The sequence below is a fragment of the Pleurodeles waltl genome, chromosome 7, assembly GCF_031143425.1.
Source record: "Pleurodeles waltl isolate 20211129_DDA chromosome 7, aPleWal1.hap1.20221129, whole genome shotgun sequence".
NCBI classification, from domain to species: Eukaryota; Metazoa; Chordata; class Amphibia; order Caudata; family Salamandridae; genus Pleurodeles; species Pleurodeles waltl.
The window spans coordinates 786,364,748-786,627,894 of NC_090446.1; the positions used below are offsets into that span (position 1 = coordinate 786,364,748).

General features: G+C 46.8%; 2 protein-coding genes and 1 long non-coding RNA gene across 3 annotated transcripts; 1 reads left to right on the forward strand and 2 right to left on the reverse strand.

The window, feature by feature from the left end:
• Positions 1 to 63,410: 63,410 nt before the first annotated feature.
• On the reverse strand, positions 63,411 to 69,324 carry HNRNPH1 (heterogeneous nuclear ribonucleoprotein H1). Its single transcript, XM_069199311.1, has 12 exons — positions 69,074 to 69,324; positions 68,369 to 68,476; positions 68,028 to 68,183; positions 67,789 to 67,932; positions 66,847 to 66,985; positions 66,104 to 66,279; positions 65,809 to 65,886; positions 65,614 to 65,726; positions 65,361 to 65,496; positions 65,082 to 65,165; positions 64,555 to 64,647; positions 63,411 to 63,959 (listed from the first exon to the last, which is right to left on the reverse strand). The coding sequence occupies exons 2-12, from the start codon at positions 68,454 to 68,456 to the stop codon at positions 63,841 to 63,843; spliced, it is 1,326 nt and encodes a 441-aa protein (XP_069055412.1). The 5' UTR covers positions 68,457 to 68,476; positions 69,074 to 69,324; the 3' UTR covers positions 63,411 to 63,840.
• Positions 69,325 to 77,618: 8,294 nt separating this feature from the next.
• On the reverse strand, positions 77,619 to 226,666 carry LOC138245594 (uncharacterized). The gene is made up of 3 exons (XR_011194148.1): positions 226,482 to 226,666; positions 219,828 to 219,886; positions 77,619 to 81,087 (listed from the first exon to the last, which is right to left on the reverse strand). It is a non-coding gene; the product is annotated as an uncharacterized lncRNA (long non-coding RNA).
• On the forward strand, positions 132,062 to 167,347 carry LOC138245592 (deoxycytidine kinase 2-like). Its single transcript, XM_069199312.1, has 7 exons — positions 132,062 to 132,534; positions 133,872 to 133,987; positions 140,945 to 141,138; positions 143,440 to 143,587; positions 160,683 to 160,798; positions 163,085 to 163,184; positions 166,696 to 167,347. Exons 1-7 carry the CDS (start codon positions 132,441 to 132,443, stop codon positions 166,720 to 166,722), a joined length of 795 nt encoding a protein of 264 aa, XP_069055413.1. The 5' UTR covers positions 132,062 to 132,440; the 3' UTR covers positions 166,723 to 167,347.
• Positions 226,667 to 263,147: the final 36,481 nt, after the last annotated feature.

Below are 263,147 nucleotides of genomic sequence, written 5' to 3' on the forward strand. Positions count from 1 at the left end.
ACTTACTATGACTAAGAATTGACAAAGACTTAGCAGGGGGATATCTGCTTGTGGAGATATTCCCTCACATGTAATATAATGCACCCTGCCTTAGGGCTGTAAGTCCTGTCACAGGGGTGACTTACATATAGTGCATGCAGTATTAGGGGACATGGCACACAGGCTGTGTCATGTTGTGTTTACACTTTTATCTGCACTAAAACAAGCAGCCTGCAATGGCAACCTGCATTGTGCTTGGTGGGGGTGAGTCCCTTAGGGAGGCACAATTTGTGCTTCGGCCCTTATGGACCCTCTTCAGGACCCGTGGCCCTAGGTATCAGGGGTACCATTTGCTAGGGACTTACAGAGGGTGCTAAATGTTTTGCCCACTGGGGAAACGACTGCAGTTTGTGGGGAAAGAGATCTGGCACTGGGGACCTGGTTAACAGGAACTCAGTGCACTTTCAGTCAAAATTACATCAGATACCAAGCACAAAGTGGGGGCTAACAATGCCAAAAAGGGTACTTTCCTACCCTCCCCCAGATTCCAGAATTTTGCATCACAGAAATATGAGGAAAATATGTTTTTGACAAATGTTGAGGTTTGCAAGGGATTCTGGGTAGGAAAATGTGATAAGGGCCACACAAGTCCTGTAAGGGATTTCACCGGCTCTTCTCAAATTATTTCCCATACTGAGGAATGTTGGAAATTTACTACTGACAAGGGTCAGAAGTAAAACTTCCAGAGATGGAAAAAAGTTGTTAATGGGAAAGTGAAATTGTAAGCGCTTACATGATTTTCACGTGAGCAAATCTACACCTGCATGTTTGCTCATTCTAAATTACAGTTCACAAATATTTTCTAGGACTACGATTCCCTGGTCTACTTTTGTAAATTCTTGTGAATTCATGAAATACACAAATTTGCACTAATGCGAAGGCATATACCATGGGAGACTTTTGTGACTTTAAGAATTGGGCCCCTAATTAGTTCTGGTGTTAACCAAGACCTCTTGTTTCATCAAAATGATATCTCTATCCATATATCGGCTGGCTTCATTGTGACTGATCCTATCTGCAGAACCAACTCCTACTCAGCGCTTGGATACACTCACATGTGACAAGTTCCATGTTCTAGAAATTCATGTTTCATTACATTACAATAATCGCAATCTGCTCTTTCACAAGGAGCAAACCGGCACACGAGTAGTTTTGTTCAGGGCCAAAAGCTACTGTGGCAGTGTGTGCTTCTTGCGACCCAAAAACTATTTTTGCTTTTTGCTAATATTTGTTACAACAGTGGGGGCCCAGCAGGTCCCTAAACAAAGTTTTACAAAAGCCATGTCAAAACAGACACGCATTGACAAAACCAAAAGACTGACCACCAGCGTCGGACCTATTGGCTTTGCCAATGCTTGTTTAAATTCATGTTTCCCATAATCTTGTTGAAACTGGTTACACTGACTTTCCATTATGAATATTTTTGCATGCATAAACACATTTTACTAAATGATGTTTCAAATAAATAGTACCTAAATTTCTCAGACCTTTGGCAAAAAATCATCAATCCTGCATTCAAGCTTTTGCAAAAATGTTCATTCAATCATAGAGCATTCTATGAGCATTCTAGAAATCCTCATATTTTAAACTTTGCAAACGTGTGTACAAGTTTTTTTTTACTGGTGTCACAGTTAGTGCGGTCTGAGCTTCCAACATTTATTTAGAACACTCACCCTCATAATAAAGGCCTTGCATTAATGAAGATTAAATAAAATTTCGAAAAGCATTAAGATATGGAGACATCATCTCAACTGCAGACAATTCCTTTCCGTCCTCTTCAATGTGATGCTGTAAATTGGCAGCCAAACGATTTGTGCTACAGGGGTTTGGGCCGACTTGTCCCAAGGACAAAATAAACTTGAAAACGTGTTGTCCTTGACCCCAAACAATATCTCCTGGACGTCCGGCTAAGAATGTACAGGTTTGCTAGGTTTCCTTAGGTGCCAGCTGAGCTAGGGCCCAAAATCCACAGCTAGGTACATTGCAAAGAAACAGTTTTCAGCGCACAAATGTGGAATCCACGTTGAGTTTTAGAGTGTTTCCTGGCACTGGCATTAGGCCTACCAACAAAAGGGAGGAACCATTTTTATCAGGAGACTTAGGGGAACACAAAAAAAGCAGAACAAGTGTTATTATAAATTGTCTTTGTCTGAATTTGTTCCTTGCAAATGTAAGAATGAAGCCATTTTGAGAAATGTCCTCTAATTCACATGCTAGTAAGGGTATCCACAAATTCAGAGATGTGCAAATAACCACTGCTTCTAAACTCCATATATTGGGGGTCATTACGACCTAGGCGGTCTTTTTGCAAGACCACCGAGGGACCGCCGTGTGGAAGATCACCTGTGCAGGCGGTTTGCCGCTCGGCGTATTATGACTGTTGGCTGCTCTCTGTCGTTATTCCGACGGAGAGCCGCCAACAGCCATACTTGCGGGCGGTGGGGAAGTGGAGGTTGCTCCACCGCCACGCCAACAGAACACCGCCCAGCGAATCACGTCCTGTGATTCGCCGTGGCGGTGTTCTGTTGGCGGTGTGGTGTCGGCGGAGCTGCCCCCATGGCTCCTGTTCCCTGGCACTGATAGTGCTTACCTCCATGGATTTCATGGCGGTTGAAACCGCATGAACTCCACGGCGGTAAGCTGGGTCCAAATACCGCCGGCGGTATACTGACGGCCGCCGGGCTGGAGACCCAGGTCTCCAGCACGGCGTTCGTCTCCGCCCCGGCGGGCAGGACGGAGAACCGGCGGATGACCATGGCGGTAACCGCCATGGTCATAATACACCAAGCTCTCCGCCATCTGCCAGGGTTGTAATGACCCCCATTGTGTCCATTTAAAAAATACATATGTTTCCTTGATACCTATTTTTCACTCTTTATATTTTACCAAATGAAATGCTTTATACCGGGTGCCCAATGAAAACCCACTGCAAGGTGCAGCTTATTGATTGGCTCTGGGTACCATGGGTTCTTGTTGAACCTACAAGCCCTATATATCCCTGCAACCAGAAGGGTCCATAGGACGTAACATTATATTCCTTTCAAAAATCTCCTATGGCATGAAAAAGTTACAGATGAAAACAGAGACAGAAATGGCTATTTTTTTCAATTCAATTTCAATATTTTTTTTATATTTCAACTGCTACCTTCTAAAGAAAAACCTCAAAGGATCTACACAAATGACTCATTGCTGAATTCAGAATTTTGTCTACTTTTAAGAAATATATAGCTCCGGGATCCACCATTGGTTTCACACCCATTTCTGTCACTAACTGGAACCAGATTGAAAACATAAAACAATAGGAAAATAGGGTATGTCCCAGTAAAATGCTGAAACTGTTTTGAAAAATTTGTTTTTCTGATTATAGTCTGCCTGTTCTTGGAAGCAGCGAAGATTGTGACTTTAGGATCGCAAACCCTTTGTTGATGCCATTTGCAGGGGAAAAAACAGATGCTTTCTTCTGCAGCACTTTTTTCACATTTTTTCCAAGAAACTCAAAATGTAGCTATGTTTTGCCCATTTTCTCAGTCCTCACAAGGGAAATCCACAAACCCTGGGTAACTTCAGAATCCCCAGGATGTTGGATAAAAGGAACCTATTTTGCCAACCCCAAATAGCCAAAGAAAGGCTTAGGAAAGGGGTGTTGGGAGAGGGGGGGTGCAAGGCCTAGCAGCAAAGGGGTTAAAAAATCATATTCATACAGAAGTGATAACTGGGTGTAGGAAAATGCCACTGTTGGCATGGTTACCCCCTAACATTTTGCCTTTTGTTGATGCCAGCACTCCGATTAAAAGTGTGCTGGGACCCTGCTAACCAGGCCTCAGCACCAATGTTCTTTCCCTAAAACTGCACCTTTGTCTCCACAATTGGCACAGCCCTGGCACACAAGTAAGTCCTTTGTAAAAGGTACCGCTGGTACCAGGGGCCCTGTGGCCAGGGAAGGTCTCTAAGGGCTGCAACATGCATTATGCCACCCTGGGGACCCCTCATTCAGCACATGCACACTGCCTCACAGCTTGTGTGCTGGAGGGGAGAAAATTACTAAGTCGACATGGCACTCCCCTCAGGAGGCCATGCCCACAACCCATTGCTTGTGGCATAGGTAAGTTACCCCTCTAGCAGGCCTTACAGCAGGGTGCACTATACCACAGGTGAGGGCATAGCTGCATGAGCATTATGCCCCTGCAGTGTCTAAGCCAATTCTAAGACATTATAAGTGCAGGGTAGCCATATGGAGTATATGGTCTGGGAGTTTGTCAAAAACAAACTCCACAGTTCCATAATGGCTACACTGAATACTGGGAAGTATGGTATCAAACTTCTCAGCACAAAAAACTTACACTATACCAGTGTGGGATTTATTGACAAATGCACACAGAGGGCTTCTTAGAGATGCCCCCTGCATGCCAGACCAACTGCTAGTGCCAGCCTGCCACTTCCAGACACGTTTCTGTGTCTTTGTGCACTCTGTGACCAGGAACAAAGTCTGTCCTGGGTGAAGGTGCTTCACACCTCCCCCTGCAGGAACTGTAACACCTGGCGTGAACCTCAGAGGCTCAAGCCTGGTGTTACAGCACCTAAGGGCACTCCAGCTAGTGGAGATGCCCGCCCCCCAGACACAGCCCCCACTTGTGGTGGCAAATCTGGGGAGATAATGAGAAAAACAAGGAGGAGTCACCCCCTCAGCCAGGTCCACCCCTAAGGTGACCAGAGCTGAAGTGACCCCTTCCTTGGAAAATCCTCCATCTTGTTTTGGAGAATTTAGCCCAATAGGAATAGGTATGTGGCCCCCTCCCCAAAGGGAGGAGGCACAAGGAGGGTGTAGCCACCCTCAGGTACAGTAGCCATTGGCTACTGCCCTACAACCCTAACACACCCCTAAATTTAGTATTTAGGAGTGATCCTGAACCCAGGAAATCAGATTCCTGATGACCTACAAAGAAGAAGGACTACCTAGCTGAAAAACCCTGCTGACAAGAAGGAAGACGACATCTCCTTTGGCCTCAGCCCTACCGGCCTGTCTCCAACTTCAGAGAACCTGCACCAGTGACGCATCCTGCAGGCCCAGCAACTTCTGCCGGCTCAGAGGACTGCCCTGCAACTACAATGGATAAAGGACTCCCATGGACAGCGGACCTGTCCAACCAAGCAAGAAGAAACCATCATTAAAGGGACTCCCACCTCACTCCAGAAGCGTGAGTCCCCACCATTCTGCACCCGACAACCCTGGCCTGTGTCCAGAGAAACCAATGACCCAGAGACCATCCCCAGGTGACTCTGATGACGTGTCCACCCTGGGCTAACCTCTCTGCACCCCAACGACGTCGCCTACAGAGGGAATCCCGAGGACCCCCCTGACTGCGACTGCCCGGGACAAAGACATCCAACCCTTGGAGAAGCACTGCACCTCCAGCCACCAGGCCCGTGAGAAACCGACCACCGGTGCAGCAGTGACCAGAAGGCAACCCTCACCCTTGCCCAGTTGGTGGCTAACCCGAGAAGCCCCCCTGTGCTCTGCCTGCAACATCTGAGTGACCCCCGGGTCCCTCCATTGAAACCTATCACAAACCTGATACCCCATTTGTCCACTGCACCCAGCCTCCCCTGTGCTGGTGACGGTGTGTTTTGTGTGCCTACTTGGGACCCCCCACTGCTCTACTAAACCCCCCTGGTATGCTCCCTGAGGATGCGGGTACTTACCTGCCAGCATACCGGAACCGGAGCACCCCCTGTCTCCATAGGCGCCCATGTTATTTTGGCTCCTTCTGCCCACTGCACCTGACCTGCCCTGTGTTGCTGGTGCTGGGTGTTTGGGGATGACTGGAACCCCAACGGTGGGCTACCTATGCCCCAGAGACTGATCTTGTAAGTGCTTTACTTACCACATTAACCTAACTGTACTTACCTCCCCTAGGAACTGTTGAATTTTGCAGTGTCCACTTTTAAAATAGCTTATTGCCATTTTATGAAAAACTGTGTACGTTACTGTTTTGATTCAAAGTCCTAACTATACCAATGCAAAGTACCCAACATTTAGTGTACTTACCTGCAATTTGAATCTTGTGGTTCTAAAATAAATTAAGAAAATAATATTTTTCTATATAAAAACCTATTGGCCTGGAGTTAAGTCATTGAGTGTGTGTTCTCATTTATTGCTTGTGTGTGTACAACAAATGCCTAACCCTACCCTCTGTTAAGCCTAACTGCTTGACCACACTACCACAAATAGAGCATTGGTATTATCTATTATTGCCTCTGTCAAGCCTCTTGGGGAACCCCTGGACTCTGTGCACACTATGGCCCTCATTATGACATTGGCGGTAAATCCCACTTACTGCCATGCTGACTGCCGCCAACATACCGCCACCGCGGCGGATATCCGTTCACCATATTCTGACACACACACCAATCCACTATGCAGCCACACACACAATTTCGCCACACCAAAGGTCAGTGATAAACTGGCGGTATCAAAACCCACACCATTATGCCAACAGAACTACGCCCATCACATTATGACCCATGAATCACCAAGGCGGACATGCAACGGCAGTAAACCATTGGCGGTACACACAGCCGCACTCAAAATACACACACATACAAAACAACATTACATTGGCCAATTTGAATTACACACACCTGACACCCATACACACACCACTATAAAACACACACACCCACAGTATCCACAACCCTTTACCAATACAAACCATTGTCACAAGACAGAGACCACAACTACAGACAAAACCAGAGCCACACACCACCTACACCTATACACCACCCACGCACCCCACATCACACACCCCAACACATCACCCTACACACCCTCACCTACACACCTCACACAACACCCATGGCACCATAAAGACACCCACCAATTCTCAGAGGAGGATCTAAGGGTCATGGTGGAGGAAATCATCAGGGTACAGCCACATTTATTTGGAGCACAGTTGCAGCAGATATCCATTGCTAGGAAGATGGCGCTATGGCGGAGGATCATGGACAGGGTCAACGCCATGGGACAGCACCCCAGAACAAGGGATGACATCAGGAAGGGGTGGAACGACCTACGGGTGAAAGTACGTTCCATTGCAGCAAAACCCCAGCTCCCTATCCACAGGATTGGCGGTGAACCCCCACAACTAACAACATGGGAGAAGCAAGTCTTGGCAATCATGCATCCTGAGGGCCTGGCCGGAGTAGAAGGAGGACTGGACTCTAGTAAGTCAACTCTATACTACTATCACACCCCTCCTGCATGCCATCACCTGCCTCCACCCTCACCTTCACTCCCATTACTTCACCACCTCCCACACACCCCACCATCACATCCCACCCATCCCAATGGCAAGCCCTGCATGCACCACCAATGCATGGACATCTATCACCAAACCATGCACACTAGAGAGAAACAGCTAGCCCACCACATACCAAACTACACAAGTTAAAGCTGCCAGGGCAAATACAAACAAATAGGGCAACCCACTGATGCACAATATGTCACACACAGAAACAATAACAAAGCATTTACATCCCCACAGGTACCCCAGCCAATGTCAGCGGAGAAAAGGTGCCAGCACTATCCAGTCCCCCAACTGCAGAGGCCCACAGTGATGACAGCAACTCTGGTCGCCTGGATCTGGATGACCAACCTGGCCCATCAGGGACCTTTGGACAGTCGGTTACCCAGGCACAGTCACACACCACCACAGAGCCTCCCCCATCAGGAAACACCACCAGTGCACCCACCAGGCATATACATACCTCTGTCCCCAGGACACGTCAATCAGCGGTGCATCCACCACTACAGGGACCCTAGGGCACACCTCATACCCAAGACAATCAGGGATCTGGGGTCAGTGGCAGTGGGCACACGGTTCAGTGGACAGAGGCACAGGAAAACAGGGAGACTGGGAGGAGTGCTGTGCGCCAGGGGGAGGACAGGGGCAGGGAACTGACTCTTCGGGAGGCACTGACTGAGATCCTGGGAGCCTACCAACATTCCCAGGATACGCTGGGCCAGATCCTGGACAACGTGCAGGAAAACAGGCTGCTGCAGGAGGGACAGTACCGGGGGATCAGGGAAGACTTGCAGGCCATCAACACCACCCTGGTCTCCATTGCAGGGGTGCTGGCAGACATGGCAAATATTATGAGGGAGGCAGTCTCACACCAGTGGTCCCCTGCCACTAGCAAAGCATCTGAACTGCCTTCCACCTCCGCTGCCACTAGTGGACAGGATGCCCCGCAACAGGACCAACAGGCCACAACCACCCTTCCCCATGCAGAAGGTGAACCACCCAGCAAACGTTCCCTGTGATCCAGGCATAAGCCAGAGACTATTGCCAAGACCCCTGTCAGGAAATTAGACTCTCCTGATTGTCACCCTTGTGTCCCACTCAGTCACCCTGTCCACCTTGAACTGCCATTGCTCCCCTTCCCATGTCCCCTTGGACAATGCACCTGTGCTACGAATAGACTGGAACAATACCCTGGACTTTCCTCCATCTTCACCATCTCAATGCACTTGCCCCTCTTCTTCCTACCACTTCAATAAATACCCTTGGGAAAAATAAAAGTATGGAGTATGTCAAATTTTGTAAGTATGTATTTGTTTAACCAGGTTCAAACATTGTAATTCAACTGTACAGTAATGTTCATATAGGAAAGACCTGTAGTTTCCTGCAGTGATCACACCAGGAGCGATAGTGGGGCACCAACATCTGCAAAATGAATTGCCAAAGGGTACAGTGAGTGGGCATAGAAGTGGGAAATAACAGCATGCCAGTGCCAAAGATAATCTAAATAATGACAATGAAATGTGAAGTAACTCTGTCTTACCTGTGTGTCATTGGAAATATTGTTGTATCACTGCTGTTCCGTTGTCCTCATCCTCTGCCTCCTCATCCTCACTGTCCACAGGGTCCACTGCTGCCACACGGCCATCTCCAGCCTCCTCCTCCTGAAGAAAAGGCACATGGCGTCTCAGGGCAAGGTTGTGCAACATGCAGCATACCACAATTATCTGGCAGACCTTTTTGAGTGAGTAGCACACGGATTCAACAAGTTACATGGAGGCACCAGAACCTGGCCTTCAGGAGGCCAAAGGTACGTTTGATTATCCTTCTTGTTCACCCATGTGCCTCGTTGTAACGTTCTTCTGCCCTTCTCCTGGCATTCCTCACAGGGGTCAGTAGCCATGAAAGGTTGGGGTAACCTGAGTCACCTGCAAATATTGAGGGACAACATTTAGCCACACAGAATCCTATATGGTCCACACCATACCCATACACCAACATATGCTGGGTGGCAACCACGGCTCACCTATTAGGCACACCCAGTGCCTCTGTAGTTGGGCCATCACATTTAGGATGCTGGTATTCCTCAGGATAAAGGCATCATGCACAGATCCACAATACTCAGCATTAACATGGGAGATGTACTGGTCCGCCAAGCACACCACCTGTACATTCATGGAGTGAAAACTCTTATGATTTCTGAATACCTGTTCATTCTGCCGGGGGGACAAATGCAATATGAGTTCCATCAATAGCCCAAATTATGTTGGGGATATGTCCCATTGCATAGAAGTCAGCCTTCACTGTGGCCAAATCCTCCACTTGGGGGAAAACAATGTAGCTGCACATGTGTTAATTCAGGGCAAACAACACTCTAGTCAGCACTATTGAGAATATTGGCTGTGACATTCCTGCTGCCAAGCCCACTGTCACTTGGAAAGAACTTGGAAAGAACCTGTTGCCAAGAAATGGAGCACAGATAGGACTTGCACAAGAGGGGGGATCCCAGTGGGGTGACAGATAGCAGATATCAGGTCAGGGTCCAGTTGGGCCCACAGCTTTGTGATTGTGGCCCTGTCAAGTCTATAGGTGAGGATAATGTGCCGGTCCTCCATTGTTGCCAAGTCCACCAAAGGTCTGTATAGGGTGGTATGTCTCCATCTCCTATTCATCCGCAGCGGTTGCAGTCTAAGCGACAGAAGAGTGAGGAGCCGGTCACAAACTGAACATTGGAGCCACAACAGTACAATGCATGATGTTAATTAGCAATGGTTAAGTGGGATTTGTCCTGTATGTCCACTTTGTAACTGTGACGCAGTTATTATCCAGGGCTTGCTCCCTCCCCGAAATGGCGTCCGCCTGTCCTGTGTGGAGGGACAGGTGGATGTGAGGTAATTCAGCTGATGTTGTGCGCCGTTGCGGGAGGCGGTCGGGAACCACCGTGCAACTCCTCATTGGTTAACATTGGGGGTACTGTGGCCAATGGTGATGTACACCGGCGGTAACGGTATGCACAGCTGCGGACGTGAGCACCATTTTCTATCTGATCACTCACTTGCTACGTGACCTTCAACAGGAGAGGACCTACACTGCATGTGCTGCTGTGACCTGTGTCTGGAACCTACCATGGCCCGTGTGACTCGGGAAAGAGCCCCTGCCTTCACCTTGGTGGAGTTGGAGAGACTGGTGGATGGGGTCCTACCCCAGTACAGACTGCTGTATGGGCCTCCAGACCAACAGGTGAGTACACTGTGTGCACAATCCATGTGGCTTGAATGCATGGAGTGGTGCGTGAGAAGGCCTCGTGTAGGGGGGCGGGTGGATGTCCCCTGGGCGGCATACAGCTTGTGTGCTGGGCCATGTGTGTGTAAATGGTGATTTGAAGGGGTATGGTGGGCCATAAGTGTAACAGGCAGGAAGGTTTGACTGATACCATTTACTGTGTGTATTTCCTCTGCAGGTCAGCCCCCATCAAAAGAGGGGTATATGGCATGTCATCGCCAAGGACGTGCGGACCCTAGGGGTCTACGGCAGACGGAGCACCCACTGTCTGAAACGGTGGGAGGACCTGAGACACTGAGCACGGAAGACGGCGGAGGCACAGCTGGAGACGGCCTCCCAATGAGGAAGGGGTGCCTGTCGAACCCTGACCCCCTGATGGCCCGCATACTGGTGGTGGCCTATCCAGAGCTGGATGGGCACTTGAGGGCATCACAGCAGCCACAAGAGGGTGAGTACAGTGCCCATCATTACAACTTACGCATAGTAGGGTGGTATCTGGGTGGCGGATGTGTGTCAGTGGGTGCCCCTAGGCCAGGCCTGACATTGCAGAGTAGATCCCATGTTGGCCAGGGTTCTGAAGTGATAATCCTGCTACCTAACTTGTGGGCATCCAAAACTGGTCAGGGCTGTGTGGGTTCCAGGTGTGCTGCATTTGGCAGTATGTGCCCCTTCCCATGCCTTGGTAGCTAGCATTATAACTGGTAGTGCAATGTATAGTGCATAGGGCTGTTCCCTGTGTGTGAGGGTGGTGTGTACGCCAACGGTGATGTTGGTGCAGCCATTGACCAAGTGTATCCTTTGCCTCTCCCCCTCCTTTTGTTTTGTCACCTTGTCCTTATGTGCATTAGCATCATCTGGCGGAGGAGCAGAGGCACTGGCAACGGAGGGAGCTGTATCCCACAGGTCCCAGGAGGCAGAGTCTACTGACGCTGAGGGCACCAGTGGGATGGAGGTTGAGGGGAGCACCACCGCGGAGACTGGACAGTTCTGATACAGATACCCCCTCCGATGTTAGCTCCGTGGTGGTGGCGGACAACTCTGTGACCACCCCAGCTATGGGTACAGCCGCCACCCCCCCATACCAGCACCACCCTCCCAGAAGCCCATCATCGTGTTGCCTGTGCCCGCTCGCCCAGGAGGGTGGGCATCTCCTTCGCCCCAGGCACCTGCCCCAGTGAGCCCTGCTGCCCTGAGTGAGGAGGCTACTGACCTCCTGGGATCCATCCCTGTAGGGCAGTCAACCATTGTGAATGCCATCCAGGGGCTGGTAGCCCAGATGCAACAGACTAATGCATTCCTGGAGGGCAATAACACTGGCTTGGCGGCCCAACAGAGATCGATCCAAGTTCTAGCCTCGTCTCTGATGGCAGCCATTGTCCCTGTTTCCACCCTTCCCAATCCCATTCTCCTCAACCCCAACCTATCCCAAGGACACAGGCAGAAGAGCATGCACACAAGACAACAAACAAGAGTGGCACAGGCAAACACAAGCACCACACATCATCCCACAGGCACTCACACAAACACCATCCAGATGCAGATATACCAACATCGACAATTTCCACTGTGTCCCCCTCCTCCTCCACCTCCCTCCCAGTTCCATCTACACTCACACCTACATGCACTACATCCTCATCCACTACCAGTATCACCACCACACCTAGCAGAACACACACCTCACTGGCAGACACCTCTACAACAGCCATGCACACATCCTCTGTGTCCTCTCCCACTGTGTCTGCCCTCCTCCCAAAGAACACAAACGCAAGCACTCAGACATCCGACAGCCATCCACCTCACAACAGCATCCAGCCCATGCACCTGCACCCAAACACAGCAGACAGACACCTCCAACCACCACTCCCTCTTCCTCCACTCCCAAGCCTTCTCCCTCTCCCCACTCCAATGTCCCTAAGAAGTTTTTTCTCTCCACCATTGACCTCTTCCCTACCCTCCCCCGTCCTTCACGTCTGGCCAGGGTGGCAAAAACCCAGGCAAGCACCTCAGCAACCAGTCCACGGGCCCAGTAGTCTCCACACCCACTCGTGGTGGGAAAGGATCCAGGGCACATGTCCAGAGGTTGAAGGAGCCTGTCCCAGGCAGCCTCAAGGAAAGGGTGCCTGCCCCAGCTGCTGCCAGGAAGGACAAGAAGCCAGCCCCAGCTGCTCCCAGGAAGGGTACGGAGCCAGCCCCAGCTGCTGCCAGAAAGGGCAAGGAGCCAGCCCCAGCTGCTGTTAGGAAGGGCCCGGAGCCAGCCCCAGCTGCTGTTAGGAAGGGCCCGGAGCCAGCCCCAGCTGCTGTTAGGAAGGGCACGGAGCCAGCACCAGCAGGCAGGAAGGACAAGGGGCCTGGTGCAGGGACTCAGACAGAGTTCCCACCACCAACCATGGTTGTGCAGCAGTCCGAGGCTGCAGGGGATGGGCTGGAGCTTCCCTCACCACCACCACCAGTGGGCAGCCATCCGAGGCTGCAGGGGATAGGCTGGAGCCTCCCCCACTACCACCACCACCAGCAGCAGCATCACCACCACCAGTGGGCAGCCATCCGAGGCTGCAGGGGATGGGCTGGAGCCTCCCCCCACCACCCCGAGCAGAAGCAGCAGCAGCACCACCACCACGAGTGGGCAGCCATCCGAGGCTGCAGGGGATGGGCTGGAGCCTCCCCCTACCAGCAGCAGCACCACTAACACCACTACCACCACTGAGCAGCCGTCACCGTCGGCGGACGGTATGTAGTCCTGCCTCCATGGGCTGCTGTGCGGCCTGCCCCAAGCAAATCCAGTGGGTATGACACCCACCTGAAAGACTCTGACCTTACACTCCCCAGGATCAAGAGCACAGGACACGATGCCCCCTGCAGGGCCAGTGGGTAAGACACCCACCAACCCTAGCCTCCTCAGGATCAAGATCACAGGGCACAATGCCCCCTCCAGAACCAGTGGGTAAGACACCCACCAAACCCAGCCTCCCAGGATCAAGAGCACAGGACACAATGCCCCCTCCAGAACCAGTGGGGTATTCACCCACCTGAGAGACTGTGGCCTTGCACTTCCCAAGATCAAGCACAGGGCATGTTGCCCCTCCAGAGCATGTGAGCAAGTCACCCACTTGAGAGACTGCGGCCTTGCACTCCTCAGGAACAAGCACAGGGCATGTTGCCCCCTCCAGAGCAAGTGGGCAAGTCACCCACTTGAGAGACTGTGGCCTTGCACCCCTCAGGACCAAGCACAGGGCATGTTGCCGCCTCCAGAACCAGTGGTGTTGTTCCATCTACTGGCTGAGGTGCCGCCCTGACCCCCGTTCCCCTGAGGTGCCTGCCTGTTTACCAACTGATGCCCCTGCAGTGTCCTCTCCGTGTTGATGCAGGTGACAAGTGGGGCCTTGGACTTTGGCCTGTGGCCCAAGCACAATGAGGACTGGGCAGTGCCCTTGAACTGTACATATGTATATAACAGTTACATTGCATTTTCGTATTTCTACTGTGTTGATATTATTACACTCACTTTAGCACATTCCTATTGTCCTTTCATAATTCCTCAGGGGTACGGGGTATATATGTTTTCTTGCTGCATCTGATTGTGTGTATGGTGTTGGGGGTGGGGTGTGTGTGTTGTGCATGTGTGTCACTCTCTTTTTCCTCCCCCTCTACCCTGTGTGCTAGGCGTCTGTACTCACCGTGGTCTTCTTCGCCGTCGTTGGTGTTCGTGGTGGAGCAGGACGTAGAAAATCATTGGAAATATTTGTAATTCGGGCTTCATGGTGGCGTGGCTCTACCCTGTGTCTCCAAAGGCGAGTACTTTCCCTTCTGTGTAGTGTTTCCGCCAGGCTTTTGATGTCGTTGGTACCACCCCAGAAAAGGTGGAGGCTTCCTGTCTCATAATATGGTGGGTGGAACATTGTCTTCCACCTGGCTGTAGGTAGCTACCGCCCTGGTGGCTGTTGCTCCCCCATGGCAGTCGGTGTGGTAAAGTGGCTGTCAATCTGAGTTATCACCGCCATGGTCATAATTTGGCAGTAGTTACTGCCAGCCTGTTGGTGGTATTACTGCCACTTTATCACTGACCGCCAGGGTTGTAATGAGGGCCTATATCTCATTTTGATATAGTATATACAGAGCCAGATTCCTACATTGGTGGCAGCGGCCGGATCTAAGACTTTGCATTTGCTGGACTATTCTGCCAATACCTGATCACACGACTAAATTCCAAAATTGTCATTAGTAAATAGATTTTTGAATTTTGACTGTTATTCCAAATTTTTAAAAGTCCTGCTAGGGCCTTGTGTAAGTCCCTGTTAGCATCTCTTTTTTAAGTTTAAAAGTTAGGATTTAAGTACTAGAAGTAGTTTTTAGTTTCTTAAAAAGTCATCCCAACTTTTAGAGACATAGGGGGTTATTCTAACTTTGGAGGAGTGTTAATCCGTCCCAAAAGTGACGGTAAAGTGACGGATATACCACCAGCCGTATTACGAGTTCCATAGGATATAATGGACTCGTAATACGGCTGGTGGTAAATCCGTCACTTTTCCGTCACTTTTGGGACGGATTAACACCTCCTCCAAAGTTAGAATAACCCCCATAATGACCATCACAGAGAAGATGGTGGTGGAACTCAACCATCTCCCCTTAAGTCCATCTAGGGATGGCAGAACAAAGGGCTTTCTGTAAGCAGAAGAAAATTAAAACAGGTTCCAACCCTACCAAGGTCAAGCTCCAGGAGCTCTTGGCAGAGTACACCAGGGACCACCCTATTGAATGGGAGGACCTCCCCTCAGATGGGGAAGAAATTAGTGAACAGGAGGTAAAACTCTCCCTTCGTGTCCTAATTAGGGAGACCAGGGCTCCAAGACCCCTGTCTCCACAAATCAGACTCATAGACTCTGGTTCTTCCACAGGGGAGTCCAGTTCTACTGAAAACATTGAGGGCAGCCTCAGTGAGGAGGACATCCTTTTAGCAAGGATGGCCAAAAGGTTAGCCTTAAAGAGACAGCTCCTGGCTATAGAAAGGGAGAGAAAAGAAATGGGTGTAGCACCCATACATTGTGGCAGCAATATAAATAGAGTCCAGAGAGAATACTGACATCCTAAAAATCCCCAAAGGGATTGTTACAAAATATGAAGAAGGTGATGATGTCACCAAATGGTTCACAGCCTTTGAGAGGGCGTGTGCAACAAGAAAAATAAGCAGATCTCACTGGGGAACTCTCCTGTGGGAAATGTTCCCTTGGTAAGTGTAGGGATAGACTGCTCACACTCTCTGGTAAGGATGCAGAATCCTATGAGCTCGTGAAGGCTACCCTAATTGAGGGCTTTGGATTCTCAACTGAGGAGTATAGAATTAGGTTCAGGGGGGCTCACAAAACCTCAAGCCAGTCCTGGGTTGATTTTGTTGACTTCTCAGTCAAAACAGTAGATGGTTGGATAACTGGCAGTGGAGTGAATGACTATGATAGACTGTGTAATTTATTTATGAAAGAACATCTGTTAAGTAACTGCTTCAATGACAAGTTGCATCAACATCTGGTAGACCTAGGTCCCATTTCTCCCCAAGAATTGGTAAAGAAGGCAGACCACTGGGTCAAGACAAGGGTGACCAAGACTTCCACAGGGAGTGACCAAATGAAAGGGGTCACAAAGCCCCCCAGGGGAAGGGTGGTGAGACATCCAAGGACAAAACTAAAAAGACTTCTCAAGGACCCCAAAAACCTGCTCAGGAGGGTGGGCCTGAGCCTCTTCAAAGTCCACAAATGGGTACATGGGTAAAAACGTTGATCCCAATAAGGCCTGATGACACACCTATAGACAGCATGGGCACCAAACTGGAGGCAAGGCCTGTCCCAAGAAAAGTCACACAACTTCTACTCAAGCTAGCACTGAAATAGCCAGTCTCCAAGTTGGATCAACAGTGTGCCCAGAGCAAATCAGGGTACACACTGAAGCTACTTTATTTGACGGTGGGGTGGATATAGCCACACTAGCTGCCGGGCCACCTAACATGCAAAAATACAGGCCTGAAACAGGTAGTGGTCTCTTCTGCAATTCCAGTAGAGTGTTTGCTAGGGAAGGATCTTGAGTCCTCAGCATGGGTTGAGGTAGAGCTCAAGACCCATGCAGCCATGCTGGGTATCCATGAACTGGTGTGCGTTAAGAGAAGAGCACAGAGCAGAGTACAGGGTGAAAAAGAAGTGTTGGAGCCTGGAATAATGGGCTAACTTTCCAAGAGAAAAGGTAGAGGACTGGGGGACTAGCCTCTGTACAGCAACAGAAACAGGACCACTCTTCCCAGGAAGATGTCCTATCCCCTGAGAGAACTGAGTCCATGGAGCTGGAGCCTTACCAGGTAGAGCTCTTGGGCCCGGGGGAACCTCAAGGGAACAGCTGTGTCTGGTACAAAAGACGTGTCCCACTCTTGAAGGCCTGAGACAGCAAGCAGCTGAGCAGGATAAAGGAAGTGTCAGTGGATCCCAAAGGGTCTACTGGGAGGATGGACTCCTTTACACTAAAGCAAGAGATCACAAACCTGCTGCCACTAGGAGATTGGTAGTGCCTCAAGAGTTTAGAGAGTTCATCCTCACCTTAGTCCATGGCATTCCCCTAGCTGGGCATTTGGGACAATCCAAGACATGGGCCAGATTAGTCAACCATTTCTTTTGGCCCAATATGTCCTGGAAGGGAGTTTTGCAGCTCCTGTGTCACCTGTCAAGCAAGTGGCAAGACAGGTGGCCATCCAAAGGCCCCCTCATTCCACTTCCAGTGATGGGGGTCCCCTTTGAAAGGGTTGTTGTGGACATTGTGGGTCCAATTGAACCTCCCACAGCCTCAGGGAACCAGTACATACTGGTAGTAGTGGATCATGCTACCAGGTACCCTGAAGCAATTCCCCTCAGGTCAACTACTGCCCCTTCAGTAGCCAAGACCCTAACTGGCATCTTTACCAGAGTGGGTTTCCCTAAGGAGGTGGTGTCTGACAGAGGTACTAACTTCATGTCAGCTTACCTCAAACACATGTGGAATGAGTGTGGGGTGACTTATAAGTTCACCACACCTTATCACCCACAAACCAATGGTCTTGTGGAAAGATTTAACAAGACATTGAAGGACATGATCATGGGGCTCCCTGAAAAACCCAAAAGGAGATGGATGTCCTTCTGCCATGCCTGCTTTTCCCCTACAGAGTGGTGCCACAGAAGGGAGTAGGGTTTCCCCCATTTGAGCTTCTGTTTGGCCATGAGCCTAAACAAGATGTGGTGGACTATGTACTTGGCTTCCGCTCAAGGATGGCTGAGTACATGGAAAAGGCATCCAAAAACCTTGAGGCCAGCCAACAACTCGAGAAGTTGTGGTATGACCAAAAGGCTGCAATAGTTGAATTCCAACCAGGGCAGAAAGTCTAGGTTCTGGTACCTGTGGCTCCCAGGGCACTCCAGGGCAGATGGAGAGGCCCTTATCCAGAGCTATAGAAAAAGAGCCATGTCACTTACCCAGTGGATCTGGGCACTAGCAGGACACCCAAAAGGGTGATCCATGTTAACCGCCTTAAGTTCTACAATGACAGGGCAGACACACCATGTTGATGGCTACTGATGGGGATCAGGAAGCAGAGAGTGAACCTCTCCCTGACCTCCTCTCAAGTAACCCTAAGGATGGATCAGTAGATGGAGTTGTCTATTCAGACACCCTCTGTGCCCAACAACAAGCTGACTGCAGGCAAGTCCTGCAGCAGTATGCTGAGCTCTTTTCTTTGAACCCTGGACAGGCACATCTGTGTACCCATGATGTGGACACAGGAGACAGTTTACCTGTCAAAAACAAAATATTCAGACAGTTTAACCAAGTCAAAGAAAGCATCAAAGTGGACTTCCACAAGATGCTGGAGTTGGGAGTAATAGAGCACTCTGGCAGTCCCTGGGCTAGCCCAGTAGTCTTGGTCCCCAAACCTCACACCAAGGATGGAAAGAGAGAGATGAGGTTTTGTGTGGACTACAGAGGGCTCAATTCTGTCACCAAGACACGCTCACCCCATACCAAGAGCAGATGAGCTGATTGATAAGTTAGGTGCAGCCAAATTCTGAGTACCTTCGACGTAAATGCAGGGTACTGGCAAAGTAGGATGGCACCTGGAGCAAAAGAGAAAACAGCATTCTCAACACCTGGTGGGCATTATCAGTTTACTGTTATGCCCTTTGGCTTAAAGAATGCCCCTGCCACCTTCCAAAGGTTGGTGAATCAAGTCCTTGCTGGCTTGGAGTCTTTTAGCGCAACATATCTAGATGAAATTGCTGTCTTTAGCTCCAACTGGCAGGATCACCTGGTCCACCTGAAGAAGGTTTTGCAGGCCTCTCTGTCAAGGCATCCAAATGCCAGATAGGGCATGGAACAGTTGTATACTTGGGCCACCTGGTAGGTGGAGGCCAAGTGTAACCCTGACAACCCAAGATCCAGACAATTCTGGACTGGGAAGCTCCAAAAACCCAGACTCAAGTCAGGGCATTCCTTGGCTTGACTGCATACTACAGGAGGTTTGTCACGGGATATGGATCCATAGTGACTCCTCTCACAGAACTTACTCCAAGAAAAGGCCCAAGAAAGTTAACTGGACCTTAGACTGTCAAAAGGCCTTTGAACCCCTCAAAGAAGCTATGTGCTCAGCACCAGTTCTAAAAGCTCCAGATTATTCTAAGCAATTAATTGTGCAGACAGATGCATTTGAACATGGGATAGGAGCAGTGCTGACCAAACCAATGATGGTGGCCTTGACCAGTCTGTTGCTTTCATTAGCAGGAGGTTACTCCCCAGGGAGCAACGTTGGAGTGCCATCGAGAGGGAGGCTTTTGCTGTGGATTGGTCACTGACAACGTTGAGACCATACCTGTTTGGTACTCACTTTATAGTTCAGACTGACCACAGACCTCTCAGATGGCTCATGCAGATGAAAGGAGAGAACCCTAAACTGTTGAGGTGGCCCATATCCCTACAGGGAATGGACTTTGTAGTGGAACACAGACCTGGGACTGCCCATGCCAATGCAGATGGCCTTTCCAGGTTCTTCCACTAAGAAAATGAAGACTCTCTTGGGAAAGGTTAGTCTCATCCTCTTTCGTTTGGGGGGGGGGGTTGTGTAGGAAAATGCCACTGTTGGCATGGTTACCCCCTACCTTTTTGCCTATTGTCAATGCCAGCTTTGATTGAATGTGTGCTGGGACCCTGCTAACCAGGCCCCAGCACCAGTGTCCTTTCCCTGAAACTGTACCTTTGGCTCCACAATTGGCACAGCCCTGGTCCACAAGTAAGTCCCTTTTAAAAAGTAACCATGGTACCAAGGGCCCGGTGGCCAGGGAAGGTCTCTAAGGGCTGCAGCATGCATTATGCAACCCTGGGGACCCTTCACTCAGCACATGCACACTGCCTCACAGCTTGTGTGTGCTGGTGGGGAGAAAAAGACTAAGTCGGCATGGCACTCCCCTCAGGGTGCCATGCCCACAACCCACTGCCTGTGGCATAGGAAAGTCACCCCTCTAGCAGGCCTTACAGCCCTGAGGCAGGGTGCACTATACCACAGGTGAGGGCATAGCTGCATGAGCACTATGCCCACACAGTGTCTAAGCCAGTTCTTAGACATTGTAAGTGCCAGGTAGCCATATTGAGTATATGGTCTGGTAGTTTGTCAGAAATGAACTCCACAGTTCCATAATGGCTACACTGAATACTGGGAAGACTGGTATCAAACTTCTCAGCACAATAAACCAACACTGATGCCAGTGTGGGATTTATTGAGAAATGCACACAGAGGGCTTCTTAGAGATGCCCCCTGCATGCCAGCCCAACCGCTAGTGCTAGGCTGACCGGTCTCTGCCAGCCTACCACTTCCAGACAAGTTTCTGGCCACATGGGTGGGTGACTTTGTGCACTTTGTGACCAGGAACAAAGCCTGTCCTGTGTGAAGGTGCTACACACCTCCCCCTGCAGGAACTGTAACACCTGGTGGTAAGCCTTAAAGGCTCAAGCCTGGTGTTACAGGGACCCCAGGGCACTCCAGCTAATGGAGATGCCCGCCCCCCCGGACACAGGCCCCACTTTTGGCGGCAAGTCCTTGGAGATAATGAGAAAAACAAGGAGGTGTCACCCCCACAGCCAGGTCCACCCTTAAGGTGACCAGAGCTGAAGTGACCCCCTCCTTGGAAAATCCTCCTTCTTGTTTTGGAGGATTTGCCCAATAGGAATAGGGATGAGCCCCTCTCCCCAAAGGGAGGAGGCACAAGGAGGGTGTAGCTACCCTCAGGGACAGTTGCCATTGGCTACTGCCCTCCAGCCCTAACACACCCCTAAATTTAGTATTTAGGGGCGACCCTGAACCCAGGAAATAAGATTCCTGATGACCTACAAAGAAGAATGACTGCCTAGCTGAAAAATCCTGCAGACAAGAAGGAAGACGACAACTGCTTTGGCCCCAGCCCTACCAGCCTGTCTCCAACTCCAGAGAACCTGCACCAGCTACACATCCTGCGGGCCCAGCAACCTCTACCGTCTCAGAGGACTGCCCTGCAACTACAAAGGATCAAGAACTACAGTGGACAGCGGACGTGACCAACCAAGCAAGAAGAAACCATCTTTAAAAGGACTCACACCTCACTCCAGAAGCGTGAGTCCCCACCACTCTGCACCTGACGCCCCTGGCCCGTGTCCAGAGAAACCAACGACCCAGAGAGGATCCCCAGGTGACTATGATGATGTGTCCACCCTGGGCTAACCTCTCTGCACCCCCACAACGACGCCTGCAGAAGGAATCCCGAGGACCACCCTGACCGCAACTGCCGGGACAAAGATATCCGATGCTTGGGGAACTGCACCCCAAGCCCCCAGGCACGTGAGAAACCGACCACCAGTGCAGCAGTGACCAGGAGGCGGCCCTCAACCTTGCTCAGCTGGTGGCTGGCCTGAGGAGCCCCCCTGTGCCCTGCCTGTAAAGTCTGAGTGATCCCCGGGTCCTTCATTGAAACCTATTACAAACCCGACACCCTGTTTTTCCTCTGCACCCGGCCACCCCTGTGCTGGTGAGGATGTGTTTTGTGGGCCTACTTGGGACCCCCCCCCAGTGCTTTACTTAACCCCCCCTGGTCTGCTCCCCAAGGTTGCAGGTACTTACCTGCCAGCAGACTAGAACCGAAGCACCCCCTGTCTCTATAGGCACCCATGTTATTTTGGCTCCTCTTTGACCTCTGCACCTGACTAGCCATGTGTTCCTGGTGCTGGGTGTTTGGGGTTACCTGGAACCCCCAACGGTGGGCTACCCATGCCCCGGAGACTGAACTTGTAAGTGCTTTACTTACCACATTAACCTAACTGTACTTACCTCCCTAGGAACTGTTGAATTTTGCACCGTGTCCACTTTTAAAATAGCTTATTGCCATTTTATTAAAAACGAGGCACATTACTGTTTTGATTCAAAGTCCTAACTATACCTATGCAAAGTACCTTACATTTAATGTACTTACCTGCAATTTGAATCTTGTGGTTCTAAAATAAATTAGGAAAAGAATATTTTTCTATATAAAAACCTATTGGCCTGGAGTTAAGTCATTGAGTGTGTGTTCTCATTTATTGCTTGTGTGTGTACAACAAATGCTTAACACTACCCTCTGATAAGCCTAACTGCTTGACCACACTACCACAAATACAGCATTAGTATTATCTGTTATTGCCTCTGTCAAGCCTCTTGGGGAGCCCCTGGACTCTGTGCACACTATGAGGGTCATTACGACCCTGGCGGACGGCGGAGAAGTGGCGGTCAAATGTTTGCAATTATGACCATGGCGGTTACCGCCATGGTCATCCGCCACTTCTCCATTCCGCCTGCCAGGGCGGAGACGACCGCTGGGCTGGAGACCTGGGTCTCCAGCCCGGCGGTCGTCACTATACCGCTGGCAGTATTTGGACCCGGCTGACCGCCATGGATTTCATGCGGTTTGGAACCGCCATGAAATCCATGGCGGTAAGCACTATCAGTGCCAGGGAATTCCATCCCTGGCACTGATAGGGGTCTCCCCCACCCCCCACCCCCACCCCGACTCCCTACCCTAGACTCCCTACCACCCCTGCCACCCCCCAAAGGTGGCAGGACCCCCCTCCCCACCACTACCCCCAACATCACATCACTCATTCACACCTGACACGCACGCAGGGACCACCAACACACATACACGCACAGACACCGACATACATGCCAACAGCCACACACACAGTCAGACACGCACATCCACATTCAAACATACATGCACACATCCATACAGACATACCTACAGACATACACACACTCATTCCCAAACACACTACACCCCCGCAGGCATACATGCACTCACACACCCCCTCTACATACACACACGCACACCCCCATGCACGCACACAACACACAACACCTTCCCCCACCCCCCTCCCCTAACGGACGATCAGCTTACCTTGTCCGTTGATCCTCCGGGAGAGGACGTGATCCATGGGGGCTGCTCCGCCGACACCACACCGTCAACAGAACACCGCCACGCCGAATCACAGGACGTGATTTGGTGGGCGGTTTTCTGTTGACGTGGCGGTGGCGGTGGAGGTGGAGCAACCTCCACTTCCCCGCCGACCTCCAGTATGGCTGTTGGCGGCTCTCCGTCCGAAAAAGGACAGAGGGCTGCCAACAGTCATAATACGCCGAGCGGAAAACCGCCACCACTGGCGGTCTTCAGCACGGCGGTCTTGACAAAATACCGCTGAGGTCAAAATGACCCCCTATATCCCATTTTGATATAGTATTTACAGAGCCAGCTTCCTACACTGGGCTTGTGAAGTAAAGCAGAAAATGTGTATGCATACACAATTTTTCTCCTTTTTTCCCGTCTCTCTTTTTCCAAACAATAGCAGATAACAAAACACTTTTTTGCGAACAGCCTCATCTCAGGAAACATCAATATCATTTTTTTGTCCTATAACAGAAATACACTGGTTTTTACTTTTGATTATGCCACACATGGGCATGTAGATAACCATGTCCCACAACCGTTTAACAGTCCCAAACTAGTTAATAACAAACCACCTTTCTAGGCCAGAACAATCCTTCCATTTTTATTGAATGAAATGTGGCTGCACACGAGGAACCAGGAAATGGTCGCCCATATGGCTTCCATTTTATAAATAGTGTGCAGTCTAGTCTTTTGACACCCAGAAGTAAAGACGTGGGTAGTGTGTTCGTCCAGCGAGCGAGGGAGCTTTTCTTTCCCTTTTGCAGGGAAAAAAGCATACCGGAGTCGGACACACATCAATATGCAGACCCCTGTGTTATGTTACAGGTGAATTCACCCGGACAAGACCTTGATGCTTGATGTAGCAAGTATGACATAGCCGAAGTAGAGGGCATGATAGAGGATAGACATAAAAATCATTTTTTTCCAGTTTAATTATCGCATTTGATTTATACCCTCAGAATGTGATTACAGGCTTGTTAGGCCACCGAAGGATCCATGAGGCAAAGCCTTTATTTTTAACATATATGCACTTGTTTATGATTACATGTTGTATTGTACACATATATGTTATGTTTGACTGTTGCTACAGAGTTTTTCGAAACTCATGGTTTGCTCACCATTGTGCGCCTAGAAGTGCTCACTATAAACACTGACAACCCGATGTTCATTACCACTAGGGTAGCCTACAGAGTGAGATGTTGTGGGATAGGGATTATCTCCACATGAGACCTTTCTGACTTATTTCTCCCAATTATTGTTCACAGGTATGAAAAAAATTGTTACCAACTAGGTACACATTTTCCTTATAACTGAGTTAGACGGTCTTTGTAGCATGCAGGGTGTGTACAATGTCTACGTGTTGCTATTTGTAAGAAAGTACCCTCTTTCTTAGCATGGTTACCCCCATTTTCTGCCTGTTGTCAGTATGTTTGACTGTGTATACTAGGCTTCTGCTAACCAGGAGACCCCAGTAGGTTTGCTCTCGCCTCTGTACCCTTTTCTCCCCACAATGTCATACTGGTCCCCCCATGTAAGTCCCTAGTATATGGTGCCTAGGTACCCAGGGCATTGGGGTTCCAGGGGATCCCTATGGGCTGCAGCAGTTATTCTGCCACCTATAAGGGAGCCAATGCAAAGGGTTCTGCAGGCCTACCATTTCAGCCTGCGTGACATGGGTGCATGCACCCGTTTTGACTACAAGTCACTACACCAGGTCACTTCAAGTCACCCCTATGGTAGGCCCTCTCAGCCCAGACAACAGGGTGCAGGTACCTCTGTGTGAGGGCACCCCTGCACTACTAGAGGTGCCCCCACAACCTCCAGATACATTCTCCTGGATTTTGTGAGTGCGGGGATGGCATTTTACATGTGTACTGGACATAGGTCACTACCTATGTCCAGCTACATAATGGTAACTCTGAACCTGGGCATGTTTGGTATCAAACATGTTGGAATCATACCTCAATACTGTTGCAAGTATTGGAAGTATGATTCCATGCACTCTGGGGGCTCCTCAGAGGACCCCCAGCATTGCCACCACCAGTCCTACAGGGTTTTCTGGGAAGCCCAGCTGCTTCCACCCCTCAGACAGGTTTCTGCCTGCCTGCTGCTTGATCTGATCAAGCCCAGGAAGGCAAAACAAAGGATTTCCTTTGGGAGAGGGAGGTAACACCCTCTCCCTTTGGAAATAGGTGTGACTGACTTGGGAGAAGTAGCCTCCCCAAGCCACTGGTTTGCTTTGAGGGGCACATTTGGTGCCCTCCGTGCATAAATTAGTCCACCCCGGTTCAGGGACCCTCAGTCCCTGCTCTGGCGCGAAACTGGACAATGGAAAGGGGAGTGATCACGCCGCTGTTCATCACCACCCCAGAGGTGGTGCCCAGAGTTCCACCAGAGGGTCCCTGGGTTCTGCCATCTTGTTTCCAAGGTTGGCTAGGAGCATCCGAGTAGCCAGACCAGGCAGGTGACGTCAGAGCCCCCCTCCTGATAGGTGCTCACCTGTTTAGGTGACCAATTGCCCTTTCAGGGCTATTAAGGGTCTCTCTCTTGGGTGGGTCCTCAGATTTGGCTTGCAAGATTCCATCAGGACTCCTCTGCAACCTCCTTCCAGGAACCAACAAACGCTGCTACAACGAAGAAGACTCTTCTGCAACTTTGTTTCCACGTCTCCTGCCAGCTTTGCAACATTTCCCTGGCCATGCATCCTCAGAAGACTGCAACTCTTCAGCCTGCACAAGAAGAAGAAGAAATCTCCCTTGGAGTGAAGGAGTCACTCCCCTGCAACCGCAGACACCTACAACAAGCGATGACCAGTTGCATGGATCCCCTCTCCTGCTGAGCTGAGTGGATCCTGCATCACAGGTGGTGGTCCAGAGTAGTCCTCATGGACCTCTGCAAGCTGTCCAACTTTGGTGGAGGTAAGCCTTTCCCTTCCCACGCAGGACAGTACCCCCGTGCACTGCATCTCTTGCAGCTGCCAAGGCTTTTTTGCATCTCCTCCAAGGGATATTCAGGTGACATGTAGCTCCGTTCCCCTACACTCTTACCTGCAACATACAGCCCATAGGGCTGTATGGTTCTCCTGCTGCGTGGGACCCCTTTCTGGAGTGCTGCATGGGCTCCTTCTGCAACTTCTGTGTCCCCATCCTGTGGGACTCCGGTGGGTCCCCTGTGACTCCCCCTCCTGAGTTGAGTCCTCCTAGGCCTTGCTGGTCCCCAGCAGCACCTCTTTTCAACTAACTGCGAGTTTGCCTTTGCCAAGGCTTGTTGGTGGAAATCCTGCACTGACACCCATCTGCAATCTTCCTTCAAACGTGGGACATCATCTCTATCCATCAGGAACTCTTCTCTGCCTCCAGGGCTCCAGTGCTGACCTGTTCTTCATCACCGCCAACCAACTCCTACATCCACAGCTGGGTGGGTAGTAGCTCCTACTCCTCCTGGACTCCACTGTGACTCTTGGACTTGGTCCCCTCTCTCCATAGGTCTTCTTTATTCAGGAATCCACTGCTGGTTTTCTTGCAGTCCTCTCTGGGTGTCTTCTTTTTCTTCTTTTCCACCTTTTGGGTGGTTTGGGGAAAATCAAGGCCCATATTTATACTTTTTTAGTGCCGCATTTGCGTCGTTTTTTGACGCAAAATCGGCGCAAACTTAAAAAATACCATTGTATTTTTTAAGTTTGCGCCGATTTTGCGTCTAAAACGACGCAAATGTGGCGCTAAAAAAACATAAATATGGGCACAAGTGTTTTACACCTGCACTCCTGGTCGCTGAGGGCTACTGTGTTACTTACCTCTGTGGTTTTCTAGTACTCCCAGTATCCCCTCTACACATTTTACTTACCTAGGTGGGGGTACCTTATTTGCATTCCATTTTGTTAGTATATGGTTTGTGCTCCCCTCAGGGTCACTATTGGTCATTTCTATTTGCACTGTTTTCTAACCTTTTCTATGCCTGCTTCTGATTACTAGTCTACATATTTAGTGTAATACTTACCTCCTAAGGGTGGGTTACCTGTCTAGTATTTTGTTGTGATTTGTTCCAAAAATAAAGTACCTTTATGTTTGTACAACTGAGTGTTTTCTTTCATGTGTGTAAGTGCTGTGTGACTACAGTGTATTTTGTTGTGATTTGTTCCAAAAATAAAGTACCTTTATGTTTGTACAACTGAGTGTTTTCTTTCATGTGTGTAAGTGCTGTGTGACTACAGTGGTATTGTATGAGATTTGCATATCTCCTAGATAAGCCTTGGCTGCTCATCCACAACTACCTCTAGAGAGCCTGGCTTCTAGACACTGCCTACACTTCACTAAAAGGGAATACCTGGACCTGGTACAAGGTGTAAGTACCCACCATACACCAGGCCAGCTTCCTACACTATTTGAGTAATCTCACATTTTAGGAGAGGTATTAGGGATTTGGGGCCAGATGTACAACCATTTTTTGCGGTTCGCAATTTGCAATTCATATTCATTGCGAATCGCAAATTGCGAGTCGTAAAACAAAATGTACAACAGTATCTGAGAACACTTAGTAATTCCCAAATGGGTCTCAAGGGACCTTCCTCATTCATATTCAATTTGCCACCCATTTGGGAATAGCCGCATTCTCAGGGATGGTGACCTGCGGGGGTCAGCAGACCACCTTTTCTGACTGCTTTTTAAATAAAGCAGTTTTTTCTTTTGAAATGCAGCCCATTTTACTTAAACAGCATGTATTTCAAAAGTAAAAATGAAACATTTCAGTTTCATTTTTTCAGAGTAGGCAGTGGTCTGGGGGACCACTGCCTGCTCCTAAAAAATGTTGGTGCCCCCATTCACAAAGGGGAAAGGGTCCCTTGGGGACCCCTTCCAGTTTGTAAACAGGTTACCACCAATTTGAAATTGGTGCTAACTGCAATTTTTTTGTGACTGCATTCGCGCTCACAAAACAAACATACATAAGACTGTGAGTCGCTATTAGAAAGGGACGCCCTTGGAATGCCCCTTCCTAATAGCGAGTCTAAGTTCCTATTTTGCAAGTCGGTAACAGGTTAACAACTCGCAAAATAGGGACAGTACATGCTACAAAGCCATTTTGCAGTCGCAAAAGTCAAATTTTACCATTTGGAACCGCAAAATAGCTTTATTCATCTGACCCTTAGTCCCTCGGTCCTGATGAAAGCCTCAGGGAAGAGTGGCCTGAAACATGTCGACCAATAGAAACAGGGACCATTGAAACCACCAGTTTCTAACATATCTTCCTCTGTTTTATCATACCGTCTGAAGACTTGAATAAAACTAGTGGTGTCTTGTAAGGCAGGTATTTTTAATTTTCTAAAAAAAAAACTTTCAACACAATAATTATTTGGTAGGTACCACCTGGAGCTCCCATGTCTCTCATTGGTAGCAGCATGCCCAGTTCTGTAACGGACTGAGAAGAAACCCCTATGATGAAGCATGCCACAAAGAGGTAACCCTGGTGGGTGAGGGTTTTACAAAGAAAAAGCCAAGTGCTTTTTCCCTGTAGGGCAGTGGTTCCCAACCTGTGGTCTGGGGACCCCTGGAGGTCCGGGATGCCTCCTCAGGGGGTCCACGACTGCTCAGAAATTGAATAATATTAACAGATTAATAAAGTGTATATAAATAAAGTGGCTAATTGTACATCTGAACATTTTAAAATGTACTGTAAATGTCAAGGAATCTGAAATTAGAGGCTATAAAAATAAATTAGTATCCTCAGATTGATTTGTGGGACCAGTGCATATTCATCAAATAGAATATAGTATGGACGTTGTGTAGCTTCAATTGAATTTAGAAAAGCTCCAGCCTTGCTATTACAATTATTATTATTATTTTTTTATTTATATCAAAGTGGCTTTGCATGGCCTCAGATATGGCTGAAAGGTTTGTGCCGATACACCTGCATTGCAAGCCTCTCATAAATATGTCCCTAAGTACTGTTTTCAGCCTCTAAGAGCCAGAAAGCCTTCTTCTCACTGAGTCACAAGTCAGCACTCAAGACGTTAAGAGGATGGGGGCTTGGAGGGGTGAGAGCACATAGACATTCACTGCAGGATAGGTTTTAATCTCCAGTGTTTGGGGTGGAGCTATGCCAAGAATTAGGCAAAAAAAATGAATTAAAAAATAATTGGTATTGAAAAAAATGGCTTGAAACTGCATATTTAGATGAGCAAAAGAGGGAGAAGCAGGCGAATAGCGCCTCCTTTGGTACAACAGGTGCTGTGGCACCAGTGCCCCAGTGTTGGCCCACCTACTGAACACTAGTGTTGTATTTTATCATTTGAACAGCAGCTGGGGGGGGGCATTTCCTTCCTTGCACTAGGGCTCATGACACACTGGATAATCTACTGGGTGGAGGTCTCGTCTTTTACATTAGGTGGGCACGTACTCGTATTTATTTTTATTTTTTTTCTTCAAAAGGTGGGAAATATTGGGCCAGATGTACATAGAGATCCATTTGCAATTTCCTAATTGTGAAACTTTGTGATTCACAATTAGGAAATCACAAAATACGATGTACGAATGTGTCTCTGCCACATTTAGGAATTTGTAGTGGGTCGCAAATGGACAAGCCTCATCAATATTCACGAGGCAGGTCGCAGTTTGCAACCCATTGTGAATGGCTACAATCACAAGGATGGTTGCATGCTGGGGTCAGCAGACCACGTGTTGACTGCTTTTTCAATAAAGCATTTTTTTTTAGTGGAGCTTCATTTCCTTCAAGAAAAACGGGCTGCATCACAAAACAAAATGAAAAGTTTTCTTTTCATTTTTTAAGAGAAGGCAATAGTCCCGGCGACCACTGCCTACTCTTAAAAAATGTTTGCATCCCCATTCCCAAAGGGGAAGAGGTCTCTTGGGGACCCCATCCTGTTTCTGAATCCCTTACCACCAACTGCAAATGTTTTGCGATCACATTCCCGGTCGCAAAACATTCCTAGATACCAGTGCAACTCACTATTAGAAAGGGACACCATTGGCACGCTTTTTCCTAATAACGACTCACAAATCCTATTTTGCAAGTCGATAATAGGTTACCCACTCCCAAAATAGGGTTGGTGCATGGCACAAGGACATTTAGCGGTCGCAAATGGCAAAATTCGCTAAATAGTTTTCTACACCCGGCCCTTAGTCCCCTAACCCTTTCCACCAGAATCCTGTGCGTGAAAAGCTTTAAAATGCATCAGTTATTTTCACTATTTCACATACTACAACATTCTTACGGTTTCGTGGCACTATAAGCAACAGATGTTTCTCCTGCCCAGTTTACTTAGCCGGGCCCTAATGAGGATAAAAGGTTGAGACATACTCACTGTGCCTGAAATTTGAGACCTGCAACTCGCCAGCAGGAGGGAAACCCCACCCTGCTCCCCCATTTGTCCAGTAGATCATTACGGTGTTTTCAAAGGATTGCAGGCCTCTGCAGGGTCCCTTTTATTTCGTTTATTTAACAAGAAGGCAGCCCTGGAGAAAATCCGGCCGACAACTTACCATTGGTTTCTTTTGGACCTAGCTGTAACATTTCTGTGTGTATCTGACCATATTGCTGTGTTGATCAAATTAAAACTTCGACAGACACCATAAAGTACCAGAAACAAATTCCAATATACAACTGGGATCAGATGGAATTCCAATATAGCAGTCGAGTACGTACCCCAAGCATCCTAAAACCGGCAGGTAGGTCCAGTGGAATCCATTTGAAACCGGTGGACTGGAATTTTCTTAAAAGGCACCTGAAAAATTGAGCATTTGAATATCTGAATGTATGTGTTGGTCCGATTCCGGGGGGGGGGGGGGGGGGGGTTTGGGGGTGGCTTGAAGACAGCACCAAGGGGGTGATTCCTAGATTGGCGGGCGGCGGTCGCCACCCGCCAAAAGACCGTACCGTGGTCAAAAGACCGTACCGCGGTCAAAAGACCGCGGCGGTCATTCTGAGTTTCCCGCTGGAGGAGTCGAAGGGGTGCGACGGGTGCAGTGGCACCCATCGCGATTTTCAGTGTCTGCAAAGCAGACACTGAAAATCTTTATGGGGCCCTGTTAGGGGGCCCCTGCACTGCCCATGCCAGTGGCATGGGCAGTGCAGGGGCCCCCAGGGGCCCCACGACACCCGTTATCGCCATCCTGTTCCTGGCGGTGAAAACCGCCAGGAACAGGATGGTGGTAAGGGGGTCGGAATCCCCATGGCAGAGGATTCCCTGGGGCAGCGGGAAACCGACGGGACACCGCCGGTTTCCCATTTCTGACCACGGCTTTACCGCCGCGGTCAGAATGCCCCCGGAAGCACCGCCAGCCTGTTGGCGGTGCTTCCTCCGTCACCTAGACCGCCAGGGTAGGAATGACCCCCCGATTGCCAGCCCTGGACTCAATGACCTCCCAAGTGCCAGCCCTGGACTCCAGCAGAAGGCACCATTATGGGCGACTTGAATGTGCCTCTGTCTCCATGCATGACTGCCCTCTCGTCCGTCCAAATATGTGCTTTCAAAGCCCCCCAGAAGCAGCCCGCTATATGAATCAACTAATTCCATTAATGTACAGCTCGATGTGGCAGTGTATTAACACACAGGCTTGTCGTTTTTGTTGAGTCGGTACGAGACAGTGGCCTCAAAATGCACTGTACCCATTTTGATTTTTTTCAGGATCTACAGCACCTTGAACGACACTGCTACTCTTAAAATATGTGTTGTGTGTTAAAATACAAATAGGTCCCAAAAATTGTTCAAGACAACCTTTGTACTTCTGAAAAACTTGCTTCAAGCTTTCCCTCCAACGACCATCAAAAGCCACACTCTGAGACTGGCCTTGTTCATATATATTGATGCACTCTCTGTGGGCGCTCCAGCACGTGCAATAACCCACCGAGCAGTGGAATTTCTTCTGTTCATATGGAAGAAGTGGGTTACGGCTTATATGAAAATTTTCACATGGAATATCACTCCCTGTATGCAGGAAGTGGTGTTATCTAAATTTATTTAGTATTACACAGCACCCCAAAGGCGCAGTGACACTGCACATGGGCGGTTTACATAAACCAAATAAACTCCCGAATAAATAAGAAAATCTCCACAGAGATTGCATTAACGTACTCAGCAAAAAAGTGGCTTTTTGGTCCGACCCACGGTTTCTTAAAAGTTGCTGCAGCGTACCATTTCTTCAGGTTTATTGTTGTTTCAGAAAACAGGTACACTGTAGGAAAGTGCTATCTTTCTAGCATAGTTACCCCCACTTTTTGCCTGTCAGTGTGTTCAGACTGTAGTTCACTGCGATCCTGCTACTTGGGACCCCAGTGCCTGTGCTCTTTCCTCTAAATTTGGATGGCGGCAACATTTTTACACCTACAATTGGCATACTGGTGCACCTATGTAAGTTCCTAGTATATGGTACTTAGGTACCCAGGGCATTGATACACCAGGGGTCCCCCATGGGCTGCAGCATATATTGTGCCCCCAAAGGGGACCCATGCAAACTGTGTCTGCAGGGCTGCCATTGCAGCCTGCGTGAAATGGTGCATGCACCCTTTCACCACAGATATCACAGATTTACCACTTGCCTTATATCCTGGTCACTACACTTAGACACTGTAAGTCACCTCTCTGGTTGCCCCTTCAGCTCAAGGGCAGGGTGTATGTCCCTAAGTGGGAGGGAACCCCTGCATGAACAAGATGCCCCTAGAGATTCCAGGCCCCATTTCTTGGACTCTTTAAGTGTGGAGAAGACATCTTAAGGTATGTAGTGGACAATAGACAACACGAGTGGTCCAACTACATAATGGCTTCTCCAAACCTAGGCATGTTTGGTATCAAACATATTGGAATCATGCAACTACACCTATTCCAGTTCTAGATGCATGATACCATGTACTCTGGGGGTTCCTTTGAGGATCCTCAGTTCTGTCTGTGTAGCCTAACAGGGTCGAGCTGCCAGCCCATGCTGCTGCTGACCTCAGACACTGTTCTGCCCTCCTGCTGGCGAGCCTGGCTCCGGCCGGACAGGCAGAACAAAGATTACTTGCAAGGGAGAGATGTGACCACCTCCCCCTGTGTATTAGGTATCTAAGGGGTGGGGTGGCCTCTGAGCACCACCAGACTGCTTTGAAGGGCACATTTTGTGCCCTCCTTGCATAATCCTGTTTGCATCAGTTCAGGGACCCCTGGTTCCTGCTCTGGCTTGAAACTGCACAAAGGACAGGGGAGTGACCACAATCCTCTCCAGCTCCTCCCCGAGGGAGGTGCACAGAGCTCTGCCAGGTGGCCAATTGATTCTGCCATCTTGGAAACCAGATGGGCAGAAGTCCCTTGGAGCATCTGACTGGTTAGGTCAGGTAGATGACGTCCCAGACCCCCTTCTGATAGGTGGGCCACTACAGAGGGTGACCAACACCCTTTTAGGGTTACTTAAGGGTTCCCCCGTGGGTGGGTCCTCAGATTTGTTGAGAGAGACCCTTCAAGGAACTCTGCAAGACATTTGCTCCTGGTCTCTAGCTGGACTTCTTCCTTCACTGACTTGCAGGAACTTCACCTCTAGGAGGGTGGGCATTGCCACCTGCACCAAGGTTGCTGGACTCTGATCCCTTCCTCATTCAGGTCCTCCATATCCGGAATCCGTCCCTGAGTTCCACCGTCCTGGTCCACAGCTCATGACAGCAGCTGGACAATCTGAGGCTTCCACTGACTTCAGAGAGAGTCCCTTCTCTCCTCTGCATCCGGGTCCCCTAGTGTAGGTACTCCTGTCTTAAGGGTATCCTCGGGTGGGGACACTCTCCAACCTTCCTTTTGTCTGTTGGTTTCCTCGGGGTCCACTGGGAAGGGTCCTGAATCACACGAACTCCAACCACTACTCCCTGTGTTGGTATATGAGACCACTGGGAGGGTAAATACCTTGCACCTGGTTGCTGGGGACACTTACCGTACTTACCTCTGGTGTTTTTATCTACCCCTAGCTAACTACCACACTTACCTTGGTTGGGTTCACTATTTCGTACTACACTAATTTACTATATGGTTTAACCCCCCCGACCCCCAGCCCAAAATAGGGCCCTGTGTATTTTATGCTATTTCTGTTGATTATTTTGTGCAAATATTGTGTGTAGATATCTCCAAAGGGAGATATACCAATGCTAGTCTAGTAGTCGTGCTGTAATAAAGAATCCTTTATTTTTGCAACACTTGTGTGGTTCTTTCTTGTGAGTGTTACTGTTTGACTAATTTGGCATTGCAAGTGCTTAAATTCCTCCTGGATAAGATTCAGCTGCTCACCTCAGCGACCCCTAGAGAGCCTTTGCTATTGGGACATCTATTCACTACCACTAAGGGTTGCCTGGACTCAGTATACTGTGCCACACCATAGGTGTACCATAAAGTGAGCCAACCTCCTACATACACGATTGTAGGACGTTGGCTCTCTATAGTTGGCTCTCTATAGTGCACTAAAATTAAGTACCCTGTATAGTGCAGAGAGTCCAGTCGACCCCCAAAGGTTTGCACGGGCAGAAACAGATTCATCTAGTGCTCTTTTTGTGGAAGTGTGGGTGAGCAGTTATCAAGGAGTTGTGTTAAGCATTTGTTGTACTCACAGAGTCAATAAATGAGACACACTCAAAGAATATATTTGAGACCAATTTAGAAAAAAACAGTTGCTTTTATATATGCTTGAACCAAAGAACTTTGTTATAAGGTGAGTAGTTTATAAATTAAAAACCCTTTGCTGTTTCAAAAATAGACTATAATTTTCAGAGTCTTTGATGTTAAGCTACAGGAGGAAAACAAGAATGTAGTGTCAGAGGTAAGTACACAATTTACAATCCCAGTTTTCAGGCTTTTAGACTAGCACCGGGCAAGGTTCAGGTTGGTAATAAGAGTGCACCCACAGGGGCAAGGACGGAGGTGGGGGGAGGATGCTGGATGCAGAGGTCAAAGTTGGAATCTGTGCCCATTGTTGAGCAAAGGAGACCCAAGGGCGGGTGGATGTAGACGCGCTGCTCCCAAGTAAGCACAACTGGTGACAGAGGTTGGTCTATGAGGTTGAGACGAGCACTGGGAGGTGGGCCACAAGGCAGCATCAAACTTACGCCCTCAGCAGCACAGGTGTGGCTGGGTGCAGAGTGCCACCACCGCATCGGGCACCCAATGCTATTCAATGGAGACAGAGGGTATCCACGGAAGCGCTGCTTACAGGTGACTAAAGCGGGGTCAAGGGTCGATCTTCTGGAGCTAAGATAAGTACAAGGGGGCCCACAAGGCAGCAAACTTACACCCTCAGCAGCACAGGGTGGCCAGATGCAGGATGCCAACACAGCATCAGGCACCCAGTGTTATTCCATGGAGGAGGTGACTTTCAGAAATGGACTGCAGGCTCAGGCCAGGAGGCCAGAAGAGCTCAACCCATAGCTGCCCAGGTACGCTGAGATGCCAGGGGTCGTAGGGACACTGATGGTCTAGCTCCCCAAGGCACAGGGGCTCCAGGTGCAGGGGTCTCTTTTGGCATCAGAAACAGCTTACCAGGCAGGTCGCGGTCAGGGGGAGTCCTTGGATTTAGGCTGCAGGTGTCACTGTGGAGTCCGGCAGTGGTCAGTCACGGTGGACTCTTGGTCAGAAGCGCCGGGGAACTTTCACTGTACTGGTGGGCCACTTGGACTCGGGCTGGCGCATCAGGTGCAGAGGTGGTTCCAGGTGGCAGCTTAGTGGTTCCTCAGGCAGATGACTTCTTTGTTGGAGATAGTTTAATCTGGACAGGTCTGCTGTCCACGGTAGTTCTTGGTCTTTATCAAAGACAGACAGTCCTCCCAGGGCTTTGGAGGTCACTGGGCTGCAGGACAGTCATTTCTGGGTGAAGGTTCTTTGAAGGCTGCAGACAGACTAGTAGGGCTGGGGCCAAGTCAATTGGTGTCTTCAGACTTCTCTTTTGGGTGACTTCTGTTTTGTCCGGCTCTTCTTAGGTCAACAGGAATCTGATTCTAGGGTTCAGGGGTGCCACCTAAATACTGAATTTAGGGACATTACAGGGACTGCCAGGTGGTAGCCAATGGACGACTCACCTTTAGGGTGACTACACCCTTCCTATGACTACTTCCTTTAGAAAGTGGCAAAGCCCTAACCCTATTTGCCTAATTCCTTCCATGTAGGATGGAGGAATTTAAAAGGTAGGGTCTACTTTAGCTCGTCCACCCGAGGGTTGGGACTGGCATGAAATGGGCACACCTATTTACTTAATTGTCCCACCAGTCCTGCCACCAAAAGCGGGATTAGGAACTGTGGGTCAGCCTCCTTCACCATTTGGAGAAGTCGGGTCTGATTTCAAAGGCGACAAGGCCTTTGAAACTCCCCACCCTGGAATATCCATCTGCCTGGGAGGGAGGTCACACCTCTGCCCAGAGCAGGCCTTTGTTCTGAGCCCTCAAGAGCATTGGCTCTCACCTCAAGGGGCCATAACTCTGCCTTAAGGTGGCTGTACTGGTTTTGACCACTCAGTGCCCACACTAGGAGTTGGTGGGTATTTCAGGTGGCACCTCTAAGGTGTCCTCCGAGTGCATGTATTAACCCCTTGGATGCGGGTGTCAGCCACTGGCCGACGCCCGCACTACCTCCCTGGTGCGGGTCACGACCAGTGGCCGACACCAGGGAGGGGGTTAATAAATCGTGCGTCGCACCCAAGTATTTATTTTTTTTTTGTTCCCTGGGAGACACAGAACCTCTTCCGTGTCTCCCCCGCCCCCCACCCGCCCCTTTGTGGCAGCCACTTCCTGCTCCAATGGGGAAAACGGCCACAAACGGCCTTGCCCACGTTCGGGAAGGCCTTGTAAGAAAGGGGAGACTCTCCCCTTTCTTACGAGGCCTTACTGAAAGTGTTTCCTGGCCCCCCATCGCAGCACAGCTGTGATCGGGGGCCAGGAAACACCACTAGACACCAGGGATTTCACTTGGGGGGGTCGGCCCCCCTCGGAAAACGGGCCGCCCCCCCCCCTTTTTTTTTAAAAGGTAGGTGCCCCCTGGGGGGAGGGGAGGGGGGAGGCAAGATCGCGCCCCAGGGGCTAAATTTTATTTATTTTTTTTAAAAAAATGGACAGGGGGGCCCATTTTGGCCCCCAAGGAAACCATACAACAACTAAAATATATATATATATATATATATATACACCATACAACAACTAAAAAAAAAATATATATATATAGATAAAGATATATAGATACACAGTAGTGTTTGGTAAATGTATGAGGCGTAGACCATGTAGCTGCTTTACATATTTCGGTCATTGGAATATTTCCTAGAAAGGCCATGGTAGCACCTTTCTTTCTAGTTGAGTGTGCCCTTGGTGTAATAGGCAGTTCTCTTTTTGCTTTAAGATCACAGGTTTGAATGCATTTAACTATCCATCTAGCAATGCCTTGATTAGAAATTGGATTTCCTGTATGAGGTTTTTGGAAAGCAACAAATAATTGTTTTGTTTTTCGAATTAGTTTTGTTCTGTCAATGTAGTACATTAACGCCCTTTTGATGTCTAATGTATGTAGTGCTCTTTCAGCTACAGAATCTGGCTGTGGGAAGAACACTGGTAATTCTACTGTTTGATTCAAGTGGAACGGTGATATGACTTTTGGTAAAAATTTAGGATTTGTCCGTAGAACTACTTTATGCTTGTGTATTTGAATAAATGGTTCTTGTATGGTAAATGCTTGAATCTCACTTGCTCTTCTTAAAGATGTGATGGCAATTAAAAATGCAACTTTCCATGTTAAGTATTGCATTTCACAAGAGTGCATGGGCTCAAAAGGTGGACCCATGATTCGTGTTAAGACAATGTTGAGGTTCCATGAAGGAACTGGTGGTGTTCTTGGTGGTATAATTCTCTTTAGGCCTTCCATAAACGCTTTTATGACTGGTATCCTAAATAGTGAAGTTGAGTGCGTAATTTGCAGGTAAGCTGAAATTGCGGTAAGATGTATCTTAATGGAAGAAAAAGCTAGCTTTGACTTTTGCAAATGTAGTAAGTATTTTACGATATCTTTGGCAGATGCGTGTAAGGGTTGAATTTGATTATTATGGCAGTAATAAACAAATCTTTTCCACTTATTTGCATAGCAATGTCTAGTGGTAGGTTTCCTAGCTTGTTTTATGACCTCCATACATTCCTGTGTAAGGTCTAAGTGTCCGAACTCTAGGACTTCAGGAGCCAAATTGCTAGATTCAGCGATGCTGGATTTGGGTGTCTGATCTGTTGTTTGTGTTGCGTTAACAGATCTGGTCTGTTTGGTAGTTTGACATGAGGCACTACTGAGAGGTCTAGTAGTGTTGTGTACCAAGGTTGTCTTGCCCATGTTGGCGCTATTAGTATGAGTTTGAGTTTGTTTTGACTCAACTTGTTTACCAGATATGGAAGGAGTGGGAGAGGGGGAAAAGCGTAAGCAAATATCCCTGACCAACTCATTCATAAAGCATTGCCCTGAGACTGATCTTGTGGGTACCTGGATGCGAAGTTTTGGCATTTTGTGTTTTCTTTTGTTGCAAATAGATCTATTTGTGGTGTTCCCCAACTCTGGAAGTATGTGTTCAGTATTTGGGGGTGAATCTCCCATTCGTGGATCTGTTGGTGATCCCGAGAGAGATTGTCTGCTAACTGATTCTGAATTCCTGGAATAAACTGTGCTATTAGGCGAATGTGGTTGTGAATCGCCCAATGCCATATTTTCTGTGCCAGGAGACACAACTGTGTTGAGTGTGTCCCTCCTTGTTTGTTTCGGTAATACATTGTTGTCATGTTGTCTGTTTTGACAAGAATGTGTTTGTATGTTATTATGGGTTGAAATGCTTTCAGCGCAAGAAATACTGCCAATAGTTCTAAGTGATTTATGTGAAACTGTTTTTGCTGACTGTCCCATTGTCCTTGGATGCTGTGTTGATTGAGGTGTGCTCCCCACCCTATCATGGAGGCATCTGTCGTTATTACATATTGTAGCACTGGGTCTTGGAAAGGCCGCCCTTGGTTTAAATTTATGCTGTTCCACCATTGAAGCGAGGTGTATGTTTGGTGGTCTACCAACACCAGATCTAGAAGTTGACCCTGTGCTTGTGACCATTGTGATGCTAGGCACTGTTGTAAGGGCCGCATGTGCAACCTTGCGTTTGGGACAATGGCTATGCATGAGGACATCATGCCTAGGAGTTTCATCACCATTTTGACTTGTATTTTTTGTTTTGGATACATGGCCTGTATTACATTGTGAAATGTTTGAACCCTTTGTGGACTTGGAGTGGCAATCCCTTTTGCTGTGTTGATTGTCGCCCCTAAGTATTGCTGTGTTTGACACGGCAGAAGGTGTGACTTTGTGTAGTTGATTGAGAAACCTAGTTTGTGAAGGGTTTTTATGACATACCTTGTGTGTTGTGAACACCGTTCTAGCGTGTTGGTTTTGATTAACCAATCATCTAACTACGGGAACACATGTATTTGCTGCCTTCTGATATGTGCAGCTATGACTGCCAGGCATTTTGTAAAAACTCTTGGCGCAGTTGTTATTCGGAATGGCAACACCTTGAATTGGTAATGTACCCCTTGGAATACAAACCTTAAGTACTTTCTGTGTGAAGGATGTATCGGTATATGGAAATATGCATCCTTTAGGTCTAGTGTTGTCATGTAGTCTTGTTGTTTGAGCAGTGGGATTACGTCCTGTAATGTCACCATGTGAAAGTGATCTGATCTGATTTGATGTAGGTATTTAGGGGCATATTTATACTCTGTTTGCGCCGGATTTGCGTCGTTTTTTTTTACGCACATTCGGCGCAAACACTGCCCCATATTTATACTTTGACGTCCGACACAGCGGGCGTCAAAGTTCCACCATGTGCGCCATTTTTTAGAAGGGTGAACCAGCCTTGCTTTAATGATATGCAAGGTAGGCGTTCCCTTCTAAAAAATGACTCCCAGGTCTGTGCGCCATATTTAAACTCCCGTGCAAAAATGACGCACGGGAGTGGGCGGGTAAAAAAAAATTACATCCAGCCGCGTTTGCGTCATTTTTTAACGCCTGCTCAGGGCAGGCGTTAAGGGACCTGTGGGCTCGGAAGGAGCCCAGAGGTGCCCTCCCATGCCCCCAGGGCCACCCCTTGTCATCCTTGCCCACCCCAGGAGGACGCCCAAGGATGGAGGGACCCACCCCAGGGACATTAAGGTAAGTCCAGGTAAGTATATATATATATTTTTTTTTGTGTGGCATGGGGGGCCTGATTTGTGCCCCCCTACATGCCACTATGCCCAATGACCATGCCCAGGGGACATAAGTCCCCTGGGCATGGCCATTGGGCAAGGGGGCATGACTCCTGTCTTTGCTAAGACAGGAGTTATGTCAATGGAGGGTGGGAGTCCAAAAAAATGGCGCAAATCGGGTTGAGGCAGATTTTTTGCCTCAGACCGACTTGCACCATTTTTTGACGCCCAAGCTCCATTTTCCCCTACGCCGGCGCTTCCTGGTGTGGGTCATTTTTTTTACGCACACCAGTCAGCTCCGCCGGCTAACGTCATTCCATAAATAAGGCTCCCGCATGGCGCTTTGGAATGGCGTTAGCCGGCGTTAAAATTTTTGCCGCACAACTGCGTTGGCGCAGTTGTGCGTCAAAAAGTATAAATATGGCCCTTAATGTTCTGAGATCTAATATAGGTCTCAGACTCTTGTCTTTTTTGGGTATGAGAAAGTACAGAGAGTAAACTCCTGTTCCTTTCTGTTTGTTTGGTACTAATTCTATTGCTTCTTTCTGTAGCAAAGCCTGAACTTCTAGTCCTAGAAGATCTATATGATGTTTTGACATATTGTGTGTTTTCGGTGGGACGTTTGGGGGAAATTTGAGAAATTCTATGCAATAACCATGCTGGATAATTGCCAGTACCCAAGTGTCTGTTGTTATCTCCTCCCAATGTTTGTAAAATTGACTTAGTCTCCCCCCCACAGGTGTTAGGTGTTGGGGATGTGTGACTTAGAAGTCACTGTTTGTTTTGAGGGGTTTTGGGGGTTTGGAACTTCCCTCTATTCTTTTGGAATTGTCCCCCTCTATATTGCCCCCGAAAACTTCCCCGCTGATATTGGCTTTGATAAGTGGGCCTTGCTTGTGAGGTTGTGGCTTCTGTAGGTTGCCCTCGAAACCCTCCCCTAAATGGTGTTTTGCGAAATGCGCCTCTGCTCTGTGGGGAGTAGAGTGCGCCCATGGCTTTTGCCGTATCAGTATCTTTTTTGAGTTTCTCAATAGCAGTGTCGACTTCCGGCCCAAACAACTGCTGTTCATTAAAGGGCATATTCAGCACGGCTTGTTGTATTTCCGTCTTGAATCCTGACGTACGCAACCATGCGTGCCTCCTTATCGTTATTGCAGTATTTACAGTCCTTGCAGCCGTATCTGCTGCATCCATTGCTGACCGTATCTGATTATTGGAGATACTTTGTCCTTCTTCTACCACTTGTTGTGCCCTTTTCTGGAACTCTTTGGGTAAGTGTTCTATGAAATGCTGCATTTCGTCCCAATGAGCTCTATCGTATCTTGCCAAAAGTGCTTGTGAATTGGCAATACGCCATTGGTTTGCTGCTTGTGCTGCAACCCTTTTACCAGCAGCATCGAATTTGCGACTCTCCTTGTCTGGAGGTGGTGCGTCTCCCGAGGTATGAGAATTTGCTCTCTTGCAAGCTGCCCCGACAACCACAGAGTCTGGTGTTAATTGCTGCGTAATATAAACAGGGTCTGTTGGCGGTGGCTTGTACTTTTTTCCACCCTTGTAGTTATGGCTCTGCCTTTAACAGGATCCTGAAATATTTGTTTGGAATGCTTTAGCATTCCCGGGAGCATAGGTAAGTTTTGGTATTGGCTATGAGTGGAGGATAGTGTATTAAACAAAAAGTCATCCTCAATTGGTTCTGAATGCAAGATGACGTTATGAAAAGCAGCTGCCCTTGAGACCACCTGCGTGTAGGATGTACTGTCTTCAGGTGGCGACGGTCTTGCAGGGTAACAGTCTGGGCTGTTATCTGATACAGGAGCATCATAAAGGTCCCATGCGTCGGGATCATCTTGACTCATTGCAGTATGAGTCGGGGATTGCATCAGTGGTGGAGTGGCTACCGGTGATGTGTGCATTGATGGTGGTGGAGTTGTTTGTTTTGCCACCTTTGCCTGTGGCTGCTTGTCCTTTTCCTGAAAGGCAAGTCTTCTTTTCATCCTAATTGGGGGAAGAGTGCTTATCTTCCCTGTGTCTTTTTGAATGTGGAGCATTCTTTGATTGTAGTCTGGCTCAACTGATTCAAGTTCCTCTCCGAACTTGTGTCCTTGCATTTGGGAGGACAATCCCTGTTCCTCCGTGTAGGAACCAGTTTTTGGTTCCGAGGCTGGGTGTTTCGGAATCGAAAAAATTTCGGTCGCCTTTTTGGGCTCCGAGGAAACCTTTTTTATTTTCGGCGTCGTGGTGCCTCGGTGCCGAACCATTTCGGTGCCACTGTCTCTGTGCCGAATTTGCTCGGAGCCGCTGTCTCGGGCCCGAGATTGCTGTGTGGCGGTTTCTCGACCGGAGTCGGGTGACTTCGCCACATGCATGCCCTTTTTCGGTGCCGATGATCAGTCACCTATTTTTCGGGTTAAGCCATGGCCTGTTGGCGGTGGCGTCCCCTGGGCTTTTGTTGTCTTCTTGTGAGTTTTATGTTTGGACGTCTTACTCACGGTTTTCGGCGTTTCTTCGGGATCGAGCTCGTCCGAGTCCGATTCATGGATGGAGAAGGTTTCTTCTTCCTCCTCGAAACGCCCTTGTCCTGTCGGCGCCAATGCCATCTGCAGTCTTCTAGCTCTTCGGTCTCTTAATGTCTTCCTCGACCGAAACGCTCAACAGGCTTCACAGGTATCCTCCTTGTGCTCTGGAGACAGACACAAGTTACAGACCAGGTGCTGATCTGTATACGGATACTTGTTATGACATTTTGGGCGGAAGCGGAATGGGGTCCGTTCCATCAGCCTTGAAGAAAGACGTGGCCGGGCCGACCAGGCCCCGACGGGGGATCGAAAAAACCCCGAAGGGCCACCGGAGCTCTTCAAAAGTCGGTGTCGATCTGTTGTAACTAACCCGATACCGAACGCAAACAATACCGACGATTTTTCCGAGATTCTAACTAACTTTCCGACCCGAAACACAGAGCGAAAAGGAACACGTCCGAACCCGATGGCGGAAAAAAAACAATCTAAGATAGAGTCGACGCCCATGCGCAATGGAGCCAAAATAGGAGGAGTACCTCGATCTCGTGACTCGAAAAGACTTCTTCGAAGAAAAACAACTTGTAACACTCCGAGCCCAACACCAGATGGCGGGATGTGCACAGCATGTGTATCTGCAGCTACACATGCCATCGAACATATATATATATATATAGAGAGAGAGAGAGAGAGATTTGCCACCAGTTGTCTTGCAGTTGCAGCTTGCGTCTTCAAAGCAATGCACATACTTCAACTGACGCTTTTCAACTGTAGCTTTTAAGCAGCAATAAAAAAGTCAAGTAAGTATTGTGATTATGTTTCTGCTACAAAAGGGTCAGACTTGTCTAGTGGCAGTTTTAGTGCCATAAAGAAGCGCAGAAGCTTTATATGCATACTGCAAAGAGCAAATCTGTATTTTATGTAAATAGCTGAGTACATTAGTAAAAAGTCAGCCATTACCTGCGCTATAATACAAATGAAATGTATGTGCGGGGTGGAGGGTGGCTATGGAGAGATGAAGGGCACTTTTGCTGGGTGGTAATGAGGGAATCCGAGGAGGAGGGAGTGGGAGCACCAATAATGATTGTTGGACTGGGCGCAGGAGGTGCTAAAGACTGTGACGAATGGTATGTGACAAGGTGTTTTTTGAGTGTCTTGAAAGAACGTGCTGATTGAGGGAAGAAGCGCAGGTAAGGTGGCCTCTACTGTTGCACGTATCTCACACACACCATCGATTTTGTGACTGTCTACGTAGGCTAGTGTTTTAGAGCAACAGTTTAGCCAATAGCAGAGATGGCATCTTGATGGATGACTGCTGCTGTCACTCGGGTTATAGAGGACAGCTCTGACATAGGATCAGAGACTGAGACATCAGATACTGAGACAGCATCTGAGGGATAGGATAATGGCGCAGACTCTGGGAGTGATTTTTCAGTCGGAGGAGTCCCATTCGATAACTCCTCTTCCAGTAAATTATGAGGGAGGTGATGAGGACAGTAGTCCTGCTGTCCCTTCGCAAGCAGTCTGTGCAACGGGGTAATTGTGGGTTAGCCCAACCCAGAGAGCAGGTGAATGCGGCGGCAAGCAGAGAGAGAGAGTGCTCTCTTGGGAGCTCCCCCATTTAGTTCAGCCCCAAATTCCACCGCCCAAATCGTATTTTGGAGACATCAAAATTATCTATGGCAAAACAAACTGGTTTTGTAAGGCAGGCACCTGTGTTTTTGGTCCTGGGTTTGGCGGCCATATAGAGAAACACACTAAACCCAAACATTTCTGGAAACTAGACATTCGGGGGAGTCCACAGGTGTGACTTGTGTGGATTCCCCAAAGTTTTCTTACCCAGAATACCCTGCAAAGCTGAAATGTTGAATAAAAACTCTATTTTTCTCGCATTTCTGTCACACAAACTACAGGAATATGCTGTAATCCACAAAATTCCTACCACACAGTGATTCCTCGCCTGTCCTGATAAAAACACTACTTCACTTGAGTGCCTACACCTAGTGCCTGCGTCAGGAATGGATCACCCCAGGGTCAAGAGCTGCCTCATGTAAGGACCAACATTGACCGTTGTGTGATCTATTCCTGTCGCGGGCACCAGGCCTACCCACACAAGTGAGGTACCATGTTTATCGGAAGACTTGGGGGAACGCTGGGTGGAAGGAAATTTGTGGCTTCTCTCAGATTCCAGAACTTTCTGTCACCGAAATGTGAGGAAAATGTGTTTTTTTAGCCAGATTTTGAGGTTTGCAAAGGATTCTAGGTAACAGAACCTGGTCAGAGCCCCACCAGTCACCCCATCTTGGATTCCCCTAGATCTCTAGTTTTAAAAAATGCACAGGTTTGGTAGGCTTCCCTAGGTGCCGGCTGAGCTAGAGGCCAAAATCTACAGGTAGGCACTCTGCAAAAAACACCTCTGTTTTCTGTCAAAAAATGGGATGGGTCCACCTTGTGTTTTGGGGCATTTCCTGTCGCTGGTGCTAGGCCTACCCACACAAGTGAGGTATCAATTTTATTGGGAGACTTGGGGGAATGCTGGGTGGAAGGAAATCTGTGGCTCCTCTCAGATTCCAGAACTTTCTGTCACCGAAATGTGAGGAAAATGTGTTTTTTTAGCCAAATATTGAGGTTTGCAAATGATTCTGGGTAACAGAACCTGGTCAGAGCACTACAAGTCACCTCATCTTAGATTCCCCTAGGTGTCTAGTTTTCAAAAATACCAAGGTTTGCTAGGTTTCCCTAGGTGCCGGCTGAGCTAGAATCCCTAATCTACAGCTAGGCACTTTGCAAAAAACACGTCAGATTTCAATTTAAAAATGTGATGTGTCCATGTTGCGTTTCCTGTCACGAGCATTAGGCCTACCCACGCAAGTGAGGTACCATTTTTATTGGGAGACTTGGGGGAACACAGAATAGCAAAACAAGTGTTATTGCCCCTTGTCGTTCTCTACATTTTTTCCTTCCAAATGTAAGACAGTGTGTAAAAAAGACGTCTATTTGAGAAATGGCCTGTAATTCACATGCTAGTATGGGCACCCCGGAATTCAGAGATGTGCAAATAACCACTGCTTCTCAACACCTTATCTTATGCCCATTTTGGAAATAAAAGGTTTGCTTGATACCTATTTTTCACTCTTTATATTTCAGCAAATGAATTGCTGTATACCCGGTATAGAATGAAAACCCATTGCAAGGTGCAGCTCATTTATTGGCTCTGGGTACCTAGGGATCTTGATGAACCTACAAGCCCTATATATCCTCGCAACCGGAAGAGTCCAGCACACGTAACGGTATATCGCTTTAAAAATCTGACATTGCAGGAAATAGTTACAGAGTAAAACGTGGAGAAAAATTGCTTTTTCAGCTCACTTTCAATATTTTTTTATTTCAGCTGTTATTTTCTGTAGGAAAACCTTGTAGGATCTACACAAATGACCCCTTGCTGAATTCAGTCTACTTTTCAGAAATGTTTAGCTTTCTGGGATCCAGCATTGATTTCACACCCATTCCTGTTACTAACTGGAAGGAGGCTGAAAGCACCAAAAATAGTAAAAATGGGGTATGTCCCAGTGAAATGCCAAAATTGTGTTGAAAAATTTGGTTTTCTGATTCAAGTCTGCCCGTTCCTGAAAGGTGGGAAGATGGTGATTCTAGCACCAGAAACCCTTTGTTGATGCCATTTTCAGGGGAAAAAACACAAGCCTTCTTCGGCAGCCCTTTTTTCCCATTTTTTGTTTTTTAAACTAAATTTTCACTGTATTTTGGCTAATTTCTTGGTCTCCTCCAGGGGAAACCACAAACTCTGGGTACCATTAGAATCCCTAGGATGTTGGAAAAAAAAAAAAAAAATTGGCATGGATAGCTTATGTGGACAAAAAGGTACGAAGGCCTAAGCACGAACTACCCTGAATACCCAAATAAGGGCTCAGCACTGGGCGGGGGGAAGGCCCAGCAGCTAAGAGGTTAATAAATCCATCACTGGATTCATTGAGGGTTTATTAATATGAGATGTTTGATAGCAAACATCCCTATTGTCAGTGAAGCCTTCATGTAGCTGGGGAGCTCGTAATGACCAGTGTACAGGACATGTACTTAAAATGGCGTCACTGTTCACTTACTATGTCTGAGAATCAACAAAGACATAGCAGAGGCATACCTACTCATGCAGGTGTGCCCTCACATGCAATATAATGCACCCTGGCTTTGGGGCTGTAAGGCCTGCTAGAGGGGTAACTTACATATATTGCATGCAGTACAAAGGGGAGAGGGCACACAGGCTGCGTCCCATGTCATGTTTTCATTTTAGTTCTGCACCAAGAAACAATCTGCGAAAGCAGCACCGTGTGCACTTAGTAAGGGTGGGACCGGTGGTCCCTGAGGGTGGCACAATTCATGCTGCAGCCCTCAGGGGCCTTCCTTTAGTACACCATGCCCTAGGTACCAGCGGTGGTACCATTTACTAAGGACTTATAGTGGTAGCGAAAGGTTTGCCAATTGGGAAAAATGACGGTGCACTTTTAGGGAAAGAGATCTGGCACTGGGGACATGTTTAGCAGGTACCCAGTGCACTTTCAATCGAAATTGCACCAGAAACCAGGCCAAAAAAGGGGGTGGGGTGACCATGTCAAAAGAGGCATTTTCCTACAAAGTTGTGCCTCTAGGCACTTGGGCCTATATTTATGGGCTTTTGTTGCAGGGCAGCACAGCACCTTGCTGCGCTGCGCTGCCCTGCACTAAAGGGAAAGGGCAGGAATTTAAGCAATACAGTGCATTCCTTATTCACTGGGCTGGTGCCGTTTTGACAGCCTAGCACCAAAGCAGGTACCTGTTCAAGGGTGTCTGCATTGTGAGCAGAATTGTTTTTGTGCAGAAAGATCCTTCCTGCACAAAAACAATCCTGGGAGGCTTTTCCCTCTTTCTATGTGTGATGCAAAAAACGAGGTTACGAGCTCTTGTAAACCTGGGGATGCTTCAAAATCCACAAGTGTTGTTTGGGAACACCCACAACACCACCCATGGAATGCCTCCCTTTCGCAGAGTAAGGCAACACACCAATTTGCGTTACATTGCCTTACGCCATATCTATCAGGCCATTCAAAGCCACAGAAAGTGGCTCTGCGCAGACCAATAGTTATCATTTCAGGGTCTGCGCGCCGTTGCATCACAAAAAGTGTTGCAATGGTGGCAAATGGGCTCATAAATATGCCCGTTCGTTGTAATCAGAACGTTTGCATGTTTTCTGTTCCTTTATGTATGGATCCAAAAGGTATATTCAAAACCTTATGAAATACAGGGTAACCACCCGCTGTGTCCAGAAAAACTCAAACTTCACCCAAAATGTGCCAATGAAAGTACCACGTGACTTTAACAGACATGCATGCAATATCTCAAAGCGCTCCAAAGCTGCTGAACAAGAGATATTGGCAATAGTTAAAAAAAAAAGTAATACATTTGTGAAACTTTGCAGCAGCCACAGTACTCCACCTTGATACGTTCACTTCGGAATAATGTCTAGTGACAGGTGTAAACAGGAATCTATCTGTAAACTATGAACCCCCTTCACCGAGAGCCCACACGCGCCTCAGTATTGCTCTTATAGTTCCTACACATATCTAGCAACTGGGAAGCGGTGAGCTTAGTCAGGAGCAAAAAGGAGGTGGGGGGGGTTCTGTGACTTGCTTCATGGGTGAATGTCCAGTTCAGGCATAAATCTACATTGTGGGAGAAGGGCAGACAGAGAGCACCAAGGCCAACAGGAACCAGTGTGGGGACAGGGACAGGTTGTGGAAATGGAAAGAAAGGTCCAATGAGGGGAGAAGGAGCTATAGGATAAAAGGGTGAGCAGGAATTAGTGAGAAAAGGGAGCAGAGGCATGACAATGTGACATACTAGTGAAGAAGAGAGCAGGCCAGGGCCACTTAAGAGTGGACAGGGTATGAAACGGAGAGGGGACAGATGGAAGACTAGAACAGGAACTGTTAGAAGAGGGGACCGACACACTGCTGAAGAGATCAGCAATACTAGAGAGGGGAATGTAGATCAGGGAGGGGGATATACGCAAGCAGAGACTAGTGAGGGGAGCTGACTAGCCGGTGAAGCAGAGCTAATAAAGGGAGATGGGGTCAAGACAGGTAGAAAGGAGAGCAGGGATTAATGAAGAAACGGAGATTGGACCGATGGAAATGAGCAGTATGCAGGAACTGGAGAGGATAGACGGTTAAGTGGAGAGCAGATTCTAATGACGGAGGGGTGCAATACACTGGCAATGGAGAACAAGAACTGGCTATGGGGGAAAGGTACAGGGATGAAAATAATCTGACTAGTGACGGGGACAGGACCCAGTACACAGCAAAGGGACGGGTTAAATGGAAAGCAAATTAAAATGGACTGCAGACAGGGCGAAGGGGCCGCAGACTGGTGAGGGTTAGTGTGGGAAATAAGCGCGGGGCTCAAGAAGAGACTGCAGGAACATACACACTGCATGTGGAAAGAGGGGAATGGGCGGGAACAAGCATTCGCAAAGCCAAGAGGTCTCCGCAATCAGAGCTATTGGCGTGGTCAATGGCAATATTTTTTAGCCATGTGTTATGGAGTGAATGTATTTGATGTGGAGTTGAAATATGTCTAGTGTAAATGTGGCATGGTGCCGAGTGGAATCATGTGGCATGGTATGCAGTGGAATTTTGTGGATAGTAATTATGTTGTATTAAATGTAGAGGAATTGTGTAGTGTCTGTATGAAGCTGACTGTATATACTATACCAGAATGAGGCAGTGTGCACAGAGTCCAGGAGTTCCTCAGAGGCTAAAGTAGATCAAAGGGTAATGCAAAGCATTTGTTGTACACAGTGTCAAGAAATGAGGCGCACAGGCACACACACACACACACAGTGACTAACGCCAGGCCAGTGGTTTTTATAAAGAAAAAATGTATTTTGTTACTTTATTACCAGAGCCAGAAGATCTTTGTTGCAGGGAAGCACAGTTGTGAATAGGTATCAAGCATATGTATGAAATGTACTTTGTTTTTTGCAGATAAAGCAGATTACAAGTAACACTTTTCAATTTCAAAAGTTGACAGTGCAATTTTTCATAGTAGTCAAATAGAGCACAGTTAACAGGTAAGTACACAACTTACAATTTCAGTCTTCCGGGGTTAGATGTCCACAAGTCAAATTTTAGGTTGACCCCAAAGGTGCACCACCAGCAACATGGGGCCGGCAGGTTGCAGAGATCAAAGTTAGATTAGGTTTTTTTGGGGTGCTTGGAAGAAAGCAGATTGCAGGTTGAGTACCCGCAGTTTCACGACACAGGCCTTGGGGGTGGTTTAGGTCAGCACTGGGGGGGGAGGGGGGAAGGAACGCAAGTCAACACCAAGCACACCCTCAGTGGCACAATGTGCAAACAGAGCTGGGCATCCAATACTTTTCAATGGGGGGGGGGGGGGGGGGAGGAGATAATCAGGGTCACAAAAGATGCTGCAAGCTTGGTCCAGGGGGGTCATGTCCGGGAAACCAAAGACTGGACAACAATGAGAGGTGCCTGCTGGCCCATCGGTCGGATTCTCCAGAGCCAGGGGGGCTGTGGGTGTAGGGGTCTCCTTTGGCAGCCTGAGTCTGAGTCAGATCTGGTTGCAGTCAGGAGGTGTCCTCTGGATTCAGGTGTTGTTGTGTTGGACAGGTGAGGCCAAGTCAGGGTGGACTCAAGGTCAGAATCGGCTGAGGACCTACTCTGTACAAGTGGGCCACTCAGGTTGTGGGCGCCGGGTGCAAAGTGGGCAGAGCTTGCGGATAAAGGCAGTTCTCGAGTCCTTTTGGAAGGTTTCTTCTGGAGAGGGCCACTGTCCTCAGGAGTTTTTGGTCCTCTGCTGGGCCGGCAGTCCTCAGGGGGTTTGGAGAGGTCGCTGGTCCTGCAGGATGCATTGCCTTTTTGGAGCAGGAGTCGTGAAGCTGCAGACAGGCCAGTAGGACTGAGGCCAAGTCTGTTGTCATCTGGAGTCTTTACTGCTGGGGGTGTCGGTTTTTCAGTTCTTTCTTGAGGTCCCCAGGAATCTGGTACAGCTCGGGGGTACCCCTAAATACTAGATTTAGGAGCTTTACAGGGATCAGAGGAAAGCCAATGTCTACTGTTCCCTCAGGGTGGCTACACCCTTCCTGTGCCAACTCCATTTGTGGTGGGGGCACACTCCTATCCCTATTGGTCCCTTTCCTCCAAACCAAGATGGAGGATTCTGCAAGGAAGGGGGTCACTTCAGCTCTGGACACTTAAGCGTAAGCGGTGGTGCTAGTTGCAGTGGTCACTACTCCTTTTATCTTATTTTCCCGCCTGACCTGCTGCCAAAAGTGAGTCCTGGTCCGGGGGTGGGGGCGAAGACATCTCTACCAGCTGGAGTGTCCTGGGGCACTGTAACAGGAGGCCTGAGTATACGAAAGTACCCTCTTTCTTGGCATGGCTACCCCCATTTTCTGCCTGTTGTCCGTGTTTGATTGTGTCTACTGGGATCCTGCTAACCAAGAACCCAGTAGATTTGCTCTCTCCTATAAATTGTACCTTTTTCTACCCACAAATGGCATACTGGTACCCCCATGTAAGTCCCTAGTATATGGCACCTAGGTACCCAGGGCATTGTATTCCAGGGGATCCCTATGGACTGCAGCAGTTATCCTGCCACCCATAGGGAGCCCAAGCAAAGGGTTCTGCACGCCTGCCATTGCAGTCTGTGTAAAACGGGTGTATGCACCCGTCTTCAATACAAGTCACTGCACCAGGTCACTGTAAGTCACCCCTATGGTAGGCTCCCTCAGCCCAGAGGGCAGGGTGCAAGTACCTTTGTGTGAGGGCACCCGTGCACTAGCAGAAGTCCCCCCCTACAAACTCCAGACCCACTTTCCTGGACTTTGTGAGTGCGGGGATGCCATTTTACACGTGTACTGGACATAGGTCACTACCTATGTCTAGCTACATAATGTTAACTCCAAACCTGGGCATGTTTGGTATCAAACATGTCAGAATCATACCTAAATATTGTTGCAAGTACTGGAAGTATGATTCCATGCACTTTGGGGGCTCCTTAGAGGACCCCCAGCATTGCTACCACCAGTCTTGCAGGTTTTTTGCGGGCAGCCCACCTGCTGCCACCCCTGACAGCCAGACTTCTGCCCTCCAGCTGCTTGATCTGATCATGTCCAGGAAGGCAGAACAAAGGATTTCCTTTGGGAGAGGGGGTAACACCCTCTCCCTTTGGAAATAGGTGTGATTGGCATGGGTGGCCTCCCCAAGCCACTGGTTTTGCTTTGAAGGGCACATTTGGTGCCCTCCGTCCATAAACCAGTCCACACCTGTTCAGGAACCCCCAGTCCCTGCTCTGGCGTAAAACTGGACAATGGAAAGGGGAGTGACCACTCCCCTGTCCATAATCACCCCCAGGGGTGGTGCCCAGAGCTCCTCCAGAGGGTCCCTGGGTTCTGCCATCTTGTTTCCAAGGTTGGCAGGGAACTCCAGGACCATCTGAGTGGCCAGTCCAGGCAGGTGTCATCAGAGCATCCTCCTGAGAGGTGATTACCTAGTTAGGTGACCAATCCCCCTTTCAGAGCTATTTAGGGTCTCTCTCTTGGGTAGGTCCTCAGATTTGACTTGCAGGATTACTCTGCAACCTCCACTTTGACTTCTGACCACTGGAACTGCGACTGGACCCTCCAGGAAACAACAATGTTTCAATGAAGAAGACTCTTCTGCAACTTTAGTTTCCACATCTCCTGCCAGCTTTGCAACATTTCACCAGCCGTGCAGCCTCAGACAACAGCAACTCTTCAGCCAGCACCAGAAGAAGAAGGAGGAATCTTCCTTGGAGTGATGGTCACTCCCCTGCAACCGCAGGCACCTACAGCAAGTGACAATCGGCTGAGTAGGTCCCCCCTCATCTTGAGCTGCGTGGATCCTGCATCATGGGTGGTGGTCCGGAGTATTCCTCTTGGTCCTCTCTGTCAGCTGTCCAAGTCTGGTGGAGGTAAGGCTCTGCCTTCCCACGCAGGACAGTACCCCGTGCACTGTCTCTCTTGCAGCTGCCAAGGCAGCACCAAGGGATCTTCAGCCCCCAGCAGTCCTTCCTGCAAAGCACAGCCTCCTGCGTGGCTCTTCGGCGACATGGGATCCTCTTTTGCAGTACTGCATGGGCTTCTTCTGCGACTCCTGTGTCCCCATCGGACTCTTGTATGTGCTGCCTCTGCTAATGTAGCCTCTGCAACGCTGAGGGTCCCCTGTGACTCCCCCTCCTGGGTTGAGTCCTGACGGTCGTGGGCATGTTCACCTCTCTTCACAAGTCTTCTTTCTTCAGGAATCCACCACTGGTTTTCTTGCAGTCTTTTTCTGGGTGTCTTCCACCTTTTGGGTGATTTTGGGAGAATCCAGTGATTTACTCCTGTTTCCTGGTCGCTGGGGTGGGGGGATGTTGTGCTACTTACCTCTGTGGGTTTCTAGTACCCCCAGCACTCCTGTACACATTCCACTTACCTAGGTGGGGCTCCTGTGTCCGCATTCAATATTTTTAGTATATGGTTTGTGCTCTCCCTTGGGTCACTATTAGTTATTGACATGTGCACTGTTTTCTAACCTTTTCTATGCCTATTTCTGATTGCTAGTATATAATATATATTTAGTGTATTACGTTACCACTACACTAGAGATCCTGGCTTCTAGACATTGCCTACACTTCACAATCTGCAATAGCAGTGCACATGTGTTTGGTGAGGGGTCCCTTAGGGTAGCACAATATATTCTGCGGCCCCTTAGGTACCCTCCCTGGTGTGTGGTAGACACCTATGGTGTTGGCACTTTACACCAGTTCCAGCAACCCCTATTCGTGAATGAGAACAGTGTCTAGGAAGCCAGGGCTCTCTAGAGGTAGCTGTGGATGAGCAGCCAAGGCTTACCCAGGAGGATAAAGGTACTTTATTATAGTAACACTGAACTATACTACTTGAAGGCAGCTCGAGGCCCTCCTCCACCCGCAGGCTCATCCCTGCATCTCATCCCTGGTGGTCTAGTGGCCATCACAAGTATTGCTCTGTCAATCTTTCACTCTTGCCTTTTTTTAAAATTTTCAGCCTTTTTTCTCTTGTTTTTCTTTTATGTTTATTTCTCCCCTCTTTTCCTCTGCCCCCCTGCGAAGCACCTTTCCCCACCCTACTGCCTCCCAGCTGACTTCCCCCCCCCACCCCCCCCACCCCTTCTTAATGGCGTGCGCTGGCACACCAAAGGCAGGCCCATCCGCACCTGGACCGCACCCAGTGCAAGGAACCCTGCATCTCCGTTAAACCACCCATTGGCTCTGTTATGACTTGAGTCCCTCCTCCGCCCTAACACTGGACGACTCACCAACTGCTGCATCATCTCCCCCAAGGACACCCACAGACCTTTCACCTGCAGGAACTGCAACTTCAGTGCCAGCCTCAACAATCTGAAGGTACTCTCCGCACACAAAGATACCAACAACCTCCACAACCCCATCAACTGCTTGCTCCTGAACATCCGCTCCCTCCACAAACATGCCACCCAATGAACCCTGGATCTCTGTTAAACCACCCCCTGGGGCCTGCCCCTGTTATGACTCAAAAGTCCCTCCTGTGCCTCAACACCAGACGTCTCATCAACTGCTGCATCATTTCCCCCAAGGACACTCTCGGACCTTTCACCTGCAGGAACTGCAACTTCAGCGCCAGCCTCAACAATCTGAAGGTACTCTCCGCACACAAAGATACCAACAACCTCCACAACCCCGTCAACTGCTTGCCCCTGAACAGCCGCTCCCTCCACAAACATGCCACCCCAGGAACCCTGGATCTCCGTTAAACCACCCCCTGGGGCCTGCCCCTGTTATGACTCAAAAGTCCCCCCTCTGCCTCAACACCAGACGTCTCATCAACTGCTGCATCATTTCCCCCAAGGACACTCTCTGACCTTTCACCTGCAGGAACTGCAACTTCAGCGCCAGCCTCAACAAGCTGAAGGTACTCTTCACAAACAAAGATACCCACAACCCCATCAACTGCTTGCTCCTGAATATCTGCTCCCTCCACAAACATGCCACCGAACTCTGGGATTTGATAGACACCGCCCAACCGGACATCGCCTTCCTTACCGAGACCTGGACCGACCCCACCTCAGGACCAGACATCACCATCCCCGACAGGCCCTCCCACTCCGGAAAAGGACTCGCCATCGTACACAAGTCCTTACTATGTGTCAAGGCCGTCCCAGAAGAACAATGCACCACCATGGAACACCTTCACTGCCTGATCCACTCCAATCACAACTCCTTCATCCATGGCACCCTGGTGTACAGGCCACCCGCGCAGCTTTAATAGATGACGTTGTAGACATCGCTAATGCCCTGGAGTCAGATTACTACCTCCTCCTTGGTAATCTGAATTTCCACCTTGAGGACTGCGCTGACTCAAACTCCACCGCTCTACTCGACAACCTCACCACCTGCTGCCTCAGACAGCTGGTCTCCGCACCTGCACTCATCGCAGGACACACTGGGCCCCATCTTCACATCAAGCAACTGGATCACCATCAAGAACATCTTCACCTCAGACTGGACCGACCACCGCTGCATATACTTCACAATGCACCGCTGCATACACTGTGCAATCACTGCAGCCCCAGCCTCCCCACCCCCCTTTCAGGAAGTGGAAAGAACTCACCAATGAGCGACTCACAATCGCTCGCCAAATCCCTTTCTCCAATAATGCCAACAAAGCAGCGTGCAATCTCAACGCATGGATCGCCGAATGCTCCCTGTTGCAGTTACCCCCCCCCCCCCCACACTTTTTGCCTGATACTGACTTGACTGAGAAGTGTGCTGGGACCCTGCTAACCAGGCCCCAGCACCAGTGTTCTTTCACCTAAAATGTACCATTGTTTCCACAATTGGCACAACCCTGTCACCCAGGGAAGTCCCTTGTAACTGGTACCAAGGGCCCTGATGCCAGGGAAGGTCTCTAAGGGCTGCAGCATGTCTTATGCCACCCTAGGGACCCCTCACTCAGCACAGACACACTGCTTGCCAGCTTGTGTGCTGGTGGGGAGAAAATGACTACGTCGACATGGCACTCCCCTCAGGGTGCCATGCCAACCTCACACTGCCTTTGGCATAGGTAAGTCACCCCTCTAGCAGGCCTTACAGCCCTAAGGCAGGGTGCACTATACCACAGGTGAGGGCATAGGTGCATGAGCACTGTGCCCCTACAGGGTCTAAGCAAAACCTTAGACATTGTAAGTGCAGGGTAGCCATAAGAGTATATGGTCTGGGAGTCTGTCAAAAACGAACTCCACAGCTCCATAATGGCTACACTGAATGCTGGGAAGTTTGGTATCAAACTTCTCAGAATAATAAACCCACACTGATGCCAGTGTTGGATTTATAAAAAAAAAATGCACAGAGGGCATCTTAGAGATGCCCCCTGTATTTTACCCAATTGTTCAGTGCAGGACTGACTGGTCTGTGCCAGCCTGCTGCTGAGAGACGAGTTTCTGACCCCATGTGGTAAGGGCCTTTGTGCTCTCTGAGGACAGAAACAAAAGCCTGCTCTGGGTGGAGGTGCTTCACACCTCCCCCCTGCAGGAACTGTAACACCTAGCAGTGAGCCTCAAAGGCTCAGGCTTCGTGTTACAATGCCCCAGGGGACTCCAGCTAGTGGAGATGCCCGCCCCCTGGACACAGCCCCCTCTTTTGGCGGCAAGTCCAGGGGAGATAATGAGAAAAACAAGGAGTCGTCACTGGCCAGTCAGGACAGCCCCTAAGGTGTCCTGAGCTGAGGTGACTGACTTTTAGAAATCCTCCATCTTGCAGATGGAGTATTTCCCCCAATAGGATTAGGGATGTGGCCCCCTCCCCTCAGGGAGGAGGCACAAAGAGGGTGTAGCCACCCTCAGGGCTAGTAGCCATTGGCTACTAACCCCCCCAGACCTAAACACACCCCTAAATTGAGTATTTAGGGGCCCCCAGAACCTAGGAAACTAGATTCCTTCAACCTAAGAAGAAGAGGACTGCTGAACTGAAAAACCTGCAGAGGAGACGGAGACACCAACTGCTTTGGCCCCAGCTCTACCTGCCTGTCTCCCCACTTCTAAAGACACTGCTCCAGCGATGCGTTCCCAGGGTCCAGCAACCTCTGAAGCCTCAGAGGACTACCCTGCATCTAGAAGGACCAAGAACTCCAGAGGATAGCGGCTCTGTTCCCCAAAGACTGCGTTTCCCGCCGGAAGCGTGAGACTTTGTACTCTGCACCAGACGCCCCGGCTCAACTTGTGGAGAACAAACACCACAGGGAGGACTCCCCGGCGACTACGAGACCGTGAGTAGCCAGAGTTGAACCCCTGAGCCCCCACAGCGACGCCTGCAGAGGGAATCCCGAGGCTCCCCCTGACCGAGACTGCCTGCTTCCAAGAACCCGACGTCTGGTAGGGACACTGCACCCGCAGCCCCCCAGGACTTGAAGGATCCGACCTCCAGTGCAGGAACGACCCCCAGGTGGCCCTCTCCCTTGCCCAGGTGGTGGCTACCCCGAGGAGCCTCCCCCCCCCCCCCTGTCTGCATCATTGAAGAGACCCCTTGGTCTCCCATTGCTTTCTATTACAAACCTGACGCTTGTTTGCACATTGCACCCGGCCGCCCCCGTGCCGCTGAGGGTGTACTTTGTGTGGACTTGTGTCTCCCCCCGGTGCCCTACAAAACCCGCCTGGTCTGCCCTCCGAAGACGCGGGTACTTACCTGCTGGCAGACTGGAACCAGGGCACTCCCTTCTCCATTGAAGCCTATGCATTTTGGGCACCACTTCGACCTCTGCACCTGACCAGCCCTGAACTGCTGGTGTGGTAATTTTGGGGTTGCTCTGAACCCCCAACGGTGGGCCACCTTGGACCCAAACTTGAACCCCGTAGGTGGTTTAACTTACCTGCAAAAACTAACAAACTCCTACTCCCCCCAGGAACTGTTGAAAATTGCACTAAGTGTCTAGTTCCAAAATAGCTATGTCTTTTATGTGAAAACTGTATATGCTATTTTGCTAATTCAAAGTTCCTAAAGTACCTACCTGCAATACCTTTTGGCCTGGAATTGTCTCAGAGTGTGTGTTCCTCATTTATTGCCTGTATGTGTACAACAAATGCTAAACACTACTCCTCTGATAAGCCTACTGCTCAACCACACTACCACAAAATAGAGCATTAGAATTATCTCTTTTTGACACTATCTTACCTCTAAGGGGAACCCCTGGACTCTGTTCATACTATTCCTTACTTTGAAATAGTGCATACAGAGCCAACTTCCTACATCCTCCCTATCCATACCCTGTCAGGTAAACTAAGTCACCTCACTCCTGGCACACACTCCACAAACTTTGGAAGATCCTCAAATGGAATCCAGCACTTTAGTCACTAGAAAGCTTGACTACGGCAACAGCCTCTACGCTGGCACCTCAACTAGAAACATCAAAAAACTACAACTCATTCAGAATGCCACCACCAGGCTCATTCTGGACCTCCCTCGCCGAGAACACATCTCCCAACACCTGAGGACCCTCCATTGGCTACAGTTTGAGTAGCGAATCACTTTCAAGCTGCTCACCCACACGTACAAAGCCATACACAACACAGGACCAGCGTACCTGAACCAACACCACGTCTCCTTCCACACCCCCACCAGATCCCTCCACTCGACCCAGATGACCCTGGCCACCATCCCTCGTGTCCACAAAACCGTCTGAGGACTACCCTTCACCTACATTGCAGCAAAGAGCTGGAACAACCTCAGACAAAGCCAGTCACCACTCATCTTCAGAAAGAACCTCAAGACGTGGCTCTTTGGATGAGGCCCCTCCCCTCCAGTGACTTTAGACACTCACGGGTGGGTAGCCGCATTTTACAAAAACTGATTGATTTACTAATAATGGAATGCAAAGTGAAGTCTCCCACCCTAGGATAGAGGGTAGTTAGAGGGGAGCTGGGAGAACTTGGGACCCCAAAAGGTGAGCACTTTATTGACATTGCAACCAGGAGAGCATAGGTAAGTACCTGGTCTTCCCAAGGACTAACAAGAGGACTCAGAAAATGGATTGTGCATGACTAGACCAGGAGAACCCAAAAGGTGGATTCTGGAAGATGAGGATCCACTACCCACCCATCTGTGAATGAGGATCTGGATCAGAGAAAAGATCAGCTGTGGTGCCCAGGAGCTGCATGATGTCCTGCGCTGTTCGCAGATGATCAGTGGTTACGAGAACCTCCAACAAGCCGTGGCAAAAGCAAGATGGGGGCAAAGGTTGCAAAGCTGAAGAGGACCACCAAGGTCCGGGGGTACCCTCAGCAGTCAGAAGAGCCAGCAGAAGCATTTGCTGATTTCCCCCTCCCCCCGCAACCCATTGGCAGCAGGCACAGTAAGCTGTGGCAAGACCTAATCAGCACACCTGGAGAGGACTCTGCGTCACTGGAGCGGCAGGAGAGACTGTCCTTGCAAGGATGAAGTGCTGGAGGACAGGGCGTCTGACCTGAAGATCCCTTGGCACAGGAGACCAGCCTTGGGCTCCTGCAAGGGTTGGAGTGCACAGGGGTGCTGTCCTGCAAAGGCAAACAAGGGCTCACCGTCTCCCAGAACAGAGGACAGATAGGACCCAAGGGGACCACTTCAGACCACTGCCTGTGTTGCAGGATCCATGCAGCCGGTCGTCGCTGTAGGTGCCTGCAGATGGATGAGAGCGACTCCTTCACTCCAAGGGAGAATCCTTGGTACAGCTGAAGTCTTGCCGACCCGAGGATATACTGTTGTGGAAATGTTGGAGTTGCTGGAAGGAGCAGAGGAAACAATTCACCGTGCAGCAGTCATCTTGGGAGTTGCAGTAGTGTCGGTTCCCTAAGTATCCAGTTACAGTGGCCAAGGGCACAAGTAAACAATGCAGAGAAGACCTGCACACCGATTCTGGGGACCCACCCGTAAGAGTCCCTAGATACCCTGAAACGGGGGTTTGGTCGCTTTGCACAGTAACCACCTAACAGAGGGGGTCACGGACGTCACCTACCTGGCCACTCAGATGCTCCTAAGGGCCTCTGCATATCTTGTTTTCAAGATGCCAAAATTGACTGGCCACTTGGAGAAGCTCTGGGGACCACCCCTGGGGGAGAGCGGGGTGTCAGGGGGATTGGTCACTCCCCTTTCCTTAGTCAAGTTTCACATCAGAGCAGAGTCCAGGGGTCACTGGGCTGGTGTAAACCAGTTAATGCAAGGAGAGCACTAGATGTGTCCTTCGAAGCAAACCAGTGGCTTGGGAGACTACCTCTCCCAAGCCTTGTAACACCTACTTCCTCCCCTCTCCTGTAGGAAATACTTTGCTCTGCCTTCCCCAGCTCAAGCTAGTCAAGCAGCAGAAACCTGTCAGATGGCTGCTTCAGCATGGTCTGCCTGCAAACACACAAAGACTGGTAGGAGAGCAATAGAGGGAGGGATCCTCCAAGGAGCCCAGAGTTCACAGAATCACGCAACTGATACTGGCAACAGTATTGGGGTATGATTCAGACATGTTTGACACCCAACATGCCCAGGTTCAGTTACATTAAGTTGCAGGACCACTGTAGCCAGTACACGGGTAAAATGGCTTCCCCACACTTGTGCAGTCCAGAGGATTCAAACTGGAGTTTGATGGGGCACCTCTGCTCATGCAGGGGTGCACTCACACACAGGGACCTACACCCTGCCCTCTGGGCTGGAAGGGCCTATCATAGAGGTGACTTATAGTGACCTAATGTAGTGAAAGGGTGCATGCACCTTTTCAAGCAGGCAGGCCTGCAGACATTTTACATGGTCACCCATGGGTGGGAAAATGCATGTTGCAGCCTGTGGGGGGGGGGGGGGGGGGGGGGGGGACTCCTGGTGTCCCAATGCCCTGGGTACCCTAGTACCGTATACTAGGGGAATTTACAAGGGGACACCAGTTTGCCAATTGTGGAGTGCACAAACGGTCCAAGCTAACCACATTTGGAGGAAGTGAGCACAATTACTGGGGTCCTGGTTAGCCGGATCCCAGTGAAAACAGACCACACTAATAGCAGGCAGGAAGTGAGGCTTACCATGCCAAAGAGGCTACTTTCCTACAACCACTGGTACTTTTTACAAGGGACTTAGCTGTGTGCCAGCTGTGGAAACAATTGTAAAGTTCAGGGGGAAAAAGGGATACTGGGGTCAGGTTAGCAGGGTCCAGCACACTCAGTCAAGTTAGAATCAAGACTAGGCAAAAAGTAGGGTGCAACCATGCCAGAAGGTGCACTTCCTACAGTGGCATTGTGTTGTGCAGTAGCATGTATTGAGAGGAATTAGTGGGGAGTAATTCTGTGGAATAAAACGTAGTTATGTACGTTGGAGTGGAAATGTGGCATCACAGAGTTAAATTGTGTTGAGTATAATGGAATTGTATTGTGAAGAGGAATAATGCAGCGTGGAAATTTGTAGAGGTGAATTTATTGGCGTGTCATTATGTGGCATGGAGGGGAATAATGTGAAGTTGAAATTTGTGGGTTGGAATTAGATGTTGAAATGTGAAGTTTGCACTTGTGTGGCACTTTTGAATCACGTGGGGTTTAATGCTGGTCTTCATGGGCCAATTAACTGCACCTCAGTTATTATTGCAAGGCCACTGCAGCACCCAGAAGCCTTGGTTTTGGTAAATGGTGGTTTTACTATGCACATTTGGGTTCTAGATGCCAGGGAATATATTTAAAAAAAAAGTGGTGTGGTGGCGATCAACCAGTATGGGCATGGTTAGGACCCCCACCCCAACTGAAGGGGGCAACAGGCTTTCAGCTCTCCCCTGTACACTAAAACAACCGATCCCAGGGCAAGCAACAGGACATTTGATTATTTGGGGTTTTGGTTTCACATTTGTGCCATGAGAGCTTGCTTGGCTAACTCAAAACCATCCCACTTGGAATGACGAGGGCTGCAATTTTGGATTGCTGCCATGTAGAAAAATCCATCCACAAGACCTAGATACATCTGAAAACTAAAAACTGGGTGAGTCCAGGGTGGTGTGCTTCACATGCACCATTTTCTTGCCCACAATGCCATGCAAATCTCCACTTTTGCTTGAAATCACATTTTGTGATAGACCCCTTCAAAATCTGCAGGAATCCACATAATCTCCTCCCCTCCCCAAACAGGATTTTGGCTATTCCCTCACAGGCAACTTGCCCATCTACACAAGTGAGGTATAATTTTAACCTGTAGACTAAGGGGAACGTTGGGTGGCAGGAAGTTTGTCCTGGTGATCCCACAGAAATATAGGAACAATTTGATTGAGCTAAATTTGAGGTTTGCTGAGGATTCTGGGTAAGAAAACACTGGGGGACCCACGCAAGTCAAACCTCCCTGGACTCCCTTGGATGTCTAGTCACCATATATAGCTACTGAACTCAGGACAAAAAATGCAGCCCCTCCCCAGCACAACAAATGTTACTACCCCATGTCTCTACATTTTCCTGTTAAATGGGAGTGTTTTATTTTTTTTTTTAAAAAAGGCACGAAAACGTATATTTGAGAAAGAAGGGTCCTATAATTCACATGCTAGCATGGGCACCCCAGAATTCAAAGATGTGCAATAACCACTGCTTGTCACCTTTATCTTGTGTCCATTTTGGAAATAAAGGTCTCCTTGATATCTAATTTTCAGTCTTTATATTTCACCAAATGAATTGCTGTATACCCAGTACACAATGAAATCCCATTGCTTTGTAGCTACTTTGTAGCTCTTACTGGCTCTCGGTACCTAGAGTTCTAGATGAACCTACAAACCCTATAAATCCCAGCAACCAAAGAGTCCAGCAGATGTTACACAAATAACCCCTTGGTGAATTCAGAACTGTCTACTTTTCAGAAGTGTTTAGTTTTGAGATCCAGCATTGGTTTCATACTTATTTCTGTCACTAACTGGAAGGAGGCTAAAAGCACGCAACAAAATAGTAAAACTGGGGTATAGGTGTCAGTAAAACACCCCCCCCAAAAAAAAAAACGGGTAGTGAAGGGGGTTAAAAGTAGTTCTGTGGCCGTTTGGGCACAAGGAAGTTTGGAGACGTGTGTAGGGAAAGTTAGCTGACTTCATCCTGGTTCAACAGCAACCGTTGACTTGAGGACTTTAATTCCCAAAAAGAGAGCTGGAATTTGTACTGAGCAGGTGGTCCACCGTGATCAGCATGAAATCTCACCCAGGCTAAGACAGACAGGGAAACGGAACACCTAAATATAGGTCAGTGCAGACAATTCCTAGTTTACATGAATAGCAGTACATATGCACGAGGTGCTTCGTTTAAGTGCTCTCAGCCTACCCTTTCTAAAAAGGCTTGAACCATCGGAACTCTTCTCTGGCGAGATAGCAAAACCGTATAATTGGCTAGAACTAATGATTAACTCAAAGTGCAAAAAACACTAAAGATGTGACTCCCTCCCCCCCATCACAGGCTGGTGAGTTCATAAATTCTTCGAAATGAATACACGAGAGCATGCACAGCCAAGCAAATGCATTTTAAATGTAAAACCACAGGTTCTAATTTAATTTAAAAGGTTTATTTAACAATTTTTCACTTTACACTGCGCAGTACACCAAACAAAAAAGGTTTCTCAACACAAGATTAATCGTGGCTTTGGAATTTCATACAAACACCAAAGCCAAACCCTTATAACTGTTCTCGAAGGAAATGCAATTAAACTAAAGCTCTCATACGAGTGGGTTTACATTAGACTCCTCGTGCATTCAAAACAGTAGAACAGGTAGAAGGGTAACTTTACAATTCAACAGTTAAACCAAAAAATGCCAACTGTTGTCTATGGAATAGGTAATTGAAAATGAATGTCTAACCCTGCATCCATTGTTTAATTCTGTGTTTTAAAATAAAACAGTCCAGATTACACTTACAGTAAGCATAAATGACAAGCATGTATTGCATTTAAAAAAAAAAAAAGTCTAATTAACATTTAAATTCCCCAGGCACCAGTCATGTTGGACATGTTGGACATTCCAGCCATTCCATTTACACCCAAGGACGGTCGGCTGGTATTACTGTAGTAGCTGCTACTTAAACCACTCTGGCTACCTGCAATAAAAAGAAAAGGGAGGCGGCGGTCAATTACACATCACACAAGTGGAATATATTGTGGTGGTACAGGACAGCAACTACTACGTTTGTAGGACAAGTGTGCTCGTCTATGATCCATTATCCCGGGAAGTCAATTAACGCCTCTTTTTAACACCATTATACTACAACAATGCACCACTTCGCCATGGCAAGGGAGGAACATACGAGAGACCCCAGAAACTACCGCCTGGGCTAACATTTACACCGATCTTGCAGGCGCCTAAAGCAAAGGTCCTTTGTTTACATGGAGTATTTAAAAAAAACTGTTCAAATCTAGTACACCGCTGCTTTCAGCGCTTGAGGATAAAGACAGCTGGTCCAGCACTCCTTGAAAAGCAGGCGGATGATAATACCCATCTTAAACCACAATCCACTCCCATGGGAAGATCAACAAGAGATCTGTCGGCTATGGAGTCAAGTTGAAGTGCATTTGAGACAGCCATGTGAGACTGCGCTGGTACTTTGTTGAAGACTCAAGGGTACTGACTGGAATTAAGCAACACACATTTAAGTATGCAGTTTGCACAGTTGCTAAAGAAACAATGGGGCTTACCGTATGCACTCATGCTGCTTTGACTTCCATATGCTGCACCATAGCTTCCAGTTAATGGCTGGTTATTCGGACTTCCATAACTGGCCTGGCTCCCTGTTTCACAAACGAATTAAATTTAGAAAGAAAGCCAAAAGTACGCCCTATGCGTTGTATAACTGTTCAAAATGTCTTTATTATAAGCCAGTACACGATATGCACCATCACATAGCAGAACAGTTGAAAACTAGATAGAAATACAACAGCCTAAATGTAACAATCCCCCCCCCCCCCCTTTAAAATGGAAAAAATATATATTTAACACTAAACGCGAAGGAGAATTTGCATCCTAGGAATGCAAGCCTTTTCTACTGCCCACCAAGTTTCACCCAAGAACCAAATGCCATGCCTGCCCTACAGGGGAACCTCCCAATGAAATATGCAGTAACTGGAGCACCTGGCCATGCAACATTCAGGCGCGTAGACAGCGTGCACGAAATAATCACTATTAAACTGGAAAGGTAAACACCATGTTAAGTATTAAAACATACCCATCCCAGCCATCATTTGGCTACTGTAGGCACCACCAGCGCCTCCTGCCGTAGAATTCAGGAATAGCTCGACGTATCTGTGTTCTATCAATAAAAAGGGAAATATGAGTCGTCGGGGACAATGGTATCGGCTGTACTGAGAGAGTAGGGAAACCTAAAAGACAGTCACTATTAAAGGGCGAAATAATAAAGTCATACAGGATGCCCACAACTCTGCGCCAATTTTCCTGCTTCCTCCGAGAAATATCGCAATCCGCAGGTAGAGACGAGAAAACTTACGCATATTGGCTTTATCTTTAGACATGGCAGCTACAGCATCCTCATGCGTAGCAAACTCGACATCCGCCTCTCCCGTTACTCTACCATCCGACCCAACTTCAATATGTACTCTGACTGGGTTCAGTGGGGAAAAGAACTGAAAAACAAAAAGGAGTCATTGAAATCCGACGAATGTCGGCTTTGAACACTCACCCACTTAGTGTGGACAAGTAGCCAGAGTGCACCCTAACAAAAAACTCATAACTACACCTACGTTGTAGATGTCAGTTTCGGTAGCTCTGTAAGGCAACCCCCTCATGTGTACACAGTGCCCAGTTGTACTTTGGAAAGTTGAAGTTCCGTCACCGTAGCTATTATCTGACAACCCTAAAATACAGAGAATAAATTAAATTAGCCTATTGCCGATACTATGTTTTTGATTATTATTTTTATTTTATGAGATACATACCCCTTCCGTATCGGTTATCCGAGCCAAAGCCATAGCCGCCATCACTGTACCCATTGTAATCGTCATATCCGCCATAGCCTGTAAACAACATACAAACGAGATCAGATCTTTAGCACAAAAAGGTATTTATGCCACACTCCACCTAGCACACATGCCAAACGAGCCCACTTAATTTACTCACATCCCTAACGTCCACTGAAAGCCTCGCCAACTATGCAATGCGACCACACAGGTCTCATTGCCGACATAAAAGGGTAACACTTTAATGGAGACATTACCAACAAATGAAACATACCGCCACCGTAGCCTCCACGTCGCATCCGATCAAAACCAGCTCCTCTGCCCATACTATATCCTCTTCCGGCACCCGGTCTGTCATAGGGACCAGGCCGTTGCATGGCCATGAGTTTCCGAGGGGGATCATAATGAGTGCGAACTTCTGCTCGACTGCTCTTGAAAATTTCAATGTACCTAAGACACGCCACAAAAAGTATTAGCTTAATATCTTCAGTTCAAAAAGTTTAAACGAGACTTGAGGTTTAACCAAAAATAAAGTGGCCTTTGGCAGTGAACTCAGTTCAGCCACAGATGTGTAGTAAACATCTGTAATCGCCATAAAATATAAGTAGCAACCCAATCCTTTAAAGGTTGGGAAGGGCAGTTACTGGAAGCATGAAATAACTGCTTAAGTAACATGAACACATTTGATGGGTTAGCAAAATTAGCCTCCACTAAGATTCTAACCCATTCATGCAGTTTAGCACGCAAACGTATTTAAATATGGAGCTATGCTATCAATATGTAAAATAAATGTACATAAAGAAACTTTAAATATTTCTAGTTTAAAGCACCATAATCAGACAACATGGGCTGAACTATGGCCGATTCGTTTGCGTTTTCACCAATGAAGGTGTAATAACAATAAGTTATTTTATCAAACTCGTTTACTCTAAAGCATTGTTTACTCGTTATACCATGAGAAGTGAAATTGATATACCATAAGAAAAGTGACTTAACCAACCAACCATCCATCCCCACCTGTGCCCTATTCTTTCCTTGTGTTTCTTTAGAGCCTTTTCAGCTATTTCCTGTGAAGCAAACTGCACGAACGCCTCCCCCGTACTCCTCCCCTGGAAGTCCACCGGCAATGTTATCCCATTTGGCACGATTTCCAACCCTTCAACCCAAGGACAAATAACCCCAATTGGGGGGCAACATTAACATCACATGCCCAAAAATCTTAATGCTTTAAAAAAACACCATAATTTCAATACTGTGCGGTAGTATAGCGCTTGTACTTTTAACATTCAATATCAAGGCACTGTAAGATAATTAACACACCCAGCATTAAGTTTGTACGGTGAAGAAACTGAAAGTCAGGGTGTTTTAATTGAACATGAAAAAGCAAACAGACATTAAGGAAATAAAACAGCAGACACCTACATACAGTGACCACAAAATAAAATGCAACTCAGATCTTTATGCTAAACCTAAGCAATGAATGCGGGTTGTAAACTGCATGCCGATGACCACGTCCAGTCTACTTAAGTAGTGATTTACAATATGTCGAGAAGTGGGACAGGATAAAAAGATGTGGTTACAAAGTTTTAAGGTGTAGACACTTAAACAAGTATTTAAGGGTAATTTGCGAAGTACGAACAGCAGCTGATTGCACCACCTAAATGCGATTAAACTATTTGAGTACACACTATTTTCTTAGAAAAAGACAGAAAGCTTAAATGGCAATTTGCATGTTCTAGATTTTAAAGTCTATCACTGAAGTTGGAAGGCAGTAGCAAGGAAAGAATAACATTCGGAAAATCGGCGCACGCGGTACTACAGAACCAATTTTAAAACAATACAGATTCGAAATCGTAAACAACGGTCCAATGTGAAGCGCAGGAGCTTATGTTCAATACTGCTGCGTAGCCAAGCGGTAATAGTTAATCACAAACACGTTTACACAGGAACACGACTTACCCGAGAAGAACTGCACGATCTCTTCTTTACTACACCCAAATGGGAGACCGCGAAGGCGAGCGAAGCCATCATTTGCCGTGTCTGGGCTATTGGGCCCTGTGTGTTTTAAGACCCAATCCATTTCCACGTTGTTTGATCTGAACACTTAAATAAAAAATAAATAAACGCGTGATGAGAATAAGTAGGAGGCTGTTGAACAACCTACGAGTATGAACGGTAGTGGAAAACTCAAAACCAACCCTCAACGTATCGGTGGCCCATTGTTTCACGGTCCTTTTTAAGCGCCATCTTCACGTCTTCTTCGTCTTCCAGTTCAACGAAAGCTTCTCCACTAGGCCTTCCCTCGCGGGTGTAAATAAAACGAATACCTCCAGATCCATTTAATATTTTACACTCTGAAAAGAAAGAGTGAAATGCACGTTTCAGTCTAGCACCGAACAAGAAAGTAAGTTTAGTCTCGCCACTGACTGAGGTGAAGATCAACTGTGTCTCGACGGCGAAGTCGCATTTAAAAGTTCAAATTCTAGCTCGGAGTATCCGTGATGTACAGTATGTGCCACACAATGTACGGTGAGCTTACCGGAAAAGAAACGCTCGATCTCGTCGGTGGAGCAAGACCAGGGCAAACCACGGACCTTCACCACGTAACCCTCGCCTCCTTCAGACATCTTGTGCGACTTAGGTGACACTACAATTTCAACATTAGATGTGTTAAATGAAAAGTAATAAACTAAAGTGGCCTACTTGGTCATTTTTTTTTTTTAAAAAAGGCAGTTAAACACGCCTCCAAGTTAAAATACTAAACCACCACCCAAACCGGCTTCCCCGAATTACAACCTAAAGGAAGCGACACTGTGTCTCGTGTGTCGCCATACGAAAGGCAACCAAAATGTTTCAGCAGCCCCGAAGGCGGCGGCCATTACAGGAGAAAAACATAAGGGAAATGGCGGATTCGCCATAGTACTTCCTGGCCTGCCTACAACAAACCCAGACATCGTACATTCCAGTGATGAAACAGAACGCCACCTTAGTGGGGGCATCGAATCAACGAGTAAAACATATACTACCCCAAAGTTACTAAATAACTTTCCCGTGGCGAAAGAGGAACACAATGGACCTAAAATGGCGGCGGGGCAGGCCTTGCAAGAGCGTCCACCACCAAGAACGCCACACCGCTTTTCCAAAGGCTAGCTTTTCATACCAGAAGGAACATTATTAGCCATACAAACAAATAACAAGCTCGGAGAAAAAAGTAAAGGCAACACAGTGAGGCCCAAACACTTACCACTACAACAAGAGATCCAACGGTGACAACGGCGTGGTCGACAGTGAACGAACAAACGCTCGAAACGGATTATAACCAAACAACGGGCGCAGACGCAGTGAACAGGGGGCGGGGTCTGCGTTTTCGCCGGACGTGCGCAGCAGAAACAGAAGACCCGCCCTGTTACGTCTGCCCTTTCAAGAGCAGCTCCGTACAATCATCGACATAAAGGATCGTCTAGTTCTAGACTCCGCCCGCTCTGAGAGTTTCTCAAATTTGGAGTTGCCTCATGGGAAGTGTAGTATTTAGAGGTCGTGACAATGTGGCGTAAAACGGGCATTTAACTAAGTTTGATTTATTTTTGCAATTCCTGTGAAAGCCAGTTTGAAATGCATTATTCCCTTCGTTTGTGACGAATTCTATGGCAGAACAGGAGGCTCAGGTTATGCTTCTCTTTCTATGCTTTAATAAGCACATCAGCCAATCAGTACAGAGAAAAACACTACATATCCCATGAACATTCAAGTATTACATGGCAAATGCTAGCACAGGTGTTTTAATAAGAAATTATTAATGAGTGTTTATGTATTTTGAATAATGAATTCATGTAGAAAATGAAATAAAGTAGAAAAATAATGCACACATTTGAAAATGTGACCTCGAAGACGGCCACCAATGTTAACAATATGTGCTAATCAATGATTAATTAATATTTATGAAATATTGAATATATATGTTAGACTGGTGCAGTAATATGCCCTATTAAGGGTTATGAAGTATGCTTTAAACTTTATTCATTGTAGGCCTTAACTTAGCAAATGTCTTGGCCTATTTTGCCAGGTCTCAAAATGTATTTCTTAGCGTTTAATAAAAATGCTGACCAAGTGAATTAAACTGTGAAATGTCTATTGTACTGTTAAATGTGCTTAACAGGAGCTTTTCATATGAACTAACTGCTAAAAGATGATGTGTTTGCTAATGTAACATTTTATGTGTAATGTGTGTGTGAGACTGACTTTCCCAGGACAAGAACAGTGAAGATACTGACTAGAGTGGAAGCTGCAACAATATTGTTACCTGACGAGCCGGGTGATGTGAACATCGTAAGGCGAACCATTCAACAGTATGAGAACGGAGAAATACTAGAATTCATAGATTTGGTATAGTAGTGTTATTGGACAGAGTGCGAACATACGATTAACTGACCAACAGGGAATTAGGGGATAGTTTAGGTGAATTTGATATAACAACGCAACAGAAGGAAGAGACTTCAGAACCTTAGGAGAGATTTGAGATTTACAAGAGAGACATTCATACAGACATTGGGCTCATATTCCCTAACTGAGAGCCTGATGCCTTGCTGTTCGACTGATGTCCTGAGGACAAAAACTGAGGCCCTCATTCTGACCTTGGCGGGCGGCGGAGGCCGCCCGCCAAAGTCCCGCCGTCAGGTTACCGTTCCGCGGTCGAAAGACCGCGGCGGTAATTCTGACTTTCCCGCTGGGCTGGCGGGCGGTCTCCTTCAGACCGCCAGCCAGCCCAGCGGGAAAGAGGCTTCCACGATGAAGCCGGCTCGGAATCGAGCCGGCGGAGTGGAAGCTGTGCGACGGGTGCAGTTGCACCCGTCGCGTATTTCACTGTCTGCGCAGCAGACAGTGAAATACATGTAGGGGCCCTCTTACGGGGGCCCCTGCAATGCCCATGCCAGTGGCATGGGCACTGCAGGGGCCCCCAGGGGCCCCGCGACCCCCCCTACCACCATCCGGATCTCGGCGGTCCGACCGCCGGGATCTGGATGGCGGTAGGGGGGGTCAGAATCCCCGCGGCGGTGCAGCAAGCTGCGCCGCCGCGGAGGATTCAATGGGGCCGCGGTACACTGGCGGGACCCCGCCAGTGGTGCCGGTCCGACCGCGGCTTTACCGCCGCGGTCGGAATCCCCATTGAAGCACCGCCGGCTTGTCGGCGGTGCTCCCGCGGTCCTCCGCCCTGGCGGTCAAAGACCGCCAGGGTCAGAATGAGGGCCTGAGTCTGCTTTGCTGACCCATACCAAGGATAGGTATAAATTGAAATGTGATTATTATGCATATTTGCTTTTTCTTTCTAGGTACCAACTGCGTTGTTTTGATAGAACCAGAGTTAGATGTTTTCCAAATTGGTGTTATTAAATTGTTTTGCATGAAGCCCAAGATGCTGATGCTAATTTGGTGTTAGTTGAGGATTCTGACTTATGACCAAAAGACTAATGTTTGATGGATTTCTCTGCTAAACTACGTGTATTACATCTCGTTAACGCAGCTGACTCTGCTATTGATTTGCACTGTAATTTTAGAATGTGTTGTAATTCAGGTTTTGATTAGATTGCGTTTCTTCCGCCGATTTGGACAACCAGTGTTGTTTTTTTTTTTGTGTTTCATTTATTTTTGAGATTAAACTACATGACCTTAGCATTGTTAACATAAGGAAAAAACATTCTAATCTTTACTAAAGGTGTGGTTATTCATGACTGAAAGGTCATGGTGCGTGATAATTACCGACTCCATTGATTATTGATTTTAGTGATCACTAATGATTTTTTATTATTGTGTATCAATTATTGATGATATACTGAAGCTATGGTAAGAATTTCTTAATTGCAAGTCAAAAGGTTCATCAACCTATTTGCGTCCCCTTGTAAGTTTACTTATAAAGGTCTGATGCGCTAACACCAACCATAGAGCCAAGACCTTTATAACCTGTGAGCAACATAACACTTCCTCTTTCTTTGCTGCTCCACAGCCAGTTAAGTACCATTTATCGATTCATACTTGTTACTGTATATATGCTTGCTAACTGCTATTTTAATGTGATTGCATACCTCCGATATCGCCCATGTGTAACGTGTCATGTCTCCTTTACATGTGGCCCCGCGCATTGCAATCGTTAGAATCATCAGTGGTTTCACGGTCCGAGGCCTTCACACTGAAAAGTGGGTGTTCTCTGGTCGGCCTGGAGATTATGGGGTTATTTTGTTACTTTTGGTAGCTTTACTCACTTCACACTACTGGGAGCGTGCCATCCTCCCTCCAAGGCGCTCCTAGTCTCGTTCATCCATGTTGTGCAGCGCATCGTCGTGCCGCCTCTTTCTACTGCTTTGAGGCATCGCATATACACGCACTATACCAGATTCACATCCGGTTTCTGTTCCAGTGATGCAGAACATGTTGGGACACGAGTATTGTCTCTGCCCCGAGCTGCTCCCCTTTTATGCCTTGTTAGCACTAATTTCAGGGCTGCAATACTTTTTACAGGGCTTTGCCTATTTCTTGTAGGCAGATCTCCCTCCACATTCTATTTGTCTCAACCTCAACCATCCTTTGATTGATTTTTCTTGCCTGCCCTGGGGCATTGTTTTAGTAGTCCCTCCCACATCCTTTGGAAGAATAACTGATATTTGGATTTTTGTACCATTTCCTCACCAGTAACGGCTGAAAATGAGGAAGAGTCTGGGGAAAGTTACTACTATGATGACTCTGTGGGGTCATTTGAACAGGACTTGGGCTATGCACTAGATGCTGGGGTTCGCCACACTGTAAATGTTTCCTTAGCCAAGGCGATTCAGCCAATAAAACAATACTTGTTTGGTTTTGCCGAACAACAGGACTGGCTTTCTGCCTCGATGCCTCACAGTGGGGAACCTTCTGTCCTTCAGGATTCACCTGAGTCTAAGACTGATACTAATCCTGATGAAGCAGATTTTGAAAAATTGGTGTGATACCTTGGTAACGATCACGGCTAGATGATACCTACTCATCCCAAAACCGGCACTCAAGGGGATTCTGATTCTTCTTCCGCCTCTTAGGAACCAGTTCACAATGAGGATGCTGCTCCTCGCAAGCGCCAGAAGAAATCTCATCATACACAGGTTGACCCCCAACCTCCTAAAGTCCTCACGTTTGATCCTGAGGATATTATTCATCCTAGGTCATCCCTATAGACCGTCTGACTGATGTGGCATGATATGTCCAAGCCTGTATACGGCAGGGTTTTGAGAAGGACACTAGGTCTCAACTACAGTCTGAATCTCCCAGACCAGATTTCCCTACTAAGTTCATTGAGACCCTGGAGTTTGACTCTACACTGGTCACCTACCTTAAAAAAATAACAAAAGATCTTAAGAAGGGTATCAATCACGCTTGGCACCGGTGCCAGGATAAGCTATTGGAGGTCTCTGGTTTTCTCACAAAAATTTTGGAGCTGGGCTTCCACACCAAGGAGTCTCGAGCTCCCATTGACCCTGACATTCTGGTAGGCTGGGCCCAACGAGCCTTGTGTTTCCTGGGAAATGCAAATTGTGCTATTTCCAGTGAACAAATAAGATGACCAATCTTGCCACTTCAGAGTCGGGCCTCTTGGCTCAAGGTCTTCTGTTCCATTCTCTTTTCCACAAAGAACTGTCCAGATTTTCTGCTACATGCGCAAATCTTGATAAGGCTCTAGGTTCCATCAAGAAGGTACTTCGCCCACTTTTTGGCAGGGCAGGATGCTTTTGGGAGCGAGCCTTTGGTCAGAGCTTTCATCATGGTCATCAAAGAGGCTACTATCAACAGTGCAGAGGAGGTTGCCAGGATTCCTCCCCCTCCTCCACCTTCTATCCTTCCCAAGGAACGGCGGGTCGCAACCGCTTCCGGAGAGGAAAACCTAGAGGCTCCCAATCCTCCTATTAGGACTCCGGTACTACAGGTGGGCCTAATTCCTATATCAGATGTGATGTTGGGGGGCAAAACTGGGTTGTTCCTTCCCAAAAGGCAGGCAATTACTCATGACCTCCGGGTTCTTTTATCCATTCAGGTTACAAGTTGGAGTTCTACGATTCTCTAGTTTAGGGGGTTCTTCCCCCTGAGATGTATTTTTTCCTACCAGATCAGGAATTCATCTCCTCAGTGGTGTCTGATCTTCTGGTCAACAATGCCATAGATGAAACTCTTCCCCATCCTTGCGGTTTCCTGAGACCTATTTTCCTGGTGGAGAAGAAGGGTGGCAGATCCCGTTTGGTCCTCAATCTCAAGAATTTCAACAGGTGGATCGTCTACCGCCATTTAAAGATGGAGGGCATCCATCTGTTACGAGATATTGTGAGAAAGGGACTGGATGGTCCAAATAGACCTGGAGGATGCCTATTTGACCATTCCTATTTTTCGACCTCATCAACGCTTTCTTTTTCATGCCTTTCTGGCCTTGAGCTGGTCAAGCAGCAAGAGGACAAAAACCTGTCTCTAGGATGGCAGCAGCACAGGCTGTCCGGGAAAACCCTGCAAACTGGTGGGAGCAAAGCTGGGGGGGTCCTCTAATGAGCCCCCAGAGTGCATGGAATTATACAACCAATATTGGTAACAGTATTGGCGTACGATTTCCACATGTTTGATACCAAACATGCCCAGGTTCGGAGTTACCATTGTATAGCTGGACACAGGTAGTGAGTGACCTGTGTCCAGTACACGCGTAAAATGGCATCCCGCACTTACGAAGTCCAGGAAAAGGGAGCTGGAGTTAGTAGGGGTTCCTCTACTCATGCAGGGGTGCCCCCACACACAGGTACCTGCACCCTGCCCTCTGGGCTAGGAGGGCCTGCTATAAGGATGACTTATAGTGGCCTGGTGCAGTGATCTGAAAAGAAAAGGTACATGCACCTTTTCATGCAGGCTGCAAAGGCAGGCCTGCAGACAAATTTATATGGGCCCCAGTGGGTGGCATAAAGCATACTGCAGCCCATGGGGATCTGTTTTGCTTCACTAATGACTGAGCTAAAACACTCATGCACTGACAAAAATCTCTGGAATGCGCTTCTTTATCTAAAGAAGACATTTATTAATTCACTTCGCAAGGTTCATAAAGGAAGGTCAGCATGCTCAAAGCACACGTTTAAAAATGGTCGCAGCAATGAAATGAAAACACGTACAAATGATTCTACACTGCAATATACACAGCAAATATGTATCTATATTATAATGCAAAGCAAATCATGAATTAAAAAATATGCATCACCATGAGGCAAGTGCACATCTGCTTCATCTCCCTCCTATCAGCATCACATCGCCAGATCCCAGAATCGATCGTGGAGAGAGAGAGAGAGATCAATTATCCTCACAGGAATGATGACACACCTCAGCGTCCTGAGCATGTCTGCGATCTGAATCACTCCTGGTCTATTTGGTCTCTGCCACTTATACTTTGAACAAATAAGAAAGGAAAATTCTAGAAACTCCCTCTCACTACAGAAGTTTATTATTCAAAAAATGCTGATTACTTTAGGCCAGCTTTGAAAAGAACACGTCAGGACTTGGCCAAAATCCCAAGGTGCCCCTTCAAAACAAAACCGTTCCCTGCAGTCCTAGTACATTCTTATCAGCCAAAGCCCCTGGTGGGAAAGAACACGAAAAGAAGCAGAATAAAAACATGAGTACATTGTATAATGTGAGCATGGAAAACTACTTGCAGCTTTTAACGTGGCGGTGGCCAATGCTAAAATAAAGTCAATAGGCAAAATGAAGTTGGTGGTCACTAATGTGACGGTGTGCTGCTAGGCTAAGTGCAACGTGGAGTTAGTGGTCAAAACACAAATATAATTATAGGATCCCCTGGTACCTGAATGCCCTGGGTACCTGGGTACCATATACTAGGGACTTATATGGGGGCCCCAGTATGCCAATTGTGAGGTTTACAAAGTCAGTAACAGCCAAATTTAGAGGGAGAGAACACAGTCACTGGGATACTGGTTAGCAGTATCCCAGTAAACACAATCAAACCACACTGACAGCAGGCAAAATGGGGGGGTAACATTGCCAAAAAGAAGGCGTTTTCCTACATTCAGGACAAAAATGCAAAACATCAACATATTTATACAAACATTACAATGTACATGCTGATATATTGGCAAGTATCCATCTATAGGTGTACAGTGCAAGGTAAGGTTTTCTTGAGTTTATTTCTTAGATACATAGCATAAGACCCAAATCTAGTATCAGCAGCATCAAAACTTCAACTGACACAATTTGTATTAGAGCTTTAGACCAGATGACAATGTAGAGCTCTATGCTGAGGAAGATGACATACTCAGGTTTCTATGAAACAGCAACAAAGAGCACAAAATGCCAAACAGTGTTATAAATAGAATCTACATGCCACAACACACCCTCTCCATCTTCGCATATCCTTCTTGTGCCACCGTTGCTGCTTCCTTGCTTATGTAAAGTAACTTGTTCTCATCATAATATCCAAGGAACTCCATCACTATATTACCCTCAACAATTTCATCCAATTCGGCTTTCAGTTAGACCATATTTAGTCTTTGCGGGTGTAGGGAAATGCCTCCCATGGCATGGTTACCCCCTAACTTTTTGCCTTTTGTTGATGCTAGTTATGATTGAAAGTGTGCTGGGATACTGCTAACCAGGCCCTAGCACTCGTGTCCCATGATGCTTAGTATAATATCACATGGCCCAATCACCTCCCATGACCTCTGTCCATAAATACTATAACCCCAGATGTCACTTCCTCTTTATTTGCTGCTCCGCAGCAGATAAGTACCATTTCGTTTTAATATACAAGTTTTCCTATGTGTTAATAATTTATGTGCCAAATGTACATGCCCTTTTTGTGGAGCGGGAGCAAGCTACACCCTATGCATGTAGTCTTTTCTTTATGTTTTTGTTCGTGTCTTCGTGTGCTGTGCACAAGCCAATCTCTTCATTTTCATTATTCTGGGAGATCGGCTTGTGTGACTGCTCGTGCTGCTGAAGAGGCCCGATTTGTGTTTCACCACTTGGCTCCCTGACGCCCAGATGGTGCTTTTAAAGACTTAGGCTGTAAAAATATATGAGGCTTTGCCTAGAGTGCTACACAGGCTGCTCCCTCCACTCTTTATTGGGCTTTTCTTGCCTGTTAGGGATTTTTGCACTCTCCCTATCCATAATAATATTTAATATTATACAATCTTCTCATAATTCACATCAGCAATATGGCTCAATGGAGTGAACATAAAGCAGGGTACTACCCTGAAGAGACTGGTAACCAGCTTGAGGTTAACCTCATTGAAGCCCTTGATATTAGGGTTCAACAATCTGTTAATGATACCCTAGTGAGAGCCTTAGGGCCTTTTTCGGGGCAGCTTTTTGATTACGCCTGCTCCCAGGGTTGGCTTCAAGGGCAACAACCGCAACCTGAAGGGGCAAAATCAAAGTCCAAGTCTAAATCAAAAAAAATTAGAAGGAACTGATGCAGCTTTTGGAGATTTACATGCTGACGTTTTTGAAAAGCTGTGTAAAACACAAGCTGCTGAACATAACTATAGCTCTGTTGACACGTCCCTTTATGTCAATTTTATACACATCAGGACTCGTTTTAGGCTGACGAATCTTTTGACCCAGTGGTGAGACACCGTAGAACGAGATAACTAATCAATATGTCAAGCAATATATCAATAAGGTCGCTGATATTTATCACCACAATACACTTTACTTTGGATAAAGACATTAATCAAATTGTCGACGCAACCATGACCTTTCAGCCATGAATAATCACACCTTGTGATAGCATTTATGAGTTTTATTCCCTATTGATTACAATCTACTAGCAAAGTGTCAATCTCAAAACCAAGAAGCATATAAGCATAGTCACAATATGGCAACTGTAATAAGACTTCAATAATGCAAAGATCACAAATAGGAGAGCATAACATAAGGTAAACATGGATCGGAACACATAGAATATCATGCAGGTCTTAGTTCAGCATGGCATAATGTCAGTCAAGTCAGTTCGTGTCAGTCAGGGTGATTTACCTATCCTAGCCTCTAATTAGCATTGGCATGTTGGACTTCATGCAAAATAATTTAGAACACCAATTTGGAAAACATCTAAAATATGGTCTCTAATCAAAATTACAGCAGTTGGTACCTAGAAAGGAAAAGCAAATAGACAAATTACAACAGCATTGTCATAATTACCCTCTAATGATTTAGTCAGCACACAGGATCAGTCTTCGTCTGCAGGACGTCAGTCATATCGCCATTAATCTAACTCGGTTCTAGTGGAGAGGGGACACTTCCCTCTTAAGGAGGAGAAGCATAAAGACAATAACGGGTGAGGATAATTTATTAAGTCTCAAAGTCACCAAACTGAGTGACGGAGTTTCTGGATAAAATCGATAGCATTCCCTACCTAATTCCTCCTGACTCTTCCGTGTCATGAGTTTTTATCCCTTTTTCGCAATACCTTCCCCCAAAATTCTATTGGATATTCGTCATACCCCACTATCTTTAACCTATCAAATTATACATTAGGTAATCCAAATTGTCACCCCACGATAATTTATAACACTTTGATTGGTCTTCGTAATTGACGTCTTCGTAGGTGGCACATCCGGGTGTCGTGTCATCATCTTGGCACGTTTCGTGGGTCATGAGCTTCTTTATCCATGGTCAAATGGCCTTGCTCATTCCTTTGGTATATTTTTGTTTCAAATTCTGTATAAAACTTATACTAAGGCAGCTAGCATGCGGATGGGAACAGGATGAATTAGCAACATAAAACAAAGAAAAGGAACAAACGCTGGGTCATGGCCTTTTACGAGTCAGCACACTAAAAAACAGAAAATATGCTTTCATAAGAGAGCTACACAGCTAAAATCTTCAACTCACGCTAACTTAAGGCTTATGGGTTTTAATACAAATGCAATATTCATAAGCGTTAATATATTCAATTAATCATAGTGCAAGCAATTATTTCTTATATTCGACATTAGTTTATGTGCACAATAGTAACTTTACACTTATAATCATATTGAGAATACACACTAAGCAACTAATATTTATGGTCATTTTTCCATATGCAACATTGTTAGGCATTTATATAAGCATTTCACATTTAATATATGTAATATTTAAGGTACGCTCTCTCAGTCCCTCCTCTGATGACGCTCTGTAGTGCTTTCCTCTTATTTAGTTTCTAAGCACTAACATAACACAACAGAAATGCACTTCTGAGGTCAAAGAAGACTTTTATTGTTGTTAATTCTTCCCCAACCACAATATTTTATGTATGACGAATTAGTAGCTTTCAAGTCCGCGTTAATCAAACAAAATATATCAGTTTGCAATATACACAGCAGGTTATATTTATAAGATATTGAATGCAAAGCAAAACAAATACTTCACCGTGTGGGAACTATTCACAGCTACATCTTTCTAAGGTCTGCAAGCTGATGACCCCTGTCAGCCGCGAGAAAGAGTTTCATCTACCCACACAGGATTGCTGGCAGCTGGCGCCAAGCTCCAGCACGAGGTCCGGCAGATTCGAATCTGACCCTCTGCAGTCTGTTACATTCGTTACAAAGGTGTGCCCCCTCCTCTCAGACCTGGGAAACTGAGCAAGCCTTTTGGAGACTGGCCAGGTCTCCAAGACTACTCCTGTTCCCAAGCTCAAGCAAAGAGAAAAACAACACCCATGTACTCTCTCTTATCATGTCTAGTCTACTGTGAGAAAAACATCTTGGTTCTCTGGTGCAAAAACACAGCTTGGAAAAATACAGCTTGGATTCTCAACTGCAATGTCTAACTCCACGTTAAAGGCAATGGGCAGCTAACCTAAATATCAAATGCAATGTCATGTTAAAGGCAATAGGCAGCTAACCTAAATATCAAATGCAATGTCTAGTGTCATGTCAAAGCCAATAGGCAGCTGAGCTGAATATAAAATGCAATGTATAATATCATGTCAAAGCCCATAGGCAGCTGAGCTGAATACAAAATGCAATGTATAATATCATGTCAAAGCCCATAGGCAGCTGAGCTGAATACAAAATGCAATGTATAATATCATGTCAAAGCCAATAGGCAGCTGAGCTAAATATAAAATGCAATGTATAATATCATGTCAAAGCCAATAGGCAGCTGAGCTGAATACAAAATGCAATGTATAAGATCATGTCAAAGCCAATAGGCAGTTAAGCTGAATACAAAATGTAATATATGATATCATGTCAAAGCCAATAGGCAGCGGAGCTGAATACAAAATGTAATATATGATATCATGTCAAAGCCAATAGGCAGAATATCTAATAGCATGTCAAAGTCAATAGGCAGCTAAACTGAATACATCATGTCAAAGTCAATAGGAATGCAATGTCAAAGCCAATAGGCGGCTAGACTGGATACAGCATGTCAAAGCCAATAGGCAGAATACAGAATGTAATGGCTAATGCAATGTCAAAGCCCATAGGCGGCTAAACTGAATACAGAAAGCAATGGCTAATGCCATGTCAAAGCCAATAGGCAGAATACAGACTAATGCAATGTCAAAGCCCATAGGCGGCTAAACTGAATACAGAAAGTAATGGCTAATGCCATGTCAAAGCCCATAGGCGGCTCAACTGAACAAAACATATCATGTGCTACTGGTGAACATTGAGCAACTAATATGCGCAGTGGTGAAACACAAAGTCATTGGTCAAAACAAAACTTATCAAATGGCAGTACATTCCGCCCTTTGACCAATGAATTTTTGTTTCACATATCTCCTGTTTCAAACAAAAACAAAAAACATCAGCACAAACAAAAAAACATTATGATCAAAGCAATCCCTCTAAAGCAATAGAAGTGAATTAACACATTGATTTCATAACCTTTCACATCAGATACATCTATACAGAAAAGACTGGGCAATTTTTATACTCTGAATGAGTCTCTAATTCAACAGTGTTAGCAATTTGATGTGGCATGAGTTCTGCTCATGTAAAGGTGCACGGTCCACCTGAAAGGTTTGCTGGAAGGTAAGCAAAAGTCAGAGTTCCATACGAGAAGGGAAAAAAAAAAAAACCACAGAATGCAATCAAACAAGTTGAACTTGAACTGAAGGCGCAGTTTGCGCAAAATGGATCCATGGTGCTGGCACTTTACTCAGCCAGGTTCAGGTTGGGGGTTCGGTCCCTTCCCCGACCCCACACGCACACACCGGAAGGGGGACCACACAGCACACTCAGGGACAGTGGCGAAACGTGGTAGGATCTGCAAAAGAAACAAGTATGACTTTTCTTGCAAATAACATTTTTCATTTAAACTGCACCCTTCCTCTTTCTTTCCCTGTTTTATGATCAGCAGGACGTTTTTGGGGCCCTTTGTTATATTCACTGCAGGTTCTGGAGGGTCACTTGGGGCTTCAGCCCACACATCAGTACTGAGGTTTTTATCTGCTGCGCCACAGCTTCCCTTTTCTTGCACTGTCAGAAGGGCTGGGGCAGACTCCTTCTTTAACAAACCTCCATTCACTGCACTTTTTTCAATTTGGGCCATTCTGTCTCCAATTTGTATGAATGAATATTCTTTTCTAGGTATCAGCATAATTTCGATTTTTCCTTGGTAATTTGCAGCAATCACTCTCCCTAAAACCTGATCAATTTGCCATTTCTGTCCTGGTAACTTTCCTCTCCCCAACTGCTCTGTGACTGCTTGCATGACAGATTGCTTTTGTGCGTGTTGCACAGTTTTTATCAAAACTAGGGGAATGTGCATCTCTCTCATCTCTGCCCACCTGTAAGTGGCTTTTTCTCTCAGCTGTTCACATTTCTGGGGCACCCACTTAGCCATCCCCACTAAGGCAGAATTCTGGGTGAACACTTCTCTCTCTGAATTTTTCTCATTAACATCTGCAAGGTAATTGAACCAGTTAGGTACAAGCCATATGTAAAAACAAGCAGCTAAAACATTAGCAATGAACCAAAAATCAGCATAAAAATGACACATCTCACGTAGTTCTTGCTTTAAAATCTGACACACATTATACAACGCTGTTCCTTCTACTGTGCCAGAAAACAACATTTCAGTCAATGAATCATTAGTAAAACAAACATGCTTTTTATCTTCAGTGGACACGAATTCAAATGGTGCACACAACTTCATTGATAATTCTTTTACCTGTGGTACTCTAGCCCTGTCTTGCAAGTACCAGATCCATTGTATGATTCTAGCTAGGGGCACTATTTTCTTTCCTTGTTCATGATTTACATGTACATAAGTATTTCCTTCTTGCACTGCGCAAAAACCTAAAGTCTGCATTATTTTATTTGCCAAATCACAAGCGCGCAGCTGCATATAATTTTTCACAGTAACCATATACAAAAGTGTTAGGATTTCTCTCAAATGAGGGCTATTCTTTTTCCAAAAATCAAACAAGCTAATGAAAGTCGGCTCTTGCTCTAAAATCTTTCGTTTTACTTGTGCATTTTGCAACGGTAACTCGTAAATCACATTCTGAGCTCTCTCGTCCGTGTTATCAGTTAAGGAATGCATTTTGTCTGCCAAAAACCCTGGCTCACACGAAAACTCAGTGCAGCTCGGAGCTGTCTTAACCCCCTCATTACTGGAATGGGACAAGAAAGATTCTTCAAAAACAGCCCTTTTATAACTTTCAGTCGGGCTAATTTGCTCACGTAAATTCCTATTTTCATGTTCCAACTTCCTACATTTCTCCTGCATTTCTCTGTAAGCAGATAAAGGTATCCAGACCTTTCTGTCATCATTACTTCCAAAACACACGTTTTCTACACATGCATTTTCTTCTGTAATTCCCCAAACAGAAAACAATTCACAGTTTTTCTTAGCACCATCAGGCAGTTTAACAACACATGACATGGTCTGCCGTGCTACTGTGATTCTCCAAACAACAAACAATTCACAGTTTTTCGTAGCACCATCAGGCAGTTTAACAACACATGACATGGTCTGCCGTGCTACTGTGATTCTCCAAACAACAAAAAACAATTTCTGTAACTCTCCAAACAACAAAAAAACAATTACACTTTTAAAGTGTGCACTTAGAAATCTACTAACTCGTCAAACCCCTTCTTAATCACTTCTTAATGACCGACCCCACGACTCCAGGTACCAATTGTAGTGCTTTCCTCTTATTTAGTTTCTAAGCACTAACATAACACAACAGAAATGCTCTTCTGAGGTCAAAGAAGACTTTTATTGTTGTTAATTCTTCCCCAACCACAATATTTTATGTATGACGAATTAGTAGCTTTCAAGTCCGCGTTAATCAAACAAAATATATCAGTTTGCAATATACACAGCAGGTTATATTTATAAGATATTGAATGCAAAGCAAAACAAATACTTCACCGTGTGGGAACTATTCACAGCTACATCTTTCTAAGGTCTGCAAGCTGATGACCCCTGTCAGCCGCGAGAAAGAGTTTCATCTACCCACACGGGATTGCTGGCAGCTGGCGCCAAGCTCCAGCACGAGGTCCGGCAGATTCGAATCTGACCCTCTGCAGCCTGTTACATTAGTTACAAAGGTGTGCCCCCTCCTCTCAGACCTGGGAAACTGAGCAAGCCTTTTGGAGACTGGCCAGGTCTCCAAGACTACTCCTGTTCCCAAGCTCAAGCGAAGAGAAAAACAACACCCATGTACTCTCTCTTATCATGTCTAGTCTACTGTGAGAAAAACATCTTGGTTCTCTGGTGCAAAAACACAGCTTGGAAAAATACAGCTTGGATTCTCAACTGCAATGTCTAACTCCACGTTAAAGGCAATGGGCAGCTAACCTAAATATCAAATGCAATGTCATGTTAAAGGCAATAGGCAGCTAACCTAAATATCAAATGCAATGTCTAGTGTCATGTCAAAGCCAATAGGCAGCTGAGCTGAATATAAAATGCAATGTATAATATCATGTCAAAGCCCATAGGCAGCTGAGCTGAATACAAAATGCAATGTATAATATCATGTCAAAGCCCATAGGCAGCTGAGCTGAATACAAAATGCAATGTATAATATCATGTCAAAGCCAATAGGCAGCTGAGCTAAATATAAAATGCAATGTATAATATCATGTCAAAGCCAATAGGCAGCTGAGCTGAATACAAAATGCAATGTATAAGATCATGTCAAAGCCAATAGGCAGTTAAGCTGAATACAAAATGTAATATATGATATCATGTCAAAGCCAATAGGCAGCGGAGCTGAATACAAAATGTAATATATGATATCATGTCAAAGCCAATAGGCAGAATATCTAATAGCATGTCAAAGTCAATAGGCAGCTAAACTGAATACATCATGTCAAAGTCAATAGGAATGCAATGTCAAAGCCAATAGGCGGCTAGACTGGATACAGCATGTCAAAGCCAATAGGCAGAATACAGAATGTAATGGCTAATGCAATGTCAAAGCCCATAGGCGGCTAAACTGAATACAGAAAGCAATGGCTAATGCCATGTCAAAGCCAATAGGCAGAATACAGACTAATGCAATGTCAAAGCCCATAGGCAGCTAAACTGAATACAGAAAGTAATGGCTAATGCCATGTCAAAGCCCATAGGCGGCTCAACTGAACAAAACATATCATGTGCTACTGGTGAACATTGAGCAACTAATATGCGCAGTGGTGAAACACAAAGTCATTGGTCAAAACAAAACTTATCAAATGGCAGTACACGCTCGTCATCACACGAACCTTTCCCTTTGACCTTTCACTTTTAATTTTTCACCTTGTGCATAATACGCATTTCAACATCTTGCCCTTTATGTGAACTCTCCCACATTTCATTGAACATTTTCTCTCTTTCACTTTCTTCGTTTCTCCTGGTTCTTTTATTCCAATTTCTCTTTATTTTGTCATTAATTTTGCATGCCCCCCATAATCCTAATAGACAGACCAAATCAATTAATAGACCCATCAAAATTTTGGCAAGTACCCCATTCCAAATGTTTGTAAACCAGCTCCCAACTCTGGCAATTCCCTTTCCAAATTTCTCCCATACACCTATTTCTTTCAAATCCTTCAAATCTGTACTATCTCTAGTAAGGTTAGTAAGCATACTTCTAATCTTTTTAGTGTTATCTGGTATGAATGAACAACAATAACGCTCATTGAGCATCTTGCAGACTCCTCCACTCTTAGCTAAAAGAATGTCTAAGGCAAGCCGATTTTGAAGAGTCATAGCTCTTTCTGCAGCAAGTTCAGTATCCATCAGGAGTATAGCCCCTGTAAAATTTGTCAGCATGTTGTCCACTATAGTAGACAACTTTTGAATCTTCATAGAACTCAAGATAACCCCTACTGATGGGATTATAGCTCCAAATATATCACCAATGACAGCCGCCACTGATTCTCGTTTTTGTCTAGGATGTTGTAGTTCAGACGTCTTAGGTATCTGTTTTAAGTCATCAATTTGGTAAATCTTTGGGAATACTATTCCTAAATAACATGTCCCATACCATCCCCTAGGGAGACGGTAATAAGCATTTAGCCCACAGATATAATAGATCCCAGGAATCGCTGGATCTTGTCCATTTAGCATAAAGGTCCATTTACTCTGAAACAAAAACACATGTCTGCATTCACTCGTTCCCACAAACAAATTATCCTGTTCAGATTTTGGCCTATATATGCAAAGCCTACCTACATGTAATGCATCTATAGCTAATTTGCCTTGTGTCTTAATTGCAGTGTAAGCATAATCATTTGCGTATGTGCGTTTCTCTAATCCTTTTTCTAATCTTTCTTTTAATGCTTTGCGTCTATCATCTGTGTGATCTAAAAAGCTTTTCTCTACAGGCGATAGTAAGCAAGTTAAATTATTACGATGTGCATAAGCAGTCCCCAATGTAAGCGTCGGCTCAAAGAATCCTCTAACTATTTTTATATCATGTTCCTTAGCTAACTTGTTTAAAAATTCAATCACAGGCACAAAAGAAAACACAACATCCAAGTTGAATAGAAATATTGCACATGCTCTGGATTATAGAATCTTGTTAATAGCAAGCTTCAACTAATTCCATAAGTAAGAGGGAGGCTATGATATGTAACTCCCTCCTGCACAGATGAAGGAATTTTAGTACATACATAACAATCTTTCGCATCCATAGTTTCTACATATTCATTTAGTAAGCGATAGAAGACATTAGTAGAAAGCTCCCCTTTTGCATTAGTTCCCTCATGCATATGTCTTGCATCCTGCTCAAATCTTTCCCATGGTGTTAGTGTGGTAGTTTCAGGTTTTGAAGTAGAGTTAATAGTTTCTTTCTCTATCCATGGTATTCCTACAATCACTCCCACAATTATCACTGCGCACACAACGCCTATTATAAGTCCTAGCCAACCACACACTTTACTTCCCTTGCTACTACCTCTATTATATGCCATGTTTGTATAGAAGCAGACAGTAGAGCAACAATCAACTAGAGGATAGTTCAAACTCTCTGACTTTCTGCGTTTATTTACAGCTTCTTCACTCACTCCAGGACCTCTTTTGTCAAATCCAGTTAGCAGCTTGTCGTAATCAAGTTTTTCAATAGTCAAATCCGGTTCTAGTGTCACTTTAAGAATTACCTAAAGTATCTTTTTCTTTTCGATTTTCAGTTTCAGATTTCATTCAAGATTTTCTTCAGATTTGCTCAAGTTCCGTAGTATTGACCTGGTACTTCTCGGTCAAAGCAGAATGCTAGGAATTCTTGTTGCCATTCCGATGTTGTAGCATACGCCCATTCAGGACCTGTATATCTTCTGTTTGCGATTCTTTTTCGATTCAGCCTTCGTTCCCCCTGTTGTTCTCCTTCACTTAGTTCTTCCACTCGAGAGGTATCGTTCTCTTCTATTATTGTGTCGCTTGATACGTCTCTTATTTTGAACAGTGGTTTATCTGGCCAATTGTCACCTTTATGTGTTTTCTCTTGATGTGTTCGTTCAGGACCCTGGACAGCACCCTCCTCTTGTGATATGGTGTTTTCTCTTGATGGACCTGCAGCTGGTCCAGGAGACTCTGATGCGTTCTGTTCCCTCTCTACAATTTCTCCTTCTTCTCCTTCTTCTTCTTCTTCTGTGCCGGGTTCGAGTTCTAATCCATACTTATCTACTTCTGGGAGAACTTCTTCTTGATTTAATTCTCCTGCCGCCTCTACTGAGATAGGCACTCTGTCACCTCTCTCAAACTCATTGACTGTTAGAGGGACAAGGCTGTTCTCAGTGGGCTCTCTGGTAGTCTCAGTTCCTTCTTGACTGTTTTCTAGCCCTGAGACTTCTCTTTCTGAAGTTGTTGTGCCGGAAACTTCAAGTTCCTCTTCAACAGGACACGTTACCCTTTTTGTGTGACTAGCATGTATCCAGTTGGGAACTCCAGCACACTTTACAGCAGTAGTAGTCGTCAAGATTACTTGATATGGCCCTTTCCAACGTGGTTCTAGACACGATTTTCTTACGTGCTTCTTGACAACCACCCAGTCACCAGCTTGTAGAGAATGGCTTGGATCGCCAATCGGTGGCAATGTGTTAGCTTCCACCTGGTGAGAGAAAGAGCGAATCACATCAGCCAAACCTTTGAAGTAATCCAACACCATACCATCTGTAATATTCACTAGCACATTTGCAGGCACTGCTGGTAATCTCATAGCTCTACCCATGAGGATTTCATGGGGGGACGGTCCTGTTTTCTTGTCTGGGGTGTTTCTCATTGACATCAGCACTAGAGGCAAGGCATCTGGCCAGTTCATGTTAGTTGCTGCGCACATTTTTGCTATTCTCGATTTCAAAGTACCATTCATTTGTTCTACTAGTCCTGATGCTTCTGGGCGGTAGCTACAATGCAGCTTTTGCTCAATGTCAAGTGCAGCACACAAGAGTTTGATCACCTCATTATCGAAGTGTCTACCCCTATCCGATTCTATAGAAACCCGGAAATCCGAATCTTGGTATCAGTTCCCTAAGTAGTAGTTTTGCGACTGTAAGACTGTCATTTCTACGTGTGGGATATGCCTTGATCCAGTGACTGAAAACACACACGATCACCAACACATACTTCAGTCCCCCACAAACAGGCATTTCAATGAAATCCATTTGCATTTTGTTAAATGGACCTCCAGCTCTCCCAATGTGGCTCAAAGTTACCACGGTTCCTTTTCCTGCATTCATCTGTTGACAGATGATGCATCTGTGACAAGTAATTTCTGCGGCATGCCTGAATTTTGGGTTAAACCAATCAGTTTTGAATGATCTAATCATGGCATCCCTTCCCAGGTGAGCCTGTCCATGATAGAGCCTGGCAAATTGGGATAAAAGGCTGTTTGGCAAAACTAGTTTCCCTTCTTCTGAGACCCATAGATCATCTGCTCTTTGTACACATTGCATTCTTTGCCAAGAGCGTTTTTCTTCCTTGCTTGCACGGCTCTGTAATGTCTTTAATTCATCTAATGTGTCAACCACCCGCAATGCAAAGTTCAAACATGTGTCATTTTCAGTTTGTAGTAACAATTCCCATTGTTCCTTGAACGATATACAGTTCAATGCGCAAAATCTTGCGACTTGATCTGCATAACCGTTTCCCATGGACACAAAGTCTTGTGATCTAATATGAGCACTGCATTTCACCACGGCAATTTCAAGAGGTAACTGAATCGCATGTAACAAATCCTTTATTTGTTCACCATTTTTCACAGGAGAACCAGATGAGGTCATAAAACCTCTCTGTGACCAAAGTTGGCCAAAAACGTGTACAATTCCGAATCCGTATCTGCTGTCAGTATAGATAGTGACTTTCAAATTTACAGCTGCGTGGCATGCCTTAGTAAGGGCAATCAATTCTGCCACTTGTGCAGAAAACACCTTTTCGAGCCAGGATGCTTCAACAATACCAGTTATGGTACATACCGCATAACCAGCTCTCAGTGTTCCAGTAGAATCTCTTAGACAGGACCCATCAACGAACATGATACAATCATTTTCTTTTAATTGGGTGTCCTGTATGTCTGGACGGGGTTTGGTACACAGCTCCGTTACCTCAAGACAATCATGTTCAAATTCTTCCTCATTTTTGGTTTCAATATTTTCATTAGGAAGTAAAGTTGCCGGGTTCAATACACTGCACCTTTTAAGTGTTACATTTGGTGACCCCAGTATGATCGTCTCATACCTAGTGAGACGTGCATTTGTCATGTGCTGAGTCTCAGTTCGAGTCAACAGAATTTCAACTGAATGTGGAACCATTACTGTTAGAGGGTATCCCATGACTATGCCTTCACATTGTGTAAGGCTCTGACCAACTGCTGCGACTGCACGCAAACAGCCCGGTAAGGCTGCTGCGACAGGATCCAAGGTAGCTGAAAAATATGCTACAGGGCGATTTGCATCTCCGTGGACCTGTGTTAAAACAGACAAAGAACAAGCATCACGTTCATGACAAAACAACAGAAAAGGTTTCTTGTAATCTGGCATCCCTAGTGCTGGTGCCCTGCACATGCATTCTCTCAATTCCATAAATGACTTAAGCTCTTCTTTTGACAAGGTTATAGTATATGGCTCATCCTTGATTTCTTTTCCTGTCAGTTTTATTAATGGCTTTGAAATGATCGAGAAGTTGGGTATCCACTGGCGACAGTAGCCCACCATTCCCAAAAACATCCTGACATCTCTTTTTGTTGTTGGGGGGTTCATTTGCAAAACAGCTGTTATTCTTTCTTTTGATATTCTCCTGGAACCCTTCTCTATCAAATGTCCTAAGTATTTCACCTCCTTCTGACAGTATTGTAGCTTTCTGGGTGACACCTTGTGTCCATTCTTTCCCAGATGATTCAGTAATGCAATGGTATCATATTTACAACTGTCCCTTGTTTTGGATGTAATTAGCAAATCATCAATGTACTGCACAAGAGTTGAATTAAAAGGCAGCACCAGTGGCTCCAAATCCTTCTTCAATATCTGATTGAAGATGGACGGTGACTCAGAAAATCCCTGAGGAATTCTGCATCAACTGTACACCTTATCCAGGAATTTGAAACTGAACAAAAAATGGCTATCCTCATGAAGAGGTACTGAAAAGAAAGCTTGTGATAGGTCTACTACAGTAAACCATTCAGCATCACAGGGGACCTGGAACATGATTACTGCTGGGTTGGGCACCACAGGGCAACATTTTATCACAATTTCATTTATTTTTCTCAAATCCTGCACAATTCGAACCTTTCCACAGGGCTTCTTTAATCCCATTATTGGAGAGTTACATGGACTGCTCAAGACCTCTTTCAGAACTCCCTGTCTGAGAAAGTCTGCAATTATTTGTGACACTTCGATAAGAACATCTTGGGTCATGTGGTATTGTGGCACTTGAGGGAACACTGCATTTGATTTTATCTGAACTCTAACCGGTTCCACTCCTTTTATTAATCCTACTTCTTTCCCGGTCAAGTCCCACACTTTCTCTGTTACTGTCCCTTGTAGTTCGACAGGTAAGTCGATCAAGGTATGCATTAAGAATAAAGTAATCAGAGGGTAGTCTTCATTTGTTCCTGTTTCTTCCTCTAAAAACTGACTTTCGTCTCCTTCATCGTCACTATTTGTCTGTACTTCAATTCCGTCATTGGAACAGGTAATTGAACATTTTGTTTTACACAACAAATCTCTTCCCAGTAGGGATACTGGACTCGAGTCACAGACTACGAACCTATGTAATCCCTGGAAGTTGCCGATCTCAACCTGCACTGGATCTGTGAACGGGTTAGTCAAATACTGATTTGCTACTCCAACCACTCTTATGGTACGCCCTGACAGAGGCAATCTTGGAACTTCTGCACTACTGACTGTGGAGCGTGTGGCTCCTGTATCAACCAGAAATAAAACCTTATACCCCATCACCTTTCCCTCGACATATGGGCCTCTCTGATCCACCTCTAAGGATGCTGCTAGCCTGCACTCTTCACTGTCGGAGCTATCATCTGACCAATCTTCATTCATGCCATTTTCGCCTCGTAATGGGAATTGTTGTACAGTATTGTTTTGATTTGTTACCTGGCCTGTGACCTGCTGAGGAAGCATCACCTGTGGCTGTCCCATTGGGGCCATTGGTAATTGCATTTGCTGTCTAGGCCCCATAGGAATCTGCTGCTGTACTGGCTGTAATTGTATTGACTGAAAACGCGGCATTTGCATCTGCTGCATGGGCTGTACCCCTTGCATTTGCACCAGATTGTTCTGAAAGTTCGGGTTCTAATGTCTTATTTTCGAACCTCGTGAATTTTGTAATGCACCAACATTAGTACCTTGCTGAACAACACCATCCTGCACCATATTCGGGCACTCCCGTTTCCAGTGCCCCACGCCCCCGCATGCGTGACATGGTAACATCTTTTTCGCCCCTTGCATATCATTTTGAATTACAACTGTATTCAAGTCTGAACCGCGATTCACAAACCCTCGACCTCGACCCCTCGGTTGGGTCTGAAACACACCGTTCATTTGTGGTTGCTGCTGTATCATTTGTTGAACTCCATTTCCCTGTATTCCTGCCTGTGCAGCCCTTATCTGCATTACCATCACCTTTTCTTTCAGCTTTTTCTGCTTCAACTCAATCTCGTCAATGCAGTATTTCGCATACTGCAGCACCTCATCAATCTGCTTAGCTTGCCAGCAGATCAAATGATTCTTAATCATCTGGCTAAACTCTGGTCGCAACCCTTCAACAAATCTAAACACGAGATGGTTCATATCCTTTGGTTCAATTGTCTCAGTACCACTGTAATGCTTAAACGCCTTTAGCAGTCTCTCGTAATAAGCATGTATTGACTCTTTAACCTCTTGAGAGGTCCGATCGATTTTCTGCCAATCAGTCACTTTCGGCGACACCTTTTGTTTAAAAAACTCAATCACTTTATGATAATATTTCATCACCTCTTCTGAAGGTGCCCAGTCACCTTATCCCTTGGTGGTTCCTTTGTCGGCCAATCAATACTTCTCTTACACTCAAGCCATAAATCAGGCGGAACAATGATCTCAAACAAAGTATTCAAGTCTTCCCAGAGACATTTCGCGAGTTTCACAAACCTATCTTTCTGTTGATACCACTCGATCGGTTTCTCTCTCAGTCTGGGGTAATCGTTAGTAAAGGATAGAATGTCCCCTCTGGTCCATGGCACATGAATTAGGACACCACCAGCTGTTTCTCTCATAGGCAATATTTTTACAGATTCCAAATCGGGTGAAGCCTTGGCTTGATTAGATCCTGGGCTATCTCCCTTTCCCTTGTCTCTTTTCTTTGCCCATCTGCCTTCCCATTGTTCCAGTGCCCCCCAAATTTGTGCGCTTTGCAGCAACTCTCTCAAATATGCTTTCATTCCTGCAGACCTCATGTGTTCAAAGTCTTTTGAATCGAAATCTAATCTATAACTTCTTTTCAAATGTTTGGTGTTTCCGATATCTATATTGTATTTGTCTGCCAAGTTCGCTAATCTCTGATGTACTTTGCCTACTTCTTTGGTAATCTTAGGACATAAATATCTTAATTTTGCTTCCGTGTATGACTCCAATCTATTTACTCCCATTGTACCTTCCACTAACTCAGCAGCTTCTGCCCCTAGTCTCACAAAGTTCAGGTATTCATCCTGCTTTTCCTTCTCTGGTTCAATGTTCACCGCTGCAGTCTTTTGTGAGGTAAGTTTTTTCTAACCATTCATTTAACTGTTGGACTGTAAAACCCTGCAACAAAATGTTCCCTGCATGTATCATTGGGGAGTGTGAGGTGTTCGTACTCATTGTTTGTGGAGTTAAAACTCCTAATCCTGCTTGACGCATGGCTTCGAGGGGTGCTCCTACCGGACTAAGGTCCATTAAAGGCCTTGTTTGTTCAAATGTTTGCTCTCCTGGGGCCATAATTTGGGGAGTTCCCGTCGACCCTCCTCTTATCACATCTTGAGTCATCACTCCCTGATCACGCATGCCTGTCTTGTGCATATAATGGTACTGGTGGACCAACAGTAATTGGTAGTGACATGGCAGCAGGTGTCTGACCCGGACCCAAACTCCGTGGAGCAGTAACTCCATATGTCTAATATAAGGTACCCGGGACAGGTACTAATGGCGGTCCAGCCACTGGATTATACCCTGGTATCAGCTGTGGCTGTGGTTGCGAAAGCAACTTGGGAGTTGATTCAATCTGTATTAGCTTTGGCTTTGTATATATCGGGTCTGGCGGCACTATCAAATTTGTAGTCGTTTCAAGTGCTGGGACATCTGGGTAGATTCTCTGTATCTGCGGTGGAGGCTGCAACTGTATCAGCATGTCTGGTGCAGTGGGTACATTGACACCATTCTGTATCGGGCAGTATCATTAGTCTGTACCGTAACAGTAACTTCCTTTTCCTGCGTCTGATTCCCAGGGTCTGTGCTAGTACTTGGAGCATTGTCGCTCACTGCATAAGGTGGCGGACAATCATGTAATAATCTGTCCATAAATTCCTCATCATCTGAATCATCTTCCTCTTCCCAAGATCTTTTATTCTCTTTAGATTTGTTCAAGTCTTTATCTGTTTTGCAAGAAGCCTTCTTTCCTGGCGTCTCCTCTCCCTGTGCTATTGCTGGGAACAGTTTTAACCCATCTACAATTCCCAGTCTCCACATTTTGTTCTCATTGTCCCACCTAGCCTCTGCATAGGATTTTTCTGCCCTTCGCAATCTTCTCTGAAACCTTTCTTGTCTATGTTTAAGTGCCATCAGATCCCAGATTGCTAACGCCTCATACTGAGCTGGTCTTGGAGGTGGTTTCTGTGTACTTAGCATCCACCTCAAATTCTCTAGTACCTTTGGATTGAATGTTCCATGTTCTGGGAACGCTAGACACCCTTCTTTCTCTGTTAATTTGCGCCACTGTTTCATCCATAAACAAGGTGCGACACCCTTCTCTTCCATAACTATCTAAGCTGGAGTACCCTCGGGTGGTGTAGGTTCCCCATCGGTTGCAACAATATACACATCTCCTTTCAGAGCGCTCTTAAACGCTTTAACAAAATTCATTTTGCGATTCTCTGTTAGTTTTATATTTAATCAGAAGCGACTTAATTCCCAGGACACTCTTCACCCACCTTTCTCAGCCTATTGCCTCTCACGGATGGCAGCCAATCTGTGCGCGACCCCTCTCGACAACCGACCTATCTCAGCGTGGCACCACTGACGTCACACTCACACACTGCAGCTGACAAAGTCTTGCGGCTCGTCCGCTCCTCACTGAACCCATACAAACCCACACAAACTAATGCAAATTATTGCGAGCAACTTAAATGACAACACAAATCTGGCGATTTACTACAGGAAGGGTAACACATTCGCTTCAGAATTTTACAGAGATTTCACTTAAAGCCTCGGCCGCTACTCTCTCCTTATCAATTCCCGCATACACAAGCAGAATTCGACCCGCAAATTCTACTCTCGACTTGTCAATGACTCCTTCTAGTGCACTTTAGAATTTGTCAAATCTCCATCGAAGGTTTCATACACACATTATGACTCGTACTTGACTTGTCAACCACGCCCGATTGACCTATTAAACCGCACAGATTACAACATAAACCACATTTGTCTTCATACTCCGGAGTCTTAGACCTCAACAGGTCCGTACATAAACAACTAACCACGTGGATAATTTTGAGCACCAAGCGCCGCACTCATATGAAGTACGCCGACTTCCCTACTCTCATACTGTGGAGTACGCCTACTCCTACTAACAACACATATTTTGGCCTAATTACACACGAACCTTCACAATCACCTGCAAAATGCATAAGCTAAGCAAGCGCAAAAAACCCTAACCACATATACTATGGCGCCGAGAACATTCCCAACTCACTTAGGCAGGCTCCGAGATCCCGGGAAAGTCACGGTGAACTTAGAAACCCATCATACCTCTAATTTGCATTATCACAGAAAAACAAATTAAACAATGAATCTCCGTCCTAGGGCACCCCAAGGGCCAAACCTTTCTCTGCTACCAGAACTGTTGACGCGTCCCTTTATGTCAATTTTATACACATCAGGACTCGTTTTAGGCCGACAAATCTTTTGACCCAGTGGTGAGACACCGTAGAACGTGATAACTAATCAATATGTCAAGCAATATATCAATAAGGTCGCTGATATTTATCACCACAATACACTTTACTTTGGATAAAGACATTAATCAAATTGTCGACGCAACCATGACCTTTCAACCATGAATAATCACACCTTGTGATAGCACTTATGAGTTTTATTCCCTATTGATTACAATCTACTAGCAAAGTGTCAATCTCAAAACCAAGAAGCATATAAGCATAGTCACAATATGGCAACTGTAATAAGACTTCAATAATGCAAAGATCACAAAAAGGAGAGCATAACATAAGGTAAACATAGATCGGAACACATAGAATATCATGCAGGTCTTAGTTCAGCATGGCATAATGTCAGTCAAGTCAGTTCGTGTCAGTCAGGGTGATTTACCTATCCTAGCCTCTAATTAGCATTGGCATGTTGGACTTCATGCAAAATAATTTAGAACACCAATTTGGAAAACATCTAAACTATGGTCTCTAATCAAAAATACAGCAGTTGGTACCTAGAAAGGAGAAGCAAATAGACAAATTACAACAGCATTGTCATAATTACCCTCCAAGGATTTAGTCAGCACACAGGATCAGTCTTCGTCTGCAGGACGTCAGTCGTATCGCCATCAATCTAACTCGGTTCTAGTGGAGAGGGGACACTTCCCTCTTAAGGAGGAGAAGCATAAAGACAATAACGGGTGAGGATAATTTATTAAGTCTCAAAGTCACCAAACTGAGTGACGGAGTTTTTGGATAAAATCGATAGCATTCCCTACCTAATTCCTCCCGACTCTTCCGTGTCATGAGTTTTTATCCCTTTTTCGCAATACCTTCCCCTAAATTTCTATTGGATATTCGTTATACCCCACTATCTTTAACCTATCAAATTATACATTAGGTAATCCAAATTGTCACCCCACGATAATTTATAACACTTTGATTGGTCTTCGTAATTGACGTCTTCGTAGGTGGCACATCCGGGTGTCGTGTCATCATCTTGGCACGTTTCGCGGGTCATGAGCTTCTTTCTCCATGGTCAAATGGCCTTGCGCATTCCTTTGGTATATTTTAGTTTCAAATTCTGTATAAAACTTATACTAAGGCAGCTAGCATGCGGATGGGAACAGGATGAATTAGCAACATAAAACAAAGAAAAGGAACAAACGCTGGGTCATGGCCTTTTACGAATCAGCACACTAAAAAACAGAAAATATGCTTTCTACACAGCTAAAATCTTCAACTCACGCTAACTTAAGGCTTATGGGTTTTAATACAAATGCAATATTCGTAAGCGTTAATATATTCAATTAATCATAGTGCAAGCAATTATTTCTTATATTCGACATTAGTTTATGTGCCCAATAGTAACTTTACACTTATAATCATATTGAGAATACACACTAAGCAACTAATATTTATGGTCGTTTTTCCATATGCAACATTGTTAGGCATTTATATAAGCATTTCACATTTAATATATGTAATATTTAAGGTACGCTCTCTCAGCTCTAAAAAGGATGTTGCCTTTTCTCCATCCTTTTCTGATAAAGATTCCTCTTCTAATGACTCTGATGACTCGGATACTCCAGGTCCCAGTAAAAAGCCTAAGAATCAGGCGTCTCCTCTTCGAGTTCTGGAATTCGACCCTACTGATATTGTGCACCCCAGAGCTTCCAATTGAGTCCCGTCCCCAGAAGTGGCACAATATGTCCAATCCAATATTAGACGGAGTTTTGATAAGGAGGTATGGTCACGCCTTCGGGCAGAATGTCCTAGACCGGATTTGGACGGGAAGGTATCCGACACCCCTGAAATTAACCCCACTATGGTCACTTTCATAGAAAAAAAAATGCAAAAGATCCTAAGAAGGGTTTGGATAGGTGTTGGCGTCTCTGCCAAGATAAGCTTCTTGACTTAACTGGTCCATTGTAGAAGATTCTTGATATGGCTTTTCTTGCCAAAGAGTCAGAAAATCCTGTGGACACGGATGTGCTGATTGGTTGGGCCCTGAGAGCTATCTGTCAAGTGGGCAATGCTCATTGTGCACTTTCTTCGGAACGCAGGAAATCCATTCTCATGCGAATTGACCCTAAACTAACTGATTTAGCCTCTTCTGAGGCAGGTCCTTCTGCAGATGGTCTTCTTTTTGGATCCTCTTTTATTAAAGAGCTGGCCAAGTTCTGTTCTACATTTTCTTCCCTTGACAAGGTGCAAATGTCCCTTAAAAAGGTGTTCAAACGAGGCCTTTTTGTCAGGGCTGGTCATTATGGAGGACGCATGCCCGGCGAGGAGCTTTCACAAGTCCTCAGAACTACTGTCCCAGAGGGAGAGGAGGTTGGTATGGAGACCAATCTGACTCTACCTTCTACCCCACTCGCTCCAGGTTTCACAGAGGATCTCGTAGGGGACAACAAGGAGCAATCCAAGAAGCTGGTTAGTCAGGTCAGCATTATACCGTACTCTCAGGTGCTACTTGGGGGCAAAGTAGGATTGTTCCTAGAAAATTGGAAAAAGATATCTGGGGATCCTTGGATTCTCCGCACAGTTTTGGGTTTTCATCTAGAATTTGTCGGTATTCCGAAACAACTAACCCTGCCGCTTCAAAGGTTCAAGCCTTGTTGGACAAAGGGGCAGTAGGTTTTTCATCTCCTCAACCATCCGGGTTTCCCAGTCCCATTTTTGTGGTAGACAAAAAAGGCGGGGGTCATCGTCTAGTATTGAATCTAAAGAATTTCAACTATTGGATCTTGTACAGGCATTTCAAAATGGAAGGGATTCACATGTTAAGGGATATTCTATTAGAAGGAATCAAGGAGTCCGCCTAGACCTAAAGGATGCTTATCTTTTGATTCCCATCTTTCCCCCACACAGGAGATTTCTGCAATTCCTTTGGAAGGAACACTGTCTAGAATTCAATGCGCTTCTGTTTGGCCTTTCGTCTGCCCCCTGGTGCTTCACAAAACTGTTAAGACCAGTGATGGAATGGCTGAGGACCAAGGGAGTTCGATTGATCATCTATCTCAACGATGTCTTACTGATGGCTCAGGATCTTCAATCCCTTCTGACTCATTTAGACTGGACCACCAGTCTTTTACAGGATTTGGGTTTCCTTATCAATGTGCAGAAGTCATTATTGAAACTGACTCAGGTAATAGAATTCCTGGGGTTCAAGATAGACTCAGTCCGCTCTCAACTAATTCTCCCTTCTCAGAAAATTTGCAATATCAAGAGGGAACTGAAGTCTGCATTGTCCAGTCCAACTGTATCTTTGAGGACCATTGCCAGAATAGTGGGCCTTCTGGCCTCATCAATTCAGGCAATCTTCCCAGCCCCCCTGCACTATCGTGCTTTACAGAGACTCAAAATCAGACATCTGCAACAGGGTCTGAGTTATTTGTAGCTGATTCCTTTAACCGACGAAGTGAAGTCGGAGATTCATTGGTGGCTCCAGCACATGGAAGCCTGAAACAGCAGGGCTATTTTCGGTTCTTACCCAGAGATAGTGATCGAATCAGATGCCAGTCATTGAGGGTGGGGAGCCCGTTGCGGCTCCTTAGTGACCGGAGGATGATGGTCGAACTGGGAACAGACTCTTCATATCAATTGTCTGGAGTTTCTAGCGGGCTCTTTTGTCATAAAGAGTCTTTCCCCTCAAAAGATGTATTGCTGCATCTTGTTGAGGATGGACAATACCTCAGCAGTGAGGTATGTCAACAAGTTAGGGGGGACGAAATCCAGGCAGAGATTGCCAAATATTTCTGGCATTACTGTCTCAATCATCGCCTGATTATCCTTGCAGAATATCTCCCAGGAGATCAGAACACAATAGCGGATTGGAATTCCAGGTTTCTGACTGGATACAGTGATTTTCTTTCAGATAAACAGAGAGTGGGGCCCCTGCGAAATGGATCTCTTTACATCTCGCCTCAACTCTCAGATTCCAAAATTCTTCAGCTGGCGTCTGGATCCTCTGGCACTGGCGACAGATGCCTTTCTTCAGGATTGGTCTCAGTTTCAGGGGTATGCTTTTCCTCCTTTTCTAATGATTTCCAGGATCCTGTCTCAGGTACGGAGACAGAAAGTAGAGATTATATTGGTGACTCCATTTTGGAGAGCTCAACCTTGGTTCCCAATTGCTCTGCAGTTAGCTTGTGCTCCCCCGCTTCTCATTCCTCCTCATCAGGATCTTCTCTTGAATCAGGAGGGCCTTCAACATCCACTGATCATATCAGAGAAACAGTCATTGATGCCTCTGATGGTTTCAGGTCAAGATGGAATTCCGCAGGCCTTTTGCAACAAGCTGCTGATTTCATCAAGATGGCTTGGGCCTCAGGCACTCAAAAAAGATATTCCTCAGCATGGCGCAAATGGAATAGTTGGTGTGATGGAAGGAGCACTAATCCGTGAAGTCAGACGTTGAGCTGATTGTAAATTTTCTAGCAGAACTGGCAGGTTCAGGTTTGGCTTATAGAACTATTAATAATTTCAGATCAGCCACCTCAGCTGGCTATGTTCATATTGATGGTAAACCTGTAGGTGAACACCCTCTAGTCTGTAAATTGTTGAGGGGTATCCGTTTATCAAATCCTCCTCAAATCAGATATTCTGTTTTGTGGGATGTGAACATTATATTGAGATTTTTAGACTCTTGGCCTGCCAATAGGTACCTGGCTCGTAAACAGAGTTCAGCAAAATTGACTATGGGGGTCATTCCAACTTTGCGGGCGGCGGAGGCCGCCTGCCAAAGTTCCCCCGTCGAAAGACCGCTCCGCGGTCAAAAGACCGCAGGGGTCATTTAGACTTTTCCGCTGGGCCGGCGGGCGACCGCCAAAAGGGCTCCCGCCGGCCCAGCGGGAAAGACCCTGCAACAAGGAAGCCGGCTCCGAATGGAGCCGGTGGAGTTGCAGAGGTGCGACGGGTGCAGTGGCACCCATCGCGATTTTCACTGTCTGCAAAGCAGACAGTGAAAATCTACATGGGGCCCTGTTAGGGGGCCACACAACACCCGTTCCCGCCAGCCTGGTTCTGGCGGTGTAAACCGCCAGAACCAGGCTGGCGGGAAGGGGGTCGGAATCCCCATGGCGGCACTGCAAGCAGCGTCGCCATGGAGGATTCCCTGGGCCAGGGGAAAACCGGCGGGAAACCGCCGGTTCCCCTTTTCTGACCGTGGCTTTACCGCCGCGGTCAGAATGGCCCTGGAAGCACCGCCAGCCTGTTGGCGGTGCTTCCGTGGTCCCCGGCCCTGGCGGTCATGGACCGCCAGGGTCGGAATGACCTCCTATGTCATTATGTCTGATTTCATGTAAGAGGGTATCGGATGTCAAGGCTTTGGACTTGACTGGTAGGGTGTATTCCCCTGAAGGTATTACTTTTACTATTACCAGAAGGACAAAAACTAATTGCAGGTCAGTAACTTATCCAATGTTTCCGGATAATTCAAAACTTTGTGTAGTTCAATGTTTGAAGGATTATGAGGTGGTTACAGATGAATTTAGACAGGATGCTAATGGTCAGTTACTAATATCTTGGCAAAAACCTTTACAACCAGTTTCGTCAGCCACTTTATCAAGATGGATGAGATGGTTAATAAATGAAGCAGGTATAGATACCAATCAATTTGGAGCTCATTCTGTTAGAGGGGCAATGGCTTCCAAGATGTATGCTTTAGGATCTCGTTTTGAGGACATTATGAAGGCAGATGATTGGTCTTCTGAGTCTACTTTTCGTAAATGTTATCCTAAACCTGTGGTAGATGTTGCTACTGTGGTAATTGGACAGCTTTAAACAAGGATAATCAGAGCCTCCGGTCCTGAAATAGAATAAAACATATTCTAGCTTACGCATCAAGAATTTTCAATTCTATTAAGGACATGGAGGCGAGGATTATCCCTCCCATCGAAAAGTATTATGTCTTTATTCAAATATATTTATATTGCATTGATTATGTATTAATATTATATTTTTCCCACCCTTGTTATACATTAGTTTTAGTTTGGAAGATATTACCTTCCATTGTCTTATATTTCTAGGGTCTGATCAGAAGACTACCTGAATATCTTTGTTTTGCGTGTTGATGAAGACATCTTTATGTGGATCTTTTTCCATGGAGGTTTCTGCAAGATTTGGCTCCTGTTGAGCTCTGTTGGTGTTCCTAGCCTGGTTTTGAGGATCGATGGAACAACGCTTATGTAAGAAGTTTCGTTTCAGAAGTTTGAGGATTATCTGACTTTGATGAAGAAAGAGGAAGTGACATCTGGGGTCGTAGTATTTATGGACAGAGGTCGTGGGAAGTGATTGGGCCATGTGATATTATACTAAGCATCATGGGATGTGTAGTTTTTTTGTTTATCTGTTATATGATTGGCTGCTATTTTTGGACAGTAAAGAGAGAGATAGCATAATCCTCGCCTCTGTGTCCTTAAAAGAATTGAACATTCTTGACGTGTAAGCTAGAAAATCTTTTATTCTCATCAGGAGGGGACGTAACTGCGTGTCCCTGGACATCCTTTAACATCCCTCGGTACTTCTGCTTGAGCCGCCTGCACTTCTGTTGGGGACGGGCTCTCCCTGCAAGCACTGGGTGGGATTAAAGCATCCCTAGGGGCACGCTCACTCCCTCGGGTGACAGCAGCAGCAATGGAGAAGTTTTCTCCCCACAAGGCAACTTCCCCACTGATGGGGTCCTCCTGGGGAACTTCAAACAGCTGCTGTCTGCTGCTGCTTAGGAGGGGAGCCAGAGCCCTGGAGCAGCCCTGGGGCCTCTCAAGCACTGCATATCGCATCCCCCCTTCCTAGGGGACTGTACGGTAGAAACATGCATGGCACTTCCTTGGAGGTGGAAGGGACAGCACTAACCACGAGCTCTTCAGAGTCCAGTGCATCCCCCACCACGTGCTGGCATCAGGCATAAACACAAATGTATAGTGCTCCCAGGTGCTACATATATTTTTTGCAGGACCAGGGGCAGCAAACAGGCACACCAGCAGCCTCATATTGGCCCCTGGGAGAACACTTTAGGGGAGGCACACAGGGCCAGGCAGGCCAGCACACTAGAGCAAACAGTGGCGGTTCCTCCTGGCAGTCCTGCAGTACCAGGGAAGACCAAGACAGAAAGTAGTGGCAGCAGGGTAACAAGCAGAAAAGCAATCCTGATGAGGCATTTGTACCTCCCAGCAGACACCAGGAGGCAAGGCAACAAACAGTAGAGCAGTCCAGATGAATCATTTGTACAGTTCAATAGAGCTTCCAAGAAAATAAGGAGGAGGAAGGCAAAAAGTTTGGGGATTACCCTGTAAAAAGGGCCAAGTCCAACAGAAGCACTTTGCCTCCGGGGCCGCAAGAGCTCTTTCGCGGGCCACTTTAACTGTGGAGCAGGAGTGGCCACCATCTTGGGTCGGCCACGATCCCCTTTCTATCTAGGCCTCTGGGGCTGAAAGCACACGCATGCGGGCTTCCGCTGCGCTTCATTCGAGCGTGGTGGTGAAGGCTTCCTTAGCGTTTAGTTGTGCACCTCACCGTCATTGGGAATACTGATTTCAATTTCATCCTCCTGTGTGCATACATTGCTCTCCACGCCTTGAGGAATTAGAGAGTGCTCAGGGACATAAAATTTGGCAACAGCACTGCCTAGAGTGCGACTGCCGGCACCTTGCTCCACCTTCTAACAGACTGTTTCTGCGTCTGCTGGGGTTGCACTCACCCTCTTCATTATAGCTGCTTGGCTCTTTAGCCTGACAAGTGTGTGCCCGCACTTTCATTATTCATCATGGCTCAGTATGACCCCTATGAAGAGGAGGTCGGTGAATTTCAGGAGTTATCTCTCTCCTTTGGGAAAAACCTTGCAGAAGTGTTAGATAATAATGTTCAGTTCTCTGTAAATAAGGCTTTGGCCAAAGCCCCTACCCCCGGACTTTCCACCTCAAAGGTTTTACATGCCAGCAAGGCTGGTTCCTGTAGGAAAGACCCTCTTTTTGGCATGGTTACCCCCACTTTTTGCCTGTCAGTGTGTTTTGACTGTGTTCACTGGGATCCTGCTAACTAGGACCACAGTGACAGTGCTCTCTCACTCTAAATTTGGTTGCTTAGGACGTTGCAAACCCCACAATTGGCATACTGGTGCCCACATATAAGTCCCTACTATATGGTACATAGGTACCCAGGGCATTGGGGAACCAAGGGTTCCCCATAGGCTGCAGCATGTATTATGCCACCCATGGGAGCCCATGCAAAATGTGTCTGCGGGCGTGTCATTGCATGCACACTTTCACTACAGGTCACTGCATCAGGTCACTGTAAGTCACCCCTATGGTAGGTCCTCCTAGTCCAGAGGGCAGGGTGCAGGTACCTATGTGGGTGGGCACCCCTGCATGAGCAGAGGTGTCCCTACGAACTCCAGCTCCATTACGCTGGACTTCGTAAGGGCAGGGAAGCCATTTTACCCGTGTACTGGACACAGGTCACTCACTACCTGTGTCCAGCTACATAATGGTAACTTCAAACCTGGCCATGTTTGGAATCAAACATGTCAAAATCGTACCCCAATACTGTTGCCAGTATTGGTTGTATAATTCCATGCACTCTGGGTGCTCCTTAGAGGACCCTCAGCATTGCTCCTACTAGTCTTCTGGGGTTTTCCGGGCAGCCTGCGCTGCTGCCACCCCTCAGTCAAGTTTCTGCCCTCCTGCTGCTTGACCAGCTCAGGCAGAGGAAGGCAGAGCAAAGGATTTCCTGTGGGAGAGGGAGTTAACACCCTCTCCCTTGGAAATAAGTGTTACATGGCTTGGGAGGGGTTGCCTCCCCAAGCCACTGGTATGCTTTGAAGGACACATTTGGTGCCCTCCGTGCATAAACCAGTTTGCACCAGTCCAGGGTGCGAAACTGGACAAATGAAAGGGGAGTGACCACTCCGCTGTCCATCACCACCCTAGGGGTAGTACCTACAGCTCCTCCAGGTGGCCACTTGATTCTGCTATCTTGAATCCAAGGTTGGCAGAAGCCCCTGGGAGCATCTGAGTGGCCAGGTCAGGTAGGTGATGTCACAGCCCCCTCCTGATAGGTGGTCACCCTGCTAGGTGATCAATCCCCCTTTCTGGGTTATTTAGGGTCTCCCTCTTGGGTGGGTCCTCAGATTTGATTTGCAAGATTCCAGCAGGACTCCTCTGCTTCGCTTACTTCATCTTCTGGCCACTGGGACTGCAACTGGACTCTCCAGGAACTGACAATCTGCAACTTCAGCGACAACTCCGCTCTGTAACATTGTTTCTCAGGCTCCTTCCAGCAACTGTAGCATTTCTCCAGCTGCGCATCCTCTGAGCGAGACTAGTCTTCAGCCAGCATAAGAAGTAAGAAGGAATCTCCCTTGAAGTGAAGACGTCACTTCCCTACATCCGCGGGCACCAACTGCAACAACGACCAGCTGCGTGGATCTTCTCTCCTTCAGAGCTGCGTGGATCCTGCATCATAGATGATGGTTTGGAGTGGTCCCCTTGGTCCTCTCTACCAGCTGTCCAACTTGGGAAATGATAAGCCCTTGCCTGTCCTCACAGGACAGTACCTCTGTGCACCGCGACTCAGGTGGAGTCCCCTGGACCTTGCTGATCCTCTTCAGCCTTGCAAAACCTTCTTCTCCGACTCTTGCATTTGCCAGGGCTTGTTGGTGGTTTTCCAGCACCACTAACCGACTGCATCACGACCGCCAATGTGGGATATCACTTGCATCACTTCAGGGACTTCTCTTCACCTCCTGTGCTGCACTGCTGACATTCTTTGTTCACCGCCGACTGGTCCTACATCCACAGAAGGGTGGGTAGTGGCTCCTGCCACAACTGAACACTCCATCATGAACTGGACTTGGTCCCCTTCCTTTGCAGGTCCTCTTCTATCAGGATCCACTTTTGGATTCTTCCAGTCTTGTCTGGGTCTTGCACAATCCTTTTCCAAAGTACTCCTATTGGTTTAGGGGAAAACAGGTACTTACCTCTGCTCTCCTGGTCATTGGGGGTCACTCTGTGCAGGAAGCTGGCTCTGTATTTACTATATCACAATGAGGTATAATGTGCACAGAGTCCAGGGGTTCTCCAAGAGGCTTGACAGAGGCAATAATAGATAACACTAATGTGCTATTTGTGGTAGTGTGGTCGAGCAGTTAGGCTTATCAGAGGGTAGTGTTAAGCATTTATTGTACACACACACAAACAATAAATGAAAACACACACTCAATGACTTAACTCCAGACCAATAGGATTTTATATAGATATACAGTTTTAGAGGTAAGTACACGACTTATAGTTCCAGTCTCCGGGTTATAGGTAGTCCACTGTTGGGGGTTCAAGTCAACCCCAAACACCCACCACCAGCATCACAGGCCAGCCGGGTGCAGAGGTCAGAGTTGAGCAATTTTAATGTGGGCTCCTATGGAGACGGGGGCACTTAGAATTTGGTCTGCCAGCAGCTAAGTACCCGCGACTCGGAGGGCAGATGAGAGGGGATTAGAGGAGCACTGGGGAGCCCCAAGTAGGCACCAGTCCCACACCCTCAGCGGCTGTGGGGCAGCCGGGTGCAGGGTGCAAACAGGGCATCGGATTTCCAATGAAATTCTATGAGGAGACCCCGGGGGTCACTCAGGCTCTGCAGGCAATGTCCGCGGGGGGGCCATGTCTGGCACACCACAGACAGGGAAGAGGGCCGCCTGTTGATTGTCGCTGCACTGGGTGTCAATTTCTCCAAGGCCTGGGGGCTGCGGGTGCAGTGGGTCTTTTGGTGTCAGTTATCTTCGTCCAGGGCGGTCGCGGTAAGGGGGATCCTCGAGATTCCCTCTGCAAGCGTCATCGTCGAGGGGTGGAGAGATCAACCGAGGTCGCCGTCGCCTGGGTGTCCTCTCTGGTCGGTTGGGCCACCTGGACTCGGGCCGTGGGCGTTGGGTGCAGAGTGGTTAGGACTCACGCTTCTGGAGTGAGGTGGGAGTCCTTCAGAAGAGGTTTCTCCTTCTGTTCTTCATTGGACAGGGCCGATGTCCACAAGAGCTCTTGATCCTCAGTGATGCATGCAGTCCTCTGGCGGTTTTTCAGAGGTCGCTGGACCTGCCGGACGCTTCGCTTTTCTTCTTCAGGTTCTTTGAAGCAGGAGACAGGCAGGTAGGGCTGGTGCCAAGTCAGTTGTTGTCTCCTTTCCTTCTCTGCTGAGGTTTCCGCTAAGTAATCCTTCTTATTGTTGCGAGATTGTGAGGAATCTGATTAGCATGGTTCAGGGAGCCCTTAAATACAAGATTATGGGGCGTTTTAGGGGTCAGAGGGTAATAGCCAGTGGCTACTATCCATGAAGGTAGCTACACCCTCCATATGCTCACTCCCTTTGGGGAGGGCAGCACATTCCTGTCCCTATTGGTCCTTGTCCTCCAAACCAAGATGGAGGATTCTGCAAGGAGGGCGGGTCACTTCAACTCTGGACATCTTAGGGGTGGTCCTGGCTGAGGTGGTGACTCCTCCTTGTTTTTCTTAATTACCCCTCTGGACTTTGTCCAGGGGCGGGGCATCTCCACCAACTGGAGTGCCCTGGGGCATTGTAACATGAAGCCTGAGCCTTCGAGGCAGGCTTTGTTTCTGGCCCCAGAGAGCCCAAAGGCTCTCACCCAAGGGGGTCAGAAACTCATCTCTCAGTGGCAGGCTGGCACAGACCAGTCAATCCTGCACTGAAGGATTGGGTAAAATACAGGGGGAATCTCTAAGATGCCCTCTGTGTGCATTTTTTAATAAATCCAACACTGGCATCAGTGTGGGTTTATTATTCTGAGAAGTTTTATACCAAACTTCCCAGTATGTAGTGTAGCCATTATGGAACTGTGGAGTTCGTTTTGACAAACTCCCAGACCATATACTTAATTTGGCCACATTGTACTTACAATGTCTAAGAATGGACTTAGCTGCATGAGCAATATGCCCCTACAGTGCCTATGCCCTCACCAGTGGTATAATGCACCCTGCCTTAGAGCGTTAAGGCCTGCTAGAGGGGTGACTTACCAATGCCACAGGTAGTGTTTTGTGTGCATGGCACCCTCAGGGGAATGCCATGTTGGCTTTGCCTTTTTCTCCCCAACACACACAATCTGCAATGGGAGAGTGGATGTGTTAGGTGAGGGGTCCCTTAGGGTGGCACAACATATGCTGCAGCCCTTGGGGACCTTCCCTGGTCACAGGACCCTGGGTACCACTGGTATCTTTTATAAGGGACTTACCTGGGTGCCAGGGGTGTGCCAATTGTGGAAACAATGGTACATTTTTAGTGAAAGAAGACTGGTGCTGGAGCCTGGTTAGCAGGGTCCCAGCACACTCTCAGTCAAGTCAGCATCAATATCAGGCAAAAAGTGGGGGGGTAACTGCAACAAGGGCCATTTTCCTACACTCTGCTACTCACCTCTTGGGGTTCCTAGTTCCTCCAGCTCCCCTCTACTGATTCCACTTCCTTGGGCGGGGGACTGCCTTTCAAATTCCCCGTTTTTAGTATATGGTTTGGCCCTCCCCTAGGGCCCTTACTATTTGCTATTGCTTTTACCGATGCCTATTGGTTTCTATGCTATTTACTGATTGCTAATGTGTATATAATAGTGTGTTTACTTTCCTCTAGTTGGGGTATTGCCTATACAGTATTTTAGTACTTGTGTTACTATAATAAAGTACTGTGTGGCTCTTTCATGTGTGTGAGTGCTGTGCGACTGTAGTGGTATTGCATAAGCGTTGCATGTCTCCTAGGTAAGTCTTGGCTGCTCATCCACAGCTACCTCTAGAGAGCCCTGGCTTCCTAGACACTGCCTACACTTCACTAAAAAAGGGATACCTGGACCTGCTATAAGGTGATAACACACTAGGTGCTCACCACACACCATGCCAGCTTCCTACAGCTCCTGCTTCGAGCTCCCTCCATAGGGCTTACGTCCCAGCCGCCTAAGCCCTCAAAAGGAAAATCAAAGGAAAAAGGATGGGCCCATTCGCAGGCATTTGAGCAGTTCTCAGCTGGAGTTTTGGAGGAGCATGGGTATAGCAATTCCCAATCTCAAGCACACAACTCCGACGACTCATTCAAGTACACCGAACCTGTGGGTTCTGATGCCTCCCAGAATTCCTCAGACAGTGACCAAGACAAGATTCCTGGACCTAGTAAGAGAAGGTGTCCAGAACGTGGATTGGATCCTTGTCTGACACCGCCTAGGGTATTGACATTTGACCAAGCTGGGATTGTGCATCCTCGTTCCACCAATTGGACCCCCCTCCCGAGATGGCTAGTTATGTTCAATCCCATCTCAGAAAGCGTTTTGATGAGGAAGTCAGAGCAAGACTCAGATCTGAGTGCCCCAGACCAGATCTGGCAGGTAAGGTCTCTGATACTCCTGAAGTGGATCCCACTACGGTCAATTTCATTAAAAATGGGCCAAGGATCCCAAAAAAGGATTGGACAAGACCTGTCAGTCCTTTCAAGACAAATTACTAGACCTTTCAGGATCCATAACAAAGATCCTGGAGTTGGGGTTCCAATCCAAGGAATCTGGAGAAGCTATATGTAGGAAGTTGGCTCTGTATATACTATTTCAAAGTAAGAAATAATGTGCACGGAGTCCAAGGGTTCCCCTTAGAGGTAAGATAGTGGCAAAAAGAGATAATTCTAATGCTCTATTTTGTGGTAGTGTGGTCGAGCAGTAGGCTTATCAGAGGGTAGTGTTAAGCATTTGTTGTACACACACAGGCAATAAATGAGGAACACACACTCAAAGACTGATTCCAGACCAATAGGTTTTTATGTAGAAAAATATATTTTCTTAGTTTATTTTAAGAACCACAGGTTCAAGATTTACAAATAATACTTCAAATGAAAGGTATTTCACTCAGGTGTTCTAGGAATTTTGAATAATCACAATAGCATGTACAGTTTTGACAAAAATGGCAATAAGCTATTTTAACAGTGGACATGGTGCAAAAATCAACAGTTCCTTGGGGAGGTAAGTAAATGTTAAGTTCACAGGTAAGTAAAACACTTACAGGGTTCAAAGTTGGGTCCACGGTAGCCCACCGTTGGGGGTTCAAGGCAACCCCAAAGTTATCACACCAGCAGCTCAGGGCTGGTCAGCTGCAGAGGACAAAGTGGTGCCCAAAACACATAGGCTTCAATGGAAATAGGGGTGCCCTGGTTCCAGTCTGCCAGCTGGTAAGTACCCGCGTCCTCGGAGGGCAGACCAGGGGGGTTTTGTAGGGCACCAGGGGGGGACACAAGAAGGCACAGAAAGTACACCCTCAATGGCACAGGGGCGGCCGGGTGCAGAGTGCAAACAGGCGTCGGGTTTCTGATAGGAATCAATGGGGAGACCCGGGGGTCTCTTCAACGATGCAGGCAGGCACAGGGGGGGCTCCTCGGGGTAGCCACCACCTGGGCTAGGCAGAGGGTCGCCTGGGGGTCGCTCCTGCACTGGAGTTCGGTTCCTTCAGGTACTGGGGTCTGCGGGTGCAGTGCTGGTTCCAGGCGTTGGGTTCCTTGTTACAGGCAGTCGCGGTCAGGGCGAGCCTCTGGATTTCCTCTGCAGGCGTCGCAGTGGGGGCTCAGGGGGGTCAACTTTGGCTACTCACGGGCTTGCAGTCGCTGGGGAGTCCTCCCTGTAGAGTTACTTTTCCGCAGGTGGAGCCGGGGGCGTCGGGTGCAGAGTGGAAAGTCTCACGCTTCCGGCGGGAAACGTGTGATCTTTAAAAGTTGCTTCTTTGTTGCAGAAAGTTGCAGTTTGTTGAACAGGGCCGCTGTTCTTAGGAGCTTCTTGGTCCTTTAGATGCAGGGTAGTCCTCTGAGGCTTCAGAGGTCGCTGGACCCTGTTGGATGCGTCGCTGTTGCTGTTTTCTTGGAAGTAGGGAGACAGGCCGGTGGGGCTGGGGCCAAATCAGTTGTCGTCTCCGTCTTCACTGCAGGGCTTCAGGTCAGCAGTCCTTCTTCTTCTTTAGGTTGCAGGAATCTATCTTCCTCGGTTCTGGGAGCCCCTAAATACTGAATTTAGGGGTGTGTTTAGGTCTGGGAGGGTAGTAGCCAATGGCTACTGTCCTTGAGGGTGGCTACACCCTCTTTGTGCCTCCTCCCTGTGGGGAAGGCACATCCCTAATCCTATTGGGGGAATCCTCCTTTCTACAAGATGGAGGATTTCTTTTTTTTTTTAATTTTATTTATTTTATTAAAGGTAAAAACAGTACAAATATATATAGTGAATATTTTCGCAATTTCTCCTTTTTCACATTAAATATTTCTGTAATGGGTACATACACGAATGCAATCTAACGACAATTTCTAGCCCAGTAAGTGTGACATCATAAGCACATTTGGGATGGTAGTCTTGCAGCAAAGGAGCGATGAATAGGGGTGTCTTATGGGTTAAGAGTGGTGGAAGATAAAAAGAAAAGGGGGAGAAAGGGGGGATTAGGAGGGTTAGGGGAGGGAGAGGGGTTGCTGAGTGTGAGGACTATTGGATGTATAGGGGAGGGGGGTTTATTGTCCCCGTGTCAGCCGTTATGTTCCGTCCGTCGTGGTTCTCCCTCGAGGACGATCGGTTTTAAGGTTTGAGCCCCCTTTTTTTTTATATAGGATGACATGAGGGTAAGGGTTCCTGCCTCTATTGGGGATTGGTGCTGAGAAGAGACTGCATAGGAGAGGGGGTGGTGAGGCCGTCCGTAGCGGATTGTTCATTATTACAAAGTCTTATTTTAAGTTGTACGTTCTTCTTGCGTATTTTGGTATCCTGGAATAGGTTATATGGGGGGACCGGGAGAAGATGTTTGCTTGTTCAATCCTGAGTCTAATGTAGTTATCTAAGTGGGACAACTGGGAAGTGAAAAAAGAGAGGAGAGAGAGTGGGTTGAACAGTCATATAGGAGAGGGGAAGAATAGAGGAGGGAGGTGTGAGGAAGTAAACGATATGGGTTATAAGGGGGATCATTATGTCTCTCAAACCTTTGGTCATTGGCCCTCCACCAGCTGTTTTATGACTTTGTCAAAAATGGATGCCAGACTTCCTCAAATTGTTCTGTTTGGTCCTGTAAGTTATAGATCACTCGTTCATGGGTGGCTGTTTGATACATGGCAGTCATCCATTCTGTCGGCGTGGGGGCAGTGCTAGCCCTCCAGTGCCAGAGTACACATATTTTGGCCGTGGCAAATGCAGTGTGTAGTAACCTTTTTTGGGCACGTGTTAGGGAGGGGAATAGGCGTATGTCATGTAGGAGAATAAGTGATGGAGGAGTCGGGTTTGGGATCTGGATAATATCCAGCAGGGTATGACGTACTGCATCCCATAAGGGCTGAATCGTCGGACAGTGACATAGGATGTGGAGTAAGTCGCAATGGGGTTCTATACATCTCCAGCACTTTGCATGTGTTAGCAATCCAGCCCTAAAAAGTTTGACGGGGTCCAGTACCAATCTTGTAGAACTTTAAATAGGCAGAATTTTAGTCGGGCTTCGCGTACTCCCCTATCAAGGGCTTCTAGTATGTCTGACCATTCTTCTTCTGTGTAGGTTAACCCAAGTCTATCCTGCCATTTTAACCGTAAACGTTCAAGGAGGGGTTGCGAGTAGAGATGATTTGTTAGTTCGGCGTAAAGGCCCGCCATAACGCCTTTGTGTCGGCCCCATTTCTGAAGGTAAGTAACAATGGGTGAGGTTTTACACGTCCATGGGGGAGCCCCTAGTGAGCTGAGCATACAATGTTTGAGCTGCAGGTATCTCCATTCTTGATTGCTATGGATGCCGAACTCTTCCTGGAGAGAGGCGAAAGTTCGTAAGTTATTTCTGTTTATTATATGGGATATGTTATGGATTCCTGCCTCAGTCCATTGGGGCCACGAGAGGGGTCTCCCTCCTATTTTTATGTTTTTATTCCCCGCTATAGGGGCCTGGGCGTGTAGAGAGGGATGTATGTCCAGCAGGCGATGGGCTCTGCGCCATGCTGTGTCGGTTGCTTTGAGGATGGGGTTAGGCGGGGAGGGATGGTCGGTGTATACCCCTCCCATCGTGTGCTGCCCTCTTAGGAGTCTCTCTGTGACCACCCATTGTGGTGGATCCGGCGTATCTAGGAGAGTGTATGCTAACTGTGAAAGTTGTAAAGCTAGTGAGTATTGTTCTATTGAGGGTAGGCCTAAACCTCCATAGGGGCGTCGGGCTAGGATAGTTGCCGGCTTCAGTCTCGGGCAGAGGGAGCCCCACGCAAAGGCCCTCATAGATGCGTCAATCGAACGAAGTATCGGGAGGGGTACCTGTAGGGGGAGCATGCCCAAGACGTATGTAAAGCATGGTAATGTAGTCATTCTAACTGCTTGAGTCCTTCCCCACATCGACAGACCCAGTAGTGACCATTTAGCAAAATCCAGTTTCATTTTTGATATAAGGGGATCTAGGTTATCTCTAACTATATGTTCCAGGCCTCGGTTGATATACGTTCCTAGGTATTTAAGGCGAGTCGGTGTCCATTGGAATGGCAGACCATGCACTGCTGCTCTCGTTGTCATGCGTGATAGAAGCAGTGCTTCACTTTTGTCCCAGTTTACCCGGTATCCAGATATAGGCGCAAATTCCTCTATGGTGGAAAGCAGTGTGGGTAAGGATGTTTCTAGGTCAGTCAGGGTTAGTAGGATGTCGTCTGCGTAGAGATAGATTTTAGATAAGCCCCCGGTTAATTGGATACCTTTTATCTGTTGGGAGTTCCGTATAGTAGCTGCCAAGGGTTCCATGGCTAGTAGGAATAGGAGTGGTGACAGGGGGCAGCCCTGACGAGTGCCTCTTCCAATGGGGAAGGGGTCTGATAAGAAACCTCCACAATTAACCTGTGCTGAAGGGTGGTCATATAATAAGCGGACTTTAGAGATGAATTGTTCTCCTAGGCCAAAGTGTTTCATGGTGGCGAATAAATAGGGCCATTCGATGCGGTTGAATGCTTTCTCTGCGTCTAGGGATAATGCAAGGGCTTCGTTGGGCATATTTAGAGCTTCCAGTAGTGTATGATAGAGAGTGCGCATGTGGTTTCTGGAGGAATGGCCGGGTACAAACCCCACTTGGGTGTTATGGATCAAAGATGGTATCACTTTACGCAGGCATGCTGCTAGAATGCTAGCTAGGAGTTTGACGTCTCCATTCAAGAGGGAGATGGGGCGATAGCTGCCACAGAGAACGGGGTCTTTCCCTGGTTTAGGTAGAACGACAATTGTGGCCCTGTTGGATAAGGCTCCTAGGGAGCCTTCCTGGCATGCTTCGGTTAGTGCTCCATGGACTGCGTTGATTGCCTCTTCTCCGGCCCACTTATAGAATTCCGCAGGGAATCCGTCCTCTCCTGGAGATTTATGATAGGGGAGGTTTGTTACAACTTGTGTTATCTCCTCTCTGCTTATATCACTGTCTAAGAGGGTTCTGCCTGCTTACGACAAGTGGGGTAGATTGGCCGTCCTAAGAAATGTCTCTATCTGTGTCCGATCGGACGACGTTTCCGGCGTGTAAAGGTGCCGGTAGTATTTAGCAAATTCGTTCACGATATCTTGTTAGCAAGTTAGCACTGCCCCCAATGGGGATGTTATAGCCAAAATGGCGGAAGCTGCCTCTCTTTGTCGGAGCTGGGTCGCTAGGAGGCGTCCTGCTTTCTCTCCTTGTTCATAATGACGGTCTCGCAGTTTTTGTAGTGCGAATTCTGCCTGGGACATGAAGAGTTCATTGTGTGCTATTCTGGCTTGTTCTAAGGAGCGGCGTAGTCTAGGGGACGGTTGGGTAGTGTACTGTTTAGTGAGATTCTGGATTGTGGTCTCCAGGATGGTTTGACGGGCAATTCTGTCCTTGTTGGCCAATGCTGCGTCTCGCATCATGTTGCCTCTCAGTGTCGCCTTTGCAGCTGCCCATAAGATCCTTTTGGAGGTCACTGTATCTTTGTTCTCTGTCATATATGTAGATACGTGTGCTCTTAATTGTTCCTTCCCTTGGGGGGAGCGGTATCTGCGCACGGCCAGGCGCCACGGTTTTCGGCCCGGAGGGGACAAGCCTATCTGAATCAGAGTTAGTACTGGGGAGAGGTCTGAAAGGCCACTGTCTAAAATACTGGAATCCAGCACTCCGGGGATTACAGTGTGTGACACCAGAAAATAGTCCAGGCGTGATTGGGTGCCGTGGACGGCCGATTAAAAAGTGTATTCCTTGTCTTTCAGGTGTTGTATTCTCCAACAGTCCACTAAGCCGATGTCCGTCGTTATGTCTGTCAGAAGAGCTCTATCATGGTTGTTGCCTATATCAATGGGACCTGTCCTGTCCAATATTGCGTCTTGGGCTAGGTTCTAGTCTCCCCCGATTATATACCGGGCTGTCCCGATTTCTGTCAAGATGCGATTTAGTTGTAGGAAGAATGTGCGTTTTGAACCGGTTGGTGCATAGACGGAGCCCACGCATAAGAAAGTGTTCCCTATTTTTAGTTTAACGAATGTGTATCTTCCTTCTGTATCGCTCCATGTTTTAATGATTGTAATCGGGAGAGATTTTCGTATTAATATCGCCACCCCGCACTTGCGAGGTGTACTGCTCCTAGGTTCTTGGTTCGCCTGGCAGCAGCTATGAACGACCCTCCCTACCCAGTCCCGTTTAAGCTTGTCGGATTCTAAAGCATCAAGGTGGGTCTCCTGTATTAAGGCAATGTCTGCTTTTTGGGATTGAAGGTAAGATAATATTTTTTTCCGTTTAACATAGCTTGTCATGCCATGTACATTCCATGAGAGGATACGTAGTGGCCGTATCCCTTGGAGAGTTCTTCTCGACATCTTTGAACAGGTGTACCGAGTCACGCTTGTTTCAGTGTCAACCCTAGCAGGGGAGGCGGGGGGGGGAAGTGTCACCTAACTCTTTTGTTCAAATAAGAGTTGTGTTTGTTATGATACAATGGGTTATGGGAGGAGAGGGTGCAGCTGGCGGGGGTCGGAAATGCACTCTATGGAAGAGAAAATGAGAGAAAAGGTAGAGGTTGGAGAGGGGGGGAAGAGGCGAAATATGTAGGAGAAGAGGGAAATAGAAAGAAAGGGAAGAGAGAAGAAAAGAAAAGAGAAAAGAAAGGGAGGAAAGGCTGGAGGGCCTGCCTCCTTAGCTAGTTCTGTAGACGGCGGGTCCGGTTCCTCTCGGGGCTCACGCGTCGACGGGATGGTCCCTATCGGGGGCAGAGGGGAGCGCCGGGAGGGGAAGGGCAGTTGACAGTCGGTTATCCGCATGTTAATGACAATGAGGTGCGTAGGGATCTTAGCTGTGTATTGAGGGTCAGGGGGCAAGTCTAACGCATGTTGCCGTTGGGTTGTGATGGATGTCATGTTATGTTTGATGGTTTATATGACTAGGATATGTGGTATTGGGGGTAGGGAGGGTGGAAGGGTAGTTAGTTATCTTGTGGCTAGGTAGTATTGCCGTAGGTTACGGTTATCTGTTTGTGAGAGGTGGCAGCCGGCTGGAGGGGAGGAGGAAGGGATGGACTGGAAAAGTTTGTACAGGGTGGGGCTTGGTGCATATTACATGATTTCTGGTGTTTCTGGAAATAGAGGGTGTACATGAATGGTGTAATTGGGGGGGGAGAGGTCCTGCGGTGGTATTGTCAGACGAGGATAGGGTTTACAGAGAGGAGAGGGTATTCAATTAGGAAGATTGGGGCGGGGAGGGAGTGGGAGCAGCAAGGGGGGGGGGCGGGCGGAGTTATATAGCGATAGTACCTTTGTGGATAGAGGTGCAGAGAGTTTCAGGCACACAGTATACCCCGGGTCCCTCTCCCTCGCCCCAACATCACATTTTTATCTGTTTCAACATTTTTATAACCTATTGATTCTTATTAACATTACACATCCTTGTGGCTGTTATTACTTTGTTATGTTATGAGCTGTGGATCTGGGTATCGGTCTATGTGTCATGCGGTGGGCAGTGAATGCAGCATAGTTCCGTGGCGTGCAAGAGCATTGTGTGGCCTGCCTCCTTGCTGATGTCCTATCAGGTATTATTACTTCATAATACTGTTATGGGGTGTATGATAAACGGGTGCCGACCGTTTAGTAGTGTGGTGCTTATTGCCCTTATAGTAGTTCTTTCTAGAAGGAGTTCGCAGGCGTTCGTGGTGAATGATCTGTGAGCGATTGAGTACATCCCGGATGGAGGGGTATGTACCTTATATGTGTTGCGATACCTTGATGCATGGGGTCCCTTGTAGTTGTACTATGCTATTTTGCGTCTTTTTGTTGTGTGGGTTTGGTGTGTGGTGCTAACAGGTCTATTGATATTCAATGGGTCGTATTATGTTACATGTCTCGAGGGATAAATTAGAATATCCTTTTATATCCCAGTCGCGGTCCTGTAGGTCCTGGTCTAGGCTCTTATGGAGTCCGGGAAAAGGGGAGGGAGTCTAGTCCTTACGTAGGTATGTGTGTTCTGTCATACACCCAGGGCGAGTAACAGTTTTTACCCGTTGTAAGACCGTATACCGGGTTACAGTGTATGTGTGCTTTTGGAATGTCAAGTATAGACGACTATATTAACGATCATAAGCAATTATAAACAATTATAAAGAAGGCACGCATTTGTATGAACTAATTGGGTACTCATCAGTCTCCAAGTTCAAGAGCTTCTACGATTGTCTTGGTTTAGGCAAATGTCTTTTTTTTGTGTGGGATCATGTCTTCTTCTCAGGGGGGCATAGCCGTTGGTTTCAATGGAGAGCGAGATTTGTCCCTTTCCGACAGCTGGGTGTGAGTTACCACTGCGTGCAATACTTGGCCCCTGTCATCATGAGATCTGACCATTCTCTCTATGTCTCTGCCTCTTTGTCCGACTCCAGTGTCACATTGGGCTATGTCCGTCTTTTCCTGTCCTGGGGGTAGGTTTCCTTCATTGTCGCCTCCGTTGTCATGTGAGTTGTTTGTGCTGGTAGAGTCCATTGATTGGGGTTGGAAGGAGTCTAGGAATAGTTGCAGTTCTTCGGGGTTGTAGAAATCCTTAGACACTCCGTTTTTAGTGACCCACATTCTTGCGGGATCGAAAAGGCCGTATTTTATCTCCAATTGGTGCAGTCGGGGTCGTAGAGCTAGGAAGGCCTTTCTGCAGTCATTTGTTTCCTTAGAGTAGTCGGCGGTTATGCGGATGTCATACTGATCCAGTTGGAAGGGTCCGTGTTTGCGTGCCGCTTGAAGTATTTGACGAGTCTGATTGTGCCGTAGTAAGCACGCAATGATTGGTCGAGGTCTTGAGGAGTTGCCGGGGTGCTTTGGTCCTACTCGGTGCGCCCGTTGGAATTCTATCGGTGGGTCAAAGTCCAATGAGGTCAGTTTTGGAAGGATAGATCTCAGGAAGGATTGCACGTCCACGCCTTCTTCATTTTCCGGTATCCCATGTAGACGTATGTTATCTCTCCGGCTCCTATCTTCCATGTCCATTTACTTACTCCTCAGATAGAGGAGGTCTTGGTCTCGGTCCCGAGACATGGTGGTCTGTGCCTCTACCAATCCCATGCGTTGTTCCAGTCCAGTCACTCTGGATTGGAAGCCTGCAATTTCAGCTCGCATGGATTTAGTCTCTAGAGTTAGTGAAGTTATAGAGGCGTTCATCCCATCTATGCGGCGACTGACAGTGGTGATTTCCTGTAATATCCTATCCATTGTTGTGGAGTGGCTCTTTTCTGCCATTGTGGTGGATTCAGTTGGAGGTGATGATGTTTGGGGGTTGGTTGTGGTAGAGGCTAAGCGTTTGTGTTGGAGTGCTTCCGAGAATAATAACTGTCGTGCAGGTTTACTGGCGGATTTTTGATTCAGTTTGTTACCGGGCATCGCCTCGATAGTCCGCCCGAGTCTTCTGCTTAGTGTACTGTTCTCCCTCCTCTAAGTCCAGTTGGGGCATGGGCTTTTCTTTGGCCGTTGATTCTTACTTCTATTCTATCCCTTCCTTTTCCCCCTCCCTTTTTTTCCCCCGTCTCCTTGCCCTCCTCTGAGCGTTTTCTTTTATTCGTGGTTCTTCGTTTTCTTCCGTTGCTTTTTCCCCCTTTAACTGCTATGCCAAAGTTCAGCGACCTGACTTTGTTTTCGGTTACATCCTTGTCGGTTCCGCTATGGTAGAACTGGTGTGGGGATTGTCACAGCCCAGAGTATTTATGGGGGTTTGGTTGCTTTCCCCTGTACCTGACTCTTTTGTGGTTGTTGTTACGTGCAGGTAGTGATGGGGGAGTGTGGCCTCCTCTGAGCCCTTCGCCTGTCGTCTGGGCTGGTCGGGGTTGCACGTGGCTGCGTTCCTGTGGGGAGAGGGTTGAATGCGGTATATGTGCTTGTCGTCGCCTCTCTGCTCCTCGTCTGTCTCTCTGCTCCTTTTTTTCTCCACTTTACACTTTCCTTTCGTTTCCACCGTGCCCCCTCTTTTTGTCTCTCCACCTCATCCTGTTCGTCCCCATTTATTCCCTTCTTCCCCTCTAGCATCTCCTCTGTCCCCTCTTATTCCTTCAATGATTATGGGGAGGAAGAGGAGAGGTAATTACGCTTAATATCTCCGTGGGGGGGGGGTGTTCCGATCTTCCGGTGGTTTTCGGTTTATGGAGAGCGGGAGGGAAGGGTGACGATGGAGGTGGGAGAGAGATCGCACCTCCGTCTCCGTTGGTTTGCACTTTTTCGGTCATCCCGGCTCTTCTGCAGGACCGTCGTGTAGAATGCGGGTCTTTGACGCCTCGGCGGATCTCCTCGGGAGATCTAAGTATCTCGTGTAGACTACTCCTCACGGTCCCGCGGCTCGTCAGTCTGTTCCACGGCCGCACCATGTGCGGCTCTCCTTTTACACGGCTCCGCCCCTCCAGCCAGGCCCTCTCCGTCAGGAAGGAAGGGACTTGGGCAGGTCGCGAGATCTTAGCTCCCCGGTCGCCCTCACGGTGTCTCCAGGCTTCAGACCGGGGCACAACGGTTGTCGGAGCGGGTGTCGCCGTACACAGTATGTTTTCTTGCCATCTCAGCGCCCCAGCCGCCCCCCGTGTTCGCCGCGATGCGTAGCTCTCGTATGAGGCGGCCATCTTTCTTCGTGGCCCGGCCACGCCCCCCAAGATGGAGGATTTCTAAAAGTAAGAGTCACCTCAGCTCAGGACACCTTAGGGGCTGTCCTGACTATGGGGTGACTCCTCCTTGTTTTTCTCATTATCTCCTCCAGCCTTGCCGCCAAAAGTGGGGGCAGTGGCCGGAGGGGCGGGTATCTCCACTAGCTGGGATGCCCTGTTGCGCTGTAACAAAGGGGGTGAGCCTTTGAGGCTCACCGCCAGGTGTTACAGTTCCTGCAGCGGGAGGTGAGAAGCACCTCCACCCAGTACAGGCTTTGTTCCTGGCCACAGAGTGACAAAGGCACTCTCCCCATGTGGCCAGCAACATGTCTGGTATGTGGCAGGCTGGCAGAAACTAGACAGCCCACACTGGCAGTCGGGTATGTTTTCAGGGGGCATCTCTAACATGCCCTCTGGGTGTATTTTACAATAAAGTGCACACTGGCATCAGTGTGCATTTATTGTGCTGAGAAGTTTGATACCAAACTTCCCAGTTTCAGTGTAGCCATTATGGTGCTGTGGAGTTCATGTTTGACAGACTCCCAGACCATATAATCTTATGGCTACCCTGCACTTACAATGTCTAAAGTTTTGCTTAGACACTGTAGGGGCACAGTGCTCATCCACATATGCCCTCACCTGTGGTATAGTGCACCCTGCCTTAGGGCTATAAGGCCTGCTAGAGGGGTGACTTACCTATGCCACAGGCAGTGTGAGGTTGGCATGGCACTCTGAGGGGACTGCCATGTCGACTTAGTCATTTTCTCCCCACCAGCACACACAAGCTGGGAAGTAGTGTGTATGTGCTGAGTGAGGGGTCCCTAGGGTGGCATAAGACATGCTACAGCCCTTAGAGACCTTCCCTGGCATCAGGGCCCTTGGTACCAGGGGTACCAGTTACAAGGGACTTACCTGAGTGCCAGGGTTGTGCCAATTGTGGAGACAAAGGTACAGTTTAGGGAAAGAACACTGGTGCTGGGGCCTGGTTAGCAGGGTCCCAGCACACTTTCAATTCATAACTTAGCATCAGCAAAGGCAAAAAGTCAGGGGGTAACCATGCCAAGGAGGCATTTCCTTACACTATAGACCTATAAATTTTGATTGGATGGGCACAGCGTGCCGTCTGGCAGTTGGGTAATGCCAACATGGCAATTTCTACCAAAAGGCAGGGGTCTATTTTGATGCGCAAGCTAAATGATCTTGCTTCCTCTGAGGCAGAACCAGTGGTGCAAGGTCTCCTCTTTGGAGGGCCCTTTGAAAAGAATCTGGCCTAGTTCGCTGTGACTTATAATGCGTTGGATAAAGCATTTCTCACGAAAGAAAATATTTTGAAACAGCCTTTCTGGAAGAGCCGGACGATATAGGGCCCATTGGTCAGGCCGAGGTGCGTACCAGGGCTCCCAACATAGCAACTTCAATTGTTCCTGCAGAGGTGGGCAAGACCAGTCCTCAGACTAGACCTTCTACCCCACCTGAGCTGGTGGGGGTCACCAACCAGTCCGTAGAGGCTATGGCAGGGGACAACAGAGAGGCTCCAAGGATTCAGGATATTCAGGTGAGAATTTTACCATTGTCATAAGTGATTTTGGGGGACAGGATTTGGTTGTTTGCTCACAGTTGGAAGCTCCTGACCCAGGATTTGTGGGTCCTCGAGACTAGAGTTTTTCAGCTACCCGGTGCAGACTTCTCCATTCCAGAAGCTGTATTTTTCCGTACAAGATAGGAGATTATTTCAAAAGAGATTCTTTCTCTGATCCAGAAAGACATCAGATGTCTTTCTGCCCCTCGTCCCGGGGGCTACATCGGCACCATCTTCTTGGTCAGCAAAAGAGGCAGGCACGTACCTGGTGGTCAATTTGAAACAGTTTGATTCATGTATCGTATACAGGCATTTCAATGTGGAAGGTATTAAACTCCTTTGAGATCTGCTACAAGAAGGTGACTGGATGGTCCAGCTGGACCTAAAGGCCGTGTACCTCTCAGTTCCAAACTTTGCCCCTTAGAGGCAATTTCTTCTATTCTTCTGGCTCGGTCAATTCTACGAGTACAAGGTCCTTCCCTATGATCTTTCTTCAGCCTCATGGTGTTTCACTAAGCTGATGAGACCTGTGGTAGAGGCCCTTCGTGCCAAGAGCATCAGGTTAATTGTTTACCTCCACAGTATCATCCATATGGCTCAGGATCCTCAGACAGAATCCCTCCACTTGTCTTCAATTGCTGCAGAACCTGGCGTTTATCATCAGTCAGACGAAGTTGTGTCTGATCCCTTCCCAACGGATGGAATTTTCGGGATTCCAGATAGATTTGGTGTTATCCTAGTTGATTCTTCCTTCCCAGAAGATCCAGACTGTAGGAAAGTACCCTCTTTCTTGGCATGGTTACCCCCACTTTTTGCCTGTTGTCAGTATGTTTAACGGTGTTCACTGGGATCCTGCTAACCAGGACCCCAGTGATTATGCTCTCTCCCTCCAAACTTGGTTACTTGAACCACTTACACCCCACATTTGGCATATTAGTGGGCATGGGAACCTTCTCCAGTTGTGCTGTGTGGGCTCCGCTGCGACTCCTGGTTCCTCTTCCAGTGGGTCTCCTGTGGGGGCTGTCTCTTCTTCAGTGGACTCTATGCCTTGCTGAGGGTCCCCCTAAATCTCTCCCCTGTGGGTTTAGTCCTCCGGGACCTTGCTGGTCCCCAGCAGCTTCACTTTTGCTTCACCGTGACTTCTGCCTTTGCCAAGGCTTGTTGGTGGCTTTTCCACGTCACTGACCGACTGCATCATACAGGAACTCTTCACCTGATCCAGGCCTGCATTCCTCACCATCTTCGTCCCACTATCGACCAACTCCTGCGACAACAGTTGGGTGGGTAGTGGCTCCTGCCCCCACTGGACTCTTCTGTGATTTCTGGATTTGGTCCCTTTCTTCCACAGGTTTTTCTCTTCAGGAAACAACTGCTGGTTTCTTGCAGTCTTGTCTGGGTGTTGCATTTTCTTCTTTTTCTTTCTTTTTTGGTGGTTTGGGGAAAATCCAGTAAGTTACTCCTTTCTTCCTGGTCGTTGGGGGGCACCGTGATACTTACCTTTAGGGTTTTCTAGTACCCCCAGCTCCCCTCTACACATTCCACTTACCTAGGTGGGGGTCCTGCATTCGCATTCCATTTTTTAGAATATGGTTTTAGCTCCCTTAGGGTCACTATTGCCTATTTGCTATTGCACTGTTTTCTATTGCTACTTATGCCTATTTCTGATTACTAGTGTACATATCTATTGTGTTACTTACCTCCTATTGGAGGGTTGCCTCTCTAGTAGTTTTTGGTAACTCTGTCACTAAAATAAAGTACATTTATTTTCTGTAACACTGAGGCCCTCATTATGTACATGGACGAATGACTCACTGCCAACCGTGCCGGCGGTCAACAAAAGACCGCCAGTGGTGGCGGTCAGCATCCCGCCAAATAATGACGCATGGTGCTTCACCGCCAGTGATGGCATTGAGGCCTGCCATGTTGGTGGTCGTTGGCAGGGGTGGATGCTGCTCCACCCTCACCGCCATGTCACTCCCTACACCGCCGCGCCTATAATGAAGCAGTTATAGGCGTGACGGTGTAAGGAGAGGTGGAGATGGCGGCGGAGCAGTATCCAGGGAGCCCGTTCCCTCCCGGAGCAGCGTGACAGTGTGTGTGTGTGAGTGCATGGGAGTGTGCGTGGGTGTCTGTGGTGTCCGTGAATGGGTGAATGTGGATGTGGGGGTTTGGGGTAGCCTGGATGTAGGAGTGGGGGATGGTGAGGGTTAGGGTGGGGGACGTGTGTCTGAGTGCATGTATGCATGACCGTGAATGGGTGAATGTGGATGTGGGGGTTTGGGGTAGCCTGGATGTAGGAGTGGGGGAAGGTAAGGGTCAGGGTGGGGGGGACCTGCATGGGGTTTTGGGGAAGGAGGGCTGGGCGGTCGATTTTCAGGGCTCGGGGTGGGGGCTGTTATAGGGGCTTGGGGGTGGGTAGGGACTGTGGAAAGGGGGGGAGGGGCCAGGCATATCACATACAGGTGACAGGAATGATTATTCCTGTCACCCGTATGCTTTCTGCCAGGGATTTCCTGGTGGGGTAACTCGCCAGGGAATCCCTGGCGGAAATGGGATTGTAATCCCACCGCCTGTCCTGCCTCCACCACCGGGCCGAATGTGCTCATAGTCGGCCTGACGGTAGACTGTGGCCTGGCGGCGGGTGGAGTACTATGTTCAAAATAAGGCGGTCTGGACTGCCATGCCATTGGCAGTAATGACCGCCGGCGTGGCGGCCAGACTGCCATGGTCATAATGAAGGCCTCAGTGTTTTCTTTCATGTGTAAGTGCTGTGTGACTACAGAGGTATTTGCATGAGTTTTGCATGTCTCCTAGTTAAGCCTTGGCTGCTCATCCACAGCTACCTCTAGAGAGCCTGGCTTCTAGACACTGCCTACACTACACTAATAGGGGATACCTAGACCTGGTATTAGGTGTAGGTTTCGTAGGTACCCACCACACACCAGGCCAGCTTCCTACACAGACTATAAAGAAGGAATTGAGGTCTACATTACGAGACCAGGAAATATCATTGAGGTCAGTAGCTTGGATTGCAGGCCTACTGGCTTCTTCCATTCAGGCCATATTTCCAGGGCCCTTCAGTGTCTCAAGATACAACACCTTCAGAAGGGGTTGACGTATTCAGATCAGATTCTGCTCTCACTGGAAGCCAGGATGGAGATTAATTGGTGGTAGTCCCATATGGATGCCTGGAACGGCAGGGCAATTTTTGGCAGCGCCCCAGACATAATTCTGGAATCGGACGCCAGCAGGTGGGGCTGGGGTGGCATATGTGGTCCCCTATCCATGGTGGGGGGGGGGGGGTCGCTGGTCAGAGCAGGAACTTCAGTTCCACATAAATTGCCTTTAACTTCTGGCAGGTTCCTTTGCTTTCAAGAGCTTATCTCCTTCCAGGCGGACTGCTGCATTCTGGTGAGGATGGACAACATCTCAGCGGTTCGCTATGTCAACAGACTGGGGGTACGAAAGCTTATATGCTGGCCGAAATTGCCAAGGATTTCTTTCATTTTTGCCTACAACATCGGATTTCAATCATAGCAAAGTACCTTCCGGGGTCGAAGAACTCTGTGGCGGATTGGTACTCTTGTGATCTTCGAGACTTCAGCAATTGCAGGTTACACCCGAAATTCTTCCATCTCAATTGCAGATGGGAACCTTGCTCGGTGGACCTCTTTGCCTCTCAACTCAATCGCCAACTCCCTCTATTTTTCAGTTGGCATCCGGATCCAGAGGCTCTAGCGACGGATGTGTTTCTGCAGGACTGGTCCTCCCACATGGGGTGTGCCTTTACTCCATTCAGCATGATTCCCAGCGTTCTCATTCAAATGCGTCGTCAGAAAGCCGAGCTCATCCTGATAACGCTGCTTTGTAGGGCACAACCCTGGTTCCTTATGGCTCTGGAGATGTCTTGTGACACTCCTCTTCTGATTCCGTCGCAACAGAGCCTGTTGCTTAACCCAGCGGGTCTTCCACATCCCTTGACCATGTCAGACCAGCTGAGGTTGGTAGCTTTGAGGCTTTCAGGAGTAGGTGGAAATTGCCAGGCATTTCATCACAAGCCTCTGCCTACATCGACCAGGCCTGGGCAACTAGTACTCACAAATGATATGCTTCTGCATGGCAAAGATGGGTCAGTTGATGTAACAAAAGGGGTTTGGATCCCTCTTGGATGGATATCTGCTTAGTAATCAACTTTCTGTCTTCCTTGGCAGAATCGGGGTTGACATAGAGGTCTGTGAACAATTACAGATCCGCCAATTCTGCAGGTCATGTCCCAGTTCACGGTAAACCTTTTTGTGAGTACCCTATGGTGTGTAAACTGATGAGGGGCATTAATTTCTGTAAACCTTCTCTGGAAACCTCCTCAGCCTAAATATTCTTCTTTGTGGGAGGTAAACATAGTGCTCTGTAATTTGTGGCCTGATAATAAATATGTCATGTAAACAATTATCAGCGAAGTTGACTATGCTGTTATGCCTGATCTCCTACAGACGTCCGAGACCTGGACCTCAGGGGTAGAAAATTTTCCCTGGAGGTAGTGCATTTTTCCATCTCTCCGAGAACAAGAACCTACATTAATTAAGTTTCTTACCCATTTTTCCCTAATGTTCAAAAACATTTTTGTGGTGCAGTGTGTTAAGGCCTATGAAGCGGCTACCAGCAAGGTGCATGTGAATCCTGCTGGGCAGTTGCTCATTGCCCTACAGAAACCTTTTGTGCCAGTATCGTCTGCCACTTTTGCTAGATGGATGCGACGGTTGCTCTCTGAGGCAGGCATTGCTTTCTGTCACCCCGTGGTGGGGCACAAGGGGGGTCATTTAGAGTTAGGGTATGGGTCCCACCAGCCCCTTCGCTCCAAGCAACTTGGTCATGGTTGAAGGTGGTATCGGAGGGTGGTAATATCACAAATACTAGGGTTAGCTGAGAGTTTAAGAAAACCACTGTTCCTTTTCACGTGGAAAGAAGTAACGGTGAATACATTGAGGGTGGACCCTTCAAATGAGGGAGGCGTCATCAGAGGTATAAAATAGTCATTACCAGAAAAGTTGTTTTAAAATGTATACCTTAGCAACACAAAGGGATGATGGACAGAATGCTGAACAATGAAAACATTCACCCCCAGTCACAGATCTGGGTTTAATCCATCATTCTTTTGCTCACCATGCCACCCCAGTTTGAACCCAGCCATATGCAAATCAGTCTTGACCCTGTTCCCCATGGGAACAGTCCAGCCCAAACTGCCAGGCCAGGTCCTCCCTGGACTGAAAACAAGCATCCTAGGATCGGTTTCAGGGTATCACCCTTCATCAGACAGACTAGGTTGAATCCAGTGGCACAGTGAGCAAGGGACCCACGTCTGGGCATACCCTTCCCACTTAGGGCAACTTTAGCAACACAAAAGGATGATAGACGAAATGCTGAACAATGCAAACATTCACCCATAGTCACAGATCTGGGTTTAATCCATTGTTCTTTTGCTCACCATGCCACCCCAGTTTGAATCCAGCTTGCCACCAGATTCTATGTCAGGACCGGAGGCTTCGGATTATGCTTCTCTTAACTTTACTGACAAACAGAGCAGCCAATAAAATGTAACAAATTGAAAACTACAAGTCCCATGAGCCCTATACCACCAATCACGGCTCATTAACCGTCCATAAATAGCTTAAACGCTATAGTCCTTCCTCTTTCTTTGCTGCTCCAGCAGCCAGTTAAGTGACGTGCGAATGCTTTGGTCTTTTAGATTCTAGATTTAAACGAACGCGCAGCGTTAACAGTTGTTTATTTCTTGTACTCTGGAGCTTCGGCTCCGCTAATTTCTGTTGTTTTACCGTTGCCTAGTGACCGGTGTGGAGTGGGAGCAGGCCGCTGAACGAGCGCTTCGCTCGGTCCGAAGAGGACTCAGTCCTCTTTTCATGCCCATGCGTGCGCACGCGCAGAGAACCGATCAGAGTTTTCCGACCGGGTTTTCGGCGCGTGAACACGGAGGAGCATAATTAAATATCAGAACGGCCTGAAATCGCCCGTAGGGGCTGCAAAAATACTAACAAGTGCGTGGCTCAGGGTGCATCCTTGGTTTTATACCAAATATACAATTTTAAAATATTTAAGTAGCAGGTGACTCCCTCCACTTAAATCTTACCGGTGTACAACTCAACTGGATTGGTTGAACTCTTTAATCACCTGCTCAGGGTTTTTTGCCCCCCCCTGTTAACTCCTCCTTCTAAACTAATTTAAGATGGCGTACTACGCCAATGATGATGAGCAGTATGGCGAACTGCAGGAAATACCCTCAGAACATCAAATGGAGGAAAGACTGGTGGAAGCACTTGGTTACCATGTGCAGGATTCCGTGAACTGGGCCCTGATTCAAGCCCTCAAACCCTTTACCCAACCTCTATCTAACTTCGCCAAAAGGGAATTTTTGGGCGAGAGTAGCCAGCAACCTCGCTTACAGTCCGGGGATCCCGGCGAAACTGTGGGTTTCAATCTGCAACGCTCAGGTGGCAGTTCTTCTGCAGAAATATGGTCACAAATGGCAACCTCTGTGTTGCGAGACCATGCATATGGAGGTTTTCCCCCTCCTCAGGACTTATCATCCAATCCTCTGCAATCCTCTCACTCCAGTTACCACGATCCTTCCTCATCAAAATCAGATTCAGAGGATTCGACTGAACCCCAACCGCGCAAAAAGCAACGCAAGATGCGGCACCAGATGCCCGAAGTTAATCCCTCTCAAGGCAAGAATCTTTTATTTTCACCAGAGGATATTATCCACCCCCGCTCTACTGAGTGGGTTCCTAACCAAGAGGTGGCTAATTATGTCCAAGACAGATTACGCAAAAGTTTTGAAAAAGAAGTACGAAACACTCTTAGGTCACAATGCCCTCGCCCCTCCCTCCTGGGCAAGGTGGCAGATACGCCTCTATTAGATCCTAGCATGGCAACCTTTCTCCGGAAATTCGCCAAAGACCCCAAGAAGGGTCTAGACCGTGCCTGGAGGGGATGCCAGGACAAGTTATTGGACATATCCGGTCCTCTAACTAAAATATTGGATTTAGCCATTCAATCCAAAGAATCAGAGACCCCGTTGGATACGGAGGAGATACTTCAATGGGCTCAGAGAGCAATCTGCCTCCTAGGTAATGCGAACTGCGCCATGTCAACGGAGCGCAGACGATCTTTCCTCATTCGCTTAGATCCTAAACTCGCTGAGTTAGCCACTAATGAAGCAGGGTCATCGGCCAATGGTATGCTCTTTGGGGATAAATTTATTTCCAACTTGAGCAAATACGTTGCTACCTTCACTGCCCTTGACAAGGCCCAGTCCAACATCAAGAAAGTATTCAACAATGCTCTTTTTATCCGGGCCGGACGTTTCAGGGGCCGAGCGCCAAGCCGAAGATACCAGGCTCCCAGATACGCCTCTCAGGGTAACCGCGGGAGTTATTCGAACCAAAGCAATTTCTACCCCAATCGTTATAGGGGACGTGGTCGAACCTCCAGAGGATATCGTGGAGGTAACTCCAATCAGGACAACGCAAACTCAGGTGAGCATTATTCCTCCTTCAGAGGTCACATTGGGGGGCAGGATACAGCATTTTCTCCCAGCCTGGAAATCAATTACTCAGGACCCTTGGGTTTTTCAATCGGTCCAGGGCTTCCAATTAGAATTGTACGCGCCCCGAGGCAAACAAATCCCCCTATGCCTCTCCTTTTTTCCCTCGCAGATCGCAAATTCATAAAAGAGGAGATTCTTTCTCTCATTCAAAAAGGAGCAGTAATACACTCCTCTCCTCATCCCCGAGGTTTCGCCAGCACCATCTTTTTAGTTCAAAAGAAAGGCGGCGGCTCCAGATTAGTCCTAAACCTCAAACAATTCAATTCTTGGATGGTATATCGCCACTTCAAGATGGAGGGCATCCATCTCCTCAGAGATCTTTTAAGAGACAAGGACTGGATGGTACGTCTAGACTTCGAGGACGCTTACCTCTCAGTTCCAATTTTTGCACCTCACAGGCGTTTCCTACAATTCCAATGGGATTCCCAATGGTTCGAATTCAAGGTTCTTCCCTTCGGCCTCTCCTCAGCGCCCTGGTGTTTCACCAAACTCCTACGCCCAGTGGTGCAGTTTTTAAGGGAACGTGGAGTGCGCCTAATTATTTACATAGACGACATTCTTATCATGGCCCAAGACAGAAATCTTGTTCTGACCCACCTCAATTGGACAATGCATTTACTCCAAGACCTCGGATTTATCATAAACTCCGAGAAGTCCTGTCTAACCCCGTCACAGAAGATAGACTTCCTAGGGTTCCAGATAGACTCTGTGGCATCCCTACTAGTTCTTCCGTTCAGCAAGCGGAACTTGATCAAGAAAGAGTTGAAGAGAGCGCTTGCCTCTCCGACTATATCATTGAGGACATTAGCACGCCTCGTCGGCCTCCTAGCGTCATCCATCCAAGCGATTTTCCCCGGGCCTCTACATTACAGGGCCCTTCAGAGATTGAAGATTCTTCACCTTCAGAAAGGTCTTCAATATTCTGAACTAATTCCCCTGTCGGAGGAAGCCAAGACGGAGATCTCATGGTGGTTAGACCACATGGATTTATGGAACGGCAGAGCGATTTTTCCTTCCAATCCGGATGTGGTGATAGAATCGGATGCCAGCCGCTGGGGCTGGGGGGCACGTTGTGGCCCTGTGGAGACCGGGGGTCGTTGGTCCCCGGGGGTACTATCCCATCACATCAACTGCCTGGAACTCCTGGCAGGGTCGTTTGCCATCAAATCACTGGCTCCCCGCCAGGCGCACTGTTGCATACTGCTGCGAATGGACAATATTTCCGCAGTCAGGTACATCAACCGCTTGGGGGGGAGCAGGCCTCGTCTCCAAGCAGAGATAGCGAAGGAGTTCTGGCACTTCTGCCTCAGTCAGAAGATTTCGGTGGTGGCGGAATACATTCCGGGCATTACCAACACAACAGCGGATTGGAACTCGCGATTCCTTCGGGATGGCAGCGACTGGAAGCTGAATCAAGGCATTTTTCAGGCTCTCCAACTTCGTTGGGGGACATGTCGGATGGATTTATTTGCCTCCCGATTGAACAGTCAAGTTCCTTGTTTCTTCTGTTGGAGGCCGGACCCTCAGGCACAAGGGACGGATGCCTTCCTACAGGTATGGCCGAACGAACTTCTTTACGCCTTTCCCCCTTTTGTGATGATTCCTCGCGTCCTGGCACAAGTGTGGCACCAACACTCGGAAATCATTCTAGTGACTCCCTTGTGGAGTGCTCAGCCCTGGTTCCCCTCCGCAATGAATCAGTCATGCGACTTTCCGTGAGGATTCCATGGTCTGTGGACCTTCTCTCGGACCTGTCGAACAATTTTCACCCTCTAATTCTGCAGGGACTGTTAACACTGATGGCCTGGAGACTTTCAGGCGACGATGGCAAGTGCCTGGAGTTTCGGACTCTGCAATGTTTTTCTTATCCCAATCTTGGGCCCCCTCCACTCAGAAAAGATACGAACAAGCCTGGAGGAAATGGGTATGTTGGTGCAGTACAAGAAGTATGGATCCCCTGGGGTCAGAGATTCATGTCATAGCCAATTTTCTGTCAGAATTGGCCTCCCAGGGTTTGGCATATAGGACAATTAATAATTGTCGCTCAGCTCTTTCTGCGGGTCACCCTCACATCCAGGGGAAACCAGTAAGGGAGCACCCTTTGATTTGCAAACTACTTAGGGGTATTCGTATGGTAAAACCCCCTCTACCGAAATATACTTCCTTATGGGACGTTAACATCATTTTACGTTTCCTTAGAAACTGGCCAGATAATGAAGGTTTATCTCGCAAACAACTATCTGCAAAATTAACAATGCTATTATGTTTGCTTTCCTGCAGAAGAGTCTCAGATGTTAAAGCTCTGGATTTATCAGGTAGAGTATATACTCTGAATGGAGTATCCTTTTCCATTTCTAGACGTACAAAAACTTCATCCAAATGTATTTCATATCCCTCTTTTCCGCACAATAAAAAACTGTGTGTTGTTCAGTGTTTAAAAAGTTATGAAGACGTCACAAGAGAATTCAGACAAAATGTTTCTGGTCAATTGTTGATTTCATTACAAAAACCTTTTAATCCAGTCGCTGCAGCAACATTGGCCCGTTGGGTCAAATGGTTATTAGCCGAAGCTGGTATTGAAATAAGTGTTTTTGGGGCACACTCGGTCAGAGGAGCCATGGCCTCGAAAGCCTTTGCGACTGGAGCTAGGCTAGAGGATATCATGGCGGCAGCGGACTGGTCAAACGATTCCACTTTCAAGGTGTTCTATCACAAGCCTATTGTTGCTGTGGTATCAGAAGTGGTAAATAGACTTTGAACTAGCCTAATCCGAAGCCTCCGGTCCTGACATAGAATTAAAACATTTCTAGCTATTGCGTCAAGAATTTTAGATTCTATTAAGGACACGGAGGCGAGGATTATCCCACCCAATATGCACACCTTATGGCTTGAGGTTATAAATGTTATAAGCGTTAAATTGTTATGATATAAAGCGTGAATAAAATACCCTCCCATGGTATACCTCGATGTTAGTTTTAATTTTTGTCTCATTCAGGAACATCCAACACGACTTCGTGAAAGTATCCAACAGATCGTCGCTGATGCAGTTACTTCTCCAACGTCTTGAGATCATTCGGAGACCCGTAGAGAGTTTGTTACCAGTCTTGCAAGTTAAAGCATGTTTGAACTGTTTTCGCAAAGAAAGAGGAAGGACTATAGCGTTTAAGCTATTTATGGACGGTTACTGAGCCGTGATTGGTGGTATAGGGCTCATGGGACTTGTAGTTTTCAATTTGTTACATTTTATTGGCTGCTGTGTTTGTCAGTAAAGTTAAGAGAAGCATAATCCTCGCCTCCGTGTCCTTAATAGAATCTAAAATTCTTGACGCGATAGCTAGAATTTTTTTTATTCAAGTTGCCTGGCTGATGAAGGGTGATACCCTGCAACCGGTCCCCGGATGTATGTTTCTGGTTCAGACAGGTCCGGGGCTGGCAGTTTGGGCTGCACTATTCCCATGGGGAACACGGTCAAGACTGATTTGGCTAGGTCCAAACTGGAACGGCACGGCAAGCAAAAAAACTGATGGATTAAACCCAGATCTGTGACTGGGGGTGAATGTTTGATTTGTTCTGCATTCCGTCCATCATATGTTGTTTTTAAATTATATACCGCTTTTAAATTCCTACTTGAAATGTATGTTTAAAAAAGAAATGATCTATGTACAAGAAGAAACCAAAAAATGGCCCACTGCACCGCTTTCACATTCCCAATCCTTTGACAACATCCTTTTCCGTGGCGTTTGGGCTGTGCAACTATCTGTTTCGGCCTTGAACTTGGTTGCGAGGAAAGCGCGCCTTTCGACAGCTGTTTTGAAAAGACGCGCGGTGTTTGCACTTCCCGTGTGCTCCTGTGGGGGGGCGGGGCATCCCCGCTTCCTGTGACACTGAGGGGCCGTCATCGTTCCAAATTTGATGGCGATCGCAGGTTGTGATGTGTATTTATTTATTTCAGTATGGCTCTTTAAGAGCGGGCGTGCATTTGTCGTTTTTCTTCGGCGCAGCAGAGGGTTTGTGTGTCTCTCCCACCACCCTTGGGCTGCTCCCGCCCGCCCGGCTGCGCGGCCCTGTGCTCCCTTTCAATTCGAGGAGGCGGTGCAGCTCCGAGGGCGCTGTCGGGATCGCTGGCCGCTCATTGGTTCGTGAAAGGCGGGTTACTCAAAAGAGCCGCAGCACCGAGCGCTGCATAGCACAAGTGAACGAAGAAGTGTTAAAGCGAGGTGCGGTACTGAGGGCTCCCACGCAGCGCGGATATGGCGACACCCCCCAAAAGGATGTGCATCAGCCCGGTGTTCGAGAGCAGCTTTGAGAAGCGGTCCAGGAAGCTGTCTATCGAGGGGAACATAGGTAAGTGTTGGTCTCCGATGGATGCAGTTGTACAACGAATTCGGAAATGTCACCCGTGCAAATGCGTAGGAAGAAACACAAGAAGGCATCTGGAGCCCATGTTTGTTTAGCCTAATTCCCTCTATTTGAAAACTAATGTCATATTTTGCATTCCTTGAGCATGAAAGGCTGAAGCTGTTAATCTAAATTGCGCCAAAGTAAGACTTGAATCTCTACCTATTTCCTCATCTTGGACTGTGGTTTTAGGAGGGGGACATTTCGTACCCCGTTGCTACAGAAGCTCGAATCTTTTAAACGAATAGTGTGTGCAGTTGGATACTGTGGAATATTTTGTAAATTTGGCGTTTAGCAAACCCTGCCACTTGTTCGCCTTTGTGGCTCGACCGTTCTAGTTTGTATTTTTCCGATGTGTATGTAGCGTGGGCTCGACCCGAAGCGCCTGGATTGGAGCGCTTTACAGGAGCACGAGTCACTTTACACAAAGGCGCATTATTAGAAGCGTGCTGGTTTATATAAGTTGCGGATAGCCGTGTGCTAGTCTTTCTGCGTACAATTGCCTGTTGCTAGTTATTTGGTAGATTATACATCCTGTCCGGGTCCGTGAAAGGCCCTGGAAAAAAAAACTTGGCGCCAAACTAGCGCTGCGCGCTGACCGCCCTCCGTGGACCACCTGCTGCTCCCCGGAATGCACTGGACCTGCAAATACTCACGCTTACGTATCCACAACGCCGACTATTGTATTTGTTATTTATTTTTATTCCTTTCGCGTAGACTGAGTTTTGTTGCAGCACAGATCACGTCTGCTGCGGTGACTGAGCTCTGTAACATCATTTTAGCCGCGCTCGGAACGTGAGAACAAAGAAATAGACTATTAATGGATGTCTTCCCACCAAAAAAAAGGAGAACCATATGCTAGATATTCCAATATTTTTTGGGCCGGTTTTTTTTTCCTCGATAATTCATACAAAATGCCCATTCAAAATTTTGTATGGCTCTAATTGTCTTCCCTCTTCAGTTGCAAGACTGGGACGGTGCGATAAAAACGCAGAACTCCATTTTGTATTCTACTTTAGAAAATATCCTCATGAGTAAATTGGTATTGCATTTCGTAACAGTGACATTGTGGTTACCCAAATCGGCAGTATCTATATGCAATTTAGAACGCGACATGGCTTGGGGGGGTGAAATGGCCTGCCAGTTTAGAAACGCTTGTTCTTAAAAGGGTGTTAACTATCTCTGTCTTTGGGGAAACGCGATGACACGCGAGTATTTTGTCACGGAACCTTTATGCTTGTGTATCATTTCTAAATATGTAATTTTATATTTTTTTTCTCTAGCCGCTGGAAAGTCTACGTTTGTTCGTATGCTGGAGAAAGCAAGTGATGAGTGGGAGGTTATTCCTGAACCTATCGCAAGGTGGTGCAACGTACAAACAAATGAAGATGAACACGAGGTGTGTCAATTTCCTTAAGCTTTTTAATCTTCCCAGCAATGACTTCTTTTTAGGAACACAACTGCACATCAATCCTTACTAATACAAATTGAGCTGGATTCTAGAAAGGTTCTGATTTTGCCATCTTTGTGCAAATTTACACGCAGGGAATGTAAATGGATGGGACGCGGTAGTTCTAAAATTAGAATGCCCTGGGTATGTGCACTTCACAAACTTAAATATTTAAGGGTATTCACAAACTCATTTCCAGAAGAGATTGGAAATCTACTACAAACAAGGGCAGGAGCAAAACGATTTTGTGGATGAGTATAAAAATGGACTGTAGAAAACCAACTTTTAATTGCTGTATAGATTTTCGCATGAGCCGTTAGGCGTGTACTCTTGCATTTGCAAAAGTGGACCTCACAGACTTTCTATTAGTGCAGATTCCAAGCTTCCTGCAAACTCGTGAATTCCCCAGGCTGTAATTCTACTCCAATGCAAGGGCATACAACTGTAGGCGTACTTTTACTTCCCTGTTGCCCATGATGGTTTCGTCCTTGCGTTAGTATGTGCACGTCCTCATTCAGACATTAATAAGTATAAAGCGCCTCCTTGAATCTAATACACCAGCATGACTATTATTATTATTATTAGTCATTCCTATATGGATCCTAGATTTTCCGTGAAATATTGCATTATTTATTTTTTCTCATCACCAGCCAGGAAAGTCTTCAAAATCATCAAGGTTTAGGACCGGCATGACCTATTCCAGTGCCACCCAGACGCAGTAATATAGCAATTACAATTATTTTTATATTAGTCTTCTGCACGCTAGCACGACATTACAAGTATCGCAAGCATGTTTGTTTCGCCTACCAACCAATATCGGAAACGTAGTGGAAAGATCATTTCATGATAAAATGTTTGAGTAGTAACCATGCTCCCCAACAATCAGATCGGAGCAATGACTGCACCTGACCATGCCCCAAGGACACTTCACTGAGTTCACTAGTCGAATTCTGTCTTGAGGCACAACCATCTCTGTAGTTAAGTAACTCGGCTGCTGACATTTTATTTCTAGTGTACCAGGTGTGCGTTATAAAGGTGCTGGAATTACCTAGCAGGGTGCTAAAGTGTTCAATATTTCGTGTGCCACAGGGCAAGAACTTTTAATTTGAGGATCGGCTAACCAGACGTAGAAGCACAAGCCTAAATCTCTACTGCATTGCAATTTTCAAATCGAATATCTATCGAAGAGAGTGTACTTTTATCGGGCACTTAAATAGTGCTCTAGAGCTAAGTAGTAATTGGAGGGTGAGGTGTAAAAGTAGAATTTATCACACTCATTCAAAAAAGAGCACCTGGGTCCATGGATAAACTGCACACGGAATGGGTTTTGTTACTTCACAGCTGGAACAATCCCAAAATTGCAGAATTGAGGATCCTTATTTGACTAAACATGGCAGTAATTGAGAGAATACACTAGTTTCATGAATTGACAGTTGTCAAACTTTCTTCTGTTACATAATTACTAATTATGTACATACATATAGTGGGGTCTTTTATCTGCACATAGTAATCAATAGGTTAACATTGCACCAAATCCTTTCTGTTGTTAAAAGGCCTGCCACCAGTCTCCTTTCTGGGGTGTTGAATGTAACAGATCAGGTAAAAAGACAAATGTTATTGAATGTTACTATTTACTACTTTGGCTGTCTCACGCTCTCCTAATTGTATCTACTTATCCTATCGGAGCGCTTGTCATGCAAAAACTACTGAGCCCTACCCCGGGTTAAGCTTTTGCTTGTCAGTCTCTCGGGTCATGGATAGGTCCCCTCCATCCATCTTGCTTGGTGAAGGGTGTGGGATGTTGAGTGGCATGGCTTCATTTTGATCTTCATTCCCACGTATTCTGCCTAGTTGTTGTGGCATGGTGTATCTTTGTGTGTGAGAGATATCAAGGCTAGGAGCTGCATAATTGGAGTCCTCCAGTGTACAAAATCAGGTCCCTGCTAACTGGGTGCCAGTGACCTTTCCCTTAAAGAGATTCAATGTCTGCTTGTTACAGTTTTCACACATTTTAGCACACCTGTGTAAATTCTTAGTAAAAACGTACCCCTAGTACTTGGGACATGGGTACTGAAGAGGGCAGTTCTATCTCATACCAACAATGATGGCCAGGACCAGCCTGTTTTTATTAGCAGGAGGTTACTCTTCAGAGAAAAGCTTTGTAGTGCCATTAAGAGGGAAGCCTTTGCTGTGGTTTGGTCCCTGAAGACTTTGAACAAGGAAGGGAGCCCCAAACAGGTTGGTTCTCAAACTGACCACAGGCCTTTCAGATGGCTGATGCTATTGGAGGGCGAAAATTCAAAACTGTTGAAGTGGTCCATCTCCCTACAGGGTATGGACTTTACAGTTGAACTCCGACCTGGAACTGACCATGCCAATGCAGATGGCCTTTCCGGGTTTTTCCACTTGGAGAATGAAGGCTTTCTTGGGACAGGTTAGTCTCCTCTCCTTTCCTTTTTTTTTTTTTTTTTGGGGGGTGGGGGGAGCACGGGGGGGTTGTTTAGCAAAGTGTGTTGTGGTGTGTGTGGTTTTTTTTTTTTTTTTTTTTTCTTCTCCCAAGGTCACCCCCACTTTTTGCCACTGGTACTGATGTTTTTTTTTTTTGACTGAAGGTGCCCTGTGTTCCTGCTAACCAGATACCAAGTGCCAATGCTCTTCCCATAAAACAAAGTAAACTAATCTGTCTACAATTTGCACACAACGTTAGCACCTCCTATGTCCCTACTAAATGTTACCCCCAGGTACCCAGGGCATGGGTACTAAAGAAGGTCCCTAAGGGCTGCAGCATGTTATGTCACCCCAAGGGACTCTCCTACAAATTGCATGCTGACTTGTCATTGCAGGCTGAGTGACATAGTGCAAAACATAAATGAAAACACCACATGGCATACTCATTCTGGGCCATGCTAGAGTCCCTGTCTATAATGTGTAGGTCACTCCTACAACAGGCCTCGCATCCCTAAGGCAGGGTACATTATATGTGAAGGCAAATCTGCATGAGCAGATATGCACCTGTGCTACCTAGTTCAATTACTTAGTTGAACAGCAAAGATGTGGAATTTATACTATACGGCTTGACTCCCGAGAAACATTGTATGGGGTCAAAGGCAACAAGTTTTCATGTTTATTTTGTCCTTGGGACAAGTAGGCCCAACCCCCTACAGCCCAAACCCTTTGGCTGCCAGTTTACAGAGAAGGGAACTGCCTGCAGGTAATGTGCCCATTTGTTGATGCTGTTCAAACTCTTATATATATGGTTCATTTGAAGTTTAACAATATGAGGCTAAATATACTGCTTCCAGAATGCTCTGATTAAATTCAACTGTTTGCAGAAGCTTGTAGGCAAGAGTGATGATTCTTTGCTTTCAAAATGAAATGTTCAGGGGAAAAAATACAAGTAGAAAAAATGTGCTACTTTGAAACTTTAGGTGCCATTTCTTTGACGCGTCATTTAGTGCTAGTATTTCCCAAAAAATATTCCTGATGGAAAATCAGTGAAACCACTTTCAACAAGATTATGGGAAGCATGCAAATAAACCAGCACTGGCAAAGCCGACTGATCCAACACTTGTTAGTCTTTTGGTTTCATCAATGTGTGTCTTGTTTTGATATGGCTTTTGTAACACATTATTGTTGGGGATGCCAGGCCCTCACCAGTGTAACAAACACTGACAAAAATCCCCCAAAAGCTTTTGGTCTCAAAGTACAGATTGCCACCAGAGCAGGGGGAGACGCTTACAGGTCCCTCCTCCCTTTAGAGCAGCACCTGCTTTGGGTGAGTCTAGAGGGAGTCCTCCACATTCTTTGCGGGGGGAAGTTTTATTATGGCACTGAACAAAACTTTTGTGTTCCAGTATGCTCTTTGCGGAAGAGCAGAATGCGATCAGTCACAGTAAAGCCAAACGATAGTTAGGGAGAGAAATAGAAGTTTAATGAAAAAAAAAAAAAATCTAACGCCAGACCTAATCTAATTAGGGATCCAATTTTTAAAGAAAGTCCCAAAAGTTGCCCCCATGGTAGGTCTTTCAATTAGTGGGTTTCATGAAAAACATACAGAAGTAGACCATGAAATCGTACTCCTAGAAAGTATTTGAACTGTATTTTAGCACAAGCAAATATGCATGTGTAGATTTGCTCTAGTGAAAATCTGGTGAACATTTACAAGTTCCCTTTCCCTCTCAACACTTTTTCCCCAACTCTGGAAGAACTTCTGCCATTGTCAGGAATACATTTTCAACCTTTCTAATGGGAAAAGATTAAAGAAGAGCTGGTGAAAATCCTTAAAACATCCAAGTTAGTAGGTGTGCAGGCTCAAAGCCATTCCAGCCCTGGAACTATTGCTTACTGCTTCCTCCAGCCCCAGTATGTACATTTGCGAAATGGTGGCAAAATAAGGAAATTGCTGTAGTAGAGATTGAAATTGCAGGTATGCAAGCCTTACTTTACTAGTAGCCCTGGCATAATCAGAGAGGCTATTATCAGAGTTATTACATACTGAGCTTGCTGCCATAATTTGTCGCCACACTACATGGCACTAAAGGGACAAGTAGACTTTTTTTTTTTTTATATATATTATCATACAGGACAAATAGATTAAGAAGCACCCTGTCCCCTGAATAAGTAGATATGTGTATTTAATTACACACACACACCCAGGAACAGGTACGCTATATAAAGTAAATATACTGGGCACTGGTCATTACAAGCCCTCCCAGCTACATAATGGCTTTACTGAAACCTATGATGTTTGGTGTAAAACACCTTGTCTTAATAAATCCATACTGATGCCAGTATTGGATTTATTACGACATGCACCCCGAGGGCACTGTCTGGATGCCCCTCCAATCTACTAAGTGTGCTGGCTGGCTGATCTTGGCCAGTCTGCCATCACAGATGAGTTTCTGACCACCCCATCCCCTCCCCATAGGTGAGAGCCAGCGCGCTCTGAGGCCAGGAAACCATGCCTGCTCCCAAGAAGGTGTCACTACTTCTCCAGGATGGCTCTAGTAAATCTGCATACCAAGGCCAGATGCTTCAAAGCCTCTGCCGCTTTTGATATGCAGCCCTGTCTTCCTCCAGACCTGGAGAATACCAACGTCGGCTCTGAGGCCCATTTGGCACTAGGAAAGGTGGGAAATTAGCTAAGAAGGAGACGTGATGCACCACCAGGCTAGTCCCACCCCTAATGTGGGCTACCTGATGTGCTCAACAAAAAATATATTCCACCATCTTGTGGTGTTTGCAATTAGGAACTCTGAGACAGGATTATGCCCACTTACCACAGGAAGTGGTCATAGGGGGGTGTAGTCACCCTAGGGGTAAGAAGCCCGCTGGCTACTACCCTATAGTCTCCTTAATGCCCCTAAATTCAGAGTTTAGGTGGCCCCTGATACCAGGAATGTAGATTCTTCTGACTACAAGAAGATGAACAAAGAGCTGACCGCACAAGAACTGTAGATTAGCTGTGGACTCTGGCTCCAAAGCCTGCCTATGAGCTCATGTCCCAACAATTGCAAAAACCCGACTCGTTCTGCAGCTGTGCATCCTCCAAAGACCTTGGAGGCCTGCCAGCACTTCGCCAGCCAGCATCTCCTTTGGAATGGAGAAGCCACTTCTCTGCACCAACTGTGACTGCCCAGTTCCCTGTTTTGCTGACCATCAGGCCCACAGAGGGAGTAAATCCCTAGGAAGAGGATCAGTGTCCAGGAGTGCAGCCCCCGTCGACCCATCCAGTCTTTGAGATGCTGAGCCTGCCCACCACCTCCCTGCACCAATCCCCAGGATACCATAGGCAGTTGCAAGATCCAAGGCTTGTTTGTGTTCAGTCCGAACGTCACAAACGTACCTGCATCACATGGGACTTCGAGAGAGGCCAGCTCCAACCCAGAAGTTGTTTCTTTCCCCTCTTCTGCAGGTACCTCTAACTGTTTGAGCCTAAATTGTTTGCCTACACTGCCACAGAAAAGGGATTTGTGATTAATAATTTAAGCCCTGTGAACCAATAAGGGTCATCTAGACTATCTGCATGGTGTACCCCCTACATTGGTACACTACATAGATGGCCAGCTTACTACTTCCAGTGTAGCAAATAAGGGATATCTAATGCCTTAGACTTGGTGTTCAGTTGTGTGTAGCATCACCCAATTGGAGTATGTCGGAGCAAAGTTAACTTCATGCGTCCTTGTCTCGCACCAGTTTTGACTTCAAAGATGTACATGCCATCACCCACCTTGAAGGTAGAATTATCATAGAAGCTCTTGATGAGGATTGTCTGTTGCCGTATTCTATAGGGAAACTATACACCAGAGACTGTAATGGTAGATACTATCAAAGGTTTCTCATAAGCAATGAAGTTTATCTACAGTTAGGATCAGATCAACACCTTCTGCCCTTGTAGAACCAAGCCTGTTGTTTTATCAACTTCTTATCCACACTATCAGAAATACAATGCATACTTGTCACTAGGATTTCTCTTTGAATTGAGAGGCGATTCTATGCAAGTTGTTACAGTTAGTTAATGCTCCTTTCTCTGGAAGCTTGATGGTGGTGCCTTGGTTCCATTCATCTGTTAACATTATTTCCCTTCTCAAATCGATGTAAACAGTTGTTGGAGGATCTTTGTTGTTGTTTCAGGGTCTGCCTTGAACATTTGTACTTTCAGGTTGTCTCGGCCGGGAGCTTTTCTGTTTTTGAGAGATCAGGTGACTGAATATTTTGATGAATTGATTTGTATGTGTTTAATGTTGTCTTCACTTACCTTTTAGGTTTGTGGGCTCCAAATGCCATATATAGTTTCTATTGATTTGATGCCCTAGTGTAATTCTTTTGTGTGCCGCGCCCCTCCCAAAATCTGTTAGCTTACAAAAAATGTCTCTGAAACATTATTTTTTTTGTTTCCTCTTTCAGGAACTTTCAACTTCTCAGAAAAGTGGTGGTAACTTGCTCCAAATGCTGTATGACAAGCCCACTCGATGGGCATACACCTTCCAGACCTATGCATGTTTGAGTAGAGTGAGGGCACAGTTAAAGCCAGTGTCTGCAAAACTACAAGAAGCAGAGAGACCTGTACAATATTTCGAAAGATCTGTTTACAGTGACCGGTAAGCGATGTCTAAGCCTATTGATTTCTGTAAAGATGACTCGTAGCATCAAAGTAAATAATAATAAAGACAAACCCTCATTTCTTGAGTCTAACATTAACACCAGCTACAAATAAAAGCTTCGCTATAGACAAAAGCTTGTTTTCAACTGGCAAGGAACGCTCACATAGAATTCCAATCTCTGCTCCTGCATTTTCTTAAAAAAGAAAGCAGCAGAAATGAGTAAAAAGAAGTCCCACCCGCACCAAACGGAACTCAACCATAGTCCTTCAAATGATCCGGAGGCCTTGCCAGTCTGTCATTGTTTCCTGGAAACATTTGGATTGAATCATGCTGGCACTGCAAGATTTGCAAAGTCACTTATGCCGCACCTAAGGTAATCAGCTTTGGCATGCTTCGCCACCAAAAGAGGAACATTTTCTTCCTTTGACCCCCCCCCCCCCCCCAAAAAAAAAGGTACTCTTGAAGCTGTTTTCTTCAGAGTTTTAAGGTAATACAACAAGCCCTTCTCAATTCAAGGAAATATATAACCTGCTTAGTGGTCTCAAGGAGGTGGGAAGAGACCTGATTCCTCCCAGATTTAAATGTCTCCAATATTCCACCTGCTGTGGGAAACTTCTGCAGTTTGAGTCCCACCATTGTCGATCAAAAGAACATGGTCCGCAGTTGTGTTGGGGTGTTTGTGTACTCCTGAAATAAGGATGCAAGTGCTTTGCATGCCCTAGAATGATTTTGAGCATCAGTTTTTTTGAAAAGCAGTACCTATAAGGCCCAGAGGTGTGAAACTTTGACGAGATTGACTCTTCGGCATGCCATCAGATTGAGATGAACAATCGTAGGTCTATAGTAGAAAAGAATCCTAAACAAACAAACATACCAAATTTTGGGCAGGGAATGAACACAAACGGTTGGGTCCACAGGTTCAAGGATGCCATCTTTCTCCAGCTATGTTAAACTCCTACGCCTGAGACATACACCTTAGTAGAAGTTTCTGGATCCTTGTACATGGCCTTTACCAGAAGTACCTCAGCATGGCAGTTTTCTTATACCCATATGCAAAGAGATTGCCATCTCTTTCGGATATCCAAGTGGTTGACGGTTCCTCCAACTACAATTTTCTTCTGCACTGCTAACTGGGCTAAAGTGCCTGGGTTCGGGTATAAGTATAGAAGCCAGTTAACACTTGGCTGTACAACCTTCTTCGTATGGCTGCCCTCTGTATACCTCATACACTCGGACATCAAGGTGACCATTGTCTGCCATCCTCTGCATTATCTGTCCCCATCCAGTTAATTCCCCAGCACCTTATTGATCTTCTCTAATGCCTAGGCTAAAGATCTGTGGGTACACCCATCCCCACCCCCGCTCTGCATCTTTCCAAATGTAGTCTTGGACACCCTGATGTGATGCCTTCAGTAGCACTGGCCGTCATGGAAAGCATGTCTTGCCCTGCTGAGGCCGTCTCTTGGAAGTGACACTCTAGGTTCTGTTCTGATGTCTTGGTGCAGTGCATGAAGCGTGGTCCCATCCACTCCTTTGTACCAGGTATGCTGTCCCTTGCTCCCTATTAACCCTCACAGCAGAAAACTCCTTGCATTTATACTTCAGCGCGACACAGATAGTAAATGCTTTTATACTCTACATTCCAGTACTGTGCAATGGAGACCACTTAGGAGCCTGGACCGGCACAAGATAGTATGCGCCGTACAAGCTTCTGCCTGGCTTGGTATTCACCCTCCAGAGATCGCATAATTTCCTGTCCCGGTCTCAACTCCTTTAATCTTGCACATAACCCGCCACTCGCTGATGCCACGGGAGTACGAACTTTACACCGGTAGTGGGGGTCTGTTATTGGTGGGTGTGGATGTTCATGCAAGGAAAGGTGATATGTTTCATCCTTGCACAAAGACCCACGGTCACTGCATGCATAGTCACGTTGCTGTTCTGCCGCAAAGTGACTCGCGGTTTCCATGTGACCCGGGCTCTCCATGTGACCCGGGCTCTCCATGTGACCCGGGCTCTCCATGTGACCCGGGCTCTCCCATACTGAAGCATGGAAACCCTAAGACCAGACGTGGCCGGCCCAATAAAGGTCCTTCTGATTTACCCAGACTTTCCCTTGAGTGGGTGATATGAAAGCCTCAGTTTGTATTGGAGACATTGTGTTTGACATGCGTGTCTATTATGCGCAATTGATTCTGTTCTCACTGCATACTCTGCATCTGCTAGCGTTGCATACAGTATATTAATGCTTTTATTGTCTGTCCTTAACAATCTTAAGGTATAACTTTTGCGTTTTAGGTACGTGTTTGCATCCAACTTGTTTGAGTCTGGAAACATCAATGAAACTGAATGGGCGATTTATCAGGACTGGCATACATGGCTTTTGAATCAATTTGAATCCGAGATAGAGCTGGATGGCATGATCTACCTTAGAAGTACACCTGAGGTATGCCTTTGTTTAAAAACTAAGTTTATAATCAAGGGATTCCCATCTGTTATAGTCCACTGTATACCTCCTTCTGTATGGTAGACACGCAGAAGACCTGTATCACACGTAAAGCTGTATTAAGCAGCGGAGTTTGATAGGTGAGCATTTCTCGATCCAAGACTGCCTGCCACAAGACCCCCAGGCCCACCACCCCAAGAAAACATGTTCAAGCACAGTGCTGTCCAAATATGGGCAAACGTCTCAGTGGCATGATGGCCGATGAACTGCGTGCTGCTGAGCCCTCTAATGTAATAAATATGCCAACAAGGAATCTTGGATTAAATTACCTCTGTAAAACTAGGAAAATAATGGCTTGTGTTAATTTGCATAATGCTGATAAGGTACTCTTGCTGGCATTTTGCTCCAACCCGCTTATGTAGCCTAGCTCAGACGCTTTTTTTTCTGCATACTCTAAAGGCGTTAACAGAATTTTATGGCTTCTACAACCCATGGCTCTCCTAGGGGGAATTAGAGAGACAACGACGACCTATTTTGAAAATAACCAAGTCTCTTTATCTATAGACATGTGGTTTTTTTTTTTTTTTTTTTTTTTTTTTTTTTTTTTTTTTCGTGAAACCTTCAAACTTGTGATACAGGCTGAATACACCAGTAAGGGGCATGGGATACTAGAGTCAATACACGGTTAACTCGCCAAGCTAGACGGGGAAATGCGAGCCCTATGGGGTGGAAAAAAGCACACTATAACGCCAGATTGACCATAGGCTATTAGACATACACGTTAAACTGGAATAATTTAAAGAAGCACACTAATTATTTTCCCGGAGAAATCCATAGCTTCTAGAAGCTATGGAGAAGGGTAACGTGCAGGCCATACATTGGAGGCAATAATTAGCCCACATCAGGCGGCCACAAATCTTGTATAGATTGACACTGAGGGAGAGAGGCTACAGCACCCTAAAGGCATCCTACCCAGTCACAAGTACACAAATCTGCTTCCCGCTCCAAGGAATTCACCTCTGAAATCCATCAACGCCACCTTAGTGTGTCTGAAGTTGGACGAACAAATACAATTGTCCACCTTTACGGTAGAAGAAATCAACATTTTAATTAAAAGTATGAGGAACAGTAACTCTCCAGGCGGAGATGGCCTTCCCATCAAATGGTATAAATAATACATAGAGGTTACACCAACATCAATAGCTATATATGAAGAAGTATATGTTACAGGGATCCTCCCATGCTCTGTACGCAAGGCCATAGGAATCGTGCTGCTGGAACAAGACAAGGCACCAAAATGTTGAGTCGTTCCGACCCACGGGGTTAAGATAAAGAGCAACAGATTCTGATGAAAAAAACTAGCCAGTTGATTATTACCCCCTAATACCCAGCTAAGTCAGACCAGATCAATCTAAACTAATTCCAAGAAGATCTACAACAGATAACCTACACACCCTATTTGCTGCTACTAATCAAATCAATTCAGATAGTTTCAGTAGCTAACTTCAGCTGCAGCTAAATCAATCAAATCACTGTTGTGTTGACTTAAAATTACTTAAATTCATATACACTGACCCGAAAGTTAGTATTAAGGTAAACCGGGAGATGTCCACATCCAAAGCAATTGGTGGGTGGGGGGGAGGGAGTGTGTAAGAACCTTATTGATGTCTGTTATCCTCAGTTTTGTTTGCCCTGGGGGTGTACCTGCTGGATGGTGTACTGCATGTGGGGAATAACATTAGGAGACTGTACAATCCTTAGTGATGTAAACAGACTATGCTTTTCTGTTGGTTAGAGACCCTGCCATAAATGTAAACCCTATCGTGGGAGAAGTGCCCTTTTTGGCATGGTTCCCCCCCACCCCCCCCACCTTTTCCTTGGTATTGATGCTAACTTGACTGTGTGCTGGGATCCTTCCCTAAACTGTACTGTTGCTTCCACAATTGGCACACGCCTAAGTCCCTTGTAAGAGGTACCAGTGGTACCAAGGGCTCTGTGGCCAGGGAGTGTCCCTTAAGGCTCTAGCATGTATTGTGCTATCCTGAGGGACCCCTCACCAAACACAGGCACACTGCCATTGCAGATTGTGTGTTGGTGGGGAGAAAAAGGTAGTCAACATGACATCATTCCTGGGTGCCATGCCTACAAACCATTGCCTGTGGCATAGTGTAGGAAGTTGGCTCTGTATGCACTATTTCAAAGTAAGGAATAGTATGAACAGAGTCCAAGGCTTCCCCTTAGAGGTAAGATAGTGGCAAAAAGAGAATACTAATGCTCTATTTCGTGGTAGTGTGGTCGAGCAGTAGGCTTATCAAAGGAGTAGTGTTAAGCATTTGTTGTACATACACAAGCAATAAATGAGGTACACACACTCAAAGACAATTCCAGGCCAATACGTTTTTGTATAGAAAAATATCTTTTCTTAGTTTATTTTAAGAACCACAGGTTCATGATTTACATGTAATACTTCAAATGAAAGGTATTGCAGGTAGGTACTTTAGGTACTTTGAAGTAGCAAAATAGCATATACAGTTTTCACATAAATCACATATAGCTATTTTAAAACTAGACCGTGCAATTTTCAACAGTTCCTAGGGGGAGTAAGAGTTTGTTAGTTTTTGCAGGTAAGTTAACCACCTACGGGGTTCAAGTTTGGGTCCAAGGTAGCCCACCGTTGTGGGTTCAAAGTGGTGCCCAAAACGCATAGGCTTCAATGGAGAAGGGGGTGCCCCGGTTCCAGTCTGCCAGCAGGTAAGTACCTGCGTCTTCGGAGGGCAGACCAGGGGGGTTTTGTAGGGCACCGGGGGGGGGGGGGGGAGACACAAGTCCACACAAAGTACACCCTCAGCGGCACAGGGGCGGCCGGGTGCAGTGTGCAAACAAGCGTCGGGGTTTTCAATAGAAAGCAATGGGAGACCAAGGGTTCTCTTCAGCGATGCAGGGGGTGGGGCTCCTCGGGGTAGCCACCACCTGGGCAAGGGAGAGGGCCTCCTGGGGGTCACTCCTGCACTGGAGTTCCGATCCTTCAGGTCCTGGGGGCTGCAGGTGCAGAGTCTTTACCAGGTGTCTGGATCTGAGGAACAGGCAGTTGCGGTCAGGGGGAGCCTCGGGATTTCCCCTGCAGGCGTCGCTGTGGGGGCTCAGGGGGGGGCAACTCTGGCTACTTACGGTCTCGCAGTCGCCGGGGAGTCCTCCCTGAAGTGTTTGTTCTCCACGTCGAGTCGGGGGCGTCGGGTGCAGAGTATCAAGTCTCACGCTTCCGGCTGGAAACGCAAGTTGTTTTAAAGTTGCTCCTTTTGTTACAACGTTGCAGTCTTGGGTGAACAGAGCCGCTGTCCTCGGGAGTTCTTGGTCCTTCTAGAGCAGGGCAGTCCTCTGAGGATTCAGAGGTCGCTGGTCCTGGGGAAAGTGTCGCTGGAGCAGTGTCTTTAGAAGTGGGGAGACAGGCCGGTAGAGCTGGGGCCAAAGCAGTTGGTGTCTCCGTCTTCTCTGCAGGGTTTTTCAGCTTAGCAGTCCTTCTTCTTAGGTTGCAGGAATCTATTTTCCTAGGTTCTGGGGGGGCCCCTAAATACTGAATTTAGGGGTGTGTTTAGGTCTGGGAGGGCAGTAGCCAATGGCTACTAGCCCTGAGGGTGGCTACACCCTCTTTGTGCCTCCTCCCAAAGGGAGGGGTTCACATTCCTATCCCTATTGGGGGAATCCTCCATCTGCAAGATGGAGGATTTCTAAAAGTCAGTCACCTCAGCTCAGGTTGCCTTAGGGGCTGTCCTGACTGGCCAGTGACTCCTCCTTGTTTTTCTCATTATCTCCTCCGGCCTTGCCGCCAAAAGTCCGGCCGTGGCCAGAGGGGGCGGGCAACTCAACTAGCTGGAATGCCCTGGGGTGCTGTAACAAAGGGGGTGAGCCTTTGAGGCTCACCGCCAGGTGTTACAGCTCCTGCAAGGGGGAGGTGATAAGCATCTCCACCCAGTACAGGCTTTGTTACTGGCCTCAGAGTGACAAAGGCACTCTCCCCATGTGGCCAGCAACATGTCTCGAGTGTGGCAGGCTGCTAAAACCAGTCAGCCTACATGGGTAGTTGGTTAAGGTTTCAGGGGGCACCTCTAAGGTGCCCTGTGGGGGGTTTGTTACAATAAAATGTACACTGGCATCAGTGTGCATTTATTGTGCTGAGAAATTTGATACCAAACTTCTTAGTTTTCAGTGTAGCCATTATGGTGCTGTGGAGTTCGTGTTTGACAAACTCCCAGACCATATACTCTTATGGCTACCCTGCACTTACAATGTCTAAGGTTTTGTTTAGACACTGTAGGGGCACAGTGCTCATGCACTGGTGCCCTCACCTATGGTATAGTGCACCCTGCCTTAGGGCTGTAAGGCCTGCTAGAGCGGTGACTTATCTATACTGCATAGGCAGTGTGAGGTTGGCATGGCACCCTGAGGGGAGTGCCATGTTGACTTACTCGTTTTGTCCTCCCCAGCACACACAAGCTGGCAAGCAGTGTCTGTGCTGAGTGAGGGGTCCCCAGAGTGGCATAAGATATGCTGCAGCCCTTAGAGACCTTCCCTGGCATCAGGGCCCTTGGTACCAGTTACAAGGGACTTACCTGGATGCCAGGGTGTGCCTATTGTGGAAATGAAAGTACAGGTTAGGGAAAGAACACTGGTACTGGGGCCTGGTTAGCAGGCCTCAGCACACTTTCAAATCAAAACTTAGCATCAGCAAAGGCAAAAAGTCAGGGGGTAACCATGCCAAGGAGGCATTTCCTTACGCATAGGTAAGCCACCCCTCAAATAGGCCTTACAATGCTAGGGGTGGGGGGCACTACACCATAGTTAAGGGCATAGACACTTAACTGTGCTCATACAGCTACGTCCATTCTTAGACATTGTAAGTGCAGTATAGCCATATTGAGTAAATGGATTGGGATTTGGTCATTACGAACTCCATTGCTCCATGATGGCTTCACTGAATGCTGGATAGTTTGATATCAACCTTCTCAGCTCAATAAACCCATACTGATGCCAGTGTTGTATGTATTGGAAAATGCACACAGAGGGCATCTTAGTGATGCTCCTTGAAATACACCCAATTTTTTTAAATTTTATTTTTTTTGTGTGTGTGTGTGTGTGTGGCCGACTGGTGTATGCCAGACACGTTACTGACCCTATGGGGTGAGAGCCTTTGTGCTCTCTGCAGTCGGGGACGAAGTAACACTTGGCAGTGAGCCCCAAAGGCTCCTGCCAATGTGCTGCTGCCTCAGTTCACTGCATTAGTATTTTTTTCTACTTTAGCCTCTGGGGAACCCCTGGACTCTATACATTATACCAAAGTGAGATATAGTGTGCACAAAGCCAGCTTCCTACACCTGATATGAGAAATCATAACCTTTTGGAGGATGTTGCAGGTTAACAAGTCGAAATCCATAAAAATGGCTCTTATAAAAAAAAAAAATATATATATATATATATAAAGCAGTTGACTTGGAATTCACTGAAATGGTAGCCCAACCTTATAAGCTATTTTGAGAGAAAATCTCAATGGAATGTAGACACTATTTGTAAGGAAATGCCTCCTTGGCATGGTTGCCCCCTGACTTTTTGCCTTTGCTAATGCTATGTTTACAATTGAAAGTGTGCTGAGGCCTGCTAACCAGGCCCCAGCACCAGTGTTCTTTCCCTAACCTGTACTTTTGTATCCACAATTGGCAGACCCTGGCATCCAGATAAGTCCCTTGTAACTGGTACTTCTAGTACCAAGGGCCCTGATGCCAAGGAAGGTCTCCAAGGGCTGCAGCATGTCTTATGCCACCCTGGAGACCTCTCACTCAGCACAGACACCCTGCTTGCCAGCTTGTGTGTGCTAGTGAGGACAAAACGAGTAAGTCGACATGGCACTCCCCTCAGGGTGCCATGCCAGCCTCTCACTGCCTATGCAGTATAGGTAAGACACCCCTCTAGCAGGCCTTACAGCCCTAAGGCAGGGTGCACTATACCATAGGTGAGGGTACCAGTGCATGAGCATGGTACCCCTATAGTGTCTAAACAAAACCTTAGACATTGTAAGTGCAGGGTAGCCATAAGAGTATATGGTCTGGGAGTTTGTCAAACACGAACTCCACAGCACCATAATGGCTACACTGAAAACTGGGAAGTTTGGTATCAAACTTCTCAGCACAATAAATGCACACTGATGCCAGTGTACATTTTATTGTCAAATACACCCCAGAGGGCACCTTAGAGGTGCCCCCTGAAACTTAACCGACTATCTGTGTAGGCTGACTAGTTTTAGCAGCCTGCCACAAACCGAGACATGTTGCTGGCCCCATGGGGAGAGTGCCTTTGTCACTCTGAGGCCAGTAACAAAGCCTGCACTGGGTGGAGATGCTAACACCTCTCCCAGGCAGGAATTGTCACACCTGGCGGTGAGCCTCAAAGGCTCACCTCCTTTGTGCCAACCCAGCAGGACACTCCAGCTAGTGGAGTTGCCCGCCCCCTCCGGCCAGGCCCCACTTTTGGCGGCAAGGCCGGAGAAAATAATGAGAAAAACAAGGAGGAGTCACTGGCCAGTCAGGACAGCCCCTAAGGTGTCCTGAGCTGAGGTGACTCTAACTTTTAGAAATCCTCCATCTTGCAGATGGAGGATTCCCCCAATAGGGTTAGGATTGTGATCCCCTCCCCTTGGGAGGAGGCACAAAGAGGGTGTACCCACCCTCAGGGCTAGTAGCCATTGGCTACTAACCCCCCAGACCTAAACACGCCCTTAAATTTAGTATTTAAGGGCTACCCTGAACCCTAGAAAATTAGATTCCTGCAACTACAAGAAGAAGGACTGCCCAGCTGAAAACCCCTGCAGCGGAAGACCAGAAGACGACAACTGCCTTGGCTCCAGAAACTCACCGGCCTGTCTCCTGCCTTCCAAAGATCCTGCTCCAGCGACGCCTTCCAAAGGGACCAGCGACCTCGACATCCTCTGAGGACTGCCCCTGCTTCGAAAAGACAAGAAACTCCTGAGGACAGCGGACCTGCTCCAAGAAAAGCTGCAACTTTGTTTCCAGCAGCTTTAAAGAACCCTGCAAGCTCCCCGCAAGAAGCGTGAGACTTGCAACACTGCACCCGGCGACCCCGACTCGGCTGGTGGAGATCCGACACCTCAGGAGGGACCCCAGGACTACTCTGATACTGTGAGTACCAAAACCTGTCCCCCCTGAGCCCCCACAGCGCCGCCTGCAGAGGGAATCCCGAGGCTTCCCCTGACCGCGACTCTTTGAATCCTAAGTCCCGACACCTGGGAGAGACCCTGCACCCGCAGCCCCCAGGACCTGAAGGACCGGACTTTCACTGGAGGAGTGACCCCCAGGAGTCCCTCTCCCTTGACCAAGTGGAGGTTTCCCCGAGGAACCCCCCCCTTGCCTGCCTGCAGCGCTGAAGAGATCCCTAGATCTCCCATTGACTTCCATTGCGAACCCGACGCCTGTTTCTACACTGCACCCGGCCGCCCCCGCGCTGCTGAGGGTGAAATTTCTGTGTGGACTTGTGTCCCCCCCGGTGCCCTACAAAACCCCCCTGGTCTGCCCTCCGAAGACGCGGGTACTTACCTGCAAGCAGACCGGAACCGGGGCACCCCCTTCTCTCCATTCTAGCCTATGTGTTTTGGGCACCACTTTGAACTCTGCACCGGACCGGCCCTGAGCTGCTGGTGTGGTGACTTTGGGGTTGCTCTGAACCCCCAACGGTGGGCTACCTTGGACCAAGAACTAAGCCCTGTAAGTGTCTTACTTACCTGGTTAAACTAACAAATACTTACCTCCCCTAGGAACTGTGAAAATTGCACTGTGTCCACTTTTAAAACAGCTATTTGTGAATAACTTGAAAAGTATACATGCAATTTTGATGATTTGAAGTTCCTAAAGTACTTACCTGCAATACCTTTCGAATGAGATATTACATGTAGAATTTGAACCTGTGGTTCTTAAAATAAACTAAGAAAAGATATTTTTCTATACAAAAACCTATTGGCTGGATTTGTCTCTGAGTGTGTGTACCTCATTTATTGTCTGTGTATGTACAACAAATGCTTAACACTACTCCTTGGATAAGCCTACTGCTCGACCACACTACCACAAAATAGAGCATTAGTATTATCTCTTTTTGCCACTATCTTACCTCTAAGGGGAACCCTTGGACTCTGTGCATACTATTCCTTACTTTGAAATAGTGCATACAGAGCCAACTTCCTACATTGGTGGATCAGCGGTGGGGTACAAGACTTTGCATTTGCTGGACTACTCAGCCAATACCTGATCACACGACAAATTCCAAAATTGTCATTAGAAATTCATTTTTGCAATTTGAAAAATTTTCTAAATTCTTAAAAGTCCTGCTAGGGCCTTGTGTGTTAAGTCCCTGTTTAGCATTGTCTTTTAGAGTTTAAAAGTTTGTTAAAGGTTTGAAATTAGATTCTAGAAACAGTTTTAGATTCTTTAAAAAGTCTTCCAACTTTTAGCAAAATAATGTCTGATACGGAGATGAATGTGGTGGAACTCGACACCACACCTTACCTCCATCTTAAGATGAGGGAGCTAAGGTCTCTCTGTAATATCAAAAAAATAACCATTGGCTCCAGACCTACCAAAATTCAGCTCCAGGAGCTGTTGGCAGAGTTTGAAAAAGCCAACCCCTCTGATGATGACATCACAGAGGAAGAAATTAGTGACTTGGAGGCCAATGTCCCTCCTCCAGTCCTGAATAGGGAGAACAGGACCCCTCAAGTCCTGTCTCCAACTGTGTTAGTCAGAAATAGTGAGTCCCTCACAGGAGGGTCCCACATTTCTGAAATCACTGAGGATGCTCTCAGTGAAGATGACCTCATTTTAGCCAGGATGGCCAAAAGATTGGCTTTAGAGAGACAGCTCCTAGCCATAGAAAGGGAAAGACAAGAGATGGGCCTAGGACCCATCAATGGTGGCAGCAATATAAATAGGGTCAGAGATTCTCCTGACATGTTAAAAATCCCCAAAGGGATTGTGACAAAATATGAAGATGGTGATGACATCACCAAGTGGTTCACAGCTTTTGAGAGGGCTTGTGTAACCAGAAAAGTGAACAGATCTCACTGGGGTGCTCTCCTTTGGGAAATGTTCACTGGAAAGTGTAGGGATAGACTCCTCACACTCTCTGGAAAAGATGCAGAATCTTATGACCTCATGAAGGGTACCCTGATTGAGGGCTTTGGATTCTCCACTGAGGAGTACAGGATTAGGTTCAGGGGGGCTCAAAAATCCTCGAGCCAGACCTGGGTTGACTTTGTTGACTACTCAGTGAAAACACTAGATGGTTGGATTCAAGGCAGTGGTGTAAGTAATTATGATGGGCTGTACAATTTATTTGTGAAAGAACACCTGTTAAGTAATTGTTTCAATGATAAACTGCATCAGCATCTGGTAGACCTAGGACCAATTTCTCCCCAAGAATTGGGAAAGAAGGCGGACCATTGGGTCAAGACAAGGGTGTCCAAGACTTCAACAGGGGGTGACCAAAAGAAAGGGGTCACAAAGACTCCCCAGGGGAAGAGTGATGAGACAACCAAAACCAAAAATAGTAAAGAGTCTTCTACAGGCCCCCAAAAACCTGCACAGGAGGGTGGGCCCAGAGCCTCTTCACAAAACAATGGGTACAAGGGTAAAAACTTTGATCCCAAAAAGGCCTGGTGTCATAGCTGTAAACAGCATGGACACCAAACTGGAGACAAGGCCTGTCCCAAGAAAGGTTCCACTCCAAACTCCCATCCAGGTAACACTGGTATGGCTAGTCTCCAAGTGGGATCAACAGTGTGCCCAGAGCAAATCAGGGTCCACACTGAAGCTACTCTAGTTTCTGAGGGTGGGGTGGATTTAGCCACACTAGCTGTCTGGCCGCCTAACATGCAAAAATACAGACCGCAACTCTTAATTAATGGGACTAGAATAGAGGGCCTGAGGGATACAGGTGCCAGTGTCACCATGGTGACAGAGAAACTAGTTTCCCCTGGCCAATACCTGACTGGAAAAACTTACACAGTCACCAACGCTGACAATCAGAGAAAAGTACATCCCATGGCAATGGTTACTTTAGAATGGGGAGGGGTCAATGGCCTGAAACAGGTGGTGGTCTCCTCAAATATCCCAGTGGACTGTCTGCTTGGAAATGACCTGGAGTCCTCAGCATGGGCTGAGGTAGAACTAAAAACCCATGCAGCAATGCTGGGTATCCCTGAACTGGTGTGTGTGAAAACAAGAGCACAGTGCAAGGCACAGGGTGAACAAGTAGAGCTGGAGTCTGGAAGAATGGCCCAGCCTACCAAGAGAACAGGAAAGTCAGTTGGGAAACCAACTGCAACACAGCAAAAGAAAGGGAACCTCTCTTCTCAGGAAGAAGTTCTGCCCTCTGAGGGAACTGAGCCTTTGGAGCTTGAACCTTACCAGGTTGAGCTCTTAGGCCCAGGGGGACCCTCAAGGGAGGAGCTGTGTAAGGGACAAGAAACCTGTCCCTCTCTTGAAGGCCTTAGGCAGCAAGCTGCTGAAGAGTCCAAAGGCAAGAAAAATGGAACACATAGGGTCTATTGGGAAGATGGGCTCCTGTACACTGAGGCCAGAGACCCCAAACCTGGTGCCACTAGGAGAGTGGTAGTGCCTCAGCTGTTCAGGAAGTTCATCCTAACATTGGCCCATGACATTCCCCTTGCTGGACATTTGGGACAAACCAAGACGTGGGAGAGGTTAGTCAACCACTTCTACTGGCCCAATATGTCCAACATGGTTAAGGAGTTTTGCCTCTCCTGCCCCACCTGTCAAGCCAGTGGTAAGACAGGTGGGCATCCAAAGGCCCCCCTCATTCCACTTCCAGTGGTGGGGGTTCCCTTTGAAAGAGTGGGTGTGGACATAGTTGGTCCACTGGAACCTCCCACAGCCTCAGGAAATATGTATATCCTGGTAGTAGTGGATCATGCTACCAGGTATCCTGAAGCTATTCCCCTTAGGTCGACTACTGCCCCTGCAGTAGCCAAGGCCCTCATTGGTATCTTTACCAGAGTGGGTTTCCCTAAGGAGGTGGTGTCTGACAGAGGTACCAACTTCATGTCAGCATACCTAAAGCACATGTGGAATGAGTGTGGAGTGACTTATAAATTCACTACACCATACCATCCACAAACTAATGGCTTGGTTGAGAGATTCAACAAGACATTAAAAGGCATGATCATGGGGCTCCCAGAAAAACTCAAAAGGAGATGGGATGTCCTCTTGCCATGTCTGCTTTTCGCTTACAGAGAGGTGCCACAGAAGGGAGTAGGATTCTCACCCTTTGAACTTCTGTTTGGTCATCCTGTAAGGGGACCACTTGCCCTTGTTAAAGAAGGCTGGGAGAGACCTCTCCATGAGCCTAAACAGGACATAGTGGACTATGTACTTGGCCTTCGCTCTAGAATGGCAGAGTACATGGAAAAGGCAACCAAAAACCTTGAGGCCAGCCAACAGCTCCAGAAGTTTTGGTATGACCAAAAGGCTGCACTGGTTGAGTTCCAACCAGGGCAGAAAGTCTGGGTTCTGGAGCCTGTGGCTCCCAGGGCACTCCAGGACAAATGGAGTGGCCCTTACCCAGTGCTAGAAAGGAAGAGTCAGGTCACCTACCTGGTGGACCTGGGCACAAGCAGGAGCCCCAAGAGGGTGATCCATGTGAACCGCCTTAAGCTCTTCCATGACAGGGCTGATGTGAATCTGTTGATGGTAACAGATGAGGATCAGGAGGCAGAGAGTGAACCTCTCCCTGATCTTCTGTCATCAGACCCAAAAGATGGCACAGTAGATGGAGTGATCTACTCAGACACCCTCTCTGGCCAACAGCAAGCTGATTGTAGGAGAGTCCTACAACAGTTTCCTGAACTCTTCTCCTTAACCCCTGGTCAGACACACCTGTGTACCCATGATGTGGACACAGGAGACAGCATGCCTGTCAAGAACAAAATCTTTAGACAATCTGACCATGTTAAGGAAAGCATCAAGGTGGAAGTCCACAAGATGCTGGAATTGGGAGTAATTGAGCGCTCCGACAGCCCCTGGGCTAGCCCAGTGGTCTTAGTCCCCAAACCTCACACCAAAGATGGAAAGAAAGAGATGAGGTTTTGTGTGGACTACAGAGGGCTCAATTCTGTCACCAAGACAGATGCTCATCCAATTCCAAGAGCTGATGAGCTCATAGATAAATTAGGTGCTGCCAAATTCTTAAGTACCTTTGACTTGACAGCAGGGTACTGGCAAATAAAAATGGCACCTGGAGCAAAAGAGAAAACAGCATTCTCCACACCTGATGGGCATTATCAGTTTACTGTTATGCCCTTTGGTTTAAAGAATGCCCCTGCCACCTTCCAAAGGTTGGTGAATCAAGTCCTTGCTGGCTTGGAGTCCTTTAGCACAGCTTATCTTGATGATATTGCTGTCTTTAGCTCCACCTGGCAGGATCACCTGGTCCACCTGAAGAAGGTTTTGAAGGCTCTGCAATCTGCAGGCCTCTCTATCAAGGCATCCAAATGCCAGATAGGGCAGGGAACTGTGGTTTACTTGGGCCACCTTGTAGGTGGAGGCCAAGTTCAGCCACTCCAACCCAAGATCCAGACTATTCTGGACTGGGTAGCTCCAAAAACCCAGACTCAAGTCAGGGCATTCCTTGGCTTGACTGGGTACTACAGGAGGTTTGTGAAGGGATATGGATCCATTGTGACAGCCCTCACTGAACTCACCTCCAAGAAAATGCCCAAGAAAGTGAACTGGACTGTGGAATGCCAACAGGCCTTTGACACCCTGAAACAAGCAATGTGCTCAGCACCAGTTCTAAAAGCTCCAGATTATTCTAAGCAGTTCATTGTGCAGACTGATGCCTCTGAACATGGGATAGGGGCAGTTTTGTCCCAAACAAATGATGATGGCCTTGACCAGCCTGTTGCTTTCATTAGCAGGAGGTTACTCCCCAGGGAGCAGCGTTGGAGTGCCATTGAGAGGGAGGCCTTTGCTGTGGTTTGGTCCCTGAAGAAGCTGAGACCATACCTCTTTGGGACTCCCTTCCTAGTTCAAACTGACCACAGACCTCTCAAATGGCTGATGCAAATGAAAGGTGAAAATCCTAAACTGTTGAGGTGGTCCATCTCCCTACAGGGAATGGACTTTATAGTGGAACACAGACCTGGGACTGCCCATGCCAATGCAGATGGCCTTTCCAGGTTCTTCCACTTAGAAAATGAAGACTCTCTTGGGAAAGGTTAGTCTCATCCTCTTTCGTTTGGGGGAGGGGGTTGTGTAAGGAAATGCCTCCTTGGCATGGTTGCCCCCTGACTTTTTGCCTTTGCTAATGCTATGTTTACAATTGAAAGTGTGCTGAGGCCTGCTAACCAGGCCCCAGCACCAGTGTTCTTTCCCTAACCTGTACTTTTGTATCCACAATTGGCAGACCCTGGCATCCAGATAAGTCCCTTGTAACTGGTACTTCTAGTACCAAGGGCCCTGATGCCAAGGAAGGTCTCCAAGGGCTGCAGCATGTCTTATGCCACCCTGGAGACCTCTCACTCAGCACAGACACCCTGCTTGCCAGCTTGTGTGTGCTAGTGAGGACAAAACGAGTAAGTCGACATGGCACTCCCCTCAGGGTGCCATGCCAGCCTCTCACTGCCTATGCAGTATAGGTAAGACACCCCTCTAGCAGGCCTTACAGCCCTAAGGCAGGGTGCACTATACCATAGGTGAGGGTACCAGTGCATGAGCATGGTACCCCTACAGTGTCTAAACAAAACCTTAGACATTGTAAGTGCAGGGTAGCCATAAGAGTATATGGTCTGGGAGTTTGTCAAACACGAACTCCACAGCACCATAATGGCTACACTGAAAACTGGGAAGTTTGGTATCAAACTTCTCAGCACAATAAATGCACACTGATGCCAGTGTACATTTTATTGTCAAATACACCCCAGAGGGCACCTTAGAGGTGCCCCCTGAAACTTAACCGACTATCTGTGTAGGCTGACTAGTTTTAGCAGCCTGCCACAAACCGAGACATGTTGCTGGCCCCATGGGGAGAGTGCCTTTGTCACTCTGAGGCCAGTAACAAAGCCTGCACTGGGTGGAGATGCTAACACCTCTCCCAGGCAGGAATTGTCACACCTGGCGGTGAGCCTCAAAGGCTCACCTCCTTTGTGCCAACCCAGCAGGACACTCCAGCTAGTGGAGTTGCCCGCCCCCTCCGGCCAGGCCCCACTTTTGGCGGCAAGGCCGGAGAAAATAATGAGAAAAACAAGGAGGAGTCACTGGCCAGTCAGGACAGCCCCTAAGGTGTCCTGAGCTGAGGTGACTCTAACTTTTAGAAATCCTCCATCTTGCAGATGGAGGATTCCCCCAATAGGGTTAGGATTGTGATCCCCTCCCCTTGGGAGGAGGCACAAAGAGGGTGTACCCACCCTCAGGGCTAGTAGCCATTGGCTACTAACCCCCCAGACCTAAACACGCCCTTAAATTTAGTATTTAAGGGCTACCCTGAACCCTAGAAAATTAGATTCCTGCAACTACAAGAAGGACTGCCCAGCTGAAAACCCCTGCAGCGGAAGACCAGAAGACGACAACTGCCTTGGCTCCAGAAACTCACCGGCCTGTCTCCTGCCTTCCAAAGATCCTGCTCCAGCGACGCCTTCCAAAGGGACCAGCGACCTCGACATCCTCTGAGGACTGCCCCTGCTTCGAAAAGACAAGAAACTCCCGAGGACAGCGGACCTGCTCCAAGAAAAGCTGCAACTTTGTTTCCAGCAGCTTTAAAGAACCCTGCAAGCTCCCCGCAAGAAGCGTGAGACTTGCAACACTGCACCCGGCGACCCCGACTCGGCTGGTGGAGATCCGACACCTCAGGAGGGACCCCAGGACTACTCTGATACTGTGAGTACCAAAACCTGTCCCCCCTGAGCCCCCCCAGCGCCGCCCGCAGAGGGAATCCCGAGGCTTCCCCTGACCGCGACTCTTTGAACCTAAAGTCCCGACACCTGGGAGAGACCCTGCACCCGCAGCCCCCAGGACCTGAAGGACCGGACTTTCACTGGAGGAGTGACCCCCAGGAGTCCCTCTCCCTTGACCAAGTGGAGGTTTCCCCGAGGAACCCCCCCCTTGCCTGCCTGCAGCGCTGAAGAGATCCCTAGATCTCCCATTGACTTCCATTGCGAACCCGACGCCTGTTTCTACACTGCACCCGGCCGCCCCCGCGCTGCTGAGGGTGAAATTTCTGTGTGGACTTGTGTCCCCCCCGGTGCCCTACAAAACCCCCCTGGTCTGCCCTCCGAAGACGCGGGTACTTACCTGCAAGCAGACCGGAACCGGGGCACCCCCTTCTCTCCATTCTAGCCTATGTGTTTTGGGTACCACTTTGAACTCTGCACCGGACCGGCCCTGAGCTGCTGGTGTGGTGACTTTGGGGTTGCTCTGAACCCCCAACGGTGGGCTACCTTGGACCAAGAACTAAGCCCTGTAAGTGTCTTACTTACCTGGTTAAACTAACAAATACTTACCTCCCCTAGGAACTGTGAAAATTGCACTAAGTGTCCACTTTTAAAACAGCTATTTGTGAATAACTTGAAAAGTATACATGCAATTTTGATGATTTGAAGTTCCTAAAGTACTTACCTGCAATACCGTTCGAATGAGATATTACATGTAGAATTTGAACCTGTGGTTCTTAAAATAAACTAAGAAAAGATATTTTTCTATACAAAAACCTATTGGCTGGATTTGTCTCTGAGTGTGTGTACCTCATTTATTGTCTATGTGTATGTACAACAAATGCTTAACACTACTCCTTGGATAAGCCTACTGCTCGACCACACTACCACAAAATAGAGCATTAGTATTATCTCTTTTTGCCACTATCTTACCTCTAAGGGGAACCCTTGGACTCTGTGCATACTATTCCTTACTTTGAAATAGTGCATACAGAGCCAACTTCCTACACTATTCTTAAAGCAAACATAAGTATCTGCATCAACAATCTGAGCGTTCTTTCAATTTTATAGAAAGATTGATTGAGCTCCCCAAATTAGTAGTTGGCTCTAATGAAGATGGTTCTGCTACCAGGCATATTAATTTCCAGAACATCTACATGGCCCTAACAAAAACATTCTTTGTGCAATTGAGACACTCATGAGCTGTCTGGTGTGGACAGCCAAGGGTCAGCTTGGCAAAATTGCCCTTGCCATACAAAATGTGAGGATTTGCGGTGCTTAATTTGGAAATCAATTTGGTTGCACAAGCCCATTTTGTACACAACTGGTTTCATAACCAAAAAGGTTTAGCTCACACAGAAGCCCTGAACACTGCTTTCTCCCAAAGGGCACTTAGACCATCCAAAGAGATACTGTAAGATTCAGTGTGGACCTGGTCAGGATTAGCTGTGCTGTGCACAGTAACAGGAAGTTGAGATATTAGAGGCTCAATGAACTTCTTGTTTTCAGCTGACAAGAGATTTCTCCCAATGGGAAATATAGGTTGAGGCACTCCAAATATCTCTGGAGTGTATTCCACACCAGAAACTATGGCCAGATCTGATGTAGCTAGACCCCTATGCTAGCGATGTTCGGCTCAAGTGGAGGATTGTATGCACTTTGCCTGGTGCTGCCCTCCGGATAGCCTCATTCTGAGATTGTTTTGGAGGCAGTGAACACTGACAGAGAATACCCTTGATTAACCCCACTCCTAGCAGTGTTAGGCTAGATGAGGGCACCAAAGAAACTATTTGCTACAGCTGTGCTGATGGGGAAGGGTAGAGTTGATGTGATGTGGGGAAGTGACCTAAAATGAAACTATAAAACTGGGTGCAAAAAAACTGCATCTGACTTTTTTTTTTTTTTCCCCCACGTGGCTATTATCTGTGTACAAGTCAAACTTTTAAAAATGTCATATAACCAACGTGTAATTTCTTTACTAGTAATTGATGAAAGATGTCATTATTTCGGCAAAGATATAATTGTTGAAGTTAATCATGAGATCAGAACTACTCTTTAGGAAACTTGTTTTAATTTGTTTTATTTTTACGCTTCCAGAAATGTATGGAAAGATTACGCTATAGAGGCAGAGAAGAGGAGCAGGGAATTGAGCTGGAATATCTAGAAAAACTTCACTTCAAACATGAAATGTGGCTCCATTCAAGAACAATGAAGTAAGCAAAGTGATCAGAAATCATGCCTGTTTAGGTTTGTGTTTTTTTTTTTTTTTTTTTTTTTCGTGTGTGTGATGCGCTTTCTTGAATAGATAAGGAAAAACTATTGTTTACAGAATACGTTTTGAGGACTTCTTTGAGACTCCTCTCTGTAACTCGTGGTGAAGGACATTCTTCAGATCTGTCTTGGAGGTCCTTCTTGGCAGCTTTAGATAATTCAGTGTATCAAACTGACTTATAAATATTGGTTAGAGCATGGAATCATTGGCTGTACCCTTCAGGTATTTAAAACTTCAAACCACAGACTACCTAACAAAGTGAACTTTAATTTCACATGAAGATTAGGATGACTCCTCTTGATCTGGTGGCAATCCCCTGTGTGCCCAGCCAACCATTTTATAGTTCAAGCATTGACACCGCTATCTGAACCAACAAGACACAAATGTTTGAACAAAGCCAATGGGCCCATAGGGACTCAGTCACCCGTAATCTTTCTACTCTCCAGACAATTATTTATTCACCCCTTACTCAAGACCCAAAAATGCATAGCAGTCCAAGCAGCTAGTATGATACTAAGTGCCAGATGTAGCAAGCAGTTTTGCCCATTCTGTGTCTATGGGAAAATGTGTTTGTACATATGGCCCTAAGTGCTCTCCTGCTGCCTGATCAGCAAAGGCAGGGTTGCCTCTTCAAAGTTAGTGTGACATTTTGTAATTGGCAGAAGATGCCAGTGTGCTTCCTGGTACATACGGGTTTGGGAACCCAGCAGCCCTTTACTCATCTTTTTGCCAGAAAACTGGCTTCAGGAGAGCAGTGTCCAGGAAGGCATATATTTAAGTTTGCAGTCAAAATCTCAGTATTCATTGTTTGTAATACACTCCTTTTTCATACATGGGAAGTACGTACAAAGAAATGATGCTAATATTCACACATTAACTGCACCTGCGAAGGCTGTGCTCGCTGCACTCCAGCCTTGAAAAAAACACGATATAAATGCTATAAAATAATCTGTTCTAGCAGGTAACATCTCAGTTGTGAAGCTCAGAAGAGGAAAACTTTCGTCAAGGTGTTTTATTGGAAAACACCTTCACTGTCCACCTTGGAAATCTGAGGGCTCAAAGGTAGGAGTCTATTGTCCTGTACAAATTGCTTACTTGATGTACAGGAACTAAGTCAGCTCCCATTTCGTGGTGTCAGAATATATTGTGCAACTTCATGTTTTCAAAAGGGCAGTTTGTAGACGAATAGCCGTCTAGCTGACCCTGTACTTACAAGTAAGTAGCTAAGAGTTTTAATGGTGCTGCGAGTAGAAGCCGCATATGCAGGAAATGAGCTTTAAAACTCCTGTATCACTTGGTAACTAATTACACAGGTTTGTGTATTTTGAGAAAATTGGCGGTAATGAAAGCGCACATGCGTGCAACAGAATTCCTCCTTACTGATGAGTGGATACACAGAGGGAAAATATTCGTTGTTAAACCTTCAGTGGCTCTTGAGATAACTAGCTGCATATTTCAAGCCCTTTAAAGACGTGCGAGTAAAACTTCACATAAAGATGGGGCAGCTTATCAAGCACCATCATTAGTCGGGTGGTGATTAGGAGTAGAGAAAGCAAAGATTGTATTGCACCCATCTCAAGTGGGTTATGATAGCAAGCCCCCCTTATTCCCTGCAGCCTCTTAATGAGAACTGCCTTTCAAGATCATTATTGTGAGAATCCTGATTACAGGCCTTGAAAAATCATTGTTACTAGACCTACAGGTCGAAATGTACTTGACCCGTAAACTGGACTCACTGTAATCTTAAGCACATTTTATTTTACATAACCGCCGTCTTCATTCTCACGTGTGTTCCTTAAAACTGGAGATCAGCATTTCTGCTGTACACAACTCTCGGTTTTATAGGCTAAATGTTTGCTCCATGTCTCTATGTACAGCTGGTAGACAGTTCACTTTACAAAACCCTGGACCTCTGCAGTAAGAAGTAAACTGACTTCTGACCTTTCTCTGAACATAGAGCAAATGTGACAAGATAAAGATTTAAAGGCTTCTTATTGCGCCTTCCCCTTGAGTGAGCAGAACACCTGTTCTTTCTTGGCTCGCCAGAAGGAGAGTAGGTTCTAGCTCTATCTGTTGACATCTCACACGCCATAGTGAGTGGACAAGTAGATTTCTCTAGGCCTGGGTTAATAGCAAGGATTTTAGGTACGGGTCACCGGATGATAAAATGGAGCTCTGTTTGGAAATGTTCATTTCGGACATAATTGTGAACTTTTTTTATTTTTAGTGTTGACTTTGAAAACCTCCGGGATATTCCAATTTTGGTCTTGGACGTTAATGAGGACTTCAAACACGACAAGATTAAGCAGGAGGATTTACTGGAAAAGGTATGTGGTGTGTAGCTCTAAATGTCACGTTAAGACTTGACTGTAACTCTATCACGTGCATTGCAAACCTTTTGCTTGTTGCTGTCCTGAATCAAAGTTTGTGTAAGACCGAGGACATCAGTTAGTTCACTCTATGCATTACTGGTGATTGCCTTCCAGATCTCTATCTCCCGACCCCCACCCCACTTCTTTACCCCCTTTGCCTAACACTGCCCCCCCGCCCCAAAATAGACTGAAGTCCCTAAATTAGTCTGTTATCACTGTATGTAGACTAAAGTGTGTGTGTGTGTGTGTGTGGTTTTTTTTTTTTTTCTTCTCTTCGAACCCTGTTTCCTTTGCACTATCGGGGTCTGGTGTGTGTGCTTGTGTTTTTTTTTTTTTTTTTTTTTTTTTATTTTTTTTTATTTTTTTTTTAAAATTATTTTTTTATACTTCATTACATTCTGACATAACGCAACATCCTGTTTCAGGGGCCACACTTTCTGGGAGTATATCTTTCTTAGCTGCCTTCGGTGTTAGTATTTCAACAGCTCCTTTTTACATACAGCTCTCAGCAGTGCTTTAAATGGAAAAATAGAAGTGCAGGTACTCTGTAGCAGAGTACCTGCTTGTTTCTGAGAAGTGCCGGTACTCTCCAATTAAAAGTATTACGTTTTTCTTGAGATATGCCGGTACTCTCCCTCGCAAAATAAAAAAAGTGCCGGTACTCAGTACCGGAGAGTACCGGCCCATTTAAAGCACTGGCTCTCAGACAAACTCTTCCACTAGGTGAGACGCTTCTCTGAAGAGGTTTCAGAGAAGAGTAACTTACAAGTTGCTGTAAGACTATTCTACCTGCCATTCCTCTCCAGTAGACGATGTGGCCACTACCATGTCTATAACCGAGAAATGGTTTCCGCTTTAACACATTAATGTGTGTATGTATCGCCCACGCTGTGAGGATCGGTTTGGACCTCATAGTGTGGGGAAACACTCAGTTCAAGACACACTGGTGAGCCTGGTGAGGACCCGTGCGTTATGAGGATCGGTCTATTTTTGAGGGAGTGCATAAAAAAACCTAAGTGCAGTTATATTTGCCTCGGTCCGCTTTATAATCTTCCCTACTATCAAAGCACGGGTGGAGTTAGAATAGTAAATACACACTTCATTGCGGTCAATGGCCGGTCCTCATATTTATAGGTATGTCATGTTGGGGGTGGAGGTGTGTCTGTCTGATACCTGTTATGAAGTGGTGTGTGTGTGTTGTGTATTTTTTTTTTTTAACTCACTTGTGCTTGGGCTGTCAAAGAGAAAATTGAGTGCCCATATATGATCTGTTTTGGTGTAGGACAATCTGCTCCCTGATTCAGTATCTGTTTCCGATGCAAAGATTTGTTCTGCATCTGGCTTATTTTATTAAAAAAAAAATATATATATATTTATTTGTACTAACTAAATGTCAGCCACAGAAACAGGGTATCCTGAGTACTATCTTATACAGTTCAATGTAATATTGATTGGTCAGAACTGCAGTCACATCAGTACACAGAATCGGAATAACCAGCATTAGAGGCAAAAACTGGGCACGTGGATTAAATCACACGTCCAGGTGAAAATGGGCTTTCCGTGGGTCCCATATTCCTGGTATTACTTGGCTCTACTTCTGGTGTAAGTTGAGGTTTTTAGAATCGTACCTGTCCGCTATTCATCACTTCATCCGGAGGAAACTTTTTATTGTCCAGCAAGAGTAATAAGTCCAGTATTTTTGTAAGGCAGGTAGCACCAGACCCTTCATCGAGTCTGGACTAGTAACGTTTGCAGTTAGTTCCAACTACTAACTCACACATTGGGACTGAATTTCAGTTTTCCTGCACGGAAACACCCAGAGCATTCTACTTCGCCTGACGGAAAGGTGAAAGTCCCATCCCGTTCTCAGGCAGTTGAAGGATGAATTCAGTTTCATCTGCAACAGACTGACTCGGGTGTAGTATACTTAGTGTGGGATTTAAGCAGAATGATAAAAAAAAAATAGGTGAGGTGGCTGCCTGCCTTGTCACCATTTCTGCTCGTGTCTGCGTCCCTTTGGTCAGCGCTCCCCTCCTTTAGCTATACCTGTGGGGCTGGGTTGTTCAACAGACTAATTTGTTAACCTGAATTAAACTGGCATGCAAGAGGTGTACGAGTGAGAGCTGGGCCCGGCGGGCCTTCCAACTCATTCCCAGATGGGTTGAGTTTTAGCTACACATCAGGGAGAAAATCCATGTCCTACATCCCCCTGCTTAGTGTACAGTGGTTTCCACCTGCCTTCCATGCAGGACTGCATCTATTGTCCTAATTGCATTGGTTCCCAATCTCTTGACTTCTGTGGACCACCATTTTATCATTATTGGAGCCCGGGGATCCCCCACTGAATCTTTATTGAAATCCAGGGACCATCCTCCTCCTCCAGTCCTTACTGAAAGCTGGGGACCTAATCTGTTAATATTTAATTTTCTAAGCAGTCACCCCCGGGCTCCCTGGACCACAGCTTGGGAACCACTGCTCTGTGTGCGCAGAGGCCCAGACCTGTCCCTTCACAGAAGTATGGTCCTGCACCTATCCTGCGACATGGAGGGACACCAAGCATGCCCTCGTTGACTCGGTGGAAACCGATCTGGTGTGGGTTAACACATAGAACTGGGTGACAGCACAACATGTTTTGTGACTGCGTAGTTGTGATCAAACCTTTTTTTTATTGGTGCCACTAAAATGGTGGCCTATTGGCCCATTTGCACTCAGACAAATCATACCATCTCAAGTGGTTATTGTGTGGGTTTGTAGCCTCTGGTCCCTGTACGGTGTACTTTACCAACTCGGAGGGCGAAGTTTTGAGTTCCATTTTGGATACTCCTTGCTTGGCCTTTTCTGCTAAAAGGTGAGGCTATCTTTAGGAATCCAGTTAGTCCTTTTTATGAGCAAGCAGCTGATGAGTCGCCAACAAGGTGTTAAACCAGCCTTTGCACAAACTTCCTGAACGTTCCTATCCATATATTTACTTTGAGGTCTAACATTTTCCTCCAATTAAACAGTAGTTTTACACAGATTTGTGTGGCACACCGTTTTATGCATGTAACACTAAAGCACAGATTTAGTGATTCAAAGTTGGAGCTCCATTGTTTAAGCTAGTCCTACAGGATGTTTACATTTTGGATGCTGGTAGTTTTAGGATGTGGCAAATGGGAAGTGTTGCCATACAGATAACTGCTTCTTCAGATCTGCAGGTAAAAATGATCTTTTCTACGGTCAGTGGCATCCTGTGTGTTTATTGTTGCTCGGTCCAGAAACGCATGAGGCCACTGCATTTAACATGACACTCAATGTTGTAGCTAAGGTCTGGCAATTATCTCCACAATTTCAAGTTATGTTTCGATCTTTGAGTGTTTAACCCCCAAAACATGACTTTTACACGCTGTTATACCTTTAATGTCTGCGTATATGGCAATGTATGCACCAAGTTGTGTGTGTGTGATACATTTTATCTTCTGTTTTACAGGTCAAGGTATTTCTGAATTCACTTTAACCTCCTGAAGATCCTCTCCAAAGAAACTTTCCTGTTGGAAACTCGCTAAGAGCCAGACCAGTACAAGAGAAAACAATCCCTAATTATTGCACATGTTTGTATATATGTATTGCGTTTTAAGCTTTTGTATGAAATGAATACTGATGTATTGGAATGTCTGTAAATCAGACAAAATGTATATGGTGTTTTATTGTAACTTGCTGCTGTATTTTATGTATATAATGTTAATTTTTAAGGTGCCACTCTGGAAAAGAGGGCAGATTGCATTAAGTTGACTCTTATACGCAGAGACCACGGTCCTGCCTTTACTCCAAAGCACTCCTATTTTCTGCTCTCACAACCTTGTAGGTATTGCGCCACAGTGCCCAAGGTACAGATTATGTAAACTGTTCTGATGTGCTGCTCATGGGTGTCTGTTTTTGTCTAGTGAGCTGTCGGGGCAGATGAATCCCTGTCTAGTGAGCTTGTGCAAGACTAACCCACTTAGCTTCTTTCTTACAAGTTCTAAGAACATAGATTGTTGTCTTTTAGCCATTAAATTTTATGTATCGATGATGCGGTGTTAAGGAAAATACATACAGATCTGACTTGATTGTTTTAATAAACATTTTAGTCAACTTTGCAAGTATATATATTTTTATTTTAACCTTGGTTCTTGTAATATGGGGCTGATAAGTGATGTACTCGATTGTGCAGTTTCTAAGTCACTGGATAGCTCTTCCCGATCTGCAACAAAATACATTCTTGGAAACACAAGTGGTCTTGTAAAATAAATGCAACTAACCAGCCCCAATGTTTCAAAATAATGGATATAATTTCCCCTTTAGCACTAGACTGTAATGTCCCTCAGCACTGCCTGGGGAAGTTTTATTTTAATCTGCTTTTTATTTGTATTTTTTTAATACTTTCCTTACAGAGAACTTGCTTTTTGCAGCAGGGGTGTCTGACACTTGCTGTTCATTTTCTTTGTTTCTCTGGTGTTGACTAAGGTTTTGGCACTTTGCTTCTGAAGGAGGTAGCTTGTATGCTTGCAACCTCAAAGGAAGCTGGAAGAAGTATAAGACAAGACGTAATATTGATTCTCTTATTTTCTTTCTATTGAGGAATAATGTAGGCATACATCCTCTTGAGTTGCTGGTCAGGTTATAGCAACCTATCTAAGATGTGAATTTTATCAAGTTGGCTCTCAAACCCTTTGCACCCATGGTATTTTGGTGTAAATTCTGTCAGCTCAGAATTAATGAGCTGAAGGCCAACAGATACATTGCAATAAGATGGCTTGTCAAAATATTTTTTGAACTTTTTATTTTCAAGCAAACTATAATAACTCGGGCAAAAGCAACCATTGACTATTTTGTACATCATTCTTGATGTGGATAGTAGATTGCATACAGAAGGCAACACGTTATCCATTTCCATTACCATGGGAATATTTCCGCCAGGCGCTCCATATTTCATATTTATTCAAACAACATATTGTTTATGCATCCTTTCCACCATGGTACAATAAGTAGTCCCCGTCTCATATCTTCTTCCAATGCAGGGGTTCTTTCACTTTTCAAATGATGCGCAATGTGTCTTTACCACTTGGAATCCTTTCGCTAACCGGGATAAAAAAAAAAAACTCTTGGAGTTCTTGCAATTTTCAGTACACTGAGTTGTAGAAAATCTGCCTTTTTTGAGTGGGGCCAGCTATATAAGTAATTAAACCACTATTTGACTATGGAAAAAAAAACAATTCAATTGTATTTTTATGTTTAAAAAAAAAAAATAATAATATTTAGGAATAGTACCCACACGACATGAGTTTTATCTGAGGACAGTCCCAAACCATATGAAAGAAGTCCCCCGAGGGAAAGATGTATCTAGTGCAGGTTGGATGAGTCATAAGGGACTTTCTCAGCAATCGTGCAGGGGCTAGGTAAGTTGCATGAAAACAGTTGAATTGAATCATGCATAGTCTTGCCGAAATGGCCAGTTCCCTCAGTGCCAGCGATGCCTCCTGGCAATCATCATCCAGCTCCCGACCCACTTTGCCCATTTGTCTCAGGGAGCCAAAGCCATCCGAGGCATTCGTAAGCAATGACCTGTAAATTTGGGACAATGCTTATTTTCGCCATTAGTATTTTAACTTAGTGTGTTATATTCAGGTAGTGGAGTTTCTGGGGGGACGTGAGACGTTATCTGTAGATAACGGAAAAATAGTGTATTGGCTAATCCATACTGTTCTTTTAGGTCTTGAAAGGACATTAGATTGTCCCCTCTCTATGTATGTCTTCCAAGTAGATAATCACTATCTGGTCCCTCATTGAAAACCTTTAAGTGCTGAAAGCTGTTGTAGACAAGTCCCTTCCCACAAGGGCGTCATTTTAGTTAAACGCCAGTCCCATTTTATTAAGAGCAGGGCCACCCTCCAGCAGTGTATGGCTACTTGAGTGCCAGAGGGCATCTCTGGATATTTTACCCCCATACAGCAGTCCAAGAAGACCATTCAAGCCCACTGAATAAATCTCAAGATGGTAAGCCCCCCTGCAAACCGATCATTGACTGGCACCAGCTGTGAAGCAAGATAGTAAATGTCTGGAGTTCCCAGCCCCCACCCCAAAAAGAGATTTCCATGCCAAGCTGATGGCTACTTGGTGCCCGCCCTCCCCCTATCCCTGTTCCATATGAAAATCTTAATTTTAGATGTTTGGGACGGACCACTCATGTGGTATACGATGGGGGAAGTTTGCCAAAACAAAGATATTGAAGGAGGAACTTCATTTTGAGAGGAGCGGTGCGCCCCATTGGGTTAAAGGGCAGAGTCCTCCTTCGTTGTAGGTCTCGGTCAAAGGCTGAGGTCATCCCTCTGAAGTTGTTCTGGACAGCTCAGGAAGGTGTGACATGTGAACCCCTATATATTTGAAAACATTCTTCCGCACCAGGAAGTTGGGGCACCAGCAGCACCACTCTGTGTAACCCTTCACAACCACCAGGATTGACTTATTGGCACTGACCAAAAGCCAAGAGATCGTCCCGTACAGATCCAATAACTTCAGGCACCTAGGACTGAGGAAGGTGGATCACCCAAGAACACCAGAACATACTCCGCATATAATGCCACTCTGTCTTCCAGCCTCGCACCAGAGGGTCACTACGTAACCAGCATGCCAAGGGCTCTATAGCTAGGGCAAAGAGCAACTGGGAGAAGGGACATCTGGCGAGTTCCCCTCCGAATCAGAAATGGGGGGGGACAAAACTCCTTTCACCTGGGATGTTGGTCTTACAGGAGGCATTGCTAACAGTCATTCTCTCCTGAACTCAACTGGCACAATTGTCCTCACGAAAGATGGGCTACCCTGCGACCCACATGCATCATATCGTAAAAATTCTCTCATTATCGCAGATATTGAGATACGCCAACATATTGGTGACATGTTGGATCATGTGAATCATTTTGCAAAGTGGTGTTCCCTGCTTCATTCGCAATAGGACCACCTCCATAAATTTCCAGGAGATTGTGTCCAATGTTTCTCAGTAATCAATGAGAATCAGGGACACTTTACCTTACGGCTGTGGGCTTCTGGAAAGAACCGCTTGGACTGGATGGATACAGTTCAGTGTACTTCTGCCTGCCATAAATCCACATTGATCTGGGTGGATAAGATGAGATAGTGTGCATGGGTCGCAAGGCAACCCATCTTTCGGGAGGACCACAATTGTGCCAGTTGAGTAGAGGAGGGAATGGCCCTCTTTGCAATGCCTCCTCCATAAGCATTTAGAAGATGGGGCAACAGAAGAAATTGGAACGTTTTATATAGTACTCCTATAAAGTAGCCATCTGGCCCGCAGTTTTCCCCCCCTCCCTTAAGGTCTGATATAGCTGCCGCTACTTACACTCTCGTCAACGGTTCGTCTTAGTCATGGGCAAGGGAGGGTGGGATACTTGGTACTGTGATGTCCCAGACAATGGACTCTCCTTCTGTTAGTTGTGGTGAGGGGCACCGAGCATATAGGTCCTTGTAGAAAGTCGCAAAGGTTTGAGCCATCGCAAGCAACTCCACCTGAAGGTTCCCTTCCCCATCACATATGGTTGGCACCATTTTGGTAGATGTACACGTGTCGCCAACCAGCAGAGTAGTTTACTGTGTGTTGTCCGCCTCATAAATTTTACTGGTGGAAGCCTGCCAGCATTGTTTTGTCTCTTCAAGAGATTTGTTGCAACTCAGTCTGTGCCCATTACAACTGACTTAGCTCCAGAGTGACTGTCTGGCTTGTCTCTCTAACTCAATTATCCTATTCGCTAGGGTTATGCACTGTTCCTTCTGTTTCTGCTCTTGTCGTCTAAGGTACCCTTTAAGTATTCCCCCTCATCGAGGGTTTGCATGCTGCCCAAAGCATAATTTTAGATCCCTCTGAACCCTAATTGCTGAGGAAGAAAGCCTGAAGCTCCCCCTCAACAAATTGGGCATATGCAGGGGATTTCAGATTCCATGCACTGAATCTCCAGGTTGATCGCTGTCTGCAGCGCCATGCCCCAATCTGCCAAGACCGGCGCATGGTCCGATATGCCGCCAAGGAAGTATTTGAACGGATCGCCGATTTACCACGTCCGTTGCCAGTACCCATATAAGGTCTTTTCAGGCTTCAGTATGGTGGGCTGCGGATTGGTGAATGTATGCATGTGTGTAGGAAAGTGCCCTTGTTGACATGGTTACCCCCGACTTTTTGCCTGATTGATGCCAACTTTGAGAGTGTGCTAGGACCTTGCTAACCAGGCCCCAGCACCAGTGTTCTTGCCCAAAACTTGTACCTTTTTGTTTACACAATTGGCACAGCCCTGGCACCCAGCTAAGTCCCCTGTAAAAGGTACCCATGGTACAAAGGGCCCTGTGGCTAGGGAAGGTCCCCAGGGGCTGCAGTGTGTATTATGCCACCCTGGGGGACCCCTCACCAAGCACATACACCTTGCATTTACAGCTTGTGTGTTGGTGAGGAGAAAGACAGTCAACATGGGCACCCTCTCAGGGTGCCATGCCCACAAACCACTGCCTGTGGCACAGGCCTGTCACCCCTCTAGCAGGCCTTACAGCCCTATGGCAGGGTGCACTATACCACAGGTGAGGGCATAACTCATAACTGTATAAGCAATATGCCCCTACAGTATCGAAGTCCATTGTTAGACATTGTAAGTGCAGTGTAGCCTATTTAGTATACAGTCTGGGAGTGCCATTACAAATTCTACAGCTCCATAGTGGCTTCACTGAATACTGGGAAGTTTGGTATCAAACTTCTCAGGACAATAAAACTCCCACTGATGCCAGTGTTGGATTTATTGAACCATGCACCCAGAGGGCATCTTCGAGATGCCCCCTGTATTTTACCCAATCCTTTAGTGCCAAACTGACCGGTCTGCTGTGCCAGCCTGCCACTTTCAGACGAGTTTCTGGCCACATGGGGTGAGAACCTTTGTGATCTCAGTGGCCAGAAACAAAGCCTGCGCTGGGTGGAGGGGCTTCGCACCTCAAAGGCTCATGCCTCTTGTTACAGTACACCAGAGCACCCAAGCTATTGGAGTTGCCCGCCCCCAGACAAAGCCCCATGTTTTGGCGGCAAATCCGGTGTGAAAATTAGGGAAAGCAGAAAGTGTGACCACCCCAACTAAGACCACCCATAAGGTGACCAGAACTGGGGTCACCCCCTTCCCTGCAGAATCCTCCATCTTAGTTTGTAGGAGTGGGACCAATAGGGTTAGGTTTGTGTCCCCCCTCCCAAAGGGAGTGAACACAAGAAGGGTATAGCCACCCTTGGGGTCAGTAGCCATTGGCTACTGACCTCTAACACACCTAAATCCAGGATTTAAGGGCTCCCCTGAACCCAAGTCATCAGATTCCTGGCGACCTCACAAGAAGAAAGGACTGCTAAGCTGAAACCCCAGCAGAGAAGAAGGAAGACGAAAACTGACTTGGCCCCTGCCCTACCGGCCTGTCTCCTGCTCCAAAGATCCTGCACAAGAAAGTGACACATCATGCGGGTCCTGCGCCCTATGCCAAGCTCCAGAGGGCTGCCTCTGCATCACAGAGGACCAAGAACTCCCGTGGACAGTGCCTCTGTCCAAGAAGAAACTAAATCTAAGGACGCCAGATGCTCCCCGGATCTGCAGGTCCTGACCACTCTGCACCTGATGTCCACTAACTGTGTCTTAGTGGTCCTACCCACTAGAGAGGATCCCTCAGACGATTCAGAGCAAGTGCCCACCCTGGGCTGACCTTGCCTGTCCCCCATGAAGACACCTGCAGCGTGAATCCAGAGGACCACCCTCTGTTCGCAAAAGCTCTGGCCGAAGATATCGGACACCAAAAAGGTACACTGCACCTGTAGCCCCCAGGCTTTGGAGAACCCGGCCTCTGGAGTAGCAGTGTTCAGCAGATGGCCCTCCTACTTGTCCAGCCTGTGGTTTTCTGGAACAGAGTTCCCCCCGACCCAGCCAGCAGCATCTAAGTGACCTCTGGGGTCCCCTCAAAGGAAAGCATTGGGAAGCTGATGGTCTGTTTGCACATGGCACACCATGTGCCGCTGAGGGTGCGAGTCTTTGGTGCCTACTTGTGACCCCTGGTGCTCCTCCAAACCCCCCAGGTCTGCTCTCCGAAGATGCGAGTACGTACCTTCCAGCAGATCTGCAGGAGGCTGGCCTGGTTTGTAGTGGGTACCAAAGGTATACTTACTCCTTATACCAGGAGCAATTATCCCTTATTAGTGAATTGTGGTCTGTGTCTAGAAGCCAGGCTCTCTAGGGGTAGTGTGGATGAGCAGTCGAGGCCTAACTAGGAGACATGCAAAGCTCATGCAATACCACTGTAGTCACAGTACTCACACACATAAAAGAAAATACTGTTACAAAAATAAAGGTACTTTATTTTGGTGACACAAATGCCAAAAATACCCTAGAGACTATACTCCCTTAGGAGGTAAGTCATACACAAATTATATACACTGCTATGCAGAAATAGCTGTAAAAACAGTTAGAAAACAGTGCAAATAGTGAAAATCCCAATAGTTATAAATGGGCCTAGGGGAACACAAACCATATACTAAAAGTGGATTGCGAATGTTGGTTTCCCACCTAGGCTAGTGTAGAGGGGTACTGGGTGTATTAGAAAATACCAAAGGTAAGTAATAGAACCCACCCCGGGGCCTAGGAAAGCAGGAGTAAATCACAGTAACTTTCCTAGAACACGAGAAAGAAGATTATGCAAGAAACAGAAGAGACTGAAAGACTCCAACGATGGATTCTTGGACCTGAAGACCTGTGGAAGAAGGGGACCAAGTCCAAGAAGCACTGAAGAGTCCAGGGAGAACAGGAGCCCCTGCTAACCCGGATGAAGGTGCAAAAGAAAAACCACCGGTGAACAACAGCCCGTACTGCAGCCAAGAAGATGGATGTAGGCTCACGGTTGCTGCAGATGATGCCCCACGCCAGATGGATGATTGCAGTCTGGTTTGTGTTGCTGGATTCCGCTAACCAGCCTTAGCACATGCAAAGCATGCAATTCGTGGAAATTGCCGCTGCCTGGGACCGGGAGGGACCTGGTGGACTCTTCCCCCAGGAGGAGGAGCCAGAGGGGGCTCTCAGCAACTCGGAGACCTCACAAGACCAGGCAGCGTGCACATGAGTCTCACACCACAGGGACAAAGGAGGACCAAGAGGAGACCCACACGCACTACACAAAGGGATCCCATGCCCCGGAGAACCACTCAGGAAGCTGTGCATCGCAGGATAGAGTGCTGGGGGCCAGAGCTGCACGGTGCACAAAGAACTTCGTGGAAGGATGGCAAGAAGCCTTGGCAACTGCAAAACAGTGCACGGGGGTACTGGCTTGCATGGGGAGGCAAGCTCTTACTGGACCGGGGCACCCCCTTCTCTCCATTGAAGCCTATGCGTTTTGGGCACCACTTTGAACTCTGCACCTGACCGGCCCTGAGCTGCTGGTGTGGTGACTTTGGGGTTGCTCTGAACCCCCAACGGTGGGCTACCTTGGACCCCAATCTTAACCCCGTAGGTGGTTTACTTACCTGCAAAAACTAACATTACTTTACCTCCCCCAGGAACTGTGAAAATTGCACTGTCCACTTTTAAAACAGCTTATTGTGTTTTATGTAAAAAGTATATATGCTACTGTGATTATTCAAAGTTCCTAAAGTACTTACCTGCAATACCTTTCAAATGAGATATTACCTGTAGAATTTGAACCTGTGGTTCTTAAAATAAACTAAGAAAATATATTTTTCTATAACAAAACCTATTGGCTGGATTTGTCTCTGAGTGTGTGTTCCTCATTTATTGCCTGTGTGTATGTACAACAAATGCTTAACACTACTCCTTTGATAAGCCTACTGCTCGACCACACTACCACAAAATAGAGCATTAGTATTATCTCTTTTTGCCACTATCTTACCTCTAAGGGGAACCCTTGGACTCTGTGCATACTATTCCTTACTTTGAAATAGTGCATACAGAGCCAACTTCCTACACATACTTTTCCAGATGCTAGAAGATGTGGGTAACAGTAGTAAATTCTTTCTCATGAGACTCGACTTGCTCAAGGAGACTTTCCTGTTGAATGCAACAGTGTAAACTTGCAACAGGTACAAGGTCGCCTGAACTGGTAAAAGACAATGGAACTACTGACTGAGCCTGAGAGAATAAAAACTTGTACCTGACATTCTACCCGTTGGAGACGTCAATTACAGGAGCCAATAAACTACGTGAGAACTGTTCTAGAGTGACAATTCTAATGAGGTGAATACCTGATCATTGGATGGAGATAATGATGCACCAAAAGTTACCCAATTGGAAATTAGGGGACTATACGACAATAATGATATAACCCTCTGACACAGGGGAAATCATCCATTACGTGACTTTTGCTATCACCTAGCCACTTTGTCACTCTGACTTTGCTGTTTGATTCTTCTAACCATCCTTATCCTGCCCGATTCATACTTTCCTCCTTATGAGTGAAGTGTCCCGTATAGCCTGTCTTACTGAATTTTGCTGAGTTTCCTGGCTGATGGCGAATCAACTGATGTCCTGAGGACGAAGACTGACTCTGTATGCTGACCCATAACGGAGGGTAACTATATGATAATGAAATTGTAATTGTCTGTTTGCCTTTCCTTTCTAGGTACCAACTGCTTCTTTTGATAGAAACCATAGATAGATGTTTTCTAAATTTGTGTTGCTAAATTGTTTTGCATGAAGCCCAACATGCTAATGCTGATTCGAGGTTAGTTAAGGAAACTAGACAGACGCAAATAGACAAATGACTGAATCTATGCTTTGTTGAATAATGCGCTAATGATACTCTAAGATTAATCCATGTTGACGTCGTGCTTTGTCCTAATGTTTATGATTTTTGCTTTGCTGAAATCTTATTTGAGTCGCCATATTGTGACACTGCTAATGTGTTTTATGGTTTTGAGATTAATGAACTTGCTAGTAGAGTGTAATCAATAGGGAATAAACATCATAAATCTTACAAAATGTCTTGTGGTTATTCATGACTGAAAGGTCATGGGGTGTTCCGATCCTTATTAATGTTATTGACTGATTTGAATAATTTGTTATTGTGAATATTGATGAGGTTATCGGTTTATTGATTGACATGCTGATTAGTTATCTCGTCTTAAGGTGTCTCCAATCAGGGTCAAAAGATTCATTGGCCTAAAACGAGTCCCAGGCAAGTAAATTATCTAAGACGGGATGCGTTATCAGTTCTGGTAGCAGAGGGCGGTTCAGACCCTTTGGGGCCCTAGGATGAGGGACCATTATTTTAGAATTGTTTTTTAAATAATGCAAATTGGAGATATGATGTGCCCCTAAGTCCCGAATGACTTTCCCGAAATCCCAGAGCTTTCCGAAGTGAGTTGGGTATGTTCTCGGCATTCTAGTGACAGGTATGCGTGACGTAGAATTTGCGCTTGCCCAGCTTATGCATATTGCAGGTGAATTGTGAAGGTTTGTGAGGATTTAGGCCAGGCAATGTTTTAGTAGGAGTGGGCGTACTCCACAGTATGAGAGTAGGTAAGTCGGCGAACTTCATGTGAGTGTGGCGCTGTGTGCTTAAAAATTGTCCACGTGGTTGTTGGTGATGTACGGACCCGGCGTGGTCTAAGACTTCAGAGTATATTGATAAGTGTATGAGACACTTGGTTTATGTTGTAATTTGCACAGTTTAATAGGTCAATCGGGCGTGTTGACGAGTCAAGTTTGAGTCAAAGTGTGTGAGTGGAAACCTTTGATGGAGATTCTGAAGTGCACTAGGACGAGCCATTGACAAGTCGTGAGTAGAATTTGCGGGTCGAATTCTGCTTGCGAGTGCGGGATCTGAGAAAGAGAGAGTAGCGGCCGAGGCTTCAAGTGAAATCTCTGTAAAGTTCTGAAGCGATTGTGTTACCCTTCCTGTAGTAAACCGGCAAATTTGAAGTTGTTGTTGAAGTGCTCGCAATATATTGCATTAGTTTTGTGTGGAATCCAGAGTGAGAAAGACAAGCCGCAAGACTATGTCAGCCGTAGTGTGTGTGGGTGTGACGTCATTGGAGTCGCGCTGGGATAGGTTGGTCAGTGAGAGGGGTCGCGCACGGATTGGCAGCTGTACGTGAGAGGCAATTGGTTGGAAAGGTAGGCGAAGGGTGTTCTGGGAATTAAAGACACTTCCGGCTTCAGTTAGAAACGAAATAAGAGATGGAAAAAATGAAGTTTTTCAAGGCTTTAATGAGCGCTTTGAGGGGAGATGCGTATATTACAGCGAGTGTGGGGGAGCCTACACCACCAGAGGCTACTCCGGCTTATGCCGTAATGGAGGAGAAGGGAGTCGCGCCATGTCTTTGGCTAAAGCAATGGTGCAAATTAACAGAGAAAGATAGGTGTTTGGCGTTTTCCAGAGAATGAAACCTTTAACATAGAATTTGCGGAAAGCGTTAAATGAGCAAAAGCCACCTCCGAGACCAGCTCAGTTTGAGGCATTAGCAATTTGGGGTTTAATGGCCATGTGACAAAGGCAACAGAAATTCAAGAGGAGAATGAGAAAAGCAGACAAGACTCTAGCGAAGGCTAAATGGGATAGTGAGAATAGACGGAGTTAGGATGTTTCCGGCAATAACTTAAGAAGCCGAAACACAGGGGAGAAAGGCCACTTGCAAAACAGACAAGGGCTCTAGTAAGCAAAAAGAGACTTAAAAGTCTTGGGCAGATGATTCAGATGATGATGAGTTTCTTTATCAGTTGTTACATGACCGACCACCACCATATGCCATAAATGATAACAGACCGAGTACTAGCGCAGGTCCTGTAAGTTCGAACCAGAGTCAGGGGATCACGAATACAGTACAGGCAAACAATGTTACCACATCAGCTCCGATACAGAATGGTGCTAATGTATCCACTGCACCTGAGACACAGATACAGTTGCAGCCACCACTAATTCAGAGGCTCTACCCTGATGTCCCAGTATTAGAAACGACTACGAATTTGACGGTGCCGCCTGATCCAGTATACACAAGATCAAAGTTAGTGCAGCTTGAGCCAACTCCACATTTGCTGCCCCAGCCGCAGCAACAGGTGGTTCCGAATTACACTCCGGTCACAGGACCGCAATCAGTTACAGCACCTATAATGAATCAAACTATGGGAGTTAATGCTCCACCAGGAATGGGAAACGGACAGACACCAGCTGCTATATTGTTGCCAATTACCGTTGGTCCGCCAGTACCGCTGTATGCGCAGGCAAAGCCTAGTGTGTGACCAAGGAGTCTTGACTCAAGAGGTGATAAGAGGAGGGTACACAGGAGGCTCCCAAGGGATGACACCAGGAGAACAGACAGCAGAGAGGTCAAGATCCTTGTTGGACTTCAGTTCGATTGGGGTTCCTTTAGAAACCATGAGACAAGCAGGTTTGGGTCTACTGACTCCACAGGTAACGAGTGCAAACACGTCGCCAACCCTGAAGGTGCAGGCTGGAAATATCTTGTTGCAAGGCTTGACCGCCCAACAATTGAATGAATGGTTAGACAAGCTTAACACTCCACAGACTACTCCTGCGACGGCAGAGCGGTCAGAAAGAGTGGAATACCTGAATTTTGTGAGATTGGGGGTGGAAGCAGCTGAGTTAGTTGAAGGAAGCATGGGAGTGAATAGGTTAGAATCATACACTGAAGCAGAATTGAGATATTTGTGTCCGAAAATAACCAAAGAAGTGAATAAGGTGCGCCAGAGGTTAGCAAACCTAGCAGACAAATATGGCATAGACTTAGACAATACTAAGTACCTGAAGAGGAGTTATAGGTTAGACCTCAAACCTAAAGATTTTGATCACATGAGATCCACCGGGATGAAGGCACACCTTAAAGAGATACTACAGAGTGCACAAGTTTGGGAAGCATTGAAGAAGTGGGAAGGCAGGTGGGCAAAGAAGAGAGATAAAAGAAAAAGTGACTGCCTGAAACAACAGCAGGCGAAAGCTGTGCCAGACACAGGAACAATAAAGATGTTACCGAATAGAGAGACAGCTTGGGGGGTTCTAGTTCATGTACCATGGTCTAGAGGTGACATTCTGTTATTCACAAATGATTATCCCAGGTTGAGGGAAAAGCCGATAGAGTGGTATCAGCAAACGGACAGGTTTGTGAAACTTGCAAAGTGTCTCTGGGAAGACTTGAATACACTGTTTGAGATTATAGTTCCAGCTGATTTGTGGCTTGAGTGCAAGAGGAGTGTGGATTGGCCGACAGCGGAACCGCCAAGGGACAGGACTACAGGAGCATCGTCTCCTGAGGTGATGAAGCACTACTATAAAGTGATTGAGTTTTTGAAGCAGAAGGTGTCGCCGAAAGTTACTGATTGGCAGAAAGTTGATATAACGGCACAAGAGGGCAAAGAGTCGATACATGCTTACTATGAGAGGTTGTTGAAGGCGTTCAAACACTACAGTGGCACAGAGGTCATAGAACCTAAGGACATGAATCATCTTGTGTTCAGATTCGTCGAAGGCTTAAGACCAGAGATTAGCCAGATGATTAAGAATCATTTGTTCTGTTGGCAAGCGAAGCCGATAGATGAGGTGTTGCAGTACGCGAAATACTTTAGTGATGAGATTGAGTTGAAGCAAAGGAAGCTGAAAGAGAAGGTGGTGGTGATGCAAATTAAAGCAGCTCAAGCAGGGATGCAGGGAAATGGAGTACAGCAGATGGTACAGCAGCAACCTCAAGGAAACGGAATGTTTCAGCCGCAAATGAGAGGCAGAGTTTGGGGAGGTTTTGTGAACCGTGGTCCAGATTTGAATACTGTTGTGGTTCAAAATGACGTGCAAGGGATGAAAAAGATGTCACCATGCCATGCGTGCGGGAGCATGGGACACTGGAAGCGGGAATGCCGGATGATGGTGCAGGATGGTGTTGTTCAACAAAGCAATGTTGTTGGTGCATTTCAAAATGTGAGGGGTCCAAGAATGAGGGGTCCAAATCCGAACTTTCGGAATAACATAGTTCAGATGCAGGGACTTCAGCCCATGCAACAGATGCAAATGCCACGTATACAACCAGTGCAGGTAAAGCAAATACAACAGCAGATTCCCGTGGTACCTAGAAAGCAAATGCAGTTGCCTTTAGCTCCGATGGGACAGCAACAGGTGATGCTTCCTCAACAGGTCACAGGCCAAACAATGAATCAAAATAATGCAGTACAACAATTCCCATTGCGTGGTGAGAATGGAATAAACGATGAATGGTCGGATGACTGTTCGGATAGTGAAGAGTGCAGGCTTGCAGCGTCACTAGAAGTAGATCAGAGAGGACCTTATGTGCAAGGAAAGGTGATGGGTCACAAGGTTTCGTTCCTGGTTGACACAGGAGCTACATGCTCTACAGTCAGAAGTGCAGAGGTTCCGAAATTGCCGCTTTCAGGGCGTACTATAAAAATGGTAGGAGTAGCAAACCAGCTCCTGACTAACCCAATTACCGATCCGGTCCAAGTTGAGATTGGTACCTTTCAGGGATTGCACAGGTTTGTAGTCTGTGATTCGAGTCCCGTGTCCCTACTGGGAAAAGAGTTGCTGTGTAAGATGAGGTGTTGGATCACCTGTTCCAATGAAGGAATTGAGGTACAGATAAACAGTGATGATGAGGGGGATGATGGTCAGATCTCAGAGCCAGAGACCACGGATGAGGAGTACCCCTTGATTAGCTTCTTCCCGATGTTCACAGTGACCGATTTGCCAACCGAATTACAGGGAACAGTCACAGAGAAGGTGTGGGACTTGACAGGAAAGGAGGTGGGATTGATAAAAGGCGTGGAACCAGTCAAAGTGGATGTGAAGCCAAATGCTGTGTTTCCCCAGGTACCGCAGTACCACATGGCACAGGATGTCCTTATACAGGTGACGCAGATAATTGCAGATTTTGTGAAGCAAGGGGTCCTAAAAGAAGTGATGAGCAGCCCATGAAATTCACCAATAATGGGATTGAGAAAGCCTTGTGGGAAAGTTCAAATTGTTCAAGATCTGAGGAAAATTAATGAGAGTGGTAAAATGCTGCCCAATAGTGCCAAATCCAGCCGTAATCATGTTTCAGGTTCCATGTGATGAAGAGTGGTTCACAGTCGTGGACTTGTCTCAAGCGTTCTTTTCTGTGCCTCTTCATGAGGACCGCCAATTTCTCTTCAGTTTCAAACTCTTGGACAAGGTTTACAGTTGCTGTCGAATTCCTCAAGAGTTTTCAGAATCACCTTCCACCTTCAATCAGATATTGAAGAAGGATTTAGAATCATTGGAACTGCCTTTTAATTCGACTCTAGTACAGTACATTGATGATTTATTGATTGCGTCCAAAACAAAAGATGACTGCAGGTACGATACTATTGCCTTACTGAATCACTTGGGAAAAAACGGACATAAAGTGTCCCCAAAGAAGCTATAGTACTGTCAGAAAGAGGTGAAGTACTTGGGCCACCTGATTGAGAAGGGGTCAAGGAGAATATCCAAAGAAAGAGTGACAGCCATATTACAGATGAATCCCCTGGCATCCAAGAGAGATGTTAGAATGTTTTTGGGAATGGTGGGCTACTGTCGCCAGTCGATTCCAAATTTTTCAATTATCTCTAAGCCTTTGGTGAGGTTGACTGTCAAGGAGGTTAAGGATGGCCCGGATACCCTAATTATGTCCAAGAAAGAGATGAGGGCATTCATTGAGCTGAGAGAGTGTATGTGCAGGGCTCCAGCTTTAGGTATGCCTGATTACACAAAGCCTTTTCTCCTGTTTTGTCATGAACGTGATGCTTGTTCTTTGTCTGTCCTGACACAGGTCCATGGAGGTGCAAACCGCCCAGTAGCATATTTTTCAGCTACTTTGGACCCAGTTGCAGCAGCCTTACCGGGTTGTCTGCGTGCAGTTGCAGCAGTTGGTAAAAGCCTTACTCAGTGTGAAGGCATAGTGATGGGACATCCTTTAACAGTGATGGTCCCACACTCAGTCGAAATACTACTCACCCGAAGCAAGACCCAGCACATGACAAATGCTCGTCTAACAAAATATGAAACAATCATACTAGTGACACCTAATGTGTCATTGAAGCGCTGTACTGTGTTAAACCCGGCAACTTTGCTTCCTAATGAAAACACAGATGTTGATGAGGCTGAGGAAGTGCAACATGATTGTCTTGAGGTAACAGAACTGTGCACCAAACCGAGACCTGACATTAAAGATACTCAATTGGAGGAAAATTATTATATTATCTTTGTTGATGGTTCATGCCTGAGAGACACAGTAGGAGTACTAAGAGCCGGATACGCTGTATGTACAATCACTGGTATTTTAGAAGCATCTTGGCTCAATAGAGTGTACTCTGCTCAGGTGGCTGAATTGGTTGCTCTTACTAGGGCATGCCATGCCGCTGACAAATTGAAAGTCACTATCTATACTGACAGCAGATACGGATTTGGAATTGTTCATGATTTTGGCCAGCTATGGTCGCAGAGGGGTTTCATGACCTCTTCTGGTCCTCCAGTAAAAAATGGTGAAAGAATCAAGGAGTTGTTGCACGCGATTCAGTTACCTCTTGAAATTGCTGTGGTGAGATGCAGCGCTAATGTAAAATCACAAGAGTTTGTGTCAATGGGAAATGAATATGCAGATCAAGTAGCCAGGTTTTGTGCATTGAGCTGTATATCGTTCAAGGATCAGTGGGAATTGTTACCTGAAACTGAAAATGAGACATGCACAGGTTATGCATTGAGGGTGGTTGACACAATGGAAGAGTTAAAATTGTTGCAGGGACGTGCCAGCAGAGAAGAGAAACGTTCTTGGCTTAAAATGCAATGTGTACAAAGACCTGATGATTTGTGGGTTTCAGATGAGGGGAAAATGGTTTTGCCAAACAATCTCTTGTCACAGTTTGAAAGGTTTTACCATGGGCAAGCACATATTGGGAGAGATGCCATGATCAGGTTGTTCAAAATTGATTGGTTCAATCCAAAATTCAGACAAGCTGCAGAAATAATCTGTCACAGGTGCATCATCTGTCAGCAGATGAATATGGGGAAAGGGACCGTGGTGAATTTGAGCCACATTGGGAGAGCTGGAGGTCCATTTAGCAGGATGCAGATGGATTTTATTGAGATGCCTGTGTGTGGAAGTTTGAGGTACGTGTTGGTGATTGTGTGCATCTTCAGCCATTGGATTGAAGCGTACCCTACACGTAGGAATGATAGTCTCACAGTAGCGAAGTTGCTGCTTAGGGAATTGATACCACGCTTCGGGTTTCCGATCTCTTTGGAAACAGATAGAGGAAGTCACTTCAACAATGAGGTGGTTAAGCTCTTGTGTGCTGCATAAAATATTGACCAGAAGCTGCATTGTAGCTATCATCCTGAAGCCTCAGGACTAGTGGAGCAGATGAATGGTACCTTGAAGTCGAGAATGGCAAAAATGTGCGCAGCTACCAATTTGAAATGGCCGGATGCATTGCCCTTAGTGCTAATGTCAATGAGAAATACACCCAACAAGAAAACAGGACTGTCTCCTCATGAAATTCTCATGGGCCGAGCTATGAGATTGCCCGCAGTGCCTGCAAATGCTCTTGTGAATATCACCGATGATATGGTGTTGGACTACTGCAAGGGTCTGGCTGACGTGGTCCGCTCTTTCTCTCACTAGGTGGAAGCAACCACACTGCCACTGATAGATGATCCAGGTCACAATCTGAAAGCCGGTGACTGGGTTGTTGTCAAGAAACACGTGAGGAAGTTGTGTTTGGAGCCACGTTGGAAGGGGCTGTATCAAGTGATACTGACAACTACTACTGCTGTGAAATGTGCGGGAATTCCAAACTGGATCCATGCCAGTCACACAAAGAAGGTGACGTGTCCAACTGATGAGGAAATTGAGTTGTTGAAAATAACAGCTACAGAAAAGGAAGTCTCAGGGCCGGAGAGTAATCAAAGGGGAACTGAGACTGAAGGAGAGCCCGTTGAGGACGGCTTGGTCACTCAAACAGCAAACAAGATCCAGAAGGGTGACGGTGAGCCTATCTCAACTGAGGCACCAGGAGGTCCGACCCAAAGAGAGGTTCTCCCAGAAGCAGATGGATACAGGTTTGAAGTTGAACCCCTGACAGACCCAGAAGGCGAAGGAGTTGAGGCAGAAGGCAGTCAAAGCGCCCAGACTCCTCCTGTGCCGCTTGCAGATCCATCAAGAGAAAACATCATAGCACAAGAGGAGGGGATTGAACAGCAACCTGAAAATCCAAACAGCAAAAGTTCACTGAAAGGAGATAAGTGGCCCGAGTCACAAGCTGCAAAAGAGAAAGTGGTTATCAATGAAACAATAGAGGAAGAGGTCGATACCACAAGGAGGGAAGATCTGAATGAAGGGGAGTTGCAGGGTGACCGCAAGCTGAAAAGAAAGAGAATTGCAAACAGAAGATACGCAGGTCCTGAGTGGGCTTATGCAACGACAGCCGAGTGGCAACAAGAGTTCTTGGCATTTTGTTTTGATCGTGAAGTTCCAGGTCAATATTATGGCACTTGAAGCTGGCAACAAATAAAAGAAACTGTGTTAAGCTGAAATTGAGTAAAGGGAAACCTGATAAAAATTACCGGATGTGACACTGTTAATCTGAATTGACTTTTGAAAAACGATTGTGACAAGCTGCTAACTGGATTGACAGAAGACCCTGGAGTGAATGAAAAAGCTGTAAATACTTGCTGAAGAAAGACTTTGCTTAGCTTCGCAGAGAAAAAAAAGATTTTTCTAACCATCCTCATATTAGTTGATTACATCTATAGTACTTTACTTTCTGAATCGTTACAGATCATGCCTAGGTCAGGAGATGACATTGAGGGGAATAAGCGCTGTAAATATTTGGGGTGTTGCTTTGGGTGTTATGTGTGTGATATTCACTATAGCTTTGTTGGTGGAAATGCGTTTGGTGGATGAGAGTGAAGCTAACAATGCTACAGTTTCTGAGACTGCTACCCTAACACCGGGGGATAAGTTTGAGCAAGATACAAAATATTTGCATGATGAAACTAACACAAAAGGGGAGCTGTCTACTAACGTTTTCTATCGCTTGCTGAGTGAGTATGTTGACACTATGGATGCGAAGGCTTGTTACATGTGTATACAAATTCCTCTTTCAGTCCAAGAGGGGTTACATACCACAGTTTGCCATTAACATACAGGATTAGTTGTAGTCTGCTACTAACGCGTTTCTATAACCAGGAGGAAGTGCAATATTTTTACTCAAACTATAATTTAGTGTTATCTTATGTACCTCTTATAGAAGACTTGAATAATGTAGCTAAGTATTATGCTTTAACGCTGATTAAGGGATTCTTTGAGCCTAGAATGACCATTAGTACTTCATATGCGCACCACAATAATCTGACATGCTTGCTTACATCTGTAGAAAAGAGTTTTCTAGATCACACTGAAGATAGAAGGAGGGTTTTAAAGGGAAAATTAGAAAAGGGCTTGCAGCAACGAACATTCCTTAGTAATAGCAATAACGGAATTAGGGAACAAGGGAAGCTAGCCTTAGATGTGAAACATGTAGGTAGGGTTTGCATTACGCGACCAAAGTCATATTATTATAATGTGTTTGTGGGAACGAGTGAGTGTAAGCATGTGTTTTTGTTTCAGAATAAGTGGACGTTCATGCTGAATGGAATGGATCAAGCGATCCCAGGGGTCTATTATATTTGTAGACTTAGTGCTTATTACCGTCTTCCAAAGGGATGGTATGGGACATGTTATTTGGGAATAGTTTTTCCAAAGATTTATCAACTAGATGATTTAAAGAAATTTACGAAAGTGACAGAACTACTTTGTGCTAGATAAAAGAGAGAAACTGCTGCTGGTGTAGTAGGAGACATATTTGGAGCAATAATTTCTTCAGTGGGAGTTGTTTTGAATTCCATAAAGATCCGAAAGTTGTCTACTATTGTGGATACCACGCTGACAAACTTCACAGGAGCTATACTCCTGATGGATACTGAACTTGCTGCGGAGAGGTCTCTGACTCTTCCAAATAGGCTTGCTTTAGACATTATTTTAACGAAAAGTGGCAGAGTCTGTAAGATGCTTAATGAGCATCACTGTTGTGCCTACATACCGGATAATAGTAATGAGATTGGAAGTATGCTTACTAACCTAACAAGAGATAGTGCAGATTTGAAGGAACTGAAAGAACCAGGAGTCTGGGAAAAGGTTGGAGAGGGATTTGCGCGTGTGGGAAGTTGGTTTAGTGGTCTTTGGCATGGGAAATGAAAAGGTAAAACATTGTTGGATAATAGATTTGTGTGATGACAAGTGTTATCAGAGGAGGGATTGCTGGAGTGTAGTTATGATAATCAAAATTAACATGAAATGTTTGCAAATTAACGCCTAATGATGCCGCATAGAAAATGTATTGCTGTGCTTTTACTAAACGCATGTTTGAAATGTGCCCACGGGGAGTGGCCACCAATGTATACGATGATTAAATGAAATTGAATAATAATGAATTATTATTAATGTACTAATGTATGATTTTGTACTAACATTAAGAGTTATATGTTAAGATTTGCTAAAGTTAATTACTAGACCTTAGTTAGCATGAGTCGGGGCTTAGCTGCCCGGTTTCATATTAAATGTGTTTTTCTAACATGCAATGTGCTGACTTGCTGAAGGACATGTAGCCGTACTTTTCCAGAAGCTAGAAGATGTGTGTAACAGTAGTAAATTCTTTCTCATGAGACTCAACTTGCTCAATGATACATTCCTGTCGAATGCAACAGTGTAAACTTGCAACAGGTACAAGGTCGCCAGAACTGGTAAAAGACAATGGAACGACTGACTGAGCCTGAGAGAATAAAAACTTGTACCTGACATTCTACCCGTTGGAGACGTCAATTACAGGAGCCAATAAACTACATGAGAACTGTTCTAAAGTGACAATTCGAATGAGGTGACTACATGATCATTGGATGGTGCTAAAGATGCACCAAAAGTTACCCAATTGGAAATTAGGGGACTATACAACAAGAATGATATAACCCTCTGACCCAGGGGAAATCAGCCATTACGTGCCTTTTGCTATCACCTAGCCACTTTGTCACTCTGACTTTGCTGTTTGATTCTTCGAACCATCCTTATCTTTGTCCTGCCCGATACATACTTTCCTCCTTATGAGGGAAGTGTCCCGTATAGCCTGTCTTACTGAACTTTGCTGAGTTTCCTGGCTGATGGCGAATCAACTGATGTCCTGAGGACGAAGACTGACTCTATATGCTGACCCATTACGGAGGGTAACTATATGATAATGAAATTGTAATTGTCTGTTTGCCTTTCCTTTCTAGGTACCAACTGCTTCTTTTGATAGAGACCATAGATAGATGGTTTCAAAATTTGTGTTGCTAAGTTGTTTTGCATGAAGCCCAACATGCTAATGCTGATTCGAGGTTAGTTAAGGAATTCACTAGACAGACGCAAATAGACAAATGACCGAATCTATGGTTTGTTGAATAATGCGCTGATACTCTGCTAAGATTAATCCATGTTGACGTCGTGCTTTGTCCTAATGTTTATGATTTTTGCTTTGCTGAAATCTTATTCGAGTTGCCATATTGTGACAGTGCTAATGTGTTTTATGGTTTTGAGACTAATAAACTTGCTAGTAGAGTGTAATCAATAGGGAATAAACATCATAAATCTTACAAAATTTATTGTGGTTATTCATGACAGAAAGGTCATGGGGTGTTCCGATCCTTATTAATGTTATTAACTGATTTGATTAATTTGTTATTGTGAATATTGATGAGGTTATCGATTTATTGATTGACATGCTGATTAGTTATCTCGTCTTAAGGTGTCTCCAATCAGGGTCAAAAGATTCATTGGCCTAAAATGAGTCCCAAAGAAGTAAATTATCTAAGACGGGACGCGTTATCATGGGCGTCAGTGAGGCACAATGAAAACGTATTCCGCTGTCAGGCAGGATGGGGCTTCGGATACAGGGAGCAGGAGCTCCTTCAAATTGCGACCACCATGTTGGCTCACTCGGCCACTCCCCTGATGGTTGTGTTTAAAATTCTTTTTTTTTAATACCTATTAAATAACATTAACTGAGTTCTCACATTCGTTCCTGGAGGCTTATTTGCATTAGCCATTCACAGTAGCCAAGCAGTGATTAGCCTTGAATAGGTGGGATATGCCTCCTGGGAGTTAAATATGGGCTGGTCAGGAATGGGCAAAAATGACTCCTATACTGCATAAAAATATGCAGATTTGGGGGGCTGTGGACATCCAGATTGACACTCACATCCTGCTTGACAGGTCTGTTAAGCCCCATTAAACCCTTGGGGCAGGCTTGAAAGGGAGAGAACAGGAAGCCAAGAAAGTTCTTGTGTTACCACTATCTAGTTGCTGGATGACTGCTTTTGTCCTGTTAGACTTTTGTCTCTGGATTGCTGTGGGTACAGTGCTTGCCTCAAACCGCATCTTAGTGTTAGATATGGGGGACAATTGTAATTTTGATGGTACACCCCTACTCACCCTATTAGAGCCCAACCTTAGCGAGGCTGAAGTCTTTGGCCATATTGGAATTGCCCTGACACTTTTCATATTGGGCCTATTTCTGTCTACCGCGATAATAAATGATCATTGGCGTTTTGTGCTTTTTGGTGACATTTTCCCTTAAATATTTAAAAAACACATATCTTCTGTTTTCCCTTACTAGATTTTTGACATTTTGGTGTCATTTATTTATTAAATTGGACTGTTTTTCTGATTGTTTGGCATTTTTAATGTTTGGCATTTTGACTTTATTACTGTTTTTGTACTACATAAATACTTTACTAAGTGCCGAAGTTAAACCTGTCTGCTCTGTGCTATAGCTACCAAGGGATTCCGATCAGGTTGGTTAAGTGACATGTAGAGTTCAGCCAATCAAAAGTTGTGATTATTCCTTGATTTGGGCAGACACCCACACCAAATAGTCCAATTTCTTACATAAAAATCCTTTTGGGATCTAGGTCGACTGGGTCACCACTCTCCCTAGTGTTTGATTTATTTGTTTCTAGTAGTAGTAATCACTAGGCATTCCCAAATCATATGTGGGAACGTGCCACAAGTTGTTGTGCAATGTCAGCAATTGGGACTAGGGGTTCTTTCCATGTTGCAGAGTCTAGCAGAATGGTAATAGGTTCTGTGGGAATTTTTATATTGAGTTAGTCTAAAAGAGGGGGGAGATAGCCAGAGAATGTAGCTCGCCCGCCCTCTCACCCAAGGATCCTGCTCCCGTTTGTCCCATATAGGGATGGGTGTGTTGACCACCTCTGGCCTCCTATTTTTAAAACTGAGGCCCGTATTTATACTTTTTGACGCTAAACTGCGCTAACGCAGTTTAGCGTCAAAAAGTTTAGCGCCGGCTAACGCCATTCTGAAGCGCCATGCGGGCGCCGTATTTATTGAATGGCGTTAGCCGGCGCTAGCAGACCGGCGCTGCCTGGTGTGCGTGGAAAAAAACCACGTACACCAGGCAGCGCCGGCGTTGGGAAAAATGGCGTTAGGGCGTCTTAAAATGGGGCAAGTCAGGTTGAGGCAAAAAAATCGCCTCCACCCGATTTGCGCCATTTTTAACGACGCCCAGACGCCATTTACATGACTCCTGTCTTAGTAAAGACAGGAGTCATGCCCCCTTGCCCAATGGCCATGCCCAGGGGACTTATGTCCCCTGGGCATGGTCATTGGGCATTGTGGCGTGTAGGGGGGCACAAATCAGGCCCCCCTATGCCCAAAAAAAATATTTAAAAAAAAAAAATTATACTTACCTGAACTTACCTGAATGTCCCTGGGATGGGTCCCTCCATCCTTGGGTGTCCTCCTGGGGTGGGCAAGGGTGGCAGGGGGGGTCCCTGAGGGCATGGGAGGGCAGCTGTGGGCTCATTTTGAGCCCACAGGTCCCTTAACGCCTGCCCTGACCCAGGCGTTAAAAAGAGGCGCAAATGCGGGTTTTTTTGCCCCGCCCACTCCCGGGCGTGATTTTTGCCCGGGAGTATAAATACGACGCATTTGCGTTGCAGTCATTTTTTTAGACGGGAACGCCTACCTTGCATCTCATTAACGCAAGGAAGGCGTTCACGCAAAAAAATGACGCTCATTCCTCATACTTTGGCGCTAGACGCGTCTAACGCCAAAGTATAAATATGGCGTTAGTTTTGCGCCGAATTTGCGTCGAAAAAAACGACGCTAATTCGGCGCAAACGGAGTATAAATATGCCCCTGAATGTATTAGTTGAATACAGACACTCTCACATCCTAGAGTGGTGTTATGTACAAGTTTGCCCAGCAATCTGGGAATCTGTGCTGTTGGGACCAATTCTACTTCAGTCATGTTTGAGGCCTATTCATACCATCGGCTCTTGGCCTGCATCTTGAGTGTTTAATAAACCATGTGTTGGTGTCGTTTAAAAGCTGAAACGTAATTAGTTATGGACATGCTTTAAAAAAACACATTTCTGGATGTTGCAGCTGCCCCTGTGCTCGCCAGAAAGCCCACCTTTGTCCTGCATTTCGTCTTCAGACGTTTATTGCTAGGCAATTCTGTGTCTAAAGGTAGCAGGCACTCAGTATAAGGGTAAGGATGGCAGTTTTTGCATAGTAACTCCAGTAATGTTCCATTAGTCTTCTGCTGGTAAGATCGCACAGCCAGGTATGTGGGGGTTCTGAGATTCATTCCCTGCATGGTAAACTTTCATTCCCTCTTGTTCAATTAATTGATTGGTGCGACATTTGGTAATGGAAATCTTTTTTTCTTCGCTCTTTTGTTCTTAGGAAAGACATTAATAGCTAGAGAAAAATATGAAACTAGCCACAGGATGTAATTATTTTTTACTATTAGGTTACCTGAAATTGAACATGCATCACTTTTAATAAGATGGTGACACCTCTTGGTAGAATTAAAAATATATATATCAAAGCACTTCAAATCTGCCTCCTATAAAACAATTATGCGACTGTGCACCCTCTTTCCTCTGGCACATTTGCTGGAGAGAGGGAAGTAGGAGTTGACGGTTCAAACCTTTTCTCTCTGATGAACTGCGGGTGTTCCATGCTCCCATTTCCTGACTGGTGAAGGCTTGAACGAGGGTGTGGGCAGTAGCAGGATACATTCACCTTTGGGGAGGTATGGGGCGCTTCAGAGCCTCCCTCAGAGGCCATGCTGGAGGGTGTGCATGCAGAAACTGAGTAAGACATTCGCCTTAAAATCAGTTTTTGTTGGCAGGCCCCCAACCATGACTTTGCAGAGGTCTCACAGTCGCCCTTTTTGCTCCCAAGGGTGTCCTTCTTGGAGGGTAGTAAATAGTTTTCCCTCTATGTGCATGCCTCGGCAATATGGCATTTAGGCCCTTCCCTCCTCTTTCGAAGGGTGATGCAGAGCAAATAATGCTAAAAGAGTAGTGGATTGGCAGCCATGAGTAGGAGTCAAACTTTGTCTTAAAAGCAGATCTGGTCTGCAACACCTGTTTGTCTGATTAAAAATATGGTTCCTGGTGAGCCGAAGGTATCTCAATGAGAGACAGTTTCAGAGTCGGGAGAAGCAAAGGACAGCTGTGTATATGTTCGAATGGTATACATAAAAGGCATGTGAGAACCAAATTGCGGTCCCACTACAGCATCCCAAAAGGTTTGGGCAGAAGCACATAAATTAAGCCTTTAAGACAAATCATCACAACTGGAGATTTAAACCAGGACGGTTGCACTGGTAAATGCAAAAAGCCAGACAAATAGCCATCAACTGCCTGCATCAAGTCCCATACTGGGCTAAAGCAAGCACAAAACATCTGTAACATTGCTTCCAATATGTCTGTACTGCCCAAGCCACACAAGGCTACAAATTTATCTCTGCCCCTGATGCAAACAGTTTGTTGCTGCTAGGATGACCTCCACAAAATTGGGAGGTCAAAAGCAGTCAATTGTTGCCGCTCAACCTCCCTGCATGGAGGTGTAAATTGCACCATCCAGGGGGCAGGCCTCTGCCCTGCTTTGACAAAAGATTCCGACCCCTCTCCCCCCCCAAGTGGTCGATTGATAAGAAGACAGATGCTCATGTCTAGAAGTTCTGGCCACCACAGCCTTGTGGCCCAATCCAAATACTAGGATGACTTGGGTTCCGTCATTCCTGATCTTCAGACATGAGAGGCCGCTGCAGGAAGGCAAATAGGAGTCCTTTACTTGTCTGTAAGAGAGCCCTCTTGTTAACTCCAATGCACAAAAGGGTTGCCAGGGCTGTCCCCACTGGTGAAGACTCCCTGTGCTACCTGCAGGTGTAGCTGCCATTTGTGATTTTCTAGTCATCGTCAGCTGAATTTGTCTGCCTTTGTGTTTAAAGATCCCGCCAGGTGCTGAATCGTCAGGGCATCTCACTGGTTGTGAAACAAGTTCCAGAGGTTGCAAAGCCTCCTGGTACAGTGCCAGGGTTTCACTATGCCCAGCTTGTTGCAGTACCAAATGGTGGTCATTGAAAAGCTGAACCAACTTAAGTTTGAGGGAAGTTCTTTCAGCACCAATCAATTCCAACAGACTGATATGGAAGTGAGTGGCAGAGTTCTCTGATCTCCTCTCCCAGGTGGCCTCCCAGTACAGCAGGGGTCTCAGGACCACAGAGACACTGTTGGTTTGCACCTGAGCTCCCCAGCCCAGGCTAGAGTAGAGGTGATTTGTCTGGCGCGTCAGTGAGGTAGAGGCTCCCACAGTTTTTGGTGTACCTGCATAACAATAAAAAGAAACACAGCAGGGCAACTCGAGGTGTGGAGCTGGCCTCTCTTTAAGTCCCTAGACATGCAGGTAGGTTTTGGGTGGTGATGGTGTTCTGACTGTACACAAACAAGGTGATTGCAACTGGTGCTGTAGCCTGGGTTTTGGTGCAGAGGTGTTCTGGGCAGGCTCAGCGCCTCAAAGACTAGATGGATCGGGGTTGACCTCCGGGACACCCTGTGACCTCTTCCTGGCGAGTTGCTCACTCGGTGGACCCGATGGTCAGCAAAACTGGGGACTGAGCAGCTGCAGTCGGTGCCGGCTGGTGCTGAGAAGTTGCTCATCCACTCCAAGGGAGATGTTGCTGTAACAATTAAGTGCTGGGGAGACCTCCAGGGGTTTGGGGAAGGTGTTCCACTTCTGGATGAGTCTAGCTTTGTGATTGTCGGGACAACAGCATTCAGGAAGGATTTTGCTTCAAGTTCGGTGTTATTCCACAGTTCTTATCTCTTCGGCTCGTCTTTGTCGTCCTTCTTTCATGCAGACTAATCTGAATTCCTGGTGTTGGGGGGGCACCTAAATACTAAATTTAGGGGTTTTAAGGGGAGTGAAGGATAGTAGCCAATGGGCTATTTACCCCTGGGGTCACTACACTGCCTATATGACCAAATTAATGTAGAGTGGGCATAACCCCATTCCAGAGTTCCTAATTCCACCAAAACAAGAAGGGGGAACCCTTCTTTCTTGAAGCACATCAGGTCCTATTACTAAGGGGGGGTGAGTGGTAATTCTCCAGGTCTGGAGGAAGCCAGGTCTGCATATCAAAGGTGGCGGGGCTTTGAAGCCTCTGGCCTTGGTATGCAGATTCACTAGCCATCCCGCTGGAGGAGGTGATAACACCTTCTCCGGAGCAGGCATTGTTTCCTGAACTCAGATCACTGTCCCTCACCTGCAGGGGGAGGAGGGATGTCAGACGCTGGTCTGTGGTGGCAGGCTGCACTATACCAGTCAGCCAGCACATTAGAAGACTAGTAGGTTTCAGAGGGCACCTATAAGGTGCCCTATGGGTGCATGTCATAATTTCAATACTGGCATCAGTATGGATTTATTAATACAAAGGCCCTCATTACAATCCTGGTGGTCGGTGTTAAAGGGGCGGTAATACCGCCAACAGGCCGGCGGTAAAAAAAATGGGATCACGACCATGGTGGAAACCGCCAACACATACAGCCACTTTAACACTCTGACCGTCACGGCGGTAGCAACAAACACCGTGGCGGTAACCGCCAACAGACAGGCGGAAGACAATGTACCGCCCACACTATTACAAGGCATCAATCCACCAGCTTTTCTGGGGCGGTACCAACGCCATCAAAAGCACGGCGGAAACAACTGAACAACGAAGGGGAACCACTCACCTCTCGACATTCCACAAAGAACCAGGACGCCATGGAGCCCGAATTGCAGATCCTACCCATGTTGCTGTATCTACTAATACACCACAAAGTAGAAAGAAGGCGACAACTGTGAGTACTGCACCTAGCACACAGGGGAGAGGAGGAGGGAAAACAAAGTGACACACACATGCGGCACGCAACACCCCCACCCCCAACCCACTACAACATTCACACACACATATCCAACAACATCACAGATACACCCCGTCACCCCGTGGAAGAACGCAATGACAAAACGAAATGAGTTTAAATAGTGTTATATTGGAACAATCAGATAGATCTAGTGAAAAGCAAATATTCAGTATACACAAATATTTACATCAAGTACACAAGTCCGTACACTGTCCCATGTAAATGTCTGTGGACCAGTGGTCCCAAAAAGCATAGGCGAAGCCCACACATGACACCTGCCTCAAAACGGAGAGAACACTGCAGGGGCATCAGGTCTAAAAAAAAACAGGCACCTCAGGGGGAAGGAGAGGGGATGCACCTCAGCCGGATGATGGTACAACGCCACTGATCCTTGAGGGGGCTTCATGCCCACTGCTTGGTCCTGGGGAGTGCAAAGCCACAGTCTCTCAAGTCTCTCAAGTGGGTGCTCTGCCCACTGCCTGGTCCTGGGGAGTGCAAGGCCACAGTCTCTCAAGTGGGTGATTTGCCTACTGCTTGGTCCTGGGGAGTGCAAAGCCACAATTTCTCAAGTGGGTGGCTTCTTCCACTGGTTGTGGAGGGGGCTTTGTGCCCAGTGTGCTTCATCCTGGCAAAGAGGGAGTGAGTGGATGCCTTCTTCCACTGGTTCTGGAGGGGGCTTTGTGCCCAGAGTGATTCATCCTGTCAAGGATTGGGTGAGTGGATGCATTTCTTCACTGGTTCTGAAGAGGCCTTTGTGCCCAGAGTGCTTCACCTGCCAAGGATTTGGTGAGTGGATGCATTTCTCCACTGGTTCTGGAGGGGCCTTTGTGCCCAGAGTGCTTCATCCTGCCAAGGATTGGGGGAGTGGATGCATTTCTCCTCTGGTTCCGGAGGGGGTTTTGTGCCCAGAGTGCTTCATCCTGCCAAGGATTGGGGGAGTGTATGCATTTCTCCACTGGTTCCGGAGGGGGCTTTGTGCCCAGAGTGCTACATCCTGCCAAGGATTGGCGGAGTGGATGACTTCTCCACTGGTTCTGGAGGGGGCTTTGTGCCCAGTGATGCTGCACCTGAGGTGTGGAAGTTGACATCCTCTTACCTGGGTGTCTTAGCCACGCGATGTACCTGGAACAGGTAGCATGATACTCCCTGGAGGCAGAGCCACACTCCATCCTGGGGCTACTTAGGCTGCCAATTGCTGGTTCGTATCAGTGCTGGAGGTGGTGTCTCAAGTGGCGCATCCAGGGTCCAGGACGTCACCTGCAGACTTGGACGGCTGACCACTGGGGATGGTGCTGACGTCTGACAGAGTGGTATCGGCTGTGCACGTGCCGGTGCTGATGGTGGTGCAGGTGGCGGTGGCTGCGGCGGAGATGCTGCCAGTGCTGGCCGTGGTGCAAGTGTCTGCTGTGGTGGATGGAGACACCATACCGTCTCCGGCAGCCTCGGATGGCTGATCCTTGGGGAGGATGCTGCAGCCTGATGTTGTGGCAGCGGCGGTGCAGGTGGCAGTCGGAGTGGCAGTGGTGACTTTGGTGCACGTGGCTGCCATCCCTGATGATATGGTGGTCACCAGCCCCTCACCAGGAGACATCGTGCTCTGAGGTGACTTGCCCCTTTGGCTTGTGGCCCTTCCCCACCTTGGCAGTCGCTGCAGGGACCTTGGCACTGTCCTCTCTGTGTTTGGGCGATGCCTTGCTGGGTGGGGGGGTGTGGCTTTCCCCTGCTGGAAGCCGGCCCCTTTTTGACCTTTGCAGGTGGCGGAATAGGGTGGTCCTTCATATCTGTTGGTGGCACACTGGCAGCTCTGATGGGTGCCCCCTTTGTCCGTAATGGACTAGCAGGAACCACAGCGGATGCAGATTTGGTGGCTGAGGTGCTGGGCTGGGATCTAGACATCCTGGCCCCAGGGGAAGGATGGGGGAGGTGTAGGGAAGAGGTTAATGTTAGCTAGGAAAAGTTTTTTAGACACACTGGGATGAGAAGATGGAGGGGGTGTGGGAATGGAGGAAGAGGTAGTGGTTGTAGGAGGTGTACGTCTGCTGAGTTTGGGTGAAGGTGCATGGGCTGGAGGCTGTTGTGAGGTGGATGGCTGTTGAGTGGGTGTGTGCCTGCGTTTGTTTGCTTTGGGAGGAGGGCTCACAGACACACTGGGAGAGGACACAGGGGACATGTAAATGGTAGTGGGGTGGTGATTGCACGTGAGCGGTGTGTTGTGATGGGCGTGCTGGTACAGGAGGCAGTGGCTGATGATGTAGTGCGTGCAGGTGTGAGTGGGGAAGAGACAGGGAGGGAGGTGGATGACGTGGAGGAGGGGGACACAGTGGAGGCAGTGGATGTTTGTGTGTCTGCATGGGTATGGTGCTTGTGTGAGTTGCTGTGGGATGTGTGGTGCTTATGTTTTCCCAAACCACTTTTGTGTGTTGATGTGTGTGCATGCTGGTCTGATGGTGTGCTTGGGATAGGCTGAGGTAGAGGGGATTGGGTCTGGGTAGTGGAAGTTGGAGGGGGAGGCAGGACACAGGGACAATGGCTGCCATCAGTGCTGAGGCCAGAGCCTGAAATGCTCTCTGTTGGGCTGTCACGCCAGAATGAATGCCCTCCAGGTATGCATTTGTTTGCTGCAAATGCCTCTCGACTCAATGGATGGCATTCAGAATGTTTGACTGCCCAACAGTGAGGGATCTCAGGAGATCAATAGCCTCCTCACTGAGGGCAGCAGGGCTGACTGGGGCAGGGCCTGAGGTGCCTGGGGCGAAGGAGATGCCCACCCTCCTGGGTAAGCGGGCACGGGAAACACGCTGAGGGGCTGCTGGGAGGGTGGTGTTTGTAGGGGGGATGGCGGCTGTACCTGTTGTTGGGGTGGGCACAGAGGTGTCTGCCACCGCCAGGGAGCTTCCATCAGAGGAGGAGTCGCTGTCGCTGGTATCCCCTCCTGTCCCCGTTGTGGAGCTCCCCTCACCCTCCGTCCCACTGGCGCCTTCACCCTCCGTGGATTCACCCTCCTGGGCCATGTGGCACACAGCTCCCTCTATCGCCGGTGCCTCTGCTCCTCCGCCAGATGATGCTAATGCACACAAGGAAAGGGTGACAAAACAAGAAGCGGGGAAAGACAAAGGACACACATGGGAGCAGCCCTATGCACTAGGCCATGCACTACCAGTTAGTAGGAAAGTCACCAGCCCATGGGGTACAATGCCTAACGCCACTAGCTGCACACCTGAAACCCACAGGAGCCTGCCCAGTAGTAGATGCCCACTAACACTATTGGGGTTGGAGTGCCTCAGAGCCTGCCCAACAAGGGACCTACACTGCCATGTTCGCCCTGGCCTAGGGGCACCCGCAGCCCACATCCCACAACCAGATACTTCCTAAACCGAGCAGAGTCAGCTTTGTGACACTGTACTCACCACCTTGTGGCTGCTGTGATGCCCTCAAGCGCCCATCCAACTCCGGATAGGCCACTGCTAGGATGCGGAACATCAGGGGGGTCATGGTGCGACGGGCACCCCTCCCACGTTGGGAGGCAGCCCCAGCTGGGCCTCCGCCGTCCACTTGCTCCAACGGCGCAGGTCCTCCCATCTCTTGCGGCAGTGGGTGCTCCATCTATGATAGACCCCAAGGGTCCACACTTCCTTGGCAATGGCACGCCAAATAACCTTCTTCTGGTGGGCGCTGACCTAGAGGAAAGGTACAGGAGGAAAGGACATTACTCACCTGTCCGGACCGTCAGACTCATTGCCCACCAGTTCCCAACCATGCCCTGACGCACATACACTGACCATCCTCACATGCAGCCCTCAGCCCCCCCCAACATGTATCTTCCATCCACACCACTCCAAACTGGCATTGCCCACGCTTCATGCTCACAGTGAACTCACCTGTTTGTCTGGAGGACCGTAGAGTAGCGTGTACTGGGGGAGGACCCCATCCACCAGTTTGCCCAACTCCTCCGCGGTGAAGGCTGGGGCCCTTTCCCCAGACACTCGAGCCATTGTCGCTTCCAGACACAGGTCACAGCAGCACTTGCAGTGTAGGTCGACTGCCTACCGCGACGCAGCACAAGGCCAGCGCAGTTACCTCATTTCCCCTTGTCCCTCCTCACAAGTCAGGCAGCTGCCATTTCAGGGGGGCACATGCCATGGCACCTAACTGCGTCACACATGGATTTGCGAACATTACTGCAGACACACTTGTGCAAACTATGTGGTACATGAACCTCTGCTCATCGTTCTCCTCCATAGGCCACAACCACTGGGGCAGATGATGAGATGGCGGCATCCTCTGGTGTACAGGCCCTTGGTGGACCTGTCGACAATGGAAGACAGACACATCATAATCACCTACAGACTTGATTGTGCCACAATCAAAGACCTGTGTGCCCAGTTGGAGCCAGACCTGATGTAATCTATCCGCCATCCCACAGGAATCCCCCCTCTAGTGCAGGTCATGTCAGTGCACCATTTCCTGGCAAGTGGCTCCTTTCAAACAACAGTGGCCATGGCATCAGGGATGTCTCAGCCAATGTTTTCTAAGGTGTTGACCAAAGTGTTGTCTGCCCTGCTGAAACACATGCGCAGCTACATCGTGTTTCCCCAGGTGGAGGATTTGCCCACAGTGAAGGCTGACTTTTATGCTCTGGGACATAACCTCAACATCATTGGTGCCATTGGTGGTACACATGTGGCATTTGTCCCCCCGCAGAAATGAAAAAGTGTACAGAGATAGAAAAAGCTACCATTCGATGAATGTGCAGATGGTGTGTTTAGCGGACCAGTAAATCTCCCATGTGAATGCCAAGTATCCTGGCTCTGTGCATGACGCCTACATTTTGAGGAATAGCAGTATCCCTTATGTGTTGGGCCAACCAACTCTAGAGGCACCGGGGGTGGCTAATAGGTGAGGCTAAGGTCCCCACACAGTATGAGTAGGTGTCTGGGTGTGGGATTGTCCCTAAGGGTGAGTGTCTGGCTAATAGGTATCCCTCAACATTTTAGGTGACTCTGGTTACCCCAACCTCTCATGGCTACTGACCCCAGTGAGGAATGCCAGGACAAGGGCAGAGGACCACTACAAAAAGGCACATGGGCAAACTAGGCGTATTATTGAGAGGACGTTTGGCCTCCTGAAGGCCAGATTCCGGTGCCTCCATCTAACAGGTGGCTCCCTACACTACTCACCGAAGAAGGTGTGCCAGATAATCGTGGCATGCTGCATGTTGCACAACCTGGCATTGCAACGCCAGGTGCCCTTTCTGCAGGAGGATGAGCCTGGTGATGGTCTTGTGGTAGAGGTGGAGCTTGTGGACAGTGAGGAAGAGGAGGCAGAGGAAAAAGATATTGACAACCGAACGAACATCATCATGCAGTACTTCCAGTGACACACAGGTAAGACACTGTAACTCCTCCTCACATTTCAGAATACTGTAGGACATTGTATAAGTCAGCCTCTTAACCTCTGTCTATGGACACTGACAGTTCACTTTGGATTTCCATTTTTCAGATCTGGGTACCCCATTCTGCCTTCTGCTATATGTACTGCTGCCCAACAACTGTCATACATTAGTATGAGTAAATGAAAATTTACATTGCTATTTGTTACTAATGTTGTCATAATACATTTGCGAATGATCAGACTGACTTGAGATTGGTTTGTGCTTAAAGGGTGTTTATTTAGGGGCTAATAAGTATTGGGGTATGTGCTAAGGGCTGGGGTGATGCTGGAGAAATGTCCAGGATAGAGTCCAGTCTCTTGGTATCACAGGTGCATTGTACAATGGGGCATAGGAAGGGGAGAAATGGCAGTTCAAGGTGGACAGGATGACAGAGTGGGACAGAAGGGTGACAATCAGGAGAGTCTTATTTCCTGGCGGGGGTCTTGGCAATGTTCTCTGTCTTCTGCCTGGATTGCATGGACTGTTTGCAGGGTGGTTCTCCTTCTGCAGGGGGTGGGGTGCTGGTGGCCTGTTGGTCCTGTGGCGGGGCTTCCTACCACTAGCACTGGCAGAGGTGGAGGGCTGTTCCTTGATTTGGATAGTGTCAGGGGGCCTCTCTCATGGTCTTGCCTATGTCTGCCAGCACCCCTGCTATGGTGACCAGGATGGTGTATATGTTGGTGAGGTCCTCCCTGATCCCCATGTATTGTCCCTCCTGCAGCCGCTGGGTCTCCTGAAACTTGGCCAGTACCGTGCCCATGGTCTCCTGGGAATGGTAGTATGCTTTCATTATGTTGGAGAGTGCCTCGTGGAGGGACATTTCCCTGGGCTTTTCCTCCCCCTGTCGCACAGCAGTTCTCCCAGCTTCCCTGTTGTCCTGTGCCTCTGTCCCCTGAACTGTGTGCCCACTGCCACTGACCCCAGGTCCCTGATCGTCCTGGGTTAGTGGGGTTGCCTGGGGTCCCCGTAGTGGTGGACACACTGCTGATTGACGTGTCCTGGGGACAGTGGCATGGGCCCGCTGGGTGGGTGCTGTGGCGGTGTTTCCTGAGGGGTGATGTTCTGTGGTGGTTTGGGACTGTGGCAGGGGAACTGACTGTCCAGAGGTCCCTGATGGGCCAGGCTGGTGATTGTCATCCATGTGTGCAGAGCTGCTGTCATCACTGTGGGCCTCTTCTGTGGGGGGACTGGATATGGCTGGCACCTCCTGTCCGGTGACGGTGGGTAGGGATCCTGTTGGGATGTAAATGCATTGTTATTGTATCTGTGTGTGCCATCTTGTGCAATGGGTGTGTTTCCCTGTATTAATGTGCTTGCACTATTGCCTTGGCCCTCGTGTGAGTGGCGATTTTGTGGCCTGGATGAGTCCCTCTATTGGACATGCTTTGGTGATGGGTGTCCATGCATGTCTGTGATGGGTGTCCATGCATTTTTGTTGCATGCAGGGCTTGGTTGTGGGAGTGGTGGGTTGTGATGGTGGGGTGTGTGGGAGGTGGTGGAGTCATGGGAGTGAGGGTGAGGGTGGGAGTATGTGATGGCATGCAAGTAGGGTGGGGGGATATAGTAGTTAAGATTTGACTTACCAGGCTTCCTGCTACTCCTGAGAGGCCCTCAGGATGCATGATCGCTTAGACTTGCTCCTCCCATGTTGTAAGTTGTGGGGGAGGAGGTGAGGGGCCACAGCCTGTCCTCTGTAAGGCTACCTGGTGTCTTGATACCACAGAGTGTACCTTCCCCCGTAGGTCATTCCACCTCTTCCTGATGTCATCCCTTGTTCTTGGATGTTGTCCCACTGCGTTGACCCTGTCCATAATTCTCCGCCATAGCTCCATCTTCCTTGCAATGGATGTCTGCTGCACTTGTGATCCGAATAGCTGTGGCTCTACCCGGATGATTTCCTCCACCATGATCCTGAGCTCCTCCTCAGAAAACCTGGGGTGTCTTTGAGGTGCCATGATGTGGTGTGAGTGATGTGTGAGGTGGTGTGTGGGGTGAGGTGTTAGGGTGTGTGGTGTGAGGTGCGTGGAAGGTGTATATGTGATGGTGTTTTGTGCCTCTGGATGATGGTGTGGTGTTTGCTTTTCTCTCTCTCTGCTTCTTCAAAATTGTTTGCTGTAAGGGGTTGTGGGTAATGTGGGTGTGTGTTTTATAGTGTTGTGGGTGTGTGGGTGTGGTGTGTGTATGTGTGTCAGGTGTGTGTATTTTGAATTGTCCAATGTGGTTGTGTTTTGTATGTGTGTGTGTATTTTGAGCGCAGCGGTGTGTACTGCCAATGGTTTACCACGGTTGAAAGACCGCTGCATTGATTCGTGGGTCATGATACTGTGGGCATATTCCTGTTGGCGTGACGGTGTGGGTTTTGCTATCGCCAGTTTATCACTGACCTTTTGTCTGGCGGACTTGTGTGGGTGTCTGTATAGTGGCGGATTTCTCTGTGTGGGTCATAATACCCATAGCGGATTTCCACCACGGTCACGGTATGTTGGCGGCCGTTGGCACAGCGGTAAGCAGAATTTACCGCCAGGGTTGTAATGAGGGCCAAAGTGTTTGATACCAAACACTGTATGTTTCAGTTAAGCTATTTTGTCGCTGGGTAACTCATAATGACCAGTGCCCAGTACATACCTTAACATGGCTTCCCTGTTCACTTGCAATATCTAGTAATAGGACCATCAGAGGGACATATCTGCTCATGCAGATGTGTCCTCGCATAAAATATAATGCATCCTGCTGTAGGGATGACTTACATATATTATACGCAGTCTTTGGCATGGCAGATAGCGAGTGTGCCATGTTGCGTTTTCACATATGGTTTGCACCATGCAGTGGCAGTCTGCATGCAATTTATATGGGGGCCACTTAGGGTGGCATAATGCTTACTGCAGCCCTTAGGGACCTTCATCTGATAGAAACTTCGATAGATGATTCCTTACCTTAGAATTAACCCCAGGCATCAGCCTGGATCCAGGGATTTTTCCTTTAGCAGTACCTTCTGCTTGCCGTTGGGGGTGTCAGTCGATTCTGTGTCTGTCGTGGTCGCTGGATATGCCTTCGCAGGTCATATGTAGGCACCACCCCCGGCGCACAGACATCAGTTCTTTTCTTTTCACACCAGCCTACACACAGATCCAAAGAGCTACCCCACAGTCACTTTTGACTGGCTTTTTTGTACTTTTGTCGAAGCCTTTTGACCTGCTGGTGGGTGAAGTATGTTGTTACGGAATACCGGCTTCAAGCCCTGCAACTCCCTCTCATCGGATGATGTTCGTGACAGATGGGCACCTTGTCTGTCTTTGGTTTTTGGAGCACGACCCAAAGTTGTGCTCTGAGTGTCAGGCCATGAACCCGAAGGCTTTGAGGGAGCTGGCCCTAAAGCTTCTTCCAGACTGGCTCTCGGCTCTCGGTCAAGAGGAAGGTCCAGAGACTACTCGCGGAGCCTACACTCTTCATCCTATTCAAAATCTTCGGGATGCTCTGGTAGAGCAAACGTTCTTTGACTTCGCCACGTCGGTCGGATGACACGACGTGGGAAAAGGAGCATCCTTGCTCTAGGCCTGCACCCTCAGAGCCTACTTCTGGGTCAACTTCATATCTCTGTGAGTTTCCAGGAGCCAGAACCACCCCGGCCCAACTATATGAGGTCTAAGAGGCCATGTGCCTCATATTTGTGCAGTTTGACCCTGCTGGAGTGCCTTTAGGCCCAACAGGGTTGGCAGGCGCCCCCTGGGGGTTACACATGGATGGCGTCGGCCTCTGCTACGAAGGGCACCCAGGGATCAGTTTCCAGATCCGCACTGGGTTCGGTTGTGCTACTGTGACCTTCCCCGACAGCGGTGCAGACTTTGACGCTCCCAACGCCGCTTGGGCCTGCGGTCAGTGTCGATCCCATACTTATTGCAGACTCTGACATGGAGCTGGGTGGTGTTGCTCAACACCGAATTTGACGAGGACCTTCCTCCCCAGGTAGGATCCTGACCCTTATTCTTAAGGATACGGTGAGAGTATGGAGGGGTCGCTGGACCCCTTAGAATACCAGCTTGATGACCCCATGGACTGGGCTCAAGATATGGGTGAAGGCAGTGGTCTAGATACGTCTCCTGATGCTGGCATGCTTTCTCCCTCTGCCCTGGCTGCGGAGGAGAGACCATCGTATTCAGTAGTGGCGAGGAGATCGACCAAGGTCCTTGGGCCTCGAGCTCCCTTCTGTGGCTGTCAGGACCAACCTCCTGACTAAGGTGCTTCATCCTGGGGAGGCTTCTTCAGAACCCCACTTGCCCTTCAGATAGGCCCTCACTGATGGCCTGCTGGGGACTTGGCCGAAACCCAGCACAGGGGCTCCTGTAAACAGGACAATCGCCTGCCACTATAGGCCTGTGCCTAATGACCCAAAATTCTTTGACCAAACATCCCACCCCTGAGAGCTTGCTCATCCAGGCTTCTACATCCTCAAGCACATTCCCTTCCTCACCCCCGGATAGGGAGTTCAAAAGACCGGATCAGCTTAGAAAGACAATGTTTTCTTCCACCAGTCTGGCATTGCGGCCCGTGAACACTGCATGCCTTTTGGGCTGTTACTCCCATACTTTATGGGACACGGTTGTGCTGGTGCTGCCACAGGTCCCGGAGGAGGCCGGGCCATCCTCTCTCACAAGCTGTTGCTGATGGGAGAGGTGAGCTAAGTTCACAATCCAATGTGGGCTGGTTATGACTGACTAGCTGGGCAGATCAGTTGCATCGACGATGACCTTGAGGTGCCCGGATTTGTTGAGGGTGTCTAGCTTTTTGAGGGATTATAAACATGACCTTCTATGGCACCCGTCTCTTCTGAGACAAAGCAAGCTTGGTGCTCGATCGATTTAAGGAGTCCCGGGATATGGCTAGGTCCTTGGGCCTTGCAGCTGCTCCTCCCCCCTCAATCTGCTTTTCGCCCCTGTGGCTATGGAAGGGGCACCCAATCACGTCCTTTTCCCTCCAGCCAGTGTGCTGTGCTTGCTGCCTAGCTTCTATGTGGCCGGGGATGTGAGATCCAACGTCCTCGTGGACTAGGGAGCCAGCAGTCAGCCCAGTCCACCACCCCTCCTGTTGCAGCCTTAAAACCTTCCTAGTCTGACGCTTCCCAATCAAGGACCAACTGGAGGCAGGATTCGCAATCACCTGCCCCACTGGGAATCCATCACGTCTGACAGGTGGGTTTTGTAAATTGTCTGAAAGGGCTACTCCCTCCCCTTCAAGACTACCCCTCCATCCATGCCACCATCATACGATCAGATGATGAAGTATCACCTGGCACTTCTCTGCGAGGAGGTTACTGCTCTCTTGGCCAAGGGAACCATAGAGATGGTCCCTGTGCCAGAAGTAGGTCATGGATTTAATTCCTGCTAATGTCTGGTGCCCAAAAAGGACTAGGGGCCTCCGCCCTACCCTATATCTCCGGTCCCTCAATCTCTTCCTCAAGAAGGAGAAGTTCAAGATGCTTACTCTGGCTCAGGTGCACTCTGCCCTGGACCCAGGAGACTGGATGATATTGTTGGAGTTGCAGGACGTATGTTTCCATATTTCCTTCCTGCCTGTCCACAGGTGTTTCTTGCAATTCATGGTAGGTCACGAGCATTTTCAATTTACTGTGCTCCCCTTTTACCTCACCAGCACCCCTCAGGTGTTCACCAGAGTGATGATGGTGATCGCAGATCATATGCACAGTTTAGGGGTTTCAGTTTTCCCTTACCTCGACAACTGGCTGTTGAAGGTGGGCTTGCCCCAGGCTGTCGTCTCCCACCTCCAGACTATGACAGACCTCCTGCATTTCCTGGGGTTCACAATAAATGTGCCGAAGTCACATCTGACTCCCTCTCAGATGCTCCCTTTCATCTGAGTTGTTGTTTTGGGCCTATCATCCCGAGCGGCGAGTCCAGGATAGTCAGGTTATGATACAGATGTTTCAGCCTCTATCCTGGATTTCAGTGAGAATGACTCTGAGGCTGCTGGGCCTCATGGCTTTCTGCATCCTGCTGGTGACACATGCCAGATAATATACGCAGGCTCTGCAGTGGGACCTGAATTTTCAGTGGGCGAGTATCGGGGGAATCTCTCCAACATGGTCCAGATCTCTGAGGGATCTGCACAAGTTCTGGAGTGGTGGCTTTTGAACCGCAATTGGGTCTGAGGCAGATCCCTCCCCCTCCCCAACCAGATCTGACAGTAGTGACAGATGTGTCACTCCTGGAGTGGGACGGCCATATGGAAGAGGCAGAGATCAGAGGAGTCCGGTCTCCATATCAATCCTTTGAAACTCAGGGCAATTAGACTAGCATTGAAAGCATTCCTTCCCTCTCTTAGAGGGAAAGTGGTGCAAGTGTTGTACAGCAACAAGCTCGGGGGAGAGGGGGTTGTGGACCCTTTATCAGGAGCCTCTGGACATGGCTGGTACATCAGGCAAATCCCTGGTGGTTTAACATCTGGCGGGCTCTCTGAACGCCAGAGCAGACAAACTCAGCTGTCAATGCCTAGTCAATCACTAATGACGTCTCCATCCGTCGGAGGCGCCAAGGTCTCTTTCAGCAGTGTTTAGAGTCTTGGTTAAATCTGTTCACCTCTGCAGAGAGCGCACAATGACAGCTGTTTGGACGTTGGAGTTCCAAAGTGGCACTTGCTTGGTGACAGTTTTCGTCTTGAGTAGAACTCTAGCCACCTTTCCGCCTTTCTGCTAATACCCCTTCTGCCCAGATTTATCAAGAGGATGAAGAACGAACAGGCCCAAGTAATTCTTGTGGCTCTGGACTGGGCACTAAGAGCCTGGTATCCTGAGCTCTTGAGCATGGCCATCAATCCTCCAATCAGATTACCCCTTTGGGAGGATCTTCTGTCGCAGCAGCAAGGGACGGTTCTCCACCCAAACTTGGCCAGTGTCCGACTTCTTGCATGGAGATTGAGCAGCAGCAGTTGACAGCTTTTGACCTTCCGTCTGAAGTCTGTAAAGTTATCTTGGCAGCCAGGCGTCACTCCACCGAAACGGTATACGCCTGCAATTTTAACAAATTTGTGGCACGGTGTGCTGATAAGTCAATTGACTCCCTCACTGCCCCTCTCTCTGAGGTCCTTTTGTTTGTTCTTATTCTAGCCCAGCAGGGCTCTGCTCTTGGCACCCTCAAGGATTATTTACCTGCGATATCCGCTTTCCTGAGATTACCCGATTAACCCTCTTTGTTTAAATCTCCTATTGTTGGTGGATTCCTGCATGGTCTTACCCATATGTTTCTTCCTTCTTTGATCATAATGCCCCAATGGGATTTGAACTTGGTTCTTATTTTCTTGATGTGTGCTCCTTTCGAGCCACTGTTCACCTTGGCTTCTTACTCTGAAGACAGCCTTCCTGGTCGTCATCACTTCTGCTCGCAGAGTGAGTGAGCTACAGGCCTTTTCCATCCATCGTACCAGGGCTTCCTTTTTGCCTGAAGTGGTCACACCCTTTCATGTAGGCCAATCCATCACCTTGCCCACTTTTTATGCGCCCCCATATCCTTCTGAGGAAGAAGAGAGACTCCACCGCCTGGACCCAAAAAGAGCTTTGGCATTATATCTTGATCGTACTAAAGAGTTCCTGGTGGATGACCAACTCTTTGTGGGTTATGTGGGTGCGAAGAAAGGTTAGGCAGTGCAGAAGCGAATCCTCTCTAGATGGGTTGTTCTCTGCATTAACATGTGCTACGCATTGGCTAAGAAGCAATCCCCAGAGGGTTTGCGTGCTTACTCCACCAGAGCAACAGCTGCATTCACAGTGTTAGCTTGTGGAGTTCCAGTACTGGACATCTGCCAGGCAACAACATGGGTGTCATTGCACACGTTCACCAAATACTACTGCCTGGACATTCTGGTCCAAAAGGACAGGTACTTTGCCCGTTCGGTCCTGCAGGACCTCCTAGTATGGTCCTGGTTCGCAGACCCTCTTCAGGGGATAGTACTGCTTTGGTATCTATTCTAAGGTAAGGAATCTGCAACTAAAAGTCTCTATCAGATGAACAAGTTACTTACCTTTGGTAACAAATTATCTGGTAGAGACCTATTCTAGTTGCAGCTTCCTTACTCATCCACCCATCCTCCCCCCTCTGCGAACTGATTTCTAGGGACAGGGACTTCCCTTTCAGGGCCCTAGTTCTGGTGCACCATTGTCAATGTTCTTCATGGCTCCGCCCCTTCTGGCGTGGAAAGTTGTGAAAAAAAACTGATGTCGGCGCGCCATGATGGTGCCTATTTACCAACTGCAACGTCATATCCGGTGACTACGATGGATGCGGAGTCAACATATGCCACCTAACGCCGTGCAGGGGTTCTGCTCGAGGAAAAAACTCCAGATCCAGGCTCATGCCTGGGGGAAATTCTAAGGCAAGAAACCTCTACCAGATAATTAATTACCAAAGGTAAGTAACTTGCTTTTTAGTACCCATGCCCTAAGTACCATTTACCAAGGACTTACAGGGGTGCTACAGTGTGTCCCAAATGTACACTGATTAGTTTACCTTGTTTGTAGGGAAAGAGTACTGGCACTGGGGTCTGATTAGCAGGAACCCAGTGCACATCAGTCGAAAAACATCAGTACCAATGGCAAAAAGTGTGGATGACCATGATAAAAGAGGCAATTCCTTACATTAGGACAAACAATTGTGCTTCTTTAGCACCAGGAAATAACAGGAGTAAAGTCCAGCCTGTTTCTGAGGCTGTGACCCTCCATGGCTCACTTGTCCAAGAGAGCCTGGACTTTCTGCTGCTCCAGTAGGTAGACTATGTGGTGGTTTGGATAGGAGCATATCTTTGCTGGACTATTTAGAGCAATCATCTGTGGGAAGTGATGTACTAACGCCCTTGGAGGTAACACCTTATTCTGCCTCCAGCACAGTTGCAATATGCCATCTGGGGCAAACTACACCAGCTAGGAAGCTAAAATGGGGCAAAGTAGGGACTGGACAGTCTTTTGACCCTGCTAGCCTGGACGGTGTTGGCTGAATCCCTGACCCCAGTCTTAAAAGAAGTTGGGGGAGGGGGCTGGGTGATCTGTTTCTGTGGAGATGAGCCTTTTCTTTCTCTTTGAGCCAAGCACCCTTCCAAAACTTTAAAAGGGATGAAACTGCTGGAGAAACTGCTGCACGGACATAGAATGGCCAAGGAAGTGTGCTGTGGCTCTGCTTTCTATTAAGTATTCCAGCGCTGAGTCTGCTTTATCTCTAAAAAGGCAGGTGCTGTGAAATGGCATATCCATCAATGATGCTTGGAAATCAGATGGAAAACCCATGGATCTTATGCATATATGGCCAAAGCAGGTACAGGCTACACGGCTGAATTAGACTGTGTCCAGGCCAGAGCGGATGACTTACTTCACTGTGTCTTGACAATTCTGAGTTATTTGTGCTGTCTGCAATATCTTGCTAACCACGTCTCACAATACATGCTATTATCTCCTTAGTAGGCAGCTGGCCTTAACAAAATGTAGGGTGAGACTAGCAGAGAACATATTCATTCAGAATGCTTTCAAATGTTTTGATTACTAATTGGGAAGCGTGGTACTACATGAGTTTGTGTTCAGTTTACTTGTGGATGTCTAGATCACATACCGGTGGGGTAGGTTGTTAAGTGAGGAAGGCCAGGTTCCTGGGGGTTGGTCTGTCTTGTCTAGCTGTTGCATATATAGTGGCAGCCAAGAACAAGATTTAGCCCAAGGGCCCATTAGTGTATCTGTCAGAGCTTTGTTGAAGGGGAGGAATGTGTTGGACATGACCCTTTCTATAGGGTCACTCCAGATATTTGCCTTCCTTTGCTGAACTCATTTTTGGTTGGTTACTACAACTTTGAGCTTTTTGCTCCTGTTAACCAGAGCTAAAGTGCTTGTGCTCTTTCCTTAAAACATGGTAAAATTGGCGTGCACCTAATTGGCACATGTAATTTACTCGAATGTGTCTTTTAAATGGTACTACCTGTAAAATAAAAGCTACTTGTGGGCAGCAGCAATCTTTGGCCAACCACTAAAGTAGCACTATAACAATGTCGCAGGCCTGCCACTGCAACCTGCAGTCCAGTTTTAAAACTTCAATTTCGACCTGGCAAAATAAAAATCTTGCCAGGGCTAAACCTTACTTTCTAATACTTCTAAGACACCCCTTAGGTATGCCCTAAAGGCTCATAGGGCAAGGTATGTTGTATTTAATAAGTTGGACATGTGGCTTTCAGTTTTTTGTGTCCTTGCAGTGAAAAACTCCCAAAGCCGTTTTTCATTTTTGTAACGCTATCTTGCTACAAGACTAACACTAGGTTACCTTATTACACTTAAGTGCTAACATCTGATTGGGAGCAGGTAGAGCACATATGTTTACGCTAAAATGAATTGTAACTTAAAATTCTCTTCAGTGGTGAAATCTTGTTTTAAGTTATGATTTGGAAAATGCTTCTTAGAAAGTTGGCATTTTACTGCCCAAATCAAATATGCCCTTCTGCCTATGTCTAGAGTCACGTGACTGTTAATGACACTCCTGTGGTGTTTTGTGTAGTATTTTTTGACATGGGAAAAGAAGTGTGCGTGTGTTGACCTGACAAACTGGCTAGGGAGAAGTTGTACTGTGGAGATGTTATTTTCCATAATTCCTATGATGTACTGCTTGCTAGAATGTAGAATGTCATGATGTAGATGGTGAGATCAGAAATGGAATGGGGAGGCTGGAGGAAAAGAGGATGCTGGATAGAAGTGGAGGCTGGATGAGGAGCTGCGCTGAAGGTGTCATGACTCTCTGAATCTTAATAAAAGAAGCTATACAAAGAAAAAGAAAAGTCATTTTGAAGAGTGATCTTTACATTGGCGACGAGGACCGTGCAGGAGACGGACACAACTGTTAATGCATCCCAATCTAGGTAATTTACTCTCTCTGGGACTCGTTTTAGGCCGATGAACCTTTTGACCCTTTTAACATGAGCACTGCATTTCACCACGGCAATTTCAAGAGGTAACTGAATCGCATGTAACAAATCCTTAATTTTCTCGCCATTTTTCACTGGAGAACCAGAAGAGGTCAGGAAACCCCTCTGTGACCACAGCTGGCCAAAATCATGTACAATTCCAAATCCGTATCTGCTGTCCGTATAGATAGTGACTTTCAGGTTCTCAGCTGCGTGGCATGCCCTAGTAAGAGCAATTAATTCAGCCACTTGAGCAGAGTATACTCTTTCGAGCCAGGATGCTTCTAAGATACCAGTGATTGTACATACAGCATATCCAGCTCTCAGTACTCCAACTGAGTCTCTCAGGCATGAACCATCGACAAAGATAATGCAATCATTTTCTTCCAACTAGGTAACTTTAATGTCGGGTCTTGGTTTGGTGCACAGATCTGTTACCTCAAGACAATCATGTTCTACCTCCTCAGCATCATCAAGGTTTGCATTTTGAATAGGAAGCAAAGTTGCCGGGTTCAACACAGTACATCTTTTCAGTGACACATTGGGTGACCCCAGTATAATTGTCTCATACTTAGTTAGGGATGCATTCGTCATATGCTGCATCTTTGTTCGGGTCAACAGGATTTCAACTGAATGTGGGACCATTACTGTTAAAGGATGTCCCATCACTATACCTTCACACTGAGTGAGGCTTTGACCAACTGCTGCAACTGCACGCAAACAACCCGGTAAGGCTGCTGTGACTGGGTCCAAAGTAGCTGAAAAATATGCTATTGGGTGGATTGCACCTCCATGGACCTGTGTCAGGACAGACAAAGAACAAGTATCAAGTTCATGACAAAACAGTACAAAAGGCTTTGTGTAATCAGGCATACCTAAAGCTGGTGCCCTGCACATGCTTTCCCTCAGTTCCATGAATGACTTCAGCTCTTTCTCGGACATGGTTATGGCACCCGGGCCATCCTGGATCTCCTTGACAGTCAACCTGACCAAAGGTTTAGAGATAATCGAGAAGTTGGGAATCCACTGACGACAGTAGCCCACCATTCCCAAAAACATCCTGACATCTCTCTTGGTTGTCGGGGGATTCATCTGCAATATGGCTGTCACCCTTTCTTTCGATATTCTCCTTGACCCTTTTTCAATCAGGTGACCTAAGTACTTCACCTCTTTCTGACAATATTGCAGCTTCTTTGGGGACACTTTGGGGGTCATTCCTACCCTGGCGGTCCGAGACTGCCAGGGTAGGGGACCGCGGATGCACCGCCAACAGGCTGGCGGTGCATCCAGGCCCATTCTGACCGCTGCGGTAAAGCCGCGGTCACCCCTGGGCTGCAGAATCCTCCATGGCGGCGCTGCAGGCAGCACCGCCATGGGGATTCTGACCCCCTTCCCGCCAGCCTGGTTCTGGCGGTTTTGACCGCCAGAACCAGGCTGGCGGGAACGGGTGTCGTGGGGCCCCTGCAGTGCCCATGCCAACGGCATGGGCACTGCAGGGGCCCCCTAACAGGGCCCCACTTAGAATTTCAGTGTCTGCTTGGCAGACACTGAAATTCGCGACGGGTGCTACTGCACCCGTCGCACCCCTTCCACTCCGCCGGCTCCATTCGGAGCCGGCTTCCTCGTGGAAGGGTGTTTCCCGCTGGGCTGGCGGGCGGCCTTTTGGCGGTCGCCCGCCAGCCCAGTGGGAAACCCAGAATGACCGCCGCGGTCTTTTGACCGCGGTACGGTCTTCTGGCGGTTCCCGCTTGGCGGGCGGCACCCCCTTTATGTCCATTCTTTCCCAAATGATTCAGTAAGGCAATGGTATCGTACCTGCAGTCATCTTTTGTTTTGGACGTAATCAACATATCATCAATGTACTGTACTAGACTCGAACTGAAAGGCAATTCTAATGATTCCAAGTCCTTCTTCAATATCTGATTGAAGATGGAAGGTGATTCAGAAAACCCTTGAGGAATTCGGCACCAACTGTAAACCTTGTCCAGGAATTTGAAACTGAAAATAAATTGGCTATCCTCATGAAGAGGCACTGAAAAGAATGCTTGAGACAGGTCCACAACTGTGAACCACTCTGCATCACACAGAACCTGAAACATAATCACTGCTGGATGTGGCACTATGGGGCAACATTTTACCGCAATCTCATTGATTTTTCTCAAATCTTGAACAATTCGAACTTTCCCACAAGGCTTTTTCAGACCCAATATTGGTGAATTACACGGGCTGCTCATCACTTCTTTTAGAACCCCTTGCTTTACAAAGTCTGCAATTATCTGTGTCACCTCTATGAGAACATCTTGTGCCATGTGGTACTGCGGCACTTGGGGAAACACTGCATTCGGCTTTACCTATACTATGACCGGTCCTACTCCTTTTATTAGTCCCACTTCTTTTCCTGTCAGGTCCCACACCTTTTCTGTCACTATTCCCTGCAATTTGCCTGGTAAGTCAGTCACTGTAAACAACGGGAATAAGGTTATCAAAGGGTACTCCTCATTTGCAGTCTCCGTCTCTGACTCTGAGATCTGACCATCGTCCCCTTCATCATCACTGTTTGTCTGCACCTCAATCCCTTCATTGGAACAGGTAATCGAACAACTTGTCTTACACAGTAAGTCTCTTCCCAGGGATATGGGACTCGAGTCACAGACTACAAATCTATGTAATCCCTGGAAGGTACCAATCTCAACTTGGACCAGATCTGTAATCGGATTTGTCAGAAACTGATTTGCTACTCCTAGCACCTTTATGGTACGCCCCGAAAGTGGTAATTTCGGAACCTCTGCACTTCTGACTGTAGAGCATGTAGCTCCTGTATCAACTAGGAACGAAACCTTATGACCCATCACCTTTCCTTCTACATAAGGACCCCTCTGATCTACTTCTAGGGACGCTGCAAGCCTGCACTCCTCGCTATCTGAACAATCATCCAACCATTCATCGTTTATTCCATCCTCACCACACAATGGGAACTGCTGTACTGTATTATTTTGACTCATTGTTTGCCCTGTGACCTGTTGAGGAAGCATCACCTGTTGCTGTCCCATTGGAGCTAATGGTATCTGCATTTGCTGTCTAGGAACCATGGGAATCTGCTGCTGTACCTGCTGCATCTGTGCTGGTTGAATATGTGGCATTTGCATTTGTTGCATGGGTTGGAGACCCTGCATCTGCACCATGTTATTCTGGAAGTTCGGATTTTGACACCTCACTTTTGGACCCCTCACATTTTGAAATGTACCAACATCATTGCTTTGTTGAACAATACCATCCTGCACCACCATTGGGCACTCCCGCTTCCAGTGCCCCACGCCCCCGCACGCATGACATGGTGACATCTTTTTCATCCCCTGCACATCATTTTGAACCACAACGGTATTCATATCTGGACCACGGTTCACAAAACCTCCTCGACCTCATCCTCTCGATTGTGCCTGAAACATTCCATTTCCCTGCGGTTGCTGCTGTACCATCTGCTGTATTCCATTTCCCTGCATCCCTGCTTGCGCTGCCTTAATTTACATCACCATCACTTTCTCCTTCAACTTTCTCTGTTTCAGCTCAATCTCGTCACTACAGTATTTCGCATACTGCAACACCTCATCAATCGGCTTTGCTTGCCAACAGATCAATTGATTCTTAATCATCTGGCTAATCTCTGGTCTCAGCCCTTCAACGAACCTGAACACAAGGTGCTTCATGTCTTTCGGTTCTATGACCTCAGTGCCACTATAGTGTTTGAATGCCTTCAGCAACCTCTCATAGTAAGCATGTATCGACTCTTTGCCCTCCTGTGACGTTCGATCAATTTTCTGCCAATCAGTCACCTTCGGCGACACCTTCTGCTTTAAAAACTCAATCACCTTATGATAATACCTCATCGCTTCAGAAGACTTTGCTCCAGTAATCTTATCCCTTGCTGGTTACTCTGTCGGCCAATCCACACCCCTCTTGTACTCAAGCCGTAAGTCAGCCGGAACTATGATTTCAAACAGGGTATTCAAGTCTTCCCAGAGACATTTCGCAAGCTTCACAAACCTGTCCGTCTGCTGGTACCACTCTATCGGATTCTCTCTCAACCTGGGATAGTCATTTGTGAATGACAGAATGTCACCCCTGGACTATGGTACATGGACTAAAACCCCTCCGGCTGTCTCTCTCATTGGTAACATCTTTATTGTCCCCGTATCTGGTGCAGCTTTCACCTGATTAGGTTCCAGGCAGTCACTTTTCTCCTTATCTCTCTTCTTTGCCCATCTGCCTTCCCACTTCTCTAATGCTCCCCAAATTTGAGCACTCTGTAGTATCTCTTTAAGATGAGCCTTCATTCCAGTAGATCTCATATGATTGAAGTCCTTGGGCTCAAAGTCTAACCTATAGCTCCTCTTCAAATGCTTAGTATTTTCTATGTCTATGCTGTATTTGTCTGCTAGGTTTGCCAACCTCTGATGTACCTTACTCACTTCTTTGGTTATTTTGGGGCACAGATATCTCAACTCTGCTTCCATGTATGACTCTAATCTGTTCACCCCCATCGTTCCTTCTACTAGTTCTGTGGCTTCTACACCCAGTCTCACAAAATTCAGATAGTCTTCTCTCTCTGACCCCTCTGTGGTCACTGAAGTTTGCGGAGTGTTGAGCTTGTCTAACCACTCATTCAATTGTTCCGCGATTAAGCCTTGCAACGAAACATTTTCAGACTGCATCATTGGTGTCTGTGTCATATTTGTACTCATTACCTGTGGGGTTAGTGTTCCCAACCCTGCTTGCCTCATTGTCTCCAAAGGAACCCCAATCGGACTAAAGTCCAACAAGGATCTAGACCTTTCAGCTGTCTGTCCTCCCTGTGTCATTCCCTGCAAGTTTCCTGTGGACCCTCCTCTTATTGCCTCTTGGGTTATTACTCCCTGGTCACATACGCCAGGCTTAGCTTGCGCATACAGCGGTACTGGTGGACTAACTGTAATTGGCAATGATATAGCAGCTGGTGACTGTCCAATTCCCGAACCCTGTGGAGTATTAACTCCCATAGCTTGATTCATCATGGGTGCTGTAGCTACCGACTACGATCCTGTGACAGAAGTGTAACTCAGAACCACCTGTTGCTGCGGCTGGGGCAGCAATTGTGGAGTTGGCTCAATCTGCAATAACTTTGCTCTCGTGTATACTGGATCAGGCGGCACCATCAAAGTCGTAGTGTCTGTTTTACAAGTGCCCTTCTTTCCCTGTGCCTCATCTTCATGAGTTATTGCCAGAAACATCTTAATTCCATCAACTACTACCCTTCTCCACATTTTGGTCTCACTATCCCATTTAGCCTCTGCTAGAGTCTTTTCTGCTCTCTTCATTCTCCTCATAAATTTCTGCTGCCTATGTTGTATGGCCATTAAATCCCAGACCGATAATGCCTCATACTGAGCTGGTCTCGCGGGCGGCTTTTGCTCACTTAGCACCCTCCGCAAATTTTCCAAAATCCTTATATTAAATGTTCCGTACTCCGGAAATGCCAAACATCCCTCCTTCTCTGTCAGTTTGCACCACTGCTTTAGCCAAAGACATGGCGCGACTCCCTTCTCCTCCATTATGATATAAGCCGGAGTATCCTCTGGCGGTGTAGGCTCCCCCACACTCGCTGTAATGTATGTATCTCCCCTCAAGGCACACTTTAGAGCCTTGAAAAACTTAATTTTTGCATCTTTTATTTTGTTTTAAATCTAATCAGGAAGTGACTTTAATTCCCAGAACACTCTTCGCTTACCTTCTCAACCAATTGCCTCTAACGGACGGCTGCCAATCCGTGCGCGACCCCTCTCGACAACTGACATATCCCAGCGCGGCTCCAATGACGTCACACTCACACGCACTGCGGCTGACAAAGTCTTGCAGCTTGTCCTCCTCACACAAACCTAATGCAATATATTGCGAGTACCTTTTAAAACAAAAACCCAAATTTGGCGGTTTACTACAGGAAGGGTAACACAATCGCTTCAGAACTTTACAGAGATTTCACTTGAAGCCTGGGCCGCTACTCTCTCCTTCTCAGCTCCCGCACTCGCAAGCAGAATTCGACCGCAAATCCTACTCTCGACTTGTCAATGATTCGTTCTAGTGCACTTTAGAACTTGCCAAATCTTCATCGAAGGTTTCAGTCACACAATTTGACTCAAACTCGACTTGTCAACCACGCCCGATTGACCTATTAAACCGCACACATTACAACATAAACCAAGTGTCTCATAAACTTATCAATATACTCTGGAGTCTTAGACCACGATGGGTCCGTACATCACCAATAACCACGTGGACAATTTTTGAGCATAAAGCGCCACATTCACATGAAGTTCGCCGACTTCCCTACTATCATACTGCGGAGTACGCCCACTCCTACTAAAACAACATTACCTGGCCTAAATTCATACACACTTCACAAATCATCTGCAATATGCATAAGCTGAGCAAGCGCAAATTCTACATCACACATGCTAGGATGCCGAGAACATACCCAACTCACTTAGGCAAGCTCCGAGATTGCGGGAAAGTCATGGCAAATTTAGAGACACATCATACCTCCAATTTGCATTATTTCGAAAAACACTTTTAAACAATGGTCACTCGTCCTAGGGCCCCCAAAGGGCCTAAACCGTCGCTCTGCTACCAGAACTGTTAACGCGTCCCAATCTAGTTAATTTACTCTCTCTGGGACTCATTTTAGGCCGATGAACCTTTTGACCCTGATTGAATGCACCTTAGGACGAGATAACTAATCAACATGTCAATCAACAAGTCAATAACGTTATCAATAAAACTCGGAAACCACCATGACCTTTTAATCATGAATAACCACACCAGTTTAGTACGATTTTGTGATATTTATTAACTATTGATTACAATTCTATTAGTAAGTTTATTAGTCTCAAAGCCATGAAACATATCAACATTGTCATAATATGGCAACTCAAATAAGATTTAATCAAAGCAAAGATCATGAACGTTAGAACATAACACGACGTCAACATGAATTAACCTTAGCAGAGTATCATTAGTGCATCATTTAACAAAGCATTGATTCAGTCATTTGACTATTTGCGTCTGTTTGTGAACCCCTTAACTAACCTCGAATTAGCATTGGCATGTTGGGCTTCATGCAAAACAATTTGGTAACACAAATTTAGAAAATATCTATCTATGGTCTCTGTCAAAAGAAGCAGTTTGTACCTAGAAAGGAAAGGCAAACAGACAATTACAATTTCATCATCATATAGTTACCCTCCGTAATGGGTTAACATACAGAGTCAGTCTTCATCCTCAGGACATAATTTGATTCGCCATCAGCCAGGGAATTCAGCAAGACGGGTAAGATGGGACACTTCCCTCATAAGGAGGAAAAGTATAAAATGGGCAAGATAAGGGAGGATGGTTTGAAGAACCAAACAGCAAAGTCTCTATGCAGAGTGACAAAGTGTCAGGGTCATAGCAAAAGTTCGCAATGGCATCTCCTAATGACTCCTCGTGTCAAAGGTTTTTATCCCTTTTCTGTTGTGCAGTCCCCTAATTTCTGATTGGGTAGGGCTGGCACCCCACTATCTCCATCCAATGGGTTTCCAGTGGTGCTATCAAATTTGTCACCCCATAACAGTTCTAATGTATTTTATTGGCCCTTGTGATTAACGTCTTCAGAGGGTAGAATGTCCGGTATGATTTCATACTCTTGTGGTCCTCTCGCATCAACTGCACTCCATTGTCTGCACCGATTTAGGCGACCTTGTACCTGTAACTAGTTCACACTGTTGCATTCAACAAAAATGTTTCCTTGAGCAAGTTGAATTTCATGAGAACGGATCTACTAGGGTTACACTCATCTTTTAGCTTTGGAAAAGTACGAGTACATGTCCTTCAGCAAGTCAGCACACTGCACGTTAGAAAAATACATTTAATATGAAACCGGGCAGCTAGGCCTCGACTCATGCTAACTAAGGCCTAATGATTTATTAGCAAAACTTTAACATATAACTCTTAATATTAGTATAAAATCATACATTAACATACCATTATTTTATTATTAGTCAGCTTCATTAATCATTGTATACATTGGTGGCCACTCCCCGTGGGCACATTTCAAGCGCATGTTTAGCAAAAATACATTAATACAATTTCTATGCGGCATTATTATACATTAGTTCATAAACATTTCATGTTAATTTTGAGTATAAAAACTACGCTCCCTCACACCTTCACTCCTGGACTTACAAACAGCTTCTCCAAGCTTGGAAGCTTTCAAATCTCTACTGATCAAAACTACTCGAGGTAATTCAAGGAACGTATAACTAAGGAAACAACTTTTGTCTATTGTTAACCTCAACCATAAACTCTTGAACCTTATCCATAACACGTCTTTAACTGCTGCGCTAAGTATATTTAATATATTATCGTCAACAGAGCTTTTCTACATAATTTTAATTGTGCCGGCATATTAACAGGACTTTCCTACATAATTTTGACCTTTCTTATTTATTTGCCGGTATTTATAACTTTATAACATGCTCAGCAGCAAGCGCATTATCGCTGTGCGAGTGGCTCAAACGAGTAGTTTCAAATGTAAACACTTGCGCTGGAACAGGAGCTATATCGCGTGCACCGAGCGCGAGTAGTAAAACATACAGAACTGAGAGTTATAAACGCTCATGCTAGGCGAGAAGCTGTATCGTGCGCTCCATGCGCGAGCAATAAGGTGTACTTAGCGGTGAAGCCACGCGACTCTACATGCGCTATTCCTATGAACCCACACGCCTGGATTTAAAAACATTACTAGCCTACAAGCCTGGATAAAAAAAAAAAAGAACACACTGGTTACGTATATAAATAAAGAAAACCTGTCTTACCTGACATCGGAGCTTCATTCCAACTTCCCCTACTGGAAGCTTCATTCTTACTTCCTCGTCTAAAAAAAAAAAGGAAGGGAACTGAGGAAAGAATATACATTTTGCTGACAAAAGACTACTTATCCTGGTGAATACGTTAAAGCTTTGATAATAAGAAGCAAAATACATCAAACTTTAGGTAAATGAACAAACTGTATAAATAATTGTATATATTTATAATTAAAAATAAATATAAAGGTGAATTTAACAAAATGGGGGACCAAAGTATGTCTTCACCCCCACCGTTTTTGGCAACCCCTGGTGAACCACCTATTCCATGGAAACAGTGGAAGAATATATTTAATACTTATATGTTGGCAATAGGTAGTGATCATTATGCCCCTCCCAGACGACAAGCTATTCTGTTGCATCACCTTGGCATTGAAGGCAGAAGAATTTATGAGAACTCACCCGAAGTGTCTCTAGGAATGGGAGACGGCCAACCTGCAAATGTTTTCGACATGTCTATACAAATGTTAGATATACAATTTACGCCAAAAAACAATCTTGTGTTGCAACGCCACAAATTCTTCTCAAGGGTGCAAAGGGCAGACGAAGACATTGCATCTCATGTTGCAAGTTTGAGAGGGCTTGCATTGTCTTGTGATTTTGATCAGTTATTAGATTCCTTAATAAGAGATCAACTTGTGAGATGCGCATACGACAAAAAAATAAGAGAGAAATTATTAATGAAGGATCCTAATCTGGAGGAAGCGATACAGATAGCTAAAAGGATGGAACATACTGCTATATGGTTACAGGAAATGGATGGAGTCACCAAGGAAATGAAACAAGGAGTTGTGGCTGAAGTTAAGAGGAAGGAGGAACCGCGAGTTAGAGCAGAGTGGAATAAAGCTGCAAGGAATTCTGAAGGAACGCAGAATAAGAGAAGCGGAGAACACAAGAAGGGAGAGAAATAAAGTGCTACCGCTGTGATGCTCAAGGGCACATAGCATCTAGTAGGGCGTGTGCTGCTAGGAGTGCAATTTGCTGTAATTGTGGCAAAAGAGGACATTTTGCCAAAGTTTGTAGACTCAAATCCAATGTGGGGCATAAATCGATCCAAGAAATTCAAGATGTTTGTGAAATTATAGCGGACATAATTTTGACTGTGAATTGGAGCCTTAATTGTCCCAACGATGTGGAGGGATCGATTCAAAAAGTCAAGAGGGAGAGTACTGACGTACTAGAGAAACCTCATGTCCAAGTGATGTTAGATAATGTACCAGTCAAACGTCTGGTAGATTCAGGAAGTTTGTTCACTCTCATCTCAAAGGAGGTGTATGAATTAGAATGGACAAACCCAGCGGATAGAAACTTGGCGGTTCCTGACATAAAAGCTGTAGGTTACGCTGGGAAGACAATCGAACTAGTTGGGATGCGTTGGATGTCAATTTTTTTCAAAGGAAGAATTATTCAAGGGAAAGTGTACATCACGGATTATGGAACAAATCTTTTAGGTTGGCGTCATCAAAAAGACCTGAGCATAATTTTAGATCCTAATGCAAGAGAGACGGTGATGCTTACTGATGAAAAGGACATTGAAGAGGTGACTGAGTCACTGCAACATGATTTGTTTGCGGAACATCCTGAGGTCTTTTCGTCAGAGTTGGGTCTTTTAAAGGGGTTTTATCATAAAATTGTATTGAAGAAGAACGCAACACCTGTAGTTCATAAAGTAAGGAATGTTCCAAATCTGATGAAAGAACCTTTGAAACAAGAATTGGAAATATTGTTGAAAGATTACATTATTGAGCCAATCGAATCTTCTGAGTGGCTAGCTCCGGTTGTAGTAGCACCAAAGGAGGGAGGAAAGATTTGTTTAGGGATCTTAATAGGTGCATATGGTTCGACAGACAACCCTTACCAAACATTACAGAGATGTTGTCGGTAAAGGGTAAAGGGAATGTTTTCAGTGTCTTAGATATGTCCTCTGCTTGCCACCAAATAAATTGCATGTAGATTCGAGACATTTAACATCCTTTGTGACTCCGTTGGGGTCGTTTCGCTACAAGAGGATGCCTTTTGGGCTCGCCTCCACTTCTGCGTTTTTCCAAAGGATAATGGAACAAATCTTTGGGGACATGGATAGGATATTGTGTTTTCAAGACGATATATTGATCATGGGAAATGATTAAACTGATCATGACCTCCTGTTTCAGGAGGTAATGTGTAGATTGAAAAAGAATGGGCTGACAATTAAGAAGGAAAAGTGTCAAATTCGTAAGCAGGAAGTGACATATTTGGGACATACCATAAGTGGACATGGTATCAAGCCCAAAAAGAGCATAGTGTCTGCTATGGAGCGTGCGCCTGAACCTAATTCGAAGGAAGAGTTAAGGTCATTTCTGAGACTTGCAGAATACTGTTCAAGGTTTGTAAGGAATTTTACAGAAGTAGTTGAACCATTGAGGAAGCTCATGAAAAAGGTGTAGCATATAAGTGGGATGAAAGTTGTAAGTGCTCATTTCAAAAATTAAAAGACTATCTTGAAAGTCCCTACCTTAGGAATATTTGAGCAAATGCTAAAACCTATTTGACCACTGATGCCAGCAAAGTGGGAGTGGGAGCAATATTGACGCAGGTTAGAGAAGGTGAGGAACACATAGTTGGTTTTGCTTCAAGGAGGTTGCAAGGTGCAGAGACGTCATCTTCTGTAATTGAGAGGGAAGCCCTAGCTTGCTGTTGGGGAATCAACCATTTTAAATTCTACTTATGGGGCTTACCCTTCAAATTAAGAACAGACCACAAACCATTAACATACATTTTTAAAGGTGGACGTGGACTTGAAGGTAGCATTACGCCACGCATTTCTAGATGGCTACTGTCTGTGATGAGTTATAATTTTGATGTAGAATTTGTTAAAGGAAACAATAATGTTGTGGCAGATTGCTTTTCTAGGATGCCTACAAGTGTAGGGGAGTTTGAGGAGAACGGAATAAAGAACATTATTGGAACAGTTCTGGGTGAGTTGGCTATAACGGCCCAGGAATGGGAGGATGCGTAAGCGAGTGATCCTGTCATCCAGGATGTGAAGGATAAGGTGGTTAATGGTTGGGGGAATAAGGATGAGCATAACAGTGATCTGGCTGGGTACTTCAGAGTAAGAGATCAATTGAGCATTCTAAATGGGAAGTTGTTGAGGAGAGGCCAACTTGTTCCTCCTGTTAGTATAAGGAAACACATCATCGATATTACCCACCAGGGACATCTGGTAGGGGAATGATGAAGAGGAAGACGAGGCAATCATTTTGGTGGCCAGAGATGGATAAGAAGGTAGAATAAGTTGTAAAAAATTGTTTTGCATGTGCTAACAGTGATAAGACCAAAGTATTAAGGCAGGCCCCTTTGGCACCTAAAGAATTTCCTAGTAGACCCTGGGAGAAATTGGCAGTGGACTTTATAGGACCAGTATCCAAGTTGGGTGCGAAGTGTAGATACATTATTGTGATGGTAGATTATCATACCAAGTGGTTTGTTACGAAGATGGTTGATCATATAAGGACATCGGAAGTTATTGAATTTTTTGAAGAAGTATTTATGGAGGAAGGAATTCCTAAACCCATAGTATCAGATAATGGAGTACAATTTATATCATTAGAAATGACTGAGTACTTACGAAGAATGGGAATTGTACATGAGAGAGTGGCTCTTTTCCATCCTCAAGCCAATGGTTTGGTGGAGAGGGTTAATTGTTTGATAATGGAGAATATTCAATTATCTTTGGCTAACCAGCTTCCTTGGAGGAGGGAATTGAACAAGATGATATGGACATATCGCACAACTCCTCATTCGGTAACGGGAGTGTCAACATTTGTATCATTGAAAGGAAGGGAACCAGGAGTGAAGGAGTGCCCGGTGTGGTTAAAGACCTAAAGGAATGTGGTAGTTGACAGGGAGTTGATGAAAGCAAATGTTGACAAGATGCAGAAGAAAAATGATCTACACTATAACAGAAGGATGATCTTCTAGATCAACCAATGAGAAGCTCCTGCGACGGCTGGCTCTTTGTGCCACAGCAACAACCTTCTGCGATGCTTCATGTACTCCTTGCACCTGACAACTGCTTACTCCTTGCATCCGCTGCCAACTGAACTTTGTGCTGACCTTGAGAAGGTAGCTCTTCAGATGGACTAACCTGGTCCCTGTATCTGACCCGCACTCCATTGTACTCAGGCTGAACTTGTGACCTTCTGCCGGTCCAGCATGACAAAATAACCACAAAGTAGCTCTTTTTAATTTTTGGCACTATTTTCACTGAAAACGTACATCTCTGGTTCTTCTGATTAGATATGTCATGTTGGTGTCATTTTATCTATTGAAATGTACTCTAATTTTCTCAATTGTTTTTTGATTTTATTTTTTGTGTTGCATTTTCACTGTGTTAGTGTTTGCATGCTCCAAAATACTTTACAGATTGACTTCAAGTTAAGTCTGACTGCTTTGTGCCAAGCTACCAGGAGGTTATGCACCGGTTGATTTAGTGAATTTTGTGGCTCATCCTGCAAAGTACTGTGTTGGTTATTTGAGTGGTGAGTGGCTCTTCCAGCCCTCTCAAATAATAATCCAATTTCTTACAGAGCACTTCTGACAAAGCTATCCTGGATGTAGGCCCTCACTGAGTACATTTCTTTTGACCTCAGTGGATAGGAGGTGTAGGTCCACACCTTTGGTGACACACCGGATGACCACAGCAAAAGAGGCTAATTCTTGTGTTGAAGGGTCAGAGGTGTACTCCACCCAGTATCAGGAAGATGCCCCATTCACAGACCTCTTGATTGTCTATGTATAAATTGTCTTTGTTGTAATAATGGAATGCGTCATCTCCATTATTGTCCCTAGATCATACTGAATGTGCTCTGTGTCTGAACCTCATAGGTTCGTGGTGGGGCGGGACGTCCCCATACCGAGGTCAAGAGGCAGATGGTGGTGAGGACAGATCTGCCAATGGTAATCTTACTGGAGGCCCACCTCGGATCCCACAGCTTATCTCAATGCACCCAGACTTCCCAGGTCCATTGGTGGCAACACAACAAGTAGTGGCTTTCAAAGAAACCATGTTAGGAATTTTTTGGACCCTTCAGGTGTACCATCAGGATCTAAGAATCTAAGGTGGGCCTCAAGTCAGATTACTGTTGTCAGATCTGTCCTCACCACCATCTGCCTCTAGACCTCGCTATGGGGTCCTCTCTCCCTCCCCTCGCTATGTTGTCCAAAAATTCATAACATGGTTTGTTTGAAATCCACTACTTGTTGCGTTGCCAACAATGGACTTGAGAAGCCTGGGTGCATTGGGATAAGCTGTGGAATCCAAATCAGTTGCTGTGTAAGAGACACAGACAGGATTTAAAAAACATTTAGACTGAAGACTTGGAGCACAAGGAAGGTCTTTGTGGGAATGGCTTCGAAAAGTGTAATGGCCTGCTTCCTCGACTTCAACCTATGTCAGGGCTTATGCACCTTCTAACGGTGTTCAGCAATGTAGAATTTGGCTTTGCAGTCCTGAATGACCTTGGGATTTATCTGGGTGCAGCCCCTGCATGACTTTGTGTCCTGTGAGGAACCTAGACATCTGAGATATATCTAGTGGCAGTCCCATGAAGGCTTAAACAGTTAGGTGTTTGGTTGGGGACATGTTCTCTTGCAACATGTAAAAAAAAGTTTTGAAGAAAAAATTTATCCAATACAAGAAAGCTTGGGAGCGAGGTCCAGATCTGCATCCAAAGGTGTGAAAAGAAACTGACAGTATGCAGAAGTGGCAATTATATCAACTCTGATGTCACTTCCAGGGTGGGACAAAGATGATACCAGTACTAAATGATGTCACCTTCTGGCACGCAGGAGCAATGCTATGAAAAATCTCCACATCCAGTTCGGTGTCTGGGGGTATTCACGAGGTGAAGGGTCTTGTTAGAAGTATCAATCAGAAGAATGTTATGTCTGAGTTCATTAAAGCAGCCAAAGAGGGGAGAGGCTGAGCCCTTGCAGCAGTATCAAACTCTGTATTATGTGTGAATATTACTGGTGCTGTTAATGGCAAAAGCATTTCAGCAGTATGTTCTAATATTAGGGGCAACAATGAAGGTGCGCTTGGTGAAGGTGAGAAAGCAGTGGGAAGGGTAGAGTTTCAATGGGGATTAAAAACTTCATGGAGTATTGTGAGAAATAAGGAACACTTGGGTATGGGGGATTTATTTGGGTGGGGAGGTAACAAGCAGCACACAAGAGAGAGAGCTAGATGCTGTCTCATGGAGTATTGAAAGAAAAAATATTCTCTGAATATTGGCAGTAGAAGGATACATATCAAGAGGTCTTTAAACAACAGAGAGCTAAGATTTGTCCCTGGGTGAGACCTAAAAAAGCAACTAGGTCCAAGCACAGGTCAACAAGCGGTAAGCACTGTGATGAGTGAAAATTAATGGGACCAAGATGTGTAATTTTCAGTAATGCCATCATCATCGCTAGAGTACCCTGTTTTAGAAAGATGCTCAGAATGTGAAGGTTAATGTAAAGTAAACCCACCAGACGGCTGACATGTGAAACATCTTTCATAACAGTAATGAGTCAGGTTAACATTTAAGCATAAAGGCTTGAATTTGTCAAGCTTTGGCTTACCGTCCAGACCAGAGGGAGATGGGGTGCAGCCTCGGTTCTTGCAGGTCCGGCTCTGGCTGAGGTAGGGGCGACCCTTTCCAGTAGCCACGGTGGTGTTGACAGTATACGCCAATACAGTCCGTGCCCTCCAGAAGGAGACCCTGAGGAAACACCCCGTAGGGAAAAAACCTCCAGATGGGAATTCCCTGGAAGAAAGGAAGACACAAGGGAAAAATCTGATTCTTGAACCAGGCCAAGCGCAGGAAAAAACAGGAGAAAAACTGGATATCGGCGACCAAACCAGCAGAAGCCTAATCACCACAGAGCAGTGTTGTAACGCAAGGAGAAAAGAAATCAAGACCCTTATATACCCCTAAACAGGAAGTGATGAACAGGAAAAGGAAAAACAGTCATCTTGGATTAAGAAAAAAGTAATAGAACCAGATAGGAAAAATGCCATAGGAAGAAGGGAAACAGGTGCATGCAGGGAATCAGAGAAGAGAAATGTATGATGGGATACTAGTAAGATGGCTTCCCACAAGAAGAGAAGAACAAAAAGAAAGAGAAAGTCCAGGAAGAACCCCAGGTAAGTGAGAGGCCGGGGGGGGGGGCCAGAGGGCCTTCACCCATCTGCAGCGTGCCACGCAAAATGCGCGGCGAGAACTGAAGCCCAATTCTGGGCTCCCGTCCCCGCCGCGGTGGCAAGGATGAAGCGAGGCCAGAATAAGGGGACCACGGCCCCCGCCGCGACCTCACCAGACCATGCCGCTGGCACCTGCGGTGCAACAGGAGGTCCCCCTCCCGAGGCCCCAGGTTTGTGAGAAAAAAGGCAGAAAAAACGACGGACCAAGAGAGGGGCATGCACCGAAGTGTCATCCTCCTAGGAGCATTCACTCATAGGATAGCCCTTTCAATGGATGAGATATCGAAGGTGTCCACGGAAATACCGGGAGTCACAAATCTCCTGGACCTCATATTCCAGCACGTTGTCTACCAATTGAGGGGGAGGATAGGAGAATTGTCTGTGAAAAGGATCAGGTATATATGGTCTAAGCTGAGAAACATAGAATACTGGGTGTATTCTCCAAGTCCGTGGTAGGCGGAGACAAACAGAAACAGGATTGATTTTTTGAAGAACCAGAAAAGGACCATAGTACCGGGGTCTAAACTTATTTTGGTTTAACCGTAAAGGTAAGAACTTGGAAGAAAGCCAGACCTTATCATTAATTTGATAAGACGGAGCCTCACAACGTCTCTTGTCAGCCGTTCTTTTCATTCGTATCTTGGTGGCTTGAAGATTAGACTGTATGACACGTTGTATGGTGCGTAGTCATCGAATAAACGTTGTGATGGCAGGAAGTGTAACTGATTCTCTGAGCATACTAGAAAAGGCTTTAGGATGGTATCCATATGAACAAAAAAAAGGGGAAGCCATCGAAGCACTATGTAATGCATTATTATATGAAAATTCGGCAAGAGGTAAATACATGGACCAGTTATTTTGCGTAGCAATGCAAAAACTTTGTAGATACTATTCAAGTCCTTGATTTAACCGTTCAGTTTGACCATTAGTCTGAGGATGAAAACCAGAGGAAAGAGCCACGTTGCTCTGGAGTGTTTTACAGAATTGTCTCCAAAATCGTGAGATAAATTGAGGACCAGGGTCTGAGAGGATGACTTGTGGGAGTCCATGAAGCTGGAAGATTTCTTGAATGAAGATTTGACTTAGTTCTTTGGCTGTGGGAACTTTTTTAATGCAGTAAAATTTGCCATTTTGGTGAATGAATCTACTGTCACCATTATTACTCGATTCCCCATTGAGGGAGGCGGAGAACACATGAAGTCAGTAGAAACTGTGTGCCATGGAGTCGGTGGAACCAGTAAAGGACGGAGCAATCCCGCTGGTTTATTATGGGATGTCTTTGCTTGAGCAGAGATAGGGCAAGAATTCACATAGCTTTCAGTATCAGCCTCAAGAGCAGGCCACCAAAAGGAGCACAGAAGGAGGTCTTGGGTGGTCTTGATTCAACAATGACCTGCAATTAGGGAGTCGTGGCACATCCGTAGAGCTTCAGTTTGGAACATTTTAGTTGGCAAGAACAAGGCTTTCTTATAAAAATAGTATTCCTTATCCTTACGTACTGATGGATGTAATTTATTCATTTCAGTTTCTCCCAGATTGGAATCCTCAGAGTGAACTTTGTCAAGAAAGGATTGCACAACTCCAATGATCTTATCGGGCTCAATTAGGTTTTGTGTGGTAGAATCACTACACTCCAGATAGCGTCGTTATGGAGCATCAGCCAGGATGTTTTGGGATCCAGGGATATAGGTGATGTAAAAATCGTATTGGCTGAAGAAAAAAGCCCATCGAGCTTGACGACTATTTTGACATTGAAAGTTTCTTAGACACTGCAATTTTCGATGATCGGTTCTAGCCTCAAAAGGTTCTTTAGATTCCATGAGAAATTGTCTCCATTCTGTACAAGCTGTCTTTAAGGCGAGCAATTCTCGTTCTAACACTGAGTAATTACGTTCAGAGTCGGAAAGTATGTGGGAGAGGTAAAATACGGGATGTTCCATCATCGCTTTATCTTTGTAGGAGAGCGGCCCCTATGGCTCTTTCTGAGGCATCAGTGACTACAATGAATTATTTGGTGGTGTCTGGATGTCGTAAGATAGGAGCTTGAGTGAAGACGTGTTTTAGCGTTTGGAAGGCTGTTTCTGCTTCTTTGGTCCAATGAAAACCTTTCCGTAGATTTTCTTTTTTAAGGGTTTGAGTTATATTACTGGTCTGCTGGGCGAATTCGGCTATGAATTGATGGTAGAAATCGGCCAGACCTAGAAAACACTGGGTTTCTTTGATGGAAGATGGAGATGGCCAATCCAAAATGGCTTGAACCTTGTCTGAATCCATGGCAATTCCTACTTGGTTGATATGATACCCCAAATAACTTACTTCTGTCTGATCAAATTCACACTTTTCTGGCTTGCAGAAAAGATGGTGTTGTCTAAGCCTTTTTAAGACTTGGAGCACATGTGTAGTGTGTTGTTCAGGATGAGTAGAGAAGATATGAATATCATCTAAATAGACAACCACTGTTTGGTGTAAAAGGTCAGAAAAGATGGTGTCCATAAATCACTGAAATTTAGTGGGAGCATTGATAAGTCCGTAGGGCATCACCCGATATTCAAAACGGCCATAAGGGGTTCTGAAGGCTGTCTTCCATTCATCCCCCTCTTTTATCCTTAAAAGATGGTAGGCTCCCCTAAGATCTAATTTGTTAAATCTCTTGGCTCCTCGAACTGCTTCTAGAATATCCTTGATGAGGGGCAACAGGTAGCGATCTTTTATGGTAATTTTATTTAATCCTCGAAAGTCTATGCAGGGGCGCAAGTCTTTCGCCTTCCTTGGCACGAAAAAGAGGGGGGCCCCTGCAGGAGAAGAAGAAAGAGCAATCAAACCGATCTGTATATTCTCTTCTAGGTATTCTTTGAGGACCTTCTTCTTAGGCTCAGTAAGAGAATACATCCTTCCAAAGGGACTACTGCATTAGATTCTATAGGAATGGCACAATCATATTCTCTATGAGGCGGAAGTATAGATTTATCAGGTTTTTGAAAAACATCAGCATACTCCAGATAATGACTGGGTAACCCTCGAAGGAGGTTGATGGAACAGTTCATTTTATTTGACACCATTTTCTTTGGGGACCAATATGTTCCTGCTGAGTAACAATGTTGTTGGCAGAATTGGGAGGATAGAGATATGGTCCTGGTTTCCCAGTTGATGTAAGGGTTGTGCCGGGTGAGCCATGGAATACCTAGAATCATGCCGTGATTCGGTGAAGAGATCAAATCAAAAGAAACATATTCCTGATGCTTTCTGAATTGTAAACACAAGGTAGGTGTGGTATTAATAACAGGACCAGAAGCTAACAGGGAACCATCTACTGTATGGACTTGTTCTGGTATATCCTTGGGTACCCGAGGGATCTTCCTTTCCAGAGCCCATGTTTCATCTAAGTAGATTCCACTGGCCCCACAATCCAACAAGGCTATAGCTTTTTCTTCACGACCATCCGCTAATAGAAGGGAGATAGGTAGGAGGTATTTTTTCCCGGGAATAACATATGGAAGGTATCTTGAAATATCCCGTCCTCCCCCTTCTCACAGAGGACGGGAACTGGCGTTTCCCAAGGATCTTGCAGACGAATGGAACAAGCACAAATTAAATGACCGTAAGCACCACAATAAAGACATTGGCCCTCATTACAACCCTGGTGGTAAATCCCGCTTACCGCCGTCCTGACGGCCATCAAGATACCGTGGCGGAATTCCGCTACCGGTATTACGACCCACATCTCGTAATCCGCCACAATACAGACACCCACACAAGTCCGCCACACCAAAGGTCAGTGATAAACTGGTGATAGCAAAACCCACACCGTTACACCAACAGAAATACACCCACACTATCACGACCCACGAATCAACGCAGCGGTCATTCAACTGCGGTAATCCATTGACAGTACACACTGCCGCGCTTAAAATACACACACATTTACAAAACACAACCACATTGGACAATTCAAAATACACACATCTGATACACATACACACACCACACCACTATAAAACACACACCCACATTACCCACAACCCCTTACAATGACATTTTTGGAAGAAGCAGAGAGAGAGAATAGGAAACAGAACACCAGCATCCACAGGCACATAACACCATCATTCATACAACCTCCACGCACCTCAAAGAACACACACCAACACAACACATCACACAGCACAACAAACATCACCTCACACATCACCCACACCACATTATGGCACCTCAAAGACACCCCAGGTTTTCTGAGGAGGAGCTCAGGGTCATGGTGGAGGAAATCATCCGGGTAGAGCCACAGCTATTCGGATCACAGGTGCAGCAGACGTCCATTGCTAGGAAGGTTGAGGTATGGTGGAGAATTGTCGACAGGATCAATGCAGTGAGACAGCATCAAAGAACACAGGATGACATCAGGAAGAGGTGGAACGACCTACGGGGGAAGGTGCGTTCCGTGATATCCAGTCACCAGGTAGCCATACAGAGGACTGGCTGTGGACCCCCACCTCCTACCCCACAACTAACAACATGGGAGGAGCAAGTCTTGGCGATCATGCATCCTGAGGACCTCGCAGGAGTAGCAGGAGGACTGGACTCTGGTAAGTCAAGTCTTTACTACTTTATCCCCCCACCCTATCTGCATGCTATCACAAACTCCTACCCCAACCCTCACACCCATCACCCCAACACCCCACAGATATCCCACTATCACAATCCACACGTCCCAAAACCAAGCCCTGCATGTAACACCAATGCATTGGCACCCATCACCAAAACATGTCTGGTAGAGATTCTCACCCAGGCCCCAAAATCACCAATCACACAAGGGCCAAGACTATAATGCAAGCACAGGAGTAGAGGGTAACTCACCCATTGCACAAGATGGCACACACAGATACAATAACTATGCATTTACACCCCAACAGGACCCCTACCCAACGTCACCGGGCAGGAGGTGCCAGCCATATCCAGTCCCCCCACAGAAGAGGCCCACAGTGACGACAGTAGCTCTGCACGCCTCGATCAAGATGACCATCCCGGTCCATCAGGGACCTCTGGACAGTCGGTTCCCATGCCACAGTCACAAACCACCACTGAACCTCTCCCCTCGGGAAACACTAGCACAGCACCCACCCAGCGGGCCCATCCCTCTGTCCCCAGGACACGTCAATTAGCAGTGTGTCCACCACTACAGGGACACTAGGCAATCCCACTAACCCAAGACAATCAGGGACCTGGGGTCAGTGGCAGTGGGCACACGGTCTAGGGGACAGAGGCACAGGATAACAGGAAAGCTGGGAGGACTGCTGTGCGACAGGGGGAGGACAGGCCCAGGGAACCCACTCTCCATGAGGTACTCTTCAACATCATGGAAGCATACCACCATTCCCAGGAGACCATGGGCACGGTACTGGCCAAGTTTCAGGAGACCCAGCGGCTGCAGGAGGAACAGTACCTGGGGATCAGGGAGGACTTGAAGTCCATTAACATCACCCTGGTCACCATTGCAGAGGCGCTGGCAGACATGGCCAACACCATGAGGGACACAGTGGCACACCAACAGGCCCCTGACACTAGCCTGAACGATGAACAGCCCTCCACGTCGGCCGGCGCTAGTGGACAGGAGGTCCCGCCACAGGAACAACAGGCCACCAGCATCCCACCCCCTGCAGAAGGAGAACCACCCTGCAAACGGTCCCTGAGATCCAGGAACAAGACAGAGAACATTGCCAAGACCCCCGCCAGGAAATAAGACTCTCCTGATTGTCACCCTTCTGTCCCACTATGTCACCCTGACAACCTTGAACTGCCATTACTCCACCTTCTATGCCCTCTTGGACAATGCACCTGTGATACCAATAGACTGGACTCCACCATGGACATTCCTCCACCATCACCCCAGCCCATTGCACATACCCCTCCACTGAATAGCACTTAAATAAACACCCTGAATCACAAAACGATCTGGAGTCAGTCTGTACTTTCACAATTGTGTTATTACAACCTCTCTGAAAAATAGCAATTTCAATGTTTATTTTCACATACCAATGTTCGACAGTTGTTGGGCAGCAGTAAACATAGCAGAAGGCAGAAAGTGGTACCCACATCTGTGAAATTGAAAGCCAAAGTGAACTCTCAGGGTCCATACACAGAGGTAAAAAGGCAGAATCATGCAATGTCCTACTGTAGTCTGATATGAGAGGAGCAGTGCCAGTCTCTTACCTGTGTCTCACTGGAAGTATTGTATGATGATGTTTCGGTTGTCAATATCTTCTTCTTCTGCCTCCTCTTCCTCACTGTCCACAGGCTCCACAGCTGCAACAAGACCAACATCAGGCCCATCCTCCTGCAGAAAAGGCACCTGTCGTCGCAAAGCCAGGTTGTGCAACATACAGCATGTCACGATGATCTGGCACACCTTCTTCGTGAGTAGTATAGGGAGCCACCTGTTAGATGGAGGCACCGGAACCTGGCCTTCAGGAGGGCGAAAGTCCGCTCTAGTTTACCCATGTGCCTCATTGTAGCATTCCTCTACCCTTGTCCTGGGATTCCTCACTGGGGTCAGTAGCCATGACAGGTTGGGGTAACCAGAGTCACCTGCAAATATCGAGGGACAACTGTTAGACACACACCAACCTTTAGGGACTCTCCCATACCTAGACACCTATTCAAACTGTGTGGGGACTTGGCCTCACCTATTAGCCACACACGGTGCCTCTGGAGTTGTCCCATCACAAAAGGGATGCTGCTAGTCCTCAAAACGTAAGCGTCATGCACTGATCCAGGATACTTGGCATTCACATGGGAGATGTACTGGTCTGCCAAACACACCATCTGCACATTCATGGAATGGTAGCTTTTGCGGTTTCTGTACACCTGTTCATTCCTGCGGGGTAGGACAAATGCCACATGTGTACCATCAATTGCACCAATGATGTTGGGGATATGTCCCAGGGCATAGAAGTCACCTTTCACTGTGGGCAAATCCTCCACCTGAGGGAAAACGATGTATCTGCGCATGTATTTCAGCAGGGCAGACAACACTCTGGACAACAGGTTAGAGAACATTGGCTGTGACATCCCTGATGCCATGGCCATGGTTGTTTGAAAGGACCCACTGGCCATGAAATAGAGTAATGACAAGACCTGCACTAGAGGGGGGATTCCTGTGGGATGGTGGATAGCTGACATCAGGTCTGGCTCCAACTGGGCACACAGTTCATGGATTGTGGCATGATCAAATCTGTAGGTGATAATGATGTGTCTGTCTTCCATTGTTGACAAGTCCACCAGGGGTCTGTATACCGGAGGATGACGCCATCTCATCATCTGCTCCAGTGGACGTGCCCTATGGAGGAGAAGGGTGAGCAGAGGGTCATACACCACATAGCTTGCACAAGGGTGTTTTGAACAATTGTGACACTGTGCGTATTCCAGCCCAAAAGTGCTGTGACGCAGTTAGTTGCCCTGCCATGTGGCCCCCTGAAATGGCGGCTGCCTGACCTGTAAGGAGGGACAAGGGGAAATGAGGTAACTGCGCTGGCGTTGTGCAGCGTAGTGGTAGGCGGACAAAGAATGTGGCGCAATTCAGCATTGGTTATCATTGGGCCCTATGGGTTCCAGGAGCCAATCACGATGTACGCCGGCGGTGACGGTACGCACCGCACCGGACTTAATCGGCCTTTTCTATTTGTTCACTCACTTGATACCTGACGTTCAACAGGAGAGGACCTGCACTACAATTGCTGCTATGACCTGAGTCTGTAAGTGACAATGGCTACAGTGTCTGGGGAAAGGGCTCCTGCCTTCACCACGGAGGAGTTAAACAACCTGGTGGCTGGAGTCCTCCCCCAGTACACGCTACTCTACGGTCCTCCAGAGAAACAGGTGAGTACACTGTGAGCATGATGGATGGGACATGAATGTATGGAGTTGGGTGGATGGAAGATACAGGGGGGGTGGGCTGAGGCCAGCATGTGAGGATGGTCATTGTATGTGTTTCTGGGCCAGGGTGGGAAGTTGTGGGCAAGTAGTAAGAGGAACCGGACGGGGGAGTAAAATCCATTCTTACTTCACTTTTTCTCTAGGTCAGCGCCCACCAGAAGAAGGGTATTTGGTGTGCCATCGCCAAAGAAGTGCGGACCCTGGGAGTGTACGATAGATGGAGCACCCACTGCCACAAAAGATGGGAGGACCTGCGCCGCTGGAGCAAGAAGATGGCGGAGGCCCAGCTGGGGATGGCGTCCCAATGTGGAAGGGGTGCCTGTCACACCATGACCCCCCTGATGTACCTGATCCTGGCGTTGGCATATCCTGAGTTGAATGGGTGCTTTAGGGCATCACAGCAGCCACAAGGGGGAGAATACAGTCTCATTCAGCTGACTCTGCACGCTGTATGAGGTGTCTGGGTGGGGGAAGTGTGCTGTGTGTTCCCCTAGGCCAGGGCAAACGTGCCAGGGTAGGTCCATTGTTAGGCAGGCTCTGTGGCACTCCAACCCCAAAAGTGGTAGTGGCCATCTACACCTTGTCAGGTTCCTGGTGTGCATCAAATGGGCTTAGGCACAGTTCCCCATGGGCAGGTGATTTTCCCATGAACCATTAGTGCATGGCCTAGTGCATAGGGCTGCTCCCTGTGTGTTGTTGCTGGCATTGACCATGTGTCTCCTCTGTCTTCCCCCCCTTTTTTTGTTTTGTCACCCTGTCCTTGTGTGCATTAGCATCATCTGGCGGAGGAGCACTGGCACTGGAGCAGGAGGGAGCTGCAACCCACATGGCCCAGGAGGGTGAATGTATGGAGTCTGAAGGCACTAGTGGGATGGAGGGCGAGGGGAGCTCCATGACGGGGACAAGAGGAGACACCAGCGACTCCTCCTCTGATGGGAGCTCCCTGGCGGTGGCGGGCACCTCTGTGCCCACCGCAACAACAGGTACAGCCGCCACCCCCCCTACCAGCACCACCCTCCCAGCAGCCCCTCAGCGTGTTTCCTGTGCCCACTCACCCAGGAGGGTGGGCATCTCCTTCGCCCCAGGCACCTCAGGCCCAGCCCCAGTCAGCCCTGCTGCCCTCAGTGAGGAGGCTATTGACCTCCTGAGATCCCTCACTGTTGGGCAATCAACCATTTTGAATTCCATCCAGGGTGTCAGGAGGCATTTGCAGCAAACAAATGCATACCTGGAGGGCATTCATTCTGGTGTGGCAGCCCAATAGAGAGCATTTCAGGCTCTGGCCTCAGCACTGATGGCAGCCATTGTCCCCGTGTCCAGCCTCCCCCTCCAACTTCCACCACCCAGACCCAGTCCCCTCTACCTCAGCCTATCCCAAGCACACCATCAGACCAGCATGCCCACTCATCAACACACAAACGTGGCTCAGGCAAACATAAGTACCACACATCCCACAGGCACTCACACAAGCACAATACCCATGCAGACACACCAACATCCACTGCCTCCACTGTGTCCCCCTCCACCACGTCCTCCTCCTCCCTCCCAGTCTCGTCTCCACTCACACCTGCTTGCACTACATCCTCAGCCACTACCTCCATCACCAGCACGCCCATCACCACACACAGCTCACGTGCAATCACCACCCCCACTACCATTCACATGTCCCCTGTGTCCTCTCCCAGTTTGCCTGTGAGCCCTCCTCCCAAAGTACACAAATGCAGGCACACACCCACTCAACAGCCATCAACCACAAAACAGCCTCCAGCCCATGCACCCTCACCCAAACTCAGCATACGTACGCCTCCTACAACCACTACCTCTTCCTCCACTCCCAAACCCCCTCCATCTTCCCATCTCAGTGTGTCTAAAAAACGTTTCCTAGCTAACATTGACTTCTTCCCTACACCCCCGTCCTTACCCTAGGGCCAGGATGTCCAGATCCCAGCCCAGCACCTCAGACACAAAATCCTCGAGCACTGTGGTCCCTGCAAGTCCAGAAACATCACAGGCGGCACCAATCAGGGCTGCTAGTGTGCCACCTAGTGAGGTCAAGGATTACCCTATTCCGCCACCTGCCAAGGTGAAGAAGGGGCCCACATGCCATAGGGAAAAGCCACACCAACCACCCAGCAAGGCCTCCTCCAAGACAAAAGAGGACAGTGCCAAGGTCCCAGAAGTGACTTCCAAGGTGGGGAAGGGGCACAAGTCCAAAGGGAAGTCAGCTCAGGGCATGGAGCCTCCGGGTGAGGGACTGGTGTCACCCCTTTCGCAAGACAGAACAGCAACCTGTACGGGGTGGCCACCGCCGCAACCACCGCCACCTGCACTGCCACCTGCACGTCTGCTGCCTCTGCTACAGTGCCCAGCATCATCCCCTGTGGGGCTGCCATCTGAGGCTGCAGGAGACGTCCTGCTGTCTCCCTCCACAGGTGCTGACACCTGCACAGCCGGCAGCATCTCCACCGCAGACACCGCCACCTGCCTGCGACGTGCCCAGCCAGTGCCACCACAGCCGACATCAACATCATCCCCAGTGGGCAGTCGTCCGAGGCTGCAGGAGACGTCCTGGACCCTGAACACACTACATGAGGCACCACAACCAGCACTGGCAGTACCAGCAGTTGGCAGGCTAAGTTACCGCAGGGTGGAGTGTGTCTCTGCCTCCATCGAGTATCATGCTACCTGTTGCCAGAAAATCTCGTGGCTCAGACACCCAGGTGAGGGAATGGGAACTGCCACACCCCATGTGCAGCACTCTGGGCACCAAGCCCCCTCCAGAACCAGTGGAGAACAGCATCCACTACTCCAGTCCTTGGCAGGATGAAGCACTCTGGGCACCAAGCCCCCTCCGGAACCAGTGGAGAACAGCAACCACTATCCCTGTCCTTGGCAGGATGAAGCACTCTGGGCACCAAGCCGCCTCCAGAACCAGTGGAGAACAGCATCCACTACCCCAGTCCTTGGCAGAATGAAGCACTCTGGGCACCAAGCCCCCTCCAGAACCAGTGGAGAACACATCCACTAGAGAGACTGTGGCATTGCACTCCCCAGGACCAATCAGTGGGAAAACCACCCACTTGAGAGACTTGTGAGACTGTGGCTTTGCACTCCCCAGGACCAATCAGTGGGCAAACCACCCACTCGAGAGACTGTGGCTTTGCACTCCCCAGGACCAAGCAGTGGGCAAACCACCCACTTGAGAGACTTGAGAGACTGTGGCCTTGTACTCCCCAGAACCAAGAAGTGGGCATGGAGACCCCTCGTGGAGGAGTGCCGTCGTCCCATCATCCAGCTGATGTGCCCCCCCTTCCCCCTGAGGTGCCTGTTTTTTTTCGACCTGATGCCCCAGCAGTGTTCTCTCCGTTTTGAGGCAGGTGTCATGTGTGAGCTTCGCCCATGTATTTTGGGACTACTGTTCCACGGACATTGAATGGAACAGTATCCAGACTTGTGTGGTTGCTGTACATATTTGAATATACTGATCTTTTACAGTTATGTTGGCCTATCTGGATTTTCAATGATTGCACTTGTTACAATCATTTCATTAGGTCCTTGCGTACTTCCAGGGGGTTACGGGGAGTAAATGTAATGTTGCTGCATGTGTTTATGTGTGTGTTGTTGGGGGTGAGGGTGTTGCGTGTGTGTGTGTCACTCTCTTTTTCCTCCCCCATCCCCTGTGTGCTAGGTGCAGTATTCACCGTGGTCGTCGCCGCTGTCTTTGATGTTCCTGGTAGAAGAGGAGGTAAACCAACATTGGTAACACCTGTAACTTGGGCTCCATGGCGTCCTGGTTCCTCATTGGGTGTCGAGAGGTGAGTGGTTTCCGTTCCAAGTACTGTTTCCGCTGTACTTTTGTTGGCATTTGTACCGCCCCAGAAAAGCTGGCAGATTGGTGCCTTGTAATACTGTGGGCGGTACATTGTCTTCCGCCTGTCCGTTGGTGGTTGCCGCTGGGGTGTTTGGTGCTACCGCTGTGGCGGTCAGAATGTTAAAGTGGCTGTTTGTGTTGGTGGTTTCCGCCATGGTCGTGATTCCATTTTTTTTACCGCCAGTCTGTTGGCGGTATTACCACCTCTTTATCACCGACCGCCAGGGTTGTAATAAGGGCCATAGTCACTTCTTGTGTCTGGTTTCACGTTCACTAACTGATAAGGGTCAACGAGCCATGCCGATTTGCATGGGTTCTTCCTCCGAAGTTCCTTTAGTTTCAGAATGTGTTTCTTCATAACGATGAGGTGGTGCACGTGTACTAGCAGAGGAAGGTATACGACTCTTCTTTTTTTCCTTTCTGCCTTTGTGAAGATGATACTCTATGGCAAGAGTTAAGTCCATCAAACTCTTAAGATTCTCGACTCCGCAGAATGTACTAATTCGTCTTTGATCTCCTCCTTAAGTCCCCTTCGAAAAAGAGTGACAAGGGTACGTTCAACCCAAGAGGTTTCCGCTGACAGTTGTCTAAATCGTGTGATGTATTGTAAGACGTCCTGATTTCCTTGTTGGATGTTGCATAAGGCTTCTTCTGCAGAAGTTTCAAGTCCAGAAAGTTCAAATATTTGCTTGAATGAAGCAATGAAGGCGGGGTAATTAGACAGTCGGGAATCGTTGGAGGTTACCAGAGGAGTTGCCCAGGCTAAAGCTGGACCAGACAGGGCACTGATTAGGTATCCAACCTTGGTTTTATCTTGCATGAATTGTGATTGTCTAAATGCAAAATAAACCGTGAGAGGAACCTAGAAATTCATGCAACTTATTAGGATCCCCAAAAAACGGGGTGTAGAGGCAGAAACCGTGGGAACATCAGTGGTCCTGGAAGTCAAGGCTTGGCATAGGGATGCGTTTTCGTTTTGTAGCTGTTGTAATTCTTGGGCTTATTGCTGGATAGTCAGGAGCATGGACTGGTTAGTTTATTTAGTACTTGTCGAGGGGTCTGCCATGGTGCTAGACCATGACCGGAGTTTTTGGCGTTGCAATTTGTCAATCCTTGGCTTTGGCTTACCGTCCAGACCAGAGGGAGATGGGGTGCGGCCTTGGTTCTCTTTCAGGTCTGGCTCTGCCCGAGGTAGGGGCGACCCTTTCCGGTAGCCACAGTGCTGTTGCCAGTATACGCCAATACAGCCAGTGCCCTTCAGAAGGAGTCTCGGAGTAAAAACCCAGTAGGGAAAAAAACTCCTGATGGGAACTCCCTGGAAGAAAGGAAGACACTAGGAAAAAAACAGAATCTTGAATCAGGCAAAGAGCAGGAAAAAACAGGAGAAAAATTGGATATCAGCGAGAAAACCAGCAGACACGTAATCATCACAGAGCAGTGTTGCAACGCAAGGAGAACATAAATCAAGGCCCTTATATACCCCTAAACAGGAAGTGATGAACAGGAAAAGGAAAAACAGCCATCTTGGATTGGGAAAAAAAGTAATAGAACCAGATAGGATAGGAGAAGAGAAAGGTATGATGGGATGGTAGTAAGATGACTTCGCACAAGAAGAGAAGAAAAAAAAGAAAGAGAAAGCCCAGGAAGAACCCCAGGTAAGTGAGAGGCTGAGGGGGGGGTCCCTGAGGACCTTCACCCATCTGCAGCAAAATGCACATCGAGAACTGAAGCCCAATTCCGGGCTCCTGTCCCCGCCCCGGTGGCAAGGATGACGCGAGGCCGGAAAAATTTGTCGCGGCGGGCCCCGCAGCCTGCAAAATGGACCGCGGCCCCCACCGCAACCAGACCCACTGCCGGGACGCACGGCGCAACAGAATTAGTTTAAAGTCTACGTCAAAGTTTGAATTGGCGAACTAAATGGGCTTTGCTCAGGCATGAAATGAGTGTGTATATAAGTAAATATAATTATATGTGTGTGTGTTTGTAGAAAAACCCTTTTTTGGAGGGTGGTGCAAGCATGGTGGTCGAAGTTGTTTGCCCCTGGTGTCCACCGTATGTGTCTACAACTGGGCCAAGTATACCCCTTTCACACTTGACTCGCATGCTATCGAGAACAGACACAGGGGCTCATTCCGAGTCCGGCGGGCACCGCCCGCCGGGCGGGAACCGCCCAAAGACCGCACCGCGGTCAAATGACCGCGGGGTCATTTTGACTTTCCCGCTGGGCCGGCGGGCGATCTCCAGAAGATCGCCCGCCGGCCCAGCGGGAAAGCCCCTGCAACGAGGAAGCCGGCTCCGAATGGAGCCGGCGGAGTTGCAGGGGTGCGACGGGTGCAGTAGCACCCGTCGCGATTTTCACTGTCTGCATAGCAGACAGTGAAAATCATGGTGGGGCCCTATTAGGGGGCCCCTGCACTGCCCATGCCAGTGGCATGGGCAGTGCAGGGGCCCCCAGGAGCCCCACGACACCCGTTCCCGCCATCCTGTTCCTGGTGGGTTTTACCGCCAGGAACAGGCTGGCGGGAAGGGGGTCGTAATCCCCATGGCGGCGCTGCAAGCAGCGCCGCCATGGAGGACTCCCTGGGCCAGGGGAAAACTGTCGGGAAACCGCCGGTTCCCCTTTTCTGACCACGGCTTTACCGCCGCGGTCAGAATAGCCCTGGAAGCACCGCCAGCCTGTTGGCGGTGCTTCCGTTGCCCTCCACCCTGACGGTTTCAAACCGCCAGGGTCAGAATGAGGGCCACAATGTATTGTCCAGCCCGGTGCTTATCTTTGACTAAAAGTAAGTATTTTAATCACAGTGTTACTCAATATTACTCTGCGCAATTAGGAAACTGCAACATGGTTGAAATCCTGCTGATGATCTTTAGCTGCCACACTTTGGTACCCACCCCACCACTAATGGATGTCCCTGGCATCTAATCTGACACTGTGCTGGCTGGCACAGATGCAGGTCACTCAATTGCCCCAAAGCCTATACATGCCCAACAGTCCAATTCACTTTGTGATATATTCATAAGAAGTCTATGTTTGTGCGGTTGACCACAGTCTGCTCTTCATCCTCTCTCCCTTTGTGAGATAGTCATAAAACGTTGTCTGCAGAGTGGACCTTCACCTGCTATTCAGTATCTTCTTCACACAAAATTTTCAAGTCCTGCAGTTACCTGTGTGTGAGAGATGCAGTTTTGGCAGGTGTAGGATGGACACAGACAGCGGTTTTGCTGTTAGGGCCACATTGGTGGACTCACTTTAAACTTGAAGAACCCAGGGATTTCAGTACAATAGCTTCCTTTAATAGCTCTCTTAGTCAGGAGTTACAGCCTCTCTAGGCTGGGTGCAGACAGGATGTTAGTATAGCAGGTGTGGCCTCTGGGCTTATCTCGACCTTCTGGATGACTTCGGCAGTTGTGGTCTCTAGGATCACCTCTGTGGTAATGCAGTGCTTAGGCCCTGATGTTGGCAACACCAGTCTCAACCATGGCAGGCCACCAATCGTGCTTAACATTTGATTTCTGTGCGGAAATGGGATGTATTATATGTAGTGGTTGTGCAACCTCACCATGTAATATATTGTCCAACCCCTTTGGGACCCTTGGGTTCTGTTTGTCAAACCCTCAGCTCAACCCTAGATAGCTGGGGCTCTGAGTAGCAAGTTTTAAATAAAGTAACAAGTGTAACACATTTAAACAGCACCAAAGCAATTGAAGAAGAAATGGCAAGACACCAAAAACATCTAACACCAGTTTATAAAAATAGACTGTATTTTAGACACCACAGCAAAAAAGATCCACCTCAGGGTTCCAGAGATATACAATTTACAAGGTATAGTATATCAAAGCAATCCACACAACTCAATTCAACAAATTTGACACTTAGACACGTTTTCACTAAAATGTTTGGACTAGTTGGAATGCATTCACTTCGAGTCACTTTAGGTGATCATCTCTAGTAGGAAGCCAGTCAGGGGGACCAGCGAGGTCCTCAGAAACAGTTACCTCATCAGGTGAAGGAGTTTCAGTCTTTTTCAGGCACTTTTATCCTTTGCAAGGCTTTCCTATGGAAGTGGTCCTGATGCAAAGGATGAAGTATGCTGAAGATGCTCAAAGGACGCTGTAGATGCGATGCTGTCGACATGGGTCTTTTTGTGGCTACTCCTTGGTCTTCAAGGGGGTGAGGTGATCGTGGTTACAGGGCCAATATCACTCGAAGTCCTCTCGATGCTAAGGCAAGTCCAGTTGCCACTGGGCTACCAGTCGCCCAGTATTAAGGTCACAGGCCAATCCTTCCTGGGTTGATAACTTGTCCTCTGCGGGTCCCAGCTGCACCCCGATGACACTCCTGGACTCAGGAAACTCAGTGCAGCTTTGTGCGTTAGGTGCTGGGACCCTTGTGCTGCACGGTGGCAGGTTGAAGACATTGGGCTACGAACGTCCCCCTTTAGACTTCTCAGCAGTTGTGTTCCTGTGCTGTGAACAAGAGGCCAGCTCACTGACCCCTGGAGTCTCTTGGCTGGGATCTGGAGATGACTTTTCAAGCAGGACACAGCGAGCACAGTCCTCCTCCTTTGCTAGTCTGTAGGTGCGGTTCCACTTGAGATGTGAGTTTGAAGTGCTTGGGGAGCCCTCCTTATGTTCAGGCTCCCTACCACCTGATGACTACTTCCTGTGAAATGTGTCATCTGATCACTCACGGATGTATCAGTCTACCCACTTCCAATGTGGCTGGACCACTCTCCCAACGTGGGGAGCTCCCTAGCCCAACCCAGAGCTGTGGCTACAAGGGTGGCTACAGGCCCCTAGAAAACTAGTTCGGCAACAGGTTTCCCCTCTCCTGTCCGAAGTGCCATCCTGCCTGCCTAAGCAATGGAGCAGCTTCTCTCCCAAGTGTTACCCCTTTGCACTTCCAAGGCTGCTTCTCCTTTGAAGTTCACCTTTTGGGGCGACACCTGTAGGGCTTTGTCTTATCCAGGTGACTGGTTGACACCTGTTTGGTATAAGTCAAGAAGGACGCTCAATGAAGGACCACACGCCAATTATAAATACAATTTAGCTTTACTAGAATCGCAGGTAAATGTAGGCATTTAGCACATTAACAATAGTAGAATAAGAATAGCAATGAAAAGCATCTATTTATATATAAGAACACTACAAAGAGCATCTATGCATATATATATAAGCAAAGAGTTAATTGACAGATATAAGTTTTGATTAACTGTATACCAAAATACATCACACTACGATGTTCAGGAAGCAGAATATAAATGAGTTGGATACTTCAGATAAGCTTTGATTTACTGCACACCAAAATGCATGTTTCAATTACTGCAGCAGGCTCTCACTATGATGTTCAGGAGGCAAAATATAAACAAACTGAATACTTCAGATAAGCTTTGATTTACTGCACACCAAAATGCATGTTTCAGTTACTGCAGCAGGTTCACACTACGAGGTTTAGAAAGCAAAATATAAACAAGCTGAATACTTCAGGTTATAAACACAATGCAAGCATAAATAATCAGTCATAATAATAGAGCAGAGAAACAAAGGCCTTTCATCCCTGTGTGGAACTTAACTTAGTCCACGAAATGCTGGGAAGCCCTCTACCGCCTGCTTGGACCTCTCTCCCCTCAAGCATCACAGTCAGCAAAACAGGGAGGCAGCGCTGGGCCATGACAGCTTTCACAACTCCATCTGCGAGCTTCAAATCCCTCACCCACACTTCAGTGCTTAAATAACTCGAAGCTTGGATTCTATCTCATTCTGGCATTTTCTAGCTATGTTATCAGTACTTGGCTGCTCTGCCCTTCTCCAGCCTTTGTTTTCATTCCATCTTCTCCCTGTACTCTCGTTCTCAAGGTTGAGACGGAGTCTCCTACACTGCTCAAGCTTGAAAATAATATCATGAACTTTTCCACGTTGTTTGGGGGGGGTTTCAACAGGCATCACACTCATCTACACTGCTCAAGCTAATTAACCCTTTGCGTCACAATGTCTTCAGCACCTTTCACTATACTGATCACTCCACCCCTTAGATGAGCGTGATGCATGCTGAAACGGATTTCATTTACTTTGACATTCCGCTAGCTAGGTTGCTACTAATACTGGTCAGCGTTATTCTAAGCGCCTGCATCTTTAGTATGAAGCTGTTTTGTGCATACATATAGTCTACATAGTATAGTCATTAGCGTAACACAAACAATCAATAACCAAATTAGCTGTTGTAACACTATATTTAGCGTCTTCATAGCTCCTAGTGCCCAGCCTAAGAAGATGTCATACCAATGATGCTCAGTTATTTGCTGGATGCATGAAGTAGTGTGCATAAGCTGTTTAGCGTTTATGATCATCAGTATGGCTGTATCCTTGGTGTATTTAGCTGCCATATCAAATTTAGCAAAGGTAACTTGTGTGTAGTGCCTGATTGCCTCTAATCTGAGTAGCTTAACAACAAGCTAGATGTTCCACTCTAACTGCGCACGCATTTGCGTCTGTAATGTGGTTATGGTGAACTTAGTCGGTTGGTACAAGATGTGAGTGCTTATGTCAATAATGCTGGTAATATTGCGCATACACATTACTTGCTCTCCGGTGGTTTGTATAAATCCGCTAATAAGTAAGGGATGATTAATAACATATACTCTCTGTCCGTATCTGATATAAGTCTGTGCCATTTAATAGGATAAGGTAACCATTCACATTCTCCCGGTATTGTGTGAAGACATGGATCTAGCACCCATCCAGTGTGGGTACATACCCACCCCTTAGACCAATCTGCACATCTAGTGGGATCTACAGTGTGATTTGTTTAATCAATCTACTTTTTGTCAGTGTGAGGTATCCACCATTCTTTTCCTTATCACTACGGGGAGCAATATAAAGGGGCACTATATGTCAGGAGGAAAATCACTTCTTACTATATCAAAAAGAGCATAACACATTTCTTCCTCACTGTGAAACTGTATGGGCTTTACCCATATCTCGTCAGGCAAATGCAATTGTTGTCTCCAATATTCACCCTGAGGCTATCCCCATTCTGTGTTAAAGTCAGCATACTGTAGATTAACAATGCTTTGCCATAGTATGCACTGGATGCCCTTGGACACTGCTCGTCGGTATTAAAAGCTTTTTTTTTTCCCCGAATTGTTCATAAGTGAAATTATGCCATTGCCAATCGCGACACAACCCACGCAGGACTTTCCATACTTCTTGTGAGTGTGTGGGTCCCTAATGAGAAATTACTTTTATGGCCTCTCCTTTACTATATCCTGTAGAAGATAGCTTATTCCTAATGGCTTCAACATCAAAAGAATTCAGGGCCCCTACCCCGATTCCGGTGGCCCCAGCTATCAAGGAGCCTAGATCTCTTCTGTTGCATAACTTTGGCAAGGGCCATAACTGTGGTGTCCATGGTGCACATAATGGATCATACTTTGAGACATTCCCCTTGGCAATATTTATCTGTAACACAATACGATTAATTATGCTTGCGTGCAGAACTTGCTTACATCCTATTCTATATTGCACTATAGAAACGTTGCTTAAGTTGTTAACCATGCGTCTTTTGGTTACATAAAACATGAAGGCTGGTGTTCTATTGTTCATTGTAACAACCACCATGTGTCCTGGTATCACAATATTTACATATCATGTTTAGCATATAACTCAAAGCCTGTACTGTTGCTGGCGTCCCCTTCACCTTGTTCAGTCCATTGGCATGTCGGATTTGCTGTCCAGTTACCTTCCAGGTCACAGCTTTGGCAGCCATCCACTTGCCTCCAGGTACCTCCACGTTGCAAAGTGAAACATTTCCCTGGTCATCAGTTACGTTAGCGGCTTGAGGTGCAAAAGTGACATGAAAGTCCATGACAGCATTCTCTGCTATCATCAACGCAGATGTCATTGTTTATGACCGTGGGGTAAGTCTCACTGCAGGTACAAATACAGGTACATTAGAGTTCTTTGAAAGTACAATATACGTACTACCCACCCCTTGACTCAATAGCTCTCCTGCCTCTGGCTTTTTCCCTGGATGGTTCACCCATACTTTTCTTCCTGTGCTTCCAAATCCTCCCTCACCTCTTTGGGTGTTATCAGGGGGGGCAGATCTTTCTTCAATGTGGGGGGTGTACGCTTGTTCACAAATCACTTGTGCAAGTCTGTCATGTGCTAATAACTTTTTTAGCTGTTCTTTCAACAATCCGTTATATCTCTTAATCATGCCTACAGCTTGTGGATAATAACTAAGGTGCACAATCCACCGAATTCCCTGTTCCTGCGCCCAGCCCGGCACTGTTTTCCCTGAAAAGTGTGTGCCCCTATCTGTTTGGATCTCAACAGGTGCCCCATAATGTTTTATCAGGTAGTTTAGCCCTCGCAAAGTGGACTTTTGGTCTGCAGACTTACAGGGCATACCCAACATAAGGCCAGAGTAGGTGTCCACCATGGTCAATATGTAGCTTTTTCCTCCTTCTTTTGGTAGCGGCCTGATATAGTCCAATTGCCACACTGTAGTAGCTACAGTTCCTCTTCTGATATGGCCGCTAGGCTTCTTTTGCAAGGGCATTTGTCTAATCTGGTTGCATGTGGGGTACTCCTTTACTGTTTTTTGCACTTGTTCTTTAGTGACTGGAATTTGTCGTTGCTGTGCCCATGCATAAGTGCCATTCTCTCCTAGAAGTCCGGATGTTGCATGGGCCCTGTTTGCTAAAGCAGCTTCAGCTTCCTCCTTAATGACCACCGTTCGCGTTTTGGCCATTTGATCTGCGTTGTTGTTGAATAGAGATGCAAGTGAGGTATCCGATGGGCAATGGGCATCCACATGTCCCACATAGATTTGACAGTTTTGCCCTTTCTTCCACATCTCTTCCCATAGCTGCTCGCCTCCCGAAATGGGGGTGCCTTTCATTTTCCATCCATCCTTGCGTCAAGTCGGGGCCCAGCTTACTAGTCCTTGGTAAGTGGCCCGACTGTCAGTGTACACAAATGTTTTATCTCCGATGGGGGTTTGTTTGATCACTTCTGCTACCCCCTGCAGTTCTGCAAGCTGGCTTGATTCATTATCCCCTCCTCGCAGCAACATAGTTTCTGTAGCAGGCTGGAATACGACTGTTTGCCATTGTCTTTTTCCTTGGTAGTACCAGGCGGTACCATCTGTGAACCATGCATTTTGCTGTTTTTCTTCAGTGAGTTGTTCCAAAGGCGGACTGCCTTAAATGGTGAGGATTCCATTTCAGAGGGCTCTGGTGCAGGGGCCATTGCCTGCAAGTCCACTGCCCCTAGCTTTACTTCTTGTAACTTCGACACTCCTGCTGGTCCCGGTTTTGCCCTCTGCTGCAGATACCATTTCCACTTCACGATGGCAAACTCCTCCGCTCTGCCTACTTTACTGCCAACCCCTCCTTCTCTTGTCCAACCTAGTAAGGGGACCCATGTTTTTAAGGTGACAGGCCGATCATCAGTTATGTGTTCTATTTCCACTAAGGCCCAATCTTGTGGCACCCTCTTTTTTCCCTGCCTCTGCCATAGGCTCCACATCACTACATCATCTACATCATTCTGTACTATCATGTCCAGCTCAAACGGGTCTCCTTCTGTGATGGGACCTAACGTAAAAGGATTCTGTAGTGCATCTTTTGCTCCAGTGTCCCACGATCTCACCAACCATTTAAACAAAAGCTCTGCAGGCATCTGCCTAAACATACAGGTCCTTTCCAACAACTCACTTTCTCCACTTTCAACTCCACCTAGTTCTGTTACACGTATTTCCACCTCATCCTCCCAATTCCAGTCATCATAGTCTGAGACTGTTCCATCCCATGTATATGGATCCCAATTTTCTTTGCGTACCAATGCCCTCACTTGCACAGTTGAGGGTATTTTAGGCTTCTGCCTACTCTTCTGTTTGCGTACCAGTGCCCTCACTTGCACAGTTGAGGGTAATTTAGGCTTCTGCCTACTCTTCTGTTTGCGTATCAGTGCCCTCACTTGCACAGTTGAGGGCAATTTAGGCTTCTGCCTACTCTTCTGTTTTGCTACTCGTACTGCTAATGCGGTGCACCTTGCCTCTATTTGATCACCCCGAGTCACTGTACTTTCTATGGTCTCTTTCATAAGTAACTGCCTTTCCTGCAAGGCTGCAACCTCATCCCGCAGTTTTCTTATCTCTGCATCTTGTGTTAATGTTTTCCTGTATACCGTACGGAGCGCAGACAGGAAAAGCCACCCCACTTGCCCTGCTGCTTTCAGCTTCGCCCCTCTTAGCTTCACCCTCTTAACCGCATCTTCCACTAAGAGAGGAATCACTTTCTCATCTAATGCCTCCCATAACACCGGCGCTGCCCACCGGTTCAGGAGTCCTGCCACATCAGAGAACGGGTCAGTTGCTAACCACCCGGGAATGGATCTGGCTTCTGCCCCATGCTGCCTTCTGCTCTCTGCCTCACTTTTCTTACGTCCCCAAAGAGGCATTATTGACTTATACCCCACTCCTGGTACCAGAATGTCTTATCCAGGTGACTGGTTGACACCTGTTCGGTATAAGTCAATAAGGACGCTCAATGAAGGACCACACGCCAATTATAAATACAATTTAGCTTTACTAGAATTGCAGGTAAATGTAGGCATTTAGCACATTAACAATAGTAGAATAAGAATAGCAATGAAAAGCATCTATTTATATATAAGTACACTACAAAGAGCATCTATGCATATATATATAAGCAAAGAGTTCATTGACAGATATAAGTTTTGATTAACTGTATACCAAAATACATCACACTATGATGTTCAGGAGGCAAAATATAAACGAACTGAATACTTCAGATAAGCTTTGATTTACTGCACACCAAAATGCATGTTTCAGTTCCTGTAGCAGGTTCACACTACGAGGTTTAGAAAGCAAAATATAAACGAGCTGAATACTTCAGGTTATAAACACAGTGCAAGCATAAATAATCAGTCATAATAATAGAGCAGAGAAACAAAGGCCTTTCATCCCTGTGTGGAACTTAACTTAGTCCACGAAATGCTGGGAAGCCCTCTACCGCCTGCTTGGACCTCTCTCCCCCTCAAGCATCACACTCAGCAAAACAGGGAGGCAGCGCTGGGCCATGTCAGCTTTCACAACTCCATCTGCGAGCTTCAAATCCCTCACCCACACTTCAGTGCTTAATTAACTCGAAGCTTGGATTCTATCTCATTCTGGCATTTTCTAGCTATGTTATCAGTACTTGGCTGCTCTGCCCTTCTCCAGCCTTTGTTTTCATTCCATCTTCTCCCTGTACTCTTGTTCTCAAGGTTGAGATGGAGTCTTCTATACAATTCCTTTCAATGGGAAAGTCAGGCCTGGAGTTGAAACTGCTCTTCCAGCCTGAATATGGTGGGCTGTGAGTCTCCTTTTCCTCGTGTCCCGCCCAGGGTCGCACAAGCAGTGCTGCAAACCCTGGGGGACCCTCTCACCTATATGCCTTGGGTACCATTTACTAGGGACTTACAGGTAAGTTAGCTCAGCCAATTGGGTAAAAGTCAATTCGATATCTGAGTTTTAGGTTAATGGCACAGGCACAGAGGTCTGGTAAGTAGGCCTCGGCGCAGTCAAATAATCAGCAGCATCAGTCCAAAAACGTAGGGGAACTATATAACAAGAGGCATTTCCTTACTATTTGTTTAGAAAGCAATTCACAACAAGAATGACTAGAACTGTTTAGGGAGACCAGAGGACACCTCAACATGTTCCTAGACTTTTGTTGCTCTCTCTGGCTATTCCCAATGCTAGAATATGCTAGGCCTCCCCTCCTGAACTTAGTCTCATTCTGCAAGGCCAAACACACTTCTTCCTTGTGTTAGCAGGCAAGCTCTGGGCAGACCCTCTGCTTCTCTGGCATAAAAAGCAGAATTCAAGTGATGGGCCCACTTGCAGACCCAGCCCTGGTTCTTTGAATCCTCTGCTTATCACTCCATTCCTTGGCCTTGAAGAACTTGGAACTGAAACAGAGTGGGTGATTGGATCATACTTTCCACACCTTTTCCACACAGGGCATATGAAACCACTGTCTAAGGTTTCAGAACTGATTTGGGAAGATTCTCTTACCCTTTTTTATTAAGAAGAATTTAGAACATACAGTACTCAAAACAAAGCTCGTTTATTAAGAATCAGTTGATCAAGTACATAATGCATATGATCAGTGTGAAAAGAGATAAAGCAGGACAAGTGAGGCAGCTAGAAGATAAAGGATTAGACTTTCTGCTTATCCTTTCTATGTATTGATGAGTGTCAGACAAAACATATGAATTACAAACATGATGGGGTTATTGAAGAGTTTGATTATGACGTCTGTTCAAGTCTAGCCTTGCTCCCTTCTCTTGTAGATGTCAGGAGAAACAGGCCTTTGATAAATTACCTCAAAATCTGAATAAAATGTTTGGATAGCTCATACTGTCTTTCTTTGAAGCAGTGTTCCAGGACTTGCTGGATCTGGGCATTTCTATCTGGGTGCTGAATGTCCCACCACAGATGTTTGTTATATAAGCGTGCCACTAGTACAGCCAGGTAAACAAACCTATGTTCTTTGGACACTGTGTTTCCCATCATGATCAATTTAGGATCACATTTCAAAGGGTATCCAACTATGATTGCATTTACAAAATATTTTGAGCTCCAGGGAAGTGGCTACTATATATACTAAGTCAGCAGCAAGGAATTGGCATCTAGGGTACAGCCTGGATGGTCCAGAGATAAAGTACAATTAAAAGAAATTAGCAAGGGTGACCTGGAAGACAGAAAGTCATTTATATTTATGGAGTCTGGCTTGGAATGTTGTGTTGCATGACTTAGAGAAGTGATCTGGAGAGACTGCGAAATGTAGCCATCCTGACCATTTCCTGTCCTTTGGCGTGTTCTTATCTTATATGTTAATAAATAATGCATTGTAATATCCAGATATTTTGAATGGTAGTGGTGGATTAAACAGGCCTCAGGTAGCTAGCTTTATGTGCAATTTTCCTCTATTTTTGGTGAAAAAATACAGAGCTATAAATAGTTAACTAGTCCCTGTTTTGCAGTCTTCAATTCCAGGCTAATAGTCTGGAATGACTTAGGAGACATTTGGTCATTAAGTTGATGGAGCAGATGAAGATCTCATTTTAACCAAGGCAATGGTGTAGATCCTTTGAAGATTTGTGCGAAAAGAGTTTTATACCAAAGGGTAGACGTGAAAGGAAGGTATTTGACGTGGTATATTCAGATCATGCCAGGCATGGCATAGATCTGCCATTCCCTTGATTTAATATGCTTAGAGGTGGAATCATAGGTTAGTGTATCTAAGAAAAAAAAATGGGGAAAGGAGGCACTAAAGTAAATGTAGGAGAGTTTATGAGGTGTATCTGCTTGCATAATTAATACCTCAAACTTTCCCACTGGTAGTTGTCTATAGCACTGATTGCATTACAGTTTTTTGTGCATGCACAAAGGTAGCCACAATTTGTGGCCAAGAACATATTGAAAGTAACTGAGGATTGCCCACTGATGTGAGTATTGCATGAGGGGAATGGTAAAGGACTTGTATCCATCTGATGAGGTGGGTCATGATGCCCATCTGTCTCTGTGGCCAACAGGATTATCCATTTGATTCTGTTCAAGTCTTCTCAGCATCTAAAGCAATTAGTAACACTGGGATTTGGGTTGTTTGGGCCCTGTTGATTAGTACAGCTAGTATGGCCTGTGGTGTCCCTTCCCGGAGATAAATCTGTATTGAAAGGGTTAGATGAGCACTTCCATTACCCTACCCAACTGATTGACAAGTAGTCTAGCATATATCTTCCTATCTGTGTTAAGTAAATAAAATTGACCTGTAGGATCATAATGCTGTTTTCGGCTCAACATTTTTCGGAAAGACTTGATGCAAGCTAATTTCCAGGAAGGGCTAATGAGTGTGCCCTGCATAATACTGCAGTGGCACGGGAAGAAGAGTTATAAAAGCAGCATGGAACTCACTAGGCAGAGTGCCCATCTGGCAGCCTTAGCATAGGTAATTTCTGATGTGACATCCACAGACTCATCTGGGAGACGTGAGCAATTCAGATTGTTCCTGGGATATGGACGGTAGGGTGAGCCTAACTATTTCTGAATCTATTGAAGACCCTGTCTTTTTGTTTGTGGTATAAATCTTGATAATATTGAGCAAAAGCAAATGTACATTTAATTATTTCCAGGTTGGTACTATTTAGGCGGGTTATCATAGCTAGTTCAGAGACTATATTGTCTTTAAATTCAAGCTGACTGATTTAGATGTTTAGGACCGTCTATTAATTGGTTTCCTTTGGATTGAGGTGATTTAGGACCTTAAGGAACTACGAGTGGACCATGTTTTTGTGATAGACAGGTCTTGGTTCTGAATTGAAATGATTGGTCCCTTCTCTGCCTCACTCCTTAATAATATCTGTTGTAGCCTTTGTTCTTCCTGGCAGGATTTCAGTAGCTGAAAGACAGACTGTAAATTATGCCCTCAGATCACTGCATTCAGAGGGTCTCAAACAATGGTACAGGAAATAAAACGGAGATAAGCTTTTTGGAAATGATGTTTGCCATATGAACAACAGTAGTGCATGCTGGAATGTCCAACTACATCAAGGGCTCTAGAGCAGTAGGATTTTTATGTGCAGAGAAAAGAGCATGATCCTATATTAGGATGGGATGAAAGTATGCCTTGGACATCCCAGCGAGTTCATACTCACTAGAAGATAATCTATCTCAGAATAGTGGTGATGTAATTGAGAATAGAAAAAGTGTAGGCTATAACAAACTGATGTTTACATCTCCATGGGTTGATAAGGCCAAGTCCTTCCCTCAGGGTAGTGATGGCTTACTTAATTCATTTATATGGCATAGCCATTGGTTGGCGGTGGTGGCTTATTTCAGGGGAAGGGTATATCAGATAAAGTGTGATCATTATTTGTATAGGCCATACCCTCACCCCAAATAAATGGGTCCAAAGTTGTTCTGCCCACCAGTGGGCAGATTGGGCAATTACCCCTGATCCACACCCCAGGGGGGCAGAAAGTCTACTAGATGCCAGGGAATTAAAAAACAATAATAATAATAATAATTGTGTAGTGGTGGCTACCAACCAGAATGGGCATGGTTATGCCCCCACCCCAACTGAAGGGGGTAACAGTCTTTCAGCTCTCCCCCCGCATACTAAAACATCTTATCCCACGGCAAGCAAGAGGACATTTGATTATTTTAGCTTTTGGTTTTACATTTGGGCCATGAGAGCTTGGCTAACTCGCAAAATCGTCCCACTTGGGATGGTGAGGGTTGCACTTTTTGGACTTTGGGATGCTGCCACGTAGAAAAATCTACAAGACCTAGACACATCTGAAAACTAAACATCTGAGTGAGTCCAGGGAGGTGTGCTTCACATACACCCAGTGCCATTTTCTTACCCACAATGCCCTGCAAACCTCCAACTTTGCTGGAAATCACACATTTTTTCCACGTTTTTGTGATGGAACCTTCCGGAATCTGCAGGAATCCACAAAATTCCTACCACCCAGCATTATCTCATCTATACTGATAACAATTTTGCCCCACTTGTCAGCCTAAATTTTTTTTTTTTCAAACTGCCCTTTTGGACCTGCTTTTGTTCCCCCTCTATTCCGACCTGTTTTTTACTCTTCCCTGTCACAGGCACTTGGCCCACTTACATAAGTAAGGTATCTCTTTTACCGGGAGACTGAGGGGAATGTTGGGTGATAGGAAATTTGTCCCGATGCGGGTGATCCCACACAGAACTGTAGGAAAAATATGATTTGGTAGCTACATTTGAGGTTTGCTGAGGATTATGGGTAAGAAAACATTGAGGGATCCATGCATGTCACACCTCTCTAGATTCCCTTGGGTGTCTAGTTTTCAGAAATGTTTGGGTTTGGTAGGTTTCCCTATATGGCTGCTGAGTCCAGGACCCAAAACGCAGGTCCCTACCCGCCAAAACAGGTAGTTCAGTATTCAATAATTTTGATGTGTCCACATGGTGTTTTGGGGCATTTCCTTTCGCAGGCACTAGGCCTACCCACACAAGTGGGATACCATTTATATCAAGAGACTTGGGGGAATGCTGGGTGGAAGGATATTTGTGGCTCCTCTCAGACTCCAGAACTTTCTGTCACCGAAATGTGAGGAAAAAGTGGTTTTTTTGGCCAAATTTTGAAGTTTGCAAAGGATTCTGGGTAACAGAACCTGGTGAAAGCACCACAAGTCACCCCATTTTGGATTCCCCTAGGTGTCTAGTTTTAAAAAAATGCGCAGGCTTGTTAGGTTTCCCTATGAGCCGGCTAAGCTAGAGGCCAAAATCCATGGCTAGGCACTTTTCAAAAAACAGCTCTGTTTTCTTTGGGAAAATGTGATGTGTCCACGTTGTGTTTTGGGGCATTTCCTGTCACGGGCGCTGGGCCTACCCACATAAGTGAGATACCATTTTTATTGGGAGACTTGGGGGAACACTGGGTGGAAGGACATTTGTGGCTCCTCTCAGATTCCAGAACTTTCTGTCACCGAAATGTGAGGAAAAAGTGTTTTTTTGGCCAAAGTTTGAGGTTTGGAAAGGATTCTGGGTAACAGAACCTGGTGAGAGCCCCACAAGTTACCCCATCTTAGATTCCCCTAGGTGTCTCGTTTTCAAAAATATGCAGGTTTGGTAGGTTTCCATAGGTACCGGCTAAGCTAGAGGCCAAAATCTACAGTTAGGCACTTTGCAAAAAACACGTCAGATTTCAATGTAAAAATGTGATGTGTCCATGTAGCGTTTCCTGTCGCAAGCATTAGGCCTACCCACGCAAGTGAGGTACCATTTTTATCGAGAGACTTGGGGGAACACAGAATAACAAAACAAGTGTTATTGCCTGTTTTCTTTCTTTACATTTTTTCCTTCCAAATGTAAGACAGTGTGTAAAAAAGACGTCTATTTGAGAAATGCCGTGTAATTCACATGCTCGTATGGGCACACCGGAATTCAGAGATGTGCAAATAACCACTGCTTCTCAACACCTTATCTTGTGCCCATTTTTGAAATACAAAGGTTTTCTTGATACCTATTTTTCACTATTTATATTTCAGCAAATGAATTGTTGATTCTCGGCATAGAATGAAAACCCATTGCAAGGTGCAGCTCATTTATTGGCTCTGGGTACCTAGGGTTCTTGATGAACCTACAATCCCTATATATCAGAAGAGTCAAGCAGACGTAACGGTATGTTGCTTTAAAAAATCTGACATCTCAGGAAAAGGTTACAGAGTAAAAAGTTGAGAAAAATGGCTGTTTTTTTCACCTCAACTTCAATATTATTTTATTTCAGCTGTTATTTTCTGTAGGAAAACCTTGTAGGATCTACACAAATTACCCCTTGCTGAAGTCAGAATGTTGTCTACTTTACAGACATGTTTAGCTTTCTGGGATCCAGCATTGGATTCATACCCATTTCTGTCACTAACTGGAAGGATGCTGAAAGCATAACAAAATAGTAAAAATGGGGTATGTACCAGTAAAATGCCAAAATTGTGTTGAAAATTGGGTTTTCTGATTCAAGTCTGCCTGTTCCTAAAAGCTGGGAAGCTGGTGATTTTAGCACCGAAAAACCCTTTGTTGATGTCATTTTCAGGGAAAAACCACAAGCCTTCTTCTACAACCCTTTTTCCATTTAAAAAAAAAAACAAAAAAAAATGTTTGCTGTATTTTGGCTAATTTCTTGGTCTCCTTCAGGGGAACCCACAAACTCTGGGTACCTCTAGAATCCCTAGAATGTTGGGAAAAAAGTATAACTTAAAAAGGGTAGCTTATGTGGACAAAAGGTTATGAGGGCCTAAGCACGAACTGCTCTAAATAGCCAAAAAAAGGCCTGGCATCTGAGGGGGAAAAGGCCTGGCAGCGAAGGGGTTAAAGGTTTTATAACTTTTTCATTCAACTGCAAACAAGAATTGGTGAGTTTAAAGTTTGCAAACTTTTGAAAAATTTGTAGAAGTTAGTTTGGCTAGTCTGGCCCGGCTTGGGCAACTAAATGGAGGTCTAATGAGCCAGTAAATAATTATTGGACAGTTACCTTGTCACCAGTGTGTCTTTCAATCTACTTGCAGCCTTTAAAACATGACCACCATACACTTGAATGAAGTATTCCTGATGTTGATTGCAGGAGATGAAAAGTTGATCAAAGATGCTCTGGATGATGTGCGGTCAACAGGAGTGCCTTTGTGGTGATTCCTTTGTCCACATGTTTTGTGGGGCGACTTTGGCCACAGAGGTCGGAGTCCCACAAAGTCCTCTATAAGACAGTAGAAGGCAAGCTGCGGCTGGGCTACCAGTCTCTGAACACAGCAGTCACAGCGAAAACTTTTGTGGAGGCTAGCGTCCAACTTGGGCAAACAATCTGAACTCTGACGACAGTCCTTGGTCTGGCTGACTCGTGTTCAACTTTTGGCTGTTGAGGATCATCTCTTGGGGTACCCAGCAGCAGTAACTGGTGATTCTTCTGAAGGGGCTTCTGAATTGCCAATTTGGGCTTCTTCCACTATAATGCCCCTGGCACTGTTCCAGGGGGGCAGCCAACTGACCCTTGGAGTCACTGTTTTGGTCTGGGGCTGGGGAATGGCTTTACCCCGAGCCAGGAGCCACAGGCACAGTCCTGGCTTTGCAGGGCAAAGGTGCACTAGGTGCTGTCCAGCAGAGGGTGGAGCTTCTCTCTGTGTGTTCCAGAGGTCAGCAGGGCAGTCCTTCTTTCGTCCTTGTTCCAGTTCAGATATGATCTGAAGTTTAGGGTGCCATATTTATCCCATGAAAGTGCCCTGGCAATGTGTTCATTAGTCTATGGTGTAAGGAAATGGCTCCCTGTTGCAGTTACCCCCCACTTTTTGCCTGATACTGATGCTGACTTGACTGAGAAGTGTGCTGGGACCCTGCTAACCAGGCCCCAGCACCAGTGTTCTTTCACCTAAAATATACCATTGTTTCCACAATTGGCACACCCCTGGCACACAGATAAGTCCCTTGTAAAAGGTACCAGTGGTACCAAGGGCCCTGTGACCAGGAAAGGTCCCTAAGGGCTGCAGCATATGTTGTGCCACCCTAAGGGACCCCTCACCTAACATATGCACACTGCCATTGCAGATTGTGTGTGTTGGTAGGGAGAAAAAGGCAAAGTCGACATGGCATCCCCCTCAGGATGCCATGCACACTAAATACTGCCTGTGGCATAGGTAAGCCACTCCTGTAGCAGGCCTTACAGCCCTAAGGCAGGGTGCACTATACCACAGGTGAGGGCATAGTTGCATGAGCACTATGCCCCTACAGTGTCTAAGTCTATTCTTCGACATTGTAAGTACAGTTGTGGCCATTTTAAGTATATGGTCTGAGAGTTTGTCAAAAACGAACTCCACCGCTCCATAATGGCTACACTGAATACTGGGAAGTTTGGTATCAAACTTCTCTGAATAATAAACCCACACTGATGCCAGTATTGGATTTATTAAAAAATGCACACAGAGGGCATCTTAGAGATACCCCCTGTATTTTACCCAATTGTTCAGTGCAGGACTGACTGGTCTGTGCCAGCCTGCTGCTGAGAGACGAGTTTCTGACCCCATGTGGTGAGGGCCTTTGTGCTCTCTGAGGACAGAAACAAAAGCCTGCTCTGCGTGGAGGTGCTTCACACCTCCCCCCTGCAGGAACTGTAACACCTAGCAGTGAACCTCAAAGGCTCAGGCTTCGTGTTACAATGCCCCAGGGCACTCCAGCTAGTGGAGATGCCCGCCCCCTGGACAGAGCCCCCACTTTTGGCAGCAAGACCAGGGGAGATAATGAGAAAAACAAGGAGGAGTCACCCACCAGTCAGGACAGCCCCTAAGGTGTCCTGAGCTGAGGTGAACCCTGCCTTTATAAATCCTCCATCTTGATTTTGGAGGATTCCCCCAATAGAAATAGGGATGTACCCCCCTCCCCTCAGGGAGGAGGCACAAAGAGGGTGTAGCCACCCTCAAGGACAGTAGCCATTGGCTACTGCCCTCCCAGGCCTAAACACACCCCTAACTTCAGTATTTAGGGGCTCCCCAGAACCTAGGAAACCAGATTCCTGCAACCTGAAGACGAAGAAGGACTGCTGACCTGAAGCCCCGCAGAGAAGACGGAGACACCAACTGCTTTGGCCCCAGCCCTACCGGCCTGTCTCTCCACTTAAAAAAAAACTGCAACAGCGACGCGTCCCCCAGGGTCCAGCGACCTCTGAAGCCTCAGAGGACGACCCTGCATCTAAAAGGATCAAGGATTCCCGAGGACAGCGCCCCTGTTCCACAAAGACTGAAACTCGCAACAAAGAAACAACTTTTAAAGGACTCCACGTTTCCCGCCGGAAGCGTGAGACTTTCCACTCTGCACCCGACGCCCCCGGCTCGACCTGCAGAGAAACAACACTACAGGGAGGACTCCCCGGTGACTGCGAGCCTGGGAGTAGCCAGAGTTGACCCCCCTGAGCCCCCACAGCAACACCTGCAGAGGGAATCCAGAGGCTCCCCCTGACCGCGACTGCCTGCTTCCAAGAACCCGACGCCTGGTAAAGACAATGCACCTGCAGCCCCCAGGACCTGAAGGATCTGACCTCCAGTGCAGAAGCGACCCCCAGGTGGCCCTCTCCCTTGCCCAGATGGTGGCTACCCCGAGGAGCCCCCCCCCCGCCTGCCTGCTTCGCTGAAGAGACCCCTGGGTCTCCCATTGAAACCTATTGCAAACCTGATGCCTGTTTGCACTCTGCACCCGGCTGCCCCTGTGCCGCTGAGGGTGTACTTTTTGTGCTGACTTGTGTCCCCCCCGGTGCCCTACAAAACCCCCCTGGTCTGCCCTCCGAAGTCACGGGTACTTACCTGCTGCAGACTGGAACCGGGGCACCCCCTTCTCCATTGAAGCCTATGTGTTTTGGGCACCACTTTGACCTCTGCACCTGACCGACCCTGAGCTGCTGCTGTGGTAACTTTGGGGTTGCCCTGAACCCCCAAAGGTGGGCTACCTTGGACCCAACTTTGAACCCTGTAGGTGTTTTACTTACCTGCAAAACTAACCAAAACGTACCTCCCCCAGGAACTGTTGAAAATTGCAGTGTGTCTAGTTTTAAAATAGCTTATTGCCATTTTTGATAAAACTGTACATGATATTGTGTTGATTCAAAGTTCCTAAGCTATCTGAGTGAAATACCTTTCATTTAAAGTATTGTTTGTAAATCATGAACCTGTGGTTCTTAAAATAAACTAAGAAAATATATTTTTCTATATAAAAACCTATTGGCCTAGAATTGTCTTTGAGTGTGTGTTCCTCATTTATTGCCTGTGTGTGTACAACAAATGCTTAACACTACCCTCTGATAAGCCTACTGCTCGACCACACTACCACAAAATAGAGCATTAGAATTATCTCTTTTTGCCACTATCTTACCTCTAAGGAAAACCCTTGGAATCTGTGCATGCTATTTCTTACTTTAAAATAGTACATACAAAGCCAACTTCCTACATATGGGCTATGACTTCTCCTCCCTCTTGGTGAGGACTTTCCAGCTGTGTGGTATCTAGCAATCTCAGAGTGCACTACTCTGGCCTCTCTTAAGATGTGTGAACCTTTCCTCTACTGTGAGGAGATTGGTAGCCTACCCGAAACCTGGGGGTTACATACCTACGGGAAAACTGGTTTGGATACTGGTCTTTCCCCACTGTCCCTGTCTGCAGCCTGTCTACCTGAACAAAGGACAGCCCCTGAGGAGTGTTATCACCATTTGCCCACCAAAGGCAGCTTCGCCTTTGAAGCTCTCCTTTTGGGCTAACACCTTGAATGGATTATGCCATGGGGGAGGTAACAACTCCCTCGGCAGTGGGGTGCTCTTGTTTCTAAGCCTGTGAGTCCTTTACACCACTCCCTGGGTGGGAAGAAAGTGTCTGTGGGCCAGTGCCCGTGTGAGGCTACTGGGCCAGCTGAGTCAGAGTGATAACTTTCTAGAAGTTGCATTACTTTAAACATTACGTTACCACACATTCCCTATTTATTAATATACAGCTCCTGGCTCAATATTCCTTCCTTAGGGGAGACATACTCTGTCATGGGTGGGCTATTTATATTGCCTTTTGCCTGAGACAATTTAACTTCCTTTCAAGAAGATGTAATTTTTTTTGTCTGACTGACAACTAGACATTAAATCACAGTAAACGGGCTGAGCTGTGAAACTTTAGTGCTGTCAGGCAATTGGGATACATTTCCATTGACACTGTTGTGTTGCCCCCTTCATTTACATTCAAACCTGTCATTCTGCCAGGAGGTAGTCCCATTATAGATGATTTGCATAGGCTGTGGTTATCCTGAAAGTCTGGCATGGATCTTGACCCGTCTTCATGGATGTCTCTGCAACAATTCCTTTGTTACCCTTTGCTATGGCAGTTTTCTTTCTTTTTTTTATGAATAGTTTTTATTGAGTTTTCAAAAATATAAACACAAACAAGAACAGCACACCAATCCTCTGGGATCAAGTCATTATTGGACAAACATCTGTTCAGTACAAGGCTCAATAGCCAAATATATTCAAGGCGCAGAGACATTAATCCTCCGGATCCCCTGGAATTTCATAGTAGATGCCCAGTTAATCGCATTTGTAAGTTTGCTGACTCCTTCAACTAGGTGCCCTGCCAAAAAAGTGTTTGTTGGGTGAGAGCGTTCGCCAATCGGGTATGCTGCAGGGCCACTTGCCATGCGAGGACTAGCACTATGGCCACTGATTCCATATTGTTTAGGAGTGGGGAGCCATAGAGCAGATCCAAACTCTGCAGAAAGCTAGGTGAAGCAAGCTCAATTTGATATGATGGGTCCCCCCATCCCCCATTAAACCAGTCAGGGACAACCAGGAGTTGGGTCGCCAGATACTATAGGTAGGGGTTGGCCATACCCAACCCCCATATCATAGGCCTCCCTCTGGCAGTGTTGCAGCACAATCTGTTGTCTAGTTCCACGCCAAAGAAATGATGCTGCCGCTCTCGCCAGAGCCCTGAACCAAGAGTGTGGAATTGTGAACAGAAACTTTTGAAATACATACAGAAACTGGGTGTAAAATCATCATTTTGTAAAGCGCTACGCGGCCCAAGACATTTAGTTGTAAGGATTGCCATTTCATCAGGTCTGTGTTGGCCTGACGCACCAGTGGTGCAAAAGTTCAAGGACCATGTCAAGTCCGGGAGGAGCGTCACCCAAATGCTTAGGAATTTAAAGGGTAGCCAGCATATAGGCACCGCATTTTCTCAGGCGTAACAATCACAAGATAGTGCCAATGGCACCAGAACTGATTTGGACAGGTTCATACATAGCCCGATACCTCCTCAAAGCAGTGTAGTAGATGAAGGCTCCACGGGCCAATGTTGACAGGGTCTGCCATATAAAGAAGAACACCTGGCACCTTATTTGTCACAATAATCATGTTCACTGCGCCGTTATCTTTGGAGCACCTTAATTTGTTGATCCATGATTTTACTTAAAGAATGTTGTTCGAATAAAAGAAAGATATATTAGTTTAACCTTGCCTGTATACAAGGTTCACAAATTCTTGCAGTGGGAGCTAAAGGCTACATTTCCCCCTTAAGGACAAAAAACTTTTTGCTATATAAAGAAGAACATCATCGGCATATAATGCTATGCGATCTTGGTGAGCGAAGCCCCACTTCCAGCCCAGTAAAGGGGGCCCATCCTAACCAATTGCACGAGCGGCGCAAAGGCCAGGGCAAAAAGAAGAGGGGCCAAGGGGCAGCCTTTACGTGTTCCTCGACGAATAGGAAACATATGGGATATGACTCCATTAATCTGAACACGGGCTACTGGGTTGACATAGAGGGCATGAACAAACCTATCTGTAATCAGCACAGGACTGTGATGGTGGGTGAGTTTCGGTAATTACCACAACCGTGGCCATATCCAGTCCCATCGGGAAGGAAACTAGCCGATCGACCTCGTCATACAAGGCCATAACCCAGGTCAAACAGGATTACTTTAGAAGCCATCCCAGAGCCATTGGATGATCATCCAACTACCTTAGAAGTCATTTTCAGGTCATCAGACATCATCAAGCTCTTGAAGTCATCAGCAGAGTTCGGAAACTCTGCCTGATGATTTCAGGATGACTTACAAATGAGTCTCTGATTACTTCTCAAGGTGTGATTGTTCCTGATGACGTCAGGATGTTTCATGGATTACTG

Bases quoted from the DNA above. Each gene is read 5' to 3' on its own strand.
- HNRNPH1 (XM_069199311.1), bottom strand. From the start codon at position 68,456: ATGTCTGAAGGAGGCGAGGGTTACGTGGTGAAGGTCCGTGGTTTGCCC. The intron at 65,727-65,808 runs GTATGTATCTCA...TCTGTATTTTAG, and splicing joins GGATAACCGATACGGAAGGG to GGTTGTCAGATAATAGCTAC. The intron at 65,497-65,613 runs GTAGGTGTAGTT...TTTGTTTTTCAG, and splicing joins CCGAAACTGACATCTACAAC to TTCTTTTCCCCACTGAACCC.
- LOC138245592 (XM_069199312.1), top strand. From the start codon at position 132,441: ATGGCGACACCCCCCAAAAGGATGTGCATCAGCCCGGTGTTCGAGAGC. The intron at 141,139-143,439 runs GTAAGCGATGTC...TTTGCGTTTTAG, and splicing joins AGATCTGTTTACAGTGACCG to GTACGTGTTTGCATCCAACT. The intron at 160,799-163,084 runs GTAAGCAAAGTG...TTTTATTTTTAG, and splicing joins CTCCATTCAAGAACAATGAA to TGTTGACTTTGAAAACCTCC.